The sequence below is a fragment of the Centruroides vittatus genome, unplaced genomic scaffold (assembly GCF_030686945.1).
Source record: "Centruroides vittatus isolate TY-2023 unplaced genomic scaffold, ASM3068694v2 contig_956, whole genome shotgun sequence".
Taxonomy (NCBI): Eukaryota; Metazoa; Arthropoda; class Arachnida; order Scorpiones; family Buthidae; genus Centruroides; species Centruroides vittatus.
The window spans coordinates 737-285462 of record NW_027122635.1 but is presented as its reverse complement, the minus strand read 5'-3'; the positions used below and the strand labels follow the sequence as shown (position 1 = coordinate 285462).

Sequence of the window (284726 nt, the reverse complement as noted above, 5' to 3'; positions counted from 1 at the left end):
GAAACGATTTTATATTCATTGGTAAAAGATTAAAGTAAGATACAAATGTATATATTTTTCCTGTAGTTGATGGCGAAATATCAAGGTTTACTTTGTCGAGACCTACTTCTTCTCCCTGTATAAATCTTCACTTACTGCTGAAGATACTGACGAACATATAAATTGCCATATTTCAACGGTTAGTTTAAGATTGTTTTGACAGTGGGAAATGTTTTTATTTCATTTTATGGATTCTTTTGGTGAGTTTCTCTTCTCTAATTGGGGAAAGTTCTTTAATAAGATTTCTGGTCTTTAACGATCGTGTATAACTGGGTTTCTAATGGCTGTATTGGGCTTTGTGTTTCTGGATCGTTTCTAAAAGACTGTTAAACCTTTATGTTCTTGTAATCTTTCTAACTAACATATAGTGTTTTGTCTCTAGGTTCCTATTAAGTTTCTGGGCATTTACTTTTATCCGGATCTTTCAAATTTCACTGGAACTATAAAGTTGAAGATTTTTCAGAAAATTTGTAAACTTGCCAGACATTTGTATATTTTAAATTTCTTTTTAGCAATATTCTCGAATATATCGTTTTAGAAACTTTTTATATGGGCCTTTCGTCGATTTTCGTGAATGAAAAAAGTTCTGGATTTAAGATTTTTTCCATAATTTTGCATAATTATCTAATACAGTAATTTTCGATTTGTATTCGAATTTGAATATGTTAATTTTATTGAATCGTCAAGATAAAAGAAAAATAAAAAGATTGAAAGATGAAAGCAAATTTATGAAGGGTAGGTCTAAGTAAATTGTTTTCAATCGCGATAAGGGAAAGGAAGAAAAACAAAATGTAAGTCTACCAAATAATCTAAGAATTCTATCGATACTTGGAAGCACTTTATCAAGAAACATAGTGCAATAAAACGACAAATACTTGATACTATGTTTAGATAGGAAGTATCAGAGATATGCCATAGTGCAATAACTCCTTTGAGAAACACCAAGATATGCTTCTTTAACCGACAATAGAGATTCTGACAATAGCCCGATATAAATTAATTTAAAAAAGAAAAAAAAAATGTATATATACAAATTAAAGGAAACTTCGCATTTTATTATCTAAATATATAAAGAATTTTATTGTCGACACGAAATAAAAATAGATAATTCTTTCACGTAACGAACATAAAGAGTTTTTCCTTTAAAGAAAAGAAATGAAGACGTTGCCATGCCAACAGTTCATAAGCAAAGTTAGTAGATAATAAATCTTCTGCTACCCGAAATTAGTTTAACGTGGAGATAGATACAAGCTAATGTAAATCCACAGATATCGATTTTTTACTTGATTAAACATTATATTGATATTCGATATACGAGTTACATTTATTATCTCTCGTTCTATCCTATTGGCTTTTTACATTGTTTTCCAAACACGGCGAACAATGGAGCCTATATATATATAAGTCCATCATATTTACTAAACGATATACAGTATATAATTTATCAGATGTTTCGAAACAATTTTGTAACCCGAGCGGAGGCCTATTATTTATGTTCTTTTCCTTTAACCGAACCCCTTCTTACAGAAGGAAAAAAACAAGAAACAAAAAAAATAGTACAGTAAAATTTTTGAATCGATCAATATTAAATTTTTATATATATAAAAATATATATTCTGCTCGAAAACAGATGACCATTTATATTCTTTAAACTTTTTCATTTTGCAATACATTCGTTGTAATAGCTATAATGATCACGTGTTTCGACTTATAATTTCCACGAAATGGGCAAATTAATCAACATATATTCATAAATTAACATTATAATAAGTTTACAGATAAATTAACATAATTAACTTAATGTATACATTATAAATTAACGTGGCAATTAGTTTCTATGTAAATTAAACATATAGGATTTATTTAATGGCATAAAATTAAACAGGCGAATAAAATATTTTAAATTATTCATCAACGTTTCGGTTTTTTTTTAATTTATTGATTTAAAAAAGAGTTCGTATCGAGGAATTTAATGAAATTCGCTTAAATTTTTAACCCCGTTGGTTATTTATAACTAAGAAAATTTAATATTTTAAGATATTTATGGCTTGTTTCTTATAAGGTGCGTTAAAGTATAGTCGCAAATTTTAACTCGGGCTATTTGTGAGCCCGACACGAACGTTAAAAATCATTAAAATTGAATTTGTTATTCAAAACCCGAAACTTATTTAAATGATGCAACTTAATTAACTGTTAGATTCAGAGTTTATGCCTTTCCTTACGTTTTATACATTCAGGACTCGTTCGAAATTACAAACTCTTGAGATATAACCTCTATTTACTTGACAAGTACCGGTTAATGCAACTTTCTGAAAGGAAATTCGATAATGGAAAAATATAATTTCAAAATAACGTTCAAAATATTTTTCTTTTTTATTTTATAAATGATGTCATATATATTATGCTATCGTCCTTCCACCTTAATGAGGTTTACTAGGCTAAGGGAAGGACAAGAGATCATCTGATCTGCATTAGAAATTTTGTTCCGGGTTTTTTTTTTTTCATTATTGAAACTAAACGCTTTTAAAAATTTAATTAAAATTTCCTGTAATACCTAATTTAAATTTTAAGTAAATAGAATTTGCTATTTAAAATATTATATTTTACAAGTTATGCCCTCTCTGCGCAAATTAAAATTATTTTGTTAATATCTCTAGAAGTAAATATTTTAAAACGATTTTTTCTTCTTTTTTTAGTCAGAAAAGAAGTATAAAAAGAAAGTAAACAGTTGCCCATTTTCTTTCATCCTAGGTTCTATCTTTATCTTCGTTTCAACCAAATCCTTCTTTACCTGTTCTCATCATCTCTTGATCTTTCTCTGTAAGATAGCACCGGAAACAAAATAATACCGCGTATACAGTTAAGTCGCTTTCATATTTTATACGTTAACGTTGTTGTTAAAAGTCATTTTTGATAATAATTCCATTACTACTTCACGAAAATGTATCGGAAATTCCGAATTAAAGAAAGATGAGAGATTAAAATCTTCTAAAAGTATCGTATTTCCAGCGAATCGGTTGGTTGCTACGAGTTACTAAGTTAAGAAATAGTCTAATTATCCATCAAATAAATGTATAAAGGGGGAAAAAATGATGTCTTCATACGGAAAACATTTAAATTTCCATAAAAAGATCTATTAAATTGAGTTATGTTTGCGAGTTGGATGTAGCGATAAGATGGTGTTCTGTCTCGCTGCATAAGAAAAGGAATGAGCCAGACAGAAAATTGTAGGGCTTTAGAGTAGTCAAGGTCATCAACCTGCTAGAAGGGACAGTCCCTTGTCAAGTGTGCGATAAGTGTCTGTACAATGACAGCTCTTTATAGTTCTTCATTCTTTTTTTTTATGTCTGCTTGTTTGATGCTACAAAACTTGGTACTTCTCTCTTCTTTAATATCCGATTCTCGCATCGATTGTCGACGTTTCAAATAACTTTCGAAAGTAATCTTTATAAAGTCGAATTTACCGTTTAAAAAATCTTTTCTATAAACTATCTAACCGCGCGTTATATATTGCTTTTCTGCTTAAAATATCGCTCCGGTCAGAGACACTTAACTGTATATAAATATATATAGATCCGTTCGAGTCTACCTATGAATATTTATCTACACGTAAATCGGATTTTCTATTTATTATTATTTTTTTAAAGTCATTATATTAAAGATATAAATGGCGATATGGATTTATTACATTTTTTATCTTGGTTTTCTTTAAAATCGATTTATAGAAGAAACTAAGTCACACGATAGAGAAGCATAAGTGCTTTTACGCCATTTAATTTTCGAGTAGAGTTAGCGAGCATCAAGTACAAAATGTATTTTTCGTGTTTCTTGATTCTTTTCCAAAATTAAAAAAAGGATAATTCTGCGATTAGGACAAACTTATATCTTAAATTTACGAACAATAATGATTTTTGATACTTTATTATAATAAAAAAATAAATGAAACGTACACCTATAGGAAGGAAATTATATTTTCGGATAATCTCATTACAGTTCGGTTTAAAAGCAAAGTCAGCGAATTGGTAGAATACTTCTCATTAAAGAAACCCGAATAGTTCTGCTCGAATAATTTTGCTGATACTCAATTATTTATTTTTTTTCTATTCCCCATTATTCGTTCGACTGAACGAATAATTTCAATTATACAACACTTCCCATTTCATTAAATGAAAGTATAGTTTATTTATTCTTTACCTGTGGGATCTATGCGCTTCTGACTTCAAAATGCTAGTTTAACTCGAGTTCTACCCATTTTTTTGCGATAACAACGTATTAATTTAATAGAATTTTAGTGGTGGGGTGTGTTGAATACGTGGCGAGCTTTTCAAACCGCTTCCTCGTCTACGAATGTAAATCTCGGCTACAACCGAACCTATATGAAAAAATGTTTGCATTATCGAGTGTCATATTTTGATAGAATCATTTGAATATCTGGAATTCGTGGCCCGTTTATTAGAGGAGAAGAATAGCTTTACGTCTCTTCATCCGGCCTCATCATTATTCATTACGTCCGCGAATGTCCGTGACAGATAAATCGGAGTTTAGACAATTCTTTAATGTTCTCTCGGTGTTTTCATTATTCGGTTTTATCATTTATATGCCATAGCGGAAAATAAAATTGTGTATTTACGACAATCTGACATCGATATAACTTTCGCTTTCGCATTATAAGCTTGGACGAATTCTCCGTTCGGTCGAGAATTATGCAAAATTTCAAAAGGTGTTAAGCGTAAACCGAATATATCCGCAATTGTTGATCGTACCACGCTTTAATGGTCCGTATGGTTCATTCTTTAGTTTTATTTATCGTATCGTAACGTTTATCATCCATACATCAATAATGGAAGCATCATTTTATAGGGAGAACGATAGACGAAATCGCCACTTTACAACATACAAAAAATAGACGATTTTTACGTAATGCGAATGAAACATACTTCGTAAATTTTCAAATATCTAACGTATAACAATTTCCTCGCCGTTATAACGAGATATATTTTTCGAATCGATGCTTATAGATCCGTACGACGACCAGATAAATCTTTCAATTATTTTCGATCATTTTGGCACCGTTTCATAATTTGCATAATATTATACTTGTTGATGGAAATTTCCATCTTTATCTTGCTGAAATAACTACCGAAAAAGAAAGTTTTTAATATAATTACTAAAGTATTTCCTACTTTTTTTGGATAGAATTGGTTCCAATCGATTGCATTTTCGACCATCTCGATCATACAAGAGCCAAAAAAGTTTCATACTCAAAATTTTAAATATTTGAAACGATATATTAAAAAATAACTTTATCTCGAATCGATGAAGAATATTTTGCCACTCCGGAGGGAGATCAATCTATACACGTCGGGCCACGTCAAAATAAATTTTGTCAAAATGTTTAGTATGTACCAGAATCAAATCGACTGTTCAAAATTGTAGCCCATCTTTTATTAACAATTCGAGTAAGGAAATGTTTGATTTAACCATCAAAAATGCTCTGTTGTAAATTATTCAAAACTATTGCCGAATTGTGTGCCAAATTAAAATAACTCGGTATTTTACCGTATAACTCCCATGAAAATCAAATAAATCATACAACTTTTGATCCTATGTATACGCTCTCACTCCCATTTACTTCTGGAAAATTGTTCTCCTGCATACTTTATGAAGCATAATGTTTATAAAATGTAAAATAATTCAATAAGTATCGATATAAACATAATATAAAACGAAATTTAACCTGGTTTCTATCGGTGTACGTCTGCATATTACTTTGTATAATTATCAAATGTCTCAAGTCTCTTATAAACTGACCATTATACGCGCCTATAAGACAAGCCCTAACCGGAAACAAAAGGAAAATTTTTAAGATTGAAATATATTAAGATTTTCTATCACTTTTAGTTCACTTAGTCTCTATGAAATTTTTGCGAATGATCCATACGAATTTAGAAGCTAACGTTTAGTACAGATCGAAAACAAATAAGACACACACACTAATATTTTGTGCTTCATTCTAAAATACAATTTGTTAAAAATACTTTAAAATTTTTGAAAAAAAAAACAGATATAAGGTAGTATGAATTCGTCTCTAAAACAACTTTAGACAGTAACGATTCTGGTAAAGTTGGAAGAGAACAGAACAAAGAATAGTAAAAGTAAAATATTCGGGTCCTCAACGGAACCAATTTTCACATTCAACCTAGTCGAAATGATCTATTTTATATCATCAGTTCTGAATAGCATTATTCGAACTTTTCTTTTCATTTTTTTTTATTCTCCTACAGACGGTCAAAGTCTTATTACTCTCGTAAAAGAGGCACACTTCCTTTAAGACTTTGCGAAATTTTTATGGCATCAACACCATGAAAAATATGTTAATAAAACCCTAGATATTTACTATTCAAATATCTTTCGGATGTTGTTACAAAAATCTATTACCAAACGATTTTTTTTTTCTTTTTCTCTTTGACCATAACAAAGAATATTTATTTACTTTTTTGTCGAGATAAGTGAGAAATCTTTGTCGATTTATTATTATTTACCTAATTCCCAATTAAAGCTTAGATTTGGAAACAATAAGTACGCCACAAAATAAAAAAAATGAGCTCGTAAAACGGAATAGAACCTAAAAGAGGTGAAGAACAGAAGTTTGACAATGATTAAATTCCAAGGAAATGAATGATATACTCGGCAGAAAGACATCAGAGTAATGAAATTCCGCCACTTTTCTATCCAGAGAAAATGAATGGACGAATCCCAGCCTTTTATATATATATATACCTCGCAGTTGATAAGTCTGTAACAAAAAAAAAAAACATTTTTTAAATCCCTAGTGACGTTATTAATTGGCCTTTTTCGAAATCTGACGTCATTAAGACGATCATATTCTTTCGTTTTATAAATTTAATTGAAGAGAAAATTTCGTAAAACGATTTCGAATTTCTTTTTTTAAACTTTGAAACGATAGGGATTAAATAACGAATAAAAATAGAATTATTATTTTCGATCGTTAACTTCGATTATTAATTTAGTCGGAAAGAAAATAGTAAAGAATAGAATTTTCTTTATTAGCGGGAAAGATAAATAAAATGGTTTTAGTCGATTGTTTATAGAGGCGAATTCTTTATTGAAACGGCGAATAATTAAATAAACTTCATTGTACCGTTGAAGAATGGCTTACGACTTCGTTACGCTAACAACTGATAAAATATTTGTTTGTGGAGTGCCTTCTCGATTACTAAACGAATATTTGAACAGAGAATATTCTAAATAATAATAATAATAATTCTTAATAACGACTATTCAGTATTTCAATAATATTGAAATGAGAATTGTATATAGCCTCTACGTTAATTAATTTATTTAAATCGTATTCTGCAATTATTATAAAAAATTTGGGCTTGTAAAACAGAAATTAAATATTCGAAATTTTATATAGCGTAATAATAAATATATTCTACATTCAAAAAATCAGGCTAAATTTAATTTTCTAATTAAATTGTGGAGAAATGAATTAATCGTTGGCAAAATTACAAAATTAAATTATTTATTTTTTTTAACAATTTATTATTAAAAATATTTTTTAAAAGTTAGAAGTTTATAAAAATTTTTTTTTTTATAAATTCATATTCATATCAGGTTTTTTAATTAATAATATTAACAGGATTTTAAATAGTTTTGACTCGGTTATTCTGTTTGGAGGAATTTAAAACAAGCTTATTAAATGAAAAATGATTTGAGATCAAAAATTCATCTTATTCTTATGACAAAATCTATTGATTTTTAGATTCAACAGAAGTTTTTTCTTCGTGCGTGTCGCGTGGATCGCATCTTTCGCGTCGCATCCGATGTGTCGTTTTTCCTCTTTCTTTAAAAATTTTCTTTCAGAAGTGGTTTAATTTGACAGTTTTATATCTATTCTACGATATAACTAACAATTATCACTTCTAGCATTAGCCTACACCAATTTTATATGCATACTTTTTCGAGGATTCATCTTGTCGCATTGTCTGTTCTCGAGATAATAGCACGATTATCACGTTATTTATTTTATAACACGTTTAATAAACTAAAATTATTTTTTTAAGTGATTTTTATATACGTTTTGTCCGTTTTATACATTTATAAGTCTAAACCATTATAAAATGAATACATTTTATACGTGTATTAAATATCATTTAAAGCATTAAACTTATAATTTATATTAAAAATAGTTTTAGAAATTTTTAATTTAAATTTAAAAAAAAAATCGCTTAATAAACAAGACTAAACTAATATACTGGTGTTACAATATATAAAGGGCGAATACTAAAAATGCATTTCTGACGGAACGAATGTTTGGATCAAATCGACCGATTGCTTTATTTTGTGAATCGTTATCCTTGATCAAATAAAACGACATATTTGTATATCCCATATAAATCCCCCCATCTTACTAAAGTCTAATATTATCCGCTGCTCGCTCCTTTATAAACTCCTTTATTCTATCGGGCAAGTATGAAAAAAGACTGACAACAAAAACGCGTGTTACAGGGAAGAATTTATTGGTGACATCGTATAAAAATCTATAACCGTTCCTCGATAAATCGACTTCGTTTGGAAAATTTACCATTAATCCCGGCAACAACTACTCCAATATTTAAATGATAAATCTATTAACTTCAAATTTTTTCATTATTTTTCATTAAATTATCGAAGAATCTCTTCTTAAATTATAAATTAAATCTTTTAAAAATGTTATGTACAGTTTCGATAGAAGATTTAAAAGTGAAATAATGGAAAAAACTTTTATATTGGCGTAGGTGATCGCAGGCAGTCTCTTATTTGACTTCTATTGAAAGACTTGTGCATAGATGGTTAAGTCGGATTGTTAACTCCTCGGGGTACTCTCCGGGTAAAGCTAACAACAACCACAACATTATTCCTTTCTCCTCTTGGAAACGAAGCAGATTCAGATCTCCCTTTTAAGTTTGCATCATCTGCTTACTTTGAGCAGCACCGTCTCTATACATATTTTTTCCCTTTCAAGTCGGTGAAGTACTGAAAAAATATTCTGTTATAGTTGTGCGCATTATACACGGTAAAATCGTAACGTTTTCTTTAAAATTTCACGTTTTTTTCCCCGAGTTTTCTTCTGGTGCTCGTAACTGTTACCTTATAAGCATGCGAAGCATTCCGTCTGCATACTTTCGAGATATTTTATCAGGGAATTACGCCAAGTCTTGTTAGTGCACACATTGTTGCCCCGATACCGATGAATCACTATGCGAATACAATGATGTCATAGTTATTACTTCGAAGCAAGTATTGAGCCTGTTCTAAAAAAAAATTCGTATTAAAAAGCAATTTACGATATGTGTAAATATAATACAAAAAATAATAAAACATTATATAAAAGTCGAATTGTTCAATTCCAATTGTTCAAAATATTAATTTTAGATTTCTAAGAATTAAGAGTTAAATGACAATTCACATTTACAATCTTATTTTTCTTTTTCTTTTGCTACGAAGAATGACGTGTGAAATTTAAATAATTTCTATATAAATGAGGTCAAATTGAATTCTAAACTATAAAATGAAATGAATAGTTCCTAATTTAATTTAAATAATTTAATAAAAGCTATTTTATAATGATACGTTAAACTCGTCTGACATTTTGACTGCTATTCAAAAAAAGTTTTAAATTATCTTTACAATGGATCTAGTTTTTTTTTTCCTATTAAATATAAACTTTTAAATTTTATATCTATATTAATACCATATATTTAAATATATACTCGCAGATTTAAAAATACTCTCTTAACCAATAATTTAGATTAAGTATTGAATTTTCACTTTATTAGAGGCATTTCTTAAAGGAATCATCGGTGAAGTATTTATTTAGAATTTTTGCCTTTAGTAGGCTATACGAAAGAATAGGGCTGGACCCGTGGCCCTAACCTATAACATATAATAGACCCTCCCCCTCTACCAAATAATAATAACTTTGTATGTATTAATAAAAATACGAGGCCCGTTTAGTTTGTGTGCAAATCCATCCCCGCGTTACATATTTTTCTTCGTTTTTTACAATTTTTGAATATGATCGATTTAATAGTGAATAATTTATCACGTACGTGAGGTCGAACAGAAAGATGACAAACAAATTACATAAGAGTAAAATTTATTAGTTTTTAAAAATTAAAATATATTTTAAAAGAAAAAACGATAGATTGTAAACATTGCAGTCAGTTTAGATCTTCAATAAATCATAAAATAATATATATAATTCAAAACTACAGGATGTAAGTTTATTAATAAGTTTGCGAAAGAAGAAACAACATCAAAAACGATATTTTATTTTTAATTATCTTCTTTTCTCTTCATCTTTTCTTTGGGAATCGAGAACGAATACTCTTTCGAGAATATTAATTGCCAGAAAAGTTCAACATACAAAAGTATTTGATCATTACGAGAATCGAATAACAAAACGTCAATGACGAATTTTATTACAAATATTAATTAACCGTACCATTGTTACGGATACTTTATACTCTGCTTATTCAAACATACATTAATTCTCTTCTGCCGTCTTTTAGAGTATCGAACGACGAGACTCAATCTAGTCACGTTAGAAAACGAATATCCATACTTTTGAATAAATATCTATATAAAATACACGGAAGGATCCATCTCGAATATCCGTCACTCGATTTCCTTCGTCTCTCTCTCTCTCTCTCTCTCTCTTATCTATTTGGTATTATGTTCCAAATTAAAACTTTCCATATTCCAACATATTCTTGTATTATAATAACGAAAAAAAAGGGGAAGAAAAAGTAATATATATAAAAGACTGAGTCGTCCGAAACTAGAAAGAGCGGTCTTTTGAACTGTAGTAATACATTATCTTTTAATACATATTTATTTAAAATTTAAATATATAAAATCGAGATAAAAAGAAAACAAGGAATATCTAAACCGGGAACCAAACTCTATTTACGATATTATCCCTTTACACTTTTTGGCACAATCCCAGATTTTTATGGCGATGTTTTGATTTCTTTTACCACAACGTTTATAGAGAATTCAATTGAAAAGTAAAGCGATTCATAATTCATAAGTCTCATCTTCCTTGATTTTTATATGATTTTATTTATTGCACTGTGTATATATACATATTATAAATCGCTCTTTTATTTTTTCATAATGCGTATTAATTAGTCATTTAGATTTATACTTTATCTCTACCTTCGCAATAATTAGATTACTCTTATATTCCGTGGATTAAAAATAAAATATATTTAGAGAAATTTTTATTTTGGATTACGATTAAAATTTTAAAAATGATAATCATAAATTAAATTAAATCGAGATTAGTTTGATACATTTCTCCCCTTAATCGATGTGAAGTCGTCGAAAATTAAAGGAAATTAATTTAAAAAAATATATATGATTCACATTAAGGAAGGATGATTTTTTCTAATTTTTATTACTTGATTAAATCGATGATTATTTTTCTAAAGTTTGAATTTAAAATTCAGTTCTAATTATTAAACATCTTTATTTTGTCATAAATCATTTATTATTTACTATATTACTAATTTATTTCAATGTTAAATAACTTATTATATACCTTCTTGTATGTACAATATTTTGTTTTACTTTGATGATCGATACTTTCATCAGTCTAAATATTTTTAATAACCAATAAAAGCGCATGTACTGTACTGTACATACTGGAAGACTATTCTCAATTTGAGTAAGAAGAACATTCTGCGTTTAATATGCATCTTCCATTGTAGAAAACCTTCCCAGCAGGACAATAACAACCGGGAACACAGATTTCATTTCTGAATAAACGATCTATTCCCACCGGATTGAATGTTTCGTGACAAAGTGGACCGCAATCGTTCGCGCACACCATTTTTCCGTTGCACCTGAAAACTATAGAAAATACATATTCATACCTCAAACGAGGCTATCGTATATTCGGCTATAAAAATTTTATTAAAATCAACAATATAAAATAACGAATTGCATTTTTGGTCGCTTCCATTGGGACAAATAGTTTTATATTCCATAAATTAAATAAAAAGTATCCAGGTTTCTGCGTTTAACTTACTTGTTAGATGCTGTTTTGTTAAATTAACAGGAAAGATATCTTTATTTAATTCAATATTATAAAGCTTTTTTTTTTTTTTTTTGCTAAGAAATTAAGCTAAAAAAAGAATATTTATGAAGATCGATGAGAAATTGTGCTCCAGAATTTCAAAAATTCGAGAAAAATTTTGATGTTTTCTAAACTATGAAATAATAATTATTACAGAAACAAGACTTATTTTTTTATATTATTGTTAAGGTTAATAAATTAAAAACTTGAACAGGAACATGAATTATGTTATACAAAACATTTTTTAATCTTTAAAAACTTGTTACGCAGAAATTAAGAATTATAAGATTGTAATAATTTTCTGGATATTTAATAATTCTTAAATATCTTGTATGATAAATTCTTTTTACAATTTATATTATATTTCAGAATATAAATTGGATTTACACAATTTGAAATGAAAACAATTCAACTAGAAGAAAATAACAATGTTTTATTGGCTTAATTCTTTCGATCACAGGTGAATTCTGGAGTGCCTTTTAACTTGATATCATTATAAAATAATAATGGCTTCGATTAACCTTACGCAATTATAAATGAAAAGCTTATAAGTGATTTAATTCGAAATTATAAACCGTCTGTTGTCAGTTGAAAACAGTTTTCATATTGTATGATTTATAGCAATTCTGTAGTGTGTTTCCGTTTCTTAAAACGTCGCCATGACAATAACTATATTGTCCGTTATGGCCATCGATATTTGGATAGGGGCACGATGACTTACCAAATTAGGAAAAGCATTTTCTAAAACAACTGTGGAAAAAAAATAATAAATATAAGTAACTGTACAGAAAACACTTCGAGATTAAGCTGAGAAAATTAGCTTGATTTTCATAATTATGTTAATTAAATGTTTTAAATGTTAAGTGAAGAATTTTGTATTTATTTAAAGATAAAAACTAACTGATATTTGTCTGTTAGACTTTATCCTTAAGTAAATATATTTCCTTTAAACGTTCGTATTGGTAATCGCTATATATTTATTCTATTATTTGCAAATTCGATATTACAAAGTTTAAATAGGATAGAATCGATAATCTCACGATTAAAACACCCTAAAAAAATGATTATAACACGCGAAAGTTTTTCAACAAAACCTTTCTAGTTTCAAATAGTAAATGTAAAAAAACTGATGACAAAAGAAAGAAACAATTCACCAATAGCCTGCCTTAGATAGATCACATTCTCTTTTCATTAAAATAAGAGGGTCTTTTTAACGCATTCATCTTTTTCCCTAAGGAACATTACGGAGAAAAAGTGATCCAATGGGATCACATCTTTATTCTTCAGAATCTTAAATATATCTAGAACTTCTAGCCACGTTTTAAAAAGAGGAAGAATAGATAAACTGAATATCTGTAAACGTTGTTACTGTATTTGTCATATCCGACAGCATTAGCCTATCGTCGACTGTACAATATTCAAAAATGTTCGTTTCCAGACAACATAAAAACAAATTTTTGGAGTCTTCTCAATTTGTTTATGAAATATTCTTAAAACCACAAAATGTGAAATATAGATTTAATATTCAAATATTTAAAATAATAATTCTTATTTTTGATGTAATCAATTCATAATGCTAAATATACAAACAGTAACTCTAAAGAAATTATTACACAATACTTTGTATTTACATACAGCAGGCTAGATTATACTTTGTATTTACTAGTAAAATCTTTGTAATTACTAAAGATATAAGCATTCTATTTACAAGGATAATTTTACGTGTTATCCAAATTACCAGAAGAAATCCTAACATTTACGAAATGTCCTCTGTAGCCAATAACACAACGCATTAAAGCTCACTTAAAAAAGTTAATCCGGTAAACGATAAAATACAAATAAAATAAATCCTAACCACAGATGTTATTTATGAGATTAAATCCAGCATTTTCTTACACCAAACAATCTTTTCGTGTACAAAATTTAACACTCGAATTCTTTCTATATAAAATATGTAAAGAAGCTTTATAAAATATTTTAGTAACAATTAAAAAAAACGCAAATTATAAAAAATTCATAAATTTACCATATGTTTTATATTAATAATTTTTCTTAATAAATTAATATATATATATATATATATATATTTTCAATGTTAATCCGGGAACCGATTTGTCTTTCGGTAGATCTTATTACCAAAACAAAAGACTATTAAATCTTTTGTTTTTATACATGGGACATCAGAGCTCCAGTTCAGGAAACTGAAAGTCCTCTATCCCTACTAAATATCATTTGAAACTTTGTCAAAATTATGAAATCTGTAAAGGTGATAGTGTGTTAGACTGTACAAGTTAATTCCTCTAGTATTTACCGTAAACCATAAACCGTGGTTGCTTTATGACTGCAGGGGAACTTGTGACATCATACTATGACGAATTATTTTGAATATTACGGGTTTATATCCATTAAAAATTTATTTACTGGTACGATAGTCTGTACACTGACGCTAAAGCTGGAAAGTATAGGACACTATATTTTACACTATTGGTGTTTCAAGAAATCGAGTGGTATATGAAGTGTGTGATACTTTCTTCGGTTGTAAAAAAAAATGAAAATAATTGATATGTTAAAAGTATGTTTAGGTCAAAGTATTATTCATGCTTATAATTATGTATATAATTACAGTCGAATTTGTCTACCTCAAACGTTTATCTTGAGATTTATTTTTCCCGTGCATTTTTGGCCGTGTTTATCTCAATTTTCTACAAAACCTCTACATATCTCACATTATGAACTAAAGTGTTAATTAAAAATTCAAAGCTCAGCGACTACATTTTGATAGCATAAATCGTAGTTGAAAAATATCGCTTGCAATGTTGTATGTAGTTGCTATTAAATGCTGCTTTTCTCTGGCTACGAATTTTGCTTGCGTCTTATTATAGAAGACCAGGCATCAGAAATTATTACAAATTATTTGTGTTAGATGTGTCAAAAAGGTTTTATTTATACCTAATACAGATATGTACTGTACTTGCTATTGTATTAATAAAATATTATACCTTCAATCAAACCTATTACTTATTACTGTGTAGGAACCTCTATATCTCTAAACCTGTCTATCTCCAATTTTTTTCTCATTCCCATGAGATTCGAGATAGACAGGTTTGACTGTATATATAAATATAATTAACTTTTTTCTTTTTTCAGCTGTTGTAGAATATAAATAGGGAGAGTATGACGATCGGTCAAATTTTGACTACTTTTTTTTTTCATTTTTCGACATTTTTACTCTCAAGGAGCTCAAAAATATAAAACAAAATTCCGTACCCAAAATTGTGTGTGGACATCTATTTTTCAAAAATTTTGAAATTTGGCAAATTATTTCTATATATCGGGCATTGAAGCTATTAAATTTTGGTAGTTAAAGGTCAAGGGACAGAGAGATAATTTGTTTGTTTTATGGCAACGCAACACTTGGGCGATCTCCCTAGGGGGATGCCTTCCGGGAGGTCTTTTTAAAGGGAAACTGGCCTCTATTTAGGCGTTACAGATTTGGAGAAAGGCTGGAAAACTCCACGTGGCCAGCCCTATCCGAGCGAGGCGCGAACCCACGACGGAACTACTAGTGTTTAGGGTACGAAGACCACTTGGCTACTGGTGGGCCACAGAGAGATAGAATCATGTGTCATATCTCTCATACTTTATAAAAAGTTTACTCATTATTAGAATTCATAATTTTTAGAAACTCAACTCAACTCTCAAAATTAACGCGGCCGGGTGGCCGAGTAGTTAAGATGGCAGCCTTTCGCTTTGGAGACCTGGGATCGAATGCAAACGGGTCTAAAACACCCAGGAATTCTCTGGGGGTTAATCTGAATACATCAAGCTCTCCCTCACCACTCGGTTGCCCCATTGTGGGCCTGGGCAAAACCATAATGGGCTTGTTAAAAATGAGGACCTCTTAGTATCCAAATAACGGAAAAAGTTTAAAAAAACCCTCAAAATTAGGCCTTTTACTTTTTGTAATAATAATTAATATAAAAATTATTTTAAAATAAAATTTCATAACACATGGCGTCACATGCAATTTTCACTTTGTGCTAATGTGTCGTAGTGTTTTTTAAACTTAAATATTCCTTTGTCTGTATTTAAAGTACAGAAATTTCTCATAATTCAACAAAATTACCCATCTTAAGCTTCTGTTATTATTTAAATTTTATATTGTAGTATAACTGAAAATTGTCGAAGTTACTTCCTGGTCCCCCTTAACTACCTGTTCGAGTGCTGGGAAAGTCGAGCAAGAGCCTTTGCCAGCTTTTACTAATTGGTTTAGCTGGTGTAAGCTAAAGAAGTAAATTTCGTAGAGTTGAGGAGTTACTTTGCGTACTATCACAAAATAACTCCTCAATTCTATGAAATTTAATACGAAGAATCGTATACGATAGGCTAAGTAGTAAGTTATACGAAGAATCTATGACATAGGGAGTGAAATTTCAAAATTATGAGATGCAAACATCTGTCTGCATCTCATAATTTTGGTTCGTCACCATACACCGTACTCTAGATCCTCTCGACGTGTTAAGTTGTCACTATCCCTATAAAGATGCTAAAATATCGTGAAAGAATCTTATCTAATTAAAATTTTTGAATATTTTTTAGGCTTGTATATTATATATATTTAATAATTCAATAAATAAAATGATTTCGAGTAAGTTCGCACAAATAAATAAGCATTTTCAAACTTTATAAAATTCATTTATAACGTTTACTGACAGATGTATTTTTACAGAAGGAAGTTCTAAACTTTCGGACTTCCTTCTTGGCCCCATTAACCTCCGAAATAATACACACGTTTACCTATCAAACACTGGACAGTGAAAATACATTATAAATCTTGCGGTATGATTTACACCGAAAAACATATCGGTTCCTGGATTAACATTGAGAAAAATTAAGAAAAATTATTAATACAAATTCTGAGTAACATTTCAATTTCTGTAATCTAATTAATAATTATGAGTAATAAAAATTCTGAATTTCCATTCTTAAAGTAAATCAATGGCTATGTTAATTACAAAAAAGGAGACATTTTAAATAATTAGAAAATAAAATAATTGAATAGGTTAAATATATTTATTATATTTTCAATTGATTTGTATTCAATTTTAAATGAATTTTATTATTTTAAAATATATTAAACACTTGATTCTCAAATACGCTATAAATGAATTTTATAAAGTTTCCAAATGCTTATTTATTCCTGTGAGCTTATTTGAAATAATTTTATTTATTAAATTATTAAATACACACACAAAACATATAAGCTTAAAAAGATATTCAAAAATTTTAATTAGATAAGATTCTTTCACGTGATATTTGAACATCTTTATACAGACAGTGGCGAATTAACACATCTAAAGAATGTAATTGCCAACTAATTTCAGGTTCCGTCGAATATCCCACTTAATATTTATAAATAAATATTTATTATACAGTCATTTCTGTTGGGAGCCCTTCGAAATCGAAACCCTAAATAAGCGCTTAATATGTCTGTAGTCATGCTTATAGGCCATCACACAAAACTCAATTTAGGCACTAAATCATCAATGCACGAATAAGAAATAATAACGTTGGATGTTTCCGTGACACATCAGTACAAATAGATATATGTCAGTTTTTCCTTTAACGAACATATTTGACCTCAATAGAATCAGTCAACACGAGTGAGAGATGGCAACGAAGAACTAACCGAATTATCTATGAAAAAGTGAAGGTACAGACCGGTTTCAATAATTCCATTACGGCAGTACTCTGTTCGACTTTTCACGAGAGGAAATGATACATAGGGCCGAACAATCCAGAAAAATTGCTAAGCTCCAAATAAGATTCGAACTCAGCTCCTCACGAGTGTAGAAAAAATTCCAAATCGCCAGAACGTCTCGAAACGTATTGTTAATATTTATTATAATGGAAAAAAAACTCTACGATCGGAATTTTTCGTTTTAATCTCACAATATGGACAACTGTCATAAAACTTACATGATTATTCAGATAGATTATATGCTACCGTATCATCATTTATTATTCGGATATCCGACGCTTGACATGCCTGTCAAATGTCGCGGCTAAGATGTGTAAATGGATAACAAGTAGGGATCATTAATCGATTGGATTGGATTAAGTTGTTACGTGAAGCATCAGCGCATTAAGGCTTTATGATTTCGGTACAATGCACATCTTTTACATCAATCTATTACAAACCGGAAACTATTTAAATTTAGTCCATTTCTTTACAAATTTCAAATCTGTTTCCATATTTTAAAATTACTATTATCACTTTTGGATATTTTCGAAATTAAGATACACCAGCAGCTAATGTGATGGTGTTTCTTAATTTTGAAGAAATGGACTAAATTTAAATAGTAAGGATTGTGGCCAACCATTACAAGAATTTACCAGTTATTGATGGGCTCGAACAGCATGGGAAAATGATAAGGATGTTCATGATAAATTATGAAGTCTTGGGTCGGATCCACACGGATCTGACCGGACATCTTTCTGCCGATCATCTGACCGACAGTTGTTGATTCTAAAAAAATATTCTACTGAATCTGTTTACTTTTTGTTTTGCTTCTTTTCAGAATTTAAAATGCCAAACACACACACACACACACAAAGATTTTGTTGATGAATTTTTAAGCGAAATCACCATATTCATAGAAGAGCAAAATATATTTTTTTTTTTTTTTTAGAATTTCTGATTAATGTTAGCGCAGCGATACGAACACCTTGATGAATAGTTAAATTTTTAAACTACTCGTATTCTCTTGATGTATCAGCTTCCGAGAAGTTTCACGAAGTTTGTCTGTTCGAATCTGCTCTTTGTTTCCAACTACTTATTTCTTTTTCTCAGTTTAGCCTATACCTCGCTTTTTTCATCTCGTGTTTTCGAAAGAACCTTTCAAGAATTAATTTCTTTTCAGAAAGTTTATCCAAACTATTATCATTTATATTCGTGATAAATGCTATGTATTGCAACTATTTATTAATTTAACGCATCCCATTATTCGTATCTACCGTGTATAGTGTTACTAGAGTTGAATTTACATGTGCAGAATTGAGATTTCTCTCCTAGATTCAATTTATGGTCCCCCAAAGCGGTAGGCTAACGCCTTAATCACTTAATCCAACCAACTCATTATGGGCTGTATCCAGGGCCGGATTATAGAATAGGCAAAGTAGGCAAATGTCTAGGGCCCGTAATTCGGAGGGGCCCGGCTTCATTAGCCATTGCCTAAAAAAAAAAAAAAAAAAAAAAAAAAACAGCCATTCGTGCGTCAGAAGTAATCTCTCCCACGAGATATCTCGCACCATCTACAAATATTTCTAGGGCCGCCTCTCATAGTAATACTGATGTGTGGTTATGATTTATTTTCTAAATCTAAACTTATACGTCGCGACATCGCATATTCGATGTAGCGTTCAAGTTGCTCGAGTGCGAAGATATTACAATTCAACAGTATTTTATAAAAGAGTTAAAAAGGGTGACACTACGGTGTGACTTGGGTGACACCACGATATCCGCACCGGGTGTCACCCATGCTAGCTACGCTAATGTCACATTATATAAGATTTGTTTAGAAGCAACTTATTTAAATAGGGCCCCAATTTAAATTTTGTCTAGGGCCCGCTAGAGGCTTAATCCGGCGCTGGCTGTATCCCTATGGTTTTTCATAGGTAATTCCGGACAGAGGCATATTGAGGGAGAAAAGGACATAGATCTCCTTAATAATACATTTAAAATAAATATAACAAAAATTAAAGTATCTCCTCTTTCTATAGTTGAAGCGAAGCTTCTTCTATGAGGCTTACAGAATTGAGTTCGTTCTGAAAATCCGTTCGATAGATTTTGATAAAACATAGCCATTTTCAATTAATTGAGATGCGGAATCCAAAAATGCAATAAAAAACGAGGGTCCGTGACTTCGTTTTCGAGATATAAGGTCGTTTCACAAGAGCGCGCGACAAAGCAATATCGCAGGAATCGCGTGACTTTGTCGTGCGATGTTTCACAATCGCTAGCACGTCTTGTATAGGCATATAGAATCAAGTTCGTTTTCAAAATTTAATGGATCGATTTTGATGAAACTTTGCCATTTTCCATTAATTGAGACGAGGAATGGAAAAATGTAATGTGGGTCCATTTAAATGTAATAAATTCAGTAACAAATCGCTTAATTTTCACGGCAACATTTAAAATTCTAGTGTGCGCTATCTGTTACGATATTTCATTAAAAAAACTGTTTCCATTTTTATTATAAAATGGCAAAAAGCTTAATTTTGAGGTAGGGATGAGTTTTATAAAAAATTGTAAATGCTAATAATAAGTAAAATCACCATTAAGTCCGACCCTACTCGAGATATGACACACGACCACCCTTTATCTTCTCACCCCGTCGACCAAAATTTAATAGCATGAATCTTTTTAATACACAAACCTTCCTGAAAACTTCAGAAATTTTCGAAAGCACAGAAGTTATCAAGCTTTAAAGTGGGTAAACAAAATCGTGCCACAGGCAAATACACACACAGATTAATTAACATTCATACATACAGAAAAAACTCTGAATGTTTTCGCTTTTCTCGAGGCCCACCAGTGACCAAGCGGTTTCGTTCCATGAAAACTGAGTTCGGTCGTGGGTTCGTGTCTTGCCAGGACGGGCTGGCCACGTGAAATTTTCCGGGTTTTCTCCACGTCTGTAACGCCTGAATAGTTACTCTTAAAAATATCTCCTGGAAGGCATCGCCCAAGTGTTGCGTTGCCATAACTTAAGCAAACAAGCATTTCTCGACGTTTCAAGGTCCTTAAATCCAAAAACGTAAAAGCTTGGGGGTCATTTTTTGACCGATTGCCATACTTTCCCTCTGTTATCTATAACAGAATCAAGGAAATAAAAATAGGAGTTCGTGACTTCATTTTCGATATACAAAAGTATTAAAGTGACAAAGTCGATGCGACCAGCGCACCTAACGGAAGTTAGGCCTAGGAGTCAAAAATAAAAACAATATTTCGTGCGCCTCACGGAAAATAGGCGCGAAAAACAAACAAAACACAAGAGCAAAGCAATCGCCATCGATTGCTTTGTTCTTGGAACATCTCTCCGTACCTGGCCAGAACAAGGATCGTGTCTCCTGCAGGTCTCGTGTCGTGGCCTGCAGGTACGAGGATAGCCTCTTTTGTGGCGGTAAGTGCAAAGTTCACCTGTCCGTGTCCGTCAGGTATTGTAAAGAATCGCCTCTTCTGTGCTTAACAAGTGCAAGGATCGTTTCTTTCCGGCTCCGTCAATTCTATCGCGATACGACAAAGTCGCGCGATGTCCTAGTACAGGGATGGCGAACCTGTGGCAAGTAAGAGAAATCATCTGGCACGTAATGTATCATAGGATTTCTGTCTTTTTCAATCATCCTTTCTGTTTATCACCTGATCATCTTTTTTTCAATCAGATTTTTACATTTATTCGAATTAAAGCGTGTTCGTTTAATTTCTTTAAATATCATTATTCGAAGTCTAAGACATTGGCACGCATTAACATTTTTTTTTTTTTAATTCTTTCCGCCCTGTGGGCACTAAGAGGGCCTCTTTTAGTAGGCCCATTATGGGTTCGGCCAGGCCCACAATGGGGCGACCGGGTGGTGAGGGACGGGGCCCGACATATCCGAACGGACCACCCCCCGAAAAATTCCTGGGGATTTTCGACCCGTTCGGATTCGATCCCGGGTCCCCCAGAGCGGTAGGCTGCCACCTTGACCGCTCGCATTAACATCTTTAAAAGCTAAGTATGCTTACAATATGGCACGCGGACTCAAAAAGGTTCGCCATCCCTGTCCTAGTATAATGTATACACTTTTTTTGTACGTTATGCAAAGGCGTAACTGGGATGGATGGTACCCTTTGAAACTTTATCTTTAAAATTCTGACTAAATTTCGATATATTTTCAAAAGAGCAGGTATTTACTTTAATAAAAAGATAAGACACTGAAATATGGGAATAGTGGGATTTTTCGATATTTTCAGTTTTTTTTTTTAATCACAAAAATCGGCTTTTCAAATTTGACGTCTAGACGGCCCACCCAGTTCATATGTGTATTTTTGTATTTACGTAATCTTTTCAGAATCTCTTTTTTCTAGCTACAAATATACAATAAAATATATACACAAACCGATTCCTGATTTCCATTCCAATGATTATACCAGAATACGCCACTGATATTTCATATTCCTGTCGTCGTCAATGCTCATAGATGGAATTACAAGTTAAGCCCATAGTATGCTGATTAGTTCGCATCTGGTGGTCAGATGGCCCAGCAACAAGGTGTCTGCCTACCGCTCCGGGAGACCGGCGACAAACCGAGTAGTCCATCCCGAATACATCGGTGCCTCGTCTCTCACCACCTAGTCTCTCAAAATAACTGGCCGAACCCACGTTGGGTTTCAATAAAAGAGGCAGTGTGAAAATTGAACTCGCATCCAGTAAAATCAAATAAATTATTTTTATTTATCTATACGTTAAACGCTGTTCAATAAACAACTAGTTTATTCACGATTTATTAGCGAGGTTGAGGCCGAAGATTTAAACGCGAAAACGTGTACGTCGGACGTTCAGCGCCGCTTTCCTGTAAGTCTAGAAGTTTGGCGATGATGTTTGGAAAGTCAGTGGAATCATGCTTGACATTCCAAACGCTATTGTCAAACTTCTAGGCTTACAGGAAAGCGAAGCTCAACGTCCGACGTACACGTTTTCGCGTTGAAAACTTTGGCCTCAACCTCGCTATTGTCTGGCAGAGGTCGAACAAGATCTTTGAAAATATTTAAATGATTCAAAAAATATTAGCCTTCCGCACGCATATTTATAATAAAACTGTTATTTTGATAATATAAAATATCATTAATAAATTAAATTTTTAATAGTATTTTAATCATCTAAAAATACGATTTCGCAAAAATTAGGTTTAATTAATAGCTCCATAATTGTTAAAAACTTGACTACAATATATGATGAGACGGGGCTTGACATACCCTTCTGAAAAATTCGAGTGTCTGGTCCCGACTCGAACTCGGATTTCACAGAATGGCAGGCTCATGGCTTCACCGCTTAGGCCCTAGGCTACCTGGCTATCAATTCACGTTATTCGACTTAAACAATTGAACATTTAATAAAATTTTCAAATAAACTAAAATTATGTATCTTATACGATAGTTCATATATATTTTTGCTGCCCCAAGAATATATCACCTTCTTCAATAAATTATTTCTCACACACATGTTTTTCAAATGAAACATTTATTTGTATACAATATGTTGAACGTTTCAAATATGAAAGTCATCTTAATGAACATTTAATTTTTCTACTGAATCTTAAGTCTTTTCAGAGAAACATTCATGGACTTCGAATGTTATCCATGTAAATTTACATTTTGTTTTCAAGTTTTTATCACTTTCCTTTTTTACATATTTTGTTAATTATAAAGATGTTAAAGAACATGTATTTTCCTATATGTCGATATTATCATCTGCTATGATGGAACAGCATGTTCCAATACACTTATGTTATTAGGGGCTGTCCATAAATTATGCCCGCATTTTTCTTGAAATCTGCCTTCCCCTCGTGCTAGTTTGTCCAGGTTTCCGTAACTCCCTCCCCTCTTCGGACATCCAAAACTCAATCGCCGTTAAAACTTTTATCACTTTATGAATGATAGATACTATACGTAGAAACGAAACATACAATAAATTTTAAAATAAATATAATAAAATACATCAACTGTATAAAATTAAATGAAATAGACGTCCACTGACGCTCAACCATCCACCCTTGTCTGACTTTGTCTGACATATCATAATTTATCTACCCTCTTCCTTCTCTTCCAGTGGACGTCATTTATGGACAGCCTCTTACTTGAAATATTGGGATTCGTTTCATATTTACAAATTACTTACTGCTGATCATGGCGGGACCAGAAGAAACCGAAGAACTAACTCAAAAATAAAAAAATATTTGAAAAATTTAAGCATCTTTTGTATTACAGACGGTCCATATTTGCCATTATAAATATTTTAAAAGTTTTGTAGTTCAAACAAATAAATTTTATTTTTTTGTGTGTCAATGGGAGGGCTTAAGCCCCTGCAGCCCCACGTGAATCCACCCTGGCTTCAGATAATTCGGATGATAAAATATCCGTTTCAAATTTCTTGAGATTATTCCATTCGTTGTCCTACATCCTAGCCTTAACACAGCACTTAACAAAACCTTTCCTCTATGCTTCTTCTTAAAAATAAATCTAAGTAGGAAGCATAGATGAAAGTACCTAATTCTTTAATCTATCAAGTGTTTTAAATATAACTTATGTTTGCCATTTATCGAAAAAATTATAACGGTACAGTTACGTAAAACCTTGATTCAACAAACTAATTCGGGAGAGTTGTCCGTTAAAGCCGAAAGTCCGTTATATAATAGTGTGTTTTCCAAATGCGCATGTTAAAAATTTGACAAATTAGTTAATTTGTCTGTTTTTACTTACGTAGATACGTTTGTGTAATTAAAATGAAGTACAGTATGTACGAGAAGTGTAATTTCACAGAAAAGTTTTCTGTATGTATAAGCAATAAAGCTTATGTATTGTACTCACCATAGTTCTCTGGCTGTAATACATAAAGAAGTACACGATCTAAGTCCAGATAAATAACCAAACATTTTTTAGAAAATACAATGAACGGTGAATGACTCTTGAATTTGAAAAATAATGTAATAATTTAATTACATATAAAACACGTTTCAAAACTAACAGTGTGTTAATTTTCACATATGACATAATGAGACTAGTGATTTTGTCCGTTAAATCAAGACTTTTCTATAATTAAATCTTAATGAATAATCGAAACTTTAAGCATAATTCATCAAATTCTTTCTTTTACACCTTTATCTCTCTTATAATCATTTCTTAAACTATCATATTATTAAAATTATTTCAGAAACAAAAATAAAACTAAAATGTTTTCAACAACTAAAATTTTTTATATCTTGAATAATTATTACATATTTTCTATAAAATCGTAACAATAAAAGATATATTTAAAACAATGCACATATCATTCTGCCAACGTAGAGATAGCATACATAGGATGCATCTTTGAAACTTCACTATAGAATCAAAGATATAAGCAAGATGCAAGAAAAGAAAATTAAAACACAGCATTTGCCTTACAATCCAATAGCAAAATTACTTAGGAGAAAGCAAAAATTATTAAAAAATGAAGGAATAATATATATTTTCATACTAAAGAAATTTTACAGCCAATTTTAAGGTGTTTTGTATTGTTTTTTGAAGAATGTCTCGAATTTAATAAATTTCTGATGAACATCTGTTTCCATATAGTAATTAACAATGATATTTTATTTCATATTTTATGTTGAAATATAAAATATGAATAATTAAATATAATTCAAAATGAATTATATTTTCATGATATATCATAAAATAGGTGACTAATTATTTCCAGAAAACTGATAAAACACAGTTGTTTTATCAGTTTTCCTTTAAACCAAATTTGTATAATTACAAATATAAAATATCATGGTTAAAAAGAATTATTCAAAATATTAAAATAGGTTACCAAATTACCCTTTATTATAGTAAAATGCATTGCATATTGAAAAAAAAATAAAATAAGGAATGGACAATCCAGCAGTATATCAATGCAAAAACATTATCAACTTCTATAATACCTGGCACTTCATAAATAAAAGGAGGAGTGATATATTGTAAGACATCACCATCACCATTCATTCCTGTTTTGAGATAGTAATTTTATTAATTTTCATATTTTTATTGTATCTATTTACTTACCTTATACTTATTTAAGCATTTTTACTCAATCATTTATTTATGTAATTATATTTACATGCAAACATTTAAAAATATTTATATTTATTCCATTCCAAATTTTTTTATCATAAATACCAGTACATGTAACCTGAAGATGATCTGATGGAAATTAAAAAATACTTATTAATTAAAACTGTATATTGCTGGTAAAAAGATTTGATTTCTATTATTAAGTCATTTCAGAAAAACAATTTTTCTTTTAAATTTAGATTTGATTTTTTCAGTTTCTTTAAACTGTGATTTCTGACTAATAATTTGTGCTTTAATTTTTTATTTCACACTATATAAAATAAAATTGCTAATTATAATAAATATACAATGCATTCTACTATAATACAAGGCAATTTGGTAACATATTTTTAATTTATTTTCAATAATTATTTTTACACTATGGTATTTTATATTTCTAATTATATAAATTTGCTCAGAATCCTAGCTTTGCAAGGATTAGATTAGGTTTTCCTTCATTTTCTGAGCTTATCAAAATCATGTAGAAACACAGCATTTATGGTATGGTTGACATAAACACTGTGTTTATACATTATTTGATTTCTATAAGTATGGTGTTATAGGTGTAGTCTAACCACAAAATGTTGTATGACAATTTGTTTATAATTAGTGATTATGGAATTCATAGAAATTGGCTCACTAACTCTGTCTGTATGCCAAACTTCCATTCATCGCCATAATCGCCTATATTATAAACTAAATGCATAATGTACTATTATTTATATTTTGTCATATATAAAAAATTTTTATGGTTAAAAAAAAAAATGAAGCATTGCTGACATTTCTGATCAAGATCAACAAAAAAGCTGAGATGAGAACGATACTTTGTAAAAAGAAAATGCTCTCATTTAATTAATTAAATTAAAATTAACATGTAATACAGAACTTTTAATTGTGATTGTTAGTTAATTAATTAATTGGAAATAAATTATTGATTGCTTTAATTCTCTTAGTGATAAAAAAGAATACTTTTGTTAACTTTTGGAACCTAACCCATGTTTTGTATTAGTCCTTTGTTTTGTATATCATGGATTCGCAAAGTATGGCACTTTTTCAGAACTTAACAACCACGTTATATGAGGGATACCCATAGTGATAGAACAAAAATAAAGCATTAAATTTATTACAAAATACAATCTACTCCAAACAAAACTTTTAACACCAGCAAAATTTATTACTTACAGCAAATGTTTTTGGCTGTATTAGATGACTTTTTTCAGACTTTTAAAAATATCAAAGTTCTAACTGAAAATAGAACATGAATCTTTTAAGTTAAAAAATCAGCACAATCAACACATTTAAAATGAATGGAATATCTTTACCATTGGTTAAATTTAAAAATCTACTCTTCAGAATGACTTGTGCCACTTTATTACTACAAATTTGTATAAATCAAAATTACAGCTAAAAAATATAATAAAAAATAAGACACACAAAATGCACTAACACTTGTTGAATTTTGAAGTAAGATCTACATACATAAATTTTCTAATTCCTCCAATTGCATAAGGTCAGTGGCATTATGTACCACTCATAATTTCAGCTTCTTGAAGTCCCACCTCCACTAACTGTTCCAAAGCATACACTACTAATGCTATTCAGGATGTCCCTTTTTTGAGGTGTCATGTTCCCTTATCCTCTCTGAGCCATCTCCCTGTATAAGCTACTTCCTGTTATAGATGACTGACAACTCTATCTGTCCTTGTATATTTGCCCTTGTACCTCTTACACTTCTTGTTAAAGTTGTTACTGTGACATTGCTCAACTATTTTATCAATGGTGTTATGAGTGTAATCCTGTTCTACCACAACCCTCTTTATGTATTGCATCTCTTGCAATCTGTCCCACACACCTGAACAGTGAGAAATGTTTACATCTCCCTTCTAAGGATGTAATCATTTCTAATTTGAAGTGATGGAGTTATGTGACAAGTTCAGAATGAACAAAAGATGATAGGAAGGTTTTCTAAAACTTTTGTTACAGTCTACTCCTTGGGTGAAATTAAAGTATGCATTAATGCTGGTTTCTTGCTCCAATTGGAGCATGAAGCTATATGGGTTGCTTTTAATGTCACCTAAAAAATCTTGACAGTTTGGTTTTCTGCGCCACATTCATCAACATATCTTGTGTAGAAGTGAAAACTTTGGATGTACGCTTGACAATCTTACAGTAGGTCTGGCACTTTTGTTATATTTATGTTATTTATTAAGTTACTATTATTTATGTATTTACAATTTATAAGGAAAACAAAGTAAGGTTAATAAACCTTACTTTGTTTTTTACTTAATTTAAATTTATTTTATATCACACAATTTTAACATCTATATTTGAATAGGTTAGGTTGGAATGTGCATCCCCACTGTTTCAGAGACGAGCCGCCACGTTCGCTACCATAGGTAACGTTAACCCATCTAATTATCTGTCTATTTTATTAGACTGTATTATAATATAGAATTTCATTATAATTTAATTATAATTTTATAATATCAAAATTATTTGTAGCTAGACAAAATTTCTTAATAATAATAAAAAAATAAATTTTATTTGACAAACTTTAAATATATAAACTATGTATCAAGCATTTTACATAATCAGAAAGAATCACTATGAATTGATAATCAGAAAGTTTGATTTACACTAGATAAAATTTGAATAAAATTCATTACTTTAATAAAATGAGAAGCAAAATAACAACTTTACATTTTAAAGAAAACAAATTACTTGTAAATTAAGAAATTTACTATCTTGTTAAAATTTTTTTTAACATACTGATCAAATGTTTTTACAGTAAAATAGAAAATATTTCTCATATTACTCATTATGTTCAAGATAAATAAGGCTGTGAAATTGTTTATATGTTAAAAGCAATATAAATTTTTCAGAGAAGCAGTATAAAAACTTATGTTGCCAAGTCAGTTCCATGAGAGCATCCAGTATAATCATTCTTTCCATAAAAGCTTTTTCTTTTTGCAACAAACCAATGTAGCATGATAAGCAATATTGTTATGACAGCAAAAATTGCTATATTTATGATGCTATTTATCAGTGGCCTGCCGTGACATTTGATGATAGGGAAGCTGTGTTTCTGTAAGAAGCCGACTTCCAGGGGCAATCAGTTAAGTGCATGTCAGTAATGATCTAGAGTCCATTCTTACGTGCGTGGTGGCAGAAGAGACGTATCTGACAAAAACCGACCAAAAAAAAAAAAAAAAATAAAATAAAATAAACTTATACTATGTACAAAATAGTTTGCTTTAGGACAATCAGCCGTTCAGACATCCTGGGCGTCGATGTGATTCTTTGATGGTCGATCGAAGGTCCCCAGGACAGTGGCGTAGCGAACATAATGAACATAACTGGCACCCGGGACATGACACTTTATTAGCGCTCCCCTTCTCCAGAAACACATATAATTTATCTTGGAGACCATTTGGGTGCCACTCGTAGAGGGGTGCCTGGTGCATGATACACCCCCTTGCTACGCCACTGCCCCGGGACAGTGGCATTGACAAGTCTGTAGGGCACAGGGAGACTTCCACTGTTGGTGTCAGGGACACGGTCTAAGTCCGAAGTGGCACGGGTTACACGTTGGCACAGTAGACGAGAAATTGTATTTTTTTTTTTTTGCGCATTGACCTACGGCGTTTTGGTTATTCGGAACGTTAACCGAGTGCGAGGTGTCCTCAATTGTCGGAAATTATATCAATCTCCATTCTTTCTTTCTTTCATCCATTTTGATTGGTCGTTCTCCCTCAATCACACTTCCTGAGTGGTTGGTCCCTCGTTACTAAACGTAACGAAACTTTTACCCGGAGAGCGAGAAAAGTCAAAATCGAAGACGAATTCGATCTTCCACCGATCATAGGACGACTTCCTTCCGCGATTTATAGTTTCTGCCTGGCAGTTTGATATAAACAATCGGTGTCCGACTACAAACGACTTTTACCTATGTTTTTTTTAAACTAATAAATTTTTCTCTAAATTAACCGTTTTTTCGCATATTTCGTGATGAGTTAGACCTGTCCGGTATATGACATTTCCATAAAAGCTTTAAACAAATACTGGAAATGACAAAAATAAACAAACTAACTCTATTCGGCGAATTTTTTCCGCAAAGTAGTTAATTACTTTATCATAAAAGTCGCTGGTCGTCGACTCCATCAACGTATTTAAAAGCTCTTTTTCTATTGAAAGCAACGCTAGCGACGACAATTTTTCCTCCGACCGAGTGTTCCTGACCAATGTATGAATTTGCTTCGTGGTTGAAAAACTGTGCTCAGCAGACCCACTGGTAGATGGTACCATAAAAATTAATGATATTAAATCATATAATTCTTTTAGTATGTCTTTGTTCAGATTGTCATAAATTATAATACTTTTTATGTCTAAGAGTTATTTGTCAATATAGTCTGGACACGAATATAAATTTTGCAATTCGCTACGTAATTTAGATAAATCAAAAATTTCCCATAAAATTTACTTAATTTAAAGAATTAAAACACGCTTGGAAAAATTGTTTTTCGTAATATTAAAATTATTAACATCTAAAACTGATAAAAATTCTAAAGAATTTGTCTGAAAATCTGTCAATATAATTAGAGTATAATTAAAAGAAAATTATAATTAAATATAACTTTGCAAAGAAACGTACATAAAAATAACATTGAATACTCTTTACTTTTTAAATCTTAAACAATTCACTTAGATAGCTCCCTGCCAGTGGCTAAAGGGATAGAATCGTAGGAAGCGTTATACGTGTGTAGCTTCCACCAGCTAAACTGGGTGAGGTTGGTGCTCTGTAAAGCGCATGCGCCAATGCCGTCTGGCTGCTTTACACCATTCAGTTATTCTCTCTGTAGAAGCTGTCTCGTAAGCTCTTCCATTTCACCACTGATATTCGAATATACAATAGCAATCTTATCATTTTTTTTTCACATGTAGTATAGAAATTTGTAATAAGGTACATAATGCGGTTATAATAAAATATTAATTTTAATTAATTCAAAGTATGTTAAAATATTAAATTTATATTTTAGAAAATACAAGGGAAGCGGCGCTTCCACCACTTCCAATGATGGCACGCCACTGCTATTTATATTTTTTGGATTTTTATCAAAAAATCATCTATATGATATAGTTTTAACTTATTAAGTTATATAACATAAACCTAATACAAATAACAATAGACATAAATAACAATATATAAAATGGAGAAAATAACTAATGAGAGAAATAGTATACTAACTTATACATACTAAGTTTTACAAAAGTTTTTCTGCACTGAATTGAGTTAAAGAGAAAAAACAAAATATATTTTGATATGATCTTAATTCTTATGATAAAAATAAATAATTACAAATTCAGATAACAATTCTTTAGCTTTTTAAAAGATGTTTTTAAAGACTCTTATAGATTGTTTTGGTTAATGTTACCTATGGTATATATACATGACGGTTCGTCTCTGAAACAGTGGGGACACACGAACTAACCCAACCTAACCTAACCTATTCTAATAAATTACCATAATTATTGCCAACCAAATTATTAGAATAGGGGTAATTTATTAGAATAGGTTAGGTTAGGTTAGTATGTGCATCCCCACTTTTCAGACGAGCCGCCACGTTTGCTACCATAGGTAACATTAACTGACTTTTTAAAATTATATGACTGCCAAAATAATTTCTTATTCAATGAATTATTTATTGCTTATTCTCAGCAACTGAACTGAGTTACAAGAAGTAAGCAATTTGCCATCATTCATACATACAGAATTTTCCTAAACCTCTCCAATATTCACTTACTTGGCAAATCTGGCCCCCATACATGAGATGGCCACTACATGTAACAGCAAGGCTAGTGACAAATGTAATATCCAACCATGTAAGGACTATTCTGAACAAGAATAAGATGCTGGACAAATACAAAACAAATGTCTATGCAACACTGGCTATAAATAATTTTACAGGAATGAATACGGCCTGCATAGGGTACGAGCAGAAATTTCTCCCAGAAGCTATATGAACATCGCTATGATTCAAGAACTGGTCATATAAATACCATACTAGCTTTTTTCCTGGCTCAGAGGATGTGCAGATCTGGTAGGATGAGATAAGGTCATCAGAATACATTGCAATGACAAAACATATTCAGATAAAAAAAAAAAAAAATAGAAATTGTGAATATGGAAATTCAGACACTTGCAAAACCTTTAAAAACAGCAAAAACAATTTAATTACGAATGTTTTCAGTCATTATTAAAAACCATCTTCAGATAGAATACAAAATCAAACTTAGTGAAAATAGAATATAACATAATTTTCCAAACAAATTGCCAATTGATTTAAATTAAAAATTATAATAATAAATTAAAATTACAAGTAAATGTACATAAATAATGAAAAAATAAATAACACAAATAAAAATAAAATTAAACATGTTTATTTTTTCATTATTTATCTACATTTTATTTGTAATTTTATTCTATTATTTTAAGTTTTAATTTAAACCAACTGATGTTCTATGTTTGGGAAATTATCCATTATATTCTATTTTCACTAAGTTTTATTTTGCAGTCTACTTGAAGATGATTTAAAATGACCAAAAATATTTGTAATTAAATTGTTTTTGCTGTTTCTAAAGATTTCAATAGTGTCTGAACATATTCATAATTTTTTGGCAAAAATTGCAAGGCACATGTCAGAATGTCAAAGAAACAAATCCTTACCAAACTCTTGAAAAATCATATTGATGCATTCACTGAAGACAGTGTCTGCTTAATACTGTATATTTTTACCTGTATTTTATATTTGCTATATTCAGTTGCACATGATTTGTATTTTATTTTTACTTATTTTCTATTCAATTATATTTATTAGCATGTATATATTATTTCATGTGTTTATTAGAATAAGTATTTGAGATGTTTGTTTCATTAATCTATTTGTATTCAAATTTCAATCTGAATTTTTGCATTCCTGTTCCTTATTTGAACATTTAATTCAAACTGTTCTATGGTGATACTGATGTTGATCTATTAAAGAGATCAAAGTGTTTGACAATTAAACTAATTTCACTGTTTTGGTATGTTTATTACATATATATATACTTTTTATTGAAATTTGAAAAATTTTGCATATTATATTATTGAAAAAAATACAGAAAAAATACAGAAAAAAATACAAAATGATAAAACTTGAATGTTATTTATAAAATCAATATTTGTATTCATAGCTTGAATACATTTCAAACTTTTGAATTGTAAATAAATAACTTTAAAAATGACAGTTTATTTTAGTTATTTGCTATCTGTTAGTTGTATGTGCAATTAATTTTCTTCCTAAGCATAATGCTCTATTTATTCTATGGACTATTTTCAAAAAATAATTTGCACATTAAATTACTAATTGTTAAAAATTTTACAGAAATTAGTTGTTCAATTTTAAACTATTTAAAACATGAAAATCATAATTATTCTCATTCAGATTTTAGATTTAGTATATTTTTCAAATAAAATATGAAAAAAGTTAATGAAAATTACAGTTTTGAAAGGTAATTAATCTACTTTGATAATCAATGTATTAAAGAAACAAATCATATATTAAAAATACTGATACTTATTATTAAAAATTATTTATTTTGATAGGGTTGTTTTTGTTATTGCTGTGTAAGGGGACAGAAATTTTCATTCTAATTTTACTATAAACAGAGAATAAACAAAACAAATAAATAAATATAAAAATATTGAATAATAACATTATGTTAATTTTCATTGAGTTTAAATAGTAAAATAATGTAACAGCAAAACAAATATTTATAATAATAATTCAAAAATTGTAATATTTTTAATTTCTACTAAAATAGACTTATACAGATCTAAATTATTTCTGATGTCTACAAGATTCTAATTCTTTGCTAATTCAGTCTTGTTAAACATGAAAAATGATTTCTATTTTTTAATCACACATAATTTTTCTTTAATTGTAGAAATGTTTAAATTATTCCATACAGTTTTTATAATGAAATAAACTAAGCAGAAAAGTGAATTTCAGAATAAAATTTTTGCAATTTTTTTTAACTTTTCATCGGTTGTGATCTTCAAACGAATTTGATCGGTCACACTGTATTTGTCAGATAGGTCTTTGATTTTGTTGAAATATCGAAAAGAAAATTAAACTATCTTTATTTTCAAGAATTATATATACTGTAGTTCAAAAACATTTTGAATATATTTATTTTTATCTTTCAGTTTTGGCAATCAATATTTACATTTTATGTACAATTGATACAAATTATTTGGACAATATATAATTGCCCAAATATATGTTCCAGACATAAGTAAGTTTTATATTTCCCACAAAAATATTTGATTAACCTTGTCCTTTTTGAATCCCTCTGATACCTTTTTCCTTTTCATTTTTGTTAAATACTCTAATATTAGGAACTAAGGTTTATGCTAGATACGATGAAAATAACATTTGTTGTTACTTTCACTGATTATGAGAGAATCTAAAAATGATTGAAAATGATTGATGAAATTGATAACATTTCTGAAGTTAAAAAAAAAATTTTTAAATCATACATTGGTTTATAAATTCCTATCTACAAGTGTGTTTGTAGAAAATTTAATGAAGTCAAAGAAAATTAAAAATAATTAAATCTACCTACAGATATATAAAATATAAATTAAAATTTTATTAAAAACTAATTAAAAATTTCAGATAGTCTGATATCAGGGATGCCTTTGGTGCCACAGCACCCTCTTGATACCAAAGCAACAAGCTTTGTTAATTTAAAATAAAAATACTGTAAAAACATCAACATATATCACAATTTCCATGGAAAAAAGCAATCTTATACAGAAAAGAAAGCAGAAAACTTAAACCAATATTACTTTCAAACATGTAGAAAAGCATGAAACACAATAAAGTACAAACTAAAGATAATTACATTGAATTTAAATAACTGAAATTTTGATAATTTCTAATAAAAACAAGAAAATTTTAATCTTTCCTAATCCTCCTTTTAGAATCAAACCAAATATAAATCATACTGTAATTTATAATCATCCTATCACTTCAAAATTATCAATTATCCATTTTCCATCTATTCAACAAGTTTAAAAAGCTAATTATAAAATAACTAAGGTAATTTTAAGGCATTAGCATTCTTTGAAAAAAGAGTAGACAATCTCTGGTTTGCTGAAAGACGTTTGTTTTTGGCATCGTCCTGCTGACATATGGGGTTTACTATACTTTGCAAGAAAGGCAGAATTATTAGTTACAGAATCTCCATGATATAACATTGACCTGTAAAGGGACCTTGAATGAACACAAAGTGTTCTTTTGTCATAGAAAATGGCATTCCACACCCCATTTCTCTGGACATTGGACTTGTTAGCATTTTGCAAGGTTAACCCAGAAGCTTTCACCATTATGCCACCAGACACATTTCCAACAATTATCTGTCACCAAGCAGAAGTGAGATTCGTTGCCAAACACTATACATTGCCAGTCCCATAATCAAGTCTTCTCTCCATGGCAAACTTCCATAGACCTGAGCCAGCTTTACAGGTTGAGAAATCTTCAATGGTCCACTGCTAAAAACATGATTCCGTAATGGCATTTTAACTCAGACACATTGCAATCCAGTGCAATAACTAGTGTTGCCACCTTTACAAAATCGTTGACCCGGATGGCAGATCAGGTTTGTTCGAACAGAGGTTCCTGACGCATGCACAATATCATTTTACAATGCGAAGAATAACGTGCATGCTGGTTCTAAATAAGTTACAGTTAGGGACTACGGACTTGCGTAGGAGTAACATACACACAAGAAAAAAAAAAAAAAAAAAAAAAGGTTGAGAGGCAGGTTGCAGATTACATGTCAGCGTAAACAGAATAACATGGCAGAATGGCAGATGAGTTTCAGTGAGTGTGAGGTCTTTCATTGTTCAAATGGTGTAAATTTATAACAATATTTGCAAGAACTTTGTTTCATCATAATTTCACAATTTCTACGAAATTCCCGGACAAAATTAATAGTTCACACAGACAGTGAGTCAATTCCCGGACTGTCCGGGTGAAAACCAGACGGGTGGTAACACTAGCAATAACTAACCTGCTTCATGCATACCAATAATGCAACCCTGTTCAAAAGGATTGAGTTGTATAATGACAATGATCTCCCTGGCATTATCAGTGCTCCAAACATGCTGCAATGGTACACCCTACTCAGAGTTTTCCAAATACTGTACAAGCTTCATTACCCTGTTCTCAGTGATTGCCATCTATTAATTACCATAAGTATACATCAGTAACGTGTCAAAAAACATTATCAGTCCATAAATGTTCGACCTGTATGCAATTTTCATTGGAATGTATGTTGCACTTTTTATGACCATGCTAAAGTTGCCAATGTCCCATATTTTTTCTCATGTAGTGAAAGGAGGACTTTATTCTAAAAACTGTTCCTACAATAAATAAACTTGAATACTTAATATGAGTAAACTCTATATTCCATAAGGGTTAATGTTACCTATGGTAGCGAACATGGCAGCTCGTCTGTGAAACAGTGGGGACGCACGTTCTAACCTAACCTATTCTATTCTAATAAATTACCATAATTATTGCCAACCAAATTATTAGAATAGGTTAGGTTAGAACGTGCGTCCCCAGTGTTTCACAGACGAGCTGCCATGTTCGCTACCATAGGTAACATTAACCGTCCCAAACAGTATAATTTATATCATTCCGCAAATAAAAATTACCTAGCATTACTTTAGTTTTCCCTCTTCGAAGCCACATCTCCAATACAGCGCCCTCTCTCGGATTTTAAGATCTTATCGTTAACAGGAATTTCGATCAGCTTTTCCATTGGCATCCCACGCATGCACATCCAGATCCTAGAAAAGTTATCACTCTATGCAAGATGCTAAAAGGCGAACAGATCAGTGAACAGTTTAAAATAATATAATAAAATTCATGATCAAATTCTATACAAGTATCCGATAAATATGCATTCCTTTTGTTTCGAACCCTTCCCCGGAGACACTAAGATCTTCCAAGACACAGCACAAAAAGTTGAAAAGTAGTCGTTAGTTTTGATGGAATGGCCGACATTCTACGCCGAAATTATGCGTTTAACAAAAAACTTTTGGTGCGGCCACGTGCAGGGTCCGCTCTAGGGGACATTTGTCCGAGGCGCCAAAGTTTAGGGGCGCCATTTTGGCTGTAAGTGTGAGAAAAATATTGATGTGTTAAATATTCAATTAATAGAAAATTTCTCGCATCGATTTTTTCGTTCTCTAAAAATTTACAGTGCGTATCGTATTTATATTGTTTATGTCTAAAAGCTAAAAATATTTACACTATTATTGAAAAATTAACGCAGAATTTGTAAAGGACGCGCGAGCAGAGCGCCGCTTCAGCTTGTGTTTGAACGTGCATAGACTCGCTTATACTTACCTTTAATTATAAAAGAGCGGTTTCATTACACAATAGCATTATTCTTGCTATTACGTCGATAGTGGGTGAGTTCTTTTATTCCTCCGCGTAACTCTGCGCAATCGACATCCGTTTAAAAATTCCTGCGGAACGCGTTCCTAAATTCCGGTGGGAGTGCGCGCCGTCGAACGGCAAAAACGGCCGTTTGTAGCAGTAGTTTACGGTGGAAAGCAAAATGGCGTCCTCCATAGCTCAGATAGTTTCGTTTCGGGGTCCATTATGTGGTTTTTATGAATGAAAATTTCGAAGATGTGAAAGCGCAAGTTAGTGCACGCGGTGATGTGTCTTTTCGAATTTTTTTCGAATGGTAGCCGGCTTTCTAATTTTCTTCGTGGCTGTTTTGAATGATCTTTCAACAAATAATCCATTTTATGGTTAAATTTTACAATTGGGACCCTTCTTTTGCCTTTAAAAGCTCATATCTTAGAATTATAGATTTCTCCATCACCATACTATCGATAGTGCGGGCGCCGCCATCTTTCTTTCACCGTCGTTCCTAAATGCATACAAACAGCAGCGCACTCCCGTAGTAGCGGCGACGCGGAACGGCCGCTATTAAAGAACGCACCCAGTGATAACAAGTGGAAGTTCATAAAATTTACTTAAATGCGATTTCTTAATTTTTAAAGGTAAGTACAGTACATTTATAATTAAGCTGTTGTTTAGTTTGATAGATACCAGTTTATCGTAAATCGAGTATCGAATCGAAACAATGAAAGCGTTTTTAAATAAAATAAATATTTAATTTATCCAAAAACGCTGTTTATTAAATCAATAAAATATTGTGTTAAATTTGAATGTATTCTATAGGTTTAATTATTTATATTTTTGTTTTATGAAAATAATTATTTGAATGAATAATATAAGACATTTATTAAGTTCATTGCTTCGATAAAACGCTTTTTATAATAATATATTTGAATAATAGAACTGAATAAAATCTCAAAATCAAGAATTATAAAATTGTTTTTAATGACTATTTATGGTTTGCTGAAATATTTGTTATTATAAAATACATATATAAAAACACTAGACTTTCTTTACGTTCACAGGATAAGAAAAATATTATGCGTAAGCCATAAATATTTTTTATGTCCATTGACAGAATATAAATTGAAGTTATGTTAATTACGGTTTCAGCTTATTTAGCTTATAAGGATAAATCTTTATTTTTTTAAGTATTATTTTATAGTTTACATTGTTTAATTTGAGTTATGTGAGTGCCTCTTCCAGAATGTCTAACGGTCAAAGAAAACTGTCTGGTTATCAGTACAAAAAAAAAAAAGACTGGAAAAGGAAGCCGAAAAGCAAAAACAAGCTGGCGCGTTAAAAAATTATATCCAGAGTTGTACCAAAACAAATGACGAGAATCCAACATCAAGTCCGGTTATAAAAGAAAATAGAAAATCGTCAGAGGATGAGGATGACAAACAAATGGATCAAGTTTCTAAATCAATTGGAACTGACGATACTCTGACTCTATCGTCACCAGATGAAAGCATTGAAAAAATTGACACCAACGTGACACCCTCAGAAAGCGTTCTACAAACTTTGAGTACAGATCCAGCATTGTGGCCAAGAATTTTAGGAGACGCCGAAAGACGTTTTTAGTAAGAAAAGGTCCACCTAAAACATTGCCTAATTACAAATTTTCTTCCATTGACACTGGTCAACATTTTAGCGTAAATTATTATACACGAATTATACACGTTTATTAAAATTTAAATAAAATGATTGGATTTTTATTGAAAATAAAAAATATGTACCTTTATTTAAATATATATATATATTCTTAAGGGGCGGCAATTTGTCTTTTTGTCAGGGGCGACGTAACCGCTAAAGTAAGCCCTGCCGCGTGCCATCTTACTACCGGAACCCAATAACGTCCACCCCCTTTTCAGCGGAAATAGAATTTATAAAAAATCCCTATCCGTATAAGTTTCACCATTGTTTTCAAACCCCTTACATCGATAGCCAGACACTTTCACGAAAAAGATGATGTAAACTGTAGTGTCTACTAGTATATGTAGTGTACCACAGCCCCTTTAGCCACCATTCGAAATCATTGAATGGCGTTTCCACTTTCCAGGACGAGGACCTAGGGGTTGGATTTTGGAAAGCGGTGTTGGTGTTATGTGACGGTGTTGTTTACGGCTGTGATGCGTGATATGTAAAGGAATGGATGCGATGAAAAAATTAGATAATGATTCAGTTTTGAATGTTATCGTGAAGGGTGTTTGTATGGAAGTGTTGTAATAAATGTGAAGAAAACATAAAATATTCAATTTATGACATTAACGCTAACAGATGCATTAAATAATACATACTTACCTGATGTTGAGAATGCTGTGATCAAGATGGTCATTACTCTAATGCACGGTCTGGTGATTGCAGTTGAACTCACTGAGATGGAACATGAAATCTGTGATATATTTACTGCTGTGAATCAACTACTTTCTACTAATTAATGTAATATCAATGACAGATGTGACCAAATATGCCATGGACTTGTCCCCGGGTCCACGCCAGATACAATTAAGGCGTGCTCCCGGGCCCAAGAATATCCTTACGAAGTACAGCGACGAAAATTCGACACTAATAAGAAATGAATCGTGTATTTGTACGAATGTGTCACGGACTTGTCTTCGGGTCCCACGCCAGACACAATTGAGGCGTGCTCCCGGGCCCAAGAATATCCTTACGAAGTACAGCAACGAAAATTCGACACTAATAAGAAATGAATCGTGTATTTGTACGAATGTGTCACGGACTTGTCTTCGGGTCCCACGCCAGACACAATTGAGGCGTGCTCCCGGGCCCAAGAATATCCTTACGAAGTACAGCAACGAAAATTCGACACTAATAAGAAATGAATCGTGTATTTGTACGAATGTGTCACGGACTTGTCTTCGGGTCCCACGCCAGACACAATTGAGGCGTGCTCCCGGGCCCAAGAATATCCTTACGAAGTACAGCAACGAAAATTCGACACTAATAAGAAATGAATCGTGTATTTGTACGAATGTGTCACGGACTTGTCTTCGGGTCCCACGCCAGACACAATTGAGGCGTGCTCCCGGGCCCAAGAATATCCTTACGAAGTACAGCAACGAAAATTCGACACTAATAAGAAATGAATCGTGTATTTGTACGAATGTGTCACGGACTTGTCTTCGGGTCCCACGCCAGACACAATTGAGGCGTGCTCCCGGGCCCAAGAATATCCTTACGAAGTACAGCAACGAAAATTCGACACTAATAAGAAATGAATCGTGTATTTGTACGAATGTGTCACGGACTTGTCTTCGGGTCCCACGCCAGACACAATTGAGGCGTGCTCCCGGGCCCAAGAATATCCTTACGAAGTACAGCAACGAAAATTCGACACTAATAAGAAATGAATCGTGTATTTGTACGAATGTGTCACGGACTTGTCTTCGGGTCCCACGCCAGACACAATTGAGGCGTGCTCCCGGGCCCAAGAATATCCTTACGAAGTACAGCAACGAAAATTCGACACTAATAAGAAATGAATCGTGTATTTGTACGAATGTGTCACGGACTTGTCTTCGGGTCCCACGCCAGACACAATTGAGGCGTGCTCCCGGGCCCAAGAATATCCTTACGAAGTACAGCAACGAAAATTCGACACTAATAAGAAATGAATCGTGTATTTGTACGAATGTGTCACGGACTTGTCTTCGGGTCCCACGCCAGACACAATTGAGGCGTGCTCCCGGGCCCAAGAATATCCTTACGAAGTACAGCAACGAAAATTCGACACTAATAAGAAATGAATCGTGTATTTGTACGAATGTGTCACGGACTTGTCTTCGGGTCCCACGCCAGACACAATTGAGGCGTGCTCCCGGGCCCAAGAATATCCTTACGAAGTACAGCAACGAAAATTCGACACTAATAAGAAATGAATCGTGTATTTGTACGAATGTGTCACGGACTTGTCTTCGGGTCCCACGCCAGACACAATTGAGGCGTGCTCCCGGGCCCAAGAATATCCTTACGAAGTACAGCAACGAAAATTCGACACTAATAAGAAATGAATCGTGTATTTGTACGAATGTGTCACGGACTTGTCTTCGGGTCCCACGCCAGACACAATTGAGGCGTGCTCCCGGGCCCAAGAATATCCTTACGAAGTACAGCAACGAAAATTCGACACTAATAAGAAATGAATCGTGTATTTGTACGAATGTGTCACGGACTTGTCTTCGGGTCCCACGCCAGACACAATTGAGGCGTGCTCCCGGGCCCAAGAATATCCTTACGAAGTACAGCAACGAAAATTCGACACTAATAAGAAATGAATCGTGTATTTGTACGAATGTGTCACGGACTTGTCTTCGGGTCCCACGCCAGACACAATTGAGGCGTGCTCCCGGGCCCAAGAATATCCTTACGAAGTACAGCAACGAAAATTCGACACTAATAAGAAATGAATCGTGTATTTGTACGAATGTGTCACGGACTTGTCTTCGGGTCCCACGCCAGACACAATTGAGGCGTGCTCCCGGGCCCAAGAATATCCTTACGAAGTACAGCAACGAAAATTCGACACTAATAAGAAATGAATCGTGTATTTGTACGAATGTGTCACGGACTTGTCTTCGGGTCCCACGCCAGACACAATTGAGGCGTGCTCCCGGGCCCAAGAATATCCTTACGAAGTACAGCAACGAAAATTCGACACTAATAAGAAATGAATCGTGTATTTGTACGAATGTGTCACGGACTTGTCTTCGGGTCCCACGCCAGACACAATTGAGGCGTGCTCCCGGGCCCAAGAATATCCTTACGAAGTACAGCAACGAAAATTCGACACTAATAAGAAATGAATCGTGTATTTGTACGAATGTGTCACGGACTTGTCTTCGGGTCCCACGCCAGACACAATTGAGGCGTGCTCCCGGGCCCAAGAATATCCTTACGAAGTACAGCAACGAAAATTCGACACTAATAAGAAATGAATCGTGTATTTGTACGAATGTGTCACGGACTTGTCTTCGGGTCCCACGCCAGACACAATTGAGGCGTGCTCCCGGGCCCAAGAATATCCTTACGAAGTACAGCAACGAAAATTCGACACTAATAAGAAATGAATCGTGTATTTGTACGAATGTGTCACGGACTTGTCTTCGGGTCCCACGCCAGACACAATTGAGGCGTGCTCCCGGGCCCAAGAATATCCTTACGAAGTACAGCAACGAAAATTCGACACTAATAAGAAATGAATCGTGTATTTGTACGAATGTGTCACGGACTTGTCTTCGGGTCCCACGCCAGACACAATTGAGGCGTGCTCCCGGGCCCAAGAATATCCTTACGAAGTACAGCAACGAAAATTCGACACTAATAAGAAATGAATCGTGTATTTGTACGAATGTGTCACGGACTTGTCTTCGGGTCCCACGCCAGACACAATTGAGGCGTGCTCCCGGGCCCAAGAATATCCTTACGAAGTACAGCAACGAAAATTCGACACTAATAAGAAATGAATCGTGTATTTGTACGAATGTGTCACGGACTTGTCTTCGGGTCCCACGCCAGACACAATTGAGGCGTGCTCCCGGGCCCAAGAATATCCTTACGAAGTACAGCAACGAAAATTCGACACTAATAAGAAATGAATCGTGTATTTGTACGAATGTGTCACGGACTTGTCTTCGGGTCCCACGCCAGACACAATTGAGGCGTGCTCCCGGGCCCAAGAATATCCTTACGAAGTACAGCAACGAAAATTCGACACTAATAAGAAATGAATCGTGTATTTGTACGAATGTGTCACGGACTTGTCTTCGGGTCCCACGCCAGACACAATTGAGGCGTGCTCCCGGGCCCAAGAATATCCTTACGAAGTACAGCAACGAAAATTCGACACTAATAAGAAATGAATCGTGTATTTGTACGAATGTGTCACGGACTTGTCTTCGGGTCCCACGCCAGACACAATTGAGGCGTGCTCCCGGGCCCAAGAATATCCTTACGAAGTACAGCAACGAAAATTCGACACTAATAAGAAATGAATCGTGTATTTGTACGAATGTGTCACGGACTTGTCTTCGGGTCCCACGCCAGACACAATTGAGGCGTGCTCCCGGGCCCAAGAATATCCTTACGAAGTACAGCAACGAAAATTCGACACTAATAAGAAATGAATCGTGTATTTGTACGAATGTGTCACGGACTTGTCTTCGGGTCCCACGCCAGACACAATTGAGGCGTGCTCCCGGGCCCAAGAATATCCTTACGAAGTACAGCAACGAAAATTCGACACTAATAAGAAATGAATCGTGTATTTGTACGAATGTGTCACGGACTTGTCTTCGGGTCCCACGCCAGACACAATTGAGGCGTGCTCCCGGGCCCAAGAATATCCTTACGAAGTACAGCAACGAAAATTCGACACTAATAAGAAATGAATCGTGTATTTGTACGAATGTGTCACGGACTTGTCTTCGGGTCCCACGCCAGACACAATTGAGGCGTGCTCCCGGGCCCAAGAATATCCTTACGAAGTACAGCAACGAAAATTCGACACTAATAAGAAATGAATCGTGTATTTGTACGAATGTGTCACGGACTTGTCTTCGGGTCCCACGCCAGACACAATTGAGGCGTGCTCCCGGGCCCAAGAATATCCTTACGAAGTACAGCAACGAAAATTCGACACTAATAAGAAATGAATCGTGTATTTGTACGAATGTGTCACGGACTTGTCTTCGGGTCCCACGCCAGACACAATTGAGGCGTGCTCCCGGGCCCAAGAATATCCTTACGAAGTACAGCAACGAAAATTCGACACTAATAAGAAATGAATCGTGTATTTGTACGAATGTGTCACGGACTTGTCTTCGGGTCCCACGCCAGACACAATTGAGGCGTGCTCCCGGGCCCAAGAATATCCTTACGAAGTACAGCAACGAAAATTCGACACTAATAAGAAATGAATCGTGTATTTGTACGAATGTGTCACGGACTTGTCTTCGGGTCCCACGCCAGACACAATTGAGGCGTGCTCCCGGGCCCAAGAATATCCTTACGAAGTACAGCAACGAAAATTCGACACTAATAAGAAATGAATCGTGTATTTGTACGAATGTGTCACGGACTTGTCTTCGGGTCCCACGCCAGACACAATTGAGGCGTGCTCCCGGGCCCAAGAATATCCTTACGAAGTACAGCAACGAAAATTCGACACTAATAAGAAATGAATCGTGTATTTGTACGAATGTGTCACGGACTTGTCTTCGGGTCCCACGCCAGACACAATTGAGGCGTGCTCCCGGGCCCAAGAATATCCTTACGAAGTACAGCAACGAAAATTCGACACTAATAAGAAATGAATCGTGTATTTGTACGAATGTGTCACGGACTTGTCTTCGGGTCCCACGCCAGACACAATTGAGGCGTGCTCCCGGGCCCAAGAATATCCTTACGAAGTACAGCAACGAAAATTCGACACTAATAAGAAATGAATCGTGTATTTGTACGAATGTGTCACGGACTTGTCTTCGGGTCCCACGCCAGACACAATTGAGGCGTGCTCCCGGGCCCAAGAATATCCTTACGAAGTACAGCAACGAAAATTCGACACTAATAAGAAATGAATCGTGTATTTGTACGAATGTGTCACGGACTTGTCTTCGGGTCCCACGCCAGACACAATTGAGGCGTGCTCCCGGGCCCAAGAATATCCTTACGAAGTACAGCAACGAAAATTCGACACTAATAAGAAATGAATCGTGTATTTGTACGAATGTGTCACGGACTTGTCTTCGGGTCCCACGCCAGACACAATTGAGGCGTGCTCCCGGGCCCAAGAATATCCTTACGAAGTACAGCAACGAAAATTCGACACTAATAAGAAATGAATCGTGTATTTGTACGAATGTGTCACGGACTTGTCTTCGGGTCCCACGCCAGACACAATTGAGGCGTGCTCCCGGGCCCAAGAATATCCTTACGAAGTACAGCAACGAAAATTCGACACTAATAAGAAATGAATCGTGTATTTGTACGAATGTGTCACGGACTTGTCTTCGGGTCCCACGCCAGACACAATTGAGGCGTGCTCCCGGGCCCAAGAATATCCTTACGAAGTACAGCAACGAAAATTCGACACTAATAAGAAATGAATCGTGTATTTGTACGAATGTGTCACGGACTTGTCTTCGGGTCCCACGCCAGACACAATTGAGGCGTGCTCCCGGGCCCAAGAATATCCTTACGAAGTACAGCAACGAAAATTCGACACTAATAAGAAATGAATCGTGTATTTGTACGAATGTGTCACGGACTTGTCTTCGGGTCCCACGCCAGACACAATTGAGGCGTGCTCCCGGGCCCAAGAATATCCTTACGAAGTACAGCAACGAAAATTCGACACTAATAAGAAATGAATCGTGTATTTGTACGAATGTGTCACGGACTTGTCTTCGGGTCCCACGCCAGACACAATTGAGGCGTGCTCCCGGGCCCAAGAATATCCTTACGAAGTACAGCAACGAAAATTCGACACTAATAAGAAATGAATCGTGTATTTGTACGAATGTGTCACGGACTTGTCTTCGGGTCCCACGCCAGACACAATTGAGGCGTGCTCCCGGGCCCAAGAATATCCTTACGAAGTACAGCAACGAAAATTCGACACTAATAAGAAATGAATCGTGTATTTGTACGAATGTGTCACGGACTTGTCACGGACTTGAAGCGTGCTCCCGGAGAGGAGTATTTTTTCCAAGTATATTAACAACGATTCTTATGTATTAAGTAATGCTAAATAATATACAGTACAGTATTGTGAAATAATATTAATGTTTTTATGTTCTAGTTAACAAATGTGTATACTTACTGTCTCGTACTATTTTATACCCGATGTTGATATATTACCATTCTTGTAGCTATACCTATTTTTATAATATATATTTTTTCATTCCATGTTTACATCTTCTTTACTGCATGTTGTTTTCGATTTCTTGCATTCTCATATCTTCTGTGCCAATTTTTCGTTATATAGCAGATCGCAGATGTTCTTGTCGAAGTGAAGAAACCGTAATTATCTGTTACGTAAAATGCGAAGTGTGATTGACGAATTTCAATTTTTAAATCAATTATAATTACAATGGTGGAAGTCACGCTGGATTATTAATGTTTCAAAGTATATATAAATGCGCAGCTCTTACAATACTGAATTTATCTTCATTGTTGTCCACAAGTATTGTTTAATAATAAAAGTCGAAACAATTGTTGGAATGATTGTTTAATTCTTAAAATTTTCTGTCAAACATTTCGAGATATACGAATATCATTATTTTGTTTCAAAATTATTTTAATTATATGAGTTATATATAATTACAGTGTAATTATTTGGAATCTCCAGGTATTAGTTATATGGGAATTTGTTAAATTCTTTTAAATTTTTTCGTAAAGTATCTAAACAGCTGAACTAACTTGAATATCTTACAAAATAAATATAATAAAGTTTATTATTATTGTAATTCAGTGTTAAACTGACTTTACAATATCACTCAAGACGTGATTGAGTGTTCATTCTAATAATTATAATATTTCAAAAAATCGTATAAAAAAGTATCTAAGTGAACTTGGGCAATATCTGAGGTTGTATATACTAGTACCTGCCAAATTCAAGTTGATGACAGGCACAAAATTTATCAATTCGAGTTTGCAAAACAATGATTGTATTTCCTGCTGTATTAATAGGGTAATGAAATGTTTGGCACATATATCTGACATCCGTAATTAGTTTTTAAGTAATTACATTCAAAGTGTTATGACAACACTTTGAATGTTTTCGTCACGTTCATACGTAATTATTTGGTTACTAAAAATAAGAATGTCTCTTCAATTGATATAAGAAAAGTACACAATAAAGTTGTTCAATCAATTCAACAAAATACAGGAGATGTTTTATGTTTACTACGATTTACTAAGCTGTAAAATCTAGTTGTAATTGAATGTCGTTCGAACATCGAGTTACGAAAGCGATTTCCACTTCAAGGAGTGTGAGATATATACGGAATTGTTACATTTATAATGTAAAGCGGCCATCAAGAATCGATACAGGAATTTGTCTGCTTGGTAATTATCGAGTAGGTGTAACTTTTCGAATATTTTTTCTTTTATTATTAACTGATTTATTAAAAATTACACTTTAGCCACCACAAAGCTGTTAAAACGGTTACGACAACAGCGTTTGTTTGGTAAAAGTTCAAAGGTTATGTTACGAAGACGATTTGTCGACTACTTTAAAGTGTGGGAATATATTCGGTTTTCTCGCATTTATGACGTCGTTTATGATCTTAAGTTTCTTTTACGTTACATTTAGAGCAGTGGCGTAGCGTGGGTGTCAGCCGCCCCTTATTTAGGTATTATTATTATCTATTGTAAAATTTTGCCGCCCCCACTACGCTACGCCACTGATTTAGAGGTAAATTTAATAGATGTCCTATTTGAAGGTTGTGGGGATTGGAAAAATGTCCGTTAAGTAGAGGTGTCCGCTCTTCGGGTGTGTCCATTAATAGGGGTTTTGCTGGAATATAATTAGCAATATTTTCTTAAACTTAAAAACTTAATAAAATAAAAATCGATTAGCTTTCATTAAAACAGAATTGCGGATTATCCGTGTCTCTATTATCGGTGATAAACCCGGGGGTAAGATTTTTATTTAATTTTTTGGGTTTTTTACAAGTATATTACCTCATAGAATACAGTAATGCGTGAATACATAAAAGATGGTCGAGGGTGTAAGGTAACACATCTCAATCACTTTTATGATTATAATTTGTGGAGAATTTCTACTCGATGCCAGGGCGTGCCAATTCTACCAATTCCTACGCATCCCGAATTGGGTGATAAACAGCATTATAGAAAATTTATATCGGTCATAAAACGTTGATCTACTGTGTAAATTGTAAATAATAATATAAATTAATTTGACCTTTAAACTTTTATTAATATTCAACAGTGCGTGCCGTGACATTTGATGATAGGGAAGCTGTGTTTCTGTAAGAAGCCGACTTACAGGGACAATCAATTAACTGCGCGTCAGGCGATTGGATCGATTGGTACCAATCGGGCCCCGCGCTTGAAGGGGCCCCGCATCACATCAAAATTTATATATTTAAAAATAGTACATGTTACAAAAATAAATATCTAGGTATATTGTTATGAAAAATAAAACAACATATTTCAATATGTAAATTAACTGTTAATTAATGTTGTTATTTAAAGTTTGAGGGGCCCCGCAAAAAAAAATTCAATCGGGCCTCGCAACTATTGGATCCGGTGCTTCTGTAGTCTTGGCGAAAACATTGGAAAGACAAATGTTTATGAAAGGATATATAAATTGTAAAATTAAGGAAAATAAATTCTAGAGCTTTTTTTGTACCATTATATGTCACATTCATTAAATTTGGTTGTAAATGATTGTTGCCAACGTAACAGTTAACTTTTTTAACACTGTACTAGAATTGTACACGTATTTTCTCTCCCCTTACAGATGGACATACTAATCGTAATATCACCGGTTTAACATTGAAATCCTAGTAATATAAGATGGAGAGCGAATAAACGCAAAGAATAACATATATCAAATGGAATTTTATTAACTCCAGATTTCAACCTAATAGCAGAAACTAGAATGAAACAAAACAAGCCACGTAGAACTATTCCCTATCGATTGAGGTTAATGTATAAATCTAATCTACTCATGATTCAGCTAATGCATCGCGGCAGGGTGGCGCAACTAATCTAGCAAGGTCGGCATTATACTTGGTACTGTTCGCACACAATCCACGCACTCACTTACGACTAACGATTCGGCCTACACATCTGGATTATTGAGCTGTCAACCTAGTCGACGTCGATGCCGTTCGCGACAGGTAACATCGCTGAGAATAACACGGCTATTGTAAAGCGATGATAAAACTGGCAAATTAAAATCTTTAAAACTATCGGGGGGGTTTTACAAAGTTTCAGACAAAACACCACAACACACAGCACACAGCAAAAAATAGACAGTGTTATTAGAAAGTAAATGCTTTTTCGTTGGCCATATATATCTAAATAATAGACAGATGTCCATCGTCTCTCCCAACAACTTTTTTATTTTGTTTGCCGAGAGCGCCGACACGTGTCGTAGACCAATCTTGTAATTTCTTCTTGCGCGCGTGGTTATGGGATCTCACTTTATGACTGGATCTAGTTTCAAATACACTCTCTCCACGGTCAATCGCCGATTGAACGCCATTTCAGTCGAGATGAAACGGTCCGAGGCTGTCTCTGTATGCGCATCCAAGGCAAGTGCCGCTCGACCTATGCGGCACTAAATCTACAATATGACAAAGCTGGCTTTCGGCGCAAGGGGATTAACAGCCCAGAACCGCTCCGGGATATAAAACTGGATGCTTTATGCAGTGTCGTACTTCTACACGCTAAAACGGTCACGTTGGTGCTTAATAAAACGCGCCATGCGCCAAAGCCTAATATAATATGGCTGATTGGAAACTGACCCTGTTTCGACACTCCTTCTCGCCACTGAATTATTCGAATATACAATAGCAATCTTATCGTTTTTTTCACATGTAGTATATTGAAATTGTGTAAAAGATACATATACGCAGTGTATAATAAGATATTAAAATTTTGTAATTAATTAAAAGTACGTTAGAAATATGAAAATTGTATATTTCATAAAATTACAAGCGAATGGTCATGGTAAGGTGGAAGCGGCGCTCTCCATCGCTTCCAATGACGGCACGCCACTGCCTTATATGTCAGTGTCTATGAATCGCCGCGATTTTCGTTGCTTAGTTGATCGTTACGGACAAGCAGTTCTGTTCAAACCATATATATATATAACTAGTAGGGACAACAATGGCACAGTTAGCTTATGCTCTGAGGGACGACGTAGTTAATTAACTTTTAGAATAAAGTGCAAAATCGCTTTTACTTATACCGTCCTCTGGTAGTAGCAGCAACTCGCAATCTTGCCTTCTTTTTGAATTTTACTTTATTATTTCTAAAACATGATAAGCGTTTATGTTCTATGAAATCAAGAATTAGAACAGGAACAGTTGCCAAAATGTTATTTGAAGACATACCAAAAATTTTCTGTTTGGAAGAAAAAATTACAGTATTTGAGAAATTGAGGGACATAAGCATTGGAACGCTTCTCTGGAAGTGGGGCAGTTGACACTCATGACACACGCTACCTTCCGTTTACATTTATTTCATGTAGCTGATACCTCCTCTGACAGCCCGTTGTTAGCTGTGCACCCCTCAATTGGTTTCTTACTTATCTGTGTTTTCTTGTTGCGAAGGGCCCACTAGTGGCTATGTTGATAGATCACTAAAACCCTGTACGGCAAACCCGTGACAACGTGAGTTTGCGCCTCCTTAACGGGCTAAATTGCGTGTAGTTCTGTAGGGACCCGAACGGGGTCGACTGGGAAGTTCGAAAGGGGGATATCAATGAGAATTTAAAGAACTCCTTTTCCGACGCGAATGGGAGATTAGAGTCTCGATCGAACAATAGATTTTTTTGTGTGTAAAGTATTCGAAACAATGGAAAGGAATAAAGTCGAGGAAAACGCGACTGAAGAGGAATCATATTCAGATCGCGACGTTGACCTCTCCGCACCCTCCATGTGGTTTCGAATTGTCACCAGGTGACAATGAGAAGTCAATGGAGAGGGCGACTTTAGGTAAAACGGTATAAAACTGTTGTTTCAAGGACGTTTTTTGGTTCTTGTAGCGTAGTTTCTCCCTCTTGGCGTGTGTGCTCCCGAAATATTTGTGGTACGGACCTTTCGTACTTTGGGAAGCATCGTCAACTGCGGTGTCGCTAGCAATCTCCAGATTCGTCGGTTCATCCAGGAAACGCCATCGAGCCTTGTTCTAACGCCCGGGCCTACGGATTGTTCACCGACACATCGAACTGCTAGCGAAGACCACGGAATTCTCGAACCTAAATTATATGAACTTGATTCCCCGCGATTCGGATTACGAGTCTCTTCACACAAGAAAGATTCTGTAAGGATCTTTATGTTTATTAAACGGTTTTTAAAATGGTAAACCTGTCTCGGTGAGTCTGACTACACCCACCCGACTGTTTTGACCGCTCGACTTGTCGTGACAAAATTTTCTCACCCAAATCGGCTAACCTGCACAATTCTGGGTTTTCTTCACGTGTCTAAATAGGGTAGTTTTTATAGAAAGTCCTCCCGGAAGGCAATCTCTCTTGGCAGATCACCTATGTATTTACGTTACCTTTATACCAGTAGTATCCAAACTTTTCGATTGGTAAGCCAAATTGCGCATAAGTAGGCGCGAGGCAAATATTTTATGTATTCCATGTATATCAAAAATAGGTCTATTTCTATCAATATAAGTGACGTTTTAAATAATATTGAGAGTAGGATTTGACTCGGAGGCCATAATTTGGATTACCATCAATCCAATCCATCGCTATAAAGAACATCTTGTATAATTTGTAATGGCTGACTGACTCGGTGTGTAATCTCGGATAATCAGGACCTCTCGACCTCTCGTGACCTCTCGCACTGTCCTGATTATCATGTGTTGAGCGTAAAAGAACCTCTGTGACAGGAGGTGTTTCCATCGTTAACCCGTTTATTAAAATATAAAAAGTTTTCTTACAACAATTCTTTAAATTAAGCTGTAACACAGCTCAAGGAGCGAGAAACAAGTCCGAACAAAATTCGAGTATTTTGCCTTTGCCTTTTGCCTGATAGAGGAGTTTATTGATATTCGCTTATACACCGGAAAAACAGGAGGATGATCGCTCAGCGACCGAAGAGTCGGCCTTATAGAAGACGGCCAGTCCGAGGAAGACAGGAGATGTCACAAAGCGACCAAAGCCGACCTTATAGTAGATGGTCAACGTGATAAAGGGGATAGAATGCCTTCCGGAGGACTTAAGTCCGAGTATTTCTGGTCGTCGTTTTTTTTTCTATCCTGCGAGAACGACGTGAAGATCGATGGCCCCAGGCGATATTCTCTGGTGAACCCTAAACGTCCTTACTAATATAGTATCTACATGTTTATTTAAAATCTGGTTTGAGATTGTTAAAACTTAGTTTTAGTAAATTGCTGGGTTTAAAACAAGGCTCACATAACAAAGTATAGCCTCATACTTTGTAGATGATGCAATTGAAGAGAGATTTCAGAAAGGTGCCAAGAAAGACAATTTCGAAGAATCATTAAGCTATAACTAAAGAGATGTGTACTGAAAGAATAAAATTTCTATTGATTCAGTGAAACTTTTTATAGAGTAGAGGGAAAATTCTTTATTTTTCTACCGTACAGAATTTTAAAAAATTTTTAAATGAATTATTCGATTGGTCATTCGGTGTGATAAGCCCTTACGTAAGACAATCTTTGTAATTATAAATCAAATACTATAATATAATATAACAGAAGGCTAAAAGTAGGTAATAATCTAATAATCCTAACCTCTGCTGCGTTATTTTTGCCCGAGCAACGCGGGCTCATCTGCTAGTGTTATATATAAATTTTTATTTCGGATTATTAATAGATATTAGCGAGGTTGAGCCGAAGTTTTAAACGCGAAAACGCGTACGTTCGAGCTCCGCTTTCTGTAAGCCTAGAAGTTTGACAATGGTGTTTGAAAGTCAGTGGAATCATGCTTGACATTCCAAACGTATTGTCAAACTTCTTAGGCTTACAGGAAAGCGCGAGCTCAACGTCCGACGTACACGTTTTCGCGTTTAAAACTTCGGCCTCAACCTCGCTATTATGTAAAAAATTAAACCGTTTATATCCGCATAATGTAAAAACACCAGAAAAAGCGATTGTAGTGTATAAAGATGTTATTAATATGAAACCGTGTCGTTATTCTTATTTGTTTCTTAAACACCATTGTAGGGTGATTAATCGACCACTTGACATGTTTTTATTTCCAATTCAGTTGATGCACGTTCATAATACACGTTTTGGGCCTCCAAATTGCTCCCTCATATTTTTGATACATTTTTTACAAAATTATAAATAGGTATTATTAAGCAACAATGAACCATTTATCGCGATATGCGTAAATATATACCAGACAAGCGCTAGTAAGCAAATATACGATCGAATATGGACCCCAGAATTTAGAAAAGAAGTTTCAGGTCGGCCGCCTGCTCGTTCATGGCCTGGATTGGATAACTCATTCCCGTTTAACCATGCTTTAAATTTTTCAAAATATTTTCAAAACATAGGTGAAAATTTGTGTAAAGCAGTTCCTCGTTCTGAACGTTTTGATCTGCCGTGGACGGTTTAAAGATGATTTATTTATTATGTTTTAATTTACTTTATAAATATCTGTAATATACAGTATTTCGTGCTTCGAATTGCGCATATATTAAATTATACTGTTAAATTCGTATACCTATTAATTGGGTAAATATAATTTAATGTTTTTTTTTTAAGAAACACTTTGTACATTACAGAGAATTTCAGTTTTTTTCAAACGTTACGACAGTTCACCAAATAATTTATGTACAGAATGTAATATCTATATGTTTTCTCAATTTCGTATACATTTTTAAATAAAATAATACTATTCTTTCAACAATAGACGAATATAAGGTTGAAATATGTCGATTGGAATACTTATAACTTCGAGTCAAAATATCGTGTATTTAGAATTTTCTAAACTTTGAGGCGTATATTACGATCGAATATATTTTATATATATAAGAACGAACGGTTGAATTATATTTCTTACACATCGCATGATATAAAATTAACAAACATTATATTCTAGACATATATTTTAAAAGTCAGGACAGAATATTTGATGAAAATTTTAATTCATTTCGAAAAGTATTTAACATTAATAAAACGAATCTACAGCTTCAAAGATGATTTGAATTTGATCAAAGCAAAGCAACTATTTCCGCGTTCGTGTACAAACAAAATTTGGTTGAAGTCAATTCTATCAGTTTTCGAATCTTTTCTCTGTGAAAACAAATGACGACGACATTCTGGTATTTTGCCAGCATTTGGAAGCGCAGAAGACTATACAAATAGATTTCAGGATGTCCTTAACATGACCATTCTAGATTGGGAACTAGAACCTTTTTCAAATCTACAAAACGCAGAATTATCACTGCAGGAGGAGTTTGACATAATTGTCAACAAACGAAGAGTTAAAATTGAAATTAAAAAAAATGGATATCAAGGATTTTGGCTTCAAAGGCAAATTTCAGTATCTATATCTGGCTTTATGGGATGCATCAAAGAAGTTTTTCATTGCATTCCCATCATCATATTTAGCCGAAAGAGAATTTAGCGTAGCCAACAATTTACTAACAAAGAAAAGAAACAGATTGTCACTAGTGGAACGCGACGATTTAAGATTGCCGATGACAAATATGGCACCAAATATCGAACAAATTAGCGTCATTGCACCAAGCTCAGCCCTCTCACTAATAATATTATATTAATTTTTTACTAATATATTTTAAGTAATTGTAAAAATCTGTTCTTGTTTTTCAATATATAATATAGTATACTTCACCTAAGAGGGGCGCCATCGAATAACTGTTTGAAAAAGTGGGCTATGACCTCAAAAAATTGGAAAACTATGGATTACATTATTGATTTTAAGAACGGGAGTCGGTGTGTTTATTCTAAAAGGGGGCGGTAGGCCAAAAAAGGTTGGGAACCTATGGTTTAGATTATTATAAGGTACAGGTACTGTATTATTATTAATCAATGTGATGCCGTTGAATATTCTTTAAAAGAAATAAATATGATTCGCACTAAGGAAAAAATGATTGATTAAATACTAAAAAATATTTTAAAAAGAACTCATTATTAATACGTACTTTTCAATTATCAATTTCGAAACAATGTGTTAACAGATTTTGGACTAAAATTTAACTACATTAAATTTCAGTTCAAAAAATTTAATCGTCAATTCACTAACAATATTTTTAACCTTATGTAATAATTCACATTATATCAATATACAAAAGTTTTTTTTCTCGTTGATAAATCAATATTTTGATTAACCAATAAAAATAGTCTTTTCTTCCACTACAGAATATCTCAATTTGGATAGGGACATTCTGTTTTTAATATGCATCTTCCATTGTGAAGGACCTTCCCAGCGGGGCAATAACAACCGGGAACACAGATTTCATTTCTGCATAAACGAGCCAATCCCATCGGATTGCACGTTTCGTGACATTGAGGACCGCAATCGTCGTACACCATTCCTCCGTCGCATCTAAAAGCTAAAAATATACACACTTCATATAATTCTCACTGTCGTAAAATACATAATAACATTTTGTTAAAATTATACATAATTTAAATATATAAAATATCATAATAATGACGACAAACAGGAATTAGATGCTCGAGAATTATTAAATATGGCTCTGAAAAGAAATTATTGGCCCAAGTTAACAATGCGTTTGTTTAAAGAAATAAATGCAATGATAATTATAAAATCTATTTGTTTCGATTTTTAAGGAAAATGTTGTACTTAAAGAAAAAAATAAATATCTGCAGCTTTATTTAGTAAATGATCTAATCTCAGAAATCTATCCATAGTTATATTTTGGATTCCATTTTATTGTTACGATGCCGAATGCGTTAGATTGGATAATCATAGAACGCGATAGCGCTCTATGGTAGAGCTCAGCCACACGTGTAATGTTAAAGTGCTAAATTTAACCGTTAATATCTCCAAGACCAATGAACCGATTTGAATGAAATTTAAAATATTTAGTGTCCACGGTGACTACTATAGACGTCTGAAATTTTGAATAAATTCGTTGGTTCTTTTTGGATTTATGAAATAGGCATTTTGTCGCTTTTTACTCCTAGATTTACAACCAGAGTATACGATACCAAGTTACCAAAGAATCTAGGAATCTGCATATGTTTAATAGCTCTTTCGAGAGCTGACAACCTCTTTTGTGGTCCTTTTGAAAATTTCATTTAAAAATATTGAGTATTTGTAAAATAATAGCTCATTTTTTTTATTTAAATTTTAACATATTGACATAACGTTTTTGTGATTACTTTTAATCTCTTATTACAAGTCTAATGATTTAAAAATGAAATATTTATTAAATAATATTCTATTTTACCTTTCAGGGTGTTATGTATATCCTACATAACAACGAGGAAAAATATTTGAATCGTGTCAAATTTGACCCTTCGCGTTTTGAGACGTTTTGTCTACCACTGTATATAGATACAGATGATAAAATATGTCTCTGTCTTTAGCTTTTTGGTCGATATGCGTGAAATTTATCTTACTTATTTTCAGGGACCCCGAGGAAAATATAGACTACGACGAAATCTGAACACTACAACCTCATGCCCCTTATTAACTCTTAAACCCTTTGCCCGATCTGCATCAGATTTTTCATACTTATTCTCTGGAACAAAAAAAATCCTGCAGACTATCACGCGACTGTCAGCTGCATATAGAATTATCATAAAAACTATTATACAGTTTTTTAAACTGGTTGCATCTACAATAATTTTGCTGTAAATACTCTGTAGTAAATTACAGAACGTTTTTCACGCCACGTATTAGGTGGTAACGACAAAGTATATTAATTAGGTGTGATCCTAAGTGCGCAACTCGATTTTCAATTTAACTATCCTGGTTGTTTATATAACAGAAGTATGGCGATCAGTCAAAAAATGATCCCAAGGTTTTTACATTTTTGGACTTGGGACCTTGAAACACCGAGAAATGCAAAATGTTGGGGTATGTATAGTTGTTTGTGTGTGTGGAGGCAACGATTTTCTTTGCCCACTTCAAAAGCTTAATAACTCTTATTCCATTTGTCGAAAATTTCTGAAATTTTGCAGGATGGTTTGTATTAGGGGATTGACGCAATTAAATTTTGATGGCTAAAGGTCGAGGGGGTCATGTGCATCAGGACTGATTCTGGTAGGTGGTGCTGTAAGTGCACGCCGGCGGCCAAATATCTAGGGCGGCGGATAGTGAACTTTAAAAAATAAAATTCAAATATAATTGAATATTATTTTGATATAGCGGTCGGCGATGAAATAGATTGACGTTTTCATGACGACTGATGATATAGTTGAGCAGTTTATGGATATAAATAACGCCGAAGCATACATTTTAGGTGTTTTTTTTTTTTTTTAACTCTTTCTCTCCTGTGGGCACTAAGAGGGCCTCTTTAAGCAAGCCCATTATGGGTTCAGCCAGGCCCACAATGGGACGGCCGGGTGTGAGGACCAAGTCCCGACATATCCGGTCGGACCACCTCCCAAAAAATTCCTGGGGATTTTTCGACCCGTCGGGATTCGAACCCGGGTCCTCCAGAGAGATAGGCTACCACCTTGACCGCTCGGCCATCCGGCCCAAGTGTTTTGTATCAGAAAACTAAAAGTGCAAGCAACAGATGATGGGTGAGGTGGACCAAAGATAAATTGATCATTGAGAATTTCATAATCCACTACGATTGTTTCTTGTGTTAAATTATGTAAAAAGCACAAAAACTTGGAGTTTTGTAAACTTTTAAAGTTTGCAAACTCTAAGCTTTATTTATGTTAACGTCTTATGACTAAACAATATCTTGAGTTTAGAAATATGGAGTTTTCCTATTTTGTTGGCCACACAAATGGGGATATGTCTCTCAAGTGGTCAAGATAAGAGTGTCCGAAAGTGAGATGGCCTCCAAGATGGAATTTGACTTATAATAAAGTTGTTATAAAACTATCTTTTCTCACAAACTATACAGACGTTCCTCCATAATTTTCCTATTTATTTCCTTATGTTTAAAGTTGCGTTTCTTAGGAGTTATTCCACATAAAACATTCACAAGGTTGTTCGTCTGGAGTTAGAGTTCGAGATTGAATTCGGATTTACCAAGTCAACGGAAGAATCTCAATCGAAAACGAAAACGTTACACTACAACCAAAGTACGGGGCTGTCCATAAATTACGTAAGGGCGATTTCGGCCATTCTTGACCCCCACCCACCCCTGCGTTAGAAACCGTAATATTTTCTTTGATCCCCCTCCCCCTTCCCTATCTTACGTAATATTTAGGCATGATTTTATAGAAAGATTTTAACAAAAAATATTTTTTTATGAAACCCTAAAAACCTTATGTCCAAAATATATAATTATTAATTAGTTTACTAATATGTACTATTATTTATTAAACACTTTATGTGAACAAATTTAAAAATATAAAAATTTAATAAATTCGAATGAACAATTTATTTTAAGAACGTTATTTTTTAATTATTAACAATCTCTTTATTATTATCATCATTAATCAACGTCATAAAATTCATTTTTATATTAATTTTAATTTTACAATGGGACGCAAAAATCTTTGACAAATCGAGTAGCTAGTGCACATTAAACAGAAACATCATACAAAATAAAACGAGAGAATAGAGAGAAACCACATTCCATTGCCATATTACCATCTTGGCTAAGGCCAAGAATATAAATTACGTGCTGATAAAATGTTCTAGGTGCACCTGAGGACTAAATCATAAAGCTTGTAAAATTTTATATAATGGGGCTTTCAACTTTTCGAGATGATGGAATGTTGCTTTTGTTTGTGCTCTGAGGAATCTTGTTTTTATGTGGTTTTTTGGTGATAAATCATGATGGAATTTGTATACAGTTTTTTCGTAAGACAGGACGGACGATAATTTGTCAAGTAGGACCTTTTAAATCGAACATTTGTGAAATACGGTCGAAAACGGTACTTTTTTCGATTATCCGGTATTTCGGCAATCCGGTAAACCGGATTTGAGACGGCGTCTAACGCGTATTGTCGTCTTACTATTCGACACAAAATTTGGGGGTCCTAGGACCATTTTTCGCTGAGATAGCGGAAAAGTGCCGATACTTCCGGTCGGTAATTGAACGCCGATATTACGCTTCCGGCTTTACGGATCCAAATTCTGTCCGGTCATTTCTTCGGGGACACGATCAGTAACCTGTGTTGAAAATTTTAAGCAAATCCACCGAATAGAATTTAAATTATGGCGATTCTAGAATTTAATAAATTATCAACATCTTACTCAACATTGGTTGTCATGGCTACGGTCATTGATTTTTTGCCATAGAGCGTATAAGAACAACCGGAAGTTCGAGTCTTTATTGGAGCTGATATTTATAGTCCTACTTATTAGCTCTAATTTATTCCCATTGCACTTTATATTATTGATATAATTAGACATTTAATATTGGGATGGAATTATACATTAAAGAACAATTTTCGCAGGATGCAAAACGTATCATGGACGAAGTTAAAACATATGCCATTAATAACCCGAATGGTAAATTTCATGTTACATCACACATGAAATTTATTTTAGATCAATTCCAAAAATTAATTGACTCTGCCGAATCCTCATTTGACAAAATGAAATCTATGGAGCCTTTTATAGATAGAATTAATACATTGGCAACCAAGTCTGATTTGACTGAAATGATTAACACAGGAAAAATTTCTGATATTCAGGGTACCATATTAAGAAAACTGGACGCAATTGAACATAATCTCATTCAAACTGTAGGAGATGGGAATCAGGCAGTTATACAGAGAGAGGTATTAGAGAAAATATCTGCGATAGAGAGAAAAATTACAGAAAGTACAGATAAGGTTATTACAGATAAATTAAGAGAAACTGGAAATCGAATTAATGCCCAAATTATTCAACATTCTACAAAAATTATGAATAAATTAAATGTGGATTCCATCTTAACGAAAGCTCAAAAAATTGAGGAAAGCCTTGATAAGCTGAGGAACGAAGGCCCAATTTCTGACATCATTAACAACCAAATACATATGCAGGAACAACTGATTAATATAAAAGATAAAGTTGTTCTAAAGACAACTCAGGAGAATTTGAGTGGCCTTGGGGCGGCCTTGCCTGACGCCCCCATCTCAGAAATTCTTAAAAATCAGACATACATTCAAGAAAAACTGGAGAACTTGGCATCATACAGACACACAGACACTCCTCCACAAAGAAACTATAGTCAAGCTCTGAAAAACGGCAAGCTTTTTAACACTGATAAAAGACTGAGACACTTAGGAACAAACAGGGAGGTACTTCTCCTATACAGTAAAGACAGCGAGAAAAGTTGCAATAAAGTGCGGCAGATATTATTTGAGATGGTCAAACCATCGCAGTTAGGTATTGGAATTGACAAAGTGAGAAACATTGGAGGTGGAGGAGTTGCTATAGAGATTGGGAACCCTGAAAACGCTCTTAAGCTTGAGCGGCACATAGCTACAGAAGTTCCCCAATTATTGATAAGGAAGCCTCGGAAATTGCTGCCACATGTGGCCATTTTTTCAGTTCCTACTGAGATTACTAGGGAAGAGCTACCATTGTACATTTACAGACAAAATGACCTTATCAGTGAAACATATAAGGAAGAGGAATTCAACGAGGCTTTCAGGGCGAAATTCAGAATGGGAAGGAAAAATAAATATTACAACAATTGGGTTATTCAGGTAACACCTAGTCTAAGAAATCAACTTTTAAAGATAGAAAAACTGTCAATTCAATGGTCAAAATGTAAAACAACAGATTTCTGCCCAGTGCTCCAATGCTTTCGGTGTTGTCGGTATGGCCATTCCACAGCAATGTGCAGCCAAGAGATGCCCACATGTAGCCACTGCTCTGGTCAACATACCTATAACGAATGCACAAATATAGACCAACCTCCGGTATGTTGTAACTGTAGACATGAACACACCATGGCTGGGCATAATGCCAGAGATAGTTCTTGTAGGGTATACACGAGAATCAAAACCAATCTAATAAATAGAACTGACTATGGAATTACAGCCTAAGACTAAATTAGCTTCCTGCAATACAATATAGGTAGAAGCATTGCTTCTACTTCTATCTTAACTTCTATCATCAATCAATTTGATCTCATTCTTTGCCAACAGCCATATTGTGTGTTCCTGGATTTCGTTAACTCTAGCTCACCGTGTATTCATCGTCTTCACATCTAAATACTTAGTAACTACTTTAAAAGAGCTACAAGAGTCCTACAAAAGTGCCAAGAAAGTGCTTCAAGAACGCTTCAAGAGTACTTCAAGAGTGCTTCAAGAGTGTGACAATCATTCACGTCAAATACGCATCGAAAACGATAGTGAGATGCGTGAATGAAATAGAATTGTAGAATTTGACGTCAATATTGAAGAGAAAGGTACGAATAGCTGCAAACATAACTGGACCAAATGGAACTGACGCTAAAGAAAGTCCATATGCAGCAAAGAGACGACGCAATTTTACAAACAATTATTGCAAGTTTACCGTCTCGGCGAAGACGCCTCTAGTTTATAAAATTGTTCGTGCTATGCTTGTTATTGTCTGTGCTCTGTGCTCTGTGCTCTGTGTTTTTTTTTTTTTTGTCTACATGTCACTATATTTGTAGTTGATGTTATGCTTTATTCTGGTTAAATAATTTACATATCTGTAACTCATATATTTATTGTAACTCTGTTATATTTCATCCGGTTATGTATTACGGCACCGGTTATGTACCTTTGGTATCTTTTTAATTAAATAACTAATACAACCAATGCTACTTTACGCGGCTCTGCGGATCATGTAGCTAGAAAATTCAGTAGCAAGTAAATTACTCTCTCTTCAAAAGACAGTTTGCCCTCAGGATTTCAAAGTGCTGCAGAACTGTTTCTACTAATGCCTCTCTGATTCTAGCAGAGCTCCTTCCTTTGCCACTTACGTATTGTAGAAAAGGTTCAAAACTACTACATCAGAACTACAACCATCGAGGCTCAACAACGGTCTCTACTGCTATCTACGGCTGTTCATATGCAATTACCATATCTCTGATCATCACTAAACAAGGTTAATCCCAGGGTACATTTGGTGTCATCTGTTTCCTCCATGGATAACCACGCAAACATTAATATCTACCCAGATGGGTCTAAAAGCCCCTTCTTGTCGGCTGAAGTATCTGTATCTTCCTCCAAACTAACATATTTTGCCCAAAATATGTTAGAAGATACCCCCACATATCAAGCTGAAGAAGATTCTGTCTACCAATCTGTTCAGTGGGCCACTTCACTACCAAACAGAACTCTGTCTATCAGCATTTACACTGATTCTTAGTCCATCCAAAAAACTCTATTAGATCCCAATTGCAATAGCAATAAAATCACACATATCCAGCACCATATTAAAAATCTTATAAATAAGCTAACTTTTATGTTTGTTCCTGGCCATACTGGCATACTAGGAAATGAAAAAGCCGACTTTGAGGCTAAGTAAGCTGAAAAGGACACTGACTCGGACTACACTCACAACCCTCTCTGACGCAGCAGCCTTAAAAATTATATCTATGACAACGCTATGCAAAAGTGAAATCAACAATAGTTGAGCAGTAAAACTGGTAGAATAACAAGACTTTATTTTCCTAGTGTTGAATGCAGGTTCTCATCACCAACTTAGAGATTTAACGTTTGCTACTGCTCAACTACTTACTGAGCATGTATAACCGGGCAGAAACTGCCTCTTGCTTTTGCTCTACAGAAAATCTAAACACCGTCGACGATATGATTTATCATTGTCCAATTTACGATCAATATAGACTTATTCTGAAATTAGAAATCTTTACGCTTGGTTTCAGGTGGCCATGTCCGCTCGACACGCTTGTTCAGAAGCCACTGTTTTAATGCTTTTTATAATTATGTTTAAAAAATATGGAAGAAAAGATTTTATAATTTCTAATTTCTAGTTTTACATTTTAGTTTTCACTAAAAGCTAAATACTAATTTTATGTTAATTTCGGTTTATGTATTCTTAGTGTTATACACCCATAGGAGTGGTGCATTTTATTCTAATAAAAAAAAAGAGAGAAAGAAACCTGAAGCCAAATTCAAAACTCCACCACTCAACGAGATCAAAAACTAAAAATAAGAATATCACGTAAGACGAGATCTAATACCCCCTACCCCCGAGTAAGAAATCGTAAGAAATCCTTGACCCCCACCCACCCCAAAATGCCTAACGTAATTTATGGACGGCCCCTATTTGACAAGTAAATGCTTCACTCCATAGAAAACAAAGTAAAGACATTTTTATTTAATTATAATGTATATTATTTGCACGTTATTTTATCATTGTATCTTATTTGTAGGCGTTTACGTTTAGACATTTAAATATCTAAACATAAACGCTTAAGATGGTCGTCATTTTCTTATTTTGAACTTGAATTCGCGTAAGAATATGCGAATTTACATAAACACGGTTTAATACATTATTTAATTTTTAATTTTTTGTAATTATAAATAATCTTACCGCACTTTGTTTGAAGAGTCCAATGTTTGATGAAAACATTACTACGTCGACATTCCAATGCGTAATCGCTTATAGAATCGCAATAACACGGTTCGTTATAACTGCAAGAGCAACTGTCCTGTAAACACGTTTTATAATATGGTACGGGATTGACATACTTATGACACTTCCTAAAATTGCTATCTCTGAAATTCAAAATAGTCTTAATTAAAATATTAATCGTAGCTCGTTTCTATCAATATTTTATACGAGAAAACTATTACGATTTTTCTTAAATTTCTAGTAAATACATTTGTTTGTTAATTGGGAGATGCCCAGTGCCATTACAGTAGAGAGTCGTTAATCGGAACACCGGTAATCGGAATCGCCGGTAATCGGAACGATTTTCAGTCGGACTGTGTCGGGCTGAATCGAACGTTTTTGATACTAGATTTACTTCTAAAGTATAATTTTCATGTTTTTATATTCTTTAATATATTTATTTTGTTTGTACAAAATAAAGAAAATAATTTTTAACGATACGATAGCCTCGATTATTATTATAAAAATTTTCGTTAGGCTTAAAATCGACGAAAATTCAACACGAAGCGACACGCAACGGAGAAAAATTTGAACATCGGAGAGGTTAATATATTTTTTCGTACATAATCGGTAATCGGAACAAATCACTAATCTGAACAACCCCAGTCCCCAATTGATTCCGATTTCCGACTCTCTACTGTACTTATATCGGTGTAATAATAAAATCATATAATTAATATTTCTTTCTTACTTACTTCAGAATATTACATTCCTTTCTGGCTTTCATTAGTCTGTAAGACGAAGTAAATTTACATTTGTTGAATGTAATAACTTGTAGTTTTGAGTCATTCGGTATCTTCGATGGAGGTTTGCGACAGTATTTATGCCCTTCGACTTTCCAACTAAGACCGAATTCCTAGTTACATATAATTTTAGTTAATTATTGATATATTTCTAGAGATACAATAATAATAATTATAACTATCGAATAATAATTACCCAATTTATTAACTTTTATGTCTCGGTTACAATTGTATTAAATATTTTCAATAGCAAATCTTTAAAATTTCATATTACTTTATATATTGCTCTTAAATTTATATATAAAATTTAATATTACGCGTTTTATTTTAATTTTTTGAGGGACAGAAATAGAATAGGTGATAATATTAGTAATTTGAATAAAGTCTACTGCTGTTACGTTCTATGCCTGAAATAAAGAATCTTTTAATGACAATATTAACAACATTAAATGTATTTTTAATTACGTGAAATGTTTTGAGTATTGTTATACTATTCTATACAAAGAATATTATAAAAACTGCTTGCTGTTTACAGTAAGAAATTGATATATTAATATAAAGAAATTTCAAAATTAAACATTTTAAAATATATTTGATATTTATAAGTTGTCGATAAACAGCTTTTTTTTTTATTCTAGTTATATTACGATTGATTTATGATTAATTGTAACGTAACAGTAATAAGTTGTTACAAACAGATGTGGACACACAAAAAAAAAATCTAAACTACGCTCTTTAAATATTTTTGTATATACGTGTTTGAAAATTATGTATGTCTGTATACCTGCTCAGTTTTCAAGGTTTTTATACATAAAAAATTAGATATATTTGTGTATAGTATTTTTTGAATATATTCTTCTTAAAACTTATATTTTCCGTCCTGTGGGCGCTTAAAAAAAACCTTATAATCATACCTATCGAGGGCTCGGCTAGGCCCACAATGGGTGGGCTAAGTGACAAGGACGGAACCCGATCCCAGAAAATTTCTGGGGGTTTTTATCGACTTAATCACGTCAGTCATCTGGTCGGCCTTACACTTTGCGATTATATTCATTTAACCCTTTTTCATTGTTTTTTTTTAATTTGAATTCTTGGGGTTTATTGTGTGTTGATTATATTATTCGATTAATACAGTATAATAAGCACACATTTAATCCGAACCCGGGATCTAAGTGAGGGACTTCCCCGTTCCATTTTGCTCCTGACCAAACCTACGTTGGGTATGGGGAAAAGGTTCTCTTAGTGCCCAAGAGCGGAAAGAGTAAAAAAGTATCCTGTATGTTTTAATTAAAACAACTAAAACATTTTAATACTATAATTGAATTATTGCATTCGATTACATTATTTCGTGATCGCGATCCTTGAAATGTAAACAGTTCCTATCGATTTCTTACTGCGAAAATCTCTCTCTCTTTAATACCGTACGATTGCAATTAAGTGGCAAATGTTTTTTCGTGTATTTGTTGTTTCACGAGATTTGTTTTGAAAGATGTTACTATTTGAGAATTGTAGATTTGGAACCTGATTATCCAAACAGAAACATCTGAGATGTAAAATAAAAAAACCGCTCCAAGAAAAACCTTCTGGCAATTTGGACGACAGTCAAATTTGACAAGTAACGGCCGAATTTGGCAAAAATTTTGAAATTCTCCAACTCTTGAGGCAAATTTCTCTCAAAAAGGCGACCGACTTATTACAAAGAGACTAAAGAATAGGAGACAAAATTTTTATGTTGAAAGTTCGGGAAAGCGTCCAATCTCGCAGCAATTTTTCAAATTGATAAACTGAGTCATGATATTATCTTTGTTTGAAATGATTCCTATAAATCTACATTTCTTTTTGTGCCAAGTTGGTCCGTTTGTTTTAAATGTTTCAGCACAGTTTTAAAAAGGCAGCTAGTTGAAAAGTAAAAGATGTATTTACACGTAAGTCGAATGTATTACATATAGTATAGGGTATAATAAATTGAAGATATTACTTTCTTATTTCATATTACAATCGTTTCAATATATATATATATATATATATACAGTATTATTTCAAATAATAAGGATTGTTCGTATCAGATATTTGTTCAAATTTTTACCTAATTTCGTTCTGGTGAACTTATTTCCATGTAGTAATTAAAATCTCATTTATGAAGTTCGGGACATTGACGTGCCGGGCAGAATTTATTTCAATGCCAACAATGAATAAGCATTTAGGAAATGTTCGCGTGTAATAGGGGTGGTTTAATATTATAGTAGTTATTTTCACGTCTAGTTTTGAGATGAGAAGCATTAGAAAATGTAGCTAGTTTAGACAGATTTAGATAAAATGTATGGAAGTTTAAAATTGAGAGAAAATCTACTTAATAATATGACCGATAATTTAGTCATGATTAAATGAAAGACCAGATGGCGGAGGTAGCCAGGCAGAAACCTGTCGCTCAAGCGTGACAGGCTCTTGAACGGCAGATACTTTAAGGATATTTGACATTTAAAGTTGGATTATCTTCAAATGTTACGGGTGGTTGGCCCGGATACGTTTGATCACGTGCCTTACCGCCCGGCTCCCCATTGTGAGCTCGGCAAAGGCTTTGTAAAAATCGCAGAGTGCGAAGAGTTTATATAAATATGAATACCCGTAGATTAAAATTTTCTTGTATTCGTGAATTTAAAATTGCAAATTATTCTGTATAATATTCCTAACTTAATAATTTAGCGTGCCATTATTTCTTATTTGGGAGTCGAAATTCAAGGCCGATCATTTCACTGTATTAAATTTTTATTTCACGTAAAACTTTCTAAATTAAGCAGAATTAATTCACGCTAGTTTTCATGTTGATTTTAAAATTTAAACACGAGTAATGCACTGCATTATTTCAAAAAAGTCAAGAATGATAAATTGGTACCATGTACAAATTGTAATCTTACATCCGAAATTTTCTGGTAGTACATCAGTTACATGGAATTGCCTCAAATCCAAACATACTTAACTGCCAATTAAGTCAAAAATGGTAAAAAAATCACAATAATACCATAATAATAATAATACTGATTTCATTGCCTGTTCAAAACCAGTTTTATTGCCAGCACTAGTAACAATGTACTCCATAATTGTCGGTATACTATTGGCATATATTAGTTACTAAAATAATATGCAAACTACCAGTAATATTTCGTTTATTCTTATCTTTTCATTAGTCAAGTTTAGTTTGGAGTTCTTTGTCTCTAATGGTAGCATATCCAGGATTTTGAGAATATGGGTGATGCTCAAGACAGATTCAGGAAATACCAAGGCATGTGCCATATGTCACGTTTTGGAGAGTGTTGCTCAGTTACCTTAATTAGTTTACTTTTTTCGTTATCCATTTAACAATTGTAAGAAGCTAATTGATTATAAATTATACAAATTAGAGTATAATATTGTGTGATTGCAAAAAGAGGATTAGAAAAGATATGAAATCAAAATAACTAATTTCAGTAATTGCTAGTAAAAATAAGAAATGTAATGATTTTATGTCTTTAGTCTCTGCTCCATAATTTGATGTTTCCAAGAAATAGCAATTTTAATTTTTTGTTTGTATAAGTTTCTGCTATTGAAGTCGTGAGCTATGCATTATTTATTTTTTACTCTTAAAGTAACAAAACCGATCGCTTGGTATCGAGGGTGCCGCGACATCATAAGCACCCCCTTCTGGATAAGCTCCGGTCATGAATATTAGCTTAATTAGAATTGAATAATGGCTCAGGGCAGAAAGCAGAATGAAAATTATGTTATCAAAGCTCTGGAGCTGCATGAAGCCTGAGCGTTGTGGGCTGCTCATGTCTAATTTAAATTGTTTGATATAAACTGAAAAACAATGATGCCTTGTGTTCACATGAAAAAAAATATTATAACATTAAATAATAATGAGCACTTTTATGGCATTTAGTAAAAATATAATATTTATAAAAATTATATTCCTATTTTATATTGCCTAAAAACTTTTTTGGTGCTCAAATATTTTAATATTTATTTTTCATGATCAAAAGTACTAATTGAAACAATAGAAACTGAAATTGTGTGACTAATGTGATCTTGATTGAATTTTATTATAAAATAACATTACAGTAATGTTATATTTTATTACATATCATATAAATGGATGTGTCATAGTGCTTGTTGTAACTGGTTGAATTGATTAACTTATCTTCATCTCAAATAGAACTTTATAACAAGTCTATTGTTCTATAGTTCTTATAGTCACAAAAGAATTTGTAGTCAACAGATTCCTTATTAGTAATAATAACACTATTTCTAATAAAAAATTTCTAATTTATATATTAATAAATATTGAACAAATAAAAAATCAATATTCAGTATTAAAAAAATTAAAAATTTTGTAAGGCAGAAAGCAAAATAATGGAACAAAAAGCAGAAATTAAGCATTATGAAATACTTTTATTGCAATGAAATGTAAAGTAATACAAAAAAGAACAATGATATTAGTTGCCAGTTTAGCTGAAGCATCGGAAATGTTGTTAGTATCTGTTGTAAAATCTTCTCGGCAAGATTTCAATGAGGTATGTGATGAAGCCTATTAAAAAATAAAAAATATAAATATATATTGAATCTAAAAGTAAATATATTAATAAACAACTTTTTAAATAACAGTTTCAATAGTCAGTTTGTTTCTTTTTTATTGCTATGCTGTTGGAATTTCTAAATAAATATCAGTTTTATTATTTAAGAAATTAAATTTATATATATATTTTGACACAGTATAGAAAAATAATTATAAATTTTGTTAATACAGGGTGTTTCCCTCAAACCTCCTTAGTTTTGTGAATTCATTTTAGGAAAAGAAATGTGATTATAGTACTGTACACAATAGTAATAGAAAGTGCATCTGATAAAATTACTTATATTAAATCGGTGCATTTCCACTCACGCTCCTGATGTGATACACATAATATCAAATTTCAGCCCATTCAAGAGTCACACTGTTAATAGCATCTATGATTCTCCTTCATGGAAAAAATGGAAAGTTACTTCATAAGAGAACATTACCATGTCCAAAAATTGTGGGTGTTGCTATATTTGGCCTAAGATGACAATGGCAAAGGCTATACACTGGGGTTTGTTGGTCAGATTAATTTCCTACACCATCCGCATTCTGTAAGCATACAGCCACAATTTCCTTATGCAAGACTGTTCAGAGTTGCAGGCATTTGAAGTTCACAAGACATTTTCCAAATGGATTCAGGCAAACATGTTCTCCATTTCAAGCATATACACATGAAACTTGAAGTATTGACCAACACATTCCATTCACCTACTTGTAATTTTACAGAACAGTTTAAAACTACAGAAGTTTGAGGGGCACATCCTGTATTACAATTATTTTAATAATATGAATTACTGTACTTCATAATTTATTTCTGTATTAAAAAGAAAAATGTTTAGACTAAACAGAAATCAAGTCTGAGGATAAAAGTAATTTTATTTTTGAATATAAAAATTCCACTTTTAATTCATTCTTACAAAATAATTTAGCCCTAACTCATTTTGTTTACGTACAATTTTAATATTATTACACACAGCTAAAATTTTATTAACAACAGTTACAGATATATGTATCACGGTGATGCAACAAATATAATGCAGTCAGTCATACACTATAACTATTTTTCATAAATGAAACTTTTTGTGTGTTCTAAAACTGAATCAATGAGCTTAAAAAATTTGAAATTATAATTGTTTAACTTATTTTGTGCGAGTTTTTGATTCATTTTCACGTTTTCCTAATTAGTATAAAAAATTATGTGAAAATTAATTTGTATGTACTTTTAATCTGGATGTCAAAACATTTAAATATAAATATAGTAGGCCTATTCCTTAATTTATTTATGAAAACATAAATATTAATCATCATATTTTCTGTCTATTAAAACTAAAGTTTAACAATTTTGATACTTTTCAATACATTCAAAAACCATTTTCAATACAAAATAAAAATAATGGTATCATTTTATAATTGAATATCTATAGCTAACCAAAAATACTAATTTACAATACACTTGGTTGTTCAAAAAACCCCATAACCATAAGTCCAGGTGCATCATGAAAGATGTCACAAATGAAAGACAGCATTAGATATGTTCTAGCAATTCCAGTAGACTTCTTGTATTCTGTGATAAAAAAAATGCCATTTTAAGAAATGAAAAACTTTGTTGACAACAATGGAGGCTACATTGAACATTTGTAATGCTGTTCAAGTGACTTATATCACTACAGCACTACCTATCACCAATTTTTTGTACTAATCTTATTAATAAATGGCGAGCACATCATTTAAAGTACCTTCTGTTTGAATTTCATTACATTTGGAGTCTTAGAATGCACTGCAGAATCCTCTAAGGAACTTAATTTTTAGCACCCTGTATTTATTCTACTGTTTTGTACTTTGCATCTAAATAAAATTTTTCTATTTTTTATATACCTCCACATGTATCTCTCTCCATAACTCAAATTGTTTATTTTTTGGTCCTTTCAAATTCAAGATTTAGAGGTTTTGTTAGAATACAACAATTGAAGTTATTTATGAATGTGACGTTGATGTGTACATCATTTTGTGTCATGATGATTTTTTAACTGTCACATAATATTTGTAAAAGGTTGGCGACACCGTTGACAACCTGTCAGAAACCATTAGTCAGTGACTGGATTTTACTCTACTTTTTTGGCACCAACTTTCCTTTAGACAGGCTGTGTAATCTTTGTCATTCATTCACAAAACTGGTTCTATGAGTTTAAGTTTAACCAGTTTTATCACAATCTCTGACAAGCTTAATAAGTGTAACAGGTTATGAACTGAGTTATGACAACAATTAATTAAACAAAAGGAGGGAAGGTAAATTTAAGAAATAAACTGGATATAAATTAAGGAAAAAGAACATTCAGTGATGACAAAAGATCATAACAATGGCAGATGAAAACTACATTTCTATCACAAAACTGAACAACAGTAATTATCACACATGGAAATACAAGACAAAACTACTGTTGATAAAGGAGGACTTATGGGACATTATAAAGGAAGAAATACCTTTAGATCTAGATTAATTTTGGTTGATAAAGGACAGAAAGGCATGTGCCATGATACACTTCCTGATGGAAAACAGTCAACTATCATTAGTAAGAAAGGAAACTATGGCTAAAAAAGGCACTTGGAAAGTCATAAGGAAACATCATGTTAAGTCTACATTATCAAATAAAGTTTAAATTACATATTTTATTTTAATAGATAAAGTTAGAAGAAAACAGTGCATGAAGATACACTTGGCCAAGATGGAGGAATTAACTGATAGTCTTATAGCATTGGGAGAAACTCTAGCTGAAAAACTGAAGTATTATTATTGCTTAGTAGCTTGGCAGACAGTTACAATAATTAATAACAGCACTAGAGACTTGTTTGGGAGATTTAATTCAAAAGTCATAATGTAATAATTACGTGAAGCATATTCATTGGATATGGTTTGCAAATTATTAAAAAATATGTTTGACTTAAAACAAGGAGAATGAATGGAATAGAAAATTTAATGAAACATTGCTGACAAGGAAGTATCCCTCTTTACAAGTAACAAAATCACTTACAAGAGATCTCTCCTACTGTTTGTCTATTCTTTTTCTATTTTCTAAAACAATAAGGACCTTTTGAAGAGAAATTGCATTCTGGAAGTCTATACTATCCCTGTACATGATCATAGGGTGAACTGTCTATGTGAATATATTGGAGCTACTGCTTGTGGTCTAAAAATGAGGATCAAGGAGTATAAATATACAATTCAGAAGTCTTTCCACTACCACATTAGCTTCTTTTGCTGTTGATAATGATATGCAAGTTAAATTTCAGGATGCCCTGTTACTATAATGCAGTGATGACCTGGCCAACCTGAAATATCTTCAAAGACTAGAAATATTCAAAGTGTTTAAAAGAGGGATGGCAATTAATTTTAAGGAAATGGACTCACTAGTAACTGCATGGAGGGCATGCTTTGACTTACAATAGATCTTAAATTAAGTTTTGATTTTATATTTTGTATAAACTGGGTAGTTTTTAGAATTGTTATCTAGTTTGAAGAACCTTGTTTAAACACAACATTGAGCATGCAAATATTTTCACAATATTCAAAACTTTTAAATTTTTGTTTTAGAAAGAACAAAAATTTTTAAAACATGCATTCTATTAGTTCTAAACCTGATGACTGTTAAAAACGGAGGAAAACATTTGTTTTTTGTTTAATTAAATCTAATTCATGCTGGTTGTCTGTAATTATGTATTTTATAATTAAAGATGTTATTACTTGCTTAATTTGTTTAATTTTTGTTTATGCTGTAGAATGTAAACAACAATGTAAAAATTAATTTATTTTATATTAATTAAAGTAACATTTGTATACAATTTAAATTACTACTAAGTAATTTTCAAGTTAGAAGACAACATTAAAACATTAACATTACATTCTTCATGTAATGTTAATGTTTTCTAAACAGTAACTGGATGAATAAAAGTGTTTTGGCATCCTGTTCTGTGCATTCAATAATAGTTAAAAGTTATGCAACATTAAAAATATATACTCATAATATATTATAAAACTAAGTTATTTATCTTATTTCTATTAAAATTTGAATATACAGGGTGCATAGGAAAGTCCTTTAACCAGAAAATTCTTGTGAACGAAGAGAGCTACAACTATGCAAGTGAGGTAACGGTATAGTAAAGTGACTACGCCCGACCTAATGCAAATGACAGCAGTGCCCCTAGTGGCGAAATTTGGAAGATAGGCAGTGCAAATTGAAAACAAAACAGAAAGAGCAAACTTTCCAATTAGAAAGTTTTAGAACATCAATTAATTAGTACGAAACAACACGTGGTTCACACGGATAAGATAAATTGTCACCTGTACACCCAAAAATGTTCAAAAGTGATGCATGCCATTTTGTGTAAACGTTTGAAAGGAATAGCCATAGGTATGAAGGAATATGCACAATTTATTGCATAAAATATGTACTTAACGTCAATACAGTTTGATAACATGGCATGTATCATGAGCAATGGTGAACTTTTCGAACATACTCGACATTAACTTGTTATCACTGTGTGACAGTTTGCCTTTCCATTGTTTTTTGTGTGATGTTATCAAACTATATTGACGTAAGTACGTATTTTATGCAATAAATTGTGCATATTTCTTCATACCTATGGCTATTCCTTTCAAACATTTACACAAAATGGTATGCATCGCTTTCGAACATTTTTGGGTATACAAGCGACAATTTATCTTATCCGTGTGAACCACATGTCGTTTTGTACTAATTAACTGATGTTCTAAAACTTTCTAATTAGAAAGTTTGCTCTATCTGTTTTCGTTTTCAATTTGCACTGCCTATCTTCCAAATTTTGCCACTAGGGCACTGCTGTCGTTTGCATTAGGTCAGGTGTAGTCACTTTACTACACTGTTACCTCACTTGCATAGCTGTAGCTTTCTTTGTTCGCAAGAATTTTCCGGTTAAAGGGACTTTCCTATGCACCCTGTATAAGAGTTAAGAATAAAATTATTTTACTTATTATTACTGAGAATTCATTAAAAATATTTCAATTAGAAAACTTACCATAATTGTTCTTGCTGGTAAATGATGTCTTGTAAAGAAGTCATCATCTTTGATACCATTAAAATTTCCACAAAGTCCACAAACTTTTTTTCTGTATTTCTGAGGAACTTGAATTTCAATAGTTTGAGATGATTTCCATAATAATTTGATTCCATGTGTAGTAGTAACAGTTATTATTACATGGTTTTCATAGTCCAGAATTATGTTTAAAAATGTGTCAAAATATGGTAATTTAATAGATTCTCCATTGATAAGAATTTTTCCAGATGGGAAAATCTGAACTTCTGTACAATGTATATAAACATATATAATTTTCTCTTTGTTTTCAAAACTTAAATCTTCATATCTGATACTGAATTCTCCATCGACACAATCATCCACAATAGTATAACGACAACTTCCAGAAAAATTATAAATAAAATTATCAAATGTCATAAATTGGTAATTCTGTATTTTACATGATGTTTCTGAAAGAAAAAAAAAAAAATTATTTCATATTGTGTGTTTATACATATATAAGATATATAAAATAATTATTAATGAAAAGTGTAATAGTAATATTGAATATAATTCAGTATAGTCCTCAATTATACAGATATTGTTACCTTGTCAATGGCATAGAGTTCTATATGAAATCCAGTAAAATAATAACAACTTTTGATACGTTACTTTACAATGTCTGATCAAACAGGACTTAAAAAAAATTTTTGAATTTAAACATTACATTTGATAGCATGTATCATGTTCAAATATATTTGTAAAACTGGAGATGGTTGTTTAAGACAACCAAAAACATTCTTTTTTTTTTGTTTTCACATTAAAGTTTAAGTTTTTAAAGTGCTGGAATTGTAGTTTTTTGTGTGTTCAAGAAAACACTCAGTTCTGTAAGGTAGTATGGCCGCCAGCACCAGAGATCCTGAACACTGTCTGGCAACACTTCTAACGAGTTGTTGCCTGGCAACTGATATAAAAGAAAAAGCGTGTGAAAGTTTGTTAGAGATTTTGCTGGATGTTGTCTGAGGATGTAGACGATGGCTCTGATCTTATTTTAATAAAGTTTTTTGTTACTGTTCGTGTGTGATTGCTTAGCGTCAGTATTTAAAGATCAGTAGGCTTGAATGCCGAAGTGATGACCCAAACGCGATCCAATTAATGAACTACCTGGACTTTCGACTGAATTGGATATCGAACAACTCTGTGTCTATGAAGGAACTTTTTTTTAACAGGACATGCAGGTATGATCAGTTTCTGAGCCATAAATTCAATAAGAAGACTAGGAGTACATGACTCAGGCTAAGCCTAATCCAAGACCATCCCGTGCTTTCCTTGTAACCACAGTTAGGTGCCCGGAATGGCAGAACAGAATGAGTTGGAAATCGGATGTGTACAGACAAAAATGCCTATCTTCACTAAAACCAACATCAAATTATTTTTTGTGCAGCTAGACGTGGCTTTTGCCATTAATAAGATTACAAGTGAGAACACTAAGTACAACTATCTAATCAATTCCCTGGACATGGAGATTCTATCTAATGTCAATGATTTAGTATTTGACCGTCCAGCCGAGGCCCCATTTTCTAAACTCAAAGATTGACTCCTCGAAATTTTTCAAAACTCTGCTGCTAAAGAGGCTAAAATTCTGCTTGAAGATCTGGCATTAGGAGATGAGAAACCCAGCGTGTTTTACTCCGTAAAATGAGGGAGCTTTCAGCGGGCAAGATTACCAAAGAATTTCTTAGAAACTTGTGGCTCCAACGTCTTCCCCAAAATATTCAGACAGTCCTGGCTGTTAGTGGCGATGAACTAGACAAGCTAGCCATCCTTGCCGACAAGGTTTGCCAAACTTACAGAACCAACCCAACTGGCCAGCTTAGAAGCCAACTTAGAAGCCAAAAATTCTGCAATCAAAATCTTGAACTGCAGATTTTAGAACTCACAAGGAAGGTTGCAGAACTTAATGTATCACGTACTGCTCACCCCTGTCATCATAGTAGAGAGAAAAACTGACATGACCTGAATTCGAGGTACCACATTAGTTCACGCTCTTGAGGAAGAAGTCTCAGTCATCAGGGATATTGTTACTACCACGATAAGTTTGGATCAGCTGCTAGGAAATGTTGTTCACTGTGTTCCTTCGACCGAGCTGCTGATCAGGGAAATGAGCGCAGCCAGCCAGCCACAGTAACAGCCTGTGGGTCCAGCCTGGCTCCAAAATATAGCCATTTGTTTGAAACAACAAAACTGGCCTAAATTGATTCGGGAGCAGATTTATTGATCATTCCCAACTGCACTAAGAATCAGCCTACAAAGGTTGAATTGTATGCTGCCAACGATTCTAAAATCTCAATGTATGGAACAAAAGTGCTAGAAGTTGACATCAACTTAAGACGTTCTTTCACCATAGTTGACGCGCAGAAGCCGATAATTGGTGCAGACTTTTTGGCCAGCTTTGGACTCATTCCCGACATCAGAAACAGATTACTGGTTGACCCGACTTCCCTTACTACACAAGGAAGATATTATATGGGACCACCTACTTCAGTCAAAACTATAATCAGCAATTTTTCATTTTTGAGTTAGCCCCACTCTGTGTACTTCTGGATTTGTCACTGTGACTGTACATATGGTTTGATATTGGAAGCATTTGTAGTATTAGAATTTACTTTTATCAAATTACTCAAGATCTTGAATCTCAAATATTTCCTAGTATTCATGGATAGTATTTGTCCATCTCTAATTTCTTTATATCTACTTTTTGCAATTTTTTTCAATTTCTATTTTTCATTTTTTTATTTTTGAAGATTTGAGATAACATTTATAAAAAGTATAATATACATTAAAAGAATTTCAATATTTATATTATAATTCTTCAGGATCTGAAACTTATATTCCATTAATAATAATGAAATGTAAGCTACAATTATAAATGTGATTAATAATTGTAACTTACACCAAAGAACAATACACTGAGATAGCTTTGTTTAAATATCTGTTTACAAAAAACTATTTGACAATTCAACTTGATATTTTACATTCATTTATAAAAAAGAAGTGACCTTAAAATATGAGAAAATATCTGACCTACTACCACCATCTACAAGTCAGGCTGCAAACTTTTCAAATCACACGTATATGCTGCAGAGAGTATTAAATATTTCTTCAGATATAAATATTTATGTGTGATCAAATAAACCTTAGTCTAAATACTGTATAAAACAGTTTTTGTCTCAGGAGAGGATGTTAACTTTTTAAGTTCAAGAAGAGATGATATAATATTATTATTAAAATTAATTTTAATAATAATGTTACAGTCAAAACCCTTTTTAGTTAGAATGCGATTTAACTAGTTGAAACTAGTTAAAATGCATTCTAACTAAAAACTGGTTTTGACTGCAACATATAGAGTGATTCGGGGTAAGATGGTAAGCGGAGGAAGATGCCTACTTTTTGATATTTTCAAACGGTGACGTCAGATATTGTCATGTGTTTGTATGATGAATCGTTGGGCCAATATTGAGTGCGGAAACCTGTAGTTGGCTACCGTTACCTCATTTTCTACATCCGAGAAGAATAAAAGCAAGATAAGAATGAAGTTTTTGTTGTGAAATGTTTCTAGAATCATTTTAAAACTAAAAGTTAAAATAGAATTTATTAAAAATTGTGAAAAGCAATTAATGTGTGATGTAGTTAAGGTTCTGAAGTTTCTATTGTGAGCTACCGCCGATCCCAATCGGACACGCTAGAACACGTGACTCCGCCAGGCATCTTACCCCGACAAATGGGAAAGGTGCCACATTTTTGTTGGGGTAACATGCCTATTTTTTGTTAATTGAATTCCAATATGACTATTTTTAATAAATTTTTGTTTTCTCGTTTTATTGCAGGATATGCATAGAAATTACATAAGGACTTCTCGAAAAAGGTTTCTGGACTGAAAAGAGCTTTCAGCTAGCTATAGAGCACGTTAGAACGGGCGGAAACTTAACAATACTTATACTGCGCTGTTACACTTACTATGAAGTACTTTGTACTACATATGCAATAAATTAAATTTGGTTAAGATATTCGAAAATTAATTTTATGCAATTATATTTGTTATCTTACCCTAATGGCATTTGGCATCTTACCCGGATACTTGGGGTGAGATGCCTAAAATGCCAGACAGTAAAAAAGTCGTCATTGCAAACACGATATACAATTATTTTTCATATACTCCAAACTTTTATTTGAAAAACATGCTCAAGGATATGATATTTTCGTTAGAGGCCTCCAAAACCCAAATTATTGTTATAATTTCCTTCATTAGCAAAATGTTAGGCATCTTCCCCTGAATCACTATACATAACTTTATTTATTGCTCCCAAACATATTTATGTAGCTAAAATTAGTTTTAACTAATGTTAAAAGTTAAAACTAGTTTTATCTAAAATCAACACATGTACAGCAGTAAATTAACTAGACAAAACCCATTTTTTCTAGTTAAAACTAGAATTTACTGCTAGTCAAAAATGAATTTGAGTTAAAACTAGTTTTAACTAGACAAAACGGGTTTTAACAAAGATATCCAGTATAAACTAGTTTTAATTAGTTAAAACATGTTCTAAACTAAAAACGGGTTTTGACTGTAACAATAATACATAATAATATATGTAAATCTTTATAGTCACCTTCTATACATTCATAACAGCATTTTCCTGGGATTAGCATCTTTGTTTCATTCTGTAAAAAAAATATTTATTTCTTTTTTAAATTGATACAAAATTTAATTGTTTATAATAATACTTAATAAAATTTAAAACTTTACTACTAAAATTTTTACATAATATTAACTAATAAAATTTTATTCCAACTTCAATGTGACATAATTTAGGAAACAGGAGGAAAATTCAATTTGTATTCACAAGTAAACTTTAATTAAGGATTTTAAATATGTTTGGAATTTAAATGTAAAAAATATTTTCTTTTCTTCACAAAAAGTATGTAATGAATTTCTATTTAAATTTAGATAAAGATTGTTTGTTTATTAATTCTGCATTTAAGCATTTTATCAAATTATTTTGTTTCCTGTTATAAATCTAAATATGCAATAAATTTTAAAAAAATATTTAATACTTTATAAATTTTATTGGCTCTTGAATTCCTGATTATCACATTATTACAAAATTATAATGTAAGAACTCATAAGAAATCAAAATTTTGTCAAGAAGATAAAATTAAGAATAGTAATTGTAAAATGAAAAGATTAAATCTTTGAAACATATCATAGTGACTTGCATTCTTATATTATTAAAATTTGCTTAAATAAGTTTGGCCTTATAGGTAGATGATCAGAGCAGTAATCAACTGCAGAATATATTTAAGTGGAGGACATTGACTTCTCTGAGCTAATGTAAAGCATTGAGATATTTAATGTTTTATTAAACACATTCTGCACATATAAACTAATATATATATCTGTAAGTATGAAAATGTTTGAGAAATTTGTATGTCAGATGGCTCTATTTAAGTAGTATTTATAATTGTTAATCATATTTTCATTGAAATAGCTTTTTAACTTTTAAACAATAATAAAAGTTTTAAAGACCATTCTATGCATTTTTGTTGTTCACACAGATTAGTGATTTTTGTAAATACCAGTAAATTATTTTATATACAGCTTATTGTCATTGCTATGGTTCTATTTATAGCTTTTATGAATTATTAAAGATCTGGAAAGAGAATTTATTTTCTAGTAAGTTCCTAAGAAAGAAAATGTTATATGCTAATATTTAATTCATCATTAACAACGATTATTTCAAGACAGAAGTTTTAAACATGACAATCTTTTCTTCAAAGGTTTCAGCAATTCAGAAATGATAAAGTGACTCTAGCTTTTATTACAATATTCTTAATGTCAATGTGAAGAAATTAAATATTTCTCCGTTTGATATTGACATGGCTAATATTGAAATATAATTGCTGGACTTAACAAGCAAAGACTTATGTAGCTCCAAATCTGTATATCTTGATACTAAGATAAAAGAACTGGAAAAAGAAAAATGCAATCTGATTTCATAGCTCAAGAAGACTGCTATAAAAGACCTACATAAGACAGATTCAATGATTTTTAATACTTGGAATAGACTTCTGGATTCATATCATGAGTTGTAAAAATTTGCATATGGTGTCCTCAGTATCTTTGGATCTATGTATTCATGTGGGCAATTGTATTCTAACACGAATTGCATTAAATGTAAATTGATGTACCAAATTACTGATGCTAACTTGGAATCATGTCTTAAATTAAAAATGACTAATTACAAATTTGACATACAGAAACTATCTAAGGGAATGCAAGTTCATTGTTCACACTGATTAAAATCAATGAGAGAAAATTAAAACCAATTTTTGTGTAATGTTTTCTTCATTTAATAAAGATATAATTAATATTATAACAAGTTATAATATTACTTTAAATTTTCCTTATTTGTAAAAATATATTTATGGCTCTGGAATGATTTTTAAATTGTTGTGAGGGACAGATCTGACTCTTCAGTCTCAAAACTTTGCCAACCGCTGCGCTATATAATAAATAAATCCATTAAATTAGAACTACATTTATTAAAATGTTATAAATTAAGAATAAATTCTGTTTAACTTGAGTTTTGATCTTCAAATACAATTAAAATTGTTTATAAGTTATTAGTGTAAATTAAACAATAAATCTTAAGAATTAATTAAATTAATATTAATTTTAATTGACTTTTAACTTACTTCCAAACATGTTACTTCTGAACATGGTCTTTTCATGCATGTTATATCACCTTTATCACATTTACAGTTTTCACAGCCTACTGGCCAAACTTCTCCATCCTAAAAATTATACAAACAAATATAATTAAGATTTTTTAAAAACAAAATAATTTTTTGAAATACCTACTCTCTGATGGTTTATTATTGTATTACTAAATATATTTATATACTTATTTTTTATAAAAATAATTTATTATTAGTTTATTTAACAATTTAGAATAAAATATATTTACATTTACTTTTAAAGTAAACATACTTACTAAATATATATGTTTATTATTTGTACAGTAACTGGTATCTGAAAAAAGAAATTAATAATGTAATTTATACATAAACAGAAATATACAACTTCAAAAGCATTTATGCATTACAGTATTTTAAAAATAAATTATTTTAATTTTTTTACATTATTAGTAATTAATTTGAATAATAATAAATATACATAAATACCAGAAAACTAGCAAAAAAATTTATATTGGAGGTCACTGTTTGATGCTGAACATGAAAACTGAAAAACATTAATATACAATTCAGAAGAGGTTCTCCACAATGATGCTAGCAATATGCTGTTTTGCTGATGACAACATTCAAGTTAAGTTTGATAACACCCATATATTACACCACTGTAACAACCCATCCAACCTGAAGTATTTGAATGAATCAAAATATTCAAGGCCTTCAAAAGGAATATGGTACTCCTCACTTTACGACCTATCTGCTTAATGACCGCTTGCACTTACGAACAATAGAGTTTCGACCTGCAATTTGGGGAATTCCCTTTCTCAGCTTGAGTGTCGGTCAGTGGCGAATGGTGACATGCACTCTAAGCGTACTATAATAGGCTTGCGCATACTATAATGGTCTTATAGTACTAAAATAGGCTATTAGCGTACTATAATAGTCTTTTTATGAATAAATTTGAAGTTTGTTGCATAATTTGTATAATTTTACAATGATCCTATATTTCCAATGCAAGCTCCTTGCTTATTGACCAATTCGCTTAACGATGTAGTCGTTGGAACAGAACTCGATCGTAAAGTGAGGAGTACTTGTATAAAGAGATGGACTCTCTTTTGAATGCATGGTGAGCATTCTATGACCTCCTATAAGTCTTGTATTAAGATATATAGGTTTTATTTAACAAAAACAAATGCTAGAACTGAAACTCATTGAAATCAAGTACACAAGAAGCTTTTCTCTTTCCAGAAAAATATATATATAAACAAACAAATGTTTTTGACCTGATTTATAGGCCTACATCAAATTCACTTACATTCTGAATAAAAATACTTGATTAGGCTTTATTTAGTATATTGTAAAATCTTTTATTCTTTAAATTGTTATATATTGTAATATGTGGATTGAAGCATGATGTTAATACAGTAGAGCATCAATTATCTGACCTCCGATCAACCGTCACATTGGTTAACTGACCGCGTTCTAGTTGGCAAATTCAAATGTCTGCTAGTGATGTGGCGCTACAATATTTGGTTATGTCTTGGTTACTTTAATATTATTTTTGTTAAATTTTTGCATGTTTTAGCTGGCAGCACTGGCTCGACCATGAAAGGTAGGCTAGTATTTAAACCAGGCCTAATACATTATACTAATAATGTATTTTTTCATACTTTTCGGTTATCCGACTTTTCAGTTATCCGACCAACCCCAGTCCCCCAATTAAGTCGGATAATCGATGCTCTACTGTATTGCATTGTACCATACATGCACACATTTCAGGACGATTTCATTTTTTAAATTTGTAAGATGTTCTATTTTTAGAACACACATTCAATTTACATGGTACAATCCAAAAGTTCGGGGACTGCAGTAATCTATGACAACAAAAGCATGTATTTCAAGTTACAGCGTATGAAATGGATTCTACCAAACCACCTCTATGTGTTCAGGTTAATTTCACCCATGTCATGTGATTAAACTGCGAGCACTGCTGTTTTTTTCCAGAGATAGTTACCTTTGTTCTGCGATGTAATAAAAGTGGAGTTTCAAGAACAACCTCCAACATTTCGACTTTACCGTGGTAGAATCACCATACACCTTTCTTAGCAATTTTAAAGTCTCCGTAGGTGTTTTACCTAAATGCTGACAAAATTTAATGTTGGAGGTTGTTCTTGAAACTCCACTTTTATTACGCCGCAGAACAAAGGTAACTATCTCTGAAAAAAAAAACAGCAGTGCTCGCGGTTTAATCACATGACATGAGTGAAATTAACCTGAACACATAGAGGTGGTTTGGTAGAATCCATTTCATATGCTGTAACTTCAAATACATGCTTCTGTTGTCATAGATTACTGCAGTCTCCAAACTTTTGGATCGTACCACGTATATGTGCTTTCTTCTAATCTGAAGATGAACATTTAAAACAGAGGAAAATGTTTGTTTTGTTTTAATATATTCATTTTTTGCTAGTTTTTTGTATCTATGTGTATTTATTATTATTTCTTATTAAATTAAACCGGGTATTATCATAGAAATTTGCAACTTCTTTAGTAGTTATGCTATGTGCATCTCTGTCCAACTTGTTCTTCCAAATCTATTTTAATTTGGATCATATAACTGTACAAGTTACTTGCCATTAATTCAAAATTAATTTCTTGTTATAATTTTAGCACAATGTGATGGGTTAATCATTCACTTTTAAGCCAAACTGTATAATTTAGGTAATTGAAAATTAGTTTAACTACAAACTGAAAATAATTTGGCCTTTAGATATATACTTTATTATCAAAATCAGGCTTTGTTTTATTGTGTAGTTATATATATATATTTAATTTTCATGTTATTTTATAATTTAATACAATCAACTAAATAAGAATATCTCCGAATAAATTAAAAATCTGAAAAATGAAAAAATTACATAACTGTTTAATATATTACATATTAAATAACACAACATATTATTACACAACGTCAAGACATTAAATATGATGTTGAAACTTTAAATATATGGGAGTTAAATAAAATCAATATATGATATCAGATAAAAAGAATTCTAATACTACACTATAGTTCATATAGATTATAGAAATCTTTATAAGATTATTATATAAAGAACTGAATCAATAATTCAATAATTAATGTTAAAAAAATTATAACCTATGCATGTAACTTGATCTTCAGTTAGTTTCATTCCATTTGGACAAGAGCACATAAATGATCCTATAACATTTGTGCAAAAATGACTGCAATTTCCATTGTTATTTACACACTCATCAATGTCTGAAATAAAATAATTTTTATTCATTAATGCAACAAGATTTAAAAACATGACTTTTTTAACATTAAAGAACAAAAGAGAATTTCTCTATATTTAACAAATATAAACAATCATTGACTTTTTAACAACTTGCTCTTTTGTACACAATACTTTAATTTGCTTAACTCGTTTCTGTATGCCAAATTTGTCTTTTGTATATTTTTAGTTGACCAAAAACATTTTCATTTATGAAAATTAATTTTTATTGTTTGTTTAGTAGTGCCCAAGCACTATGTTTATTCATTTTTTCGTTTATTCTGTATTCCACATGTCATGTCGTGTTTTTGATTGTATTATTTCGTTTCATTCCGTGGTATCATACTGTAAATGGGTGTTAGCTGTCATAATTGTTTATTGGTCGATAACCAAGACCACGTGTTTACATGTCATACCCAATGGCGGTAGGTATAAAAGTACCAACTCTCGTCCAATTCGATGTATTCTGGTTCCTTCTTCGAGTTGGTTCAACAGTTAAGGTCATGTAGGAGCACCCATTCAGACAAAAGAAAAAATAACACGAGTGTATTTGGAATGAAGAAATAGATATTCAGTTCCATCATATTGAATATGTTTGACATCTATGAAATAAGTGCAAGAGACGACAAAAGAAACATCGAAGGACTTAAGTAAGACCATTATTTTCGTCGTCATATTTGATTATTGTGTTCTTTTGCGAAACATGTGTAAAAATCATATGTAATCTACATATATGGAATGAAACTGTACTAACTATAACTTTACTTGATGTATGGTGTATATAACATCGAATATTGTACAAAAGATATGAGTTTCTGTTCCTCTCATGCTTTAGAATAGACAAAATTTTGTAAATAATCTATGATTAAACTTTTGTTACTGAATATTCACGAACTTGTAAAGTCCTTATTATATTTCATTCATGCTTTAACCCTCCACTCTTGCCTAATGAACCTAGGTCTACTGGGGCTTTACAGTTTTATTTGTGGTTTTAACACTTTATATTTTGTTATGTATTCACTTTAAAAAAACTTTCCTACATTAAATAAACTTAGCACTTTAGTAAAGAAAACCTTTATAACAAAGCAATTCTATTGCTTGAGTTTTGGACATTTGTACAGATTTTTAGAATATGTTAAGTCTAAAAGTCAAGGTCCACCTGTATACAATAAAAACAAATTTACAGTTAAAGAATTCATTTGCTTATAATATTGTATCTATAGACTTTTACATACTTAAATACTAAAATAATAGTAATTGCATTTTAATGCTATTAAATTTGAATGAACAATAATATTTTTCAGCTTCTTAGTTATTTATATTACCTCAGAATCTAAAGCCAATTTCAAAAAAATTTTAAATAATGAGAAAATTGTTAAAGTTTTGAGATTCATTAAGGAGACAGAGAGATGATAAGCATTTGTAACAGACGCAACTCCTTTTATTCTAAAGACTAAAACAAGTTACCAGTCCATTATGTATAAAAAATACAGTGGGTGACAAATGTTTTCAAACTATCGTAAAGTTCTTCTTCAGGTTAAATAGTTTTGGAATGCTTGAAAATCAAACGTAAAAATTTAAAATGAAATTGAATGTCATTTCGACAAAATCCATTTTACCGAGCATGTGCAATCGTGCGCTGATGGATATAATTACAGGTTTGCATCTAGAGTGCCTGCCAGGCTAGCAACAGATTAAGCTCCTCCTTCCGGTTGATACAGGTGGTCTCTCAGCTGGCTTTGTAAATGGCTATGGCATCTAGCCATTTAAGATGGTCCTGATGGGGTGTGCTGACAACGATTTCGGCCTTGTCAAACTCTGCCTCAGTGTCCAGATCAGATTCATATAGGGCAAGGGCAGTAGCGTGCCATCCATGTTGAATATCTGCTCGATGTTCTCTTACACGGGTACTTAAAGAGCATTTGGTAAAACCAATATATAACAAGTCCTTGCCCCATCTGTTGTCCATAAGTGAGATGGATTATATACCAGGAAGTCTGGTATGATTCAGAGGGTCTTTTTCATTTCGAAGGAAGTCATAGATCGTTGGACATCTCCTGTATGCTATCTGCAATTGATGCGTGTTGGCAATTCCCGCACGTATCCACCGCCTAAGATACAGGTTAAACGTAATGGGAACACGTGTTGGACTGTTAGGATCTAAGTTGGCACTATCATGCGTGGTAGGAGTGCATTGCGAGTGGTAATACCACTCGACCGAATGCTGCGTCAGGGTGGGGTACCCGTGTTCGGTAGCTATCCTCTTAACTCGAGCTAACACAGCTGTTAGGGCTTGTGAGGTGAATAAATGTGAAAATGCCCTTTTTACTGGAGCATTAAAAGCTGCAGTCTTGTATGAGAATGGGTCACACAAACTGATTGGTATGTACGTAGAAGTAGCACACAGCTTGCAATACACTGATGTGCAGATGTTGGATCCTTCCATTCCAATGCTAATGTCCAGAAAGTGGATCTCTTCCCTGCTAGCTTGCTCAATTCCTACTGTTACACCATTCGGGTTGTCGTTGACGGCTTGCATGAAAGATGTCATGTCCAGTATCATCTTCCACATGTAAGACCGCCGACTTCCAGGGGAAAACAGTTAATCCCGCGTCAGGAAAACCTAGGGTCGAAAACGTATGTGGGTGGTGGCGGTAGGAGACAAAGATGACAAGTGTCTTACACAAAACCGTTTATTCTAACTACTAAGTTAACTTACATATTATTGGTACAAATTGCGATCTAGATCGACTCTTGTGGTGATAGAGATCTCCAGTTGTCGGTAGTCGGATGCGGTCCGTCTTCCGAAGATGCGTGCCCGGGGCTGGGATGACGAACTGTCTATTGCACTGGACGTGTGGCTTGGACGGGGGTCACCAGCTGGCGGACGTAGGTTCTGGCGTCTATGAGGTAACACTGGTCCAGAGGAGAACTGCCGCACTTCTTCCAAGAACGACGGAAGGAGGGTCCACACCTTGACCTTGCGACTCGGGAGTTTTATAGGAGTTTCCCCCCTGAATTTCACCCTTTTGATTGGTTCTATTCTTCCTCTCCCTTACCCCGATTGGTCATTTCTTTTGTTTCTAGGCGAAACTGGAGACCGATCTGGGTCGGGAGAGTTCCGAGAGGTGTTGACGGAGTCTTTGAAGTTCGTGCTCGTATATTCCGGCCGTTATGGCCCTCTCTTTGACGTTTTGACCTCACGCGGTCCGCCAGATGCTTCGGTGGCCATTTACCCCCTCTGTTTCCCGTTTCCGACACTCGTACACGAGCACCTGGACAAAGCTCCCTCTCTCTCGGTTGACATCCCCTCGGTCGTTCATTATCGTGTCGCGTTTGTTTTAGGATAAGTTTGGGAGAGTTTCTTTCGTGTCTGGTTTACATCACCAACACATGTTCCTGACACGGTTTGACTCTCGAAACTTTCCGACTTCGGAACTTTATAATTATTCACCATTTTTACGCGTTTTTGCGATCCCTACACGGCTCCCCGCCATTTAAAAATGTCGCTCCAAGGTCAGCGACATTTTACCTGGCGACTCGGGTTGCCAGTCCGATCTCCGCGCCTGCAGAACCTGCGATCCCGTTTTCTCCTCCCCGGCCGAACCGCGTGGGTTTCCGCTTTGGTTCGCGACCGATCGGTTATCGCATTGACCGTCAAACAAACTAATTAGTACAAAAAGTTTAATATGGATTATAAAAATTTTCTATTACTACATATACTAACTACATCATAATTAATATAGATAATTACAAAACAAAGGGTTAACAAATATTATAAAATGCTTATATTTTTTTTTTGTTTTCCTCATTGGGGGCGCCAACTTCTGGCTCTCCCCGCCGCCAGGAACATTTCTTCCCTTTTTTGGAAAGCTTGTCTCTCCCGATCTTGGCGCTGGATAATTCTTTGCATCTGTTCCAAGATCGCTTGGCCTCTTCCCACCCCCTGTCGGGGCCGAGGTGGAAGGGCGTCGTTGTTTCTCATCGGCGGCAATCGGGCTCCTCCCGCCTGCGGGGAATCGTCCTCCTTTGGGGTGCCATTCACCTTGTTTATGGCCGCCGATACCGCTTTTTCCACTTCCCTCCGCAGGTCAGGGTCTATTTCGGCCCGCTGCGGCAAGAGGATTATTTCGGGGTTTCCCCGCCGGGGGTTTTGTGTCACCCGCCGAAGGGCGCCCCTCACGGTGTCCGAGTTCACCGTGAATTCGCTTTCTGGCCATACCGAATGGCCTGTTGCTCTCTCGGCGCCGCTTTCTTCCGTATTCCATGTTGTCTCCATGTCGATTGTCTTTTCTGTTAAAGATAAAAGGAAAGAATGATTAAATGATGAAAGCGTGTTTAATATGCCGGCTGGTCCCCTCTTTTTCTACGGAAGAGCGATTTCGTACGCGATCTCTCCCGAATATGTATGCATATATGTTTCGTTATAAGCCGAGGAGGGGAACCTCATCTGACGCCGAACAGGGGCCCTTTCAGTTCTCGCTATCCGGTTCGGGTTCCTCGACAGTCCCTCGATTTCTTACGGGGAAGATAGTCACCAGCACATTTAGGACGTGACTCTCGAGCATCCGCTCTAACATTTTTATACTTAAGGTCATGCAATCTCTCATTCGTATGATGAACTTTAAGTCTCCGATCACGCTCCTGGGAATAGATTCCCATTGCAATGTCTTGCCTCTGCCGCGAACTTCAATTCTTACTCGGAAGCGCCCTGATTCTTTGCGGCTTCCTACATTTTGAGCTATGATATAAAGTGGGGAATTCTCGTCGATTGTTTCTGTCTTAATGATTTGGATAATGAAATCCTTTTGGTGACAATGGAGACAGGATATCCACGTGAGCGGTATGGACGCATCTAATCCTACGATGGACATCCGTACTGAGTTATGGTTTATATGATGTATGTAAGAGTGGTGCTCGGTTAGGTGCGGTATTACTTGTTGGTATACTCCTTCCCAGGTGCAAGCATCATCCAAGGAGGGGCAAGAACACGTCCGGAAGGGACAGTATTGCTCATGCACTTTTCTGTCCTTGAGAGGTCTTCTCTCCGGACATCCGTTGTCTTTATAGGCACACGGCAGAGCTATGATTTCGCCCAGCTTTTCTAGGGTCAGATTTCTAATATTTCTCAATTCTCCGCGGCAGACGGGGCATTGTCGAACTTGTGATTTGCATCGGGCACAGACTGTATGGCCCGACAGACATTGGAAGGTAGGGGGTGCCATGTGTTCATAGCATACCGGACACTCGAACAAGGCCACCAGGGCAGGATCCGGAAGGGAGTCTCCGGGTGATGCCTGTTCCGGGATAGCCACTGCTCGGTCTTCCTCCATTTTTCTCGTTTCTATACAAAAGGAAAAGAAAAATTGGTTGAGTTTTCTAACTAACGGATTAATATAAAATTCTACTGCGACACGAGATAAAATTTTTCGCGCCGTTTTTTTTTTTTTTTTTTTTTATAACCGTGCTCATTTCGTGGCTCGGTAATCGTTCTGTCATCTCCAATATGACGGGTTCTATTCGTTCTTCCCTTTGGAAAGATGGATAAGGACTCATTGACCTTTGTCTTCCCAAGCAGTGTGGCCGCTTGTGGCATTTCCAAACCATCAGAAGGATCGATATAATAACAGCAGGGACCACAAGACTTAGATTCCACATTGAGAATGGTTGTTCTGACACACCTGGTGTCGACGAAGGGATATCCGTCTTTACTGATTTGATCTCTTGATCTATTTCCTGTAGTCTTCGTTTTGATAATTCCAGGGACCACTCCTGTCCTCGGGGTTGGAGCACACCCGGGGTGATGTTTCCTCGGATGTATCCCTGCAAAATTCTCATCTCAGTACGATTTAGAACGTCCGATATTGCGGGTATCACGTATTGATTTCGGAGCGCAATTCTAAAGGAGGTTCTTGATTGGAAGTGTGCCGTGAGTCGCACGCCGGGCACATGGCCGGTGCAGGTCATCGGCAGTCTAAATATTCCTGTGTTGTTCAGTTTAATCATCTTGACTGGTGAGCGTTGCTGATCTCTCTCCAGATTGCACTCGATAACCAAATTTAGAGGTGATGGGGTAGAGTATATCCAAGTCCCTTCTTCGTCGATACGACGGAACATTGGTTTCGGATATACAGATACTCTTCTTTTACAGAGTTTGTTTACTACTGGCTCATCTGCCATGAATAACGCATATTCGCACGACTGATATGGAAGTCTCCACACGGCGACTTCTGGTGCACAAATCGTGGTCAATCCAGACCTACATTTTTGCAAGTCATGGGCTTCTAGCAACATGTAAAGTTGTCGATTCCTCGATAAAGCGATATACGGATATTCGGTCTGGTAATGGGCAAATGTTTTGGAAGCGGGAAAGTATGCGGGAAATTGTACCGCTTCGTACAAGTCAAAATATCCTTCGGGGGTGATTAATGGAAACTTAGCAAAGATTCTCAGCGTCGACGGAAGTGCCACTGCTATGGTGGTTATCCATTGATAATATTTAAAGACGTTGTCTTTGTTTAGGGTCTCGATCAACGAGATTCCGCTAGGTAAATGTTTGTTTATTTCCGTTAGTGCTTCTAACAGCTGTGACCTTGGCAGGAAATATGAGCTGAGTCTGTCGTTCTCTAGCATCTCGACTGCCTGTCTTAAGTTCGTGACGCCGATTCGGAACTCCATGACGGCATTTTCTGCATATCGAAGTGCTGTACTTACGACGAATGTATAACTGAACATTTGGAGTTGTTTGTCTAAATAATCTTGACGTCTAATCATCATGTCGATGTACTTCCGGTTGTCCTTGACCGCTTGTAGGGTTTGGTTCATGACGGTTGTTTGGGCCTCTAAAATGTGCACAAATTTTTGTTGATTTCTGGATAATTTATTTATTTGACTGTTCATTGCTTCAACTTCCTCCGAGGTTGCAGTACCGAAGAGGAACTTCAAGATTTTTCCTCCAACGTCAATTAATCCTCGTTTCGATCGGGAGGGATTTCCTGTAGTTACGGTGGATTTTAGTTCTTTATATTCTGTCTCGAAGTCGGTGAGGGATCGTTGTAGGTTTGTCAGTTCTGCTTCAGCTAAAGTCCACAAGGGTTGCATAGGGTCATCTTGCTTCCGTTTACCTTCTTTAATGACGGGGACTAATGAGGTCAAGTGACGGTGCAAACCACGAAGATAATTGTCGTATTCTTCGAACGATATCTCGATGACCATAGTCCATTGACTCGTGGTCATAAGGAAGTTTCCCTGATGTAAGAATATGATACCTTTGGTCAATGCAGGTACGATCGTTGATACGTCGTTTACAGCGTAGCTTAGCAACATGAACACATAGACTACTATAAACTTTTCCATCGTCATCTGACAAAAAGGGAGTTTACATTGTTACTAGTTTCGATTTGGTGACAATTGATTTAAATGCGCACGCGTATTTACAATAGACCTCGCTCCAGTTGGAGGATGATATCTCCTCTTTCACAAGAAAGAGAAGCTACCATTTACAATCGGCGAACAATCCAGTTGGAGTAGGGTGTGGCAGCCGCGGAAGGCCCTCATTTTGCCGACCGGTCTCGGCGACCTTCGCGTCCCGCACCGCTCCCATATTTGGTTGTATACTTCCCGAAGACTTGGGAAGGACCCACGGATAATCGCTTACTGGTCCTTGACTTCGGAGAGCATAGTTGTGTGTAGGTTGTGACGGGATCACGGGTTGTTCGACTTCCGTGTCTCCGGCGGTGTTTGTGATATCTGTCTGGCTTTGCTGCAGTGAGTCTAAAATGATTTCGTCCCAGGGGTCAACCTGTTCTGTTTGAGGTTGCACCTCCGTTAGGGATGATGGATCTGCGTTGTTCACGCCGGGGCTTCCTTCTCCTGCATCGGGTGGTACAAATTCCAACCTAGCGATTGCAGGTTTCAGCCTATTAGCATGCGTGTGTAATTTCTTCCCGGATTGGATGTGTTGGACTATAAAGTCTACGGGGCTCGTCTCTGCAATTATTCTATAGGGACCGTGCCATCGCGGGGCCAGTTTTCGCTTCACTCCCGCGGGTATAACTACCTCATTAACAAAAACTCTGTCTCCAATTGAGAATTTGTATGGCTTGTGCCTACGTTGATGATAGGTATTTCTATCGTACGCGGCTTTTTCCGCGTGTTCCTGAGCTAATTTGTGGGCTGAGGTCATCCTCGCTCTTAACTCGCTCGCGTAATTTTCACTTATGTCATAACGGGGTCTATTTGGTTCGATAACGATATCAAAGGGGTAAGTCGGATCGCGTCCATACAAAAGGAAAAAGGGCGTTTCGTTAGTACTCGAGTGTACTGTCGTGTTGTACGCGAAGAGAGCATACGGGATCATTTCATCCCAATTGCGCTGATCCGCGTCAACATAATGAGTTAAAATATCTATCAGCGTTTTGTTCAATCGCTCTACCATTCCGTTACATTGGGGGTGATACGCTGTAGTAAGGAGTCTTTCTATTTTTAACAATTCACAAACCTCCCTCATAACCTTGGAAACGAAATTGGATCCTCTATCAGTGAGTAATTGTTTCGGGACCGAATGTCGGAGAATAATCTGCGTGACGAACGCTTTTGCCACTGTTTTTGCCGTAATGTCGGGCAATGGGATCGCTTCGGCCCATCTAGAAAAATGATCGATAAAGACCAATAGATATTTGTTGCCGTTATTAGTAATAGGAAGGGGACCCTGGATGTCCAGTGCAGTGCGTTCGAAGAGTCTTGACACTCGAGGGAACGTCTGCAGTGGGGCTTGGTGTCCGTGTTGGGGCCTTTTCCTCATCGCACACTCTTGACAGCTATCGCAATAATGGGCTATGTTCTTATTCATTTCTGGCCAAAAGAACTGTGTCTGTAGTTTCTTTCGCATCTTTTTCTTACCTACATGTCCTGAACTGGGGATATCGTGGAACAACTTTAAGACATAATCTATCATAACCTTGGGTACGACTATTCTATCCCATTTTTCGTTTCTCTCGGGGTTTTCCTTTCGATGATAAAGGGTTTCGTCTGCGTCTAAATAATAATCTGCGAAGTCTACGTTTGTTTCACGGGAGGACAATTTTCCCATTAACTGTTGTCTAATTTGCTTACAAAAGGGATCCTTTAACTGTTGTTCCTTTATTTGTACCTTACTATATATAGGTTGCATCTCGCAAATTTTCGCTACGGGCATTCGGCTTAACGCATCTGCATTTGTGTGAGCCTTGCCTGGTTTATGAATTATTTCGAACTGATACTCTTGTAATGCTAAATTCCATCGACTAAGTCTCGAACTTTCGTCTTTAACGTTAATAAGCCACCTAAGGGGTCTATGATCTGTGATAATTGTAAATTTTCTTCCATAAAGATAGGGTCTAAAGTGTTTGATCGACCAAATCACGGCCAAACATTCCTTTTCTGTTGTGCTGTAATTTTTCTCGGCTGATTTTAACAATCTGCTTGCATACGCTACGGGAAGCTCTCCACGTTCATCTTTTTGTGACAACACTGCACCTATCGCTGTGTTGGAAGCATCTGTTGCCAATATAAAGGGGCTGTTAAAATCTGGGGACCTAAGCAAGGGTGCTGTAGTCAAAATTTCCTTTAATTTCTCGAACGCGGTTTCATGTTCCTGGTTCCAGTGAAACTTTACGTCGTTCTTTAATAAATCCGAAAGGGGTTTTGAAATTTTTGCGTATTGAGACATGTGTCGTCTATAATATCCTGTCAAACCCAAGAATGCCCTAACATCTCGCTCATTCTGGGGTTGAGGAAAATTCTTAACGCACTCTATTTTTGACCGATCCGGTCGGATACCATCTTCTGAAACTTCGTGTCCTAAAAACTTTATTTGTCGCCTTACAAACTGACATTTCCGGGGCTTCAGCTTCAATCCAGCTGCCGCCAGTCGCTGGAGTACCAACTCCAATCGTTCCAAGTGCGATTCGAAATCTGGGCTAAATACTAATATGTCATCCATATAGACGAGACAAATCTTGTTTTTCAAGCCGCTTAATATTAAATCTGCCATCCTTTGGAATGTCGCAGGAGCTGATGCGATTCCCATTGGAAGGCGATTATATTGATAATGGCCCGACGGAGTGCTAAACCCCGTCTTTTCTTTGGATTCAGGGCTCAGGGGAATCTGCCAGAATCCACTTAGGGTATCCATAGAAGAAAAGTATCGCGCTCTTCCCAGCAAACTCAGTGATTCCTGGATGTGGGGCAACGGATAAGGGTCTAACTGGGTAATTTTATTTAATTGGCGATAGTCCACCACCATTCGATAACTTTTATCAAATTTACGGACCATCAAAGCCGGGAATGCCCACGGAGAGCTGGAGGGCTCTATCACTCCGCTCTTTATCATTTTATCCACTAATTCATCCATTATTTCTCTCTGGGCATATGGAATTCGATATGGGGCACGACATATTGGGGGATTATTTCCAGTATCTATCTTATGCTCTACTAAGTCACAATAACCCAAATCGAAATCGTCCTTCGCGAATACATGCTTATATTTGTATAATAGATCTAGTAGAGGTGTCAGCTTATCCTTTCCTACTTCGCTAAAGTTAAATAAATTCGCAAATTGAGCTCTAGTTAGTTCGTTTTCATTTGATCGCGTCATTTTATTTTGTTTCGCGCTTTCCTTTGTTTCCTCTTCCGCTAAGAGAAAAGTTCCTAACTTACTTCCTCTGTTTAACTTAATCGGTTGTGTTTTTACATTCATTATTCTGACGGGTACTCTACCCTGCTTCCGTGTTTTGACTAACGTGTGGGCAACAAACACGCCTTCTCGTTCGGGGAGTGTCGGTTCAACAACTCCTAATTGTCCTGTCAACGGGGAATGAACTTTCCCCTCCACAATGACTTCTGACCGCGGGGGAATGACGTAATCGTCGGCTAACGTCACTTCCTTAGGAGAGCTGTTCTCTCCCTGCTCTAAACTATTAACCTTTGTTTGTTTTAACTTCTCCCGTTTAGTTTTTCGCTTGCATTTATTTTTCTTTTTCGTTTTCGCGTCTCCTATAGTTCTATTTTCTCTATCGCTACTTACAGTTACATTTAAATCGTCTTTTGACGGTACGCGTATTTTTTCGCCTGCTTTCTCGCTCTTAATTTCGACGCTTTCATTTAATTTGGAACTATCGTCGCTTTCTTTTATTTCGGCTAGTCCCCAAAAGGTCACTGTGTCTCCTGAAGGGAAACTAAGCGTCGCATTCTTAACCGAGATCGTAACATCGTATTTTTGAATAATATCTCTACCTAAGAGTCCGTCGTTAGGCGTAGTAATCTCGGGGTGCACTAAATAACAATCGTGGAAAAAGGTCAAACGTCCGATCTGGAATTTTAACTTAAACTTTCCGAATGTCTCGATAACGTGTCCGGTGACACTTATTAACTCTACTATTCTAGTCTCCGCTCGCCGCAATCGCGTTGTATCGGGAAATAGCTCTCTAGAAATCAAAGTAACAGCTGCACCTGTGTCTATTGTCAGCTGAACCTTCCTATTTTCTATCTCGCAAATTATTGTACAAGGGGGCAATTCTCTACCTCTTGATTCATTGATTCCCGCTAATTGGGGTGTCTCTGGACCTATCGGCGGTCGATTTATTTCGCTATTTCGTTCTCTAAACGCAACCGAAGTGACTCTGTCGGAGTCTCGCGTTTGTTTATTATCCACGGGCATGTTTTCTGGGGCAGGTAATGCTAAAAATCGAGGGGCGGCTACGTGGTTCGGTGCGCGCTCCGTATCGAAGCTGCTTCCGGACCAACCTAGACCGTAACGCGGGGGATAAAAGGGCAACGGAACACCTTGTCCATTGTTTTCGTATTCAAATTGTCTAAACCGCGTAGGGGAAAAGGGTATCTGTTCCGACTGACTAAATCTAAAGGGGTTCGGCCGATTTCTAACGGGTATCTGCCATTCGAAAACTTCTTGATTCGCTCCCCACCTCCGGGGATCCGGAGGAAAGGCGTTTCCTCTGTACCAATCCAGAGGCGTCGGCATATAATCTCCGTATTCTGCACAATTAGGATTTATCGCTCGGAATTTTGATAATCTATCTACATTCCTTCTCCAAGGGGGTATCGGACCTTGTTCTGAAAAGGGGCCGTAGCAAGGATATCGCGTGCGGGGTTGTCCTTGCGGGTTAGCGGGTTGAGATCGCGGGGAAAATTGTTGCGGTGGGCGTCGCTGCGGGCTCGGGGGATGCCGCGGATTTCGCATCCCGTCATTTGCTGTATCAGCTCCTTGTATCCGATTTGTTCGCGAGGGTTCTCCCCTTTGGAAATTGTTTGTTGGCTTAGGCAAGGGCGGTTGATCGAGCCTTTTTCCTATTGTCGCTAATTGTTTCGAAATTTGCGCGATTTTTGCGTCGAGAGCCGATTCTCTCCGTAAATTGGGTTCTTCCGTTGGCGTGTCGCGCCCCTCTACTGCATCATTGATGCCGGCAACTAAATTTCGCGTTTTTCCTGCCAATTGATCTATCGTTTCTTCGCGGATAGCTATTTTTAAGGCCTCGGCGAAAGTTGCAGGGTCATGCGTCATTACACGCCTTTTTAGCCTGTCCGTTAAGCCATGCAAAAACTGGACGCGCAATTTTTCGTCCAGCTCCCGCTGTTGACAGCGTTTGATAATTGCGTTCTCCTGTTCGTTCGCGCCCGTTTGTTCTATGCTTGTCGCGCTAGCGAGGGATTGCAAGCGAACCGCGAATTCTTGAACCATCTCATCTCTCTTTTGAGAGCACGTATGAAATTTCTGAACGCGAATCGAGTATGGTTCTTGGTCAAAACGCCGGATCATCAGCTTTTGAAAGGTCTCGAACTCCGTTATGCTTTTCATGCTGAGGTCGCGCCATGCAAAATCTCGGGCTACACCTGTGAGCTTGCACTTGGCTATGCTCAGGCACTGCCGAGGAGTCCATCCCGCCAGACTAGCGATCTCTCCCAACGTGTCAAAGAAATCGGTGACACGCCCTGTTTCTCCCGAAAACGTCGGGATTAACCCGCCAAATGCGGAAAAGGAGGGAAGAGAGCCGCTACTGCCACCGTCACGAGGTCGCGTCGGGACACTTGCATCTGCCTCCATCGCTCGACCCACTTGTTAGAAAAACTTTTCGTCGGCGTAACTTACTCAAAATTTTTGTGTGGGGCAATTAAATATCCCACTTCTGACACCATTGTAAGACCGCCGACTTCCAGGGGAAAACAGTTAATCGCGCGTCAGGAAAACCTAGGGTCGAAAACGTATGTGGGTGGTGGCGGTAGGAGACAAAGATGACAAGTGTCTTACACAAAACCGTTTATTCTAACTACTAAGTTAACTTACATATTATTGGTACAAATTGCGATCTAGATCGACTCTTGTGGTGATAGAGATCTCCAGTTGTCGGTAGTCGGATGCGGTCCGTCTTCCGAAGATGCGTGCCCGGGGCTGGGATGACGAACTGTCTATTGCACTGGACGTGTGGCTTGGACGGGGGTCACCAGCTGGCGGACGTAGGTTCTGGCGTCTATGAGGTAACACTGGTCCAGAGGAGAACTGCTGCACTTCTTCCAAGAACGACGGAAGGAGGGTCCACACCCTTGACCTTGCGACTCGGGAGTTTTATAGGAGTTTCCCCCCTGAATTTCACCCTTTTGATTGGTTCTATTCTTCCTCTCCCTTACCCCGATTGGTCATTTCTTTTGTTTCTATGCGAAACTGGAGACCGATCTGGGTCGGGAGAGTTCCGAGAGGTGTTGACGGAGTCTTTGAAGTTCGTGCTCGTATATTCCGGCCGTTATGGTCCTCTCTTTGACGTTTTTGACCTCACGCGGTCCGCCAGATGCTTCGGTGGCCATTTACCCCCCTCTGTTTCCCGTTTCCGACACTCGTACACGAGCACCTGGACAAAGCTCCCTCTCTCTCGGTTGACATCCCCTCGGTCGTTCATTATCGTGTCGCGTTTGTTTTAGGATAAGTTTGGGAGAGTTTCTTTCGTGTCTGGTTTACATCACCAACACATGTTCCTGACACGGTTTGACTCTCGAAACTTTCCGACTTCGGAACTTTATAATTATTCACCATTTTTACGCGTTTTTGCGATCCCTACACACATGATGAAAATGTCGTCAATGTACCTTTTATAGAGTAGGATGTTAGGGAGGAATGGTGGAAGGACTTTGTGCTCAAGTTGACCATTTCACAAAGGTCCCCAGACACAGGGCTACCCATGGGTACTCCTCTCCTCTGGTGGTAAACAGTACCATCAAAAGTAAAATAGAATCATAGCAGATAAGGTGGGCCATTTCTAGTACTTGTTGGTGTAGTGCCTGATCTTGAACCAAAGTAACAAACCTGTAATTATATCCATCAGCACACAATTGTGCATGCCTGGCGAAACAGATTTCATCGAAATAACATTCAATTTCATTTTAAATCTTTATGTTAGATTTTCAAGCATTCCAAAACTATTTGTCCTGAAGAAGAACTTTGTGATAGTTCAAAAACGTTTGTCACCCACTGTATTTTTTTTTTATACGTAATGCACCGGTAACAGGTTACGAAAGTGAGAATTTTACTCTGGTGTTGAGGTAAAGATTAATTCTATATTTGACTAAAACAAGAATAACATAGGATGTATATCCAACAGATGAGTCTTGCAAGTGAGGGTGTGACACAAAATTGCAGTTGTGGGACAGAAGGGACAAGGAGATTTCTCTATTCAAGGGAGGTCTCCCTGCTAGACCAAATTGGTTCTCACTTGCAAGCACTAACAAAAATATTCTATAATATTGAAATGATTCTTATTTGGTTTGGATGATGCTAATGAGAATAGTTTCAGTAATAGTTTACTTATCTCAAAGATCCTAAAAGTTTAATTAATTATACAGATAACAAATGGTTTTTAAAATTTTGAATATGAATGCAATTCCATAAGCTTTAAACTAGCTTAACATATAATCAAACCTATTTTATGTAAATATTCTTAATTTTGTTCTTTATTTTACTATATAAAACATGAAAAAGTAAACCATACTTTCAGTGCTTTTTTCATGTGTGCTATATCAATTGTATTAACTCATATAAAGCATTTCTTTAAAATTTTAGTTTAGTATTTTTTGCTTTCATTTTTTAAAAATAACATTTAGAATTGAAGACACAAGTGGATAAAAGTATTAAGTTACAATCATCCAAAATCCAATTACCTAGTATGGGTGAAGGTCTAATGTATTCATTTTTTCAGATACAACCATCAAAGATCTCAGAAATTAAATGATACTGTAATGCTATCTGCAACAAATGGTTTTATGGATATATTTATACCAAAATAATTACATAAAACTTTGAACATCAATTCATTTAAAACCTTGATTTTGAAATATAACACCTTCAACTTGTGTCTTCAAATTATCAATCCTTGTTGCATTTATCACAATGGTCTTGGTATCCCTGAGAATGAGCTGAGATAGGATACTACTAAAGTTTAAGTGGACTTTTTTGATTTTAATTTCAAAATATCAGAAAACTGTGTGTGAAATATTTAGATTTATTCAAAAGATGTTAGAATATCTACACCAGAGAACAGTACAGTTTCACGTATCTAAAAGCCTTTTACCGGTGCACGTATCAATTAGTTACAAACGTTTTCGAACCTTAATGGTTCTTCTTCAGATAATGATCCCCTAATGGAATGCGCCTTGATTCTAAGTTGTGAAGAAATATGATCCGAAACAGTAATTGAAGGTAATTGCATTAACTACAAGGACGAGATACCTCTATTGATGAGATGGCAGGCCCTACTAGATAAAACCATAAATTAGAGCACAACAAGCATAGCGTGCAAGTCCGTATTGATGTCATCGAGATGGGACAACGTTCCGGATTGTATTTCTTCACAACTTAGAATTGAGGTGCATTCCGTTAGGGGATCGTTACCTGAAGAAGAACCGTTAAGGTTTGAAAATGTTTGTAACTAATTGGTTTAGAGCAGTGCAGTGATTCCCAACCGGTGGTTCGCGAACCCCTGGGGGTTCGCAGTGTTTGCAGAGGGGGTTCGCGAAAATAATATTGTAATGGCGGATTTTTTAAAACGCCATTAAAATCAAAAGCAAAAAAAAAAAACAAAACAAAAACACAAAAATTAAAGAACACACCCACTGTAAAACAGATTGTTCGCTGCCTGTTTGTTAAGAAATCTATAATAAATTTCAATATTTTCATTTCTTTTTTCCTTATTTGTTTTTCAAAATTACTTCATCAATATCAAATTATATCAACAATTTTATACATTATAATTTATTCCTCTTATTCAAGTAATCAAATACTATTCTCTTTTTATTACAAACATTTATTTATATTTAAAACATTTTATCAATGTGATTAGTATCATGTTCTGCTTTATATTTAAAATCATTGCAGCAGTTTTCCCTTCTATGTAATATTTTTTTTACAATACAATTGGAAATAAATATCAAATTAAGGCAGTTTACTACAGATTTTAGAATTAGATACTTGTTCACAACCGGAAACTGGGAGAGTAGTGTTGTATTAACCGACGTTCATACATAGGCTTAGCACTTGTAAAGCTTGAGTGATAGTGATACTGTGACTGTCAAGTTCTCGTGTAAATGATTTAATAATTATTAATTTAATTATTATTATAGCTTATTTTTATTATGGATCGATGGTTAAAAACGGGTCGTTTAGAAACGAGACATGATAATCGAGATGATAGTACTGAAAGCTGTAGTGAGGTACCGTTTCACCAGACGAAAAACAAAGGAAATGATGATAGAAAAGAGAAAAAGCGAAAATATGACAGCGACTATCTACAATTGGGTTTTCATTTTACTGGGGATGAGTCGGAACCTAAACCGCTTTGTGTTATATGTAACGAAGTTCTTGCCAACAGCAGTTTAAAACCATCACTTCTTCGTAGACATATTGAAACAAAACATCCGACACACAAAGATAAACCTCTTGAATATTTCAAAAGAAAATTAGCAGATATCAAAAAGTGTAGTCTTTCTTCTTTCTTGACTTCAAACGAAGATAGTAAAATGGCCCTTGAAGCATCATTTCGAGTAAGCTATAGAATTACAAGATCTGGACAAGCGCATACAATAGCAGAAAATTTAATTGGACCATGTGCGAAAGATATCGCCAAATGTATGCTTGGGGAAAAGGCAGCAAAGAAAATTGAGCTAGTTCCCTTATCAAACAACACGGTGTCGCGTAGAATTAATGACTTGGCTAATTATGTGGAGAACGAACTTCTAAAAAGAATAAAATTGAATTATTTTGCAATTCAACTTGACGAATCGACGGATGTAACAAATGCCGCAGTCTTGCTTGTCTACGTTAGATATCTTTTTACGAATATTGTTCAAGAAGATGTACTATTTGCAAAACCTTTGAAAACCTACACAACTGGAGAAGCGATTTTCGATATGATCAATGGGTATTTTGAAAAGAATGGAATAAGCTGGTCTTATTGTGTGGGTGTGTGTACAGATGGTGCAAAATCAATGACAGGAAAATTTTCTGGTTTTGTGGCACGGGTGAAGAAGATCAACGAGAAAATTCAATGGACTCATTGTTGTATTCATAGACAAGCTTTAGTATGTAAGCGTATTCCTGCAGAGTTATCTACTACTTTAAGTGATGCTGTGAAAATTGTGAACTTTATAAAATCGCGTGCTACAAATTGCCGTCTATTCCGTACGCTTTGTGAGGATTTTGGAAGTTTCCACGTTTCTTTACTACTTCACACAGAAGTTAGATGGCTTTCCCGTGGTAAAGTTTTGACGCGTTTGTTTGAATTGAAGTCTGAAGTTCAAGCATTTTTTATTGATCATCCGTTTCATTTGTCTTCTTGTATATCCGATGTTCTTTGGCTGCAAAAGCTTGCGTATTTAGCTGACATTTTTTTGTAAACTGAATGAATTAAATATGTCTTTACAAGGCGAGGGTGTCACCATTTTCAGTGTACATGATAGAATTGAGGCTATGTTGAAAAAGATCAATTTTTGGATTCAATGCCTGCAGATGAATGAGTATGGATGTTTCGATTCTGTCAGCACTTTTTTTATCAGAAAATTCAATTAAACTTGACGAAAACATTAAAAGGAGTATATGTGAACATCTGAACTATCTTCGATTAACTTTCGATGACTATTTTCCCAACAGATGCAATATATCCATCTCAAACAACTGGATACGTAATCCATTTCAAGGAAATGTAAGTTCAGAAACCTCTCTAAATATACTGGAAAAGGAAAAACTCATAGAGTTATCTTGTGACAGTTCTCTAGAAGCAATTTTTAAAGATCAATCTTTAATTGACTTCTGGCTCAGTATACAAAATGAATATCCTGTTCTGTCAAAAAAAGCCATTGAAGTTCTATTACCATTTTGCACAACATATCTATGCGAGAAAGGATTTTCAACATATACTTATCTGAAAGATAAATACAGAAACAGGTTAAATGCAGAACCTGATCTAAGACTGAAATTGTCAGATATTGAGCCTAACTTTGAATTACTTTGTTCTATCAAACAGCCACAAATATCCCATTAAGAGTTTTTCCAAATGTAAAACATAAGAACCAGTTTGTTAAATTTATCTTGTTTTCAACTTTTATAGCCATCATTTTAGTCTTATTAATGTTTTATTTAAATGTTTCACGATTAATATAATCAATATTATTCTGCAATATGTAAAATATATATTCTATCAAATTTTATTGCTTTTTTTTACCTGTCATTAACGACTACATAGGGGGTTCGTCAAATTTTTCGGACCTTTCTTTTGGTTCGCGAGGAAAAAAAGGTTGGGAAACACTGGTTTAGAGTAATGATATGTGCACCAGTAAAAGGCTTTTAGATACGTAAAACTATTTAGATTTATTTAATTATTTCACATTTGTTCTGTAAGGTATATCTTATGCCATTTCTTCCTCAGTAGTATCTATTCAAATTTATGACCCTTATAAACACAGAATAAACATTCTATCAAATCATGAATTCAGAATATGATACGCAATGTGTCTAATATACAAACTAGAGAGCTAAGTTTCTTTATGTTTGAAAAATAAAACAAAAGTGAAATCTTACAAAAACAATGGGATAGAGCAAAAATTGGTACTGTTCTTTTCAAAATAGTCATTCAAAATAGTACAGATGGTCTGCCTACACTATAGGCTAACCATCTGTACCATTTTGAAAAGACCATTGAATGTAATATATACTACATTATTGATAAATCATAAGATACATTATAATAAGTTTGTATAGATTGTTGCCTTATTGAATTTTAGATTCTTCCTACTGTCATTATATGACAGCATGTACTGCAAGTATATTTGAAATTTAGCATCTTTCCTTATAGTGAGATATATTTTGGGCTTCTCTCGAATGCTAGCTTAGGCTTATCATTTCTTTGTTCTCCAGTTGATGCCAAAACAACCTGGAGGTCCTCACAACACGCCCTAGCTCTCCAACGTTCTAGCCAAAAGTAAAGATTTGTCCTACACTTAGCCCTCAGGGCTACCCCTTTCTTTTGTTTTGTAATTAGTCACCACCACCCGAACAGGGAAGGGTTAGAGAAGAAATTTCTAGAAGGTGATAGACAAAAGAACCAAAAACAAAGGAGAAGAAAATAAAATAAATACTTAGAATATATATAACAATATACAAAATATGGCATATGACCACAAGGTCAACAAGTGATTTCTTACAATACATTTTATTATGTTATTGAAATTATTGAAAATAATAACAGTTGCAGTGGATTAATTATAATATTGCTTATTATTTGAAAGAATAAACTAACAACTTTTCATTCTATGAAAAATTAACTGAAAAAAAATTATTAAAAAGTAAACTTTCTTGCATAATATAAAAATAAAATAATGCTAAATATTTATTACTTTTAATGAATTCTATTATAATTATTAAAGTTTTAGCACAAAATCTGATTGATTAGTTAATTTGCAGCATTAGCACATTAAAGACTACACAGGTTGGTTACAATTACATCAGTTATGGGAAATCTAACAAAAACTTAGTAGGACAAAAATAAAGAGACTTGAATATAACATCAATCAATTTAAAATAAAGTATAGAATATTTAATGTTTACAAATACCATATTGACAAAAGATTTCCTTCTAATCCCAGCAGAACAAGAACATTGAGAAACACTATTTTTCAATATACATTGCTGATTATTAGCACATGGATTTGGCTCACAAGTTGGCACTGATTTCCAACAATTTGAATCCTAAAATTCAATTTGAAAATAAAAAAAACCATTAAAAATTTTTAAATTCAAATATTTAATCATTTATATATTTGTTACTATTTTCTTAAGTTCTAATTAATTAATTAGATTACTATTAAATAATTAAATAGTAAACTTACACATTAAATAATTATTAATAAATAGGTAAATTAATGTTGAGACAGAAATTCAAATGAAGTCAATGCATAATTACAGGCAGGTGGCACGAGTTGTATGTGACCTCATGTAATCTAACATGATCTCATCTCTTCCCATCAAGAATGGCGTTTGAGAGGATCGAAGTGTCATTACATAATTTAAATTGTGGGAAGGTACTCAATCTTTAGAGTATTCTCTGTGCAGGAACAAAACAAAAAAAAAAAAACTTTGAAGAAATAAATCATACATTTTATGACACCAATGCAAGGAATTTAAAGTTTATTTTAGTCCTTCTGATCACTTCTCTGTTCTTTTGCTATAACAGACACTAAAACAAAGGAAACAACACACACACAAAAAAAAAACAAACTCGCAACTCTCTCTCTCTCCTTTTTCTTTCTTCCAAAAAGGCCCACTTCCTCTGTTGGGCATGCACAATATACCTCTCTCCCTCATTGATCTGGGTTTTTCAGTCGTCATTGAAAATACCCATCCCTTCTTTACTGAGTCCCACCTAAGGGGCTGGTTATGAGCTGGTTAGGCAACAGAACACAATTTTTCATAATAATTCAATTTATTGGTTTTATCTTTATCTAATTCGTAATAAAGCATATTACGAAAACAAGAGGCCTGAATAATTTATTTTACAATTAATAATTATTAATTAAGCAATTAAAAAGTTAAAACTTTTTAACTCCATTTAATGTTTGTCTGTAATTTACAAAAATAAAAAAAAACTACAGTTCCTTTCTTTAAATAAAACAGAAAATATTGTATAACATAACATTAGTTGTGTTCTGTTTTATTAGTCTTAATAATTCAGTTTCATTCTAAAATAACTTTTTAAAACTAATTGAAAAGGTTACATTGTAATAATAAAAACTGCAATGTAGTATTACAATTATTTGCATTTATATAAAAAAAATCATATCATTAATGTATTTTATAGGAAGAATGTATTTTTCACAAGCATAAATGATAATTTATAATTTTGAAAATCATTAAAACATATTGTAATTGGATGTGTAAATATACATACATTCTCCTTTGTTATAACATGTGTTTCAAATTTGAGAATTTGGTCATAGCATAATAGATAAACAAGAGAATAAAAACATCAAAACATAGAATTGTTTTCACTCAATTTTTCACAAAGCATATACTTAAACTACTGTGTAATATGAGCCAGCTAATATAGTAACTTATGGAGGAATACAAATAACACACATACCCTATCTCTTTTTTTATTCCACTTTACTTATGTTGTCATCTTATAAGCATATATTACACTGTTTTATTGATTTTGTATATTTTATTATGCAGTATGAAATATTTTCTTGATAAAAATATTTCATTCAGCATCCCAAACACAAGTAGGCTTGAAATTTAACAAGTAAGCTTATAACTTGTAGTTTTAAAAAATATTTCAATTAATACAAATGTGAGGACCCGAACGGGGGTCGACTAAAAAGGGACGAAATTGGAGCTTTCCATTGTTTAATGGAAGTTTTTTCTGTGTATTTAAAACAAAGGAAAAGAACGAATTCGAGAAACACGCGACGAGAGAGGAATCAAGTTCTGTCGCGACGATGACCTCTCCCGCGCCCTCCATCGGGTTTCGAATTGGCACCAGGTGACAATGAGAGACCAATGAAGAGGCGATTTGGGGGAGAAAGATTATAAAATCGTCGTTTCAAGGACATTCGGAGTTCTTGGTCTTTGGTGCAGGTTGCTCCGCTACTGGGTTCCGGATAAAGTTTAACAACGAAGTCTGGATCGTCGCTTCGACCTGGTCTCCGACCTCCGCTCCCGACGAGTTGCGACCAGGTACATCGCCGCCGCCGAAAGCGTCACAACAAGTCGTGCAGTGTGCCCCGGGGCCGACACCACCCTCCTCACCTTCATCGGAAGTTTGAAACGATCGACGGGACTATTGAACTGTTACACGGACTGATCCGCCCGTTGGATTGGTGTTACGCCGAATTAAAAGCATTTTTGTAAGCTCCATTTTTATGTTTATTAAACGGTTTTAGATGGTAACCTGTCTCAGTGATGTCAGTCCATTCCCACAAGTCAGTCTGACCGCTCGACCGCCGTAACTTTCTTTCTCTCCCATCGGCTGGCCTTTACACTGGTGTCAGTAAAGTGGGATCTTTCGGCCCAAGTCACGCTGGTGGGGAAAGGTAGCAGTACCGTCCGCCAGAATCCCGAGGAAGCCGACACAAAATTTACGGGGTGAGAGAGAAACGTGGGTCAGAACATGGCTACTGAGACAGGTGTTCCATCTGCCCCATCGCAAACGCGGGAAGTAGGCGGAGGCTCAATCGCGGCGTTTGGTGGGATGATCCCAACCTTTTCCGGGGAAAGCGGGCGCATCTCCGACTTTTTTGATACGTTGGACGAGGTAGCCAGCTTAGCGGGATGGACCGCGAGACAGAAATTAGGTATCGCGAAATGCAAACTAGCGGGCGTAGCCAGAGATTTTGCATGGAGGGACATGCAGATGAAAAGCGTTATCGCGTACGACGAGTTTCGACGATTAATGGTGCAGAGGTTTGACCAAGAACCGTATTCGATTCGCGTGCAAAAATTTCACGCTTGCGTCCAGAGACGGGAAGAAAAGGTGCAAGAATTTGCGGTTAGGTTGCAAACTCTAGCCAGCGCGACGACCATCCAACACACGGGAACGACAGAGCAGGAGCGCGCCACCATAAGACAATGTCTGCAGCGGGAGCTAGATGAAAAGCTTCGCGTCCAATTTTTGTACGGACTAAACGAGAAGCATAAAAGAAATGTTATGGCACAAGACCCTCCCACATTTGCAGAAGCATTAAGGATAGCGATTAGGGAGGAAACGATCGAACAGCTAACGGGGAAAAATAGGAATTTGGTTGCGGGCGTAGAGGAAACGCAGGACGATCACGCACTAGAAAGGGAGAACAAAAACGTAAACCAAGAACCCGCGCTGGATGCGAAAATCGAGCAAATTTCGAGGCAACTCGAAGATTTAGGAAAAAAATTTGAGAAGCGCATTTCAAAAGAACCAATAAATAATCCTCGTAAGGAGGCGTACACGCAATTTAGGCAAACACCCCAATCCGCTACTACACCCAATTTTGGAAGGGGAAAAGCGCAGAATTATTCGAGCGGGCAACGCCAACCACGGCCTCCGAACTTTTCTAGACCCCCGGGTGGGCGATCATTTAGGCCCTCTCCCGCGAATTTCTATCCAAGGCCGTTGTGGCAATACCGCGGACCGAACCCTTTTCCACTAACGGGACAAGTAGACCGGGAAAAACCCTTGCCTTTTGTCCATTCATATCAGGTATGGCCGGAATTTAACCAGTGCGATCAGTCGGTGTCTAGGAAACAAACCCCGATAGCACCCTTTCCAAACCCATTGTATTTACAATATACGGGTCGTGCTCCTTTTTATCAGGCCCATTATAGGCAGTTTGGGCAAAATGAAGGGCAAAATTGGGAACAAACGCCTTATTTTCCGGCGCGGTACGATCAGGATTGGCCGGAAGGGAGTTACGCGACGCCGCGAACACCGTTTGGGGCGACCGCCAGCAAATGCCTAGCCTTGCCAAGTTCAGAAGGAAGCGGCGAACAAGCCGATTATCAGAGGGAAGGAAGGCGAGATAGTTCAAAAGGGAATCGCGGCGATAGAGTTATCACGGTTAAAGTTAGAGATCAACCACGCGACTGGGAACGTTTACAGGAGGAAGCGCGCAATACAATCCCATTAGCGGGAGTCGGGAGATCAAAGAGTGAGGATTCTCCGCTGGAATTACCGCCGTGTACCTTGGTCTGCGAAATAGAAAGTAAAAGAACGCGACTAACGATAGATACGGGCGCAGCCGTTACATTAGTATCTAAAACTCTCTTTCCTGATTTGAGCAAAGTGCAGAAAGCGGAAACGAGCGCGGTAGAGTTAATAAGCGTAACAGGGCATGAAATAGAAACAATGGGAAAATATAACATAAAATTTAAAATTGGCAACCTAGCGTTTTCGCACGACTGTTACGTGGTAGACCCTAAAATAACCGAACCAAATGAGGGAATTTTAGGAAGGGATATAATTGAGAAATATGATATAACCATATCCATTAAAAATGCGAAGCTAATATTCCCAACGGGAGATGAGATAACCTTTTGGGGATTAGCGAGTTTTCACAACAAAGTTAGTAATCCGCGAAGATTAGAAACAAGGGATAATAGACAGAAAGAGAAGAAGCCACATGTTAGGGTCGAGGAAAATGTGACACGATTAGACTATGTTGGCGAAGTTAGGAACAAGTTTAATAAATGTAACAAATATAAAAGACAAAGAAAAGGTAGCCGCGTGCGGATAAGCAAACAGAGAAACAATTTAGAAACTCTAAACCAAAGTTCAGCGGTTAGAAAAAACAAAAGGGAAGATGACGCTCCGAAAGACGTCGTGTTGTTAAACGATTGCGTAATTCCTCCGCGATCGGAAGTCATTGTGGAAGGAAATGTGAGAGGAGAAGTCGTTAACCAGGTAGGAGTAGTAGAACCTTGCACCTTAGACCGAGAAGAAACGTTTATAGCAGGGATCTTAGTGAAAACACAACACCGCGGTAAAATACCGATTAGAATTATGAATGTTGCAACTCAACCTATTAAATTAAATAGAGGAAGTAAAGTAGGCACCTTTTTTAAGGCGGAGGAAGAAACAAAGGAAATGGGCGAACGAAATAATGCATTACGTCCTAAGGGAAAGGAGTTAACTAGAGCTCAAGTAGCAAATTTATTCGATTTAAGCGAAATAGGGAAGGACAAACTGACCCCTCTGCTGGACCTATTGTATAAATACAGACAGGTATTTGCGAGGGATGATTTTGACTTGGGCTATTGCAATTTTGCCGAGCATAAGATAGATACGGGCGATAGTCCTCCACTCTATCGGGCTCCATATCGCATTCCCTATGCGCAGCGAGAAGTTATGGACAAATTAATTGAAGACATGATGGAGAGTGGGGTAGTTGAACCCTCCAGCTCCCCATGGTCATCGCCAGCTTTATTAGTCAAGAAAGCTGATTCGAGCTATCGATTTGTGGTAGATTATAGGCAATTAAATAAAGTGACGAAGGTAGATCCATACCCCTTGCCATTGATTCAGGAATCATTGAGCTTATTGGGCAAGACCAAATATTATTCTACTATGGACACGTTGAGTGGCTATTGGCAACTGCCGCTGAGCCCGGATTCAAAAGAGAAAACGGGGTTCAGTACTCCATCGGGGCATTACCACTTTAATCGCCTCGCGATGGGTTTATGCAACGCAGCGGCCACATTCCAAAGGTGCGCCGATTTGATATTAAGTGGGCTGAAGAACAAAATATGCTTAGTATATATGGATGACATCCTTGTGTTTAGTCCCGACTTCCACTCTCATCTAGAGAGGTTAGAACTAGTCTTCCAAAGATTAGCCGTAGCGGGATTAAAACTTAAGCCTAGGAAATGTCACTTTTTAAAGAGACAGATAAAATTTTTGGGACATGAGGTCTCCGAAGCGGGAATCCGACCGGATTCGGGAAAAATAGAATCTGTTCGAGACTTCCCACGGCCGAGAAATGAGCGAGATGTCCGGGCATTTTTGGGATTGACTGGATACTATCGAAGACATATAGCCCAATACGCGAAAATGTCAAGGCCTCTCTCCGAGCTTTTGAAGAAAGAAACGAAATTCCAATGGCAAGAGGAACAGGAGTCAGCTTTTGAGAGATTGAAGAAAGCGTTGACCTCTGCTCCGCTTCTGCGATCGCCTGACTTTAGTCGACCCTTCATTATAGCAACAGACGCATCCAATGTAGCAATAGGCGCTGTGTTGTCGCAGGAGGACGAAAGCGGCGACCTACCAGTGGCTTACGCGAGCCGCTTGCTCAAGAAAGCCGAGCGAAACTACAGCACGACGGAGAAGGAATGTCTAGCCGTCATCTGGGCCATAAAGTATTTTAGGCCATATTTGTATGGTCGGAAGTTTAAAATTATAACCGATCACCGGCCTCTAAAATGGCTTATCAACGTGAAGGATGAGAGCTCAAGGTTGAGCAGATGGAATCTGGCTCTGCAGGAGTACCAGTTTGAAATAGTTCATCGTCCAGGAAAGGCGCACACCAATGCCGATGCATTGAGTAGGGTGCCGATTTCCTCCATTGACGAGTTACTCCCAATATTCAGCAAGGCCCAGATCAGAGAACAACAGCAAAAAGATCCCTTTTGCATAGAGATTAGACGGAAATTAACCGACCTTTCCACAGTCACCAGAACAGAGTCCGAGTCCCGAGAGTAGTGAGTTCTACTTAGATACGGAACAGACGTTGTATCATAGGAAGTCTAACCCTGACAGAAATGAAATATGGGACAGATTGGTTATACCCAGGAACATGGTCGAATATGTCTTGAAGATGTTCCACGACATCCCTAGTTCAGGACACCTGGGGGCGAAGAAACTAAAGAAAAAATTGCACACTCAATTCTACTGGACCGACATGAACAAGGACATAGCTCACTATTGTCAATCATGTCAGGAATGTAGTATGCGAAAGAGACCGCAGCACGGGCATCAGGCACCCTTGCAAATTTTTCCCCGTATTACTAAGGTATTCGAGAGGACGGCTCTTGATATTCAAGGTCCCTTTCCCACTACCCATAACGGCAATAGATATCTACTGGTTTTCGTGGATCATTTCTCACGTTGGGCCGAGGCAGTGCCGTTGCCCGACGTCACAGCCAGGACAGTCGCTAAGGCGTTTGTTACGCACATAATCCTAAGACATTCGGTTCCGAAACAGCTACTAACCGATAGAGGCGCAAATTTCACCTCGAGAATGATGCGCGAGGTTTGTGAGCTTTTGCGAATAGAAAGATTGCTTACTACCGCCTACCACCCCCAATGCAATGGAATGGTAGAGCGTTTGAATAAAACGTTAGTAGATATATTGACACACTACACCGATACAGACCAACGCAACTGGGACGAGATGGTCCCGTTTGCGCTTTTCGCATACAACACCGCCGTGCATTCCAGCACGAATGAAACCCCATTCTATTTAGTATATGGGAGAGATCCGGTTTATCCGTTCGACGTGGTCACTGAACCTAGCAGACCAAGCTATGATGTTAGTGAGAACTATGCGAGCGAGCTAAGGTTGAGGTTGGCTTTGGCTCACCAATTAGCTCAAGAGCACGCGGAAAAGGCCGCGCTGGACAGGAAGGAATACCAGCAGCGCAAAAATAAACCCCATAAGTTTTTAGTTGGAGACCGAGTCTTTGTGACGGAAGTAGTAGTCCCTACTGGGTTGAAAAAGAAACTGGCACCTAGATGGCAGGGACCGTATAGGATTATAGCGGAGACTAGTCCTGTGGACTTTGTTGTCCAACATATCCAAACGGGTAAGAAGTTACACGTTCACGCAAATCGTCTGAAACCTGCTATCGCGAGAATGGAATTTGCGTCTTTATGCACCAGCGAACAAAGGTCAGAAACGATTCAAGGCGAGACTTCGGCTTCGGAACCACAAGCTTCCGAAACAGTAGACCCCTGGGATGAATTTATCCTAACGTCAATACAGCCAGATCAGGCAGAGCCCGCGGCAGCGATAGAGAGTAGTCAGCCAACCACCGTGGCACAACCGACACACCGATACGCTTTGCGGAGTCAAGGACCCGCGGACGAGTATCCTTGGGTGTTGCCACGAACCCATAGGCACGGGCAAACGGTGGAACCTCTCCGCAGAAGCGAAGGAGAAGGGGGCGCGTCAACGTCACAAATTCAGGGTCGCGAGCGCCTGCCGCCGCCTACGCCTATCGGCCTATTTACGCGATGTAAATGGTGAGCTCTCCGTAGGGAAGAGGCCACCATACCAAAAACAAAAAAAAAAAAAATGTGAAAAACAATCGCCCGGGTGAACAGAATTGTCGCGAACGAATTTACATCTGTGTAAAATACTCATTGTAGATCCTGAAAGTTCAATGACGAAACGCGTTTTTCAAATTCCAAATTGTCGGAAAACCAAGAATTGTCAAAAAAAAAAAAAAAAAATTGTCACGAACGGAACACTGATGAATTTGTCAAAGATTGAGTGGTTCATATAATCCAATTTAAAGAAAAAAAAATTTCCCCCAAAATGCATGTGCTTGATGATCACATCTGCCACAGAAAAAAATTCTGACGCACAGAAAACAACGAGGGGAGATGATGAACGATAATAGGAGGAAAACCGAAATTGTCGTCATTGCTTCATAGTTATCTACAAAAGCTCCTTTAGACAGAAACAACGAAAAATACAATTGTCTCTGACGGTGATTTGGAATTGTGATGTTCTGCATCGAAAAAAAGTCGATGACAGGACAATGTCGCCGAAATCAGAAGACGGACAAAAAAAAAAGGGGGAGCTAGAGACGTAGCTGCAGAGAGATGTTTGTGACTTCCGAACATGGTTTGCAAGTACGCCGGTACGAAAGCATACCGGAAGCACAGGTAACAGCTTTTGCGCTCAGCTTCTTGTTGTGACAGATGAGACAAATCATCTATTGAATCACTGTTCGTGGTCCTAAACGGCAGAATTGGACAGGAACACGAATGCAGTCGGTATTTGCCTCTTTTTGGCTTTTTAGGAGATTTAGAATAGGATTTTAAGATTTATATAAATCGCTCAATCTACAGAGAAAAACAGAAATGTTTAAAAACAATTAAAAAAAAATCGGGAGTTCCGGTTAGAAAAAAAATGCTGTTTCAATAGGAAACCGAACTTTTATTCAATGTTACGCGACACCTCCTACAACTCGATAGCCACGCGAGAGCTATCAGTTCAATGTCGGATGCCCAGTGAAGTTCAAAACGGTATCCGCTCGCGAGGCCAAAAGCCAGTGGTTAAAATGTCGCATCCGGTGGCGACATTTTAAACGAAAGGGGGGTGCCCTGTGAGGACCCGAACGGGGTTCGACTAAAAAGGGACGAAATTGGAGCTTTCCATTGTTTAATGGAAGTTTTTTTCTGTGTATTTAAAACAAAGGAAAAGAACGAATTCGAGAAACACGCGACGAGAGAGGAATCAAGTTCTGTCGCGACGATGACCTCTCCCGCGCCCTCCATCGGGTTTCGAATTGGCACCAGGTGACAATGAGAGACCAATGAAGAGGCGATTTGGGGGAGAAAGATTATAAAATCGTCGTTTCAAGGACATTCGGAGTTCTTGGTCTTTGGTGCAGGTTGCTCCGCTACTGGGTTCCGGATAAAGTTTAACAACGAAATCTGGATCGTCGCTTCGACCTGGTCTCCGACCTCCGCTCCCGACGAGAGGCGCCCAAGTACATCGCCGCCGCCGAAAGCGTCAGAACAAGTCGTGCAGTGTGCCCCGGGGCCGACACCATCCTCCTCACCTTCATCGGAAGTTGAAACGATCGACGGGACTATTGAACTGTTACACGGACTGATCCGCCCGTTGGATTGGTGTTACGCCGAATTAAAAGCATTTTTGTAAGCTCCATTTTTATGTTTATTAAACGGTTTTAGATGGTAACCTGTCTCAGTGATGTCAGTCCATTCCCACAAGACAGTCTGACCGCTCGACCGCCGTAACTTTCTTTCTCTCCCGTCGGCTAACCTTACACAAAAATTAATTAAAATGACTAAGGACTATATATAATATAAATATTCACACCATAGACCAACAATAAGTCTTCACATCTTGTCTTTTCTCACAGCCTCAGGAAGAAAACAGTCTCTATATATAGTCTTTGGCCATTTTAATTAATTTTTGCATTAATTGAAACATTTAAAAAATATTTTTGTGATTTGTGCTGCCACCTAGAAATTTCATTTTAGCATTTTTACATAATGAGGCAGACAAGGAGCCTCAAAGAAAAGGTTGACTCTACCTGTAAAGACTTTTATTCTTGAAGTTGTGAAAAAGAACAAAAATGTGAAGACTTTTATTGTTGCTTATACATTGTGAATATTTAACTCTTAGTTTTGTTATGTGAAATTCTGTAGGGTAATGATTTTTAAAAACACATACTGTATTATGAAAGAAACAACAAAATATGATATTTACTCATAATTTTCAATAGATATCTGTAAATACCGACTCATCTAATAAAAATTTATCATATATAATTATAGATGTATCATAATTAGCTCTAGGATATTTTGGTACATGAAAATCAGAAAATCACAAAGTTATATAATTTTTAAATTATGATTTTTTAGTGTATAGATGTCCTAGCCTTAGTTGTCATAAACTTTCTTGTGAAATATTTATATCTTTTAATAAAAATATGATCTTAAACATATTTTACATATTCTGTTAATTTTAAATATACTATTTAATTTAGCATTTTATTTTTTAAAGTAGCAGTAAAAAAAGAAATTAGTAATAGAATTATTCAAAATCATCATCATTCTAATATTATTTTTGTAAGATCTAATCTTCCTAAACTTTTTCCTTTTATTTAATTCATTACTCTACTACTGAGGTCTTATATATTTAGTTCTAATCTTTGTTTTTGAAATAGGAAACATATCAAAAAAATAAAAATTGAATAAAAAATATAATAAAAGCTTACAAAATCTTATATTACAGATGATATATATAAGAAATAAATAGTTAGTAATCCTCAGTTTTTAATACAGATATGACTCTTTGAAGGACAGTCTGCTTTTGAAAGTTTGAAGTTGCTAGAACAATTTTAAATAGATTGAAATATTTCAGCATATAGAAATTAAACTGTTTTAAATTAGAAAAAATAAATTACTACTATAAGAATGTTAGAAAGATAAAGCTTTTTTAAAAATAGTAAAAATAGTTTTATTTATTATTAAAAATAAAGTAAGTTTAAATTATAACAAATTTATTTAATGTCCAAATTTCCACTTACTTTCCATTGTTGCATTTTTATAGCAATAACAATGATAATCACTACAGACACCATTTTCTGGAAAAAAGTTTATTTTCATAAGACAAATTTTTATGTTAAAACAACATATGATATTAATCCTAAATCATAAAAAAAATTTTTAAAGTATAACTGGAAAATAAAACAATTTGTTATAAGAAGTCACTGTAATATTCATTTCAAAATTTTTGTAGTAACTATAATACTATCTTTGAAACTATCTCAGTTCATTTAAAATATGTTTTGTTAGTATGTATTAAAAATTTCATCTTTATCTGTATGATGTAATTTTTTTCAAAAAAATGTAGATAAAGCTTACATAGCTTGCTTATGTTGTATGATATTTAAAGCTTTCTGTTCGATGGTATTTTCATCAATAAGAATTTGTTTCTGATTGTTCTCTTCAATTCTTATGCTATTATTAACATCTATTCCATGTGAATTAATAACAGATTATTTTGTGATTTTTCTTCCAGAAATCTGATCTGTTTAAGCATTATATACTTCTTATTTGAGCAAATATTGTATACTGTGAACTCAATGATTCCATATATGTGCCACAGATGCATTTATACCATACTGCAGAATTGCAGTATGCAGAATGACTGGCATGCAGGTTTATCCAGGGGAGACCATGAAATCAAATATTTTAATATGGTAAAAACTGGCATGCTGGTGCTGGTTTATCCCAGGGAAATGCTGGCATGCCAATTTAAGTGAGGTTATATATCCCTCTCCAGACGGCATATTAAACAAAAAAAGAACTAGTTTTTACTCTAAAACTGAAACTGTCAGCATTACATCAAAAACTACAATTATATGTTCAATTTCTTCATTTTGTCTTCTTTCTAATGATGTAATGATGTTTTTGGCCCTGTTTACATGCCTGCTTCAGGTTTTACACATTCAAACTGAACCATTTACTGAGTATTCCAAAATTGGAATGTTTCTTTAAAAGAATTTAAAAGTCAGAGATATTTACAATTTATTATTTGTGTTATTTTTACCTTAAATTATATGTACTGTATTTACTGTTTAAGTTTATCGAAATGGATATTCTTTAGGGTTTGGGAATAAATTAATTCACTTTCTCTTATTTCTAATGGGGAAAAATGATTGAGACTTCAAACAATTAGAGTTCAAAAGACTCCTGGAACGAATTAAATTCCAAGCATTAGGCCCTACTGTACTCTATCCTTTAGATATCCACATAAAAAGAAATCTGATGAAATTAAGCCTGATATTGATGTGACCACAAGTCTTTACAAATGATGCAATGGTAATGAAAAAAAAAAAACTGATCCAAATTTCACAAAACTTCAAACAAGTTCATACTTGATGGTATAGTCAGTGTGATGAGAGATTGCACGTGGTCAATAGTAACTGTGCCTATTATAGAGGAGATAGGGTGATAGGATAGGATAGTTCTGTGGTAATTTTGATACACATACAAATACTTATGCTATATGAGAAAAACATAATTTACACTTCATGCCAGGAATGTTACAGAAGAGAAACCACACTAAAACAGTGTTAAAAACACATATTTTAATAAAAATTGCAAGTACTTTCAATGACTTACAGTCATCACCATCAGGCAATAAAATCAAATGCAATTTTTAAACTTAAGAAAAGAACAGAACATGAAACAGTCTTTTTTTAAGAACGTGAAGGTATGTGACTGATTTACAAAATATTTATAAAGTTAAAACAAACTAATATAAATAAGGTATACATGAAATTATTGACAAAAATGGAAAATTCCCAAGTGTAAAATTTTTGTGTGAGCATCTACGGGCTGAATTATTTAAATAATGATATCCACAAATAAAGTATATCAATGGTAGAGGAATTACACAATGATAAGGACAAGATATAAAGATTTTCCCATAAGAACAAAGTTCTTTTGTCATAGTACCACCTGTAAGGTCGGCGACAGGTGGGGATAAGTTAATCCCGTGTCAGGATGAACCATAGGGACGTTTGCATGTGGGTGTGGCAGAGGAGGCAAATGATGACAAGTGTTTTACATAAGAAAACCCATTTATTGGATAACATATATGCTTACATCCACAATTGACAGTCCACTTCTCTACAGTCCTTCGGAGTGGCAAGGATTTCCCTTCTGTCGAAGCCCCGGGGCGGACAAGATGAGATCGCTGGACAGCTGCTCGCAGAGGTGCTGAGGCGTCCTACGTTGTTGGCGGCGACACAACACAACACTGGTCATGGCTCTTTGCGGGATGCGGAGGAGACTCTCTCCGACCTTGGAGATTCAGATTTTTATAGTTCTTCGCTCGCTATTCCAATTTCCGATTGGTCCCTCATCTCCTTTCCCGTTTTCCGATTGGTCTCTCCTTTGTTTCTAGGCGAAACTTGGGATGACCCGGGTCATGGGAAAGGTCCGATTCGGAGTGTCCATCTGGCGCCTTTTTGACCATTGTGTTCGGAGATTGTTGATAAATTTACAAGACTCGAACTCATAATTTAGCCCGTTAATTGCGATTTCTGTCATCTAGGAACTTTTACGATTCAAGCGCGATGTTTTTCTAGCTATTAAAACTGTTCCCCCTTCCAAAGTTGTCTTCTTAGATCGACTATTTATGAGCACTCGAGTCAGAATTTTACCTATTTATGAGCTTTTGTGTCATAATTCTATTTATTTATGGGCTTTCGTGTCAGAATTCTACCCTTCCGTTTGACATAGACGGATCGCTTTTAACACGTGTTTCGGCACGTGTTCCGACACTCGTTTACATTTTGCGTCGCGATGTCTAGATCAAGAGTTTTTTTCTTTCTCTCTCTCTCTCTCTTTTCTATATAATCTATTGTTATGATTTAAATGCAAGAATTTCGTGATTTACGGACCTCGTCTGCAACCTCACACACCTCATTAACCTAGTATGAACCCAAAGCAGTACATAGACATGCTTTAGTACTCTTTTTGAGAGCTCAGTTATAGGACTATTATTTGCAAACACAATCTTGATGCTCAAACACAAACTTGCAACATTCTAGCAGAGGTAAACCCTCGATTTTTCGTGTAAGATAATAGTGTCCCTATCGTTACATAACAATCTATGTAAAGTTGGCTGGGGAACAATTGGTAAAATAAAGCCATGAGTTCTAAAGACATAAGCTAGGCGTAAAGATAAAGAACCCACCAAAGGAACTGGGAGATGAACACTGCAGCAACTGTGTTTATTCAAAGGAATGTTTGTAGATATATTGACTTTCTGATGTGGCTGAAGAAATACCTATACTTGACTGGGGAATACCCTGCCCTGTGGACTGTGAGAGAAATAATCTGCTATAATTTGTTCTTAGTTCAGTGTACCTATGCTTGGGTGGACAGAACTAAGAACACTATGTATAAGCCAAAATGACAGAATTTACAAAGAATAGAAGACAGCGGCAGTGACAATGTGTGGCAACATACCAGCCTTGTGATGGACAGAAAACATATACCCAGCAGGTAATCTGTACATGGATAAGTCTAACAAGGGTATCTTTTCACTTTGTTCTTGCTTGATAGAAAATTTTATTGTAAAAGAGACAGAAAATAACATGTCTATAAAGACATACAACTCTTCCTCAGTATTATCTCATGTGAGCAAGACATCACCTACATAATGGAGATTTAAGAGCGGGTAGCAAATATCCAGTGGGGAACTAAAATCTATAAACTCAACATTCCTCATGATGAGTTCCACAAGAGTGGCAGAGAGGGGAGAGCACCATGGGCTCTTCTCCTTCTGCCACTCTTGTAAATGGTACTGTTAAATTGAAAGTAATTGTTCTCTGTTATAAGAAAACGCCAATTCCTGTGGAATGAAGTAACCAGCCTTAAGGAGTAAATCATTTCATTTTTGTCCAATTTTGTCAATAATTTTGTGTATACCTTATTTTTATTAGTTTGTTTTAACTTTACAAATATTTGGTAAATCAGGCACTTGCTATATGAGTTTTATCAGTTATAATAAGTCATTTTTCCTTGAAAAGAGCATTTGCGTAAACAAAATTAAACCTAGATTATAATTGGAAAAGTAGAGAAAGGCCAGAAAGATGATCTATGGATTTAATAGTCAAGTACATTTCTATAAACACATTTATATCTAATAGAAAGTTTATATGAGTCCTGAAAACAGGTTTAAAAAAATCAGTAGTGAAAAGTTTTGATACAGAGAGTACTATCCCATCCTGTCACTCTAGCTCCCCTAAAATAGGCACAGTTAGTATTACCAAGTGCAATCTCTCATCATGCTGATTATACATTGTTGGGAAATTTTTTCTTCAAAATCTTCACTCATCATTAGTAAGATTTTGTAATAATCCTTCCAAAAATGTATTCTTTGTTTTGGATTAAGCACAACACTTGACATAATCATGTTTTACATTTTCCAGTTGATAAGATATGGTTATCCCATCCATGTTGATTTGTTCAAAACACTTCAATGTCATCACAAATCTAAATCAATGACGACACACTCACATTTTCAACGTGTCAAGAAATAATTTTCAAAATGTAAGTAAGGAAACTTTTTGTACACCCTGTATAATAATTACTTTGTTCAACATATTCAACTGACAAACTATTAGTTATTAAAAAAAACAAAAAAACATGAATTTAAAGCCAAAGTCTTTTTTCTAAACTGACACAATTTTCAAAATAAATGTCCCAAACAACAATTTGCTAAAACTTTTCATCGGGTCCACAGAACATCCATTTTGAAAGGATACTCAGTCGTTTTTATTAGAACAATGTACACAATTGAAAACTGTACGAATGGGCTGAACAACAAATGCATTAAGTAGAGAGAGAAAGATTAACAGACTGGAAATAACTGAGTCAGAAAAATAATGATTAAATGTTTTATCAAACTTATAATATCAGTGATTTCATTTGATTTAGAATTATTTTGAATTTGGATTTGTCTGTATGAATCTACATATACAGAACTAGAATTCCTTAATATAGATTGACAGATAGAAATTTTTTTAAATGGTAAAAGCATGAATCAAAGATTTACTTTGAAGACCTCAATGAATGTTCTTTCACTTTTGCTCTTGTGGTAAGATCTGTGGTAAGATCTTGTTATATATGCTAAAAATAACTTGTAAATTTAAAAAAATAAGTAAGTAGAATAAATATTCATTAAGCAAATTATATATTTACAGTTTAATAGTTAATTATGGTGCATTCTGTGCAATGTTAAAAAATAAAAATACTTTCAATTAACTTACTTGTACAAATATCAGAATCCTGAATAAAAGCAACTTTTCCATGAATATTATATTTACAGTCATTCCAAGAAATGATGTTTCCCAAAAAACCACAAGACCCTTTTATTTCTTTAATTTCACTATAAGATAGCACATGATCCCAAACATTGAACTATAGGTAAATTTTAAAAAATCATCATCAAAAAAATATTAAAGTTTATATAGTAAAAGTTTTAATGGGAAACAAACAATTAATTTTACTTAAAATAAATGATGACCTATTAGTAACAGGCAGAAGACCAATAAAATCAACTAAAACTCAGTCATGGAGTAGAAACTCAAACTGAATAGGAGTTTTGAGAATGCTGATTATAATGATTCTTACTTAACTTATGAATAGCTCATGTGTTTTTTTAATGTATGCTATCCATTTTAAGAAATCTATTTATACTGCAGATTAAATGTTTTTTCACACTAATAACATATAATCTTCTGATCAAAAGCCTAAATGTCTAATTAAGATATGTCATTTCATGATTTGAACTAAAATAAAACAGAATTGCTGAGTAATTTAAAAACAAAATAGTCACAAATTTTTTGTAAGTTTGGCCATTAGGTATTTACATTACATACTATTAAAAAATATATGAAAACATTATTATAGTAGTGTCTATGTTGTGTTCATTAGTACCTAGTGAGATAAAGAAGAAACATTAATTAGACCTAGGTCTCCTGTATTGAGTGCCTTTTTAACCTCAAACCCATGGACATAACCACTTATCTTCCATATTTTAAATGAGAATGTTGTTTGTACTGGCTTAACAAATGGTTTGAAGAGGGACATTTCTTGATTAGGTAAAACTATCTCTGCATTTTACCAATGAGCCACTGCTTTTTTGTAAGCTAACAGTTGTTCTGCCAATGTTATGTTTACATTTAAATTTTCAAATTGCCTCTAGTATACTAACTTTATACTATCTGATTTATACTATCTGAAAACTTTTTATAAATATTTCCTACTTAGCACTTTGTTATCTGCCCAGTAGCAGATTATGTTTCTTTGAGGCTCTAGGTGCCATTTTGTCATAAGGCCAGTTAGACTTGGTATGCTAGTCAGATATTGTGAAAAACTGGTTATACTCATATAACTGGTTGCATGACAAAAGAATAAAGATTACACAAAAGCTTACATAGACTTGATTAACAGAAGGTCAGCACTAGAAAGGGGTTGAATACAATGAGGTCACTATGACCAACAGTTCCTCAAGGGGTTAAAAGCACCACCAACTTTTATTATGCAATGGAAAACTTTGCAAAAATTGCCATGACACAATGTGACATACACAACAATATTATATTTATCAAAAACTTCAATTGTTGATTCCAAAGCCATTAGGTAAAAGTGTTTTTTTTTTATATTAAAAAGACAATAAAATCATTAATTTATGAGTTTTATCACTGTTCTTACTGAGGTGAGAAATATACTTTTTAAATATTTGCTTAATTTTTAGAAGCATATTATCTTTGTGCTATGTAATTTTTAAGGTCCCTTGAGATGAAAGGCCCTAGGTGTACACCTAGTGTGCCTATTGGGTAATGTGATGTTCATCGCAAAAGGAGATATATATGTTGGAATCAACGATCAAAATTATTGTCAAATGTTATACGACATTGTTACATACAATGCAGTGTGTCACAATGTTTTGTAAACATTCTTCCGTTACATAATAAAAGGTTGGTGGCGCTGTTGACCCCTTGGGGACAGTGACCTCATTCCACACTCTCTTTCCAGCACTGACCTTCCGTGAGTCAAGACATTGTAATCTTTGTGTGTTCTTTGTTTCTTTGTTGTATAACCAGTTACATGAGTCTAACTAGTTTTTACTAATCTCTCTGACAAGCAACATCAAGTCTAACAATATATACAGTATATATATTTCATGTTCATCATGAAATAAAGAACCAATATCTTTATTTTGTGATGAACATGGTTCTACAGATTCCAACTCTTTTTCAGTCCACAGATTTAAGGAATTTGTACAGAGTTTTGGTACCAACAAAACTTGATTAAACAATAGGGAAAACCACAATCAATATTAGGTTTGCAACAATCAATATCAATTCATGCCTCCAGGACCACAACAAAAAAAATATGATTAATTCTAAGGCCTTAATCTAATTAAATACTAAATAAAAACAAGAAAAATAGACGTAGAAATGAATAAGAAAGAAGTTCATAAGAAAGTGGGGACCCGTGGCTTAAGCATGGTCCTGAAATATGGTGACACTCTTGATCCCAGTTTCTTACACAAAAGAAACAATATATATCTTGTCCTTCCTGCAAGGATCTCTTTGGTATTATCTGTTAGTCTCGATTTTCTCTCTTTGCTATACCTTAACTCAGACTCCTGAGAGCTTCTCCTAGCCTCCAGTCATTGCCAATACATGGCCTGGAGAGCTACTTATTCACCTCCTCTTGCTCAGACATCCAGCCAAAAAGTGCCTTGTTCTCCTCAGCTTAGCTTTTAAGGCTTCTTCTACTTCTATTGTTCTGTATATGAGTCACCAGTACCCAAGGGGAAAGAGTTAAAAAGGAACATTCTAGAAAGATGAAAGACAAAAGAACAAAGAAGAAAGAAAGAAATTTATACTAAATTAAAATAAAAATATATACAAAATATGGTGTATGGCCACAGTAATTCACCAGCATATCTGCCTGTCAAAGTTTATCAATCTTCTGTACACACCACTATTTTGGTCCTTCTTTAGTGGAGTCTTTTCATTCCTGACAAGACTGAACACAGTAAGGAGTCAGAATGTCATAATTTTCTTTTTATCTTGTTCTTTAAAGAGTGGTCACAATGCTTCTGACTGGCATCTGTTCCTGTCACTTTTAACAAATGTAGCATTGTTGGTTTCTGAAGACTTTTTTACTAATTTTTTTTATATGTTGCTATTAAACTGTCTTTAATCATTACTATACATTGGTTTAATAATTTAACAAACTGACATATCAGTTTGTAGGTTACAACTTTTATATAACAGTATACTGATATTTGCAACACAATAAAACAATTCTTAAATTTAGACAGCCAACACTTCTCTCTAATGCATAAAAAGTAGTTAAAAATAAACAAACCCTTTAGGTTTACTCCTAAGACTTGCAAAAAAGCAGGACTTAGGATTGAAAGCATTTGTTTTATCTTAATTTTCTCACATTTGTGTTAATTTTTCCATTCTGCTGGGAAATAACATAAGATTAGTATGTTTCTTTTTAATTACCTTCCCCATTTTCTGGAAGATTGGAATTTAAAAAAAAATAGTTTCTGCAGTAAAAGGATTTATCTCATAGTAAATGTTGAAATCAGTCATTGAATGATCAAATGTTTGCTTCTGATTGGATGAAGAATATCTTTTTTTAATAGCAATAATTTTAATAATAATTATACTTACTTGAGTTATCTCTCCCAAAAATGATTCTACAGCACTAAATGCTCCACCAATGCTATCTTGCTCTTGTCCAAGTACAAAATATCCACTCCAAAAGGGCCTACCAATGGCCATTCCTGATCCTTTTAATTTAACCATATCATCCCAATAAAGAAACCAATCACCTGTTTGACTATCCCATGTAATAGCACAATGATGCCAATCTTCATCCCTATAAAATAGCAATTGTATTAGAAACAAACTAAAGAGAAATATAGTAACGATCTGAATCTTTTATTATTTCATAAAAAAAACAACAAAATAAATCATTCTTTCTTCGAAAAAATAATTTTAGCATTACATGGAAATATTTTAATTAATCAAAAATCAAAAGTAGGAAATGTATGAGTTTTGTTTTGTTTTCCTTTTGCTTATTCAATTAATATTTTATACCAGAGGAAAATAAATGCTTGTTTATTCTTTCAAATTGGCATAATTTAATAAAAAATTCAATAGTCATATTTATTTTACAAATTATAATATAAATACCACTGGTATTTATATTATAATTTGTAAAATATTTGTATTTTTTAAAATAATTTTTGTATGTTTTTAATAATCTAGCATATATCATAAAGTAAATAAATAATAAAAATATAGTATGGTATAATATGTAAAATGTCTATCAGATATATTATATATTTGACAGACATATTTGGTTGCTAAAGCATTCAGTAATTAAAATAACTCTTAATAAAATATTTTTACAAAAATTGTAAAACAAAAAAAAAAAAGAAGTAATTAATTATCTATATATATAATCAAGACGAGTTGATGATAATAATAATAATAATAATAACTCTCCCGGGGTCACCACCTGGTCGTGGTGGGAGAGCCCAGTAATTTTACTGATCCATAGGGCAATGCAGGCTGGAGCACAAGCTCCTGGTAGGGACACCCATGCCAGTAAGGTCTATGGGGAGAAATGAAGCTAAGAGTGATCACACACCCACATTCTGTGGAGATATGTATCATGGTAGTAACCAGATCTAAATGTGATACCGGCTTGAACGTCGCCCGGGTTAACAAGGTCTGTGTTCGTGAGTTAGGCAGAGGCTCACGTTCGAAAAATAGGCCACAGTCTCCCTTGGTTACCGGTGGCGAAAGCAGCACCGGCCCAAGCATGGCTACTGCAATGCCCTCAACAGATGTGAGGAACCAACCCAGCCTTGGTGTTTCTGTGGCAATGCATCTACAGACCACAAAGGCTGGAAAACCACGCCAACGGATGAAATGGACAGTAGAAATGAACGAGTTTATCATCCGTACTTACTACACGATCACAAAACTCGAAACAAACATGACAGCATACAGACAAGAACTACACCATAGATTCACACAACAGTATCCTCATCTCACTGTCACCGAACAAAGGGTTGTTGATCAAAAAAGAACAATTATACACAACAACCTTATCCCACAAACAACACTTGAACTTATCAAACAACAGGTTGCTGATCAAATACATCAACAGACAGAAACATCTAACATTAATGAAGATCATGTAACCTGTCAGGATAATCCAGCAACAAGCATTGATAATAACACACATACAACAATTACCACTAATGATACTACAGACACTTCCTCATCCATCACTGATAACATAGACATGGATTTAGTTAATACGCCTCTCATATATATTTCAGGAAACACTCACTAAATATACAGGTACAGATCCCACACAAAGACCACGAATACAAAAAATCAACACGTCAAAGGAAGTAGGAAAAACACTAAATTATGTAAACACTCACTTACTACCACACTACATTCATTCAATTTCTACACTCTCAGACATTCATACATTAGTTTATGCTGGGGCAGTCACAGTAGTGACACACCATGAACTGAAAGTACAATCACAGACAAATACACAGAAAACGCAATTCTATTACAAGCCTGCCTGGCAGAGAAGAATAGAAACACAAATAAATGACATTAGACAGCAATTAGGCAGGCTGACACAATACACTAAAAACAACATATCACCCAAATTAAGGAAACAGCTCAAAAACATTTTCAAGAAAATAAAAACACACACAAAACATGAACGTCACAACACACGCATTACAGAATACATTGATACACTAAAACAACAACTTGCTGCCAAAGCACGTAGACTCAAACGATACAAAACATGTACACTACGAAAACAACAAAATAAATTATTTACAAACAATGAAAAACTCTTTTACAGACAAATTAATAACAAAGCAAACACTGATACACAGCACAGTGGCACACCAACAGAAGAAGAACTCACAACATATTGGTCTTCTCTTTGGTCCAGTGCTGTCACGCACAATGCTGAAGCAGGCTGGATCGAGGAGGAGAACAGAAACTTGCACAACATACCAACTATGCCCTGTGCTGAAATAAGCATACACGATTTCCAATACACTGTTAACAGAACACACAACTGGAAGACACCTGGTGTAGACAACATTCACAATTTCTGGTACAAAAAGTTTACATCACTGCACCAGGAACTAGCTAAACACCTAACACACATCATCATCAATCCACAAGACATGCCAAATTTTCTTACTCAGGGCATCACCTACATGAAACCTAAAAACAACAATACCACAGACCCCACACAATACAGACCAATTACATGTCTTCCAACACTCTACAAATTATTGACATCCTGTATCGCAAACAAAATATACAAACATGTTGAAGAACACGACATTCTAACGGAACAACAAAAAGGTTGCCATAGAAATCACAGGGGATGCAAAGAACAGTTACTCATAGATTCAGTCATTCTACGGCAAGCACACAAACAACACAGAAACATACACATGGCATATATAGACTACAGAAAAGCATTCGACAGTGTTCCACACAGTTGGCTGCTACATATTCTACACATGTACAAAATACATCCATCACTCATTACATTCTTTCAAAACACTATGCAGCACTGGAGAACAACACTACATCTCAGGGTTCATAACACTTCCATACAAACAAACCAAATTTTTATTAGGCGAGGAATTTTTCAAGGAGATTCCTTGAGTCCTCTCTGGTTCTGCTTAGCCCTGAACCCATTATCAAACATGTTAAACAACACGCAATATGGTTACAATATCAGACATGAAAAAACAACACAGTTTACACTGTCACATCTCATGTACATGGATGACATAAAACTTTATGCATCCACACAAAAACAACTTCATCAACTCCTACAAATCACACATTCATACACCAAGGACATACAAATGGAATTTGGCCTAGATAAATGCAAAACAGTTCACATAGAAAAAGGAATCCTGAAGAAAGAAGATTTTGCACTTGGAAATGGAGATGTTATTGAATCCATGAAAGAGGCGAGTTCTGTAAGTATTTAGGATTCCAACAGGCCAAACTAACAGAACATACACAAATAAAGCAAAGATTAATTAAAGAATACCAAAGTAGGTTAAATGCTATTCTCAGAACACAGTTAAATGCAAAACACACAGTTAAAGCAATAAACACATATGTCATTCCAGTACTCACATATTCTTTTGGAGTTATACATTGGACTCACACAGATCTTGAGCAACTCCAAAGGAAAACAAGAACAACACTTACTAAGCATAAACAACATCATCCTAAATCTGCCACAGAAAGATTAACCCTTCCACGTAAAGATGGCGGACGTGGCCTGATTGACATAGTTAACCTTCACTACAAACAAATACAGTCACTGCGAGAGTTTTTCTACAAGTAAACAAGAAACATCACAATTACATAAAGCAGTAACTCTAGCAGACTCAAATAACACACCATTAAACTTACACTCACATCATATGGACACGACACAACATATAAAAAGCATAGACACCATTAAGCAATCGTGGGCTCGAAAGGCACTCCATGGCAGGCATCCTTATGATCTGGCCCAGGATTTTGTTGACAAAACTGCGTCAAACAGCTGGTTAGCTCGGGGATGCCTCTTTGGGGAGACGGAAGGATTCATGATTGCCATACAGGATCAGGTCATAAATACTAAAAACTACAGAAAACACATACTCAAAGATGCAACACTCACAAATGACACATGCAGAAAATGTCACATCATGCCAGAAACTATACAACAAGCTCTTGGCACAGACAGATTATTTACACAGACATAATCAAGTAGCAAATATAATACACCAAGAGCTTGCAAAGAAACACAAATTAGTAGACATCCATGAACCATACTACAGATACATTCCACAGACAGTATTGGAAAACAACACGCACAAAATGTACTACGACAGAGCCATAATCACAGATAAAACAATTTACCACAACAGACCAGACATCACACTCATTGACAAACACAATAAAATCACATACATTATAGACATATCCATTCCAAACACTCACAATTTACAAAACGCATGCACTGAAAAAATTAGCAAGTACACAGAACTCGCCCAGGAAATAAGGCATCTGTGGAGGATGGATAGGGTGCTTATTGTACTGTACCTGTTGTTCTCTCCTCTACAGGTGTCATACCACACACACTACACAAAAGCCTGGGCACATTAGAATTGAATAGAAACATATACATCACACTACAGAAGGCCACTATATTGAATACATGTCATATTGTGAGAAAATTCCTGAATACAGACACACACACTGATACACTTCTTTAATTTCTGTTTTGGATACTGTAGTGCTACGCGACTATTGTGTTTGATTTATGTATTGTTTTGTGATTTTTGTATTCCGTTAACCGTGTCGGGTTTTCACCATGTATCGCGTTATGCAGCTACGCTCTGCCAATTGGTTTACCCTGTGTCACGTGATAGAGAAATTCCCCGGATGGAGGGAGGTATAAAAGAAATGTACGAACTGAGAAGGCACCCTTTTTTTCGTACGACTGGAGCTTCGAACGTTTGGACAGACACGATATCAGGAAGACAAAGGAAGGACCGTTAATGAGAAGGGTCATCGATTCTGCGCCAGGAAGACGGAGGTACACGTTGGATAATTATCGTGAGGTTACATACTCATTTTTTTTGAGCGTTAATTTTTCTCCAATTGTCGGAAAGACAGAAAATCTTGTAATTAATTAATCGTATGATTAACCTTTGTAATATATAGATATAAGTAAATTGATTCTCGGTGTATATATATAAATAAACGTGTTAATTTCCTGTAAATTTCTTTGTGAAGTCCTCATTTTATACCCATATCACAGAAATAATATACCTCGGTATATTAGATTTCTACAATACTATGCCTTGACTTTGGTCCGGCATAATACACAGCCACCGGTGTTAACCGAGTGTATCTCACTTAACCCAACATAATAATAATAATCAGCGCAGAGCCCAAACGGTTAGGAGTTGAAAGTTGAAATTTGGTACACAGTTAGGGTACGTCACGAAAACGCACACTAAGAAGGGATTTTTTCGAAATTCTTCTCCACGGGGGAGAGGACGGGATTAAAGCTTCTATATACATTATCGAGACGTGCCTAAACGGTTAGGAGTTGAAAGTTGAAATTTGGTACGCAGTTAGAGTATGTTAAGAGAACGCACACTAAGAAGGGATTTTTCGAAATTCCTTCCCACAGGGGAGAGGGACAGGATTAAGTCTTAAAACTTTCATCAACAATGGAAGTGTTAAGTAACAATGGAAGTGTGAAGCAACAATGGAAGTGTGAAGTAATAATGGAAGTATCAACAATGGAAGTGTGAAGTAATAATGGAAGTGTCAACAATGGAAGTGTGAAGTAATAATGGAAGTGTCAACAATGGAAATGTTAACAATGGAGGTGTTACGTAACAATGGAAATTTTAAGAGCCAAACGGTTAAGAGTTAAAAGTTGAAATTTGGTATATAGTTACAGTACGTCACAAAAACGCACACTAAGAAGGGATTTTTCGAAATTTCTCCCCACGGGGAGAGGGACAGGATTAATGCTTAACACTTCCATCAACAATGAAAGTGTTACGTAACAATAAAGAGTGTTAAGAGAAAGCGACGTGCAAGACGCAGATGGAGAAAAAACGGGCGTTGGAGAAAAAAAAAAAGAAAAGAGTAATATGTTAGAACATATTCAATTTTCAAATTTAAACAGATTAGTTCGGTTTTTCTCGACTTTTCTTCTTTAGAACATTCGATGAAAATCGAACGATATAATGAGAACACATCGTGAAAATCAAACAATATTACAATATTCGATTTTCAAATTCGACCTTTCTTTAGAAATACTTAGTTTGTTGATGAAATTACTCTTTTTCTTCTGTGACTATAACGTAATAATCTTAATCTTCGCTATCGTTACTTTTGCCCGAGCAACGCCGGGCCTACCTGCTAGTTTATATATACAGTCAAACCTGTTTTTATGCGGGGGATAGGGACCGCATTAAAAAAAACGCATTAAAAAAATCTCACGAAACTTCACGAATGGCTGTAAATAATAGTTTTCGCAACACAATTAAAAAATATTTTTTTATGCGGTCAACAGGGACTGCATAAAAAAAGTCTCACATAGAAAATAACTCAAAACCGTACGAAATAGAATTTATTGACAACAGATGTCAGCACTTGACTGCATCGTCTGGTCTATCGTCTGTTTTACATATTTTTGTCCAGGTGGTGTTTTGTTGACTTAAAAAGTAAATTATTTCATTTTTCGCATATTCATGCAATAATATTACTATAATAAGTGCATTTATGCTATAATAAGTTTATTTAGCTATAATAAGTCAACGTAAGACATGACGAATCGCACGAGACTAGTCGCCAACTATACCGCACAAATTAAAAATTCGCATTAAAAAAATCGCACAAATAAAATCGCACATAAAAAGAGCGCATAAAAACAGGTTTGACTGTATATTTTAAAACTTCAATTATTATAAATAAATGAATGTCTCGTCCAGCACACATTATCAAAATCATATTTCTGAAGTAGTCAATATAGATATTCTAGAGCAGTAATGACAACCTTTTCTGGCAAATAAACAACTTCTTGTTTGTCATCATTTTGTCAAGGTAAGGCAGCTCAATGAACCACAGAGCAATGCTAGTAGAGCATCAGTGTGTGAGAGTCTGCAATTAATTAAAATTAATACGAGATTAATTTAGAAAGTGGAAAAACCCCAGTTTTCCCCACCCCTTCATATTTCCATCACACATGGATATGAGAAATAAACAGGCAATTGAATAACCGTATTGTAGTGCTACGCCACTATTGTTGTTTTATCTGTTTTTTTCTGTTTTTCTTTCTTCCATGTATATGTATTTTCTTTTACTTTGTGTCGGGTGTTACTACTTGTATGGTAATTCGCGCTGTGTATCCGTTTTGTGCCTTGGTGGAACCTTTTCTATGTGGACTCTGTGTGAGCCTGTTGATTGGGCATGTAGTGTGTCATGTGTGGGGAAATGTATTTTCAGATGGTGGGAGGTATAAATTGTGATGTTAGCACCTAACAAGGACCTTTTTTCCCTTTCCTTTTTCGTTGGGTTGTCTTTGGTTACCTTGCCTAGGAACTGTTTTCGTAAGAGGTAAGGTACTATGATGGAGATCGTGGTCAAGTTGGTGAATAACAAAGGGATTGATCGAAAAGTCTGAGGGAATCCACATCCATCCATTAAGACTGAGAGGATTCAGCCAAGATTATGCTAAAAACATGTGAAGGAGTACCAGTTGTTGTTATTCAGACTATTATTTTTAATCAATATTAACCACGACCCTGTATAGAAGGTATTTGTGATTAGTGGGTGTTCTGAACATGAGTTGGAGCAATGCTTGTGTAAAGTCATGAGAGGTTAAGGTCATTGTATGTGAATGTGTTGATTGTGTGTAGAGATATATGTATATATGTAACGTAATATTGCTTTGAGGTTATCATGTTACATGTATCGGTGTGTTTCAGTTGTTAAGTGTACTTTCATTTTTGTTTTTATATATATGCATGTGACCACTTTATTTTCCTATGGTTATATTAAATAGTTTTTGTGTCTTAACCACATGAGTCTGGTATGTTGTTAAGTCCTCAATTTATTACCCATTCTACATACTCTGTATATTATGATATGCCTGGGTTACTACATTATAAATCAACAATTATCACGATGTTTGGATTTAGCGAAACTTGACCAAACATCTAGTTATTAATGATGGGAAACTGTCAAACGGATAAAATTGAGGTAAGAAGAGTCCCAACACCTCAATGGTGACATCCAAGAACTTCAAATTTGTTGCCTTAAATGGTAAAATGATTCAGACCATGTGGTGAAGGGGGCCACGTCTTTTTCTCCCCCCCTCGCCATGTGGTGGGTCCAACTCGGTGGAGAGGAGTTGTGTAATTCTAGATTGTAACCGAGGGTGGGAGATTTATTGGAGGGTGTGTCTCTGGGAGAAGTTAGAATGGAAGTGGAGAGAGGATGAAGAAGAAGCAAAGTAGTGGTCATGGGTAAAAAGTGCATGGTGAAAATAGTCGGAAAGCCAGAAAGTAAAGACTGTGCAATTAGGTCTGCGGGAAGATTTCGTTTTCAAACTGTTTTCTGTCCAATGAGAAGTAAAAGAAGAGGTACACTTTAAACTCATTGTTGGTATGTTTTATGTCTGTGCATTCTGGGAATTCTGTAGCATATTATTTGTCGGGAGAATTGTGTGTTAATGCTATTCGGTAGATTGGGTTGTCGGGCTCCATACATTCCTGTGTGTTTCCCTGGATGTATTGTATGTTTCAAGGAAAAACTAAAGCGTTACCTTGTTAATTTGGATAGTTGTCGTTGTCTAGTCCCTACTGAGATAAATGGATTCCCCCTTCCAAGTGTCTGCTCTATCAAGCACGCTTGTTATCATTTTGTCCCATCAAAGAAATCACTAAAATTCTCTGTGTTGACTTGTTTGTACTTTCTATAATATCACAGTGTCACATTCTTGGCATGATACTAGCTTGGACATCAACCGGATAAACAAAGTCCACATTTGAAAAATCTGCTGGTCTTTCTAGGTCACCAGTGATAAATGCAGCAGTGGCCAAGTATGGCTACTGCATCACAATTAATTTTATATGCATACACAATAGATAACATGTAACAATTCAAAAGTGCTTAAATGGAAATCCAACTACTGATGTCAAGGCTGGAAAAAATCACACCAATAGATACAATAGATTCAAGGAATAACAAGAAAAACATTTTAAATAAAAAAGTCCTGAAAAAGGGAGACTTTTCAGGCAGAAGTGGAGACATCATTGAATCCGTAGATGAGAGTGTGGTCTGTACATATTTAAGACTGCAACAGGACATGCTTACAGAACATGCACATATAAAAAAAACTAATTCAATGCAAAATGCATGACATGTTTAAAGCAATAAATATATGTCATCCTTGTACTCATATTCATTTGGAGTTATATATTGAAATTGTTCTAATTGTGTGTGTGTGTCCATGTGCCCAAAGAAAAACACAAACAACATTATCGAAGCATAACAACACCATCCTAAATCTACATAAAGAGAGAAAATAAGATTTCAAAGATAACATATCTTTACAACAAACAAATACAGACTGCAAGAATATTTCTATAAAAAACAAAAAATATCACAAACATAAAAAGTTGTAACTCTGGCAAATAAAAACAATGCACTATTAAACCTATAGCATATTGACATAGATATATAACAATATATTAAAGACAGCCACATTCAAGTAGTCTTGGGCTCAAAACAAGCTCCTCGGTAGACATCCAGATGATCTTAGCCTGGCAAGCTTTGACAAAACTGTATGAAACTGCTGGCTGGTTCAGGTAAAAATTAGAGAAAACAATTTTAAAAGATCTGATAGCATTTGTAGGAAATGTGATATCATATGATATCATATTTGAAACTATACAATACAGTGATACTTCATATTTCAAACGACTGTAACTTTGAATACTTCAGAGTTTGAATGTTAAATTCGATAAAAATTTGCCTTGGAGTTTGAACTGTATGGACTGTGAAAAAACACATTTGAAGTGTAAATGCAATCTGTTGTGCACCAGAGTCATCCCTCACTCTCATGTTAAGTTCATATGTTTTCAGTGCTTTTTCGTTTTATTTTTGGCATGTTATATATATTGTGTTATTCATCAATTTCTAATAATTTCTTCTTACAGGTTTTCTTTCATAGAATGTTTTTGTATCCTTTAGTGGTGCATCTTCCTCATAAATTACAATTTTTTTTTACTGTTTGTATGATGTTTTATCCTTTCCAAAACTCATAAAACATAATATGTCTGATTTGCTTTTTATCCAAAGACATTTCAACTTGATTTTTATTCAAACAAATTGTGAAGTAAAAAGTTTAAAATAAGCTTTTAAACAAAAGATACTGTGTTAAATTTTCCAACTGTTATAATTAAATCCACATCTGTGTTAAGAAATGATAGCTGTTAAAAATACACAAAATCTTTCTGTTCAACCCAATATAATCTTTACTTATTAACCATGGCATCTGAGAAGTGGGTGTAATGATGTCTAAGAAAAAGGATGTAATATTGATGATGGAGATGAAAAAGGAAGTTATTGCAAAGCATGAAAGTGGTAAATGTGTGGCAGATCTAGTGGCCATGTTTAAGATGCTGAAGTTGCCAAAGTCAACAATGTGTTACCAGTAAACACAATTTTCATTTTATTGTACAGTACTTACACATTTTATTTATTTCTTGCGAAGACACAATGCAGTGACAGTAGATTTAAAACACTAGGCAAATTTTCATCCTTTATTCGGTTTATCAAAAATTTCATCCTTTATCCAACCGAATAAAGGATGAAAATTTGCCCAGTGTTTTAAATCTACTGCACTGCATTGTGTCTTCGCAAGAAAGAACACATAAAACACAATTTCCTCAAGATAAAACCAATTTTATTTATTGTTTTCATGTTTTAGTTTATTATTAGGGTTTTTATTTGTGTTATTTTTACCTCAAATTATGAAAATTTGCTGTTTTAAGTTTATCAAAATGGGTATTGTTCAGGGTCCAGAAATAGATTAATTCAATTTCAATTATTTCTAAGAAGAAAAATTGATTCTGATTTCATATGACTCGAAGTTCAAATGGCCTCAAGAAATCAAGTAAATTTGAAGTATGAGGCACCACTGTATATCCCAAAATGGTGTGGCTGTATGCCATTTTATATTTTAAGTTTAGTTAGTAGTCTTTAGCATATTTCCCGTGTTATTTGTTCTGTGTAAAGAACAAATAACACGGGAAATATACTAAAGACTACTAACTTAACTTAAAATAATCTCAGGACTGAGGAAAGATAATTGAAGTGCAATTTTGCAATTCCACATGGTCTGTTACAACAACAGCAAGACTTTTTTGGGAAATAAGTAATCTTGGGATTTTTGTATGCATCATGATACTTTGTAATTATCCAATAGATGACTGCATTTTGGATTATTGCTGGGATATCTACCCTAGAGTTGGCATCCATTACCGATCCTGTAAATAGTTATATCATGCAAAGTACATTGTGTTTTTAAAATCTATTGCACATGTTTCTTTTTTATGGGTGTTTGCCTTAGTAGGTTAACAATAAACCCTTTCATATCTTACAATAGATTGCAAGGTTTTAGCATATACAGAAGATTAATAATGACATAACAAAAGTCACAAACATGATGTATCAAAACCTAGGATATGAAAATTATTATTCTCTCACCTATCATTAGAAAACAATAAAAACAAAATATATAATGACCAAGTGAATGATCATAATCATGAAAATAATCTATCAAAACAGACCAGACATGTACATATATCCATTCAAAATACCCACAACAAACAAAAAATAAACACTACATGTACACTGAAAAAGTTATTGAATATTCAGAACTTATGCATAAAATGGATAAGGTACTTATTGTGCCTGTAATCCTTTTATGCATTATGAAAATGTTTTGAAACATTAAGTCTTAACAATAAATAGCACATACATTACATTACAGAAAGCAGACATACTAAATACATGTCATATAGTCAAAAAATTCTTAAAATACAGATACAAGCACTAACAGCAGATAAACATAATAGCTTTTTCAGTAGATATACCTTGATCATGATCTGGCATAGTGTTATTTACCAGTATGAACTGAGTAGATCAATAACTGATCAATAACAGTAATAACTTATTATTATTAAAAGATGATAAAAAGAAAAGATTATAAATTTACTTAGTTGCATCAATATCTGTATAAAATTTTTCTCCATGTAAATAAAACAGAAATTTATGGACATCAATCAAGGTGAGAGCATTTTCAACTTCCTTCTTTGTATTCAAATCTTTATAGCTGTAGGAGATAGGTGTGCCCCTGTTGTTCTCTTGACTAAATAAAGATCTCATCCAGAATGAAACAGTAATTGCATACAATGGCTTTTTATTATATATTTTTACATAGTTAGTTGTTATTTCTGATGTAAACTGCAATCCAAAATTAGTTGATATATCTAAAAAAGTTTAAGATACTTTATATTATTTGATAAATATATACACAGAGTGCACCAGAAACACCTGACTATTTTTAAATTTTAATTGGCAGGACATGGTGGCTATTTACAAAATGTTATTTTCAAGAAATAACAGTGATACACATTCATTTTCCATTAACAAAAAATGTATCTGTGCAAAGCAATAAATACTTATTTGCCTACTTATTGGCCTAAACTATTATTTTAGGCAGTTTTTATTTCTGACAGTTTTTAGAAATAAAAACTGTCAGATGTTTCTGGAATACCCTGTATTTATGAAACTTAAGATAAATTCATTAAATATACTAAAATTTATTTATTATTTATATAATATTTTGTATAAAATATAAATTTTAACTATAGAATCGAATAATAAAAATTATATTACTAATTATATTTAAAAAAATTGTTTCTATATAGTTTTTTCTAGTTTTAATAAATACTATAATCCCACACATTTTATAACACTTAAAATCTATAAATAGGCCCTATTAGTAAATAATAGTTATATTCTTATAGTCAAAATCTTTCATATTTTAAAGAAGCAATCACAAATAATTTTCTAGTTTAAGATTTTAAGTCACTGTGAAAATAACATGAAAAATCTTTTTAGGTTAGATTTTTTATATCTGTAAACAAAGATATTTACCATAATTTCAAAATATAAATCACAATATTTACCCTTTTTATCTTCACAATTCTGCCCTTGAAACATAGCTGGACACATACAAGTGTAATTTAAAATTTCATCAATACATATTCCCCCATTTAAACAAGGCTGATCATTACAATCATCATCATTGATTTCGCAATATTTTCCACTAAAACCACTCGTACAGTTGCATTCAAATTCATTAACTTTTTCAATACAGTTTCCACCATTAAGACATTGCACTGAATCACAATGATTTATTTTATTTTCACAATATTTTCCATTATATTCTTTAGGACAGCAACACCTAAAACCCTATTGAAAAATAATACATTTTTGTTGAATATAAATTAAAATGAATGAATAATGTTAAATGAATTAAATTTATTTTTTATGATTGTATTTATATATTACATCAGCTTGATCAAAACATGTTCCTCCATTTTGGCAAGGATTAGATGCACAGTCATAATAATTAATATCACATATTTTTCCGGTAAAGCCTTTTGGACACTTGCATACAAAACTGTTAATTCCATCAACACACGTACCTCCATTTAAGCAATTATCTGTAAAATGTATTGCAGAAAATTTAATTTCATTTACATATTCATCTTAAAATTAAAAATAATACAAAATATAGTTATTATATTATTCTGAAATAAAACATATCATTTCCGCTTAAATAATGTATATTGTAAATGTCAATTGACCATAATTTCAAGTAGATAACCCATGATGGCATGTATCTCACAGTAAATTGCAAAAATAATAACCCCCCCCACTATATACTCCATATCTTGGAGTAACTGTTGAAAATAGGATAATTACCAGTACGTAGTTTAGAAGTTACCACATCAAGCATTAAAATAGTGATTTACTAACAAAAATAAAACAGAAAAAGCCTTGTAGATATACATAAACAACCAAACCCAAATATTTTATAATGATCATATTACTCTCCAGATTATTTTGACAAAATTGTACACTCTGGTCCTTTCAGGATATCTAGAGTCATGGGGCCTGTAAATGTAAAAATTGAAAATTGTGAGACAGTCTCCAGGGCTATTGTGCATATTGATAGAATAAAGCCCTATTTCTCGAATGGAAAGGAGGCTAAAGCCAGGGTGCCGAACTGCCTAACCCGGTTATTGTGAAGGAAGAGGAGCCCGAGGAGCCCGACATCCCATTCTTTAAAAGATCACAGATACCCCAGGAGTGTATCCCTCACCAAACTGATCGTGTTACATGGAGGAGAAAAGCAAGGAGAGCAACACAGCTTATCCTCGGAATAGGGTGAATCCCCATTATGATCTCAGAAACAGAATGGTCCCTGACTTCAGGCAACTCCACCATGGCCATAAACAATAATATTTACATATTTATTTTTTTTTGGTGGGGTCATATGTACCTTAAGTTTTTTCCTGCCCCCCTTCGCCACGTGGTGGGTCCGACTCAGTGGAGAGGAGTTGTGTAAATCTGGGTGTGTAACCGAAGGTGGGAGATTTATTGGAGGGTGTGTCTCGGAGAGAAGTTAGAATGGAAGTGGAGAGAGAAGGAAGAATCAGTAGGGAAGAGTGTGGTGTGTGAAAGTGAGTGAAAAAATAGTTGGGAAGTCAGAAAGTAAAGACTGTGCAACCAGGTCAGTGGGAAGATTTCATTTTCAAACTGTTTCCTGTCCAATAAGAAGTAAAAGAAGAGGTACACTGTAATGTGTTGTATTAGAAATATTAAAATGTAAATTATTAGTGAGTCCGCCAGGTGGCGATCGTTGCTGATGCATCATGGGAACGGTACCTGAGCGCTCACTTTGATTGTAACGACAAGGCAATAAACATAACATGGCGCAGTCGACAAACGTTTAGAAAAAAAAGAAGATTCTCCGGTACTGGATTCGACATGTCCACGTTTCAAAATCTTCCTCCTCCCAAACCGATGTTGGTTGAAGGTGACTTGGGAGCGAATTGGAAGAAATTCAAGAAAAGTTATCTACTTTATTCGACGGCGACCGAACTCACGACAAAGAACAATGAAACTCAAGCCGCCATCTTGCTCCATTGTTTGGGGGAAGAAGCTCTAGAAATTTTTGAAACATTAGAACTTAATGAAGAAGAAGTGAAACAACCGAATGTAATTTTAGAAAAACTCGAGTCGTATTTTATTCCGAAAAGCAACCAAAGTGTTGAGAGTCACAAGTTCAATACTCGTGTGCAAGGACCGAGCGAAGCCTTTGACGATTTTGTAGCAGACCTACGTAAGCTATCGATAAATTGTGAGTTTGGAAATTTACGGGATCGACTATTAAGAGATAGAATTGTGAGTGGTATTCGTGATCAGAAGGTAAAGGAACGTCTACTACGAGAAACGGAGCTATCATTAACAAAGGCAATCGACATATGCAGAGCTGCTGAACAGACAGAGAGCCACATTAAACTCTTGTCGAATCACCCGAAGAATATAGAAGTCAACGTGGTAAAACGAAAATCAAGAGAACGTCTCAGTGAATCACGTGATCAGGAAAATAGGTCTAGTGCAGAAACAAAGAACCATCGGACAGAGAACAATTGGCGTGGATATCGAAGACCGGAAAATAAGTTCCAAGGAAGACAACGGAATTGTGGGAGATGTGGTTATAGACATAATAAACCGAACTGTCCAGCAATGGGCAAACAATGTAATAAATGCAAGGAATACAATCATTTTGCGAAAGTGTGTCGAAATAACATGATAAATGTACTGGAAATGGCGCCAGAGAGTACAAACGACTACGTATTGGCGTCACTGGAAAGCAGAGGTAAGAACCTTGATCTAGACTGGTCAGAGACTTTAAGAATTTTAGACTGTGATAAAAGTGTTAGTTTTAAGATAGATACTGGTGCACACGTCAATGTAATCCCCGCATATATTTTTGAGACTCTTAATCTAAGAAGATTGCTAAAGAAAACGAATATTATGATTTCAAATTACGGCGGAAATAGATTAATGGTGTTAGGAGCGTGTGATTTAACAGTACGAACTAAGGATAAGGTTAAGGAACTTTTGAATTTTATAATAGTCAAGACAGCTGACCAAGCAGCACCTATTTTAGGACTCGAGAGTATTAAAAAACTAAATTTACTGCAGAGAAATCGAAATATTTTAGAAATAAAAACGGAAAGTGATTATTTTACTAAATACAGTAATGTATTTGAAGGCATAGGCAGGATCAAAATAAAACCCTGTGAATTTAAATTAAAGGATGACTACAAGGCTGTGGTAGTTCCTACACGCCGAGTACCATTTAACTTAATGAATCCACTAAAGAAAGAATTAATGAGAATGATAAATGATGGAATTATATGCAGCATAGATGAACCGACAGAGTTTGTAAACCCAATCGTCCTAGTTCGCAAACCTGATGGATCCCTGAGAATATGTTTAGATCCACAGAATTTGAATCACTCGATAATGAGAGAACACTTTGAAATACCGACCTTTGAAGAAATCACAAGGGATATGGCAGGTTCCAAATTTTTCTCTATCCTCGATGCAAACAAGGGATTTTGGCAGATTGAACTGGCAGATAGCTCATCAAAATTAACAACCTTTAGTACACCTTTTGGGAGATATAGGTTTCTGCGACTACCCTTTGGATTGACAAATGCTCCTGAGATCTTTCACAAAACATTTACAGAAATTTTTGCTCATATTGAAGGAGTCAAGATTTACATTGATGATCTTATCATTCATGCAAAGGACACAGAAGAACATGACAGAATCTTAGAATTGGTTCTGAAGACAGCAGAAGAGAAAGGGGTTAGGTTCAATAAGGATAAGTGCAAATTTAAACTAAAGGAAGTCAAATATGTGGGACATATCTTGTCAGAAGACGGTATTAGAATTGATCCAGATAAAGTTGAAGCAATCAAACGCATCCCAAAGCCAACTGGTTTAAAAGAACTTAATCGATTCATGGGCATGATAAATTATGTGGCAAAATTTATACCAAATTTAGCTAGTCATACTGCAAAATTAAGGACTCTACTGAAACAGGATTGTTTGTGGCAGTGGACTGATCAACATGATAAGGAATTTCTGAAGCTAAAGAATCTTTTGAGCAGCACCCCAGTCTTACAATTTTATGATAAAGATAAACCACTAGTACTGTCAGTGGATAGTTCAAAAGATGGAATGGGAGCTGTACTACTTCAGGAAGGTGCTCCGGTGGCTTATGCATCAAAGACTCTCACGGAGACCCAGAAAAATTATGCACAAATTGAAAAAGAGGCACTGGCAATAGTGTTTGGCTGTCAGCGTTTTCACCAGTATGTGTATGGTCGTGAAATTACAGTTGAGAGTGACCATAGACCACTAGAGGCAATTTTTCAAAAGCCACTAAATAAATGCCCACTACGCCTTCAGAGATTAAGGATAACCTTACAAAATTATAATTTTAGAGTAAAATACAGACCAGGATCACAACTTGTGTTGGCTGATGCTCTTTCTCGAGCTAGCTATATGGACAGGAATTTTGATGTGATGGAATCTGATGTTGAAGCTCAAGTTAACCTTATCAATTACTGTAGCATTACTCCAAAGAAATTTGAAAAGCTTCGTCATGAAACAAAAAGAGATAGAGAGTTACAGTCACTGATTAACATAATAAAGGGAGGTTGGCCAGAACAGAAAAACATGATAGATCCACTAGTCAAACCATATTGGAAGTTTCGTGAAGACCTGAGTGAAGTGAGAGGCATAGTATGTAAAGGTGAACAATTAGTTATTCCCAAGAGCATGAGAGCAGAGACAATTGATAGACTACACTATAATCACATGGGAATCAATAAAACATTATGGAGAGCAAAAGAACATGTTTTTTGGCCTTTCATGGAAAAAGAAATAATTGATGTTGTAAGGAACTGTCCAGCATGCCTAAAGTATCAAAATTCAAATCCAAAAGAAACACTTATTAACAGAGAACTTGCCACAAGACCATGGGAAATTGTCACCACTGATATCTGCCATTTATTTGGTAAAGATTATCTATTAGTAGTAGACACATTTTCACGATTCCCAGAAGTTTATTGTATGAACCAAAACACCACTCATTCCAAAATAGTTGAAACCATGAAATCAATATTTTCCAGACATGGCAAGCCAGAAGTTGTATACTCGGGTAATGATACCCAGTTTGTGAACAAACACTTCCAACAATTTCTAGAAGACTGGGAAATTACACACAAGACGAGCTCTCCACGAAACCCTCAGTCCAATGGTTTCATTGAACGGCATGTACAAACTATCAAAAAATTACTTAAAAAAGCAGTGTATGACTCAAAGGACATCTATCTGACCTTGTTGGAATACAGAAATACACCTTTAGGTCGAGGTATTCCATCCCCAGCACAACTTCTGTATGGTCGTAGGTTGCGAGGGCAAGTGCCCATGAGGAATAATCTCTTGAAACCCAGAATACTTGTAGACAAATTTAGAAAACACCATACGCAAAGACAACAAGTACAAAAACACTATTTTGATAGGAATGCTAGAGATCTAATAGCATTAAGTCCACATGACAGAGTGATGGTGCAAATTGATAAAAGAAACTGGGAGCCTGGTGAAATAATAAAAATAGACAGATATCGACCAAGGTCTTATATTGTGCGCCTAGACAAAGATGGCAAACACTTCATTCGTAATCGAAGATTTTTAAGGAAGTTTGACATTAATAGATTTAGAAACATACAGAATCACTCAAATGAAGTGTTAGATCAACCAATTGAGGAGAAACAGGCTAGTGAACAAGAGGAAAACATGGAAAGCTCCAGTGGTAGAGAGGAAATGAACTCAGAAAATGAGGAGTTGGAAGATCGGGAGGTGAACGGCAATGAGGCTAAGGACTTGACAACTCGAGCAGGTCGGGTGGTCCGTAGGCCATCGCGTTTCAAAGACTTTGTATAAAAGGGGGAGATGTAATGTGTTGTATTAGAAATATTAAAATGTAAATTATTAGTGAGTCCGCCAGGTGGCGATCGTTGCTGATGCATCATGGGAACGGTACCTGAGCGCTCACTTTGATTGTAACGACAAGGCAATAAACATAACATACACTTTAAACTCATTGTTGGTATGTTTTATGTCTGCGCATTCTGGGAATTCTGTAGCATATTATTTGTCGGGAGAATTGTGTGTTAATGCTATTCGGTAGATTCGTTGTCGGGCTTCATACATTCTTGTGTGTTTCCCTAGATGTATTGTATGTTCCAAGGAAAATTAAAGAGTTATCTTGTTAATTTTGATAGTTGTCTTTGTTTAGTCCCTACTGAGATAAATGGATTCCCCCTTCTAAACGTCTGCTCTATCAAGCATGTTTGTTATCAATTTGTCCCATCGAAGAAATCACTAAAGTTCTCCGTGTTAACTTGTTCATACTTTTTATAATTTCACGCCAATCATAAGCCATTAATATTTCTATAACATACGCAGAATCACAACTGTTGTCTAATGCGATGGGCCATGGAGTTGAGTGAATATGATCTAACTTTGGCTCGTGTAAAAGGAAAAGAGAATGTGGTTGTGGATTTTCTCTCAAGGGTTCGCAGTGATGTGATTACAAATAATGTGACATCGAATCAGTCTAAGCCTGTGGAAGTGATTGACAAAATCATAATAGAGTCTCAGGACACCGATAAAATTTTCACCACCCATTAAGCGTAAAATTCTTTGGATAGAAAGACCAAACGACATGGTAGATATGCCTATAGAGAATTTCAATATTATCAAGAGTGAACTTGTGACAATTAACCAAGTACATGATGACTGTCGAATAATTAGAAGATGTGTTGGTGAAAGTGCAGTCAATCAAATTATTTTGACACATCATTGTCACCCCCTTTCTGATCACATGGGAATCGCCAAAACATTTTCTGCAGTTAAATGCTATTTCTACTTTTTGAAAATGTGGAAAAGGATAGAGGAATATGTTGTGTGTGCAAGGTGTGCCAGCATAACACTGGCACACCTTGCACACTCTAACAAACTCTTGCTCCTTTGTGACGATTGTTATAATCGTCACAAAGGAAAAGCCCCCGTCCAGGATTTTAGAACAGTGTTGCACCCCATGGTCAAAGTCTCTGTTGATCTTATAGGACCACTCCCAGTATCAGAACAATCAAACCACTATATACTCATACTCATTGATTTATTTTCAAAATATGCTGAAGCCGTGGCCATCCCCTCCCAAAATGCAAACACAATCGTCAAGGTATTCTTTTGCAATTTTGTCTGCCAATTCAGTTGCCCGACCATACTAATATCGGCTCAAGGACCAAATTTGACATCTAGTACAATGGAGGAAGTGTGCTGAATGTTAGAGGTCAAATGAAGAGTGACAACCACATACCAAACCACATCTAATGGCCTCATCAAATGGTTTAATAAAACAATTATTGAAATTATTGCCCGCATATCAGATGGGGATAATCGTAATTGGGATACCCACCTCCCAGCGGCCATGTTCGTGTAAAGAAACGCTGTAAATTCAGCCACAGGTGAGACACCCAATTTATTTATTTATTGTTTTGACCCTCCTCTTCCCTAACGAAGACAAGATAGATAGAGTCAAGTTGAACCAAAACATAGAGAGTTACCTCTCAGATCTTGTGGAGAGACTCGAGACTGCGCAGAAAATAGCATGTGCTCTAAGTGAGGAGAGCAAAAGAATGAGTCGGGAATATTGGAATAAACACTGCTCTCTCCAAAAATTTGAAGTAGGAGAATTAGTATGGCTAACATGACCTCTTTATGATCCTACCTAACAAAAATTCTCCGTGAAGTATTTGGGGCCTTTTCGCATAGTTGATAGGATAAACAAAGTGAACATAAAAATAAGAGGATGTAAGAATGGGGATGACCAAACAGTCCACATTGACCGGCTCAAGAGGTATGTTGGTCCCGAGAGCAAATTGGCTAATCTTAGAAAAAAAAAAAGGTGTACCCGAAAATTGCCAGCCAGAGCTGACAAGATACAAGATAACGAAGAGGAGGAACAAATTGAACATAGGGCATATAGACAAAGGGAAACTGTTCTACCAGAAAATAGTGAGAATCGTAAGGATCAAGGTGAGAGGGTATCTCAAACTGAGGATAGTTTGAGTGGCGGGTACAACTTGAGAAGGCGCCAAATCGACTTCTGTGCATTGAGTCGTAGGGACAACAACTATATATTAAACTTTGTAAAGATACAAAATGTAGCATATTGGTGAACTCAACATTACCCCCTCATAGTGTAAAAGTTTTCTGTTTGTTGTAAAAGTTAATAGAAGGAGGGGAAATATGTGGTCTGAAGACCATGTGTTCTGTTGCATAACTGGCTCTTAACCAGCTCCTTGGGTGGTTCATGGAGTAAAGGAGGGATGGACATTCTCGTGGTATGAAGACCACATGTTCTGTTGCGTAACCAGCTCCTTGGGTGGGCTACAGGGTAAAGAAGGGATGGGCATTCTCAATGACAACCGAAAAACCTAGATCAAGGAGGAAGAGACGGAGATCACACATTCTCAATGGAAGAAGTGGGACTTTTTTAGGAAGAAAGAAAGAGGAGAGAAGACATGTAGACAAGAAGGTTGCAAGATTGTCCTTTTTTTTTTCTTTTTGTGTGTTGTTTTAGTGTCTGTTATAGTGAAAAGGACAGAGTAGTGATCGGAGGGACTAAAATAAACTTTAAATTCTTTGCATTGGAGTCACAGTGTGTGTGATTTATTTCTTTGATGTTTCTTTTTCGTTTTGTTCCTGCATGGGGAATACTCCAAAGATCAAGTACTTCCCCACAGTTTGTAATTTTAATCGGTTTGGGAATTTGCAATGCAATAAAGGATTTTAAGTGGAAATGGTCTTGTACATTCTTTTTATTTAATTTCTGGTGTTTTCAAACGTGTTGTTTCTTTGATGATGGATTTTACAATCTAAAAGTACTTGAAATGATAGAAGTGTAAGATTGATGTTTATATTCTCCAATAAAGTAGATCGTTTTGATATATATAAAAATTAACTTTTAGTTCTTTGTGACCTAAATGCAGAAATCTAAAAAATTAATAAAAATTTCAATATTAAAACAAATAAAGTATATAGTAGAATAAAGAAAATACAGAAAAATATAATAGAACAACATGAACAGTTATTATTTTTGACGTTAAATATATATAGATACTTTGTAGTATATTTTAAAATATTTTCATTTATAAATTTATCTTATTATATATATAATAAAATGTATTAAAATTCTATTTAATTTAAATAATACTCACCTATACTACAATCATCTATATTTATTTCACAATTTAATCCAGTAAATCCAGGTACACACAAACAAGAATATTGATTAATTCCATCAATACATGTACCATTATTCAAACAAAGTTCTTCAGAACAATCATCAATATTTATTTCACATTGCTTTCCTTGAAATCCAGTTGGACAATGACATATATAGTTATTTTCTATATTTATACATGTTCCCAAATTATTGCATGGCTTGATTTCTTCACAAATATTAACAACTAAAAATAAAAATGATTAAAAATTTTGTATTTCCATCCAATATAATTTATAAATTATATAAATTTAATTTCTTACAATAAATAAAAGAAAATATTTACATTAATATATTATTGCATACATTCAATAATGATACATTACATTAGTAGATGAAATACAAAGATTCTGTGCTCTGGTTAAAAATTCAATGACTAAGATTATGGATTAAAATATAAAAAAAAAGTTTTCATGATTATACAATAATTTATATTACTTAATAATTATGTAGACAGAGTGGTTTTATTATAGAGTAAGCATTAACTTTAAAGATTAATAGCTGACAACCTATTTGACAGATAATACATTTTAAATTAAGTTTTAAAACTCAATCTGCTTTAATATATTTTACTTGATTAAAGAGCAATGGAGAAAACATGTTTATGATAATTAATTAATTATTTTATTAAAACATTAATATAAATGCTTAAAATAAATTATTGTTAAAATAAAAAAAACAATTTGATTCCATTATTGTAACAATGAAGCATTTCAATTAGAGCAAAATACATAAGAACTAGTGATGTAACGAATATTCGGTTACCACCTGGTATTCGGCCTATTTTTCACTATTCGGCCGAATACCGAATATTTAAATCACTATTCGGCCGAATACCGAATATTTAATTACTATTCGGCCGAATACCGAATACCTAAAAACAGGAGTAAGAAATAACAAAAACACAGTAAATTAATCATTTTGGTAACTTTTATTAATGCTGAACATTAAACTATAATTATTAAAGTTAATAAAAATAGCATCTAACTCTAGTATTAAATTATTTCGTAGTTAAATAATATTATAGCCTTTATCTAGCCTGATATCTTATGGCATTGATGGCGTGTAGGTTAGAATGTATCGGGCATTAGTGTTATTGTTTAGTTAATTATGTCATATTCGTATTCGCATATATTTTAATATTTATACGATATTTTAAAATAAGTTACGAAACGTTTGGAACTTATCGTATTTAATTAAAGAATTATTTATCTATTTCTAGAAGTTGAGTAACTAATATATATATATATTAGTTACTCATCTTCTAGAAATTTATTTATTTTATATATAAAGCAAAGAATGAGCATTTTTCATTATATACAAAAGATAACATTTGAAATCATGTTAATTTTAAAAATATTGACAAAAACAATAGCAACAAAATATCACAAAATAGAAACTCCCCAATAATATATTTAAACTGTTCCACAACTGGGGAGAAACTAGACCATATTATGTCACCACTAAAGTATATCCTTGGGGTACTATTCAGTCTACAAATACGTAGTAAAAACAAAATTTTAGTGCTTAATTAAAGAGTTAAAATGATCAATTGCAAATAAAATAACTTATAAGTTATAACTTACATCTAAATACCAACAACTGCCGAATCATAGCGAGCTATTTACGGCTATTACATAAATTGTAAACCAATTTGGCAGTAAAGGTAGATGTTAGGCTTCATCTCATATTAAGTTTAATAATTATAATTTAATTTAAATAATTTAGACCTACTGGAAGAAAAAATCCTAGTGACAGCGAGCCAATAGAGAGCACGGTGCGCGATCCTTGCCATAATGCGGTTTGCGCGCCAATTTTCGTACGTGCATTAATCAAGCCGAATAATTTGGTCAAATATTCGGCCATTCGGCAACGCTTCTGGCCGAATATTCGGTATTCGGTTGAGGCCGAATATACTATTTGTTACATCACTAATAAGAACATATGTAAAAAAACTAACTTGTAAGACAAAAATCATTTATGTGTATTGTTATTACTTTCCCAGTATGGGAATTGGTCAAAAGATTTTTACATTTTTGGACTCAGGGAACCTTGAAATGTGAAGAAATGCAAAAAAATTTGGAGTTTTTTCTGTATGTATGGATATTAATGCATGTATGTGTGGGGGCATGATTTCATTTAAACTGAATGAATTAAACAGATATTATTTTCAAATATATATCAAATACAAGATATTTATTTTAAGTAAAACTGACTTAATTATTTTACTGTGTTGTGAATTATTTAATTTTCAATTATCATCATTTAATAAAAATAATTAAGAAAATTCTAAATAATTACCTGTACAATACTGTAAAATATGAGCACCTTCAACTTTAGTTGTAAGACCAGGAGGACATGGAATGCATTCTTTTTGTTGAGATTTATTTTGATAAGTTCCAAGTGGACAAGGATCACAAGGAAGAAATCCAACATCAGAATATGTTCCTGGTGGGCATGTTGCTGTAAAATTAAATATGTTTAACAAACTATTTTGATTTGTAACTACTTTTCTTTAAAACTCATAAATTTTAAGAAAATACTATTATTTTTATTGAAAAAGGTTATCAATTCATTTCTAAGGTTAAATTTTGAATTATGTACCGATTTAATTGTATAAATGCTAAATAGTTAAATATTACTAAATATGCAAGGTTATATCTAATTCTTATGAAATCAAGTTAACAAAAGAATTTGAAATAATATATAATATATAGATAAAACAAATTTACCCTAAAACCTTGGCTATGAGTTACCCTCATGTATAAGTAGCAAAAACAAAAGTTGTACAGAAATGTCGACTCTTTTGGAAATGAGCGGCTCTCACATATAGGCCACAACCTGTACCCAAGGTATTAGGTATAAAAAGAAATAACTTTGGAATAAAAACCAATAAGAATGAAACAGCAACAGGAATAACATTATTTATATAAATCTTACTGTGTTATGTACTAGAATTAATTGTATGCTATTTTGTTTGTCAGTTTTACAATTGTTTTAAAATTATTATTACTGATATACTTTACTGCATTTTTCTTTTTTTACTATAATTTCAGTTTTTATCAATAATCAGGTTTTTCATAAATTAGTTGCTCTGTGCATAGATGACATGCAATGAATTTTATGAATAGAGCCTTGTCTAGGCCACAGTCTACATTCAAGATTTTAGGGTATTGTGGTATGTTGAAGTATGCCATTTTGTTGTTTTTTTCTCCCTCTAACCAACATCTTTTATTTTTCTTCCTTTTCTTTGTTTTAGGGTTGGTTGGCTGGATTGGTTGGTTACTAATAGTTATTAATCTGTTCAGCTATTTATGACAAAAGCCAGCAACTATGTCAATGGGGTATGAGATGCTTTAATTGGAGAGTGAAAAACACAGGCTTTGTGGGAAGAAGAAGAAAGTTGAGTAATATGGAACAGCATAAATATTTGTTTATTCTTTGTGTTTTGAGTAGAGAGGAATGGAGTGATGACCTTTTATGTTAGATCCTTGATGTATTTCTGTCTAAGAAAACAAATATTGAAGAGAAGACTCTTTTGTTAACTACACAAAAGCTTAGAAGAAAGTAGATATTTGTTGGAAAGTAACAGAGAACAGAAATCTCAGATCTGAGTGATTTAGACAAAGGGCACTTGTTACAAAATTTATTTAAACTTTCAGAAATTTATAGAACATGCTGAAAATAGTGTCTTTGTGTATCTATGCAGCTCTGTGTAATCATGTTCAGACTGAAACTTGTAAATTGCTTCAATAATTTTGAGAATACTTTCCTCAGTTTGTGTTTAGTCTGGGATTGGTCTCATGTACTTTTTCTTTAAATATTTTGTATAAATTTACCTCACTAATGTTTCATCATCTCAGTTGAGCTGATTTTAAGTGGAAGGAACACTGTATATTTAAAATATCTAATCAATAAATTACAATATTAATGTTATAATTTTTACCATGAATTTTTAAATCTAAAAATTTAATTTCTATTACATAGATTCTTTATTTTTAGTTACTCACTAGTACAGTCTGATAACGATGTTGCTCCAATTGTCCATGTTGTTAAACCAGTAGTACAGTTTTTACAAGTTTTCTGTCCAGGTAAATTCTGGAAAGTGCCAATTGGACAAGCTTTACATGTTTCTAGTCCTGTTTCTGAATATGTTCCCAGAGAACAAGATCCTTCCAAAAAAATTAAATAATAATAATAAATTGTAATTTAACTAAATAAAAGTAAATTAAAATAACAGATTAAGAGTAAAATATCATTATTTAAACTTTTCTGATAATCAAATATTTACTAGATTTATTATTGAGTTATATTTTTATTAAATGAACTAAAATCAAAACCTTTTAAATTCCAGAAATATATTTAAATATTAACAAATTACTAACATTTTCACTCATTTTGAATGACCGTAATCAGGCATATTCTAAAAACCAACAAAACCAAGCAATGCTTCGGAATTCCATTCAAAATATTTTAAACTGCTGCGCTATTAAATAAAAATGTATCAGCACAGCTGACAATTAAACCTATAAATAATTTATAACACAATATAAATTTGTGTTATAAATGTCAACATATATTAAAAATGATAATGAATTCTATCAATGGAGGCATTTAATGTCTTTAAACTACTCAGAAATAACAAAGATCCAATCAATTTGCAAAGTGTTCTTGGAGTATACTGCATCCTGATCACTGACCAATTTACACTAGATATATAGATTACACTCTCATCATTCCAAAAACGTAAACTGTTATCCAAACATTCATACTATCAATTACCTTATGGTCTCACTTTGAACTTGAAACAAGAACACCAAACAGAGATGCATTTCCTAGACATCAAAATAAGGTGCAAGGAGATGGGTTTATCCACCATGGTATATAGAAAACCAACCTTCATTTCAATGTTCATACCAGCACATTTACATAATACTTTCACATTTAAATTAGCAAGCTTTAAATCTTTAATAAAAGGAGCACATATCTACTCATCTTTCATTGAATTAGAAAGTAGAAAGGAGGAACTTAAGTACATTAAAAACGTAGCAGTGCAACATGATTACAGTGCTAAAGTCATTGAAGGGCTCATTAAATAGTACTAAGCATACACAGAGAAAAAAAAGAAGAGGTAGCCTGCTAATACAAAAGTGTAACATACAACAAACTGCTAGCCTGTAACTACAGTAAGATTGCAGAACAAGAACAATTTCATTGGCATAAAAGAGAAGTCTGATGATCTAAACCTTACTCAGAAATAATGAGAACATCTACAACAGAAATAAAGTACCAGGTGTATACTTTATACATACAATGGATGATAGAATAGGAAAGAGACTAGAATACATTGGGGCTACTACTAGACCCCTGTATCAGCATCTCTAATACCTAACTTTGATATAAAAAGAAACAACAAACCTTCACTCTCTTATCCATCCTAGCTTTGCAGATGGACATCCACACACACCTGAACTAAGCAAGACTTACATAAATATGAAAAATATTAAAATTTATAATATAATAAGGGACTCTATCATTAACTATAAAAACAGCAACTCCTTGGCCCATGCTTGGAAGACATTACACAAGATTGAAAAAACTACACTGCAAAAGGCAGACATGTCACTAATGTAATGGATGTGGCAATATGCCATATTAATGTATATATTAGATATAAGTTTAGTATTAAGTTTTCTTTCTTCTTTGTTCTTCCTTGCATTTTCTCGAATTTCTATTAACATTCCTTCCTGTGGGTGGGGTAACCCTTTCCACAAATCATGCTAACAATGAGAAGTGAAGTCCCTGAGGCTACTAGAACAATAAGGAGGTTCATTCTTGGGTCAGATTGTCAGTGAAGGTAGATGTGCGAAAGTTACGCTCCTGCTCGTCATTTTGGAAAACAAAGGGAGACGAAGGTGGCCTACAGAAAGAGAAAGAATCCCACTAACATAAAGAGAGACAGACAATGTCCTTTGTATAAGGAGAATCTTTGAAGAGATCCAAAAACGATCAGAAAACAATTTAGTTATGAGAAACAATTTAGAGTGGTCCCCTATCAAAAGAGTGTCAATACCAAACAGAGAACCCAGATATTCCTTATAACCTCCTCTATCAAGCTAAAACTTCTTGCTATTCTTCCTTTCCTTTCTAGTTTATAATTTAGTGTAAGTTACTTGTAAGATTACCAGTCTGTCTTTTTTTATTTGTCATAAGTGTGTTCTTTTGTTCTGTATTCACTCGATTCCTCGCTCCAGTTTGGGATATTGTATAACATTAAGAGTTGGAATCCAAAAGAATCCTGTATATTGCTAATCACATGAAAAAAAAATAATTGTTGTTATTTTTTTTGTGTACTGCCTCTCATGGACTATTGTACACTTGTGTGACTATCACATGGACCAATCAAAACATCCTACATTTAAAGACTCTATTGCACATGACAGTCTAATATTTGAAATTAAAAATATTCCAATACAAGTGTTGTTCTACATTCAAAAGACTGAATAACCTGAAGACAATGGCTTTAATATCACAGGAAACGTTTGTTCTTCATTTCTAATTAATTCATTTTATGCTGGAGTTTGGGTGTATTGTGCAAGTTTAATTAATAGGTTAGTCAGTACCTTCTGAGTTTCACTAGATTGACTTAAGGAGGCCAGTGTTGAGATAGTTAAATTTTGTTTAATTTTAGGAATAGAAAAATATGTTATATCATATAGGATGTTCACCAGGACTAATAATAATCCAGTTTGATTTAAGGAATAATTTGAGGAAGACAATTTGAAATAAGGTTTTATCATAGTTTGAAATATACAACAAATTGATGGAAAATTAAAGGTAAATTATTTGTAGTAAATTCCTCTGTTCAAGTTAAGTTATGACATTATTACATGTTATATTATTAATAATGTAGAAGCTCTGGAAATGTCCTGTAACCACAAAATATAAACCTTTTCTCAAACAAGACAAAGGAAAACTAGACAATGTAAGTCCTAAGATCAACTATCTTTGGTTCGAATCGAATTTAATTTGATTTTGACTCATTCCACAATCTAAGCAAAGATCTTATTATACTTATTAATGAGTAAACAACCACTTAGAAAGTGAGGATGAGGAAAGGCAATCAATTGGAATGGGTAATCAGGGACAGAAAATAATAAAAATTCTAAATTTCAAGGACAATAGAGTTTCTTCCTCTGATTTCTCATAGTGTCAGACCTTACTTGGTTGCATTCTCCACTTCACCCTCTGTCTCTGGACTGACATCACCTCTTCTATGGACTTTTAATATCAGCCTGGTGCAGACAAAACAGAAGAATCCTTCTCTCAGAACTCTTTTTTACAAAAGGTGAAACATAAGATTCACAGTCTTGCTCTATTATGGCCAGAACATTATTTCTGTAAGCTTGTTAAGCTTGTTGTTGTTGTTTTTTTTTTTTGCTTAAATAAATTGGGACAATTTTTTTGTAACTATTGAGTCTATCTCAGTGTCTATCACATCCACAATAAATCTGCACTTCTTGTTTGTTCTGACTTGAGAGCATATTCAGCAATCTCACAAGTGTTTTATTTCCAATATATCATTTTAGCTGATTTAATAGAAAAGTATAACTACTTATTTTTATTCTTACCTTTACATTCTTCTATAGATTTTGCATTTTTATTTACGGTTGATGTTCCACTTGGACATTGCTTACAGGATATTGTGGCTTCTTTATCTTGAAAAGTCCCCACAAGACAAGATAAACATTCTTTTGATGTTTGATCATAGAATGTACCTTGCGGACAATTTACTAAAAATAATATATTAATATATTTGTAAATGAACTAATTTTGTATTCATATATTCATAAATCAATTCATTTTCAACTTTCATATAGATTCACTAATTCCTTTATACAAATTACCAATAAATAAAAAACTAGATTTGTAATCTTGTTATTTTGTATAATTATGATACTTGTTTGAATAAAGTTATCTCATATATTGCTGTATAAAAATATAATTGTAAAATTTATATGAAGACACTAAACACAGCTTACATACTTTTTCAGCAACTAAATTTAATCAAAATAAATATTTTCAACTGATTGATAAGCCTTTGTCAAGTTACAGAACAAAATTTAAATAAAAATTTTATAAGGCATGTCCGAAAAGTAAAGATATATCACATATAAGCAGAAAATTAATGTTTTGATGCATATGTTGACAACAGTTGATTTGACCTTGAATCTTTTGCACTCTTTTTGCAGTCAATCATCATTGCTATGCTAAGTCTGGTTTGAGTAGCATGTGTTTACAATGGCTGCACCATTCAGAATCCTGCCAAATGTGAAGTGTGCTCTGTCATGAATTTTCTCAATGCAAAAGATGAGTGCCCAGTAGATATTTCTGTTTATGGGAACTTTATGAATCAACAAAATGTAAGAAAGTGGTGCCATGTATGCTCTAGAAACAAGACTGATGTTCATGATAAACACAAGAGTGGAAGGTTATCTCTGATCTCTAATGAACATCTTCAAATAACTGAGGAAGCAATTCATGCAAATCACTCTCACAATAAGAGAACTGCATGAAATTTGTACCCAGACTTAACAAGTGTTTGGATAATGGCAGCAATTATGTAGAAAAATAACACATATTCTAATAAATAAGATATAGTAGATGTTTGGTCAAATAAAAATGTTTTGAATGAATACTAGCTGTTGTATTTTTACTTTTTGGACACACCAAATATTTTTGGAATAAAATGTTCTTTGATATAAATTACATCTTTTTAAACATTTTATTCCAAAAATAGAATATCTATTTAAATTTCATTCTGTACATTTGTTTTAATTAAGTTCATTTCTGGAAAAGTAGGCTATGTAAGGTGTGTTTAGTGTCTTCGTATAATGTGAAGCTTAGACTATTATTGATATAGAATTTAATAAGCAATTACCACAACTCATATTTCGGATAATTTGTCCAATCTCACAATTTGGAATACTTATAAATTCAGTGGCATTTTCAACTGGAGATATATGTGGAATATAATTAGATAACATTCCGAGATTTGTTACTTGAAAATCTTGCAAATTTATTTTAATTTCTTCATCTGTAAGTTCATCAGATGTTTCTTCACATTTCTAAATAAAAATTATTACAATGAAATTAATATTTTATTATATATTAATTATATTAAATAATATTAAATACTGTAAACTAATGTAATCTATAAAATAGTAACTATTGATTACAACTTATGGACAATTATTTATAAAATCTATATTATTTTTTATTTTCTATCCTGAATCCAGGAAAAAGTTTTAGAAACAAATATATGTATAATATATGTGTCTCTTATCAATCTTTAATTTTTAAAAAATCACATAAAAATTAATTGCACAAATTTGATGATACAATACTACTTCAGTGTTCATTGAAAGCATTTTGACTCTAGACTAAAGCCATAATTGTTCTAAAGATGAAAGTATTTTAAATAAAAGACTTTAATATAGTAGTACTGTATTGTATTATAAGCAACTCAACACTTTCTATACTCTTTACAGCAAAAAACTTTTTAATGGAACAGTCATTTTTGGCTCTTTAAGGGACATGAGTTAGGTTTTTAAACTATTCTAAACTCAAATATTGTACAGAGTATTCTGCACTGGAATGTTCAAACAACATAATATTGTTTAAAAATTTATACATAGTATTCCAAAACGTTCAAATGCAACATGACACCAATTAAAATATTCTACCATTACAACATTAAATATAGAATGGAATAAAATATAAATAACTGTAGACACCAAATACTAGTACAAAAAGCTAAGTCACACAACTATCCATTGGTGTTATAGAAGAATATTTATTTTGTAAGTATGTAGGTTTTTTTAAACCTCTGATGGACCTTGAAACAAAATCAAGTGTAAATAACAAAATGAATTTATTACCAAAAGTTAGATACAAACGTGATTACTTTTTGACATAATCACCGTGAAGATTGAGGCATTTGTTATATCTGTGGATGAGCTTTGCAATCCCCTCTTTATAGACTGTTGCCACCAGTGGCTTGAAATGGGCCTTAACGTTATTTTGAAGATCGTCATTAGTCTCGAACCTCTGCCCTCTTAGCCATGCTTTCAGTTCAGGAAAGAGGTGAAAATCTTCACACATTAAATTTGTGAAGACTTCCACCTTTCAGATTTCCACCCGGCTTGGAACTTTTTAAACACCCAATATATAGCCCCAATTTAGTGCTGAGTGACTTACACCTCTAGTTTCACTATTTTTATAATTAATGTAATTGCACTTAATTTTTGCATTTTAGATCTCAACTACTTCCAATGTTCTTAGCTTTTGCTCATTGAATATCTTCTTTGTTATTCTTGTTTAGTCCCAACATGGAAACATCTCAGGCTCACTAGTAAACTAGGCTAGTACAGTACTATATTTGTTTTTATTGATGTCATACTAGTGTTCTTTTATTCTTAATTGTATACATTTATGCATACAATTTTCATTACAACTGACTGTGAAAGGGCATTATTATTTCCATAATTATTTTTTTTCAAATAGGTTTGACTCCTTATCAATATGAATAAACGATCACAGAAAAGAAACAGTGATGAGAGTACAAGTACTATTCCTCAGGTCTCACTAATACCAAAATTTTCAATTCAAAAGAGACCAAGACTGAAGAAGAATCAAAAATGTCTAATGATAAGAGTCATCAGTTCTGCACTTAAGCATTATCATTTGAAAAGTAGGCATTATGTTAAATGTCAAATATATAAAAATTCCCTGAAATTGTAAGACACTACTCAAAAAAGTCACAAATTCCACCAACTGCCAAAGATGGCACCATATTTTGAAATGTGCTGGTAACAAACCATTTAAAACAATATCACATTAAATGCAAAAACATTTAAATTATCGATATTGATCATCATAAAAAAGTACAAAAATCAATCTCAAAAATAAGAACAATATTATGTGGGTTAAACAATAACCTAGGAAACAAAATAGGTGATCTGATGATATATGTATATGATAATGCAAAAAGTTAACACTTTTGAAATTTTCATTCCTTGCAAGAGTGATAATATTGTAAGCTGCAACTTCTTTTTTTATATAATGAAAATCAAACATCTTGCATTCTTGACAATATTAACTGTCAATATTTGATACTGGCCTCTCACAAGGAATTTTTGTGATGTATTGTGCAAAGCAATCAAGATTCATTGGTAAAAGTTTTAACTGAAGCTATTCCATCACTTTCACTGAGGTGTGTTGTAAGTGTAGCTCACACATGATTAGATAAAATCTACATCCTCACAAAAGTAATCAAAAATATGGGGAAAAGTGGAGCAATATTTCCTTGGCACAAGTGAACTAAATTGTTGAGGAACTAAAGAATTGCTGTATTCTGTAGATAATGCCTGTAGTTCTATGGTTGGCAATCACACAACAATAACGAATCTTTAAATTTGCAACTTTTCTTGTTACAGATGGAATGTCAATAAATACAGGGTAAAAAATCAAGTTCATGAGAGTTATATAAAAAATTATAAAAGTAACAACTCACCTTAGAAAATTATTATTACTTTCATTAAAAAAATGCTGTGCTGTTCATTGATTGAATCTGGCTTTAAAATCAATCTGTAACTGTGTCAATAAAATGAGACATATATTTCAAGAACTTTCCATTTCCAGTATTTTGTATTTTTTTTCCATATGTCTGAATTACATACTAGAGAACTAAGTCAAATAGCAGAAGTAACTGTGCCCTCGTTACTATTGCCTATTTATTTGTAATTCACTGGTCAGAGTTTTCATTTAATTTATTGAACTCTATTTTAATTTTTTGGCAAACATTAGTTATATATTTACAAAAAAGATGACAATAAAGAGAAGAAAGATAAGAAAAAAATGAAAAAACAGTTATGATGACTTTCTAATAAATATCAAAAATATCAGATTTTTATGTTTTATGGGCAACATTTTAAATGTATTTAGTAAGTACCAAAAGAAACTGCAAAGTGATAATATAACAATACTAGAAATTAAAGGAAATTAAATTAATCTTATATAAAATCAATTTATTAAAGGAATAGCCTTTATTGGGAGGTTGGATGAATGCTCAGCTCTTCACAACCAGATTACTACTAATACAGAAAAGGGAGAAATAACATTGAAAGGCATCATGCTACCAAAAAATCCATCACAATAATTAGCTGATCATCATAAATGTTTCATAAAAAAGAAATTTATTGAGAAATTTAAAGCAGTATTTATTAAGGTGGCAAACTCCTTAAGAAACTTTTTAAATGATAGATTTTTGAAGTTGATGAAAATGTAACAAAGATTTTAAAACCTTTCGTTACTCTCCAGAGTTCAGCAGATATTAAGAAAGTCTGTAATATTTTAGGACAAGACAGATTTTGCTCAACTGGGAATAGAGAATGCTGAACTTCTTGAGTATGACAGCATTTGTAAGTACAGAAAATTATCTCTTAGTACTCTTTAACTGATATTGATAAAATCTGAAGAATATAAAAATATGTCTAATTTTTTGACAAGAATTCTTGCTGCAAAGCCACATTTAGCTGCTGTTGAAAGACTAAGTGTAAGACTATTAAGTCAAAAAGTTGAAGTATAAATATCGATACAGAACATGTCAACTTATATATTTATCACAATGTGGCTGTCGGCCATATTGTTATATGTATTTTAGTTATATTTTTTTATTTATCTTTATATTTGATTCTTTCCTTTTGTCATAACTTCTTCTAGAAGTTTCTGTCTTAAATCTCATTGCCTTAAGGAGGGATTACCCCTTCTCAGAACTCTTGGTTGAACAAAAGGGTAGGGGAATTATCGTTTCTCCGAATTTTTGGAGGAAACAAAAGAAAGGCAAGGACCAGAGGCAAAACTGCCAACGAAAGATTCAACTTCCGTTGGCAGTTTTGCCTCAACTTCAACTTTCATTCATTCTTGGTCAAGATCTCAGAGTGGACAGTGTTCCAAACCAGAAAAAGGGACAAAGGGGCCTGTGAAGCCACGGAAAACATAGAGGTTGAAAAGAACACAAATAGAAAGGTCGTAAAGACAGTGAGTATGACTGGAGATCTACAAGACACCTTTTTTTTTTTTTTCAAAGGAGAGAGGCATCTGAAAGCACAATATTGAAGAGACACCTTTCACATTGGTACCTACCACTTAAGTAGACCTGGGTATTCTCTATCTTCCTCTGTCTATCTGACATACTTCCCTAAGTCTCTGTTTCTTTTCTTTTTTTCTTAGGTTTAAGATAGGTGTAAGCTTAGTTGTAAGTCGGTCGGGTTGATACTGTATGTATACGTGAATGCTACCTATATTAAAAACTTACTTAAAGCCTGTTACCGGTGCACTTCACTTAAAAAACCGTTACTAACGTTTTCGAACTATTAAGTTCTTCCTCAGGTAACTGACGACCGTTAATCAAATGCAATTCAAATAAAATCCTACTGCATTCGATTAACGGTCGTCAGTTACCTGAGGAAGAACTTAATAGTTTGAAAACGTTAGTAACAGTTTTTTAAGTGAAGCGCACCGGTAACAGGCTTTAAGTAAGTTTTTAGTTCAATCCGGTGTAGTAGCATCCGACCGCTACCTATATTGCTTATGAGAGGACAATAGACCACCCTTTTGTTAATTAGTAATGTTAATATCTGTAAAGATCTGTACTAAAAGAACCGGTTTGGAGAGAAATAAAGGATATTTTGTTTGTACATCTGTTTTATGTATCCCTCTTAGTAACGTTTGTTTGCGGGCATTACTATCTCTCAGTATGAACAACCACAACAATATGTCTTCTTTGGCCCAATGGGATCCTCAATCAGCCATACAATTATAGCTCATCAAAAAAGATTGTTGAATAAAGATGATGATAAAACATGAACAACCATGGTACAAAAACATATTTCCAAAAGCAGAAGAAAACAAAAAACAAGAATGTTAAATTTCTCTCCTCTTATTACCTATCTGTGTAGCAATGATTTGTGTTATATAACCTTTGTATATGTATTGTGTAGCAATGCTTCGTGTTATTAATAACCTTAGTATTATTTTTCTAACAAATAAACAGCCATGATGTGGCATCTCTATCAAGCCTGCCACTTTTTGGTTCAGCATGACTTTGAAACGGACCAAAGTAGTCGTGTATGATTTTTATACTTACTTGTAAGGTATCCTACTCACTATCTGTGAACACATAACTTGCAACAGTGATATATATATAACAAAGAAGCTGTAAAAGAACTACTGAAAAAGAAATTTTAATTTTCATATTCATGTTTCTTGATTTTTATTTGTGACTTTTTGTGATCATTACCTTCATACTATTTACATTCATATATACAGTATTTAAATGATACAATCCATCTGTGATTAATAAAATAAAAAGTACTTATAGTATAGAGACAAATGAATAAATAATTATACTAATATAAGATTTGTATTATTGTCATTGTTTCCATATGTCTTTTAGAAAAGCTTAATAGCTAGGATTTATCAGCTTGGCCAAAACAAAACTGATATTTGTTTAATAAGAAAAAACGTTAAAATAAAGCTTGGAATCTGGCATTATCATTTAATGTATAATTTTGGTTTGGTTTACTACTGTACATAATTAATGTAGAAATGAAGCCATCCAGGAATCGCAAAATGTTTGTTTTATATTCAAAAATCATTTATGCCTATTGATTATTTTTAAAATAATATAAATTTATAGAATTTACATTTCTGATAAATTAAAATTACATTTTTGAAAATTTATACAAAAACTTTACTGAAAAAATTTGTACTAAAAACTTACTTCATCTTCACTATTCTTGCAGTCATCAGCTATTGCTACTGTCCATTTTATTTCAAACTGAAGTATATTATCTTCTTGATTAGTATTTTCAGATTGGTCATTAATTTCATTTAGAATTTCTCTCTTATTTCTATTAAATGAATGGCTTCCACATGTGACATTAACATTTTCATAAGTACAACTCTCAGGTGGACAGAGTCCCTTGATTAATGCATATTTTTTGAATGAATCAATAAACTTTTTTTGGATTTCCACTTGAATATTTGAATCTGGACATGTACCAGAGTAATATGGCATTTTTATAGAGTTTGTAGTTGAACGACGTCTCTTTATTTCTAAAAAAATTACAAATTATTATCACATATCACAATTAATGAGAACAGTTAAATTATTCTCTCTCTCTATAATTACATACATACATTCTGATAGCAAAATATATTCTAAGATAAAATAATAGTTGAAAGTGATATTCCAGACATACAGGGTGTCCCACATAAAACTGCCCCTCACTCACTGAGAAATTATTGTAAACTTCATAATTGGAAAAAAATGAGACAAAGGAAACAAAATAAAATTAGTCAAAGAAACTCTTTGAAAACTTAATTTTATTTACAAGACATTATGGAAATTCACATAATGCTTCATTTAAGGAAGTCTAGTTTTATGTGAGACATCCTATAATATACATACAGTATATGTAAACAGATTATAAAACAAGATGTGTCTGTAAGTTTATCATCATCTATATGGCTAAAAGAGATTATTACAAAAATCTTAAAGATTTCTTAGAAACTAGTAACTATTCATTTTCCTTCAAGAGTTAATTTATATTATTATACTGGTATCCTTATTAAAATGAGAAGTTTTTTTTTATAAAAATCTTGGAAAATGAAAAGCATATTCATTTTAAGGACATGTTTTTCCAATTAATTATATAGTCATATGATCAGTGTGTAATGCTATTTTTCACTTTAAACAATTACCAAATAATAAGAGTATTTTTTTGTCAATTCTGTATACAAATTATTTATTGCAGAATGATTAATATTTGCATAAAGTTTGACATCTTGTTAGCTTTACAATCTCAAGCAAATCATTAATTGTTAACAACACGGATATTTTTCTGTTAGAAAACTTCAATTCTTACCATTATCACAGGCAGTATAACCTTAAATATCTTTTAAAATTATGCAACCTCAAGAAAATTAACCATAAAATGAGAATATTAATATTTAAAAAGCAAATGAAATCATATAATTAGCAAAACATGTTTTCACAAAAATTATGCAGCTCATTATGCTCAAACAAAGCTGAATACCAATATATTAAGTTTATTTCCATTTGAAAAATTATGAAAATAATATATATATATATATTTGCATGACATAATCATATGCTAAATCTCTATCACAGTTTGAAAGCAGCTATATACAGGTATACCTCGAGTTACATCGTTTCGAGTTACGTCATTCTCGATTATACGTCGTTTGTCAAAAAAGTATATGGAAAAATAAAAATCAAGTTCAAGTCATTTTATTCGACTTTATATCCATCCGCCACAAATACTGAAGTTGTAATATCACTAGAAAAGCATTAAAAGCACATAAAATCATATTAAAATATGCACATTTACAGTAAATGTTAATATAATCATCATAAATCCTAGAGAACGAAACATGAAAACATCTGTGTTTCTGTGTTGTCGTCTTATTTAGTGGTCTTTAAGGGCTCATTATTGGTGTTTTCCACGGTAGTTCCAATATATACTGTTTGGCGTCATTGTCAGCGCCATGCGATATTGGTAAATTTAACATAAATTAGTTTATTTTTTACTATCGCAAAATAATTTTAATCACTGTATTTGTTATTTAACCTTAAAAAATCATCTTATTTTATAATGTCTTAGTGAAACCACATTCACAAATAAAGAGTCCACAATGTACTGTAAACATTGCCAAATTCTAAACATGTACTGTACATTTACAAGTATGTACTGTACTGTACATACACATGTATTCATAAATTTAGATTATTTTTTTTCTGTACTATATTAAAAACTACAATTTATTTGTTTGTAAGCTTAAAATAGATTCTTATTAACCATACATTATTAAAAATGCATTTATAAAAAGAACTGGGAATGGTAATTTGTGGTTTAGCCTAGTGGCAAGTAAATTTGACTTACGTCATTTTTCGATTTACGTCACCTCTCCTGGAACCAATTACCAACGTAAGGTGAGTTATACCTGTATAGGGATGGCCCAATATCACAAAAGAACTGATACTGATATCGCGAGTAGTTTTAAAGTATTGATATTGGTCAGTATCAGTAGTGGGTATCAAAACTGAAAATCTTTTCAGCTGTTGCTGTTCAATCTGTACTGTGCCTTCCAGTCGTTTTTACTACTGAGCACCGTACTCATTACAATGAAGGCTGAGTGGACCCCAAAAAAGCAATTAATATTTTGTTGCTTACTCCAGGAAATTGAATCGCAGCTATCTGGTTCAGAAGTCAGTACATTAGTCAGTACTTCAGTTTACACTTGTATGAAGCTTTGTGTACACAAAAGAAATCCCAGATCTACACTCCTGCTAATGGGCTTTGTGAGCACTACTATACATGGGATAGGAGTGGGAAAAAAATTGTTACTGAAGAGGTAAAACAGTGTCTGTATATTGAAAGTTCTTTATTGTGTTCAAATTTTACAAATGTCAGTGTAAACAAGTATTTACAAATTGTAGCTTATTTTAACCATCACTGATAGTCTTAATTGATTAACAAACTGCATCAAAGTACTGCATCATTTATAAATAGTAATCATAACTCTAAGCATATATAAATTCTGGAAATGAAATTTGATGTAATACATTTATTGAATTTTTGATTATTAATATTTTTTATATTACACTCAAACCTATTTTTGTGCGGTGGATAGGGACCGCATAAAAGAAAACACATTAAAAAAAATAAAAAAAAATCACACAAAACTTTATGAGTAGCTATAAAAAATAGTTTTCGCAACACAATTAAAAAGTAATTGTTTTTACGCGGTGAATAGGAACCGCATAAAAAAAGTCTTACATAGAAAATACACTCAAACCTGTTTTTTTGTGCGATTTTTTATTTGTACGAGAGTGGAAAATGCAACCGACGTGGCATTGACGTTGATGTCATTTCCGACAAACTTTTCTGTTTGGCTGATGATGCTGACATTCCAACACGTTGAACTTTTCCCCCAGCTGGGAATATCTGTCTCCGACTGAAATGACAAATTTTTTGAGACCAGAAAGAGTGAGATTTAAACTCCTAAAGCTTTCTACTGTGATATTTATAACTGTCAGATTTGTTGGAACTACAAAACAATCACGACGAAACTAAGGAAAGTTATTATTAACTGCACAAATAAAAAATCGCACAAGAAAAGACCACACAAACAAAAAATTGCACAAAAACAGGTTTGTGTGTATATAAGTTTAACTTAAACAAAAATTCCATTTCAGTTTCTGATTCAAATGCAAAATCCAGTTTAGGTCATATCTAACCTGTCTATGAAAAATGTAACAATACCAGATATGTTATCTGAGGAAAAGTATTGATACCAGTGTTGGTATCAGACCAAAAGTAGAAGGTAGACCAGAAGTTAAGGAAAAGGTACTTACATTTTAAACAGAAGAAAAATTGAAACTCAACGTTGTCACCATGGATAAATAATATTGATTAATAATAATAATATTGTTAATACTAAAGAAAAGAAGTTACTGTATGACAGTACCAAATATTCAAGCTAAATGGCTATGTTTTCTACAAGTCCAGACAACTGCATGCATATTGTTTTTGCACGTTACGTTCACACGTTGTGTTCAGATATTGAAGGAAAATATTGATACAGTATCAGCACATCCTAGTTATATAATTATACATGTAATATAAATCTCAATATAAGTTCTGTTTTCTTTATAAAGTTTAATTTTCTTTTCTTTTTCTAAATTTTATGTAATGCATCTCTAATTTAGTTCAAATAAATATAGTGGTACCTTGTACTTTAAATAACTCTAACTTTAAATGGTAAATTTGACAAAAATTTGCTTCAGTGTTCAAATGATGCTTTAACATTCAAACTAAGTTTGTTTTGTAAAAATGCACTTGAAGTGTAAACACAATCTGTTGTGTACCCAAGTTGTCTGTTATTCTTGTTCCTACATCACTCTGTATATTTTCAGTGATTTTTTTTTTTTTTGCTTTATTTTTGGTGTGTTTGGTTATATATTTGAATTCATTCTAACACAATTTGCAGTTTTAAAGCTGAGGATGTTCTAAAATATTGTCAATGTATCTCCTGTAAAAAAGGATGTTGGGGAAGAACTGTGGAAGGACTTTGCTCTCCAGCTGTCTTATTACCATTTTGCATAGGTTCCTTGAAATCAGGCTGCCCATGGGGACCCCTCTTCCCTGCATGTAGAGTGCACCATTAAATTGGAAAAAGGAACTGTAGCAGATTAAGTGGAACATCTCTAGTACATGGTGGTGTAGGGTGTCATCATCCATGATATGGAAAAGGATGTCTCTGAGTGCACAAAATCTGGAGGACAGTACCAGATATAATGTCAACACTTTTAATGACAACCCTTTGTCAACACTTTTAATGACAACCCTTACAGCTTAATCTTAGAACTCTAACAAGCCAACCACAATGAGGATGTTCTTTTAAAAGTACAAAAATGTTTCATGTTTGATTAAAAATATTTGTTTTGGTTTCCTGAATATAACATTTTCATTATTATTTTAAATATGGTATCAAATACAAATGATAGTTTTGTTAACACTAATAATTTACATAAGAATATATATATATATATACCTTAATTATTCAATTTAATTAATTAATTAAGGTTAAAAGATACCTTAATTTAATTAATTAAGGTCTTTTCTAAGCTAAGTTATCTATATCAGGGGTGGCCAACTTTTGTGTACATAAGATCTACTTTTTATCTTAAAAATGTGTCGTGATCAACTTGTTGTCATAAGCATAGTCTAAGTGGGGCGAGGAGATGCGAAATATATACTGTATGTTTATACACTGTGTTTCAGTGCGAGGTACACTCCCGCGAGCTATGGGTAGATAAGAAAAATATATGTTTAAAACTATTTTTTATTTTTTAAATCACTTACTAAATTTTCAAGATATAGGCTCATAAAGAAAATAAATTTCCAGACTCAACTTTTGATATTTGCAGCTATGAGTTCATTCCGTACAGGCGGTACCTAAAAAAATCTATTTTTGGAAACTTTTTCAAGATAGATTTTTAGTAACTTAAAACATAATTTAATTTTTTTATCAATTTCAATGTATAAGTTGTGGTACTATTTGTTCATAAATATGAAAAAGTTGTTATAAAAATGCACAGTATGGCTGATAATTTGATTACAAGATTTCACTTTCAAGATTTTTTTGGGCCAAGAAAATTTATCATGGAAGAATGATATAAGATTTTTAGACTTATTTTTTGCTAATCTGTCAATAATTCACTGAAGTCCACCTCGTACTGGAACACCCTGTATATCTATCTACGTAAAAAGCAACATAATTGTTTAATGGGCCAAAAAACTCACGTCCAGGGGAATTAAAACAACATGAGTAATTATTAACAATATTTATTAATTCAAATTAGCTACAGATAAAGACTGATTTAGAATTTATTTTATTACCTTAACATTAATGGGAGGACTGAGTTCACATGTCTCTAACCAAAAAATCATAATTAGGTGTATATCCTGACAAAGATGATAATAATGAGTCTTCAGTATGGGAATCAGTCAGGACAGAATGTTGTTTAGTCTTCGTTAACTTTAAGTATGAAAATGCCAATTCACACAGGTATGAAGATCCAAAACAAGAATAAATATATTCACTACATTTGGTGATACTGGGATATTTTTCTCAGTTGACGTATTTCCAAAAATCCAAAAATATAGAGGTCTGTTGCCAAAAGCGCTCACTTATCAAGTAAAAAGATAGGTAAGAAACACCACAATTTAATTTAAAACATAAAGAAAACATACTTACATTTTAAACAGAAGAAAAATTGAAACTCAACGTTGTCATCATGGATAAATAATATTGATTAATAATAATAATATTGTTAATACTAAAGAAAAGAAGTTACCGTATGACAGTATCAAATATTCAAGCTAAATGGCTTGAATGTTTTCTACGAGTCCAGACAACTGCATGCATATTGTTTTTGCACGTTACATTCATGCGTTGCGTTCAGTTACAAGTGTAACACATTAAGTCAAGACATCGTGAGCGATTGACCAAAATTGGCTTTGCGATTGACTGGTTGATCGCGATTGACTTGTTGGCCATCCCCGATCTATATCTTGACTTTCTATCATGCTAAATTTATTTTGAATTACTGTTCTAAACAAAGACATTATCAGAAAATTTCCATTGTTAATTGTGTTTTTATATTTAAAGTAAACATTGTAGCATTGTACTCAGGTAAGTACTAATTAAATATAAAAATGACGTTTAATTATTTAAGAAAAATGAATAAGATATGATTGAATAAATAATATATTTATATTTAAAAAGTGACAAATAAAGTTACTGTACTTAGAATAAAAAATAAATAATTTAAGAGAGAGTAATTTTAAAAAATTGATCATCGCATTTAATTTACATCATAGAAAACATGTAGCTTAAACATTATAGATCAATATAAAAGCAAGTATTTTGAACACATAATATGTGCTAATAATTTCTGATTAAAAACAATACTGACAGACAAGAAAGATGTGGATCTAAAACCTTATTTATTTTCTCAAAAAAAAAGTCATCCATATACAATTCTGACATAATTGTACATGGATGATTTCATAAAACAAAATCATAATTTTACTATGAAAATAATTGCTTTATATATTAAAAAAGAGTTTTACAAATTTGGTAATATAATGTATTATCAAAATTTTCATTAAAGAAAACCAAAGATTAATTTTACAAAAGTTTTAAAAATTAGTTATGAAAGTATTAACTACTTTTAACTGAAAATCAAAAAAAATCAATTCTCGGTATGTATTGTACGTGATTCTCACTAAATATAAATTTCTATAGACGTAATACATTTAAAGATTTATTCTATATAATTAATCCATAAACAGATTTTTATTATTCTGTTTTTAATTTTCTATAACTGGCATGAGAAAGAATCTGTAAAATCATTCTATTTATTAATAAAGAAATTTGATGCTAGCAAAATACTAATTATTATATTATAAGATTTATTAAACTAAATACAAAAAAACACAAAATACTTACTTCCGCAATCTGGCCATGGAAATACAAATGGCTGATTTTTATTTTTTAGATTTGGTAATAATCTGCCCCACTTGGCATGAGTACCTAACTGCTGGCAAAAATATTCTTTTTCAGGCATTCTAATAAAATCATATCCATCTTCACAATATACTTTACAGAACTGACCACCTCCAAGCCATTTATCACATACCAAAGCACCATTAAGTGGTGGTGGTTCATATTTACAAGCATATGCTAAAAAATTTGAATATAAAATATTATTTTTTAAATATTTACATTGCATATACAATATATAACATATGCTAATATAATTAACTTAAAAAACTTTATTTAACCTTTCAACTGAAATTATCTATGTAAATATTTTAAAATATTTGGTACAGTCAAATGAAACTCAGTGAAGAGGAAAAACAGAACAGAAATATTAGGTTATAACAGTACAGGTTTGAATAGTTTCCAAATGATTTATACAAGTGTCACACACTATTCAACTAATCAATGAATTATAGTATCATAGGTGGAGGATGGCTGTACTTTAAGCTATTCACATATGTTTGGTTCAGCTAATTGTCTATTTACATACCTTCTTCCTTAAAGATACTTCTTGAGCAGACCAAACATGAAGATCAGCCAGTGACAGATCAGGGCTGCATAGAAGTTGATGTATTGTTTCCTAGTGAAGGAGTGCTCCAATGTGACAACTGTTGCATGTGCCACATGTGGGCATGCATTATTATAAAAGATCATAACTTTGGTCAGCAATCTGGGCACTTATTCTTTATAGCATGACAGAATATTATCAGGATTTTGTTGTACTGATCAGCATTGACTGTCTTGCCCTGTTTCAAAGTCAATCAACAACAACCACAATGATAAAAAAAATTGTGCGCATCACTTTTCCAGCTAGCCAGCTTTCATTTGACTGCATCAAACAGTTACATTCAATTAGTATTTTATATATTGTTGCCTATAAATAATGCTTTATAACTGATCAATATATGTTAGGAGTGACTAGTTTATAAACACATGGCTTTAGGTATATAAAAACACACTCACTTTTACGAAAAGAACAAATGGTTTTTACATGTTCATAGTTTGATAATAACTTGGACACAGATACTCAATTTTTATAAAGAACACTATCAAAAGCTTTTGAAAAATACAGATAAGGTGAAAACACAATCAAAATCAAGTATCCAAGCAATAAAGTTAATCAAAAGTCTGGTAGAATATTTTTATATATGGTACACTGTGGCTAAATGCCATTTGTGTAATATATAGTTATATTTTATTTTGACTTAGAATATATTTTTCCTTGTCTTTCCTATTCATATTATCTTTACTTCCTGGAACCCTGACCTTCCCTGACCGGTGCTTAATGGCTTAACAGTATGTGACCCCATTATGGACAATAGGACTGTACGCAGCCCTCAGGGGTAGAACTAAGACAAAGGAGTCACTTTTGAGTCAGAGCTGAAGGAGGAAAGACGAGAAAGAGAGAGCTCCCGAATACGTCTTCGAGACCACGTGGGTGAAGACAAAGAGAACTTTATGTGTAGTGAAAGTGTTGACTGTTTTTTCGTCATTAAGAAGAGATTCGTCATATACACCGTTATATGTACCGTTATGTGCACCTCATCGCATTAGCGCCAAAATAGTTGGGTACCCATTCCTTTTTTTTTCTTCTCCTATCCGTTATTTTATTGTCCTAAATTCTTCTATCATTCTTCATTAGTTGTAATTAATTATAAGTTTAGAATTAAGGTCTACATATGTTTGTAATTGCCCTTTGTAAAATAATTATCTATGTATCGGAATAGTCGTCACGAGACCTGAAGCTTATGTCATTATATTTTTGTCGGGTTCCGTACTAATATTACCTGTGTTGGGGATAGAGATATTTTAGCTGGCATCCCACAATCCTTCCTGTATTTATATACGCGAATAAAAGATCCTGTTGTAAATATTTATTCCAGTTTCTTTGTGTATCACATTCGCGATCTTCACAACACACTGTATGGTTAATATCAATAAGAGTTAGGAAACATTACAAATCTGTGACTAATAGTATGCAAGATGCATCAACTTCACTAACAAAATGGATATAGCAGAGTGAAATTAGTGTCAAATGGGAAAAACCAGCTCTAAATAGTGAATGTAGGTAAGGAATTTTTATAAGATTGATGGAACAGGTTTATGTTTATGAGTTAGCAAAATATCTAAAAATTATAAACACTAATGATGCTAGGGAACTAAGTAATAACTAAAAATAAATAACTGATAACACTAATTTTAAAAATATTACTCAGAAAATAATTAAGGATGCTAGTTAATTATAAGTTGTAATATATCTTTGCAATATCACATTTGGTTATTTGTAATTTATTTTGTAATTTTGTAATTTATTTTGTAATTTTGTAATTTTGTAATTTATTTTGTATAATGGTGTATTGTAAATTTTTTATATATGCTTAGACCCTCCCAACTCTAGTAGACTTCCTGGCATATACAGTGTCCTTATCAAAGACACCATATGTGACAGGGACTATCTTTACATCAGGTCCACTAAATGTTCTGTGAGAAAAAGAATACAAGAGCATATCTCAGATGTGCAACATGCCAGAACATCCACAGCCCTCCCTAAGTATACAGTAGACCCAGAAATAGTTGTAAACCATAGAAAATTTTTAAAGCTAACTTTGAGTCATCCTGTGTAAATTGAGGAGGAAATGGTGTTGTCGATGACCTGGCAGGCCCTATTAGACACAAAATTATAGTCGTTAGTTGAATGATCATTATGCACATGACAACGCTTATGCAGCATTATATTTATATTTATATTTTTGAATGATTGTTCGAATTACATTGTTTTAAAATTTTTATAAATAGGCATTAGTTCCGGTAACATTCTATGATAACCGTTCAGTCGCACCAGAAGAACTTGGAAGGAGTTGGAAAATGTTTGTGAAGTGTTCATTTTTTGTATTATACACACTGAAAGTTGGTTCTGTGTCTGTTGTACATATATCCCAGTGTGAGTGGTGTATATCTTTTGATTTGTTTATTTTTAAATTATTTAAAATTTTATAACTTTAAATGTTCATTGGAACAAGTTGTAAAACTGAAAATGGCTTAAATAAATTTTTTTTTAAATAAAGTAGTTACTTAAACAAGTTACAAAAACAAAAAACAATTTTAACTAAATACTCCTTACAATTCCAATGCATTACTAATATTTTCTAAACAAAATTTATAAATAAATTATTATATTAAAAAAAACTGTTAACTCTTACGTTTTACAATTACATTAAAACGACATTCAGCACTATTTTCAGAAGGATCTGAAACATTATAATAAACAGGAGCTGGTAGACCCCATCGAAATTCATCACCACTCTTTCGATTTTGATATTTTGAATCTATTTTAATCTTTCCTGAATTGTCCTATTAAAATAAAAGTTATGAATTAATTACAGAAAGTTTGAACATTATGATTAAACTACTAACAAGTGCAATAGACTTAGTTTTAATTTTATAACTTTCATAGCTGTTAGATTTCTATTTTAATTAAAAAATTCAAATTTATTCATTCACTTAAATATTTCAATATACCACATAAACATTTAAAGAATTTTTAATTTAAAAATATCACTTTGATCTACCTAATTTAAGGGAACCAACTTCTTTATTTTTTTTAATAAAAATATTTTCAGTTTCAATTTTTGTTTTTTACTTCAGTTTTAACTTTTTGAGAAATTCTAGAAAGCAAAAGCTGTAACTGAAGATGGCTTGAAAATAACTGAAAATATTTTTATTAAAAAAAATAAAAAAATTGGTTGCCTTAAATTGAATGGATTGAAATAATTAATAGAAAATGGCACAAAATTTTTGTGAGATATTATAATATTTATTTATTTTGGGGTTTTTATTTTAGTCTAACTGTAGTTTGCCTGTAAAATAAATAGTTAATTTATAATGAAAATCAGTAGAACTGCCTTATTCAAAACTGTTGAATATTTGAAAAATTGGATTTGATTAAGTATAAATAACTGAATATAATTATAAACTAATTTCTAAGAAAATACAAATTATTAATTGATTACTATAAATGTGAATTGAAATATGATTTATTGATTTGGATCAGTAATTTTCAAATTTTTTCAAGCCACCACCCTTTTGGTTCCATAAAACCCATGCACCCTAACTGTACCCGAATGCCCCTTAACACATTTTCCCTTGAGTGAGTAAGAATTGAAAATATTCTTAGAAAAACTTTTCTATGAACCTCACACTTTGCATCCTTACCATACATTGTTCTCAACATATGGAAATCATTAAATGCAATGTTTCTTCTTACCTGTTTTAGTAAAGGAAAGGGAAAGGCTGTCAGTGACCCCAACCTTCACCTTTCGTCACCATTTAGTACCCTGCCTCCAGCATCCCCTTCTGCCCACTTGCTTCTTTTCACCACTCTAAATTTACTCATCACCCACAGGGGGCAGTAGTATCCATTTTGAGAACCACTGATTCAGATGCACTCAAAAAATTTATTAATATTAGTTCTTTATATTTGGCATACATCAAAAAATTGTTATCAATTGTAGTTAATAATTGCGTGTTCATGCTCATGCCTTCTGGAATTTTAATGTACTTTTATATTGTACAAATTCTCATTTTTGTGTTTTTTAAATTTAAATTTGGGTAAATCATACCCACACATTAAATCAACATTTCACTAATTTTTATATACTATAATCTAGTTAATTGATTTTAATATTAACAAAAAAACTATTATCAGCAAATGTTCTTCTCTATTACTGGAAACATATTAACATCTAATGTCCAGTAAAATGTTTTACTGGATGCTGAAGAGGTTCTGTGATTAGATATAAATATTACCAGTGTGGCCACCAGAAGTGGCAACACTGAGCAATAAAATAAATAAAATAATGCAAGGGACTGGCAACACCACTGAATTCTGTCGCAGGAAAGTAAGTCTTTTTTGTGTTGGCTCTCTTGGTGAGTATGTGCATGTACAACACGTCACAAAAGTTTCTTTGTGTACTGTGATCATTGTATATATTGTGTTTAGAGATTAAATGTATATATTTTGAATCATCTGACTGATCAACTGTGCCGCCAAGAGAACAAGCAATGCTCCTGACCAAGACTGTTGATAGTAGAGGTAAACATGACCTCTTTGTCGAGCCCACTACACCAGCATCAGTCTATCTTTGTTTAAATCTCAAAAGTAAATTACTATGGATTTTTGAAAAATCAGAAAACTAAGTACAAAATATCCCAAGAATATGGATTACCCAGTGTTTCTCAAACTTTTATCTTTCAGCAGTCCCCCTAGAGTAGAATTCAATTGTTATTATTTTTTATATATGTTTTAAAACATTGTCTTTATTTTAAAAATGTTTATTCAATTTAAATAATTTTATATTTTTAACTTAAGTGAATGCTTTTATAGTAAAAATAGATATTATGATATTAAACATCTTTATTCCATAATATAATGCACTTCTTTCTTCTGAGAACTTGAAAACCCTCACAAACACATTCATAGATCCTCTTAAGATCTTCAGATCACATGTTGAGAAACACTGCATTACCCAAATTTTCTCAGATACCCAGGTAACAAAACAATGGTTATCTGAGTTTTTATAGTGTCCGGAACTAATTATAATACAAACCTAATTACAAATATATTAAAATATCGTTCTTACTTCAAATGCAGGTTCTGTCCAGTTAACAGAAATGGGAGTGTTTTTACCATGAAAAATGACAATATCCTTTGGACAGTTTTTAACCCTTGGAGGTTCAATATCTGAAATATTTTATAAATCATCAATTCTTATATAAAACTTTATAATTAAGAGTAATGACAATTTTCAAAACATTTATTTTTTATGAACAGAATGAAGATAGTTATAATAACTAGACCTGGCCAACTTATAGTAGGGTATGATCTATTTCTATTAATCAAAAATGCTAATGAGCTACCACTATACAGTAGAATCTTGTTTTAACAGATTGCTCAGCTTGTTAAAAATCATCTATTATTACAAGAATCTGTTATATTGCAAGCAACAAATTTCCTGCACATCCAGGAAAATATCAGTTATTTGAAAAAATTTCTGTTTTTTAACCTCCTACATATATGAAATACCTGTACTTGAAATTATTCAGTCTCTTGAGATAACTATTCTTTATTCTATAGAAACATATATGTTACAAGATCATGTGTTATGCTTTATGTGTGTACAACAAAGCTGATGGAAACTGTATAAACTGTAAGCCCAAAAAAGAGGCAAATTACACATGTTTATTAATACTTCACTTGACTTCATGATTTGTTAAAAATTTTGTCCATGTTGGTTTGTTTTGATGCTGTTTTTCTGCTTATTGAATATAACAACTGATTGATATTAGCAACATCATATACAGCTTGTTCATTATGCTGAAACTCATCAGGAAGGTTTTCATAACTCAGAAAGATTCAATGGCATTGCTAAATTTTGGCAACTATTCTTAGACCAGCATCAGATTTTTCACTAGATGGCTCCTTTTCAATTGTATCAGCCTGCTGACGGTCTTCATACAATTCTTCAATTGTAAAATACATATCCCAGATGTAACAAGTGCATTATAAAACTCTAAAAACTGCCAGAAACATTCAAATATCAACTAAACAGTGAAAAAATGCAAAGTTTACAATAAATGGGGCTGGAAAAAATCTGTTATTCCAAGTTATAGATCCATTAAATGAAGGTAAAATTACATTGTTTTGGTGTGATCTGAAAAAATCTCTTATTCCAAGATTTTTATATCCTGCAATCTGTTAAAACAAGATTCTACTATATTTTTATTCCTTTGTAAAAGTTTATTAGGTTGGCCACTGCTATGTATTGCAGCGCCATCTCTGGCAATTCTTAATGTATATAGTTGGTAGCGCGCCTGTGCACCACATTCAGTTCTGTACTGCTTCTTGTTCATTAAAGATGTGCTTGTTACTTGTTCATAAGAATCCATCTCCATCCTTCTTAATCTAATTCTGACGACCATACATACCAATTCTGGCAATGAGGTGGATTAAAAACAGACTATTTCTTCAGTTCTGTTCAAGTTTCAGCAAGAATACTAATGTTTATTTTTTTTTTCCTCGACGAAGTCAACACGTGGCTACGTTTAGCTAGGCCTTGAACCTTTGACCCGTAAGTTACCGAATTGCTTATTATCATTATTTTCCCTTTATTCGGAAATGGCAAATGTGATTAATGTTAATCCGTATAACATAAATAGTGATTGGGATGAGTATGTGGAACAATTGGAAGAATTCTTTATAGCGTCTAATATCACTGATGATAGAAAAATGGTGGCTACTCTTCTTAGTCAGATGGGATCAGTGGCTTATAAATTGTTAAGAAGCCTTTGTCAACCTGATAAATCCTCTTTGAAGACATTTTCTGACTTAAAAAGTATAATGAGATCTCATAAAAATAAATCAGTTAGTATAATTTCCGAGAGAGCAAACTTTACTCGCCGGGGTCAGAAAGAAGGAGAATTGATTAATGATTTCATAGTTGGGTTAAAATCCTTAAGCGAAAAGTGTGATTTTGGAGACTCTCTTGCAACACGTTTAAGAGATCAATTTGTGTCAGGCTTGTATGACCCTAGAATCCGTTCAAATCTTTTTGCTAAAAATGAGTCGAAATTAGACCTTCAGAAAGTGATCAATTATGCTATTGCTATGGAACAGGCTCTGATTGATGCAGGTTGTTTCAATAAATTGCCACTTGAAACCGATTGTTTTAAAATTCGTTCCACAAAGTTCTCTAACAGAAAGGAATTTAGTGGGAATAGTTCTGGAGATAAAACTAAGTTCGAAACAAAGAAAACCAGTACTTACATTTGTAGATCTTGTGGAAGCAAAGATCATTCTCATGAGAATTGTAGATTTAGAACATATACCTGTAATAAATGTGGCATACCTGGTCATATTGCAAGGGTTTGTGGAAAAACTAAGCATCCTCGTGTGAGCTACACCAACTATCTTGTACCGACAAAGATTCGAATGGTTATTCAGAGATAGATAATTCTACTTATTTTAATCTTTTCAATATTCAAGATGTCTCCACACCAGTTCCACCTATTATTCTCACTCTATCCATTAACAAGAAGGACATTAGTTTTGAAGTTGATACTGGCTCCCCACTCTCCACTATTCCTAAATCCACTTTCAACAGATACTTATCATCCTTTTCCCTATATGAGTCTGAACATTCTCTTTGCACATATGTAAATTTCAAGTTGAACGTATTGGAATTTATTATAGTACCAGTTCTTTACAATCATTCTCGCCATAAACTTTGCCTTTATGTGGTTCGTCATGGTAATGCTAATCTCAATGGAAGAGACTGGATTCGAGAGTTAAAGCTTTCATGCAAAATCAACAGTATTACTCCCAGGATTTCACATACAAACTCTAAGCTGCTTACTCTACTAGACAAACACTCTACTGTATTTTCTGATGGTATCGGATGTTCTAAATCAATATCCCTTCATTTAACCTTAAAACCAGATGCACATCCTATTTTTCTGAAACCAAGGACAGTTCCTTTCTCTCTCAGGGATAAAGTTGAAGCAGAGTTATCTAGGTTAGAAAAAGCTGGAGTAATTTCTAAGATATCCAACAGTGCTTGGGCTACGCCTATAATTCCAGTAGTTAAAAATGATGGTAGTGTTAAAATAGCTGGACTTTTCAATCTAACCTTGAATAAGATGTTACAAATAGATGTCCATTCAATACCTCATTTGGAAGAGATTTCCATGAAATTACTTGGAGGTGAGAAGTTCTCTACCTTTGACTTAAGTGATGCTTATAACCAATTCCAATTAGATGACGAAAGTAAAAACTTAGTGGTTATCAATACTCATCTTGGATTGTATAAGTGCAATCTCTCTTATATGGTATTGCATCTGCCCCTGCTTTATTTCAAAGAGCTATGGAAAAATTATTCTCTACAATTCCAAAAACGCAACCATATTTTGATGACTTGGTTACTTCTGGTACAAATCATTCAGACCATTTCAGTAATATTGAAAGGATCCTAGCCATTTGTGAAACAGAAGGAATCAAACTAAATAAACGAAAGTGCAAATTCTTACAAGATTCTGTAAAATTCTTAGAATTTGAGATTTCAAAACAAGGAATTGTTCCTTTATCCTGAAAACTGGATCCTATATTAAAAGCTCATAAGCCTCATAATGTTCATTCTCTACACTCATTCCTAGGTATGTTGAACTATTATTCTAAATTTGTACCTAAACTGTCTACTTACCTACACCCTCTCTACAAACTCTTACGTAAAGGATGTTCTTGGACCTGGACAAAAGAACATGAATCTGCTTTTCAAAGTGCAAAAAACTCATTAAAACAAGCTAAACTTCTCATACACTATGATCCTAACAAAGAATTATACTTGGCTACAGATGCTTCTCAATTTGGTGTCGGCGCTGTTCTTTTCCATATTATTGACAATGTAAAACGTCCTATTACGTTTGCTAATGCTTTACTTTCGCCTGCTCAACGTCAATATTCTCAGACAGAGAAAGAGGCATTATCCATTATTTTTGGTATCAAGAAATTTTGACAATATCTTCTTGGTCGCCATTTTATCTTAGAAACAGACCATAAGCAGTTACTTGCAATTTTCGGTGATAAAAGAGGACAGAATGAGATTGTAGCTGCTAGACTGCAAAGATGGAGCATCATATTGAATGACTATAATTATACAATCAAGTACATCTCCTCCGCAACTACTATCTTAGCTGATGGCCTTTCCAGAAATACTACTAATGATTTATTCATAGAAGATTTTAGTAACTCAATTCCAAGTTCATTATTTAATTTGCAGTTTGACTCCCTTCCTTTTACCAATAGTGCCTTTATAGAAGCATGTCGTACAGATAAACTTTTCAATGTTTTGCATAAGTGTATCAAGAATAATTGGCATCAGATAAATACAACTGTTAAGCCATTTCTTAAATTCAAGGATTCCCTTTCTCTAGAAGGAAACTTAATATTTATGGGTGATAGAATATTCATTCCTGAAAAATTTCGCAGAAATGTTCTCATTGAATTACATTCTGGACATCAAGGTATCGTTAAATCGAAAATGTTAGCAAGATCAATTGTTTGGTGGCCAGACATTGATAGTGATCTAGAACGAACAGTGAAAGAATGTATCTTATGTCAGTCATACCATCGAAATTCTCCCTCTACTAATACTTTAAGATGGCCAATTCCTGAAGAGCCTTGGAGTAGATTACACATTGACTTTGCTGGACCATTCCTTGGAAAAATGTTTCTAATAGGTATTGATGCAAAAACTAAATATCCTGAAATTCAAATAATGCAATCCACAGATTCTTCCGCTACTATTCTGGCACTTAGATCTTGGTTTAGTCGTCATGGCCTTCCATTACATGTTCATTCTGATAATGGCCCTCAATTCACATCTCGTGAATTCAGAATGTTTTTAGCACAGAACGGAATTCGTCAGACATTCTCTCCGCCGTACCATCCTGCAACTAATGGAGCAGTTGAAGGATTTATCAAAACGTTTAAGTCTTCTTTGAAAAAATTAAGTTATGAAAGGGATTTAATGACATCCCTCCTTCAATTTCTTACTTCATATCGTACTACTCCTCATTGTTCTACTGGTAAAACACCAAGTGAAATGCTATTCAACAGAAAACTTCGCTCAAGACTAGCTTTGTTGCATCCTTTAACCTTATTGAATAACAATGTAGTTCATCCACAGCATTCTTTTATGACAGGAGACACAATTTTTGCTCGTGACTTTTGTTCTAAAGAATATTGGGTTGCAGGTAAAGTTATTCAGAAACTTTCACCTGTTACATATAACATTGAGCTTCCTAATGGTTCTGTATGGAAACGTCATATTGATCAACTGAGATCTCGATCATCCGCATCCCTTGAATCTCAAGGTGCTTCATTCGTTCCTCTTCAGCTGTGGTGGGAAGAAAAAGAAGAAAATAATCCAATAGTTGAAAACATTCCTCAGAAAGATAACATGAAAAATTCATCTTCAGATTCTGCCTTAGCTTCAGACTCTTCTAATATTCAAGAATCAAGTCGTAGACATCGTAAAACCCCTACCTACTTACAAGACTATGTTTATTTGTAATTCTCCTTAGGAGGGGATGATGCTATGTATTGCAGTGCCATCTCTGGCAATTCTTAATGTATATAGTTGGTAGCGCGGCTGCGCACCACATTCAGTTCTGTACCACTTCTTGTTCATTAAAGATGTGCTTGTTACTTGTTCATAAGAATCTGTCTCCATCCTTCTTAATCTAATTCCGACGACAATATATACCAACCACCCTTTTAAAATTATGTTGCAGAATGTGCCAGTGATTATGAACATGTCCTGTCATTTTTCATTCAGAAATATTTGACTTTTAAATTTGTAAAAATATATATATATATATATTTTTTTGATCATAAAAGAAGAAACAAATATATTTACTCTTGCAAAATATGCATTTTTATGCAATTGTACAATTTTAAAAATAGTTTGTGAAATAAATTCAATGTTTTCCCATATTTTACTTTCATAATTACCAGTACAAATATAATTATATTTATTTATTACATTGTAATGATGTTCTAGATTATCTTTGTTTCAACAGACACTGAAGCTTCCTTAAAAAATAAAAAAGCTTTTATCTTTGCCACAACAAAAAGTGTTTTATTTTTATTCATAAGGTAATGTTAAGCTTTGCTGTTTTTGATGCACTCATTTTGCACAAAAGGAAATTTTTAAGAGCATTACAAAGCAATTTCTAAAATAATGATAAGCTTTAGCTCTAACTATTAGGGCTGTGGAGATTGATAACAGGCCTATACAGGCCAAGTTGAGTCTATGATTGATCTTTCATTGCTTCCTGAGCTTCTGATGTGACATTCTTGGTTTATGAATTTATTTTTTCTCCTTTTATGCTCTTTAAATTACATATATTAATTTTTCAAACTTTATACAAAGCTTTCACCAACTTTTCTGCATAACTTTTGGGATTAATTATATCTAGCTTTATTAATTATAGGTTGAAAATGTTTGGTAATATAAATCAATGTAGTGGCATCGTTTTTGTATTATGTCCATTGCTATAATCATTAAAATGATTCCATTCCATTGTGTTTAAACTTTTGCACTTTTAATATTTAAAAAAAGTACACACTACACAAAACTCAAATTACTGTCTCTTCTATTTTATTTTTAATGTCTTTTTTTCTAGTTACATTCTTAGTTATTTTGAAATGCTACCAAAAGTGCAGTACTTTTCAACATATATTTTATTTTTAAAAAATTCAATTTTATTATGGAATTTTTATAGGATTTTTAAAAAATTCATGAAATTAATTGAACCCCATAAGAAATTCGCTAAATGTTGATAAATATTTTTGATTACTCATTGTAATAAGTACTTCCATATTGATTTTATACAAACTGGATAAATGTTGCTATATAAAACAATAAAATGACTGCTAGACATGCTTAATTTTGACAGTTAATTCCTCATTCTAAAAATATTTTTTTATTAATATAGAAAAAAAAACAGGTCTCTTAGTTTTTCATACATTACAACATCATAAGAATCATCAAAACTAAGGAACATTTAAGTGGTGTTCCTTGTTAGTCAAATAGGTCATAAAAAACTTAGGCTAGCAAGATAAATCATCTACAAAATCATTTAAAAATTAAAAAAATTATGCATGCTCATAAAATTTCACACTCGAGAACCTTGAGAGTCCAGTAATAATACATTAATGGAAAACTAACATTAAATACTTCGAGTGGATGTCACGCCAACTATTTTACTAATACAAGAGAAACATTCACATGAAGAGGCGTTAAGGAACATTAAAATAAATGTTTTATTTTAAGTGCTCGCAAGAAAATAAAACATTTATTTTAATGTTCCTTAATGCCTCTTCGTGTGAATGTTTCTCTTGTATTAGAAAACTAACATTTTTGACTGTACCCCAGTCTTCCTCAGGTTTCCAAAACCAGTAATATTCGAACTTGGAATGCAAAGAACAATATTTACAAATTATTTTTAAAAAAACCTATGGAAAGTATGGAACAACATGTTCAAAAAAGTTGCATAAGAAGTTGTTTTAATGCTCATAAAATTAAAATAATTAGTATTATTTCCAAATTTGTCAGTTTTATTAAATAAGTATGACAAAAAGGAAGAAATTTAAACACAAAAACTGATAAACATATATAATATAGCATTAAATAAAAAGAGAAAAATAACATTATATATATATATAAAGTTTACCTTTAATGATAACATGAAAAGAGCAAGTTGCATTTAATCCAGATACATCAGAAGCCACATATGTAACTATATTATCACCAATGTTAAAAGAATAAGACTCATTTTTTACTTTTGGAGGATTAACAATTTTTACACTTGCAACTTTAACATTGTCAGTAACAATTGGAGGATTCCAAGTAACCTTTCCAGTAGGTTTATGTTTATCCGTAAATTTCATAATATCATTAGGACACTTCAAAGAAGGAGGTATAGTATCTGCAAAAATTTTGAAAAATTAACTTAATTAAATTTTATAAAGATAAATTGTAATAGCTACATTTAGATAATCAAGTAATTTAAATTCTTAAATCTACTAAGAAATTATTATGTAAAAACAATTGAATAATTTTAAAATTTCGAAATTTAGCAGTAAAAAATTTCTTTTGTTATCTTTCAAATAAGTTATTTATATTGATACCATGTAAATGTTATGAAATCCTATTAAGAATTGTCAAATCTAATATATAGTTGTAGTTATTGGAATTAGGATCCCTTCCATTTTATCTATTGGGTTGTTTGGAAAGTAATTTCATTTTTTTATTACTAGAGGAATTAGATGTATTTTTACCAGCCAATTTTATTTTAAACCACATTTTCATTATATACTTTGACAGCTGACATTTTAAGGCTTATTTGTAAAAAATTTTGTTTGATTCTGTACAATTGTTTTTTTCTCGGTGACCCATCAAATATGGAAAATCTTTCTGAGTCTATTCAGGGTATACCCCAGAAAATTTGTTTAATAAGACTAAGTTAAAAAATAGCAATTTATGCCAGATTTTATTGATTATTCTGACAAAAACTTGAAACAGGGTTTTTAGACAATTTAGCAAACTTGCAATATCCTTCTGATTGTAACAATCACCCAAAATCAAGAATTACTTAGAAGCTTGTTGTCATATTCTTTTTATTTATATGCATTTCAGTCTGGTATCTTGTTGATCTCTCTTCAGTCTCTAAAATTATAATAATAAACCAGCTTGCAAAATACAATCATTTATTTAAGATACAAAATTAAAAAATTACCAAAAAAAAAAAAAAATGTAATCCATGATAGAAACCAGACTCCCTCATTTTTTCCCTAAATCTATCAATCACTAGTATTTCTGACAATCATCATCCCACATCACATAATATTCTATTTTTATCCATATATATGATGTCATCCAAATATAATCAACTTACATTCTATTATTTAAATTGATCGTTAAGATTATTTCTGTTAATTGCATAATTTTTTGTATTGTAATGAAAAAACCAAGGTAACTGTGTATTTTTTAAACAAATTGATAGTTTGTGCTCTTTGAATCTCATCCTCAATGCTCTTTCCATTTCTCCAACATAACAAACCATATCTTTACATGTACACAACGTTCTTTACACAACTCCAGATTTGTATAATTTATCTTGTTTAGTGAACAAATATTCTTTAAATTTCTTTTTTAAACTTGCTGCCAATTCATTAGAATAATTTTGGAATATTTTTTAAAAATTTTTCAAAAGTGTTTTTAATAGAGAGGTTGCTGCCAATGTTTTTATTGCAAAAATGTGAATGTCAGATGTTCAATGCTGCCATCCTGTAAGCCAGGGATGGGCACCCCACGGCCCATAGTAATATTTTTTGTGACCCACCTCACATAAAATATGAATAAATATATCAATTTCCCAGCTTAAGGAAGTATGCAGCAAAAATTTAAATGTTATTTTCTACAACTTATGTATGTGAATAGTTTTTCCGCAATAAATTTAGTAAAAATTAAAACAAGAAACTGGCTAACAGACACATTAAAACTAATTTAAAACTAGTAGTGACTAATATTTAACCAAATATTTCCGATATATTACATTTACATCAGTTCCAGAAGCTAAATTAAGTATACCTACGATAATTTATAATTATATATGAATAAATAATTGTGATTTACCGACATTTTTTTCTCTTTCCCTTGTATGCAGCCCGCATCATTTCAAAAGTTTTGAAATGCAGCCCTTACATAGAAAAAGGTTGCCCATCCCTGCTGTAAGCCTAGAAGTTTGACAATGGCATTCCAAATACCATTGTCAAACTTCTAGGCTTATAGGAAAGCACCGACATTCATGTTTTCATGATGAAAATGTTGGCTGTAACCTCTCTATTATAAGGAAAAGAAACATATTTTGTTTCTTCTTTAAATTTTTCTTTATATCTATTGAATATGTTTTTTCTTACAAACATTTGATGTGTAATACAATACCGGATCAAAAAGCTGCTTAAATTTACATACTTTAATAATTATTCTAAAATAAATCAAAGTTATTTCCATCAAAAAGATGGTATCAGTATTGGTTCAGTGATAGAATGATAGGACTCAAATTTGCAAAAATTTGTATGAATAGTGTGACTAATTTGTTATCTGTTGAGAAAATAAATTAGTCACACTGCCAGGCATAGTTGTTTAGTTGTTTTTCCTGCATGAGTAAATTTCCTTATCAGTGGTAAAAGCAATTGTAAAGCCCTTATGAATGTGGTAAACATCAGTAAAAAGTGTAAATCCTTGTTGCCATTTATAGTGTTTATTATAAAATGAGTAATTCCAGTAGAAAGAAAAATTAAGTAAGTTAGCACATTTTAATTGCACCATGTCTTATACAGAACAAACACACTGTGATTTTCTCTTACTTTCCCCTCATACAAAGAAAAATGTTTTGGTTACAAGTATTCCCTGAATTGTTTTCGTGTCTTTTGTTTACTAAAACAATAACAGTTACATCAAATGTAAGAATAAGCCAACACTGAATAAAAAAGCTTCATTTATTAAGCTTTCAAATGGTGTTTATTGTAAATTTGTATCCTGTATAATAAAATATTTATATTGCATTAATTACAATGGAAATACATTTAGCTGATTTTACAACATAAAAATATTTTTTTCGGGATGACAATCCAAAAATGTCAATTTTTTTATCATTGATATTTGATGTATAATTTTTTTTATGAAAAAATATGCAAAAATTAATTCTCATGTGTTTTTGTTTCTAAAAATAAAATTATTTTATTGTTTATAACACACTTGTATTTTAGACCTTTTGTTTAACTCCAATAAGTCCTTTTGGTAGTAAATGGACTAACGTTTTCTACAAAAAGGACTTATTGGAGTTAAACAAGGGTTCTAAATACAAGTGTGTTACGTACAGAAACTCCAACCTATAAAGAGTTTATGATATTTATTGTTTATTTAATAATTATTAATAATATTTATAAATAAAATAATTTTGATTATTTGTTTGAAAAAAAACTACCAAAAACAATTTATGTAGATGCTGTCAGATTACAAAATAAAACAAAATTTTCCTGCCAAAAACCACAAAATAATTTTTGTAGCATAATGCCATCTATTGTAGAAATAGTGAAAAAAAAAAAAAAACATTTAACAACAGTGAATGCATCAGAGACATTAAAATAAAAGTTTTTACAGCATTTTTCACAATAAATATATGATGTATACATATGTCAAAATCAAAAAAGCAATTAAGTCCACTCTAATAACCTTAAATAGCTTCGTAAATATATTTATCCACAAATGTTTTCGGTCCCTTAGGACCTTCTTCAGGTGGGATTTAAGTAGAGAGTGACCCTACGAACTAAACTCCCGTAACAGATACATTCCAACCCCCACTCCAGATGTGTACTATAAACAAACATCGCTGCGCATGCATTGGCGGCTATAGCGCCGGGTCGTACATCGCTTGCCACACCTTCGAAAGTTGTATTTCGTCTTTAAAGTTGATAGAGAGGTCCTGGCAATCCGCTTTAAAGATCTCTAGCGCCTCCAAATACTTAAGGTGGTGTGCCTGCCTGGTTCTCCTTATCAGGGTGAAAACGCTAGTGAAGTCCACATCGTGAGTCACTTCGCTAGTGAAAACGGCATTACGTCGGGGCTGCAGCCCGACGTAATGCCGTTTTCACTAGCCCTTCTCCCTGCTTAGGAACGGGAAGGATTCGGTGGACGTTGAAAGGGCGCTGGGGGTATATAGGATTCCACTCAGGGACCATAGATTCGGTAGGGATCTAGTATATATCGGCTTCACAAAAAGATCCCTCGGGCAACGCATCCGAGAGCATAAAATGGATATCGAGAAGAAAAAGACCAATACGGCCTTAGCTGTATACGCTAGTGAAAATGGCATTACGCCGGGGCTGCAGCGCACGACCCTGATAAGGAGAACCAGGCAGGCACACCACCTTAAGTATTTGGAGGCGCTAGAGATCTTTAAAGCGGATTGCCAGGACCTCTCTATCAACTTTAAAGACGAAATACAACTTTCGAAGGCGTGGCAAGCGATGTAGGACTCGGCGCTATAGCCGCCAATGCATGCGCAGCGATGTTTGTTTATAGTACACATCTGGAGTGGGGGTTGGAATGTATCCGTTACAGAAGTTTAGTTCGTAGGGTCACTCTCTACTTAAATCCCAACTGAAGAAGGTCCTAAGGGACCGAAAACGTTTGTGGATAAATATATTTGCGAAGCTATTTAAGGTTATTAGAGTGGACTTATTTGCTCTTGCTTTGTTCTCTTGCGATGGATTTTACAAAAAAGCAATCACTGCATATGAATGTATAGGATGTGACAGTGACTGAGAAGGGGTTAATTTAATAATAATAATTATTGTTATAATTTCTTGCATAACATAGTTTGTATCTAAGTTTGTTTTCTAAGAAAAAAATTTATGCTTAACTCTTAACAAGTTATTTTGTAATTTAAATATATATATATATATATACACTACAATAAGAGTAATATAAGTTTAGATTAATTTCTAAAATATAAAATTATATTTTAAAAATGAAATTTATCTAAATAAAATAAGTCAAATTCCTAAATAATTTTACAGAACACATAATTCATTAACCTAAAAACCAGCAGAATTGTTACTTACTTGTAAAGCAAACATTTTCATCCACTTTCAATGGACATCTCTAGGCTAAAGATCAAATTATATCTACATAACAATCTAAAAATTGTGTGTTGTTGCTCACTGATTGGTGATGTTTTGAATGATGTATGAAATGCATTTATAATTTGATGTTTAACATAAAGATGGCCATTGAAAGTGGATGAAAATGTTTGCTTCAGAAGTAAGTACCATATTTACTTGCATATAAGATGATCTTGCATATAGGATGAGGTATGACTTTAAAGATCAAAATAAAGAAAATTAGATTTATTAATACAATTTTAATTTTATTTCATTTAATCACAAATAAAATATTATCAAATGCACAGAAATACACACATTGTCCCACAAAAATTATGGGAATTTTAAACTTAAAGGAAAAATTTTGTAAAATCAACAACATTATTTGTTCATGTAAAGCTGGACAATCGGGAACCATTTTGCCAATTCTTAACAGTTACATCCACTTTCTACACTTATGAGTTTCTCCAAATTCTGATATTCAAATAATCATCTGTTTTCATGGGAATGGATTAAAACTTATATTGGGCTCCCATGTAATTTTGGAATTCAATTCAAAAGCTTTGCTTTTCCTATTGCTACTCATCTTTAGTCCTGACAACACACAAGAATGATTCAAATGATCCAGATAAAATGGTTTTGTTTTTAAACCACAGAGTGATCATTTGGTAAAAAATGCAGATACACAATTCACAAAAATTATTGCAAAAACACAAATAATCCTTTGCTTGCATGTATAGGATGGCCTAAGTCTTTGGAGAAGTGAAAAATGAATAAAAATCTCATCTCACCAGCAAAAATCTCAATAAAAATATGGTAATTCTACTGGTTTTAAGTTAGTGAGTTAGATGTTCTTTACATATTAACTGGCATTCAACAGTCATCCATTAAGTAATTTTATATTTATTTAAAACAGAAAAAAGAATTTTGATTTGAATATTCAATAAGAATTACATTCTACATTAAACTGCTTACCTTTACAAGTAATTTTTTCATATGATCTAGACCAAGTTCCATTAGTTAAGCATTTTCTGATTCCAACATCTTGATTTTCTGAAAAATCTTTTAAAGTAACCAACTTGTATCCTTCTTTACAAAAGTATCTATATAAGTAAGTTACAGTTGATTACTTTATTAATTAAAAGTAAGTAAAAAAATTTAATTACTAGAACAGTTAAAAATAATTTAGTTATCTGAAAAATTCAATGTAACACACTATATTTAGTATCTAATAGTAAAAAAAAAGTTGTTTTAATAAGTCTACTTCTGGATATTAATTGTTCATTAAATTGTGGTACTTGTGGATCAAGTGTTTATTTCCTTTCCTTTGTCTCATCTCCATCCCATTGATCATATCTCTCTATTTCATATCTTAATGTCATTTTCTTCAGGCTGTTTATTCTTTGTTTCTTGGCTGACTTAACATCCATTGGCTAGGTAATACACAGGAGTGAATTATTGGTCTTCATGCATGTGGAATATAGAAATTTCATTGCAGGTCATAGGGATAGAAGAAAAAGCAGGAGTTTGGACTAAAGCCAGGATGAACAGTGAACAGACACACAAGGGCGTCGCCAGAGGGGGGCAGAGAGGCAGTTGCCCCTCCCTAGACATGCGAAAAAAATTATTTAAATGCTAAGTCATTTATTGCCCGATTTATAATTCCCGCGCGAAAAACCCAAGAAGATTATGTTTTAATTAAAATAATCTTCTTAAGCTTCTTAAAATTTATGAATCGTTTTTATTTTACCTACATACAATTCATATCCTCTATCAATTTATATCATCTTGCCCCCCCCTGGCCCATTGGCTGGCGACGCCCTTGCAGACACACATGTTTAAGAGGAGAATGAAAAGAAGAACAAAGAGAGTAAAAAGATATCATCTATGGAGAAGACAGTATTATTGAAACCATCTCCTAAGAAAATTAGACTTTGCTTTTCAATACAAAGATGAAGCAACTTAGGAATTAGAGGAGAACAGTCTAAGAATGGAACTTTCTCCATGAGCAATATTCATAACCCTCTCTGCTGTATCTGTAAAGTGTATTGGCCAACCAGTATAAGGAGTCAAGTCTGAATGTTATCTTTTATTTTTGGAGTTTTTATTTAGTTGTATGTGATCTTGAGACCATGTGGTTTAGTTCATTGTTGACCTTTTGTCTATCCAAATGGACTTGTCATGGTTGGGAAGGTCAAGCAGTAGAATCCAAGCCCAGGTGACATCAGAGGGACCCAGGAAAACCTTTTCACATCTAGGTGGGACCCAGGACATCTAGGAAAACCCTTCCACAGGCCTATAGGACAGAAAGGACACTTTTCACTTGGCAAGTGAGAAGAAAGGACATAGTGAGAAATAGGTCCTGAAGAGTGGCAAAGTATTCTTTCTCCTTGGGTCGTATGTGTGAGAGCCTGGACTTGATGAAAACTTTTGAATGAAAAAAAAAATTATTCTTTTTTTTACTTTTTTTACTACTACTTTTAAAGTAAAAAAAAATAATAATTTTTTTTAAAAGTAAATCCGTTAATATTTTCCCCAGCAATTGTTGGAGGATGTGATTATATTTTTCCCATGAACATGCTTCCTTGTCCAGAGATAACACATCTTTTGAACATGTGTCATCAGGAACCTAATGGAAAAATCGCTATTGGATCAGACTTTAAAATTTCCCAAAAAGGACAAGAGCAGTGATGAGGGACCCCCAATTAAAAGAATGGGATTGATAACGACAGTCATTGTTCGTCAATCACCTCAAGTCAGAGAGTCAAGGTTTGCTATCCTGTTAGGTAAAAGGTTCACTATATTGTTGGAAAAAAGAGTTGCTATCTCGCCGGAGTCCAGCCTTGACCTTCTTGGACAGTTCTTCCACTAATTTTGGATATCAATCAGATTATCAGTTGGACATTATCTTACTCTAGAAGACATCCTTGAAACCCCAGGAAAGGAACATCTACCAAATCTACGGACTGTACTAATCTATGGAACTGAAGCATCCACCACCAATAAGGTATCTATCTACATTGCATTCGATTGTAAACTCTCTCAGTTAGGGATCCAATTTAATTAAGAATGTTATACTGTAAGTTTGAACATGTATATATGTCTAAATAAGTTTATACAATAAAATGGGTAAATATTCAGAATTTTAGTGGTTGAGTGTACTTTTTGTCTCCAGATACAGTGTCTCTCAGACTGTCTCTATTCCAAATCCAACCATCTACAAATGTGACCGCTTGCGTGTGAATGAATCACCATCGCAAATTCTGTATTCTCTAACACAGTAGTGTCAGTCCTGACAGGGCATCAAGGAAGTGCCGACTCTCTGGTCACATATGTGTCACAAACAGTGGGTGTGGGAGAGAGATAGAGAATTAAGATATATATTGTGATAGTTGTGAGTTTTGAACTGAACTTAAGAATGGTGAAATAAAGTTTTGGTTCTTTCATTGGAGTTGTAGAGCATTTACATTATTGAATATGTTTTCATTAGTCATGCATAGGGAACTCTCTAAGCTAGAAAAAACTTTCTCACATATCATTATTTATTTTGGGGACATCTTATTTTGTTTAAAGAATGAAAAACTCTGTACACTCTAGACAAAAAAATCTAAAATTCTAAAATAAAATTCTTACTGTTCACATGACTCACACTTCTAATGCCAACATTGCCAATCTAACAAGAAATCTCAGATTAAGTGATCTCTGAGTGGAGTTAAAGAATTGTTTCTTAATCCTTTTGTTACTAATTTTAAAAAATCAGAGAAATTTTTTGGAAAGATTGAAAAGACTAGTATAACCAAAAGATTGCAAAGAAAGCAATCTTCACTAATGATTACTGGTACATATAAGATTAAATACATCCTCTTCAACCTTAAGATTTCTGGTACCAAATGACGAAGAGGTTCAAAGAAAGAAAATAATTGTTAGTGCATAAGTATGTAAATGAATAAGAGTGATACAACATCACAACAAAAACCTTTTAACAGTGTTGTATTCGGGCTCGGCACCCAACATCCTATTACGGACAGCAGGCGCACAGTTGTCTGTTTCTGTCAGCATCTAGACCTCCTGTACAGGGAAATTGCTAGACACAGTTGCATGAGGATCGTGTACAGGAGAACAGGCATGATTTACGAGCTGCTACGCAACGCTAAGGATGAGATAAATCTTGGCAGGGCCCCTGAAGTTTATTCCGTCCCCATCACAGACAATAGGTTCGGGATTTAGTTTATATTGGTGCAACTGTGTGGTCAATTCAAAAATGGTTACGGGAGCATCAGGCTGACCTTAAAAACAACAGGCACACCACCGCCCTGGCGACGTACGTTACTGACCCGGAAATTCGGGCGTACTTCCAGAACACTAAATTAATCTGGCAGGCATTTCAAAATGATCACATACAGCACCTGGAGGCCTGGAAGATATATAAAGCCAACATTGACGGCACCTGCATCAACTTTAAAGACGGGGAGATGATCATGCATACGTGGAGGTACCTGTTCGAGGAATTCGAACGGAGCCAAACAGAGGGGTGAAATACCACACATATTATGTTTATATCTCAGGCAGCATTGTTCTGGCAGTCTGAGGGGGGATGGCATTTAGTTCTCAACCTGAAGAAGGCCTTGGTGGAGGCTGAAAAAATTAGTTGGTTTTCTGTCAAATACAACACTGTTAAAAGGTTTTTGTTGTGACATTGTATTACTCACTACAGTGTTAATAGTAGAAGACATTTATTTTGTGAATAAGAGTGGCATAGCTAATTGTGACATCACACCAAGGCATATAAAAACCCTGGCAACAATAAAGAAGATGAGGTGAAGCTTCTGAGCACAAGTAAAGAAAGTTCCAAAGCAAGTGACGAAAAGGATTTCCTGATGGTTTTTTTGGTGTGACAGTTAGGCAGTTTAGATAGCAAGAATTCTCTTTTGTTATTATTAATCAAGTTCTGCTTTACTTTGTCAGTTTTTGTGGAGAGTTAAATTTTAACTTAGAGTTAACTCCCCAATTGTTGGAAAAGTTTTGTGAATGTTTATTTTAGTTTCGATCTGAATTAATTACAGTTCTGAATTTTATACTTTCTGTGTCTTATCGTTAACACATTTTTATGGGTTTTTACTAATTTCCTGTAAAAAGTTTTTCATTTGTAATAAATTTTATTTCATTACTGATACAGTAAATTATTTTGGATTTTTTTTACTCTAACCATTTTTGTGAACTAATCCATTCATGTTATTTTTGCCCATTTCTGAAATCCAAGCCTGGAAACTGACTTGCCCTAAGTATTTCATTGTTCATGTAAAACCATTATTTCTTGGCTATTGAACAGTGTACTACACCAGTAATTATTTTTCTTTCTTTATATCCTTCTTTTTTTCACTTTCCAACTGCTACACCTTTTTTATATTAACATAGTGTATTATGCATAAATTTTTTTGTAACCATGATCTATTGTTGAATCAGGATATACCAACCAAAACAGTAATATTGTAAATTCCATATATTTCTAACCTTTTTTTGTAATGAGATTAAACAAAAAGTTACTAGTGATAATAAAACTTTTACAAAATTATGTTTGTGAAAGATACCTTCCTCATCTGTTGCAAGTATATGTTGTCATTTTTTAAAAGATAAAAGAAAATTATCATCAGTCAACAAAATAAAATAACAATTCTTTTGGAACTTAGATTTTAGTGAATTAATATGACAACAGACAATAAATTTAAAGTAATTAAACCATTACAGAAAAAACATGTTCTTTCTGTAAAAAGATATTAAATATACATGATTATCCTTTCCATCATAACTGAGTTTGATTATAAATAATTTAAGTTGTAACTTATGCAGATATTAGAAATATAAATTGAAATCTATTTATAAATAAAATATATCATTTTCAGTTAAACTAAATATAATTATCTAAAAATTATTGAAATATTAATTATCAAGCATATTCATAATTGTATGTTTAGAAATATACAAATTACTTTCTTCCTGTCTACAAGTTAAGTTAAATAAATGCAAATGACAAAAAAAAGAAAAATTACAGTTTGATTTATTTAAAAAAGTGAGAAAAATATGCTTATAGAACAGAGAATAGATATTTATAAGTTTATATTATCAGCAGTAAAATACAAAGATTGATATCAAAACTGTAAAAAAAGAATCTGCAAAACAAACATGAAAAGTAAATACATATACATACAGTAGAAATCGATTATCCGACCCCCAATTAACCGACTTATCGGTTAACCGACCGCGTTCTAGTCGGCAAATTCAATTGTCTGCTAGTGACGTGGCGCTACAATATTTGGCTATGTCTTGGCTACTTTAATATTATTTTTGTTAAATTTTTGCGTGTTTTAGCTGGCAGCACTGGCTTGACCATGAAAGGGAAGTTAGTATTTAAACCAGGCCTAATACACTATACTAATAATATATTTTTTCATACTTTTCGGTTATCCGACCAACCCCAGTCCCTAATTAAGTCGGATAACTGATGCTCTACTGTATATATATATATATTTACTTTTCAAGTTCAAAATTTTACTCATTTCCAATTAGTGTTCACATTTCTGTCTTTCCCCAGTAAAATTTTTCTGGGGAAAGACAGCTTTACTCTTTGTAAACAAATAAGTTTTTTAAATATCTTTTTATTGTAAGCAAGAAAGAATATAAGATGCCATATTAAATAAGCAACAGTAAAGAATTTAAATCTTTCAGTTTTTGACAATTATCAATTTATTAAATTTTAGTTTTTATTATTAGGTCATATAATTAATATATTTTTATTTCATTATTAACATTGTTGCAAAAAATAAATTTCCCTAAAGTATTTAATTTGGTTAATTTAAATTCTTAAGTTGAATTCAAATTATGTTAAAACATCAAAAAACATTAGGTTATTAACAGCCAGAATAATAGACAACAAACAAAATAAGTTTATTGTCTATTAGTCTGCACTTAATTCTTGTTTTATAGACTTGATTATTAATAATTCAACTTTTCTAATTTTATCTATCTAACTGGTATTTTATACCTTTTTAAGTTAATAAATCATGAATTAGAATTTTATAAAATGTTCTGATGATAAAAAGTAATTTTCCAAAAGTATTTAACAATTTAATGCCATTTAAAATAGTATATTACTTTACATTTAAATAAGAAAAGTTTACTTTAAATATAATGCTTAATTTAGAGAAAAAATTGTTTTATTTACCGACAGACAGTATTAAGTTGACTTTTATCCATAAAACATGACTTTGGCTTTACTCGAAGAAGCTTATTGGTTTTCAAAACAGGACACTGAACAGCTTTAAAAAAGTAAAACAAAACATATTAATTTTCTAAATTGAATGCTTATCAAATTATAAAAATATCAAAAACTGATATTTTCATGTGGACTACTTGCAAGTTTAAAGAATTAATAAAAGTAAAATAAAAGCTTTCATATAACTCTCACTAGCATACATCTCATACCTGCCAAATGATATTGAGAACACTACTACATATCTGTTGTCACCATTTCACTTTCATTGCTTATCATTGCAGAAGCAATTATTTTAAAAAGTGAAACTGAGGAAAATGAAATATGTAATTTTGGAGGTTTTACTTCAAATAAGTATCAAAAGTATAAGTAATAACTATACAGATTTTGATTAAAAAAAAAAAGCCATCTTTTTCTTGGGGAATCATATAGCAGATATTTGAAACAATGTTTTACTGAGTTAAACCAATTTTATATTAATGTCTAGCCATCAGCTGAATGGCTGAGTGAAAGAAGTGACAGCCTACCACTTGGAGGGACTTGAGATTGAATTCTGATTGTTCAAAAAGACCAGGAATTTTTCTGTGGTGGTCCAAGGGACCCTATCCCTTACCATACAGCCATTCCATTTTGGACCAGGCCAAACCCATAATGGGTTTGGCCCGGTCCAAAATGGCCTGGATTAAACAAGTCCTCTTAGTGCCTACAGGGCAGAAAGTGTTTTAAAAAAAATCAACTGTTACTCAAAATACAGGTCCAAAAGTTCTTGGCTTGACCTACTTTGCACATGCACAGAACAATGTGTGGTAACATTGTGAAGCTCAACAGTTGAGATATTAATGTAAACTCAGTCCTTTCTTCACTTCTTAAAGTCACCAAATTTAAGCACTATTCTCCTGTGTATTCACTATGCATATCTTCTTTCTCACAACCCCTCTCCTCTCTCGCCACATGCTTCTCAAAGAATGAACAAAAATCATCCCCCTACCCCGTGACATTGGTCATTGCCCCTTCCAGCACAAAACTCAGCAGAAACAAACACTTAGTAGTTAAAAGAGTTGAAAAGGGAAAAATGATGAGCGTTAGTTAGATAGGTGAAGGAAAGACATATAAATTAACAACTTACATAATAAAACCTACATATATACATTGGGGAACCCCACCGCACTTTAATATTTTCATTCCCACATGTCAGATAATCTGACTTAACATAACCTGTATGCAATGTCAAATTTTAAGTATTGTGCAATGATAAAGTTCTTGACAAAGAAGATCGGAAGCATTGAAAATTCTTAAATGCCTTTATAATGTGTGTATGGTCATGCTCCTTCTTCATTGGTAAATTAATAGGCATAACATTTTAAACTCGGAAAAAATTTCTCATCAATAATTCACAGTGGCGTGCCGTCATTGGAAGCGATGGAAGCGCCACTTCCACCTTCCAATGACCTTCCCTTGTATTTTATAAAATATAAATTTTCATATTTTAAAGTACTTTGAATTAATTAAAATTAATATTTTATTATAACTGCATTATGTATCTTTTACAAATTTCTATACTACATGTGAAAAAAATAAGCTTGCTATTGTATATTCGAATAATTCAGTGGCGGAAGGAATGTCGAAACCGTGTCAGTTTCTAATCAGCCAGATTATATAGGCATTAGCACATGCGGTTTATAGTGCACCAACCTCACCCAGTTTAGCTGGTAGAAGCGACACACGCGTCAAAAGTCCGACTTTATATCCTGGAGTGGTTGTGGGCTGTTAGCCGCCTGCCTGTCAACTTCCAAGCAGCCAGATTATAGGCATTGGCACATGTGCTTTACAGAGCACCAACGTCACGGTTTAGCTGGTAGAAGCAACACATGCGTAAAGAGTCCGACTTTATATCCTGGAGCGGTTGTGGGCTGTTAGCTGCCTGCTAGATATTCTGCCACCCTCGCCCGATTATGTGAATCACGAGCAGACTAGATCAACGGCAGACAACCCCCGGCCCGCGGGCCAGCTACGGCTCGCGAAAAGTTTCTATCCGGCCCGCGAGATCTTTAATAGATCATTAAATTGGAAAAATAACTAATTAATAGTTATTTTTCCAATTCTTTGTAATTTTCGAAAACGATAAGAGAAATAAATGTAGTAATTAACTTTTTATTTATTTATTTCATATTTGCAGACTAAAAAAATTACAAGTCACAAGAAGGCGTCAATTGACTACTACGGCCCGCGGAAAAACCGTAAAATTTATTCTGGCCCATGTTATAAAAATGGTTGCTCACTCTAGACTAGATTTATAACTTAACCAAACCGATAGGAATTTACTGGCATGTTTTTATGATAGTTCTGTATAGTTGACATGAGTTTAAAAAAAAATCCATTAAAATATTTGATATATTTATTCTGCATTTATTCCGCTCTCCCATCTCATATTACTTACGGATTTCAATGTTAAACCGGTGATATTACGATTTAGTATGTCCCATCTCTAAGGGGATGCAGAAAAAACGTGTACAATTCTAGTACAGTGTTAAAAAATTAACTGTTACTTTGGCAGCATCATTTACAACCAAATTTAATGAATGAGACGTACAATGGTACAAAAAAAGCTCTAAAATTTATTTTCCTTAAATTTACGATTTATGTATCAGTTGTCATAAAAATTTCTTTCCACTTCTTTCCCAAGACTACAGATATTCAGGTACAAAGTAACCGGTTTCGACTTATTTCTACTTAAGTAGTAGTTAAATAATTAAGCGATTAGGGAATTAGAAACATAAATAAAACCCTGATGAAAGAGCCGAAATTTTACTTAAACAGAAGCTTAACTGAACCAATCTCTTGCCGAGTACAGTGGGGTCTGATCTCATTGTAATATTAGATGTAATAAAGACAGAAATTTTTCCAGTTCAATTAGAGTGACCGAAAAGTTGTAAATTTTAGAAATTTCCGTGAACATTTGGTCCTAAAACGAATTAGTTAGAAAACGAACGACAAACAATCTGTTAAGTTTAACATAGTTAGATTTTTACAGCTATGGTGAGAAATGTTTAAAATCTACAACAACCCTGTCGCGTCCTTTGAGATATACTAGTAATGCGACAAAAGAGGCATTTGACATTGACCGGTATTGGCACCCTCGAAATTTGGCACGCACACGCCTACCTGGACTGTCTCTGATTTCATTCATTAGCCACTCGTAGGGAGCTATTTCACTAAGTGGATTGTTTTAAGATTTAAAAAGTAAAGAATATTTTGTTATTTTTATGTACGTTTCTTCACAAAGTTATATTTAATTATAAGTTTCTTTAAAAGTATATTCATACAATTGAAGAATTTTTTTTACTAAGCATGTATATTCATCACACATTTTGTTTTACTAAGTAAGTTTTTTTTTTATAATTTTAATTTTAGCCCTTATATCGTGGCTAGTAATTCAAAAATTTATTTTAAAAAAGTTTTGGTTCAAGACCATATAATGAAAAAGAAAACATTATTAAAAGAGAAAGACCAATGCCTAAATATAAATACGTCAACAAAAAAATTTCGATATTTTGACGATAAAATTTATGACGAATGACGATTCTTTCGTAAAAGTGAAGCAATTTGGAAATCAAAGTGGAATAGAATTTAACATTGGTAGACAATATAAAATAAATATTGAAAATTATAACGAGATAATTACAATTAATAGATATATCTAAATTAATAGATGTTGTATGTTTTTTCTCAAAGCAAGAATTGGCATTTAGAGGGCGTAGGGAATTTATTGAATCTAATAACGGAGGTAATTATATTGAACTTTCTTATTTATTAAGTACGTCGGATAATCTATTAAAAATACATTTAAAGAAGTATACGGTTTTTACTGGCTTATCAAACAAACGAATACGAATGGGCCCTGATGCGCAATTAATTGATTGCCCCTGTAAGTCGGCTTCTTACAGACACACAGCTTCCCTATCATCAAATGTCAAGGCACGCCACTGATAATTCATGTAGCAGACGCCCAGCCACAGCAATCACTGAAGAAAGTGTCACACTTGTCAAGGATGAAGCACTTTCCAATTGACATTTGAAGAGGAAAGAAATTTCTGCAAGATTGAACTTGTCAAAACAATGATTCTTCAAATTCTTCATGAACATTTGTTAATGAATAAGGTCAGTGCATGTTGAGTGCCCAAAATTCTTTCTGCAATTCAGAAGCAACAGCAGGTCAACTGCACTCAACACTTTTTGGAGCTCTGCAAAGAATTCTACAGTCCATTGTCATGGGGGATGAGACCATGGTTCTATATCATGAATTTTTGTCCAAGAAAGAAATGATAGAAGAGTGCTGTGCATGGAAATCTGTTTTGAAGAAGCCAAAAGTGTTGTAGTCAACAAAGGTTTTGGCAACAATTTTCTGGGATCACAATGGCATTTTATTGATAGACTTTGAAGAGAGAAATTCTACAGTGAATGTTGAATATTATGCCAACCTGACCATAAGACTCCAGTATGCCATAAAAGAAAAAAGGAAGGAGAAACTTTCAAAAGATGTGTAGCTCTCATGACAATGCACCTGTTCACGCTGTATTTCACACGAAGGCTGCCATTAAAGAATGTAGCTTCACTGAACTTCCTCATCCACCATACAGTCCTGACCTAGCCCCAAATGACTATAATTTGTTCTCAAAATTAAACTTTCATCTGCAAAGATCAGTTTTCAACAACGATGAAGTCAAGGCAGCTGTTTTTGAACATTTTGAGAACAAAGACAAAAAGTACTTTTCTTTTCTGATGGTATAAATTTGTTAATTTCACATTATGAAAAATGTATTATGATAAAAGGAAGCTGCATTGAAAATAATATACATCTTTTATTTATTTGACACTTCTTTCTTAGTAAAGTTCAGAAATTCTTGGCCTGAGTATGTCAATGGTAGCAATGATCTTTCTATAAAAGATTTATGGCCAATGAAATTAAGGCATCAGCCAATTGGTTGATGCCTTTATTGCATTGGCCCATAGACATCCCATTGTGGGGCCTGGCCAAATCCATGATATGTATGGAAATCTCTCTTAGTGGCCACAGAACAGAAGAGTCAACAAAATAAAAAAATGTCAAGCCGAGTAAGTAAATTCCACATATTGTTTTGCATTAAAAGTGAAAAAATTGATTAACCTCTGTCGAAAATTTAATACGGTAGAAAATTTGTATTTTTTGGTTCATGATCTTGCGATCACTACATTAATTACATTTTTGCATAATTATTGCTTATTCCATTCAATGTTAGATTCATCAATAACAACATTACAGATAAATAATGTCACTACTCAAATCTTAGGATTTTCTTATCAAAAAAGAAAGATTAACAGTTTAAGCAAAAAAACTATAAAGTATTCTCTGGTAACTTTGGCTGATGCAGTTTTTTTTTTCTAGATTCAATCTATTCCAGTTAATTAACTGCTGCTCTGTGAAGTTATCATTATTTTTGAAATTTGCTAGCTACCATATAATATTTTTTTCTTTTCTATTTATAAATAACTAAATTTAAACATTTAGTTCTGAATACATGCAATAAATATTTGTCGTATATTTCTATTCAAAGTATTCAAAAATTAATATTATATAATAATAAATAATTATATAAACAATACAAATAATACTTGATATATGAACTATTAGGAATTTTAAAAAATAAAGTTTTTAACTTAAAAAAAATAATTATATATTTTTAGTCAAAATTTATATATTTTTTAATAATTTAATTCACAAAACAAGTAATTTACATGTAATTTACCTTTGCAAGTTGTATCTTTTCCATCCCATTTACCATTGCTTTGACATTGCCTATTAACAGAACCATGCAATACATAGCCTTCGTCACATTTCATTTGACAGACCGTTCCAAATCCAAAATCTGATTGAGAACAATTATGACTACCATCTTTTGGAAAGTTTAAAGCTGAACATTTAATTTCTGTAAAAATTTTAGTATTTAATAAATTAGAAAAATAAATTATATAATTAATAACATTAAGCAATATATTTATTTTAAAATTTAATTTCTACACTTTCTTAAACCTGTTACCAGCACGTAATGCATATAAGATATACAGCGGGTGACAAACATTTTCAAACTATCACGTAGTTCTTCTTCAGGTCAACTAGCTTAGGAATAATTCTGAACAGAGTGTTCACTCCATTCAGAAGCATTTCATTTTACCTGAGGAAGAACTATGTGATAGTTTGAAAATGTTTGTCACCTGCTGTATATCTTATTGTCAACAATTGAGTCGTGCTAACGATTTGGATATTTGGATATGTTACAAATATATATATGCGTTACACGCCGATAACAGGTTTAAGAAAATGTAGATTTTACTCCGTTGCTGAAGTTGGAATCAGTTCTGTATTAAAATTTAATACCACACTGGAACTAGATATAGTAATATCTTCCATCAAGGCTCTCTATACCTTAATAAAAATCCGGGATATAGTGTGCAATAACCACAACTGACCAATTGGAGTGAAACATCTACTAATATATCTAATATTTACATGTTTCCAACACATGTGATGTTCAAAATTTTAAAAGAAAAAAAATCATTCTTTTTGAGACGTTCTAAGTTCAAAAAATAAAAATAATCTGATAAATGGAGGTTTAGACTAATGGTGCGCAAACCATGGGTCGCAATTCCCAGAGGAGTCGCAAGAGAATTTTTGGGGTCACCAAATTCAAGGAAATTTATTTGACACTAAAAAATATAAGGATTTTCTTCAACAGGTATCATGTACCAGTAAAATAGTGAAATAAAGTTATAAATTTTTAAAAATAGATCTATATTTTTACGAAAACAATTGTCTGTATTAATACCTAATACAGACAGGATGACTTACGGCTTGCAATTTCCAATACAAATCCAAACATAGAAGCAATCATGAGTTCTTTGCAAGTGCATACCTCACATTGAATTCTTATGATGTAAAGTTTTTTTAAAAGAAGTTGTCATTAAATAAATATTTATACCCATATGCTTAAATAAAACCATTGTTTCATAAAATTGTTTTTTATTCAGACCTCTAATAAGGCAGAAACATTAGTGCAAATTCCAGAAAAAAATTTCACTTTAACTATGTTGACAATTAGAAAAATGTCTACTGTCTATCCAGGAGTCACAACAAAATTTTACACAAAATGGGAGGTTGGAAATGAAAATAGTTTGCGCACCACTGGCTTAGACCACCAAAAATATTTGTTTCATATATAACCTAACAGATATTTGTTAGAGTTTGATTTAGATATTTGGATATGTTACAAATATATATATAATATATTTATTTATTTTAATTATTATTAAAAATAAATAGAGTCATATGTTTGTAATATTAACTATAAAGTGAAAAAATAACACAAAATGCTTGTTAATTAAACATTCAAACAGTTTATTTTCAACTTTGAGAAGCAATCCTACTCTCAAAATCCCTGGATACATTACTGGACACTCCACTAAACATATACTGGTATATGTATATATACTAATATAGTATACATGTACTCATTATGTAATATTACATTATACTACTAATATATTATAAATTAATATGTGGACATATGTAAGGAATTGTATTGTTTGTAGCCAGATGGATTCCCAAAAAATAAATATAGAAATGCATCTTAAAATTAGAAAATGGTTTAATTCTGTTTTTCTTATTTTTCCAACTTTTCAAACACGAGAAAATAACAACACAAATGTCTACCTCATTTTTAATTTTTGTTACTTTCCACTCTGTGGGCACTAAGAGGGCCTTTTTCTTAGGCCCACTATGGATGGCTCAGTGCTGAAGGTTGGATCTGGTATATACAGACCATCCATAAAAATTCTTGGGCTGGCTCATCCAGATTTGATTTCAGGTCCACAAGAGCAATATGCTGATACTGGTATCTTAATTTCCTTAGCCATTCATTAGTAGTAGTGCCATTCAATACTGATGTTTGTTTGTTTAGTTATGGTAACGCAACACTTGGGTGATCTGCTTAGGGGGTGCCTTCCCGGAGGTCTTTTTAAGGAAAACTAGCTCCTATTTAGGTGTTACAGATGTGGAGAAAACCCAGAAAACTCCACGTGGCCAGTGCATCCAAGTGAGGCATGAACCCATGACCGAGCTCCAAGTGTTCAGGGAACGAAGACCACTTGGCCACTGGTGGGCCTTCAATACTAATGCATTTGTAGAGATAAAATCTACTAAACTGCACATCACAAACCTTTTATCAGACATTAAAATTTCATTAATTATAAAATTATTTTACTCTATTTCACTAGTTTTTTGCTCAGTTATTGTCATAACTAACTTTCATATCTTTAACATAAAATAAAGAAATGTCTGATAACTTATTTTTTTAAATCATTTTGTGTTCTTTTCATGAATCAGTAAATAACTTAATTGACACTTTCATTTATTTTATTTCATTTGAAATCATTAGTTAATAGGTTAAACATGTGTTATATTTCATTTTTATGTTTTTTGGAGAACATGAGTAGGATGACTGGTTATGCCAGAAATCAGTATGTCAATCAGATATTAGTACTTCTAAGGGAAAAAAATTAATAATAACGAGTAATTATTTATTGTAATATTTTCACAATGCTGGGCTGCAATTTTTAATCTTATATTTTTAATTTATTTAATTTAAAATATATGCTTGCCATCTCAAATTAGTATTGTTTTGCCCCTGTACATCTTACTTTTCCTTTAAAAAGGAAAGGAATTAACTAAAAGGAATAGTTAGCACAACTGAATAGTTAGCACAATTGAGTTGTGCTAACTATTCCTTTATCAATTGAGATCATATAACTAACTCCTTTCAATGGAAAAGTTTTGAATTAAAATATCATGTCACTTCTGGTTTGTATATAGTTAATCAGGACCTCCTGTCCATAAGTTTCTCATATCTGGTCTCAAAGTTCATCTATCTAACTTTGTTCTCAAGATTAAGAAAAGACAGACAGAAGGACAACAGTAGGAATTAATAGGTCTACAATTTTTTCAAATTGCAGCCCAATAATATGTATCATGTGAAAGTAGCTTGACTGGAGCACCATATATGTGTGTTGAAGCAGAAAAAATCATCATAGACAAAGGTGTAGTTTATTCCTTTAATAATAAAGATCTTTTTCATTTCCATTTAACAGGATTTGGGTCCTTTTTGTCAAATATAATCAACAAAAATGAGGTGCAAATTTCAAATATAAGAAATCAGTGGATAAAATCATTCTTGTTTACAAGATATTTATTTATGAGAAGTCTTAATAAACAAGATACCTTTGTAAATCAGAGTTATATTGTAGCATTTAGAGGAAGTTATACTTTCTTACGAAACAATTAGAAATATTGATCATAGAGAAAAATCCTCTTAGATAGGTAAATAGCATTTGTTTAACTACCAAATAAATGTCAGTACTAAGAATTATATGACTTGCATGTAGCAATTAAAGTGAATAGGCAAACTTTTTATGTTTTTAAAATACAGTATAAATCATAGATTTAAATATTTGCCATTGACTAGAAGTGACAATATAATTTCACTCACATTTGTACTAAGAGCAAGTTTTGAACTGTTAGCCACTTGCATGCTACAGATATTTGGCCACCCCTATCACTACTGATCACAATAACCTAACACATCCATGAGAGCCTACTGGTATGTTTTATGACAGTTTCATATAGTTGACAGGTGTAAAAAAATTTGTTATGTTTATTTTAATTTTATTCAAATCAAGCTGTCCCATATGTAACAGGTGTCCTTTGTTCAAAGTTACATTTCAGAGTCACCATAAAAAAGAATTTGCAAATTAAAATGAAATTAATTTTAAAAAATTTTTATTTAGTGTAAACAGTAAATACAACATATACATATTTAATATAATAATGTTCATAAATAAATTAATAATGTTCATGCATATCTTTATTTAAAATCCTTTCGGTTACATCAAAAATTAAAATAATCATGTAAGTATTGCTTTAAGATTAACAGTATGGAAATGAAGGCCTAATCACAATGAAAATTAAGCATAAACGTAAAGCCTTGTTATTTAATGCAACCATTCACAATGAGCTATGTTAATGTAATCTTAAACTTAAATGAAGCTTGGAATTTGTAAACATCTTATTATTATATTAACTTTTAAAGATTGCAAACTCCAAGGTTATATGCTTTTCACATAATTTAAAACATGAAACAATCAAAGAGGTTATGGACTTCCCACTGTTGAATTTTTCTGGTTCAATGGATGATTCCCCCATCACCTGTTGCTTGCACTTTTAAGTTTTCTAATGCAAAACACTTAACATGTATTTATTTATATCCATAAACTTCACAGCTATATCATCAGTCATCATGCAAACATCAATCTATTTCAATGCTGACCCCTGTATTAAAATAATATTAAATTATATTTGAATTTTATTTTTTAAAGTGCACTAATGCATGCACACTTGCTTGCATTGCACATCTACCAGAACCAGCCCTGTTTCTACTTATTAAAATAATAATATAATTTTATCATGCTTCCCATAAGTATTTGAAGATGAAGCTTTTTTATAGACTATGATTTTAAATATGGTATAAATAAAAATAATAACTGAAGTGTAAAGGACTAGTGATTTTTCTCGACACACTGTATCAAGATTCATTATATACATATATAAGTTTTTATAAATAAAGAATGGCAAGTTTGAATGGATTAATGAAATTCACTATATTAGATGATCACTGTATCAAGAGAGTTCACAACTTACTTGTATGTATTTTTAACTAAATTATTATATATTACATACATATTTTTTGTTACATGAATTTTTTAAGTAATTATGTCTGTATGTATTTTTGATTCTCCATTTTAACTGAATTTTTTATTAATTGAGCAACTGTGGCCCTCATTGTAGAACTGTGACATTAGTTGAGAATGTTTTTAATGTATAAAATATATATTAAAAATATTTACTTACTTTCACAATAAAATTCTACTCCAGACCAATTCCTTGTTTCCAAACATTTTCTAGGTTCTTCTGGTTCAATATCCCAAGGACGTTCATTATTTTCTAAACTAATATTTCTTTCACATGAATATGGACAATATCCTTCTTTACATTTAAATGTACATGAACTATTAAATGTATTTCCACATTTATTTGGAGGTATTAAAGATCCACCTTCAGGAACTGTAAGCTTTGCACATTGCACAGCTAAATAAATAATTCATATAATTTTCTTTAATTAATATTTATATATTTAATAAAATTATTTAATTAAAAATAAAAAATATATTTTTAAATTTCCATAAAAATCAATATTATATGATAAATAAACTTTTAATTACGTTTACAAGCAGAGTTATTTTCTGGATTTCCTTCATGTCCAAGAAGACAGAAACAGTCTTTGATACTTTTGCTTCCTTCTTTACTTGTTGTTGAATTAATAGGACATGCATTACAATCTCTTTTACTTGGCTTATCGGAGTAAGAACCTTTAGGACATGCTAAAATTAAACAATAATAATAAAAATAAAATTATTCACAGCATGTAAACTTCAAAGAAAATAATTGTTGGAAAATTAATTTGTTTTTTATACTACACTGTAGACCTGATATAGCATGAAAGATTTAGTCTAAAATTTCCTTTGCATTACAAATGAGTCAACCTTATGTTGTATTAATGTATTATTATGTATTATATATTTTTGTAGTATAACTAGATATGAAAGATAGGTCTTATACTAAGCAGAGACTTATTATTATGGTGTTGATGGAGTGTATTGTATATAGCATAAATACCAGTGCGTTGTGCTACCTGCTAGATCAAAGGCATAACTACAGAAAACAAATGTGCTGTTTGTGTATGTATTTGTGTTTAAGAATTTTCTGACAATGTAGTTTACAGAAGACTGCCATACTAATGTGTTTAGTATTGTGGCCTTTGATATTCTTGTCATGTACAGTCAACATATTCACTCACCACATCGGATTGTTTAAAAACAGTACTCACATCAGAAACCAATAACCAGGCTGGTTATTGGTTTTTGACATGAGTACTGTTTTTATACAGTCAACACAATCTGAAAACTGTAGTTTTGCCAACATTAGAGTGACTATGTCATTCATCTAGGACAGTCCTGGATCTATCCTGTTGATAAAAAGCTGTCATTCAGCAATATTTTGTACTTTTGACACTTAATCCAATTCAGGTGGTTCAATTTCAAATATTCCATTTGTTTGGTTTTACTTATTTTATAATTATGTCATCAATGAGCTATTAACGTAAGTAAAATAAATTGAATACAAATAAGATAAGAAATGTTTTCAATCTATTATGTTAAGTAAAGAATTTTCTCTCAGTGAACTTCAGGTGATATAATAAGATTGTAGTCTCTCTCTCTCTGATGGGTAAAACTGGTATGTAAATAAAACAGAACTGAATGCTTAATAAACATTATGACAATATCTTTAAAACTACACTGGTTAAGTGTTCAGTCATTTCGCAGCTTATGTGAAAATTTTATTAGACACAGTGTAGCCTGATAAGAATCTGGCTGTATCATTTTAAAATTTTATTTCTGTTCTAACAACTTTTTGCATGTTATACACAAGAAATTACTATAATCATCAACAGTTGAACAGATATAATATCAGCTTTGGGCCCTCGATATTGGTTCCTGGTAATATGTCAACATTCTTTTTTATAATTTGAAAAGTAAAAATAAAATGTTTTGAATAACTAGGATAGGGACACCATCCAACTTTGTCATATTGTAATACAAATGAGCTGGAACATTGCATTTTTCTAATTAAAATTTTGTAATTTAGTATTAGTACATTTAAATTATCTTTCAATCCATCTAACTCAAGCATTGACATTTGTCTGAAAGTGTATGTTAGGGCATGCATGTGTGTATGCATGTGTATGAGAATGAGAATGAGAGAATGTGTGGTATGTTGATTGCTGGCAACACAAGAAGGCAATGCTTATACTGTACTTCTCAGCCATGGAAAGGTGAAATTTACACTTGTCAGGCATGGGCAAGCAATCTTACATTTGCTCAGAGTCAATTCCTTTGTTTTGTGTTGTTCGTTTTTGGTACCCATTTGCTGTTTGGTGAGGCTACCATTTTTGGTCAAAAATTTTGGTCGGGATTTGCCCTGGTATGTATATATGTACTAGGAGTGAATCCTTACCAGAATTTTATATTTTATATTAATTTAAATATATATATATATATATATATATATATATATAATATCTGAAAAAAGAACTCATAATCAAATTTAAATAAACTTGCAAATGTAAAAAACATTAACATAAAATTGAGCAAAGGAAACTATACAAACTGTGCACAAAATATAAAAATCGGCTTTAACATGGCGTTAAGCATTTTACGTCATAATAACTGTTAGGATCTTTAATCAATGTTTTCTTAGTCTAATTATAACGAAATAAAAGTTTAGCAGTTACAACGGTCCAGTCTGAACCCAGGTCCCGTCTTGCTCAACCGACTGGCCCCGAACAAAAGATTTGAGGATACTATAGATTACCACCTATGGAATTTCGGAGCTTTGAGTATATATCTGAACTGAGGGACCGAGACGAGTTCAATGATACTCTACTTTTGGACCGGAGAGGAAAAATAAGAAAGTTATCATAGTTTTTAAGTTATCATACTTTTTTAATGCTTTCATGCAAACGGCACCGTAGTTGCTAGTGCTGCCATCTCGCGGTAAAGTCTGCAAATAAAACTCTGAAAGGCAAGAAATTGCACGAACAGTCGAACACCACTTCCTTTTTTTCCCTTTTGTTCAAGAACTACCGTGAATCAATAACTAGTGACGTTAAACAATCGGCAGCTCCCCTCCCGGGGGGAGTCCGTCGGGAGCACGAACAGTCGAACGCCAATTCCTTTTCTTTCCTTTCGTTCAAGCATCGTGATAGCGTGGTCGGCTCGTAGTACTAGCTGACCGCGAGCGATAGCGAGACTGAGGGGCCGTAGCCCCGGATGTTGACGAGCGCGAGGGTGTGCGGAAAGGACTTAACTCGAACTGCAGACGATCAGTATGCTCGTAGATCAACATCTGCCTCTGTTGAAAGTATATATAGCCGACTTTCCGGACTGCCTGTTAATTAAACACGCGATAGGCTTAGCGGAGAGAGCGACGCGACTCCCGATCCTCGCGCGATCGCCGAAAGAAGTATGATAACTTTCTTATTTTTTGCCTCCGGCTCAAAAGTAGGGTACCGTTGAACACGTCTCTGTCCCCTGAGTTCAAATATATACTCAAAGTCTCGAAATTCCACAGGTGGTAATCTATAGCAGTGGTTCTTAACCTTTTTATACTCGCGGCCCACCAAATATTTCATAATTTTTTGTAGCCCCCATTTTTTTAATAATAATTTATATTTGTTAAATTGTCTATAATAAATTGATTTCTTTATTATTGCTTTATTTTTTATATAATAAATGTAAATCATAAGTTTATTATTTCATTATCTATTTAAATAACATTCAAACTTCACAATTAAACACGAAAGCTCATTAATTTTTAACAAAAAATAAAATAAGAAACATGTCGATAAATCGATCCAATGTCGATTCTAAAACTAAACTAAACTAAAACTAAAACGCCCACAACTTGTGGTAAGGATTTTGCATATCTTTGGCAAAAATATTTAAATTTTCAAAGCCTACTATTTTTCCTAATTATTTTTAAAATTCCAAGCATTAATAGTTTCTTAGAATTGCTTTGGAATAAAAGAAGTAAATACTGCGGTGTAAGTAGCATATTTGCATTTATTTCTTCTGTATTAACAAAGTTATATGTAGGAAGAAATAACAAATAAATAAAAAAAACTAAATAGGGAAACTTTATCTTTCTTATTTCAGTTTTCAATACGATATTTGGTTATACATCAATTTTCTTTTTATTATATTCTGAAGGAAATTTTGCATAATTTGGGGGCCCCCCGGCAAACTTCTTATGGGCCCCCAGGGGAACGCGGCCCGCCTGTTAAGAATCACTGATCTATAGTACACCCAAAGAGGTCCCCAAATCTCCCGTCCTCACGTGGGGTTGACCCGACCGGACCCCTGGAAGTTGTTATTTTATTTATACAGTATTTTCACGCGTGCGAAAATAACCGACATAGCAAGAACCATGTGCTTTGAAGTACGAATTGGCTGCAATGTCACGTGACTTTAACGTCACTGTCTCTTACTCTCCTCCGGAAGCACTTAATTGCATTACTCCTATATACTCTATATCCGACGTAAAAACTGGCTTACGTATAATTATTGTGCTCTTAAATATACGTATCTATGAAATTAGAATATTACTGTATACTAATGAGCACCATTACGTACTTAGAAAATTTGTTCATAATAATTTTCGATGCTACTTTTAGCTAGGATCAATGTATCATTAAGATTGTTAATCATCATATGATTTAGTCCCAGGAAAAAATCCTAACTTCGCCAGGCCTTTTTATGTCGACTCTGTATAATACAATCATGTGCTTCTTCTAGAGGAAAAAAAGGCGAAGTCAAAATCACGTGACACTGCAGCCAATTACCGTGATGGTCCATTCCTATTTCTGTATAACTGTTCCTAATGAGGCGTATTCAACAAAACACTAACTCAAAATTACTCTTTGCTCAAAATGTCCCATGCCCCGAGGGCACAAACTTTTAGGGAACACAAAGTAAGTAAATTGTGAGGTCCCAAAAATGGGTTGACATTAATTAAACATTTATATTAGAAAATTGTTAAAACGAAACTAGAAAAAAAAACAAAACATAAACCTCCATTGTTAAAAACCGACCAAAGATCGGATTAGTTGTGCTAGTCATATGAAACCGCGACCAGAACAAAATGCTATTGATGTAAAACAAAACGCAATAATTGTAAATGATTAATAATTGTAAGGGGCCGTCCATAAATTACGTAAGGTATTTTGGGGTGGGTGGGGGTCAAGGATTTCTTACGATATCTTACTCAGGGGTAGGGGGTCATAGATCTCGTCTTACGTAATATTCTTGTTTTTATTTTTTGATCTCGTTGAGTGGTGGAGTTTTGAATTTGGCTTTAATTTGGCGGTTTCTATTAAGAACGCTCGTTGTACTGACGCCATCAGATGTGACGTGGTAGAATAATAACGCTAGCAGACTCACTCTCTACACGTTTTTTATCATGGGAGAAAGGCTGTGTAGGGGTTTCTCGTTGTTTTTTTATTTAATAAAATAAGTGCACCACTCCTATGGGTATATAACACTAAGAATACATAAACCAAAATACATGATACAAAGTAAACATAAAATTAGTATTCGATTTTTAGTAAAAACTAAAATGTAAAACTAGAAATTAGAAATTATAAATAATCTTACCTTCCATATTTTTTGAACATAATTGTAAAAAGTATCAAACAGGATGTAAAAGTAGGATGTATGACTGTTTGATACTTTTACTGGATGTTAAAGTATCAAACAGTTATCTTATTTACAGGATTTTTAATATGTTGCTGAATATATGTGATTTTATTGCTATTGAAATTGGTATTTATTAGAAATTTTAGGACGGACTAAGAATCACTGTAAATGTTGATAGACAGAGTTTTGTTTGGTAGTGAAGTGGCCCACTGAACAGCTTGATAGACAGCATCTTCTTCAGTTTGATATGTGGGGGTATCTTCTAACATATTTTGGGCAAAATATGTCAGTTTGGAGGATGATATAGATACTTGAGCAGACATAAAGGGGGCTTTTCGACCCATCTGTGTACATATTAGTGTCTGCATGGTTATCCATGGAGGAATGTACCCTGAGGATAACCTTGTTTACAGGGTAATAATCAGAGATAGGGTAATTGCAATATGGTAGCATATGAACAGCCGTAGATAGGAGTAGAGACTGTTGTTGGACTTTGATGTTTGTACTTCTGGTGTAGTAGTTTAGAACATTTTCTACAATACATAGTGGCAAAGGAAGGAGTTCTGCTAGTATCAGAGAGGCATTAGTAGAAACAGTTCTGCAGCATTTTGAAATTCCGATGGCAAACGGTCTTTGAAGAGAGTAATTTACTTGTTACTGAATTTTTACTAGTTACACGATTTACTAGTTACGCGTAAAGTAGCATTGGTTGTATTGCTTCATTATATACAGTTTTATAAGCGCTATGCCGGTGCACCTAGCACATTTAACGGCATGTAGTTTATTTTCTTGGCCTTAGCCAGGATGTAACCAATATGACAAGAGAATGTGGTTTCTATTTTCTCTTGTTTTATTTTGTATGAAGTTTCTGTTTACATGTGCACTAGCTGGTCGATCTGTCGAAGTTTTTTGCGTCCTTTTGTAAAAATTAAAATTAATATAAAAATGAATATTATGATGTTGATTAATGATAATAATAAAAAGATTGTTAATAATTAAAAAATAAAGTTCTTATAATAAATTGTTCATTCGAATTCATTAAATTTTTATATTTTTAAACTTGTTAACATAGTCTTTTATAAATAACACTGGACAACAAAAAAAAAAATGTTTTTGAATGTTTCCTTTATTTCATGAGTGGAATCTTACTAATTTTGGGGTGATAAAATCGAATATGACAAAGAAAAATTTTTATTAGCTCTAGTTTCTGTGATATACAAGAGGTGGCAGTATGTGATTTTAATGGCTTAAGAAGAAACGGCACATTTTAATTACATATGCTAACAACATTGAAAGTGTTTTTGAATTTTTGAAAATGTTTGAATTTCAAATTGAAACATTTCATCAAGCCATTAACGTCACAGCAAACAACCAGATTGTCTTTCTTCTCAAAAAAAGGAAGCAGATCCCTCTGACGTTCTCTGTACTGTGAGACCCCATCACGTTGGAGAAGATTCCGTTGCTGTAGTCTTGACCCCAGAAGTTCCGCTTTATTCTTTGACAAGACTAGATCTTGAATGAGATCACTCAATTTCGCTTAATTCAGTCTGCGGTGTATCATCTTTTATCTGAAAATCAGGGTCATGGAATATGGAACGCTTGTTGGGTTCTTCTTCTCCCACACTTTCTTCATTTTCTACTTCAAGCTCATAATGTTGAGGTGGAGTAGGAACTGGTAAACTATCTGAATGTGGAATAGGTCGAATTGCAGATGTAATATTTGGGTATTGAACTGTTTCTGTTTTCTTCATTGACAATCCTGCCTTTATAAGTGGAGTCGAGCAGAAATAGCAGTCATCTGTATGGTTTGTAGGTTCCCGTCAAACCTTAGGCACAGCAAAAGCCATAGATCATTTTTTTATTTTTCAGTCATTCTCGTAGTATAACTGAACAAGAGTTGCAACGTGGAGCCCATGACTTATCCTGCCCTTCATACCCAAATAATGGAGATAGGCAGTCTTCAGAAGAGGCGTCAGATTGTGTTTCTGTGACGAAAATGTTATTTCACTACAAATATAACAAAAATTGTTCACTAAATTTACACATTTTCGTGGCATTTTGGTATAACCAGTATTACACTTCAAAAGTACTCCAAAACCAGGAATTTTAACCAAGAAAAACAGAAGCAATATTAAACTCAAAGTCATAGCTACATTTATTATGTTTATAACCTACAAACATATGGAGAACGTTTTGCTATGTCAGTGTGAGAGGTGTGACAACACTCAAAAAATAAATTTTCTCCAAAATACAAATGTAGACTCTAAAAAATAACATATCACTGTATCTCCAAAGCAAGAGCTAATCGGTCGTTTTTATGGTGATTTTTGAATTCAGCAGATGAAAATACATAAGAATATGTTAATTTTGAGCCCGAAACAAAATCATTGTTGTCCAGAGTAATAGTACTGCATATTAATTAACTAATTAATCTATATATATAATCGAGACGAGTTGACAATAATAATAATGATGATAATAATAATCAGTGCAGAGCCCAAACGGTTAGGAGTTGAATGTTGAAATTTGGTACACAGTTAGGGTACGTCACGAGAACGCACACTAAGAAGGGATTTTTCGAAATTCCTCCCCACGGGGGAGAGGGACAGGATTAAGTCTTAACACTTTCATCAACAATGGAAATGTTAAGTAACAATGGAAGTGTTAAGTAAAAGTGAAAGTGTCAACAATGGAAGTGTTAAGAGAAAGCGACGTGCAAGACGCAGATGCAGTTTTTTTCGTTTTTGCGGGAAATCGAAATATTTTTAGACCCACCTGAAAATTGTCTAATTAATCTGGAAACAGGGTAACCCAATTCTTGCATTCTGTGAAAACGGGTAAGGTTGACTATAACGTAATAATCTTAATCTTCGCTATCATTACTTTTGCCCGAGCAACGCCGGGCCTGTCTGCTAGTAATTATATATTTTAGACCTAAAGTTTTTAGGGTTTCATTAAAAAAATTTATTTTCGTTAAAATCTTTCTATAAAATTATGCCTAAATATTACGTAAGATAGGGAAGGGGAGGGGGATCAAAGAAAATATTACGGTTTCTTACACGGGTGGGTGGGGGTCTAGAATGGCCGAAATCGCCCTTACGTAATTTATGGATGGCCCCTAAACGAGCGTCCTCCAGTAGAGATAGACCTTAGACAAAGCGTTCGTATACAAATAATTAGAACATAGAAATGCTGAAAAAGGGAAAGGTTGATGACAAAAAGGAACATCGCGTCGGGTCGTTAAAATTTGTAAAACGTCACAGACTAGACAACAATGGGAAAAATATGAGCGCGAGTTCCAAAGTTCCATCAACATTTTCCATCCAGTGTTAACGGATGGTGTCAAGTAGATTCTTCGAAGCGGATCTTTCTCGTGACTCGAACAGGGGTCGTTTTTCGCTTAGAGACAGGCGAGGGACCAGTCGAGGAGCGGGAAAAAGGGAACGTGAAGCCAATCAGAATAAACAAAACAAAGAACGGAGATTGATATTATCGCCGAGCTTGAAGGACGGGAGACTTTTTTTTCTCGGGAAAACCGAACGAAAGGGTGCACCTGCATACGGTCGTCAACGCGCAAGGACATTTTTTTTTCGTCTATCGTGCCCAACAGATAACTTGTGCTACTATGGACAGATCGCCAGTGACGATATCCGAATCTCGTCACCTGCTGCTGCCCCGAGGCTTACAGTCGAAGACGACGGAAAAACGCCCTAGAGAAACTGGGACCCTTCGAACCTGTAACTGTTTGAAGATGAAATACTTTTAATAATTTGAAGACAGTTCGCTCAAACAGAGATCACCATTTTTAATTCCGTGTTTAAGACAATACAATTCTGGCGACCGACCTTTCCTCAGAGGCTACTAGCCGCCGTGAACGTTAAAAAAGTCTTTTTAAAACACAAATTTTCCAATTAAAAATATAAAAAATTTTTAAAGGTAGGAATTGGTTAAATAAAAATTTTTATATTTTTAATTGAAAAATTTGTGTTTTAAAAAGACTTACACAGGGGGTGGGTGGGTAACGTTCACGGCGGCTAGTAGCCTCTAAGGAAAGGTCGGTCGCCAGAATTGTATTGTCTTAAACACGGAATTAAAAATGGTGATCTCTGTTTGAGCGAACTGTCTTCAAATTATTAAACATAAAAAAGCCATCGGACGAAAAGAAATTGGATGAAATACTTGTCATCTGTGTCTCCACAACCACACCCACACGCGAACGACCCTAGACCATCCTGTCACGGGATTAACGATTCCCCTCCCCCTAGAAGTCGGAGAACTTACACTGGTGAGAAGTGGGATTTAAGTCCCCAATCTCCACCAGGTCAGCGAACTTACACAAATAAATGAGAACATTGGAAAAGAAGCAGCTAACATTTCAGCTTCAATTCATTGATAACTTAAAATTATAAGAATTTTAGAATTTACATACGTTTGCATTCATTATCGGTTTCAGTTTCTCTATATCCAGGAAGACAAGCACATTGAAATTTTCCTCCAGTCGAACCGCAAAAACAACCAGCATTTTTGTCACATCGAGAATTACAGTGAGAGGAATCCACAACATCCCAAGATTTTTCACTAATGTCTGAAAGATAATCAATTTGTAATATAAAAATTTTAATGTGGAATATTACTATAACTAAAAATATGAAAACACAATACAATGATGTGGTAATATTATAGTTTTACAATGCAAAAGAAAGACGATGATGTTACATTTATATATATATAATATTGTTCATGCATTTTAAAATACTTAAAAGACTAGGAAAAATAAGAAAAATCTGCAATGCAGTGATCTTCTATTTGTGTAACACATAGGTATTTTTAATTATTCATATCTCAGAAAGCAGAAAACTGATGTACGAAACTGTACGAAAGAGGATTTTGTTCTCTTTTTGTTGACATATGAATGAAACTTAAAAATTCATTCAATCAAAAATGTTAAGTGAAATTACAATAGTTAAGACAGAATTAGTTCTAATTCTGTTTTAGCTATTAACAATATAAAAATTAGTTTATAACTAATGTGACAAATAAATTTAAACAATATCTCTCATTACCAAAGAATCTATCATATAGTTGATATAATTCGTACACCCTGTATAATTATATACCTACGAGGCAGTGGCGTGCCGTGACATTTGATGATAGGGAAGCTGAGTTTCTGTAAGAAGCCGACTTACAGGGGCAATCAATTAATTGCGCGTCAGGGCCCGTTCGTATTCGTTTGTTCGATAAGCCAGTAAAAACCGTATACTTCTTTAAATGTATTTTTAATAGATTATCCGACGTACTTAATAAATAAGAAAGTTCAATATAATTATCTCCGTTATTAGATTTAATAAATTCCCTGTGCCCTCTAAATGCCAATTCTTGCTTTGAGAAAAAACATATAACATCTATTAATTTAGATATATCTATTAATCGTAATTATCTTGTTATAATTTTCAATATTTATTTTATATTGTCTACCAATGTTAAATTCTATTCCTCTTTGATTTCCAAATTGCTTCAATTTTACGAAAGAATCGTCATTCGTCATAAATTTTATCGTCAAAATGTCGAAATTTTTTTGTTGACGTATTTATATTTAATTTAGACATTGGTCTTTCTCTTTTAATAATGTTTTCTTTTTCATTATATGGTCTTGAGCCTAAACTTTTTAAAATAAATTTTTGAATCACTAGCCACGATATAAGGGCTAAAATTAAAATTATCAGAAAAACTTACTTGGTAAAACAAAATGTGTGGATGAATAATACATACGCCTAGTACAAAAAATTCTTCAATTGTAGAATATACTTTTAAAGAAACTTATAATTAAATATAACTTTGGGAAGAAACGTACATAAAAATAACAAAATGTTCTTTACTTTTTAAATCTTAAAACAATACACTTAGTGAAATACTGTAGCTCCCTACGAGTGGCTAATGATGGAATCAGAGACGGTCCAGGTAGGTGTGTGCGTGCCAAATCCCGAGGGTGCCGATACCGGTCAATGTCAAATGCCTCTTTTGTCGCGTCACTAGTATATCTCAAAGGACGCGACAGGGCCGTTGTAGATTTTAAACGTTTCTCACCATAGCTGTAAAAATCTAAATATGTTAAACTTAACAGATTGTCCGTCGTTCGTTTTCTAACTAATTCGTTTTAGGACCAAGTGTTCACGGAAATTTCCAAAATTTTACAACTTTTTCGGTCACTCTCATTGAACTGGAAAAATTTCTGGCTTTATTACATCTAATATTACGAAGAGATCAGACCCCACTGTACTTTTTTTTTTTTTTAACTCTTTCCGCCCTGTGGGCACTAAGAGGGCCTCTTTTAGTAGGCCCATTATGGGTTCGGCCAGGCCCACAATGGGGCGACCGGGTAGTGAGGGACGGGGCCGACATATCCGAACGGACCACCCCCGAAAAAATTCCTGGGGATTATTCGACCCGTTCGGATTCGACCCGGGTCCCCCAGAGCGGTAGGCTGCCAACCTTGACCGCTCGGCCATCCGGCCGTCGACCCCACTGTACTGAGCAAGTGATAGTTCGGTTAAGCTTTTGTTTAAGTGAAATTCTGGCTCTTTCAGTCAGTGTTTTATTTATGTCCTCATTCCCTAATCTCTTAATTATTTAACTACTTCTTAAGTAGAAATAAGTCGAAACCAGTTACTTTGTACTTGAATATCTGTAGTCTTGGGAAAACAGTGGAAAGACAAATTTTTATGACAACCGATACTTAAATCGTACATTTAAGGAAAATAAATTCTAGAGCTTTTTTTTGTACCATTGTACGTCTCATTCATTAAATTTGGTTGTAAATGATGCTGCCAAAGTAACAGTTAATTTTTAACATTATACTAGAATTGTACACGTTTTTTCTGCATTCCCTTACAGATGGGACATACTAAATCGTAATATCACCGGTTTAACATTGAAATCCGTAAGTAATATAAGATGGGAGAGCAGAATAAATGCAGAATAAATATATCAAATATTTTAATGGATTTTTTTTAAACTCCTGTCAACTATACAGAACTATCATAAAAACATGCCAGTAAACTCCTATCGGTTGGGTTGAGTTATAAATCAGTCTAGGGTGGGCAACCTTTTTTATAACATGGGCCAGAATAAATTTTACGTTTTTTCCGCGGGCCGTAGTAGTTAATTGACGCCTTCTTGTGACTTGTAATTTTTTTAGTCTGCAAATATGAAATAAATGTAGTAATAAAGTTATTATTTCATTTATTTCTCTTATCGTTTTCGAAAATTACAAAGAATTGGAAAAATAACTATTAATTAGTTATTTTTCCAACTTAATAATCTATTAAAGATCTCGCGGGCCGGATAGAAACTTTTCGCGAGCCGTAGCTGGCCCGCGAGCCGGGGGTTGCCCGCCGTTGGTCTAGTCTACTCACGATTCACATAATCGGGCGAGGGCGGCCGAATATCTAGCAGGCAGGCGGTTAACAGCCCACAACCGATCCGGGATATAAAATTAGAAGCTTTACGTGTGAAGCATCCACCAGCTAAACCGGGTGAGGTTGGTGTTCTGTAAACCGCATGTGCCAATGCCAATATAATCTGGCTGATTGGAAACTGACCCGGTTTCGACATTCCTTCCGCCACCGAATTATTCGAATATACAATAGCAATCTTATCGTTTTTTTCACATGTAGTATAGAAATTTGTAAAAGATACATGATGCAGTTATAATAAAATATTAATTTTAATTAATGCAAAGTACGTTAAAATATGAAAATTTATATTTTATAAAATACAAGGGAAGGTCATTGGAAGGTGGAATCGGCGCTTCCATCGCTTCCAATGACGGCACGCCACTGCTACGAGATATAAGTTGTGTAACACAAACATTGCACCTGGCTATATATCTCGTCTGCTACGTAATAACTAAATGCAATTGCACTGGAGAATAGGGAGTTATTTATCGTGTTAACTCCATGAACTTCCAATCTCTCTTTGCTTGGAAACAAATCCATGCAAAGAGAAAAGATGAACAAATATTTCTTAATTTAATTTTTACGATTACAAGTATCCATTTCCGGTTACTAATTAGTGCATTACGGCGATGGCTGCGATTATGGTATCATTAAAGTAAATGGGCTGCAATTTGAAAAAATTACAGACAAATTCATGCTGTTGTTCGTCCTTTTTGTCTGTCCGGCCTTCCTTAATCTCCAGAACGGAGTTAGATACATGAAAGTCACGACCACCATGAAAGTCACGATAGAAAGCTTAGGAACAGTAGGTTCCAATTACTATATACCAACTTCTTAGGAAAACTAGAAGGCACGCTATTTCAATTCAAAACTTTTCCTCTAAAAGGAGTTAGATAGACGACCGCACGACTTCATTGCTAAGAAAAGAAATGTGATGTACAGGGGCAAGACATTACAGTGCTAATTTCAAGTGGAAAGCACATATTTTAAATTAAATAACTTAAAAATATGATTAACGAGAAATTATTTATTGAGATATCATCAACAATGCCAGGCTGCAATTTTTAATCATAAATTATATATTTTATCAAGCCTCATTAGGAGCCAAAAAAGGCCACATATTCCCTACCAGATAAAGTAAGTATATTGAATTATCATTTTATGAATCAAATGAATACATTACCATCTTTTATTTTCTCATTCAACTTCTGAATTTCGTTAAAATCATTTAGAACATAAATATTTTGTCGTGCAGTAGCAAGGCCAAGCAATTCTTCATCGTTAACTTCTGCAACGCCAATTCCGAAGATTATAATACCTTTACTTTTAAGTTCGTTCGCGACTGGAACTGGATCGCCTCCTTCGTTGCTTTGACCGTCGGATATCACAAATATAATTCTGTAATATATATAAAATTAAAATATTAATTTCGTTATAATTCAAGATAAAATAACTTCGTAAATATAACTTATTATCAATTCATATTTCCCGTTGAAAAAATTATAAATTTGTATGGTTAAAATAAAAAAAAAATAAGAATAAATTATTCGATTTTACGAGTGAGATTTTCTTGTATTAGTAGGGCCTACTCTAGTATTTAATGCTCACATTACTATTATAAACTGGCGGTTGGAAACGGCGAATAGAATAGCCAATAAAACGTCCAGCAGAGAGTTGTTTAACTTTCCCGGCAACATTTAAAACTGCACGTGTGGCTCCATCTGTTATGATATTTTACTTAAACTTTTTTATATTTTTAATTATTATAAAATGGCAAAACGCTTAATTTTGAGGGTACAGATGAGTTTTATAAAAAAAAAAAAAAAAAAAAATTTTAAATGTTAATAACGAGAAAAATCGTATTAAGTCCGACATATGTCGAAGTTCATATAGTTCTTTATAATCTAGTGAAAGTAAAAACGCGAAAGAAAAAGAAAAGTTCGATCGAAAGTACAGTATTTACTATCAATTTTTATTTATTTTGTTACGTTTTCCCAAACTGTTTTCTATAAGATTTTATCTTGATATGATTTTAATTTTTGATTATAAAGCCATTTATAATCGAAAAGTATATCTTTGTAAAACCATTTATTTAACGATCACTATCGACATTTCTTTGAACTCATCACGCTTCTTCGCACCTAAGTTTATGATTCGTTATTGGATCGATATTGGATATATCCAGAGGATTGCCTCATTAGATGCTGTAACGGCGACGTTCTCCAAATATTGCTATCCTATTAACTGCCGATCGCAATATACTACAAGTACCGGAAAAATTTTGTAGCTGCTATATACGATCCAGCACGTAAATTTGCTATCTACCAACATTTGTTGTTATAGTGATGCCTGTACTGGAATGTACTGTGATGGACGAAAACGTTTATTGTGAGCCAGTCTATAAACTATAACCACAGTAATTTACCCATAAACGACACGCCCACTCCTCAACCCAGAGACAGCTAACGACCTTCAAACTCCATACTGCCATTCAGGGCCGGCCTTAAGAAGTACGGGGATCATTGGAAACAATTTTTGTGGGCCCCAGTATAGAAAGCAAGCAAATGGTGCACTTAAAAAATGCATGCGAGTTAATAAACCAAACAGACGTAAGCTCCATCTTATATATAAAATTCTCGTGTCACAATGTTAGTTACCTTACTCCTCCGAAACGGCTTTACCGATTTTTACCAAATTTTATATGCATATTTAGTAGGTCTGAGAATCGGCTACTATCTATTTTTCATACCCCTACACCATTTCCCCCCTTTCAAAAATATATTTATATATGGATTAAGGCTTTTATGTCCAACAGATGGCGCTAACTTCCGACGACCTAAGTTTGCTTTTTCTGTGAGAATGGACTGAAGCAGATCATTTTCTATCTATCTATATAAATAAAATATAACGTTCGTTTGTTCCTACCGATTCCTTTGAAATTTTGACACAACGTTGCATTCGAATACGCACGTGTTTTTATATAATATACATGTCGAAATTTCCCTCAGTGGGGGAGATGGACGGGATTAAGGCTTACCGTGAAGAACTCGGCTTCTATTATACTATTTTACATGCGGTTTTTTGCGTTTTTAATTGCGTTTTAATACGTTACGTCAACAGAATATACACTAAAAAGGGATTTTTCGATATTCCCCAGCGGGAAAAGTGACGGGATTAAGGCTTACTGTGAAGAACTCGGCTTTTATTATACTACTTTAGATGCGTTTTTGATTGCGTTTTGAATAGGGTACGTCAAGAAAATGTACACTAAGAAGGGATTTTTTGAAATTCCCCCCACGGGGGAAGTGTTATACATTTATAATAGATACATTTTGAGCCACAACAACGTGTGGCCGGGTCAGCTAGTTTTAATATAAAATTGCATACATGTAAACCTACAAGTAAAAAAAACATCATTTGTATATCATTTGTAAAAAGTACATAATCAAAATACAGTACTGACTGCTTTACTGACTGTAAAATGATTTATTGAAAATATTAATTTATTTTTTGTACTGTTCTTTACAGTAATCTTCCGAAAATCAGAGACTTTATATTTCAGATATATGGTTTATATCTTGGTCACTAAAACTTACCTCATTAACGCGACACAAAATTAATCAGCTTGTAGCAAGCCACTTGCAGCTAATCTATTAGTCAAACCTAAGTAGGTCTAAAAATCTATAAATAGCCAAGTAAACATGATTGGGTGGTTTTACTCTCTTTCGTTCGTGTTTTAATCCCTGTTTCCCTATAATCAAATATCGGCATCCCATCGGGCAGCTTCGCTACCGCTTTCGAGGAAATTCGCCAACATGTTGTATCCAAGGCCCCTTTTGTTGTTGTGTACTTGACAACCCGAGAGTAGATTACACTCTAGTGCAAGACCCCCTTAGGTGCGGGGCCCAATTGAGAGCAATCGGTTCAATCGGCTTAAGGCCAGCCCTACTGCCTTTGAACTATAAACCGGTCTTTAGTCACTTCGATAATCCATCCATCTGAAACTTCAAATATCAACAGTTGAATTTTTATTATAATATTTTTATTACTTGAAGCAAAAAGAAATTATAAAATATTAAAGATTGATTGGTCAACGCGAAGTATTAGCATCTTTTCTGGTCGCTTTGACAGTTGATACAGTATCTTTAGAAGAGTTTTTCATGCCTATTAGTAAAATCGGTCTCAAAACTTTTCAATTAACATTTTATCTTATCCAAGAGTCAACATTTACTTCTCAACTCGAGAGACTTCCATAGTAAACCCTATCTCTTCTAATACTAAACAGATAAATTCAATTTAAGCCATTGTTTCGATTAAAAACATTTACAACGACTAATTATTCATTGTGACATCGTCACAATGCGGGCTGCAATTTTTAATCATATTTTTAATTTATTTACTTTAAAGTATATGCTCGCCACCTCAAATTAGTAGTGGCTTGCACCTGTACATCATACTTTTCCTTTAACAATAGAGTCGTGCCGGTCATCTATCTAACACCTTTCAGGGGAAAGTTTTGAGTTGAAATGATGTGACTTCCAGTTTGCATCGGAAATTCATATATAGTTAATCGTGGTGTCCTTTTCCTAAGATTTTCATATCTGGGGCCGTATTCTGTTCACTTATCTCCCGTCTCTTCTTTCACCATCTAATTTCTCCTTAACTATCTAAGTAAGATTAACATCATATTCGATAGTTCAGTAATTAATGTAGGATAGTTAAAAAAAAAAAAAGAAAATGGAATCAGTGTAGGTACAGGAAAAAAATCAAAAGCGTTTTCTCTCTCGAAATATTTTTCCCCGAGATAGAGAACGTTCTCTAATACGATTGTATAGCACGAGTAGAATCGAGTCATCCATATTGGATATAATCAGGGCTGTGGAGTCGGAGTCGGATTCGTCAAAAATCCCCCCGACTCAGACTCTTTTTTACTTTCCCAATTTGTTATGTATATAAAAAACGAAAAAGTATTTGACTCTCCGAGCTTTTTTTTTTTGCAAATCTATACGTTTGGAGGTCTCTCGAACCCAAAAATGTCAAATAAAGGGAAAAATTCGCGCGTCCATCCGCGTATGTTGGCGTCTAATTTGTTAAATTTCTTTATTCTGTTCTGAACTATTAAACAATATCTCAGAATGAGTAAAGTTTAAGAAACAAAATTTGGCACAGTAGCGTGTAATAGCATAAAGAGCATTAATGCTATTAAATATTTTTCGAAATTCCTCTCGCGGGGAGAAGAGGGAGAGGGTTAAGGATTACCCGGAAGAACTCCGTTTCTACCGTACTATTTTAGATGCGGTATTTTGCGTTTTTGTGAAAAAATCAAAAGTACTTTTAGGATAATATTTACCTTTCTGGCTGTTATATACAACAGCCAGAAAAGTAAAAATTATCCTATTGACTCATTACTTAGAGGAATATTTTAGCTTTGGAATAAAAAAGTTTCTACGTTCTATCTTTATTCGAACTATATTTATTGATGTTAATATTATGAGGTCACGTGATGACGTGAGAATTTTCGAGCCTACTTTGTTAACAAGTCCGCTCCTGGTCGGAGTCGGAGTCGTGTAAAAATCTACCGACTCCACAGCCCTGGATATAACGAAATCGAGACGAATGACAACTATCCGCTCGTTTCTCATAAACGAGAGAAGCGAAGAGAGAAAAAGTTGGTCCCGTCTCTCATCTATCTAACTCCGATCTCGAGATTAAGGAAAGACGGACGGAAGGACGTCAATAGGAATTTATAAGTCCTACATTTTTTCAAATTGCAGCCCAATGAATGAAAAAATAAAATAAAATATGTTATTGGAATATGTGAATCAATTTTAAACCACAGATCTTCAAAAAATTTTTGTAATTTGTGTTGTTTACACTATACAAACACTTTATTATTTCAATCGAGTCACTTAACAGAGCATTGAGTAAGGGAGCATTTTGCTTTTCAGTATTGCTACTCGCAGTAATGAGAACAGAACACTCTTTCGTGTTCCCAATTCTTTCCCCCATGTTTTACACCAGAGGAACTTGTTAACAGAGTACCGGATATTAGAGTAGTCCGTTTAAATAAGCATCTTGTCAGCGGCTTTTTTAGAGCAGAAATCCGCATAACGAAGCACTATTCTAAGGAAGATTTATAAGAATCTATCTTACAGTGCTGTACATTGCCGCCTAGGGCACATGATAGAGATCTGCAGCGTCTACACTAAGTAGATAAGGGAAAAGTCCAGATAAGGGAGCATATTGCAGCGATCCCGAGGGTGCTCTCTTAAGCGGATTCGACTGTATTATTATTATAATTATGTAAAATTAATATATTGTTTTAATTTATAATTCAATATTAGCTTTAATTTGATTTAATAAATTATTTTATTAATATATTACGGGTTCTAAACATTTAATTTGACACGTGCCTAATTGTTACGTATGAAATATTTATTAAATTAATATTACCCACAATATGACATTTTATTAGTAATTATTTTTATTTTAAAATTAATAAACTCATTAATTTAAAAATAAATTTTAATACTCAATTTCTCACTTTCGTATAATTTAGAAAATTATTTATTAAACAAAATAAGTTTAAATATAACTGAACTAAAGCACTTACTTATTTTCAACATCACTCCTTATTGACGTTTGTAGTATTTCTCCCGATACCCGTAAGCCTCTTGCAGTGTTTGTGCCTCCACCTGCATAGGGGACATTCTGTATAATTGGCAAAAACGAGCACATGTTGACGTCTCTAACTTCCGAAATAGCATTTAAATGAATTACGTGACCGCTCGAAAACGTAACAATTGCGGGCAGATTTCCCGAAGAAGAAATTGTTAGTATCCTTGCAAATAATTCGGTTGACAGCAGTTCTTTTTGAAAGACTTCTGCGCCAACGCTGCCAGATTCGTCTAATAGGAAAACGATATCATTTCTTTTATTTTGATATTCTTCAAGTGCTCCTGTAAATGTCTTTAAACTTGTCTTTATTTCGCTTGCATTCGATATAAGAAAAGACAAAACGAAAAATATAACGCTCTTAATATTCAGCATCTTGACGTTTTCATATAGAATACTTTATTAAATTGGTCGTGTAATATTTTATTTAAACTAGCTTCCTTTCCGAGAACGTACTTCCTCGTTCGCTGAATGGTTGTGAAAAGAGTGATGTAATGTTTAATTTCTTCCAATCCTTTCGCTTGACCCCAAGGTCGTCGTATCGCTGTCGGAAGGAAAAACCCAAAAAACATCTCTCCCAATTTCGTAACAGTTAGTCATCAGCAAATTTCTTATCTTCACTAATAAATTAATAATAATAATAATAAAGGCCTACATTATAAAATTTCATATTTATAATTCTAACATTAAAAGAATTCAATATCATTTTCGTTTGTAAGCAAATTTTCTCAGACTCAAGAATGCTAAATTACATTTCTGTATTGATTACAATTCCCTAATCAGTTATAATATTTTATTAATAGTCCATTTTCTCTTATTAATTAATACTTATAAGAATATGCATTTATAATTTTGTTAAAATAATATTATTTACTTGAAATTACTTAATTGAATTTAGATAAATAAAAATAATTGCCGTTGACGTTCCGGAGAGAATTGGGATTTTTGCACGCTTCCATTTTATTTTCAGTTCTCTCTTATTAGATTGTAACAGTTAACTGATGCGATGTCGCTTAATTCTTTTGGTCGACGGATCGAAAAGACATTTCGGCATTTTATTAAAAGAATAAATCACATTCGAAATCTCCAACGTCTTAATTTCATTATTACATAAAATAATTCGTAGTTAAGGGAACTTATTAAAGTAAAATTGATTATACCTTATCTCAATTAAATAATTTTCCCTCGTGTTTCAATTAAAGATTCAATTTCCTGTTTATTTTTTTCAAGCATTTCTTCTAATCGTAACTTTTTAATTTTAAAATTAATTTTTATCTTTAATACTGTAGATATATTTAATGTTAACTTCTCAGCTTTTGCTACAATCGAAACTATTCGAATAAAACTTTCTTGCCAGTCTGTTTAATGGATTGATTTCCGCAAAATTAAAACAATATTGTTAATTGATGAGTAAGGTCATTAATTATTTTTAAAGCATATTATTACACTTATTACCAAATCTACTTCTTTTCATCCGAAAAAAATTGTTTAAATACGAAAAAAAGAGGAAGAGAATATTCCCGTCTTTCTTTTCTTTCTTGTATTTAAAGTTAGAAGTGGCTTTAATTTTGAATCATCTTCAAGATTAACTTGAAGCTACATACGAACAAAGAACCTGGGAGAGAAAAAAAGAAAAGTTAATGCTGACCAACCTATTTCCGGAAACGGATGTTATGACTATTTTCGTCTTATCTTGTTCAGTTAGTAAAGTTATTAGTCTAAACTTCATTTTTCTTGCAAATCATATAAATATACACAGCAGAATTTATCAGACACCATCAGTAGCGAAGACTTTGTCGGCTTAGGACTGGTATCTGTTTTTAAAAAAAATTGCCGTATATTTCACAATGCTCGACGGATGGTTGAAATAATCAACACACAGTTTTGTTTTGTAAAAGAACGTGTGATAAGAACGTAAATATGAAACAGTCAAAGAACCACAAAATTTAAGGACTATTTTTTATTTAATAATTAGTTTAATTAACGTAATTTGGCATTAAAAGTGTTAAGTGTCACTTTGTACTAGCTTTAATAAGTAGACTATTAGCTTCTATATTTCGCTGAATGAATTCAGCGAAATATAGAAGAAAAGATCTGGCTTGAAATCAAAACCGCAACTAGCACAAGCTGGGCAAGTGATACCGATAATTACACCATCTAAACTTCCCAGCAGGATGTTGGCCAATTTTCGCCATACGTAATGCATTTGATTCATTCTGCTTCTGTTATTATTATTATTATTTCCCCTTGTTTAACATTCTCTGAATTACTTAAAACCTACCTAATTTCCTGATGTGTTCTTTAGCCTACTTCACTTAGCAGTTAGCACCTCCCTTTATTTAATACCTAATAAGCAAGGTGTTAACAGAGCTTATAAATTATGCATTTTCAATTTCAAATTCAGAAAAAGTGAATCCTAACTTATTACATAAAAGGTAAATTTGGTTTCGGGAAATGTAAATTCATTTTCAGGTAAAGTTAACATTAATTTTAAGGAAAGCCAATTTTTTTGAAAGGTAATTAGTTAACTTTTTGGTTGGACTGGGATTAAATAAATTATGCAATTATCGCAGAGATATACTTATTCAGGGGTGTCAGCACCCTCTTGATACTAAAACAATCAGTTTTTTTAAAAATAAAAATAAATATAATAACGCATATCGTGCGACTTCAATTAGATAAAAGAAGGTAACTAAAGTAATTCTGAGATGATTGAGTAGCATTCTCCAAAAAAGACGGGACACGTCTTTTAACTAATTACCCTTCAAAAAATTTACTTAAAATTGAAGTTAACTCAAGATGAAAATAAATGTATTTTTTCTGAAAATCACTTAATCTTTTCTGAAATACAATTTACACTTTATGAATTTAAAATCGAAAAGGTGTAGTTATTGGGTATTTATATCAACTTGTCTTTATTTGCTTATTCAGTTCAACAATTTTCTTATTTACTTATTACTTTTCCGGCTGTTATAGGCTATACAGTATAACAGAGTGAAAGTATTTCGATCGATCAAAAAACGACCCCCTCCCCAAGATTTTACATTTTTGGGCTCAGGACACCACGAAACGTCAAAAAATGCAAAAAATTCGGGGATTTTTCTATACGTATGGATGTTAGTGTGTGGGGGGGCGCGATTTTGTACACCCTGTTTAAAGCTTAATAACTCCTGTGTTTTTTGTCGACAATTTCTGAAATTTAGCAGGGAGGTTTGTTTATTAGGAGGATTACTGCTATTAAGTTTTGGTAGTTAAAGGTTGAGGTGATGGGAAGAAGGGACATAGAGATACACACGACCCCGATAAAGGGGGTCGTGTGTATCTCTAGTAGGGTTAGACTTAATCACGATTTTACTCGTTATTGCCATTTACAATTTTTTATAAAACCCATACCTATCTTCAAAATTAAACTTTTTACCATTTTATGATAGTTAAAAATATAAAAAGTTTTTAAAATAAAATATCGTAACAGATGGCGCAACCAAATGTTGTCGGGAAAGTTAAGCAACTAGTTGTTGGATTTTGAATACCGGTGCGTAGAATTACCAATTTATAGTATAGATTTTATAGTATCTTAGTATTTTTTAAAAAAATATTATTATTGGCATTCTGGCTTTAGAAAATTAAGTTAAAATTACACTTTGTCATAAAGTGAATTAAAACATACAAGAAAAATTAATAATTAGACTGTTGCACTGTATATCTGATATAAATAAAAGTACAGTACAACTTAAGCGCACAAAATATATTTCATAACAGTTAAAACTACATTCAAATGCATAGAAATTGTACGTAGAAAACTTTTCTGTGAAATTAAACTTCTCTTACGTATTTTATTTTAATTACATAAACGTATCTATACTGTATAAGTAAAACACGCATAAACTAACTAATTTATCAATGTTTTAACACTCGCATTCTGAAATCCTAGTTTATTATATAAAGGACTTTCGGCTTTAACGGACATCCTTTTCGTCCGAATTAGTCCGTTAACTTGAGGTTTTACTGTAATATATTTTCTCAATTAACGCCATATTTTTTATTTCAAATCGTTGTTATGATAACATTTCACTTTGAGATTAAAATATAAAAATTGCTTAAACTCGGCACCTTCGAAAAAAATTTAAATCATATTTTGTGTTCTCCGGTAAGCTTGTATTATGTAATTTTCCTATTCGATTGCCACCATATCTCTGGTCCGATATGTTGCGGAAGGGGGTTGAAATCATTCGACTAAAAGTAGTTGTTGGCTTACTCCCAGAAGAAAGGACAGTCAACGACTACTAATTAATACCGGTCTACTATAAATATTTGAAAAGTGATCTGTGTTAGACAGGTTGTGATGGCTCCGCACGTGTTTGAAGTTGCTAATCCGCATGTGATCGAAGTGACTAACGTCCAAAAAACTAAATACAAAACTTGTTTAAATAAACAAAATCTTGTAAAAATGCGAGAATAATTGCTGTTATGTGATAATAAAGTGTTTATATTTTGGCAACAGATTGTATAAACTACGTGGAAAGTACGTTCTCCTAAATATCGCGTATAAAGAAAAATTATTGGGCTGCAATTTCAAAAAATTGTAGATTTATAAATTCTGACTGTCGCCTGTCCTTCCTTAATCTCGAGAACGGAGTTAGATAACTGAAAATTGAGACTAGATATGAAAATCATAAGAGAAAGAGGACCAGATTAATTACATATGAACCTCCTGTTTGAACCGCAAGTCACTGTCACGTTATTTCAATTTAAAAATTATCTTCTGAAAAGGGTTAGATACATAACCGGCACGACTCAATTGCTAACAGGAAAAGTATGATGTACAGGTGTTCCACATCGTACAGGTACAGTACAGTACGTGCTATGTGCTACCTCTCGCAGTAATATCGTAATGGCGCGTCTATTTCGCGCTATTATTGTCGCAATAATTCAGTGAATGTAATTTACATTCTTTTAAATTATATCCTTTTACGTAGGAATTATATTTAGTTCATTATTTTGTTAATTTTTTTTCCAATAGATCGCGTTACGTGTAAAGCAAACAATCAAACGTAGACAAATTAATCGATATATAGAAATCCAATCGATAGTTCGAAATGGAATGTACAGTACATGATAGAAAAACAATTCTTTTTCTTATTAGATCAAACGAGCCACAGAACTATTGACCGCGTAATATCATTGATAAGCGATCCTTGCAACTTTACCAATTATTAAAACTTTTATTCCTGCGGCCTGTGGTCTCGATTGCAATTCGAAAATGACTAGAATCGCAATTTCACTAGGGCTAAAAGTTGATAATTAAAGTCGCCTTTCGAATTATAAGCCTACTTCCGTAGCGGATTCGATTCCTTTTGACTTTATAGGAGAGATATAATTAAATGCTGCCGATTTTCTGCATATCTAATTTCATTTCCGATAGATTAATTCAGAATTTAAAACTGAAATTTCATAAATTAAGTTTATGAATAAATTACTTTCTAGTTAAGAGATATTCACGAGAAATTATTTACGATTGAGAGATGACAACCTTTAAATTTACGTAACGAATTAATTAAATAAAGCTAATAATTATCCAATAATTACTCAATATTAATAATATTTGTGAGAAATTGCACGCTACAGAAAATAAAACTGCATTTTCAACAGACCACACAATATTTATAAAACTAAATATTATCATTAAATTACGGAATTTACAAATATCTACTTTTGAATAATTAAGTATTGAAATTATTCGTTATTAACTGCTCGAAATAAAATTGTTCGTAGTTAAACTTAATTATTAACATTAATTATTTAATTAGAATCGTCAATCAACTTAATGCAAGATACGGTTCATTTAATCAAATTGAAAGTGAAAGTACCATCACTACATTTTAAGAAAATAACATATAAATCGATAGATAAAAATAATTCTTGCATATAATAAAATTCATATACAAATATGCGGAACGGATGTAAATTGAAAGATAAATTATAGGATATTACTTTTTAATTTGCATCTACTTTGTATATATTAATTGCAAACGTACACGAGGAAATGAATGTAACACTAGGAAAATTCACGGTGTACACAGTGAATTTTTCTAGTCAGAAACTAATTTACAGAGACAAAATATTGAAGCATCGGTTAATGACTCACAGTAGTATATACTGTGAGTCATTAACTGATGTTTCAATGTTTAGGGATTGTAATATAAGGATTAAAAATTTGTGAGTTAGAATTCAAAGAAACATAATCGGAAAATGAAATCTGACATTTACAATACTGTAGTAAGAAAATAAACACACTTAGCTTCACAGACGGGTAAGACTTTTGATGATATGCATATAAATAGCTAAGAGTGTGCAGTCTAAGTTACGAAACAAACAATTTTATATGTAATTAGAACTTTTAATAATATAAATTATAGAAAAAGTTATAAGGTAAGTTGATGATTTTATAACATAATATAATTTTACTTTTTGTCTGTCACAGTTTATGACCCTGAAAGACTTATCATTATTAATAAAAATTCAATTTAAATATTTACAGTACATTTTCTATTGCTGTCACTTCCGTGTCTAAGTCAATATAGTTTTATAATCATTTAAATATGAATTAAAATTCCGTTATTAAACACAAGACTGGTGAAACCTCACGTCTTTTTTCTTCCAATATCCGTATTAAAAGAATACGTATATTTTATTCTTTTCCTTTATATCCTTATAAAGGAAAAAAATAGCTGTTTTTTTCTTTTTTTTAAGTCTTGGTTTGATATAATAGGGATATTGGAAGCAAAAAGAGGCGAGGTTTCACTTCTTGTGTTTTATAACTGAATTTTAACTTGAATTTTTTATATCCGTTTCGTTAAAAATCTTTTTAAATTGGTTTTATCAATTTTGGAAATAGTTTTAAATAAATGATATATACATTTAAATATGATAGTAATTAATACAAAAGGTTACTTTCATGTCATTTTCTTTATTTCGAAATCGGATTATTCGTATGCTCCCTACCGGTAACTTTTCCGGCGATATTTGGTGGCGCCATCTGTTATCATATTTTATTTTTAAAATTTTTATATTTTTAATTATTATAAAACGGCAAAAAACTTAATTTTGAGGGTAGGGAGAAGTTTCATTTAAAAAATTGTAAATGCTAATAACGAGGAAAATCGTCCGACTCTACTACAGATACACACGAACCCCTTTATCTCCCCATTCCCTCAACCTTTAACCACAGTTTAATAGCAGTAATACCCCTAATAAACAAACCTCCCTGCAAAATTTCAGAAATTTTCGACAAAAATCACAGAAGTTATTAAGCTTCAAACAGGGTGAACATAATCGTGCCATCCCCTCCACAGATATCCACACACAGAAATTACCCCCGAAGTTTTTTGCATTTCTCGACGTCCCGAGTTCAAAAATGTAAAAATCTTCAAGGATCATTTTTTGACCGATTGCCATACTTTTCCTTTGTTATGTATAATAGCCGGGAAAGTAAAGTCGTTAAACTAATTTAGTAGTATTAGTAGTATGAACACAATTAGTTCAGTTGAACTACTTTAAATTACTTCTGTGATCAAAAAGTATAGAAAATGGTTCAGTAAAATGCAAGATTTGAATTTATTTATAAAAATTTATTTTGCTTTCTTCAAAGTAGCCTAATCCTTTCCCATTGCAATGCACTTTTGCCAACATTTTTTCCAATCCTCGAAACGTGCTTTAAAGTCGTTTTCGTGAAATCCCTTCGGGACTCGCAGCGAATTTTGTTCTATGGCATCAATCGTCTCAAAACGATCACCCGAAGCGAAAATTTTAGTCGAGAAAACGGGAAAAAGTCACACGATGGCATATTAGGTGAATACGGAGCTTGCGGAATCGTATTCGCGTGAGGTTCCAGATGAGGTCCGAAATCTGCACTAAATTATGCTTAAAAGCTTTCCACTCGGGGAAGAAATTTCGTAAAGTAAACACAACGCGAAGATAAAAAAAAAAATAAATAAATAAAATCGATGTAAATCTTGGAAGTCCTGAGTTTACGTGTCGGACTTTGGTGTTCGTAAATATGACAAAATAACGGCGAGCTCGAAATGCCATAAAATATTTTGTTTAATAAAAATATCGCAAAACACCTAATAGAAATTCTTAACAGACAAGAACACGAATTCCAAGATTCGTTTAAACATCCCGTGGTCGTAGATAGAGATGTAGTGTCATGTTAACATCCCGGCTTGACCTTTCTCGTGACTCAATCGAGTCTAGTTCTACCTGGATACAAAAATGGAACCTATCGGTGAGAACCAAGGAAGATTCGGAACCAAGTAAATGATAAATTCTATATAAACCCGCATCTCAAATGTAAAAATGTTTAGTCTACTTTAAAACAGTACAGTTTAAATGTTTAAAGTAAAAACATGTAACACAAAAGTTATTTAAATTGTAACATATTTATGTAAATAATTATACAGTATAAAGGAGGATATTTGTTGGTTTGTTCGCTATGCGCTCCTAAGCCATTTGACCAATTGCTATTAATTTCGGCAGTTACGTTAACATACTTTTAACTTAGATAATGTTGTACCGTACATACCTTCAAAATATTGATTAAATTTTTATATATCAATTTTTGTCTACGTTCGCTTTGCTTTGTTAATAATTCTGTTACGACACAATGTAGGGGAGACCGGAGCTAGTTGTCACAGTTTTTAGTCATTTCTAGTTTTAAGATCTATAATATTAATTTATTTAGGATTAAGTGAAAATGTATACACCTACATATCTTTTGATTTGGTTTATAATAAATATATGAATAGTCAATAATTTTTTGTCATAGTTATTATTTTAGAAATTGTGTCACCCTGTGACAACATACCTTGTGTAGGAGTATATTGTCACAGGGTATATGTAGTCTGTTCTCACATTTCCTGAGTTTAGTTTGGTTATGTTAAATTATACGTAATATGACATTTACTCGTGCCAATTCTATAAAGAAAATAGATTATTAGCTAATTTACTATTATTTATTTTGCGAAAGACAAGTAACTCGAATCTTTACATATTGTGTTCAGAGTCACACTTGTGACAAACAATATAGATTTACATCTGTACATAGCTCGTGAGACCTGTGTGGCTGCAGCCGTCTGTCGTAATATATATATATATATATATATATATTTATTTATTATTCTTTTTTTTGGGCTATTTTCGGCTGTGGGGTATGTTGGTTGGCAACCTGTCGTGTACACCGAAAGGGGTATTTAAGACGAACGCCAACCGGCTATTGGGGCTTTTTGTCCATTCTTTGGGAGACTGGTGAGTCATACGGACTAGTGCGGTAAGCTTTTTCACGAGGAGAGTTTTACAGGTGTATAGGTAAAAATCGGAATCGTGATCCATCGACCATTTCTATGTCTCGGACAAGTACGTGTGTTCCGTATATGTTTTAGTGCCCTCCAAGTGTTGTGTGTCGCTGAGCATTTATAGAAAAACGTTAATATATATTGTGAAATATTCGTCTCTACCGTGATTTCTTTGTTCTCAGGACGAATTGGTTTACGGCATGTTGAACCATCTGTGACTATAATATTGTAACGGTGAGAACTTCAGGTGCGCGTGAAACAGTGGCGTAGCGTGGGTGTCAGCCGCCCGGGCGGAGAAAAATTTCGCCGCCCCCTTATTTAGGTATTTTTACAAGATGTTATTATTTATTGTGAAATTTTGCCGCCCCCTATAAGTGCCGCCCGGGGCGGGCCGCCCCTGCCGCCCCCACTACGCTACGCCACTGGCGTGAAATTGTATTTTGTGAACTTAACCATATATATCTAAATTTGTATCATCATCTCTATGCTATATATACAAACTTATTGTTAACTTGTCTCTTGGTGTCTCTTCCCCACGTGGTAATTCACCTACACCCACAATTAGCGAGAATATTAGTTCCTGCATTTTCCACAGACCAAACTTTCATCACAAACCAAACACAAGGTCTTTTCTTTCTCTTCGGGTGAGTCAGTCTCAGTGACAAGTTGCCCCAAATGAACTTCCTTAACAAATCGGTTCATAGTTTCTAATTTCAAAATAGAAAATTCGATTCCTCGTAATGTATATATACATTAAGGACCCATCTAATAGGAAATACAGTTGTTACTCACCTTTTACTAATTGCAAGTTTTCAAACGGCACAAGACATGATGCATCAAAATTTACGCGACTTGCTGTAAATCTTTTAACCGCTAATTAACGGAAAGCAATACGACGGATATTATTCGAATTTTGTAATGAAGTAGGCGAGCTCCTAATGAACCTACTCCTAGAGACGTACGTGACCATTCAGTTTTGATTATATAGGAGATATTTGCACTGTGACAACTAACCCGGTCTCCCTACTCATGACAGTTGCTATCAGTTTATCGTCTTTCACTGCATTTATTAAAGACCGTAATTTTTCTGGTTATTTATTTCTTATCTCTGTCTTTTTCTTACCACACCGAATATCTTTTCCTTTTGCCATACAGCAATGCAGTGGAAGTCCTGCAATGCTTTGTGGTAAAACCATTTCAGCCTTACTATTTTTATAAAGATTTGTAATCTTTGTAAAATAGTAAGGCTGATGAGGGTTTTCTCTTGAGGAAATTCATATCATTCGGCCTGTATATTCTTAAGTGATAAATCAGATGTTTCTTCTTTTTGAGCAGAGAAACTAGCGCTGTTCAATAATTTGGTATAACCGTAAAAGTAACTCGTTTCCTTTCGCTGATAAGTCGGCCATAATTGATTTAACCGCCAACATGATGGTACTAAATATAGGTGGCTAGAGGGTCTAGCGATTTAGATAGCAGCCACCACTCTTGGGGTTCCCTGTTCGAATCTGGACGAGACCCCAGAATTTTTTGGGAATGGTCCGTCCGGACATGTTGGGCTCCGACCCATTGTGGGATTAGACAAACCCATAATGGTCTTGCTAAAAACTGGCCATCTTACTGCCCACAGAGCGAAAGGAGTTTAAAAAAGAACGAATAGTATAAATAGATCTTTAGTCACCTACGTATATGTTTTATTTTAAAAAGTAAAATATCTTTTAATTGTTTACTTGTAGGACGAGTAATATACTCGGCCTACAAGTGAAAAAACAGTGTTCGTTATTTTTATTTATTCATTTTTTGAGAAATATTTTAAATATTTCAATGAATTATTTCTAGATGTTTACTTCAATAACCTTTTCCATCTTTCTTTCAATTAATTTATTTTTCTTCTGATCGATATCTACCAATGCTAGCAACCTTGCGCAACGTAAATAAATAACACAAATAAGTGGAATGTTTGTGAAAAACAAGCTTAAAATTTTATAATTTCTTGATATGAGAAATATTAAAAATAAAATCTCCGTTTTTTTATTTAACAGATTAATGTTTTTGATTTATTTAAACTTTTTTCTCTTACTGTCATAAAACCTTAATCAGATTAATAAATGATAATTTGATTCCAGAAAAAAAAATGTTTCGTCATTTCTCTCCTGATCTATTATTTGTCAATTCTAAACGTGATAAAGCGCCAACTTTCATTGGTCATTAATCCGTCATACGAATGTTTTGTCACGTGATACGAATTAGGTGTCCTTATTGGACAATAGGTAAGTAGTGGTGTTAACTCATACAGTATAAGTAAACACTGCCGATTTTAAATGGCCAGCTAACGAACGTGACACTTATCTTCCTTCGTTAATGACGTGACACGTAAATGTATAATATACTAGTTACGTATTGATAAATTCCTAAATAAGGAATGTATTATAACAGCGAAGGTTATTTATACATAAATATTAAAAACAATTAAGTCTTAATTCACCGTAGACTAGGATCAAAATATGGTTTGTGGCAGTAATAAATCTATCAGCTGGAATTGAATGTTATCTCAACGATAACTGATGATCTTCGACCTTAGACGCCTCCGACAGATAAGATTTTCCTATAGTGAATGTTCTCACTCATTTCTTCATTTAGTAACTTAAGTAACTGAAAGAGAAACTAGGACACTTGTCTATATAATAACGTCCTTGTAATGTAAGTAGGAGCCTCAATTCTAATGATTTAAAACGATTTTCTGTAAATAAATAAACTTAATTGCTTGCAATTCATATTAAAAATGACATACAGTAGGTTACTAGTTTAAATGAAACTATGAAATAGTATATTTATTTTCTAATAGTTCCATATAAAGTATTATTAATAATCTTGACACATTTATGATATAATAAATAAGATTTTCCTGTGCATTAAAAAAGAAAGGAGATAAACTATGACACATATATATTTTTTTAATAATTTTCACTTCTGTTTCATTGAATAATATGGTTATTACAACAGTAATCTTTTTGATATTTACAAGTATATTTACAAATTCACATTATTTGTATTGTTATTTCACTAGTATATAAAATATATAAATGTGTTTAATATGCATGGATTAAAATTAACACAGTTATTTCATGGTTATAGTATACAAAATAATAAACAAACTTACTATGTAATTTCTATTTACTTTAATATAAATGATTTAGAATTGATTTATGAAGGTGCGGTAAAATAATTTAATGATCTTTTCTTTTATTTAGAAAAATCAAATAAAAATGAATACGGTTAACGAAGACGAACCGATTTCTAACCATTGTGGAATTCCGATGGTTTCCGTTACGAATTCAGAAACTTGGGAGAAGAATAAAAAGTTTACTGTAAGTTTTAATTTATTTTGTTAATATTTAGATTAAAATAATTAAAAGTTAATACAGTATTTTTTTAGTCTCATTTTAAAATATATACAGAGAACAGTTTTCTGTCAGCACTAAATTTCTTGCAAATTTTGCTTAATGCTTGAAAAATAATGTAATAAAATTTACTGAACTTTATCTATTTCATATTCTTACCCAAAAATCTTAATGTTAAATTGATGATTTATAATATATTATATAATATAAAATATAAGAATATTTATGTAAATTAATTATTATATTTGAAATAGTTGATTATTTAAACTTAAGATCATAATGAATTTAGTCATTGTTAAATACTTCTAAGATAAAAGGAAAATGTTTAATGTTCTTTTCTAATTCAACAAAGTTAATATTTTGAAATCAAATATATTTATTCAGTTGCCTAGATATTAGCTTTGCTGAATCATAATTCAACAAGTTTTTCATTTTAAAAGATATAATTAAATTGTAAGTTGTAAAATTATCTGAATTCCAAATCTTTCATTTTATATTTTAATTGTTTATGAAGTCTCGGTGGAATATTAAATAGATAATAAAATGTTTATTTTACTTATTACATATTAATTTTAGTAGTTTAAATTGATATCAAAACATTCTGAAAAATTTATGAAAGATTTTTTAGGATTTTTTCCATCATAAATTCAGGAAAAATCCCAATGTAAATAAATAGAATTCAAGGACATTTTTATAACTAATGTTTTTCCTCTATTAAATATTTAAAAAGAAAAATGTAAATTTATATAAATGAAAAAATAAAATATTTATCAATATATAAAATTATAATTAAATTTTTTATAAATATTATCACATAAAATCTAGATATTTCTAATTTTATTGAAGATTATAATATGAAGTGAATTATTATTATTATATGTTGTGTCTTTAGTATTACATATTATATCTTTTATTTTTTGTACCCTGATGACTGATAAAACTGGTAGAAAAAATATTTGTATGAAATAACAATTTACATTTATCTTTCTTTTTGTTTACTTGTGATATATGATTTTTTCCTTATGTATTGATGAGTGGTAATTTTCAATTAATTAATCACATAAATTATATGTTATGTAAATTTCAATTTTGTTTATTAATGAACATTTATACTAAAATTAATTAAAGTGAAATAACTAATTTAGGAAAACAATTTTTCATAATTACCATATAAGATCAGTTTTGTTATGTTGGCTAATTAAATATATTATTGATTATTGCCTGTTTTGAAACTGTGTCTTCTTCTTTTATTTGTTTTTCTGTTTGAATTAATAATTACTTAAAAGTAACTATTTATTGAAATAATTATCTATATAAATTTTCTTTTTTTTATTAGAAAAAAATGCACCACTCCTATGGGATTATAACACTAAGAATACAAAAACCAAAATACATGATACAAAGTAAATCTAAAATTAGTATTCGGCTTTTAGTGAAAACTAGAATGTAAAACTAGAAATTAGAAATTATAAATAGTCTTTTCTTCCATATTTTTTTAATATAATTGTAAACAGCATCAAACAGTGGCTTCTGAACAAGCTTATCGAGTAGACATGGCCATCTGAGACCAAGCATAAGGATTTCTAATTTCAGAATAAGTCTATCTTGATCGTAAATTGGACAATTGTAGATCATGTGGTCGATGGTGTCTAGGTTTTCTGTAGAGCAAAAGCAAGAGGCAGTTTCTGCCCGGTTATACATAACCAGGTAACTTCTAAAATTACCATGTTCAGTAAGTAGTTGAGCAGTAGCAAATGTTAATTCTCTGAGTGGTGATGAAAACCTGCATTCAGCACTAGGAAAATAAAGTTTTGTTATTCTACCAGTTTTACTGCTCAACCATTGTTGATTTCACTTTTGAATAGCATTGTCAAGAATATAATATTTAAGGTTGTACTTGAGAGAGGGATGTTGAGTATAGTCCAAGTCAGTGTCCTTTGAGGCTGACTTAGCCTCAAAGTCAGCTTTTTTATTTCCTAAAATGCCAGTATGGCCAGGAACAAATATAAAAGTTATCAGATTTACAAGACTTTTAATATGGTGCTGAATATATGTGATTTTTATTGCTATTGCAATTGGGATTTAATAAACCTTTTAGGACAGACTGAGAATCACTGTAAATGTTTATAGACGGAGGTTTGTTTGGTAGTGAAGTGGCCCACTGAACAGCTTGGTAGACTGCATCTTCTTCAGCTTGATATTATCTATATAAAATAAGCATTTCTTTACCATATGATTTAAATAATAATTTTTTTAATATAATTATAAAATTTGATACAATAAATTTTATTCTTATGTAGTTTAAGATTATCACTCATCAGTACCATAAATTCATCAGTAAAAAATCATGCATTGAAAGTAGACAAAAAAAACATATAATCTGTTATTTTATACAAATACTTTTGAAAAATTCTGTTACACCAAGAACTAAAGAGGTATACAAAGACTAAAATACATTCTGTGTCCTGTACTAAAATCTCAATATCTGTTAAAAGGCTATTTTCTGGAATAATTTTTATCTCTGTACTTTACTGATTATACCTGAAATGCAAATAAAAGAAAAAAAAGTATATTTATATGTATGTATATATGTATATATAATATTTAAATATTTTGAATAAACTATTGTCAACAAAAATATATATGGTAAGATCATATAAATATACATAGTGTTGATTTATTTTATATGTATTTAAGGACATTTTATTAAGTTGGTAATAAACCTTACTATCTATCTTATATATATATATATATATATATATATATATATATAAAAGAACATTCGGTAGAATGTTGAAATTAAGTTCAATCATGCACCACAAAAAAATGCAAATTTGGTTTATCTTATATAAAGTCATGTTTTTTAAATTTTAAAAAAGATATCTATATAATTTTGAAAGAAAAATCTTTAAGATAATATAATCCACAAGGATTGCAACTAGTTCCAAGTTACATCATATCAAACTTTATGTATGTCTAAATTCATTTTATGCTAATAAAGAAAAATGTATCTTTTGCTTTATATATTTTCATTTTTGAATTAATTTTTTTAGTAATTAAGCTGTAATAGAGATAGTTGCTTTGATTACACCTTTAGAATTGCCAACGTGAAATAATAATATAATTAAAAATAGAAAACAAACTATATTTGTTTTTGAATGCTGCATTATACACTAATAAGAATTTTAACTGTTACTAATTGAAGTTTTCTTGCATTAATAATGTAAATAAGTATTAATTAATCATACATTAATATTAATTTGGTAGTTATATCAGATATATTTCACTTGGCAGTATCTTAAGAAGCTTCTTATGAATACAAAAACTTCTCAATTACACATTTCATATCATATTCTACATGTTAAATATTGTATAAAGGTAACAAATTGACTTTTTGATGTATATAACTGTTGTAACACCATCGTTACTAAATCAGTTTTTTACTAACTATTCTATGAAAGACAACTATGTAATTGAAAAATAAATTTAATTTTATTACATTATTTTATTTAAATTTAATAGTTCAAAATTGTAACAATACATATGTAATGTTTACTTATTTTTATCACTCCTATTTTAAATTTATATCTCACAAATCATAAATATCTTTTATAAGGTTTTGTAAAGAAAACATTACTGAAAAAATATCTGATAAAATTATTCTGCAATACTGCATATAAGAAGAATATGTTTAGTTCCATATATTTTATAAATATTAGAGAAGTTTGTATTGTAGATAAAAATTTTAGACAAATTTATAAAATTATTTGTTGGTTTAACTGGGCACAATTAATATAAAATAATTTGACATCAAGGTAGGAAACCTTGATGTCAAATTATTTTATATTAATTGTGTGGCAGTATGCCATATTAATGTATATATTAGATATAAGTTTAGTTTTAAGTTTTCTTTCTTCTTTGTTCTTCCTTGCATTTTCTCAAATTTTCTATTAACATTCCTTCCTGTGGGTGGGGTAACCCTTTCCACAAACAACGCTAACAATGGGAAGTGAAGTCCCTGAGGCTACTAGAACAATAAGGAGGTTCATTCTTGGGTCAGATTCTCAGTGAAGGTAGATGTGCGAAAGTTACGCTCCTGCTCATCATTTTGGAGGAACAAAGGGAGACGAAGGTGGCCTACAGAAAGAGAAAGAATCCCGCTAACATAAAGAGAGAGAGACAATGTCCTTTGTATAAGGAGAATCTTCAAAGAGATCCGAAAACGATCAGTGAGAAACAATTTAGAGTGGTCCCCTATCAAAAGGGTGTCAATACCAAACAGAGAACCCAGATATTCTTTATAACCTTCTATGTCATACTAAATCTTCTTGCTATTCTTCCTTTCCTTTTTAGTTTATAATTTAGTGTAAGTTAGTCGTAAGATTACCAGTCTGTCTTTTCTTATTTGTTGTGAGCACATTCTTTTGTTCTGTATTCACTTGATTCCTCGTCCTAGTTTGGGATATTGTATAACATTAAGAGTTGGAATCCGAAAGAATCCTGTATATTGTTAATCAGGTGCCTCTCATGGACTATTGTACACTTGCATGACCATCACAATTGTACTGTACAATGTGTGACTCTACTTTGTTAAAATTTCATGAAAAACCTGCAAAACTATTAATGAACACATTATTGCACAAATTCAACATTGCACTGATTCATTTACATATAGCATATAGTTTTCCAGATATTCACTGTTTACATAAATTCACAAAAATTACACATGCTCTGAGTATAAAGATGGTATAAGTAAAAGTATAAAGTATCAAATGTAACTTGTTTTTAGGTATGTTGTTCTTGCATTGGTCAATGAGAAAAAATTCATCTATCACACATTATTGAATACAAAACATGCATACTAAGCTCTAACATGTCCAAACAAATTTCAATTTAAATAATTTTGGTACGATTATTATCAGACAAATCTGGATTATCAGTAACTTTTCACAGGATGCTGGATTATTGAGTGATAGATTAACAAACTTCTACTGTACTTATAAAAAGTTGATAATTTTAAAAGACCACATCTTATTTTTAATCCATTCTGTCTTATTATTCTAGATATATTGTATTAATATTTTTTAAAGTTTTTATTGCTCAAATAATAGTATAAAACAAGTTTTATTTTATTTCAGGTGTATAAGGTGGTTGTATCAATGGAAGGAAATACATGGTTCATTTTTCGAAGATATAATGAATTTAGCAAATTACATGATTTGGTTTGTTTTTATGCTTTGTTTTATTATTATTTAATATGCTTGTTCATTTTCTGTTTCAGTAAATTGTTGGAGAGATATTTATCTTAAGTTTTAGAAAAAGTTTATAATAAATTGTTTTGTCACAGAATTCCTTATTAGCAAAAGAATATAATATAGAATCTACATTTTAGATTTATGTAAATATTGTAACCTGTTCCACTATTTTATTTTGTGTGTCAAACAGTTTATTAAAAATTTTTTAGAGTTTGATGATGATATTTTTTCTATAATTAATTTAAATAATAATCAAATAAGATGCAAGTTTGAAAATGTTTGATATTTTACTGCAAATAAAAATTACTTATTTAAAGTAATATTGTTGTTACATCTATTTCCATATAATTGCATTTTCTTTGAAATATATTTAGAAGATATTTATAATAAATATATACTTTTATTTATATTTATCTATATATATAAAAACGAATGTGTGTGTGTGTGTGTGTGTGTGTGTTTGTCCTTCATGCATTACCACACCATTTATCCGATTGCCATTAAACTTTGGGAAGTTGTTTAATACATTCCCGCGAAGGTTTGTGGCATATGTGAAGATCACCATTTCCCCCTTTCAAAAATATATTTTTATATGGATTAAGGCTTTTATGTCCAACAGATGGCGCTAACTTCAGACGACCTAAGTTTGCTTTTCTGTGAGGCATTATGCTTTTCTGTGAGAATGGACCTAAGCAGATCATTTTCTACCTATCTATATAAATAAAATACAACGTTTGTTTGTTCCTACCGATTCCTTTGAAATTTTGACACAACGTTGCATTCGAATATGCACGTGTTTTTATATAATATACATGTCGAAATTCTCCCTACGGGGGGGAGATGACGGGATCAAGGCTTACCGTGAAGAACTCGACTTCTATTTATACTGTTTTACATGCGGTTTTTTTGCGTTTTTAATTGCATTTTAATAGGTGACGTCAACAGAATATACACTAAAAAGGGATTTTTCGATATTCCCCAGCTGGGAAAGGGACAGGATTAAGGCTTACTGTGAAGAACTCGGCTTCTATTTATACTATTTTACATGCGGTTTTTTGCGTTTTTAATTGTGTTTTAATAGGTGACGTCAACAGAATATACACTAAAAAGGGATTTTTTGAAATTCCCCCCATGGGGGAAGTGTTACACATTTATAATAGATACATTTTGAGCCACAACAATGCGTGGCCGGGTCAGCTAGTTTTATTATAAAAATAGTTTATTTTATTTGTTTGTCCATTACAAAAATAAAAGCAAGATCAAAAATACAGGCATCAAAAATCTACTTACAAACATTCGACTTTCGAAGTTACGAACAAAGCCAACAGATGGCGGCTTTGTTCAAACAGTTGGTTATTTTTTATGTATAGTCAAGTTTATTTTTGAAGTTTTACGTTAAAACATTTACAGTACATACATATGTACTGTACATTTGTAGTTGTTTTAAATGAGTAATTTTAATAAATAATGTACTGTACATGTGATTGATTTGAATTTATACTTCCCTTTAACAATCTTAATTCAACATTATTCAAGTAGCCTAAACATTACATAATTGTAAAAGCAACATTGTATTTGAGTTTTTGCGCCAAACATTGTCTTTTCGAGTTACGAACTTTTCGACTTGCGAACGACCGCTACGAACAGATTAAGTTCATAAGTAGAGGACTTACTGTATTTATCAAGTATTTTTTAAGTAATGTTAAAAAATACTTTAATGTTTTAAATATGAGTTGCTAATTTTAAGTTGATTTTTATAATAAATATAAAAATTTTTAAAAATTGTTAATTAATTAAAATTTTAAATAAATTTATTATTGAAAACAAACTTCACTCGTGACTACCGGTACATATAAAGTCTAATCCAGCAACTTCAACCTTTAAATTTCCGGTACAAACGACGAAAATTAACAGAAAAAACTAACGTTTTCGAATCTCCATCGAGATCTTCTTCAGGTTCGTTAATGGAATGTCATGAGAATAGAACTCTTTTGAAGTTCAAAAATCGAACATCTCCAGCGTGCGATGACGATGCAAAACATAAGATTGATATAATAGACCTGAGTCTACTAACGTAACGTCGCAAAATATCAATGCAGGAAATAAAACCATGTCTACCATCGTGGATTGACCTCCGAGATGTATCGCCACGCGTACGATAAAACGTTGCTGTCTTTGTAATTAATGCATTTCCCCGATTTGGTAGCTCTGTAAATCTCCAGGGTCTCCAATGCCCTAATGTGGTCCGTTTTGAACGACTTCTTAATGAGGGTGGCGTTATCGAAGTCCGCTTTTACATCGGGGTCCGTGGCATACGTCGACAGGGCGGTGGTGTGCCTTTTTTTGGCAACGTCATTCTTATGTTCAGAAACCCTTTTTTGGAGGGATCTCTTGGTAGAACCAATATATACTAGGTCCCTTTGGAATCTGTGGTCTCTTAACGGGATACTATAAACGCCTGGTGCCCTTAAAATGCTTGGTTTGTCCTTGGCGTTTCTGAGAAGCGAATAGATAGATGGCGTTCTCGTGTACGCTAACTTGGTGCCCTACCTTAGCATTTTTTAGACGTCTCCATTCAGCTCGATACAAACAATATTGAAACGCGGGTGTACTACAAACCCGGCTACCTACCTATGTACATACCCGCTAGGTCGGAGGATCCGTACCCTTATAAAATTGCGGTGTTCAGGGCGTTAGTAAATAGGGCATTCACCCATAATACTAAAAGGGAAGACACGATCGCAGAGCTAAAACACATTGAAGACATTGCCACTAGCCATGGATACAAAAGTAGCCTTATCCGCAATTTAGCTCGTAAGTGTTGTAATATAAACACAGCGCATCACACCTCCGCAGGGCGAAGTGATCCTAACTCGAGCCCCGACCAGCACACGGTTGTACTATACAACAAAGACCTCCATTCCTTGTACAGGGAAATAGCGCTAAGGAAGGGCACCAAGTTAGTGTACACGAGAACGCCATCTATCTATTCGCTTCTCAGAAACGCCAAGGACAAACCGAGCATTTTAAGGGCACCGGGCGTTTATAGTATCCCGTTAAGAGACCACAGATTCCAAAGGGACCTAGTATATATTGGTTCTACCAAGAGATCCCTCCAAAAAAGGGTTTCTGAACATAAGAATGACGTTGCCAAAAAAAGGCACACCACCGCCCTGTCGACGTATGCCACGGACCCCGATGTAAAAGCGGACTTCGATAACGCCACCCTCATTAAGAAGTCGTTCAAAACGGACCACATTAGGGCATTGGAGACCCTGGAGATTTACAGAGCTACCAAATCGGGGAAATGCATTAATTACAAAGACAGCAACGTTTTATCGTACGCGTGGCGATACATCTCGGAGGTCAATCCACGATGGTAGACATGGTTTTATTTCCTGCATTGATATTTTGCGACGTTACGTTAGTAGACTCAGGTCTATTATATCAATCTTATGTTTTGCATCGTCATCGCACGCTGGAGATGTTCGATTTTTGAACTTCAAAAGAGTTCTATTCTCATGACATTCCATTAACGAACCTGAAGAAGATCTCGATGGAGATTCGAAAACGTTAGTTTTTTCTGTTAATTTTCGTCGTTTGTACCGGAAATTTAAAGGTTGAAGTTGCTGGATTAAATTTATTATTACTTAATTTTTTCTTTTATTTATGAATATAATAATCATAACAGAAACTAATAAAGTTTTATTTTGTGATAAACTAAATGCAAAAAATAAATATGATAACTAATCATTGCTACAGTCGTGAATCTGAAATTATTTCAATTATCAAGTTTTTTAATAACTTGTTAATTTTCTATTTATCATTCATAAAAGAAAGGACAGTATTATTTCTTTAATTTGTTTTATTATTTAAAAATATTCCTTTAATCAGATCAGTTAAAATTGTTTTATGCAATCTGATTAAAAATTTATTAAATATTGTTTATATCTTGAAAGAAAATTCTATAATTAGTTTGTCATTCTAATCATCATTTAAAATTTAAAGTATATATATATATATATATATATATATATATATAGTTAATTTTTCAAATGTTTCAAGTATGATTTAATCTAAGATTTTTTAAATTGGAATATTTAAATTGAAAAAATACAGTGGAACCTCGCTTAACGAGCATAATTCATTCGAGTTTTACTTGTAATGCGAAATACTCTTTAAGTGAAACAATTTTTCCCATAGAAATTAATGTAAAATACGATAATGCGTTCCACGCTGAAAAAATGCTCAAATGTTTTATGTATAACATTTATTCAAAAAAAATTGTACAATATACACTGTTAAGGAGCATGAATCATCATCATCTTTTCTTCTAGTGCAGAATGAACCATCCTGGAATGAGAATTCGATTTGCAGAAGAAAAAAATCACAGCTAATATGTTTGATAAACATTCCAAACAATATGCCAAATTCTTGGGTTATGTAAAGGCTATAATTAAATATTAGAAATTAATTAATTTGACTAGAGGTAGGCAGTTACGTTTCCATCTTGTATTAAATTTAATAATTATAAATAGTTAATTTTTTATTCAGACATTTCTAAAATTTAATTTGGAATCAGTCATTAAATTTAATGACCCAAGAATTTGGCATATCGTTTGGCATGTTTATTATATAATGGGCTATGGTTGTTGATGTTTATAAGTAATATGTGTGAACACAAATTTGGAAAAATATGTGATCACAGGTGACACTAAGATGCTAGCGGAACGAGTGCTAAACACAGACTGATGGAGCATGCCGCATGCGCACAATACAGGACTTCCCCTCTCCTCATCGCTCGTTAAGTGAGGCAAATTTTCACAATTTGTTGTGCTCGTTATGCGAAATACTCATTGTGTGAGGTGCTCGTTAAGCGAGGTTTCACTGAATACATAAAAATTCAATTTTTGAGTGTATTTTTAACTGTGCTGAAAGTAGACAACTTAAATAATTGTTTTGATTTTCAAACAGACATTTATTAGATAACATCAGTTAAGAAGATAGGTATTTGTTATATGAAGAAGTAAAACGATATTAGACATTATATAAATAAATTTTCAAAGCAATAAAGATTAAAACTGTTTCAGTTATAGAATGAAATAAAAGTTATAGTACTTTTAGAAATAACTTCTATTTATCAAAAATAATCTTTAAATCATTTTTAAAGCAAACAATAGATAAAAGAAACTGCCTTTTTACAGTTAATGATTTAAATGAGTTAGCAAAACTTTTATTTTATTTACTTATTAGGTAAAGTTTATTTTTAAGATAGTGATTTGTTTAAATAAATGATATATATCAAAGATATAAGAAGATATAAAATACTGTTTTTGAGCAAAATTATACAAAATTCCTAAACATTTTCAGATATTTTTAATAAAGCCTGAAAATATTTAAGACATTTGTATAATTTTGTTTCTAGAAAGCATTGATATTTATTCAATGTTGGAAAGACAGTTATTTTATTTAGTGTTTTTTAGGATCAAATCTAACAGCTTTTGTGATATTTGCTGTTTTTTTTAAATATAAATTAGTATGTTCATTATAAACGTTAAATTAATTTATCAGAATATATTCTGTACAAATTTTTCTAGATTGTTACATTTATGAATAAACTAAACATCTTATTTTCTGGTATAATATATTAGTAAACACTGATGTATTTTTTCATTATATTAATTTAAACTACACACTAGTTGTGTAGTTTTAATTTAGCAAAACTAAACCCACATTATAAAAACTAAAATTCAAGAACCTGACTAAAAGAATGTTAGTTTTCAGCTAAATAGTCAGCAAATTTTAAGTTTTTTAAACATACAAAAATATAAAAATATTAAATTTCAAATAGATATCCTTTGGTTTTTAAATTCTTCAATAAAATTATAAATTGTAATAAATATATAAAGCATTAAAAAACCAAAAGAACAAAATATTTTATAATTCATATCATGTCATTTTTCCTGTATTGAAGTTTTGATAGTAAGATAAAATATATTATCACAACTTATATATAAAGTAATTTTTTATAAGAATGCCTGTTTTAGAAACCATTACTATTTACTAATAAACGTTTAATGACTGTTCTGTAAATAAAATAAAAATATTTTAGCTCCAGTTATGTAGCAACATTATGAAGTATGGTATGGTTGTTCTTAAAAATGTGTATTTCAAATATGTCATTTTTTTAAGACGATATTGTAACCATTTAATTTTATTAATAAATATTTGTTTGTTTTCTACATCCCTTATAAGTTAAAGAAGGTATATAAAATATAGATTGTTTGTTGTTGATAAAATAAATTTTTGCTTTTATCAGTAATTATTCTTTTGCATTCATTAAAGTCAACATTGTATTTTTTTCATAAGTTATATAATGAGTATTACATGCTTTATTATATGTGTGTGGTGTGTCTAAAAAGTTCAGTGATTATTAGAATAAAAACAATAAAACAGAAGATACATAAGAATTACTGTTATTAACCTTCAAAGTACTTTTCATGAGGCACAAAATGCTTTTCACAACATTCATCAAGCTTCTGGAAACAGTTGAAAAAGTCTTGTTTAGGAACTTTCTTAAGAACTGTTCTCACATGAACCTTAATCACAGAGACATCAGATTCCATAATAACCTCTTTGAATCAAGGAAAAAACAAATTCACAAGCTTAAGATTGTTTTGATCAATATTTCAGGCATCTGTCTTCATTCTCCTCAATTTGAAGCATAACTTTATGCTATGTTGTTGTTCCATTGCTCTTTGATGCCACCTCTCAAAGAGACTGTGCTTGAATGACTGTGGCAAAAGCCCAAATGCAGCCACATAAACTCCATGTTAGAAGGCAATTCTAGACATGTCCTTGGATGTCCACACGCATACTCAACCATGTGGCATGTGTTGCATTCAAGATATTCTAACATTCACTGAACTTTTTAGACACACCACATATATTATGCATATACTGGTACACTCAGTAGCTAAGAATGATGGAAAAAAGAAGTCATACTATAAAAATAAACATTTTTAACAAAACATCTTAAATTTCTTGATGACATTTGAAATTATGTTAATTACAAATATGTAATATAAGAAGTATATATATATATTCAGAAAATTTTAACAATGTTTTTGTATAATGTATTTATTTTTGGTTTTATTTATTTTTTTGGTCAGACTGTTAATCATATTAAGTAAAAATAAATAAATAGTGAATTTTGAATTTTTAGTTGAAGAAGCAATATCCTAATCTACACTTGAAGTTACCTGGTAAAAAACGTTTTGGAAATAATTTCAGTGCTGATTTTATTAAAAATAGAAAACAAGGTTTAAATGATTTCATACAAAGATTGGTAACAGATCCCCTTCTTTTAGAACAGTAAGTAATACTTGAATATGTAATTTTTTTACATTATACATTGTTGTTATAATAAATTCTTAATTTTAAAAAATATGTAATTACAAATATATGTAAATTAATGTTTTAAATAATTGATATATAAGTAATTTAACATTGAAAAAGTAAGAAAATGAAAAAAGGATGAAACTACTGATATAAAATTATGATAATTCTTTCTGTGTAAAGAGTATTTAAAGAAGAAATAGTTATAATCTTTGTTTTAAGATATTTTATGAAAATAGATATATAATGATTATTTTCATTTTTACACTTTTTTGAAATTAAAATATTTATCCTAGAATTAATCTTTCATTTTTAAAAATAAATCAATTTTTCAGTTAATACTGTTAAATAATAATAATTGAAAACAGAACTTAAAACTTTTTATTTTGCATCAAAATCAGATTATTCTGAATTATTTGCTATTATAATTATTTCTATATTATTGAACTTAATCTCATGATTAAATTTAATTAAATCCAAAAATAATAGTGCAGAAGATAAAGTGTTATTAAATGATGTAAATATAATTTAATGTAGTTTATTTTAAAAACTTATAATTAAGAATAATAATAATAATAAATTTTAAATTTAAGTCCGTATGTTCGAGAGTTCTTAAACGTGGAAAGAAATTTGAGTAAAGATACGGGAAATGAAGAGGATCAGTTACCAGAGTCATCTTTTCATGTAAGTAGAATCAATTAATTATTTATTTTGTAAATTTAAATGATAGTAAATATTTGCAGATGTATTATAATAATCTATAAAAAATTACACTTTATAAAATAACTTACATTGTCCATAAATTACTTGAGATTAAATAGACATTTTGTTATAATTAATAAGACTATATGATTTGTGTAATGCCAATTGTTATTGTGAGATTGGGAGGTATTCCGGTTTAAATGTTGATTGTTATGTTTACCATTCGATTCCATTTATTTGCTAAGTTTGGACTATTCACCCGCTATGACGCGGACTTATCCACGTACTCTCCCCCTCGAAAGAGTAATCTATTTTATTAAACACACGATAGGGCACGAGATCCATCCCTAGCTGGTGTCAGGAAAAATAACTTACAGTAGTATCTTATGAACCTCCTGTGCAAAATTTAAACTCTTAGAAAGCCATTTTAAGACCCTGTGACAGATCCACCAGATCTGCACTGACTAAGTGGTAAAAACATAGACACCTTTACCCCTGGTTCTCACAGAATATAAAACTATATATTTATTATATGAGATTATAATTAAATATAAATACAAAGATGATAACTAAGATTAACATAACGATAAGTTTGACAATCCAAAAATTATGCAAGGATATATATATAAAACCTTAAACTCAAATTCTATTCTGAGAGAGAGTTTACATAAAATGGTCATATTACTTATAGTCCATATATAATTGAAATGGTGAGTTGAATAGGTCTTGGGAACAAATAGGTGGTTGAGAACTAGGATGGATGCTCGGCAAGGGTGTCAAAACGGGAACGGTGGCTAAAGCCTTGAACACTTATGTGTGAGTATCACAACAAGAGCTGCAGCAAGACTATAGCAAGTAAAAATGTGACCTTTTACCTTTTATACTAAATTGACATCCAATAAGATTACTGGAATGTCGCACCATGCGTCTAACACGAGGAGGAAGTTGGGTGGTCTTGTGGATAGTCGAGCGAGATACCACACTTGAACTATCACTTTAGGTGGAACTAAATCATCTCTGAGTCAGAGAAAATGCTTTCTTTTTGAAAGATAGAAAGTTTTTCTATCAAGTTGAATTTTAGATTACTTTCAAAAAATGATCATTTTAAATTTTCATTAAAATATCTCCCCTTACTCCAGATTCTCACATTATAGATGTAATAATAAAAAGGTTCTAAACTTCATATCTTTTCCAATTAGAAGTTCAGACTATTTACAAAAATATAATTTTCGAGTCTATCCATTAATCCTTTAACACAACCACAGAAGTACCCGTTACATTGGTTTGAAGAAAAACTTCAATACAAAACAAATAATAATAGGTAAAAACTCACAATATTAAAAACGATCAAACGTCAGCCTTTTATTTGAGGTTCTGATGTTTTTACATTAAAAATGACAAGTAAATCTCACCATACTATCAAGTTTTTATCCAATTTACATCAGGTTCTAGCCCTCTCATGGTTGATATGAGTTATCCTTTCATTTGCATATGGTTACAATTTTCATGGTAAAGTCTGTTCATATTTTTTGTTTATGTAATAAAGTTCATGAACTACAATACAGATATGACCACCTTAAATTGGAAAATATTAAAGATGAAAAGCTTTTGTATATTTTTTCACAGCTCTGTTGTAAAGACAATATTTAATTTCTATAATTATTTTCAAAAGTTTATTGTACAGGAATAATGTCAGCATTAATTTCTTACAATATCTTAGAAAATATATGGGAAATATTGTAATTTAAAATAATTTTGTTACAATTATTAATCAACTATCACTCTTAAATAATGGAAGTTGTAATATGTCTTTTTAAAATCTTTCTATTTTGTTCAAACAAACGAAAACGTTTATTAGCTTGTTCAAACAAATGTTTTCATTTGTTTAAACAAGCTAATATTTTTATGTTTTACTGGAAATAGAAAGGTTTTAAAAAGACAATTATTAATACTCTAATCTACAATAATGAGAGATTACTTTTGTTTATAACTGAAATACAAATAGTTAACTAGCTCAAATTATATTGTATAAGGCTAGTGTATCCATAATTTTTATGGTAGAAAATGTAGAAGAAACTGTTGTAATGGTATTGTTGTAACTAATAGTTATCATAAAAATGTTGAATTATCCTCGAAGTAATGGGAAATTAACCTTTATACAATAAAAAGTTGATTGATTGATATTGACCATGAATTAATGAATTTATTTTTAATGAAAAAAGTAATACATACATATATATATATATATATAAAAAATAAGATTTAAAGCAATGAGTGATGTTTTACATTTTATTTTATGATCATAATTATTTTTTCCATTGATCAAATAATCTAATGAACATTGATCAGAATCATCTAATAAAATAACTTGAAAGTTTCAACACTTTTGTAATAAACTGAATGATAAGGTAGAAACAGTAAAACATATTTCATTTTAAGCAAATGAAATATTTTCTTATATAATAGCATATCTATGAAGCATCATAAACATTTTATATTTTTCAATAGTTTTATTTAATTTTATGTTACCTTTTTACATGAATAATAAGTTAAAATGATAGGCTAATTTCAACAAATATATTTAATGAAATTATCTTATCTGTTTAACTTATTTACTGCATATTTAAATGTGTATTATAAAATATTCAAAATTAACTTATATTTTTGTTTATAATTAAACTAAATTATAATTTTTTCATTTTTAATAATTATTAAATATGTATGAGACATATTTAATACTGTATAAAAACTTTCTAATATACTTCATCTTTTTTGTGAGCTGAGATGATAATTCTTGTATTGCACAATAACTTTAAGATAATTTTATCATTTTAACAATATCTTAATTATGAAACAGATAAAACAAAATAGAGGAAAAAATTATTTTTAATATGGAAAGATTTGTTTATCATCCTATTGAAGCATTTACATCATAATTATTGTAAAGATAAGAAATGACAAGTTTTATAGCATAACTTATCAGCATTAATAATTTTATTGAAATATGCATTATAAAATTATTTTGTAGTTGTAATAGTACTTGTACTTGTAAAATTTAATATATTAAAATTATTTAAATTTACACAAATGAATCTGTGTGCAATATATTAAGATAAAATTTGTAAATATACAAAAAATATTATGAAATGTCATATATATATTTTTATTCAGGAAGATCAAGAAGATAAGGAAGATAAACCAATGGATTTGGGACCTACAGAAAAAAAACAGTAAGTATTACAATTAAAAAAAGTTTTTCTCTAATCACAAAAATAAATAAATACATAAAATGTATGGGATCTGCAAGTCACCGTAATGCTGAAACTTGCAGGAAAGTGATAGAGAAGTGATTATCACAAGTAACAATCACACCAGGAGACACGAAAAACTAATTTTTATGTACACAATTCTTATATACAGTATATTCACAGACTTTACAGGTGTCTAGCATGTGGCAGCTCAAAAAAAAAAAAAAAAAAACGATCAGTAGATGAACGACGAAACAGACTGCTGAATACCAAAAATATTCACTTCTCAGGAGTTTGAATCAGATGCAAACCTTTTTATGATGATAAATGTTGTATCTAACCAACAGTTCCTTTGATGTTAATGGATTACACAAACAGTTAGACTTGCACGTCTTCCCGACACAAAGAAAGAATAGAAAAACTCTGCTGAACCTTATGCTAGGGCAAGACACACTTCCCTTCACGTCCCCAAGCAGAATACCGAATTCCGGTCCGAACACCCCTTTTATACCGCACCATTGGGACGGAGCTGCCATACAGAAACCGCCCAAAGACACGCACAATAGAACAAACAAAAAAAAAATAAACATCATGGACAAAAGTACAAATAATAATTTTCGTCACATACATAGGCAACCAACACACAGGTGATGGTTAATAATATACAAAGGAATCCAAAAAATAAAAACGGAAAAAATATATATATACATATAAATATATTTTTAATTTTTTTATTTTGTTTTTTAACAGAGTCCGACATTTTGACACATGTTACAGTGAATATAAAATTAGTAGTATATTATATATGTAATAATATGTGAAATTTCAATTCATTAAAGCCAAACAATTAAGACACTTCTATGTGCAATTACTGTAATTTTATCAGCATATAACTGCACTAACAGAAAACTGCTAGGACAGAAAAAAAATCATTATATAATCCATATCACTTGAAAATTTATATAATAAGCATACAATCTTAAGCATTTGGATAGCCATACTGAGCTTTATGAATTGTTCTAATATTCTGCAAAATAATCTAGCTAACATTTAAAATAAAAATTGAATCTAGTATTAAAATGTATAGTCAGTATTTTTCTTAAAATGTTAACTTATCTGTTTGAGATTGTTCACTATATTTTATTTATTTTTATGAATAATTTATTCTTTTATTTTATTAAATATTTTTGTTATTCAGAAATTTTTCATGTGTACATATACTTGAATATACAATAATAAAGATAAAAAATACAGGGTATTTCTATTTCATATGTAGCTTTATATTTCAGTAACTAAAGATAAATAAAGATAAAGATTTTTAATTTTTGATGGCAACATATCAAGCCTCTAAAATCATTAATACTTTTAACATATTTTATAATGTAACTAAATTTCTTCCAAGTTTCATGTTTTTGACTAACATGTTTAAAATAGCGGTGGTGTCATTTTTTCATATTGATTTCTTGATCAACAATTTTTCCCATTATCTCCAGATTTATTCACAATAACTACAATATGCTTTACTATCACCTGCAATACCATAAAACACATGCAATATTAAATCACCTATTGCTATTATGCAAATATAGGCCAATTACTATGACTAAACCTGATGTAAGAGTTTACAGTGTTGTTGGAGTTCATAAGAGGCTGCTTGTTGGGACTGTGGCAGTACGCCATTCAGGATGTATAAATTTAAGTATAGTTTTAGAGAATTTCCCTTTGTTCTTTGTTTCTTCTTGCTTCTTGAGCTTTTCTTTCTAATTCTTTTTGTTTGGGTGGTGAGGACCGATTTTTGTAACTATAGAAAACAAAGAAAGAAATAAAATCTGAGGGCACAAGGGAGAGAGAGTAAGATGTTCTTTGGACTGGGCCTCAAGATGGACAGATGTGGAAGATGGCGCTCTGTGTCGTTAAGAGCAACTGGACTGGAGGAACAGTGCTAGTCTGAGAACTTGGATTTTATCATAGTCACGATTAAAGGTGTAATGACTAGGTAGAAAGGACACCCTAGGGAAGACAACGACAAGCCAACTTTCAGAGAGAGTTCCATGTGGCCTCCCAGCAAAAATTGTGAAGTTCCATAAACCCTGGGTATTTCATTCTTTCCTATATCCTATTTTCCTATTTTATTACTCTCCCTATCATCTTCCTTCTTTTCTTAGTATGAGTTAGTGTAAGTATTAGTTATAGTCTTTCCTGATATCATTTTATAATATTATGTTGCGATTGGTGCATGTTTTATCATAGTCTGCCATTAAATATATGTTGCGGCCGTTTAATTATTTTATCATTGAATTGGAATTCAAAAAGAGCGTGTACATATTCTGTGAAATAAAATACTTTGCTTAATCATATACTGTTGCTCAGTGTTCATTGAAATGTTTTCCTTTGTCAGTCTATCTGTATTTTGTGTGATCATCACAGGGCTTCAGAGAGAACAAACATTACATATATAAGAAAAAAAAATTATACTTATAAGATTCTTTTTAAGAAAATGTTAACAATAGAACCTCAAATTTAAAGAAAAGTTGGTTTACTCAAGCTCACCACAGTTCATCACTAAATATAATAAAGATAAAGATTTTAGTAATTTTTCATTTAGTAATATAAATTAAAATTATTATTTACTAATGTAATACTAATATTTACTGTAAAAGAATATTTAATAAATATTAATAAATTAATATTTATTAAATATTTTTTTACAGTTATCTTTTGATATCTATCTACTTTGGTTAACAATATGTATATTTGTAAAAATAAAAAAGACAGTCGTTCCAAAAAATTCTTTTTAGGAGATCACCCCTAAACGACTGTGTCTTTTTTATTTTTACAAAAAACTTTTGCCATTCGACATATTTTCAAAAAATATGTATATTTATTAATAGTGTACATTTTTTTTTTTTTAATTTAGTGCTAAACCAAGTGACTTTGAATTTTTAAAAGTAGTTGGAAAAGGAAGTTTTGGCAAAGTTCTTTTAGCTAAACATAAAACAGAAGGAAATGTTTATGCAGTGAAAGTGAGTATAATATAGAAAATTATTTTAATAAAGCAAAAATAAATAAGTAAATATTAGTCATTACATAACATTAATATAAATGCATTTTTATTCTATAATTATTCCTTATTAACTATTAAGGGATAAACAAAAATGTCAGAAAACATAAATTATAATACAAAATATATAGACGAGCTTCAAAAATCCAAGAATTGTAGATTTAAAAATTTCTATACTCTTTGGAAAATAGACTTTTGCTTATAATTTAATATTATTCATAGTTTCAATTCAAAAAAGAATGAAATATAAAATTTTTTAAAATTTAACTTTGTTTTTGAAATTTATGAACATTTTCAAAAATACCCAAAAATTTCAGAAAATTCAAATTTAAGATTTTACAGTTAAATTTTGTACAATAAAATCTTGATTTAACAGACTAATTCAGGTGAGAGTGCATCTATTAAAACTGAAAGTCCATTATATAATAAAGTAGATTAGTTAATTTATCTGTTTTTTCTTATAGATATGTTTGTGTAATTAAAATGAGGTTTCTGTGAGAAGTTTAATTTTATAGGAAAATTTTCTGTATAATATACAGAAAATTAAAACCTCAATTTAACAGACAAAATTTCCAGTTCATACGTCATATGTGAAAATAATACCCTGTTAATTTTAAAATGTTTTTTATTGTATATGAAATTAACAGGTTATTTTTTTAAATCCAAGAGTCATTGCTCTTAATTTCATACCACAATGTGAGTGTCTTGATATATTGTCATCAAAGACAAATAAATAAAAAACTTTTTTGTGTTTTGTCAAATTTAAATTTAAATACAAAATTTTAATTTGACAAAACACAAAAAAGTTTTTTATTTATTTGTCTTTGATGACAATATATCAAGACACTCACATTGTGGTATGAAATTAAGAGCAATGACTCTTGGATTTAAAAAAATAACCTGTTAATTTCATATACAATAAAAAACATTTTAAAATTAACAGGGTATTATTTTCACATATGACGTATGGACTGGAAATTTTGTCTGTTAAATCGAGGTTTTACTGTAATACCTCAAAGATGCATTGTAATTGGTTCCATGATTGGTGACATAAACTTATAAATTCACTGTATTAATGTGAAATATAGTAAAATAATTTGTCCCAGGCTATCAACTCAGTAAGTAAATTTTCATGTTTTATTGTCATTTTCACAACCAAATTAACAAAGAAAATATAATACATTAAGAATTAGAATATGCTTTTAAAAAGTTAAGAATAGATGTTTGGTGTGATAAGTCTTTTTACATCTTGGGTATTATTGTATCTTAAAAATACAGTAGAGTGTCGTTTATCCGAAAGCTGATCAACCGAAATGTCGGTTAACTGAAAGCGTTCCAGTCGGACTGTGTCGTGCTGAATCAAACGTTTTTGATACTAGATTAACTTCCAAAATATAATATTTTTGTTTTTATATTTTTCAATATATTTATGTTTGTGCAAAATAAAGAAATAATTTTTAATGATAACCACGATTATTATTTAAAAAAATTTACATTAGGCCTAAAATTGACAAAAATTCAACGCGACACACAACGGAGAAAAATTTCAACATGGGATAGGTTAATATAGTTTTTCATACATAACTTATTTTTCGGATAACCGATTATCTGAACAACCCCAGTCCCCAATTGATTCAGATAAACAACGCTCTACTGTAATAATGAATATTTAGTTTTTAAAGTAGTGAATTGAATATTCTTAAAATAGTTGATTTTTAGTATGTTTCAAATTTCTTATTATTATATTTTCTTTTATATTTGAAGAATTGTCAACACATTATTCAAATTTCAGTTTAGAAAACCAAACTTTTATTTAAAATTAAATATAGCATTTAAATATATATTTTTTTACTTCCTGACTTAAGAATTACTACATTGACTTTCAGAGCAATTTTTATTAAACTCAATTTACAAAGTTCTTAAAAAAGGAAATATAAAAACAACACCCCAATACTGGTTAATATTAATTCAAGATCCACTACTTCACAAAACTAATGAATGTGATGTTCGAAGCAAAAGGTAATGCCACAAAGTATGATATACAAGAAACAGACTGTTTTTGTGTACAAACAAGGAATTTACAGGCCCCAACTCTAATACAACTCCTAAGTTTTCTTTTGTGATGATGGTATATACAATGGATCCTCCATGTGAGGGACGTCATCACGATTGATAATTTCATTGGCAATAATATACGGTAGTATGGATTTTACAATCGCTGATCAAATTCTTATCCTAATATGTTAACTTACTTAAAACTAATGGAAGGAAATATGCATATAGATAGAAAAAAAGAGAAGGAAGGATTCATAGGAAAGTGGTACCCAAAATCTTGACAAATCTTTCGGTATGCTAGTTCGGATCTGATTCTAATGTCCTTGCAGATGTGCTTCTCTGAACCCTTTTTATTTTCTCAAGACAGGATTTTCTCTGAGGAGTCTTCCACTTAACCTTTTTTTGTAAAATCTTACAAGTCTCTTACTCTGATATCACACTCTCCAGCTCTTGTCAATGCTGAAATGACCTGGAGCCTTTGTTGCACACCTCTTGCCTCATTGTTTCCAGCCAAAAAGTGGTTCTCTAAAACGAGTTTTTGTCCTTAGGCCTCCCTGCACTCTATTGTCTACCCCTCCACACCTTGGTCAAGAAGGGTTGGGTTCGAAAATTTTTGGAATACAGAAAACAAAAGACACACAAGAACAAAGGGATAACAAAAAGTTATTAACAAAATACGATATGAAATATTAAAACTATACATATAATATGATGTACTGTCACATGAACCAGCAATAGAAAAAACTGTTTACTTCAAGAAGTGAATGTTTTCATTCATGTTTAGAAGGACATCCTCAGGCTGATGTTCTAAAATTCAAATCACGTGTTTTTGGAACAGATCATAAACTTCATGTAGCTGTTGAAGATTGATGGAATGTGCTTCTATTGAATTTATATATCGTATTTACTCACGCATAAGATGAGGTTTTTATTTATTTTTCATTTTTTCAAAAACCTAGGTTGTCCTATACACACAAGCAAAAGATTCTTTGCATTTTTGCAATAATTCTTGAGCACTGTGTATTCACATTTTTTACAGGATGCTTGCCTTCTGGTGTTTAAAAACAAAACTATTTTATGGAATAGCAAAACATAAAAACATGGCGACATTATTTAACATTTAATAAATATAAAATACAGGGCATTCACAAAGGATAAAACCTTGTTGTTGCTTTTCCTTTCCGTCATTGCACACCATCAGTAGTCCATCAAGATTTACAAAAATTTACAAATTTACAAAGATTTACAAAAACTATTTTATTTGGGTCATTCAAATTGTTGTTGTATATTGTCAGGAGTAAAGCAATAGGAAATCCAAAGCTTTTGAATTGAATTCCAAATTGAAATTCCAAAATCATACAGGAGTCCAATATAAGTTTTAATCCATTCCCACGTGAAAACAGATGATTATTGAAATCAGAATTTGGAGAAACTTGTAAGTGTGGATTCGACTGTTAAGAATTGGAAAAAATGGTTCCTGATTGTCCAGCTTTACATGAACAAATTATGTTGTCGATTTTACAAGATTTTTCCTTAAAGTGTAAAATGCCAGTAATTTTTGTGGGATAATGTGTGCATTTACGTGCACTTGATGTTTTATTGTGATTAAATGAAATAAAATCATAATTGTCTCTTATTTTCTTTATTTTGATCTTTAAAGTCACACCTTGTCCTATATGTGAAATTGTCTTATATGTGAGTAAATATGGTATATTTTCCACAGGTTTGGGATTGCACTATCCTTTTTATTGTTGATGGCTTTCGACTTTCAGGCCACTCTGTATATCTCCATTAACTCCAGATATCTGGAGGATAGTGCAATCCCAAACCTGCGGAAAATATATATAAATTGAACAGAAGCACATTTCACACAGGTTTCTATGTACAAACATTTCACCAATCAGTATCTATCAACTATCCTCCAATCTTTGATGACTATATAGTTTATGATCCATTCCAAAAATGTGTGATTTGAATTCTAGAACAAATCTGAGGATGTCCTTGACAAAAAAATGTTCACTTCTCAAAGTACAAATGGTTCTTTTCTTTTGTTGGTTCATTGGTTTTATGAAGCAGTGGATCCTCTGATCAAAAAGAAAATACAGTCAAACCTGTTTTTATGTGGTGGATAGGGACCGCATTAAAAAAAATCGCACAAAACTTCACGAGTGGCTATAAAAAATAGTTTTCGCAACACAATTAAAAAAATATTTTTTTTTATGCGGTCAATAGGGACCGCATAAAAAAGTCTCACATAGAAAATAACTCAAAACCGTACGAAATAGAATTTATTGACAACAGATGTCAGCACTTGACTGCATCGTCTTGTCTATCGTCTGTTTTACATATTTTTGTCCAGGTGGTGTTTTGTTGACTTAAAAAATAAATTATTTCATTTTTCGCATATTCATGCAATAATATTACTATAATAAGTTCGTTTATGCTATAATAAGTTTATTTAGCTATAATAAGTCAACGTGAGACATGACAAATTGCACGAGACTAGTCGCCAACTATACCGCACCAAAAAAGAATCTCACAAATAAAAAATCGCACAAAAAAAGACCGCATAAAAATAGGTTTGACTGTATAAGGCACTTTTTTCTCTCTCTACAAAATGCATTTTGAATCTAAAGTCCCTCAGTTACTCTTACGTAAAGTATCTCTAATATGGATCACCATTGGTGAATCTTGATTATTTACATATTGGTCACATATAGTTTCCAGGTACATGGAATGGAACAGCCTGAAGCCAACTGTGGAGGATTTTTACCATATTTTGATTAAGGGACTAGAATTTCTAGTTATGCCACTGAATGCAGCAAGCTAACATGAAGGCACTTCACCATGTTTTCAAAACTTATATTGCAAATGACATCGATTTATACTTACTGTTATTACATTGAATAGATTTAACTTTTTGTATATTTACAAATTTTCTGATTTCACTGAAAATTGAAGTAAATTTAAATTCTATTTATAGGTTTTGCAAAAGAAAATGATCTTGAAGCGAAATGAAAAAAATCATGTTATGAGTGAGCGAAATGTGTTGTTAAAAAATCTTCATCATCCCTTTCTTGTTGGACTTCAATATTCTTTTCAAACACCTGACAAGCTGTATTTTGTTTTAGATTATGTTAATGGTGGTGAGGTAAGAAAAATATATAATAAAATAATTTCTCTATTATAACTGTTTAACAAAAACACATTAATCACTTTATGGACTGACTTTTTCATAATATTTTATTACATATATTATTTATAAGCCTTTCTAATTTAATTTCACAAATTCTAATTCCATTATTAATTTATGAAATATTTACATTGCAAACAAATTATTTTAAATAATATGGTCAGACAAAAATTAAAAATTTGTTTAATTGATTTAATTGTATTAAAATTCATATTAGGATTTTTTATTATATTCTCTCATACCTTAATTATTTAATTGTTTTGTTTCAAACTTGGATAGTGCAACCAATGACAAAAATAAAATATCATTATTGAAATCATTAAAAAATTAAAATTTATTTGATATCTTCAAGTAACTTTTTTGCAATATAAAAAGAACTCATTTCAAAATTTAATTTTGTTTGAGAATTAAATTTAAATTAATGTTTCACAGTTATTTTTTCATCTTCAAAAAGAACGTTCTTTTCCTGAACCAAGAGCAAGATTTTACGCAGCAGAAATGGCCAGTGCATTAGGATATTTACATTCAGAAAATATTATATATAGGTAATTATTACTAATATTATTATTTTCAAAATTAATTTAGTACAAAGAAATTATTTGAAGTAAAACAATATTATTGTCAATTACTAAAGATAGAAAAAAAATTGATGGATTTGAAGATAAAAACTCAAACCTTTAAATTCTCCCAGTGAACTGATGAAAGTTCAGAAACAACAATCACTTTCAGTTTGTCTAAAACAGGCTTCAGGTTACAATTTTTGCAGAAATGGAATGCCACTGGGTTTGATGTTTGAAAATGGAAATGTAGATGTTGTAATGCATTTTATAATGATTTATCAAATAGCTTTCAAATAGCTGCCATGCTTGGCTTGTGAAATTTGCTTTTCTTCCTCAAAGTTTATATGTCTGAGCACATCCTATTGGTTAGTCTGTGGTTTTAAATTTGACTTTCTTAGGAGTTCTGCTTATTCCTTTTTCGAACATCAACATTATTATCAAAGTCTGTGGCATTCTATTTCTGCAAAAACTGTAACCTGAAGCAGTTCTTAGACATACATTGAAAGTGTTTGTTTTTCTGGGCTTTCATCCGTCTGTTGGGAAAATTTTAAGGTTAGAGAGTTTTTATCTGTATATTATTGCCCAGTTTTGTTCAGTATCAAACTTTTTTGTGATGGCTTTGAACTATCAATCTCAGTTAATTAGCCAAAACTCTTCCATCCATTTGATTTTTATGAGATTTTTGTATATTTGATTAATGAATTAGTGTTGCCACCTTTACAAAATTGCTGACCCGGATGGCAGGTCAGGTTTGTTCGAACAGAAGTTCCTGACACATGCGCAATGTCATTTTGCAATGCGAAGAATAATGTGCATGCCAGTTCTAAATCAGTTACAGTTAGGGACTAGGTACTTGCTTAGGAGTAATGTATGTAACCTAAATTAAGGAGGAAAGAACAGATAATTTAGCTCCATAAAAAACGTGTACGGACGTACAAGCAAAAAAAGAAAAAATAAAGGTTGAGAGGCAGGTTGCGCATCACACGTCAGCGTAAACAGAGTAACATGGAGGAATGGCAAATAAGTTTCAGTGAGTGTGAGGTCTTTTGCTGTTCAAATGGTGTAAATTTATAAAAATATTTGCAAGAACTTTGTTTCATCGTAATTTCACAATTTATATGAAATTCCTGGACAAAATTAATAGTTCACCCGGACAGTGAGTCAATTCCCGGACTGTCCGGGTGAAAACCGGACGGGTGGTAACACTATAATGAATATTGATAAGAAATTGATAGTAATAATTTTGAATTCAGTCATTTGAAAGTATCATAGATTATAAAATAATTTTTACTAATTTTAATGATACTGAGCTGATTTTTCAAAACTAGGCTGAAATTTTGATTGCTCAAATTCGTTACCCAATAATTACTGTAGTATGCTCTTTTTAACATCATATATTATCAGTAAGTAACAAGAAACAGCTTACAGTTAAGAAAATACTTTTGTTAACTGTGAATTATTTTTATTATTTACTAATAATTTCAGATGTTGAAAAGAAGAATGTGTAGAAACTTACTCAACAGAACTTTAAGACTGATATATTTGATTTATACTCTTATATCTATTTTTTAATTCAAATGCAAGCTTTTTTGAAGACTTTAGCAATTTAAAAGTTTTGAATTAATAAGTTTTTTTACATATTAAACAAATTTCTTTCCTTATTTATGTTCAGAAAATCTTAAATTATGCAACATTCAATTTAAATTTTACATAAAAAAAAAAATCAAATACCAAAACAAAACTAAAGGGTTATTTAGCCAATTATCATTTAATGACTTGATATGCAGGGTGTTTTTTTAATTTTCTTCAATTAGATATGTAATTTATGACCTTGAAGAAGAGTTAATAGGACAGGGGTACCCCCTGTCCTATTAACTCTTCTCACTTTCCTTTCTTTCTATCCACTTTTTATTAGATTTAAGTTAGATTATGATTCGTGCACGTTAGATAAGTACTATTGTCGTGTTGGTAGTTGTAATGGGACTCAACTACCTGGATCACTGTTACATTATGAACACTGAAGATAATTGAAGGTGTAAAAAACAGTGGGAATCCATAAAGAACTTGTAAATATTTATCTCTATCGCAAAATTAAATTTGTTTTAATTGGTTATCATGTGTATGTGCTTTCCTTTCAGTGTTGCACATCTTACATAATCATCTAGTATATGAAAGATTTTTAAATTTACTTATCATTACTATTTTAAAATTTTAATACAGTAGAACTCAGTTAAGAAGTTTTGCAATATAAGTTTCATTTCAAAAGTCCCAATTTTTCCCTTTGTGAATTTTTTAGTATAAAATTTTCTCCTTAAGTAGACTGAAATCATTGTTTACAACTGAAAAATGGACTGCTTAAGGACTTTTTCAACTTCATCCTATCAAAAATTTTGTACATTTAATTTCACATGGAAAAAGAAAAGAAAATTACATTAGGAAATGCACAAAATTTTGTGTGAGACTTGGGCTATTTTGAATACAAATTTTATGATTTTCTTACATGATTATCTGGCAACAATGCTTACAATAAACAGAAACTTGTGAAAAGTGCTATCAACTTGTGGTTGATACTGTAAATCTTTAATATAAATTTTAGTTTGGTATTTGTATTGTAGACCTGTGGTTTTGTTTTTTGGGATTTTACATAATAAAACAGACAAAGCAGGCTATATTAGACAAATATCTAAATAAGTACTATAAAAGCCTAATCCACTGTAATGTAGCAGGACATTGTTAAGTAAATATGGAGTATTGAAAGAAAAGCTATCTTATTTTCATTTCTGCTTAAGAAGTTTTTTAAATTTGTCCCTTCAAAAACTTATTAACTGAGTTCTACTGTATTTCAACTAAACTTTCTATTTTATTTGACTTATAGTTTTTGAAAATTACATCATATTTACAAGAAATTAATAATATAAAACTGATGTATTATATCATATAAGTACTTTAAAGATGATATAAAAGATTGTTATTGGTTTAAAATATTGGTATTTTTATATGCATAAAGTAATTATATTGTTCTTATAATATGTAATTGACATTATTTATTATTTCTAAATATTAAAGAAATGAGAAATATAATTTACAAAAGTTTATATTGTATCTAAAATTTATAAATATAGATTGGTTTAAAAAATAAAAGCTGTTTATTTCTTAGTTCAGATAGTTGTGGAAGTGTAATAATTCTTAAAAATAAGTGATGTAATCATTTTAATTCATGAAAATTAAAAAAATATATATTTAAATTAATATTAAATTTTTGTTTTGTTTATTAACTGACATCTGAAAAAAAGGATAATGTAGCATTATGTATGTATGTTTCTTCAGATATTTGATTATTTAATTTAAAGTATGGTTTTACATATACTTTCTTATTATTATTTCTAGAGATTTAAAACCAGAAAATATCTTATTAGATTATCAAGTAAGATATTTTTTTATTTTTAACTACAAATAATGTAATTTTATTACTAAAATTAAAACTTTTTTAATATAATGATTATATTAATTTTAACACTTACAAATATTCATAGAATTTTAGTTATTTATTAATATAATTTCTCTGATATATCAAAATTTTGATATAAATCAAGTAAACAAATTGGAAAATCATAAAGTTTTACAGATAATCAGATTATATCATTGAAATATACACTAGTTTATTTAATTTTCTTATAACAATTTACTCAATTTATAATTGAAAGCTTTAATTAGTACTTTTATTTTAGGGTCACATTGTTTTAACTGATTTTGGATTATGTAAAGAAGGGCTTGTTGGAAGAGACACAACTTCAACTTTCTGTGGAACTCCTGAGGTAAATTAAAATTTTTTAAAATATTAGGTATAAAATTAATTTTTTAAATTGATAGAAAATTACTATAATTTTCTGTGGATAAATAAGTTATTTTGCAAAAACAATTGCTAGAATAGAAATAAATCTTTGTATAATCACATCACTATATACCACTTTTAAAATGCCATTGAAAGCACAATCCTAACTGGTATGCAGTTCAGTAAAACACGACTGAATTGTACATATGCTTTATGCCAATGATGGTATACAATCTAAACATTATTTATGCCTTTTTTGATATAATAAATCTTTTCAGAGACTGTAGAATTATTTGCTTGTCATAAGTTAGTTTATTTTAATTTTAATATGCATTAAAAATAAAAATAAACTTAGAGAATATTTATATTGTTATTCTTCGTTAAAATTTATCTACTTTTACAATTTTACAATGTATTGATTATTGAAAAACTTTTAATCCAATCTTATTGACAAATAAAAGCATTATCTATAAAGCTGGATTTTATATGCTAACTTGTTCAGCTATTATTTTTGATACCATTATTATGAAATAAAATTCAAAAATTCAATCTTTGAAACTTTTAACCTGAAGACAATGACCATATTATCCAGTGGCAGAACTACAATGCTGCAAAGTGAACCAGGGTCCAGAGCCTAAAGCTTAAAGGGTCTGAATGTGTCAAGTTACAACCCCATAATCCATAATCAAAACAATTGTTTTGATCATAATTGGGGTAGATTTTAAGGATTTTTTTTGAGTGATGCAAATCCCATTCTTTGTGACAGGGGATAAGATTGAGTGGGAGAGGAAGCTACATTGGAATTTTGAACAACAGCCCAAAGTAAAAGTTGTTCTGCCTCAAAATTTATCAACAACTCCAAACAAAAATTAAGGATTGTTGGTAGAAGTTGTTGATTTTTAAAATATCTTAGAGTTTATTAGTTGAAGCAACTTCTTTCAATGACTGTTTGTGGATATATGTTGTAAAATATTGAAACAACTTGCTATTATCAGAGCAGAACTTATATGGGCCTGGGGACAAAAAACAACAAAGAATAGGACCCTCTTTTTTTTTATATATGTAATGAAATGTGTAGACTGTTATTTTATTAATAAAAGGAATTTATTTTTCTGTTTATAATACAGAAAAATGCATAGTTATTGTTGTTATATAAAACAACATGAATACAATTTAGTTAACAAATTATAGAAAAATAAAATTTAGAGCTAAAAAGTTGTTCTTTTTCTATATAATGAAGTTTAAAGGCATTTTTAAACCTAACTGAATTAGACTTTTATTATAATTGTAACTTTGTAAAAATAATTGAATTATATCTTTGAAACCAGTTTAAAAAATATTTTCGTAAGTTAATTTTAGTTTGTAATATATGATAAAATATTTTATACAAATTTGTATTTAGTATTTAGCTCCAGAAGTACTTAGAAAGGAAGCTTATGACAAAGCTGTTGATTGGTGGTGTTTGGGTGCAGTTTTATATGAAATGCTGTATGGTTTAGTAAGTAGTCATTATTTTTAGTCTTTATTTATTTAATTGATTTCAATAGAATAATACAGTTTTTAAATTTACTGTTTATATTATGTGTGTATTTTAAACAAATAAATAAATATTTAAATTTATTTATTTATTTAAACTTTTAAGTTTTAATATAACATTCTAAATTTTTTTAATAATGAGTCACTGAAATATATAACAAATTTTGCTAGTTTGGAAAATGTAATTTCCACTACCTTATAGAAAACATTAAAGATTTAAAAATATTAAAAATTTACAGATCTAATAAATTAAATATCATTCTGATCATCATGTTATTGTTCTTTATTATAATTTTATTCTGATATTTCTTTTTATTAATAAAAACTAAAGCTATTTTTATGTTCTGTGTAATATTTAAAATAATTAAAAATTTTGAGTGAAAGATTAAATTTTTAACAATTTTTTGTTAAATATGAATTTTATAACATTCAAAAATATTAATAATAGTTAATAAGATCAATTTTTCCAGCCTCCTTTTTACTGCAAAGATACTATGGAAATGTATAACAATATTCTCCACAAACCATTGCGATTAAGATCTAATTCATCTCCTTCAGCTAGAAGCATACTTGAAGGGGTAAGAATATTATAAAATATATTAATGATTATGTTCCATACTAATTATTTATTATGAATTTTATATTAAAGATTGCAAAATTAAATCATTAACCATATAATAAAATCATTCTTACATGATGATAGAAAACTCATTTCTCTTGGAAATAAATATTCAATCAATAGAATGTAGGATGGTTTCCTAAATATCAATAAATGATCTCATACTGTGACGTATATGAATAAAAAATAAACCTCAGTAGATAGATTTAACATTTTGTAGACTTAATCTATCTAAATATTATTTAGATAATTTAAAAATTTTATTTTCGTACTTCTTGCTTAATTTGTAAACCAAAGTTTTGATACAATGTTCTGTTTCCAAATTTCAATTGCCTGATTCACAGCAACTCAAGTAACTACACTATTTTTGACATATTGTTTATTTTCTCACTAGTATAAATGCATTTTGAATCACAATATTTAGTGATTCAAAATGCATTTATACTAGTGAGAAAATAAACAATATGTGAAAAATAGTGTAATTAGTTGAGTTTTTGTGAGTCAGTCAATTGAAATTTGAAACAGAATATTGTACTAAAATTTTGGTTTACAAATTAAGAAAAAGGTAAGAGAATATACTCATACTCCGAATCCCTGTAAGATAATTAATATTAAGTATTTTATTTCTTGCTAGATCTTCAATAATAAAGTATCTACTTAAATTAATAATAGAAAAAAATAACATTTGTTGAAAAATATGAAATACAAAATGAAAATTATAAAATATAAGTGATAATTTTAAAATGTTTCAAATAGAAGAACATTTGCTATTAGAACAGGAATCATCATATAATATATATATATATATATATATATAAGCCATTGTTGTGTCACATCTGTAACAGTATCCACTAATGTCCCTAACCCAATACACATCCTGATTTACACCTCCTGTCCACCGAGTCGGACCCACCACGTGGCAAAGGGGGGCAGAAAAAGATGTAATGAAACTAGATTTTTGAAGTATATTATTTTTATTTATTTCAGTTACTTTGAATAAAGAATATCTTCACATTCTAATATAGAAATCATGTTTCTGTATTGATTTATTAAGATTAGTTTTTAAGATAAAGAATTGTATATATTTATATATATTAAGTGCATCAAACTTTTAAATATTACATGCTTTAAACCTTAAAATAATATGCATCAAACTTTTAAAAATTAAGCGCATTAAACTTTCATATATTAAGTGGATCAAATGTACCTCATGGGAATTTGTAAAGAACACCCACTAGGGGGCATCCCAGGCTACTAGTTGAATAGAAAAGAAAGAAATAATTCTAGAGATTTCAGAAACAATAGAGATTAATTATTAATGATTTTTGTAGATAAAAATAGTAAAATTTAAATGATACGCTTATAAATATACAATTAGTTATAGCACATTATTATGGCTGATAAGATCATGTTTTTGTTTATCAGTATAACAATTTGCCTTTTTTCCTTCTTTCTTTTTTCTACAAATTCTTAAGCCTTGGAATTAGTGCAATAGAATATATCATGATTATCTGATGTACAGTTCATTTACATGAAATATCAAATGATACAATCATCAATTGATTTTATTTTCTGTGATTTTAAATTCATATGCATTGGTGAAAGCATGTATTTAAGAAATAAATATTGTTGATAAATTGCTTAAAAAATCTATAAATTATATGTGCTTCTTCAGTTTAAAGAAATGATTAAAAGAAAATATGACTGTATAATAATGAAGATTTAAAATGTGGTCGTTTGTTATGTGATGTAATGTTGTCCGCAAAGGAAACATACAAACAAAAGAAAATTACACACGAAAATCTTCTATATTACACAATCCTTTCTTTATTCATGACGAATGGGTTCGGTTTTAAGGAATTCCAACTGTTCTTGTAAACTTTACAACATTTTAGGTGCATCGTGTAGGGTTTCTTGTTGGGTTTTCATGCAAGTCGGAAATATAATTTACACACGGAATGGTCATGTAACAATCTTCTTAGCCCAACCGTTTACATGAACCTTACTTAACAAATTCTTAAAACTACCTTAAAACTAACTTAACCTAAGGAAGTGAAAATAGAGGTTGGAAAGTGAGGAATGAATATTATGAAAACAATTATCTTTTGAACGAGATATTCAGAATTACTTTAGGTTGCAGAGAAATCAACAGAAAATCAGCAATTCTGACTCCTTTATACAGTATATGGTGACTTTTCACTTGATGTGGAGTCACTACTGTGACTCTTGATTTTTATTTGGTTGGAAAATATTTTAGGTGAAGAATCATGTAAATTTTTTAATGCTCTATTTCTGGCTTGATTTTTTTTTCTAGGTTCTGTTATCCTGTTAATAATTTGTTCTTAAGTATTTGAATGATAATATCAGTTTTGAATTTCAGATTATCAATTGATCATTTTTTGGTCTCTGAGATATTCAGTTTCATTTTAATTGCTTTGGGTGCTATTTCATTTATATTTTATATTTCTAAACTAAATTTGATGTTTTCTTTGCTGATTAGATTTGTCGTATGTGAGTTTCCAAAAGAATGGTTTTATCCATAGCATTTGTGGTTGCCTCACTAACCCATTTTTTCTAAATTCAGTGCATAAAGCATAGGAAGGACAGTGCTCCTCTTTGACATAAATCTGATATGATATTGAATATCTGATATTAAAAAAATTAAGATAAAGATAATTTTATATAAAAGAAAGAATTCTATAAAATATTTGCATGAAAAATTCCCTTCTAAACTTTAAAATCTTTTTACTAACAATAATGCCACAAATGAGATTTCATAGAATGTATATATAGAATGTAATTACGTTGTGTTTTTGCGCCACACGTATTACGCATGTCAACAACACGTAACGCGAACGCGCAATGGTTCTATTCGAAAATTTGAATATGTTCTGAAACAGTTTTAAATCTCAATAGTTAGAACCTGATGAAGACCGAGTTAACGGTCGAAAACGTTTGTTTTCAATTATTATTACTGGTTTTTAAAAGGTTGAGTGTGAATTATTCGCTTACACCAGTACAGAAGTCGAACCTTTAATGAGATTTCAGTCAATCCAGTTTGTAGTTAAGAAATTTATCTTGAAACTTCTTTGGAAAGAATTAAATGTACTTAAATTCATATTTCATATTTTTTCATAGCATTCAAATATTATCTTAATTGTTATATGATAACAATTAATTTTTTTTACTTAATAAGCTTCTCTCAAATTATTCCAGAAATTTCATATATAAGTACGTGCAGTATAAGTATCAAGTAACTATATTAATGGGAACAAACCTTGGAAAATGCCAAGTTGGTAAAATACTTCAAAAAGACAGTTAGGTATTTGTATTTCACTTAATAAAATATTGTAATTTACCCCTCATAAAATATTTCCTAATGAAGAATGTAAAAATTCCTCCACAATGGATATAAAAATTTTATTAACAATTATTTATTAAAATGCACTGCATGTATTAGTTTATATTCCTCAAAATGTTCACCTATAATACAAATATTCAAATACAGTTGTTATAGTTTTATTGCATATTGATGTATTTTTAAATGTTATTATATTTGTTAATAAATATAATTTTACTATATAATAACAGTTACTTCAAAAAGATAAAAGCAAAAGACTGGGATCAAGAGAAGACATTGAAGAAGTTAAGCTTCACGAGTTTTTTAGACCAATTAATTGGGTCGAATTGGAAGCCAAAGCTATTCCTCCGCCATTTAATCCTAACGTGGTACGAATAAATAAAAATAAAATCTATAAATTTTTATTGGACTGATTTTCTTATAAATTTTATTTATTTTAGCGAGATTGTTTTGACGTCAAGAATATCGATCCAGAATTTACGAGAGAACCTGTACCACGTAAGAAATTTTAAAATTATATAATTGCTTTTTATTAATTATTATTAAACGTTCTGTTATTTTTAAACAGAATCGGTCGGAAAAAGCCAGGGAATGAGTGCGAGCGTACAAGATGCCGATAATGCATTTGTCGGTTTTTCTTATGCCCCACCGCTAGACATGTTTTCGTGAAATATTATATTTATATTTGATTGAGTGCTATTTTCATTGTTCGATTTTTGTTACATGTTTAAAATAAACTAATGTGAATTATTATTTCTGAATAGAGTATTGCATAAATGAAATATGTTACTTTTTAAATTTAACAATAGTTATTATAAATTCGCATAGAGATGTATATTTGAAATCAGTTTGTTATACAATATCAGTTTATGTGACATTGCTAAAGATAGCATAAAATCTTGTTGAAATTTTATATAAATTATGTTATCATTGGTAAAAACAATGTAAAATTAAGAAGGAATAAAAAAATATATATTTTATTTAGTACTAATTAAAAACTGATAAGTTATATAATTGTCTGTCTGTCAGTTATCAATTTCATACTTTCAACAGATTTTGATAAAAGAACAACACTTAATCAGACTGAAAAGCTATTTTAAAAATATGATACATTTGGGTTTTGAAAAACATTTAAATCCCAACTTCTATAACTTATTTAGTATTGTTTCTCATCTTGATAATGTGTTGTAATATTATAATTTCTCTAGTATTTGTACTACAAACATGTTAATTTGCAGAAAAATTTATCAAAAAAAATTGCCATTTAAAATATTATTATTATATAAATTTTATTTATATAATATACAACTATTAGAATGATTTTTAAAGATTAAATTCTGTCATTATGTAGCTGAGCATGAATTTGAATATGAGAAATTCATAAAGAAAATATGATTATGGTATTAGAATTTTAAATTAACATTTAAAAAATGCAAAGCATTTTTTAATCAAGAAGAGAATTCCAATATTAAAATTAATCTAAATTTTATATAAATTCTCAAGATTAATTATATTAAAAAGGTATTCTTAAATAATGTAATTATATTGCCAATTAATTATTCCAACCAGCGCCAGATTAAGCCTCTAGTGGGCCCTAGACAAAATTTAAATTGGGGCCCCATTTAAATAAGTTGCTTCTAAACAAATCTTTTATAATGTGACATTAGCGTAGCTAGCATGGGTGACACCCGGTGCGGATATCGTGGTGTCACCCCAAGTCACACCGTAGTGTCACCCTTTTTAACTCTTATAAAACACTATTGAATTGTAATATCTTCGCACTCGAGCAAGTTGAACGCTATATCGAATATGCAATGTCGCAACGTATAAGTTTAGATTTAGAAAATAAATCATAATCATACGTCAGTACTACCATGAGAGGCGGCTCTAGGAATATTTGTAGATGGTGCGAGAGATCTCGTGGCGTACATTACTTCTGACGCACGGGTGGCTGTTGACCTTTTTTTTTTTTTTAGATAATGGCTAGTCGAGCGGAGCTTAGTAGGAATTGTTAAATACAGCCTTTTCTGTCCTATCGAATTTCTTAAATAATTTTTAACTCGTTTTGAAACAGAGAAATCTGCACTGAAGCCGGGCCCCTCCGAATTACGAGCCCTAGACATTTGTCTACTTTGCCTATTCAATAATCCGGCCCTGATTCCAACCATATACTTCTGCATTAGTCCAAATTAATATTAACTTAATGTCATCTCTACGTAAGAGAAGTTTGGGGAAATGAGTGGTACAAAAGCTGATGATGATGTTTCTGATTAGCTAAATCTGCATAATGTTGATTTAAATGTAAATTAATTAATGAAAATAAGTTTTTGTTACTTAATCTGCCAATGAACAAAATGTTGAATATAAATAAATAAAATAAAAATACTGTGTATATAATATATTGTTGAAATGCAATTTAGAAATAACCATACATTGCACATTGTGTGCATCATTATCTTCTTAGATGAGATTCTCGTTTATCAATTTATGTATAACCACAATCAAATATTTGAATGATTTAATAGTAGAAATCAGAATTAAAAATTTTGGATTAATAAGCATTTATAAGACTTCATATTTTATTAATTTTGTGTGTTAAATAGTAAGTTATAGTTGTAAACCTCTGAAGATTATTGGCAAAAAAAAAAAAATCTTTTTCTAATGTTTATGTAAAGAATTTGTGACTTACGTATATGTGAGGAACCAGGTTTGATGAAGGTAAATGATTGAACGATTTAACGGCTACGGGATGGTAAATTCCGCCCACACTGTCACTGGATGGCTTATCGTTAAAAATATAAATTAAGATCGTTAAAGCTTAATCTAATTGGGACCTGACACCAGATAAGAAAGGATTATTTGCATCTTACCTCGTGATATAAAAATATAAAATATCTCTAAAAAGGCGGGCTAATTTATATGAGTGAGGAGGTTGTGAGTACGTTGATAGGAGTCCTTTTAAAGAATTAGAGCCAAGTCAACTTAACAATTAAATAACTAATTTAATAGATAGTATAACAAGGATTACAATAAACAAAAAGGAATAACAAAATCCAGCTAGTATTCGACATTAAATTTATGGTATTCTTCCCTATAATCGAGAGAGCGTTTACAATAATAATTAATAATACCTCTTTAATGATTTCATTTTCCAGACTTGCATAGGCAAAAGTTAGAGGAGATCAGGCACAAAATATAAGTTTGATGATTGTATGTTTAATCCACCAAGTTTGGCACGTAAACTCCTTTTATACAAAAATTCTCCTCCAATGGAAATTAAGAATTTGGACCATCTCACTAGATGTCAAGATGAGTCTTACTTAGTCATCTATTTAGTCATAGGAGAGAGAATGATCTCTCTCAGGAACTAAGAGTCAAAAAGGAAACGTTTGTTCCCTATTCTCCTCGATGTTATTAGATTTTATAAAATGATTAAAATATTATATTAATTCTTTAAAATCTTATTAAAAATACAAATATCCCTTCAGAATCTCACATGTATGGTGGTTATAATTAAACCAACCCTATTCAGACCTCTCTAGAACCCATTCTGCTTATCGGATTTTAATGAAACATGGTATATACGTCATATAGACCATGGGGAAGAGATTGCTGCAATGAAAAAAATTATTGCCAGATGACGCTTTTCACTAAATCCTTGGAAAGAAGGCAGACCTACTAAAAAGGACTGTATTCAAAGCCATCATTCTTTGAAAATCTCACTTCTGAAGGTTCTAAATGATCTGTCACAAGTGCACGTTACTGTGAACTTCAACAGCAAGTCATTCCTGTCTTACAGGAATGACTTGCAGGCAATGTTTACAGACCACTTTCTTCATGAAAGATGGAGCAGCATTCCCACATTGGATGACAAGTCAAAGAACTGCTTCGGGTTAACTTTGGCAAGAATCGCGAAATATCCAGAGCTTCTCAGGATACCTTGCCTCCCTCATTCACCAGACTTAAATCTGATTTCTGGTTGTGGGAATTTCTAAAAGATCATATTTATGGAGGCAGGATTAGGACTCTGCCTGAATTGAAAGCCAGCATTACATACCATGTTGCTGAAGTTTCTGGAGACTTTCTTCACATTACCATTGAACATGATGTAATGCACTTTGAACACGTAATTAATGTTAATGGAACATACCACATTTTCACTTGGTGGTTGAATTTTGAACTATTTTTTTATTGTAGAAATTTCTTCTCCATGGTCTATATAATGTATATACCAAGTTTCATGAAAATGCAAAAAGCAGAACAGGCTCTAGAGGGTTGTGAATAGGTCAGTTTAACTATAACCATCATGTACTGTACACTAATAACAAATAAGAAGAATGATGACTGTTCAAAAATAATATTAGTAATCAAGTTTTTTCAGCTGTAATATTTTTAATTGAATTATACTTTAATTTGAAAAATGATGATGGTATAAGTTGACTGTATCAAATGGCCAATCAGATGGCCATTTGATGATGTTTTAACTTACTGTTGTGGGAATAATGTTGAAATACACTCTAGTTTTTTTTTTTTTTTAAAGGAAACTGAAAAATATGGATGCACATTTTGATTTCAAATTTATCATGGACGGCACTGACTAAAACGCAGTTTCTCATCTATCAAGTGTGCCATTGACATCATTACAGCTCAACTTTTCTTGCAAGTGATAAAACTGGTCAGTTATACAGCCACAATATGTATTGACAAAACACAAATTGAGTGAATTTTTAAAGTTGATGCATTGATAAAAATTTTTTTATTGATTTAATTGTAGTCTGTCATAGTAATAAAGAAATTGAATAAATCTGACTACTCTTGTTCCAAATAATTACTTGAATACAATAATAACTTGTACTTAAGTCATTATTGTATTCATTCTTTCACTTTGCTAAGTAAATTACATAAATTATTTAAATGAAGAAAATAAATTAAATGTTTATTCAGTTGAAATTTATTCTATTGTGAAATATAAGTCACTTCCTGAATGACTATATTTTCTGTAGTTATTTATTGTATGTCATTTCCTCTGGAGATGTAAAATATAGCAAACTTTATTTTAATTTCAACTATCTGCTTCAATAGTTCTTTTCTTGTACTGCAGTTAAACAATTTTCATTCTCTTGATTTGTCAATTCTTTAAAATACAATTTAAAAATCTAAAGTAGAAATAGTGTATTCATTTATTTAAAATCCATATGACAGTTGTTTGCATAATTCAGTACTGTTTCATTATATATGATACCAAATTTGGAAATTTAATAGTTTAAGCTTAAAACACAATGCTCTATTAATACCTGAATTACCTAATGCACGTTTTAGCAGTGGCATTTTAAAAAAGTATGTTAATGTTTCTGTTAACCCACTGGTTTTGAATAAAGCAAAGAAAAAAAATATTTTGCATAATTTTAAATAAAAATTACATATGCTAATTTCATATAAATAATTTCACCTTATTAAATAATATATTTCATTATATATTTTAATGGAAAAAATTTTGAATAAGTCAAATAACCATTACTAAAATCACAATTGTTTGCTTATAAGACAGCTGTTTTTCAGAAGCACTTTTAAGAAAAAATTGTTGAAAATAATTGTAGCATCTAATCATATAGCAATTGAAACAAATTTAGAGAATTATTGTGTAAAACAATTACTTATCAAGGAAAAAAAATATAAATTATAATAATAGTTTCAACCTTTATCATCATCATCGGAGCAAACGTCTGCTTAAATTATTTCTGAAATCTCCCGTATTTGAATCAGAAATATTCAAACAAAAAATCATCAGTAACTACCATCAAAGGCATTACTAACACATATGCTTCTTAAATGACTTAATCATCCCCAGATTTTATTGCATTTTATGAGATTTTAACCCATTCACACTTCTGAAATTTCAATCTTTGGTGTGTCTTAAAATCAGTGTATTAGAAAAAAAATATCTTATACATTGGCAAATATGCTAATTGCAAACATTGGAATTAACAAATGTCTTAATGTATTATTAAGATTAATTTGCTCTTTTTACAAAATGGATAAAACTGATAGTTTAAGCTAAAATATTAGATATAAGACCTGTCCATTAACAATTTTCTGTGTTGTTTCAATTTCAAAATAACAGATTTATTTTCACTTAAAAATGATTCAATGCCAAATTTTTGTAAAATAGTAATAAAACAAAATTTTTTTATTTATTGATCGTTCAAAAATGTTACAAAATGCAGCAGAACTTTAGTCTCTTCCTTCTTTTTAATCTAATTACTCCTACAAGATAAATGGACAACTAAAATAAAATGCACATGTTTTAATATAAATTAATTATACAAATACTGTATAAACTGAAAAGGGAATTTTTTTTTTTTTTAAATGAAATCAAAAGCTGCTAATCATCATTATTAAAACATTTATTGTAAAAATTCTTTCATACACTTGAATTATTGATATAAGAAACTTGATTTGATTTGGAAAAAATATGGCTTTTAACTATATCATTGGACTTAAGTACAGATCACCACGGCTAAATTACCCTTTCTTAAGGTCAAACTCTGGCCATGTCACATTGGCATAAATTTCAAGAATTAATTGAGTAATCTCTTATAAAGGCATCACAAAAAATTAAGCATTTTTAAGGTTTTTGATTTATTTATAATCTTATCTTTATATATATCTTTATTAAATAAGAATTTAACATTACAAATATACTTTGTTATTGAGTAAATCATCATTTAAAATCAAAACTGTTTCATAAAATTCTACAAAGCATAAACTATTAATTTTAATAATACTGTCTTGTTCGTTTAAATGCATCGTAATCTTACTTCTATAACAATCAACTATTTGAATATACATTAATATTATAATTTTAATAAAATTAAAAATAGTTGCTAAGATATAATTTTCAAGAGTTACTTTATTCTAAAGAAATAATTATTAAAACATATATTGTAATAAATGCATAATTTTACATTCAAAATATAGATTTCAGAATTAAACATTTTTCTAAAATATTTTACATTAGTTCACTAAATAAAACTTTTGTCACGAATGCTCTATAGATCTTTGCAATAAATGAGCAAAGCGTTTTGTGATGATCATGGACGTGTCGATGAAACGTTCCACGCAATTTGTCAGACAGGCTTCCGTCCGTCCGTCGAGTTTTGGTCCGGGTTTGTCGATACATTTATCCCAACAGACGTCGGTCAGATTATGCACCTGTAGAATATTAAGATAATATTTATCTCCTAATTGATTAAAAATTACATATAAAGACAATTATTTAATTTACAAAAAGTTTCTTAAAATTGTGTTATTATAATTTCTAAACTTATTCCAATTAATTCTACAAAACCGAATATAAAAACAGATATAACGATACGACCCGAACAGATAAGTTTCAAGTACGTAGTTCACAAATATCTTATTTTTTTGCCATAAATTGCTTGTTTCTATATAGGTTTTTAAGTTTTCAGAAAACTATAATTTACATTTTAAATGAAATGTTCAGAATTTTATTTTCAAATAAATTGTCAATTAATTAATATTATTACTATTACTACAACTACTAAATATTAAAATTATAAATTACAATCCAATTTATAATTATTAGATATATTGCAGTAAATCTGAAATGTAGTTCTTTATAATAATTTAACAGAAAAATTAGAAGATAAAAAATGCAGTGCATAAAATTCTATAAATACTTTCACTTAAACCAGAAATAATCAATTGGGTTAATGTTACCTATGGTTCCAAAATGGAGGCTCGTCTCTGATTCCAGCAAATAGAAGAAAGGAAACAGTGGGGATGCACGTTCTAACCTATTCTAATAATTTTGTTGGTAATAATTATGGTTATTAGAATAGGTTAGGTTAGAAAGTGCATCCCCACTGTTTCCTTTCTTCTATTTGCTGGAATCAGAGACGAGCCGCCATTTTGGAACCATACGTAACATTAACTATAAAGGGACAGAATAGTATCAAACAATATCTGTATTAGGAAACTGTGCTGCATATGTAGACAATACACATACATGCATTATTTACTAGCACTTAATAAATGCCTTAAGTTCTACTTAATATTGACAATTTCTTTCATTATATGTCAAGACTTGGTAGTATCCTCTTCTCAAAACAATGTTTATTAAAAGACTAAAACAATTATAAACAATTACCATGCTTTGTAAAGATTACTTTTAGGTGATAACCAAGTAACTTCTACTACTCATTTCGAATTTAAAAAAAATATATTATTAATTTATAAAATATCGACAGTAAGGACAGCATACACTTGGAAAGACATATCATCCTAATAAGACATATTAATATCGAGAAATACGAATAATAATTCAAAATTCTTTAGCAACACATCAAAACTCGCTGCTTTTCCACCGCCATTTAATGTAATTATTAATTGTTAACACGTAAAGATTTAATATAACACGCACTTGAGCTTGAAATTGAACTTTCTGTTCTGTAATAAGCAGAAACTCCTGTAATTCCTTGTCGGTGGACGAAGACGGTAAATTTGAAGAATCGAAACTCATTTTCTCCTATCTTCCACGTGATAACATTCACTCCAATGTTTCTGCCAAATGCCGGCTGTGCCAAATTCCGTTAAATAAAAAGTAGCATCTGGTATTAATAAATCGAAATATTAATTTATTTATTTTAAATTAAAAAATTTTTACATCCTGCCAAAGAAAAAATTTCGTTTATCTAATTTTAATAAATAAGAAACGTGCGTGAATCTTAAGGTATACTTATATCTTTCACTTGGGAAACCCAGGAACGATTCTGAACGACCCACGATGCACTTCATAAAAAGCCATCTTAGTACTCCTAGGCCACAAAATACTTTCCAGGGGGACAAAGCTTAAAAACAAATAATTACATCAATAAAGTTTATTTTAATTATTTAATTATTGAGTTTTTTCATCTGTAGATTATAAAATATTGCAGTATTGCATCAAAGCATTCATAGTCACAGATGTAAGGTTACATATCTCAATCATTTATTACCAGTGGTGATATTCAAAATAGTTAACAAAGGGTTCGCTAGCAGAAAATTTTTCCCTGACAATTACCGACAAATGAAATGGAAGTTTTGGCTAGAAATAAATACAATACCTTTTCTTGCGATATATCTAGTAATCAGTGGCGTATTTGGAACGTAACGAGCCCTGGGCGAAGACCAGGTAACAATAGTATATTAGTGCTGTCGACCTTTTTTTTTTAGGCAGAGAAATTTTTCACCCCGAATGGCACTGCTGATAATAATAGACAGATGTCATTATTTCTCGAAATACAATATCTTTTTTATTTCGCTGTCCATGGCCCGACACGTGTTCCACAGCCATCTTGTATTATCTCGCGCGCGTGAAATTGTGGGATCTCTCTTATGACTGGATCTAGTTTCAAGAACTCTCTTGAATCGATCGCGATTAAACCTCGTTTCGGTCGAGATTGAAACGGTCGAGAGAGATCGCACCAAGACATAGTCCCCGACCTTGCTCACAATCTAGATTGAAATACTCGGTGCAAACGGGGTGTAAGGCTCTAGTTTAGTAGTATTACAGAGTATAATACGTATATTTTAATATATTTAAAAAAAACAAAACAAAACTACTGAGAAATGTTCCGTGTGTTTAACAAGGTTCGGAAAACTGAAAATTTTAACAACGGGTTTGGCCGAACCTGTGCGAACCCGCTGAATATCATCACTGTTTATTACGATTATAATTTGTGAAATTTTTTACTCGATCCCAGGAGAAGCAAGTGATCCATTCCCCCTCTCTGTGGACGCCCGTACCCATAGAACAGAAAGGGTTAGGAAAAAACCGCCTCAGCCACCCGCCCGTCAATTACAATATTGTGTGAAACAATTTACTTAAAGCTTCTTCTTCGTGATCAGTGGCGGCCCATCATAAAGACAAAAAAAGACGACGTCCAGGACCTCGCAAATTTCAATGTATATCTTAATATTAAAATAATCAAATTGGTAATTATTCAAAATAGACGGCCGGATGGTCGAGCGGTCAAGGCAACAGCCTACCAGTGGCGTGCCGTCATTGGAAAGTCCTGTCAGTGGCGTTCTGTCCTTTAGAAATTACATATTGCGCGATTATTTTCATATTTTAAAGTACTTTGAATTAATTAAAATTAATATTTTATTATAACCGCATTATTTTTCTTATTATTACAAATTTCTATACTACATTTGAAGAAAACGATAAGATTGCTATTGTGTATTCGAATATTATTTGAATACACAATAGCAATCTTATCGTTTTCTTGATATAATAATTGATTGGTTAATTTTTGTTTAATACATTGCTTAAGTTTGATATTAATGTTACGAGAACGTATGATTAAAAAAAGTTTCATATTATATGTGTGTTATTGTCGATTCCTATGGAAATTCCATAACTATGAACATTTTTTATTGTTGCATTAACAATAAGTGTTAATAATATTCAAAAAGTATTGGCGTATTTTCGAAGCGATTCTTTTATTGAAAAATGAATTTTTTAAGTAAGTCAATCAATTAGTTTTATATATATACATAATTAAAGAATTATTTATCGGTATGCGAATGATGTATATTAAAAAATTGTATTAATCGTAATTTTTTAACGAAAGGTTTAAAATAATCAATGAAAATATTGATATTATATAGCACAATATGATATTGCCGCGACTCATTTCTCCCACCGTGGCATTCCTAGTCCGGTGGTCAGCATGGTCGCCTATCAAATGGGAGGTTTCCGGTTCAAGCCCCTTGCTGTAATTCTTTTTTGGGGTATACGTTCGCCCGGGCTGAGAACAAATGTAAATCCGTATCATTTACATATGGAAACCCCTGTCCTCACGCGGATATAAGCGCGAGCGTCTACGCGACATTTTGGTGGAGACGCCGAGTAACACACAGTATGACGACCGCATACCATCCGCAGACCAACGGCTTAACCGAACGCTTCAACAAGACATTAACTGATATGATGTCGATGTATGTTGGTGTTGAGCAGAAAGACTGGGACTCAGTGTTGCCCTTCGTCACTTTCGCATATAATACTGCAAAGCAGGACGTTACTGGATTCACTCCATTCTATTTACTCCACGGACGTGAAGCCGAGACAACAATGGACACGTTATTCCCATATCAAGCCAACGATCAACCCGACGATTACCTGGGGCATTTAGTCACAACGGCCGAGGAGTCGCGACAATTAGCTCGCGTACGTACATTGATGGCCCAGCAGAAAGATCGAGGACAATATGACGCTGCCCATCGGCCCGTATCCTATCACCCTGGTGATCTTGTGTGGATATTTACACCGGTGCGCAAGGTGGGTCTGTCTGAAAAGCTCCTTAAAAAAGTGAAAAAGCAAATTATGTATTCACTATGGGTAAGTCCACACTGACAGCAAATTACCAGAAAATGTATAAAAGCAGAGCAACTAATACATAACACTGATGCCATTTTCATGATTTTTCCCATTTAGCAAATTGTTTCACCAGTCCGACAAGTTGAAACTTTTCACTTATATTGTGAACCAATTTTGCTAATTAAAACATTGCTTTTCAGTTTCTCATTCATTTTCATCATTTGCTGTCAGTGAGCTAATATTTAGGATACAATTAGAAAATTTACAAAGAGTTCTCAAAAGAGACAATATATTAAAATGTTTGTCTTCTCTTTTCTACACACCTCAGGAAAAACCACAAGAAAGGACAACTCTGCC

The 284726-nt window shown here is 32.5% G+C and overlaps 3 protein-coding genes across 4 annotated transcripts; 1 reads left to right on the top strand and 2 right to left on the bottom strand.

Moving 5' to 3' along the window:
- Nucleotides 1-55541: 55541 nt before the first annotated feature.
- Nucleotides 55542-225797, bottom strand: LOC136985251 (sushi, von Willebrand factor type A, EGF and pentraxin domain-containing protein 1-like). The gene is given in 34 exon segments (XM_067282503.1): nucleotides 55542-55887; nucleotides 63960-64144; nucleotides 64736-64896; nucleotides 74424-74890; nucleotides 79091-79142; nucleotides 81177-81275; nucleotides 81476-81513; nucleotides 84331-84453; nucleotides 104610-104622; nucleotides 104625-104743; nucleotides 115812-115868; nucleotides 121074-121224; nucleotides 124506-124713; nucleotides 136723-136996; nucleotides 137699-137984; nucleotides 138084-138238; nucleotides 146954-147205; nucleotides 149320-149481; nucleotides 151029-151190; nucleotides 154650-154811; nucleotides 155960-156146; nucleotides 161864-162198; nucleotides 169186-169419; nucleotides 172479-172629; nucleotides 174918-175018; nucleotides 182569-182823; nucleotides 188540-188667; nucleotides 194784-194877; nucleotides 200615-200794; nucleotides 205825-206061; nucleotides 206196-206354; nucleotides 215716-215871; nucleotides 219924-220138; nucleotides 225354-225797. Coding segments are annotated over 34 exon segments (6183 nt in total). The 5' UTR covers nucleotides 225791-225797; the 3' UTR covers nucleotides 55542-55699.
- A 6152-nt stretch (nucleotides 225798-231949) lies between these two features.
- On the top strand, nucleotides 231950-273896 carry LOC136985243 (serine/threonine-protein kinase Sgk2-like). Of its 2 annotated transcripts, none has more exons than XM_067282496.1 (16): nucleotides 231950-231986; nucleotides 238017-238133; nucleotides 243305-243388; nucleotides 250647-250795; nucleotides 251413-251503; nucleotides 254693-254751; nucleotides 257687-257792; nucleotides 262869-263036; nucleotides 263511-263623; nucleotides 267026-267062; nucleotides 267367-267453; nucleotides 268873-268968; nucleotides 269477-269584; nucleotides 273217-273354; nucleotides 273427-273484; nucleotides 273555-273896. In XM_067282496.1, the coding sequence occupies exons 2-16, from the start codon at nucleotides 238032-238034 to the stop codon at nucleotides 273653-273655; spliced, it is 1497 nt and encodes a 498-aa protein (XP_067138597.1). In that variant the 5' UTR covers nucleotides 231950-231986; nucleotides 238017-238031; the 3' UTR covers nucleotides 273656-273896. The 2 variants fall into 2 exon arrangements, with proteins under 2 accessions (XP_067138597.1, XP_067138596.1); XM_067282495.1 differs by lacking the exon at nucleotides 231950-231986 and adding an exon at nucleotides 236962-237465 and having other exon boundaries at nucleotides 273555-273895.
- Nucleotides 273897-279372: 5476 nt separating this feature from the next.
- Tim8 (translocase of inner membrane 8) lies at nucleotides 279373-281610 on the bottom strand. Its single transcript, XM_067282469.1, has 2 exons — nucleotides 281430-281610; nucleotides 279373-280198 (listed from the first exon to the last, which is right to left on the bottom strand). The coding sequence occupies exons 1-2, from the start codon at nucleotides 281526-281528 to the stop codon at nucleotides 280025-280027; spliced, it is 273 nt and encodes a 90-aa protein (XP_067138570.1). The 5' UTR covers nucleotides 281529-281610; the 3' UTR covers nucleotides 279373-280024.
- Between the last annotated feature and the right edge of the window lie 3116 nt (nucleotides 281611-284726).

What these genes read in the sequence shown, in the direction of transcription:
- Tim8 (XM_067282469.1), bottom strand. Translation starts at nt 281,528, where the DNA reads ATGAGTTTCGATTCTTCAAATTTACCGTCTTCGTCCACCGACAAGGAA. An exon ending in AAGTTCAATTTCAAGCTCAA is followed by an intron (nt 280,199 to 281,429) that starts GTGCGTGTTATA and finishes AATATTCTACAG; the next exon opens with GTGCATAATCTGACCGACGT.
- LOC136985243 (XM_067282496.1), top strand. Translation starts at nt 238,032, where the DNA reads ATGAATACGGTTAACGAAGACGAACCGATTTCTAACCATTGTGGAATT. An exon ending in AGAAGAATAAAAAGTTTACT is followed by an intron (nt 238,134 to 243,304) that starts GTAAGTTTTAAT and finishes ATTTTATTTCAG; the next exon opens with GTGTATAAGGTGGTTGTATC. An exon ending in ATATCTTATTAGATTATCAA is followed by an intron (nt 267,063 to 267,366) that starts GTAAGATATTTT and finishes CTTTTATTTTAG; the next exon opens with GGTCACATTGTTTTAACTGA.